This window comes from Bombina bombina, chromosome 6, assembly GCF_027579735.1.
Source record: "Bombina bombina isolate aBomBom1 chromosome 6, aBomBom1.pri, whole genome shotgun sequence".
Taxonomy (NCBI): domain Eukaryota; kingdom Metazoa; phylum Chordata; class Amphibia; order Anura; family Bombinatoridae; genus Bombina; species Bombina bombina.
In genome coordinates, this window is record NC_069504.1 from 329,414,115 (window position 1) to 329,702,472 (window position 288,358).

At 38.9% G+C, this 288,358-nt stretch overlaps 1 protein-coding gene across 2 annotated transcripts; it reads right to left on the reverse strand.

Moving 5' to 3' along the window:
* Positions 1–8,904: 8,904 nt before the first annotated feature.
* ELK3 (ETS transcription factor ELK3) lies at positions 8,905–144,618 on the reverse strand. Of its 2 annotated transcripts, XM_053716953.1 has the most exons (7): positions 144,409–144,618; positions 137,053–137,154; positions 103,724–103,840; positions 29,759–29,967; positions 24,682–25,488; positions 12,506–12,628; positions 8,905–9,787 (listed from the first exon to the last, which is right to left on the reverse strand). In XM_053716953.1, the coding sequence occupies exons 4-7, from the start codon at positions 29,963–29,965 to the stop codon at positions 9,689–9,691; spliced, it is 1,236 nt and encodes a 411-aa protein (XP_053572928.1). In that variant the 5' UTR covers positions 29,966–29,967; positions 103,724–103,840; positions 137,053–137,154; positions 144,409–144,618; the 3' UTR covers positions 8,905–9,688. The 2 variants fall into 2 exon arrangements, with proteins under 2 accessions (XP_053572928.1, XP_053572927.1); XM_053716952.1 differs by lacking the exon at positions 137,053–137,154.
* Positions 144,619–288,358: the final 143,740 nt, after the last annotated feature.

Sequence of the window (288,358 nt, forward strand, 5' to 3'; positions counted from 1 at the left end):
GACTTCCCCAGGGTCATAATAATTTGCATACAAAGAGAGAAGCGCTCTACCAGGAACGAACAACAGCTCAGTGGCTTGTTCTATGGCGATTTACCACCTGGAGGCAGCCTCTTTTAGACCAGTGTGCTTTTCACAGAAGAAAACTTTCCTGAAGTATATAAGTCTGATCCCGCCAAGTAAGGTCAGTCCAGCCCCGAAATACCAGGCAATTCTCCTCTGAACAAGGAACATGACAACCCCAGACGATCGTTTCGGCCTCCTATGGGCCTCGTCAGTGAGGTGCAGCCACATTCCTCTAAGCACACTGGGCAAGGAGTCCACGTCTGGTTTCCCCCATCACCCATAGGGAGACTTCCCCAGGGTCATAATAATTTGCATACAAAGAGAGAAGCGCTCTACCAGGAACGAACAACAGCTCAGTGGCTTGTTCTATGGTGATTTACCACCTGGAGGCAGCCTCTTTTAGACCAGTGTGCTTTTCACAGAAGAAAACTTTCCTGAAGTATATCAGTCTGATCCCGCCAAGTAAGGTCAGTCCAGCCCCGAAATACCAGGCAATTCTCCTCTGAACAAGGAACATGACAACCCCAGACGATCGTTTCGGCCTCCTATGGGCCTCGTCAGTGAGGTGCAGCCACATTCCTCTAAGCACACTGGGCAAGGAGTCCACGTCTGGTTTCCCCCATCACCCATAGGGAGACTTCCCCAGGGTCATAATAATTTGCATACAAAGAGAGAAGCGCTCTACCAGGAACGAACAACAGCTCAGTGGCTTGTTCTATGGCGATTTACCACCTGGAGGCAGCCTCTTTTAGACCAGTGTGCTTTTCACAGAAGAAAAATTTCCTGAAGTATATCAGTCTGATCCCGCCAAGTAAGGTCAGTCCAGCCCCGAAATACCAGGCAATTCTCCTCTGAACAAGGAACATGACAACCCCAGACGATTGTTTCGGCCTCCTATGGCCCTCGTCAGTGAGGTGCAGCCACATTCCTCTAAGCACACTGGGCAAGGAGTCCACGTCTGGTTTCCCCCATCACCCATAGGGAGACTTCCCCAGGGTCATAATAATTTGCATACAAAGAGAGAAGCGCTCTACCAGGAACGAACAACAGCTCAGTGGCTTGTTCTATGGCGATTTACCACCTGGAGGCAGCCTCTTTTAGACCAGTGTGCTTTTCACAGAAGAAAACTTTCCTGAAGTATATCAGTCTGATCCCGCCAAGTAAGGTCAGTCCAGCCCCGAAATACCAGGCAATTCTCCTCTGAACAAGGAACATGACAACCCCAGACGATCGTTTCGGCCTCCTATGGGCCTCGTCAGTGAGGTGCAGCCACATTCCTCTAAGCACATTCGGCAAGGAGTCCACGTCTGGTTTCCCCCATCACCCATAGGGAGACTTCCCCAGGGTCATAATAATTTGCATACAAAGAGAGAAGCGCTCTACCAGGAACGAACAACAGCGCAGTGGCTTGTTCTATGGCGATTTACCACCTGGAGGCAGCCTCTTTTAGACCAGTGTGCTTTTCACAGAAGAAAACTTTCCTGAAGTATATAAGTCTGATCCCGCCAAGTAAGGTCAGTCCAGCCCCGAAATACCAGGCAATTCTCCTCTGAACAAGGAACATGACAACCCCAGACGATCGTTTCGGCCTCCTATGGGCCTCGTCAGTGAGGTGCAGCCACATTCCTCTAAGCACACTGGGCAAGGAGTCCACGTCTGGTTTCCCCCATCACCCATAGGGAGACTTCCCCAGGGTCATAATAATTTGCATACAAAGAGAGAAGCGCTCTACCAGGAACGAACAACAGCTCAGTGGCTTGTTCTATGGCGATTTACCACCTGGAGGCAGCCTCTTTTAGACCAGTGTGCTTTTCACAGAAGAAAACTTTCCTGAAGTATATCAGTCTGATCCCGCCAAGTAAGGTCAGTCCAGCCCCGAAATACCAGGCAATTCTCCTCTGAACAAGGAACATGACAACCCCAGACGATCGTTTCGGCCTCCTATGGGCCTCGTCAGTGAGGTGCAGCCACATTCCTCTAAGCACACTGGGCAAGGAGTCCACGTCTGGTTTCCCCCATCACCCATAGGGAGACTTCCCCAGGGTCATAATAATTTGCATACAAAGAGAGAAGCGCTCTACCAGGAATGAACAACAGCTCAGTGGCTTGTTCTATGGCGATTTACCACCTGGAGGCAGCCTCTTTTAGACCAGTGTGCTTTTCACAGAAGAAAAATTTCCTGAAGTATATCAATCTGATCCCGCCAAGTAAGGTCAGTCCAGCCCCGAAATACCAGGCAATTCTCCTCTGAACAAGGAACATGACAACCCCAGACGATCGTTTCGGCCTCCTATGGGCCTCGTCAGTGTGGTGCAGCCACATTCCTCTAAGCACACTGGGCAAGGAGTCCACGTCTGGTTTCCCCCATCACCCATAGGGAGACTTCCCCAGGGTCATAATAATTTGCATACAAAGAGAGAAGCGCTCTACCAGGAACGAACAACAGCTCAGTGGCTTGTTCTATGGCGATTTACCACCTGGAGGCAGCCTCTTTTAGACCAGTGTGCTTTTCACAGAAGAAAACTTTCCTGAAGTATATCAGTCTGATCCCGCCAAGTAAGGTCAGTCCAGCCCCGAAATACCAGGCAATTCTCCTCTGAACAAGGAACATGACAACCCCAGACGATCGTTTCGGCCTCCTATGGGCCTCGTCAGTGAGGTGCAGCCACATTCCTCTAAGCACACTGGGCAAGGAGTCCACGTCTGGTTTCCCCCATCACCCATAGGGAGACTTCCCCAGGGTCATAATAATTTGCATACAAAGAGAGAAGCGCTCTACCAGGAACGAACAACAGCTCAGTGGCTTGTTCTATGGCGATTTACCACCTGGAGGCAGCCTCTTTTAGACCAGTGTGCTTTTCACAGAAGAAAACTTTCCTGAAGTATATAAGTCTGATCCCGCCAAGTAAGGTCAGTCCAGCCCCGAAATACCAGGCAATTCTCCTCTGAACAAGGAACATGACAACCCCAGACGATCGTTTCGGCCTCCTATGGGCCTCGTCAGTGAGGTGCAGCCACATTCCTCTAAGCACACTGGGCAAGGAGTCCACGTCTGGTTTCCCCCATCACCCATAGGGAGACTTCCCCAGGGTCATAATAATTTGCATACAAAGAGAGAAGCGCTCTACCAGGAACGAACAACAGCTCAGTGGCTTGTTCTATGGTGATTTACCACCTGGAGGCAGCCTCTTTTAGACCAGTGTGCTTTTCACAGAAGAAAACTTTCCTGAAGTATATCAGTCTGATCCCGCCAAGTAAGGTCAGTCCAGCCCCGAAATACCAGGCAATTCTCCTCTGAACAAGGAACATGACAACCCCAGACGATCGTTTCGGCCTCCTATGGGCCTCGTCAGTGAGGTGCAGCCACATTCCTCTAAGCACACTGGGCAAGGAGTCCACGTCTGGTTTCCCCCATCACCCATAGGGAGACTTCCCCAGGGTCATAATAATTTGCATACAAAGAGAGAAGCGCTCTACCAGGAACGAACAACAGCTCAGTGGCTTGTTCTATGGCGATTTACCACCTGGAGGCAGCCTCTTTTAGACCAGTGTGCTTTTCACAGAAGAAAAATTTCCTGAAGTATATCAGTCTGATCCCGCCAAGTAAGGTCAGTCCAGCCCCGAAATACCAGGCAATTCTCCTCTGAACAAGGAACATGACAACCCCAGACGATTGTTTCGGCCTCCTATGGCCCTCGTCAGTGAGGTGCAGCCACATTCCTCTAAGCACACTGGGCAAGGAGTCCACGTCTGGTTTCCCCCATCACCCATAGGGAGACTTCCCCAGGGTCATAATAATTTGCATACAAAGAGAGAAGCGCTCTACCAGGAACGAACAACAGCTCAGTGGCTTGTTCTATGGCGATTTACCACCTGGAGGCAGCCTCTTTTAGACCAGTGTGCTTTTCACAGAAGAAAACTTTCCTGAAGTATATCAGTCTGATCCCGCCAAGTAAGGTCAGTCCAGCCCCGAAATACCAGGCAATTCTCCTCTGAACAAGGAACATGACAACCCCAGACGATCGTTTCGGCCTCCTATGGGCCTCGTCAGTGAGGTGCAGCCACATTCCTCTAAGCACACTGGGCAAGGAGTCCACGTCTGGTTTCCCCCATCACCCATAGGGAGACTTCCCCAGGGTCATAATAATTTGCATACAAAGAGAGAAGCGCTCTACCAGGAACGAACAACAGCTCAGTGGCTTGTTCTATGGCGATTTACCACCTGGAGGCAGCCTCTTTTAGACCAGTGTGCTTTTCACAGAAGAAAACTTTCCTGAAGTATATAAGTCTGATCCCGCCAAGTAAGGTCAGTCCAGCCCCGAAATACCAGGCAATTCTCCTCTGAACAAGGAACATGACAACCCCAGACGATCGTTTCGGCCTCCTATGGGCCTCGTCAGTGAGGTGCAGCCACATTCCTCTAAGCACACTGGGCAAGGAGTCCACGTCTGGTTTCCCCCATCACCCATAGGGAGACTTCCCCAGGGTCATAATAATTTGCATACAAAGAGAGAAGCGCTCTACCAGGAACGAACAACAGCTCAGTGGCTTGTTCTATGGCGATTTACCACCTGGAGGCAGCCTCTTTTAGACCAGTGTGCTTTTCACAGAAGAAAACTTTCCTGAAGTATATCAGTCTGATCCCGCCAAGTAAGGTCAGTCCAGCCCCGAAATACCAGGCAATTCTCCTCTGAACAAGGAACATGACAACCCCAGACGATCGTTTCGGCCACCTATGGGCCTCGTCAGTGAGGTGCAGCCACATTCCTCTAAGCACACTGGGCAAGGAGTCCACGTCTGGTTTCCCCCATCACCCATAGGGAGACTTCCCCAGGGTCATAATAATTTGCATACAAAGAGAGAAGCGCTCTACCAGGAACGAACAACAGCTCAGTGGCTTGTTCTATGGCGATTTACCACCTGGAGGCAGCCTCTTTTAGACCAGTGTGCTTTTCACAGAAGAAAACTTTCCTGAAGTATATAAGTCTGATCCCGCCAAGTAAGGTCAGTCCAGCCCCGAAATACCAGGCAATTCTCCTCTGAACAAGGAACATGACAACCCCAGACGATCGTTTCGGCCTCCTATGGGCCTCGTCAGTGAGGTGCAGCCACATTCCTCTAAGCACACTGGGCAAGGAGTCCACGTCTGGTTTCCCCCATCACCCATAGGGAGACTTCCCCAGGGTCATAATAATTTGCATACAAAGAGAGAAGCGCTCTACCAGGAACGAACAACAGCTCAGTGGCTTGTTCTATGGTGATTTACCACCTGGAGGCAGCCTCTTTTAGACCAGTGTGCTTTTCACAGAAGAAAACTTTCCTGAAGTATATCAGTCTGATCCCGCCAAGTAAGGTCAGTCCAGCCCCGAAATACCAGGCAATTCTCCTCTGAACAAGGAACATGACAACCCCAGACGATCGTTTCGGCCTCCTATGGGCCTCGTCAGTGAGGTGCAGCCACATTCCTCTAAGCACACTGGGCAAGGAGTCCACGTCTGGTTTCCCCCATCACCCATAGGGAGACTTCCCCAGGGTCATAATAATTTGCATACAAAGAGAGAAGCGCTCTACCAGGAACGAACAACAGCTCAGTGGCTTGTTCTATGGCGATTTACCACCTGGAGGCAGCCTCTTTTAGACCAGTGTGCTTTTCACAGAAGAAAAATTTCCTGAAGTATATCAATCTGATCCCGCCAAGTAAGGTCAGTCCAGCCCCGAAATACCAGGCAATTCTCCTCTGAACAAGGAACATGACAACCCCAGACGATCGTTTCGGCCTCCTATGGGCCTCGTCAGTGTGGTGCAGCCACATTCCTCTAAGCACACTGGGCAAGGAGTCCACGTCTGGTTTCCCCCATCACCCATAGGGAGACTTCCCCAGGGTCATAATAATTTGCATACAAAGAGAGAAGCGCTCTACCAGGAACGAACAACAGCTCAGTGGCTTGTTCTATGGCGATTTACCACCTGGAGGCAGCCTCTTTTAGACCAGTGTGCTTTTCACAGAAGAAAACTTTCCTGAAGTATATCAGTCTGATCCCGCCAAGTAAGGTCAGTCCAGCCCCGAAATACCAGGCAATTCTCCTCTGAACAAGGAACATGACAACCCCAGACGATCGTTTCGGCCTCCTATGGGCCTCGTCAGTGAGGTGCAGCCACATTCCTCTAAGCACACTGGGCAAGGAGTCCACGTCTGGTTTCCCCCATCACCCATAGGGAGACTTCCCCAGGGTCATAATAATTTGCATACAAAGAGAGAAGCGCTCTACCAGGAACGAACAACAGCTCAGTGGCTTGTTCTATGGCGATTTACCACCTGGAGGCAGCCTCTTTTAGACCAGTGTGCTTTTCACAGAAGAAAACTTTCCTGAAGTATATAAGTCTGATCCCGCCAAGTAAGGTCAGTCCAGCCCCGAAATACCAGGCAATTCTCCTCTGAACAAGGAACATGACAACCCCAGACGATCGTTTCGGCCTCCTATGGGCCTCGTCAGTGAGGTGCAGCCACATTCCTCTAAGCACACTGGGCAAGGAGTCCACGTCTGGTTTCCCCCATCACCCATAGGGAGACTTCCCCAGGGTCATAATAATTTGCATACAAAGAGAGAAGCGCTCTACCAGGAACGAACAACAGCTCAGTGGCTTGTTCTATGGTGATTTACCACCTGGAGGCAGCCTCTTTTAGACCAGTGTGCTTTTCACAGAAGAAAACTTTCCTGAAGTATATCAGTCTGATCCCGCCAAGTAAGGTCAGTCCAGCCCCGAAATACCAGGCAATTCTCCTCTGAACAAGGAACATGACAACCCCAGACGATCGTTTCGGCCTCCTATGGGCCTCGTCAGTGAGGTGCAGCCACATTCCTCTAAGCACACTGGGCAAGGAGTCCACGTCTGGTTTCCCCCATCACCCATAGGGAGACTTCCCCAGGGTCATAATAATTTGCATACAAAGAGAGAAGCGCTCTACCAGGAACGAACAACAGCTCAGTGGCTTGTTCTATGGCGATTTACCACCTGGAGGCAGCCTCTTTTAGACCAGTGTGCTTTTCACAGAAGAAAACTTTCCTGAAGTATATCAGTCTGATCCCGCCAAGTAAGGTCAGTCCAGCCCCGAAATACCAGGCAATTCTCCTCTGAACAAGGAACATGACAACCCCAGACGAATCACATAACAACCCCCCCATGTTCAATAACTCCCCTCAGGAGATATTAACCCTCAACTCCAAGATACTAACAGAGACTCACTGAGACCCTTATGTCATGTAGTTAGACCCGCAAGGTGTTGTAGCCTCTCGGGAAAAACATTCACATTACAGTACATTGATGATAAAGTAAAATGAAACTATCTTACCGGAATCTACACTGTGGAACAGGAAAACGGCCTTTCAAGTGTGACGAATAGTGGCATCGCCTCCGCCATGGACTTGAGAGAAGAAAGCAGGCAGTGGAGCGAAGTTCAACAACGCCGATTGCTTGAGGAGCTGTTAATGAGTCGGGATGGTTTCGCAGAAAGACTTTTCCTGCATCTCCGGACTCTAACTTTTATCCAAGCCCTAACTGAGAGGCTGACAGGACTACTTAAAACTCCTGTCCCATGCCAAAGAGTACTACCCTTCATAAGTGACAAAAAACAAAAATTAAAAATTCTGACACTTCTCTGCCAACCTCCTGGGACGAAAGGCAAAGAATGACTGGGGGATGAGGGGAGTGGGATGAGTATTTAAGCCTTTGGCTGGGGTGTCTTTGCCTCCTCCTGGTGGGCAGGAACTTATTTCCCAAAAGTAATGAATGCAGCTGTGGACTCTTTCCATTTAAGAAGAAAATAAACATTTCTCTATGTGTGTTATTGGGAAAACATTTAACAAACTATTCAAGTATGTGAGCATAAGGACTCTGCACAGAAAGTGCTCAGAACTACAGTGGCACAATACTGAGAGGGAAAAAGTGAACTTTAAATTCCAGAATGTTATGTAATGCCCAGATTACTGTGCTTCTTTCTATAAAATTGAGTTACACTCAGGGGAATTAAAAGAAAAAACGGACATTCAATTGTCTCTTTTCTCTGCTGTTTGTACTCCAGATGGGGAGGAAAATCCAGGGGGAGCAGATGCCCCCCCCCCCATGTAGACACCCATGTGCAGTAGGCTCTTCCATCCAAAGTCAAATGTAGTTTTACCAAATGTGAATGGAATAAGAAATTATGCACTTTATGACATTATGAGAGTGAATAAAAACTCTATATATTTCACAAGCGGGCCAAAGCATTTCACCACATTAGATAGGTAGAGAGTAGAGTACAAGAGTCTAATGCCAATTGTCAAAGAGTCAACACAAACGCACATGCCTGACTACTACCCAACAATTTGTTGGTGATTGCTACATTGGTGAGCCAAGATAAGCATTTTCTAAAGGTAAGAGGGGGGTATTTCTCTTTGCTGGCTCTGTGGGATGGGAACTGTATAGGAAGCCTTATGGGGTACATGCAGCCTCTGGGTACCACTTGTGTAATGCCTGACTAAATCCTGACATGCAGAAAGAAATTTGAGTGAAAACATTTGTTCTCCCATCTAATTTCCATTTTCATTATCTTTTTAATTGTTTTAATGCTTCACAACGCCCATGCTTTATGTAGAAATCAACATCTGTGAACAGGTGCCCTTTTTATCCTGCTTTTATAATTTCATGCAACCCGCAGTGATATCAAGCTGATCCATATTATAGCAAGCAACCTTTGTGTTTTGTATTATTCATATAAGATTAATTGTGTTTCACTAAACACTAAACCTTTCTTGCATCTGTAGGTAGCATAAATATGATTAATGACTCACACAAAAGGTTCAGTTTTGTTTTAACATATTATTTATTGCTTTTTTTGTTCCCAACAGAAAAAAGTGTGAGGCCATATTTCAATATTACATTAAAAGCACTAAATACAAACATTGCTGAAATACATTATATTGGGGAAAATGTAACCCCTTAACGTCAAGAGTAGGCTACATTTCAGCCTTTTCTACGTCAAGGGGTTAAAACACTCTCAGGCGTCTTGTTTTTATTGTTCCCATAATTAAAAAAATAGAAAAAAAAGAATTTACAAACCAATGCAAAAGAAGGCACAGCCGGTTATAGTTTACAAAAGCTCAAGTGCATAACATAAGATGGGGGGAGCAAAGACGGCTTTGCACCGTTTTGTCAAGGCATGGAAAGAGAGTTCAATAGTGCTCAACACTTTGGAAGCATAGACCAATATTTCTTAACTCCAGTCCTCAAGTACCCTCTAACAGGCCAGATTTTTATGATATCCTAACTAGAGAACAGGTTAAATAATCAGCTGAAGGGTGAGAACAGGTTAGTATCTATGGTAACTGATCAGCTGATTATTTCACCAATGTTCTAGTTCAGCTATCATGATAATCTGGAATGGAATTGAGAAACACTGGCATAGACTCATAAAAGACACGCAATACATATTAACTTCCATATACTGGTATAAAACACATCAACAGCATGAGGTTAACATCATGAAAAGAAAGGTGCAATCTGAATGTATATATGTTTACATATCTCTGGACATCGGGGATGGTTACGGGTAAATTATTTATTTAATCAACCAGTCCATAGTGCGACATCATGATTTGTGTACATTTGAAGATAGCAGCACTGGAGACGAAGCTCTGTCTAACCCGGGCAACTGCATTGGTAAGTGACCATTTAATAAGCTTGGAAACTGGAACAAGAAGAAAGGAGAATATTTATTACATTGATCATTCATAAAGAAATTATCCTATATTATAAAAGACAAGTGTTTGTCTGAAGCCGTCATGCGCAGTACAGACAAACACTTGGCCTTAGATTCTATTCTCGCGCACCTCGGCATAGCTGACAGCTGACAGATTGGGAGCGCGAGGTACACAGCATACAAGCAGCTGTGAGATAGGGAGCGCGAGCTACTCAACACCGCTCCCCAGACCTCACAGCTGTTTGTGGCCGACGGGAGCGTCGCGAGGGGCGTGACCGGGCGTCGCGAGGGGCGTGGCCGGGCGGGTGTTGCCGCGATGGGGCGTGGCCGGGCGTGGTCCCGCGAAGACAGAGCCAGAGAGGGAGCAGGAGGGGGGGGGGGGGGGGGGGGGGGGGCAGAGAGCCAAAGAGAAGGGGGGGGGCAGAGAGCCAAAGAGAAGGGGGGGGTGGGCAGAGAGCCAAAGAGAAGGGGGGGCAGAGAGCCAAAGAGAAGGGGGGGGGGCAGAGAGCCAAAGAGAAGGGGGGGCAGAGAGCCAAAGAGAAGGGGGGGGAGAGAGAGCCAAAGAGAAGGGGGGGGAGAGAGAGCCAAAGAGAAGGGGGGTGGGAGAGAGAGCCAAAGAGAAGGGGGGGGGAGCCAAAGAGGGGGGAGAGAGAGAGCCAAAGAGGAAAAAGAGCCAAAAAGGAGAGAGAGCCAAAGAGGGGGGAGAGAGAGCCAAAGAGGGGGGAGAGAGAGCCAAAGAGGGGGGGGGGAGCTAAAGGGGGGGAGAGCCAAAGAGGAGAGCAAAAGAGGGGAGAGAGACAAAGAGGGGGGAGAGAGAGCCAAAGAGGGGGGGGGGCAGAGCCAAAGGAGGGGGGAGAGAGCCAAAGAGGGGGGGGAGAGCGCCAAAGAGGGGGGAGAGAACAAAAGAGGGGGGAGAGAGCCAAAGAGGGGAGGGGAGAGCAAAAGAGGGGGGGGGGGGAGAGCCAAAGAGGGGGGAGCCAAAGGGGAGGGGGGAGCCAAAGGGGAGGGGAGAGCCAAAGAGGGGGGAGAGAGAGAGCCAAAGAGGGGGAGAGAGAGCCAAAGAGGGGGGGAGAGAGAGCCAAAGGGGGGGAGAGAGAGCCAAAGGGGGGGGGGAGCCAAAGAGGGGAGAGAGAGAGCCAAAGAGGAGAGAGAGCCAAAGGGGGGGGGAGAGCCAAAGAGGGGGGAGAGAGAGCAAAAGAAAGGATGGAGAGAGCCAAAGAGGGGAGAGAGAGCAAAAGAGGGGAGAGAGAGAACAAAGGAGAGGGGGGAGAGAAAGCAAAAGAGAGGGGGGAAAGAAAGCAAAAGAGAGGGGGGAAGAGAGAGCAAAAGAAAGGGGGGAGAGAGCAAGGGGTGGGACCGCTGTTCTGAAAAAAATGGCCCGTGTACACGGGCTTTAGTACTAGTACAATATATATATTATCTAGATTGTCAAACTGCACTCATCCTTTGTACTCAGCCAGCTGAGTTTTATTATTTGTTCTACATGATCTGCAAAAGGATTCAAATTCTATCTAATTTTGCCTAAACGTTTTCCCTTAGGACTTAAAGTGATGGTAAATGTTCCCCTTTGTATAAACAGATATGAAATGTTAGCGATATTAATTCATCTGTTGTAATGAGGATACACTTAACTTTTTAATGTAGCACTTCAATTCTAATACCCCGCCATACGGCACTCACACAAAATTCTGCGTTAAAGCGACATGAAACCCACATTTTTTCTTTCATGATTCTGAAAGTGCATGCAATTTTAAACAATTTTCCAATTTACTTCTATTGTTTAATTTTATTCCGTCTCTTGTTATCCTTTGCTGATAAGTTGATCTAGGTACGTTTAGGAGCAGCAAAGAACCTAGGTTCTAGCTGATGATTGGTGGCTGCATATATACTGTATACTGATTGTCATTGGCTCCCCCATGTGTTCAGTTAGAAACCAGTAGTGCATTGCTGTTCCTTTAACAAACAATACCAAGAGAATGAAGCAAATTTGATAACAGAAGTAAACTGGAAAGTTGTTTAAAGATGTATGTTCTATCTAAATCATGAATGGAAACTTTTGGGTTTCATGCCCCTTATCTTAAAGGGACACTGTACCCAAAAAATTATTTTGTGATTCAGATTGAGCATGAAAATTTTTTTTTTCTAATTTACTCCTATTATCAAATTTTCTTCATTCTCTTGGTATCTTTATTTGAAATGCAAGAATGTAAGTTTAGATGCCGGCCCATTTTTGGCGAACAACCTGGGTTGTCCTTGCTGATTGGTGGATAAATTCATCCACCAATAAAAAAGTGCTGTCCAGAGTACTGAAACCAAAAAAAGCTTAGATGTCTTCTTTTTCAAATAATGATAGCAAGAGAACGAAGAAAAATTGATAATAGGAGTAAATTAGAAATTTTGCTTAAAATTGCATGCTCTTTCTGAATTACAAAATAAAAAATTTGGGTACAGTGTCCCTTTAAGCTAAAACTTGACAAAAAATGTAATGTACAAAAGTGTCAAATAATTTTTTAAACCAAAAAAAGAGCAATTAAATATATATTTGCATATATAAGAAATTGTAAATCATTACTTGTTTAGTTATTTAATCATCTTTATCTGTGTAAATACAATTACTTTGTGGGATTTGCAACACTTCAGGCAAGCAACTTGAGACAATAAATATTCCTATGTCTTTTAGTAACTGAGAGATAAATTCACACTTACCTGAAATAAGCTGTTTGGTCCTTGCAGCCTGGCAGGACTCAAAGGAGCTACCGGACTCAGGCTGCTCCAGAAGTGAATGCTGGACAGGAGTGGGCTGGGCGTTAACAATAACCCATTTGGCGTCTGGAAGACAAAATAGAGGTAATGATTCCTGATGCAGGACAAAGGGTATGAGTACTGTAAAGGTGTATTTCAGAGACCTTGTTGGAATAAAGAGCACATTTTTCTATTAGTAAGGGGTTTTGTATGTAGATAAAAGACTACGAGGTTCTAAGTGAGAAGATTATCAGGAAAATGTGTTTTTTATTGGAGTCTTTTGAGTACCATTTTATTGATTAAAGGGAAAGTGTCCTTATAGAATTACACTATGTTGCCTGGAAAAGAAAGCAATGTCTGTATGACAGTAAGAATATGTGGGTGCATTATCTTACCAAATCACAATCATTCAACTTTGTCTAGAATTGTTGCCTATAAAACAGCCACTATAGTGCAAAATATACATGTAAATGTGATTAAACACATAGGTTAAGTACTGTTCAGGAGACACAGAGAAATGCTGGTCCAAAGCAGAATTGGTCAGTGACTCAATTAGCAGTACTAGTTGCACAATCCAACTGTGAGACTCCTGCTGACTGGATCCCTGTCAGTTTTCCACTTTTTGGACAGGCATCTGAGCAGTACTTTTTGTTTAACCTCTTTGGAGGTGTTAAACTCATTTAGTTCCAGCATCACTAGTGCTAAAATGACATGTTCTAACAAATGAGAGTGTGTCATTTTTCCACTATAATGCCCCTTTAAGTCCACTTTTATAATTATTTTAAAAACTGAGGTTAATTTAACTATACTATTCTTTGCTGCCAAAGGGGCATTAAAGGAACAGTCAACACCAGAATTGTTGTTGTTTTAAAAGATAGATAATCCCTTAATTACCCATTCCCAAATTTTGCATAACCAACACAGTTATAATAATACACATTTTACCTCTGTAATTACCTTGTATCTAAGCCTCGGCAGACTGCCCCCTTATTTCAGTTCTTTTGATAGACTTGCATTTTAGCTAATCAGTGCTTACTCCTCGGTAAATTCACGTGCATGAGCTCAATGCTATCTATATGTAACACATGAACTAACGCCCTCTAGTGGTGAAAAACTGTCAAAATGCATTTAGATTAGAGGCAGCCTTCAAGGTCTAAGATATTAGCATATGAACCTCCTACGTTTAGCTTTCAACTAAGAATACCAAGAGAACAAAGCAAAATGGGTGATAAAAGTAAATTGGAAAGTTGTTTAAAATTACATGCCCTATTTGAATCATGAAAGTTTTTTTTTTGGACTTGACTGTCCCTTTAAGTGAATGTTTCTATATGCATTAGACAGCAGACACTGGATTGCAAAATAAATGTTTTAAAAGCATTTAAAGCTGTTATTTACAATTTGAATTTAGTCTTGCAGTCAAGGGACTCATCCCTTGAAAAGCCTATACAGTGCTGATTATCGTATGTGTCTTTTTTCTGTTGCCAATTAGTGCCGGGGGGGGGGGGGGGGTTGGGGAGAACTGCACATATCAATTATTTCTGCTGCAGCATTTACGAAGAGCTACAAAATGCACTTCAGTATTTTTGGTGGAAAAGGAACATTAAGATAATTAAATTACAGAAAAAGCAGGTAAAATAAATAGTAAAAAAATGTTTTTTAAGTGTTGTTTATTTAGTGTGAATCATGATTAATTTTATTGAAAATTAATGAAAGTTTAATATCATTTAACCTTACACCCTGTTGTTTGTTGATAGAAGCTATAAATAACTTTCTGTAAACTGGACCTTTTACCACAAAATTATTTGAACAGATCTTTAACACTCAGTGAGGTAGGGATACTATGTTCCTTCACAAAATGATAGCACATTAGTGCTGCAAACCAGCAGAGACAATGATTTAACTGCCTAATGAATGGTCCCTTTTTCTCACTTTTGCATTAAAAATGCATTAGGCACAGACGGTAGTTTCCTTCTTAATTATAAACAACTTGTACATGAATCCACATTATAAGTGGAATGTATCTAAATCATTAGCAGTGAAAGAAATGGTCATTTCCTGTGCTTATTAGCATATTAAAGGGACAGTTTACTTGAAAATCATTATTGTTCAAAAAGATAGATAATACTTTACCCATTCCCCAGTTTTGCATAACCAACACTGTGATATTAATAAACGTATTACCTTGTTGATTACCATGTATCTAAGCCTCTACAGACTGTTACCTTATCTTAGTGCTTTTGACAGACATGCATTTGAGCCAAGCAATGCTGTCTCCTAAATAACTCCACAGGAGTGAGCACAATGTTATCTATTTGACACACATAAACTAGTTCTGTCTAACTGTGAAAAACTGTCAAAATGCACTGAGATAAGAGGCCGTTTTTAACTGTTTAGAAATCAGTTTGAGCCTACCTAGGTTTAGCGTTCAAAAAAGAATACCAAGAGAACAAAACAAATTTGATGATAAAAATAAATTGGAAAGTTGTTTAAAATTGCATGCCCTCTGAATCATGAAAGTTTAATTTTGACTAGACTGTTCTTTTAATACTTCTTCATTCTATATGAAGCTCATTACAAGTTGCAATATAAATAAGATTATCTATCCAGGGCAGGATAGAATCACCACTAAAACAACATTTGAAATACATTTGACTTTCTAAATGTTTTTTAGCCTTGTGCCATATTTATGTTTTTGGCTAATTCAATTAATGAAATCCAGCTCATGAGCACATATTAGACATCGAAAGCAGTATATGTGACCACAAAATCTGTTTTAGTAAAGGGAATCTTGATGATATTTTAGCTCTATTTATTAGATTCCATATGTGAAATATTTCATTGTGGTACGCTAGTAAATGTAACATATAATTTATTTGTAAAGTGCTGCAGATTCTGTAGTGCTGGGTACAAGTAAGGGACGGGTACAAAATGGCACAGCTTCATGGCAGAGAGGAAATACAGATACATAACACAAATAAATCATTACATGAGGAAGAGGCTCCTGTCCAAAGAGCTTACAATCTACTGATAATGAATTTGTTAATAGAAGTGAACACCATAAATATGCACAAATATACATTAATCTTTTTTTATATTCCCAGCAGTTTATAATACAGAAAATCTAAAGCAAAGGAAACATTAATACACATCAGTTTTACACTGTGCTCTCAGTGTGATACAGCAGAACTATTGTTCAGCATTATGCTGTATGTTCTGCAATACTAAACCTGCTGTGAAAGTGGGCGCCTCATTTTCTAATTTATAGAGAGCTGTGATTGCTGTTTGTGTTTTATATCTATTGTTCTGAAAGGAAACATTCTGCTCCTTTTATATGAGTGTGGTGGCATAATCTGGCATACAAGTTCCTTTTTAATGTAAAATTTTACAAGCAAACTAATCCTACAAAGCAAAGGGAAATACTGTCAATTGTTCTGCATAACTGTGTATGTGCAACACATTAAATATCAAATTAGTTTACAAAACCTAATCAGTGATCTATGTTTACCAATTAAAACCACACATATGGGATCTGCATCTGTATCTAACACAACTGAATAGCAAAGTATATATTTGTTTAGACGCTGAACTATAATGATAGTTTAGTAAACCAGTTTAGCATCACCGTATTATTTTTTTTCTAACATTGTGTTAGTTGTGTCTTTAAGTTCTGCTGAAATGTCCCCAAGCAAAAGATGGTCATATGCCACTAATGTAAATAGTATAAAGACATCTGCTAATTACTGCATCATTTATTAACGACTACTGCTCGGTATTAAATTACCATTGCATAAGTTCCTCATGAAAACAAATGTAACAAATGTGAAAAGGGGCATACATTATTGAATTAGACAGGAAGTTAGACCCAGGATTAAACAGCACACATCCATATAACTAATACCAGTGTCTAACACAGCCAGAGTCGGACTGGGAATAAAAAGCAGCCCTGGAAAATTTGGAGACCAGCTCTATTATCTGTTGAGTCATTACAATGTGCACGCCCCATTTTTCTCACTGGGGATTACTAGGATACTCCTTCCCCCAATATGCTTTTCAAAGTTAAAATATATTAGTTTGTATTAAATAAAAGTGCCAGATTGTTATTATATAGGCAACCTACAACCCAATTGCATCAATTAATCATCCGTTTAAATAGTAGCTTTCCAGCCCCAGCTACTGCAGCCCACCGGGAAATCTCCTGGTATCCTGGTAGGCCAATCCGGCCTTGAACACAGCTTTCAAGCATTCTTGCCCTTACAAATGTTCAGTGTCATTTGTTTTACTTTACCACTTTTGCATTTATTCTTAATGTCACAGCCCCATACTCACCATATCAAATCCCAAATATAGATTACATTTCACCATCACTGAGACCCTCTTTTTTGTAGTTCAGATGAGCGTCTATTTTTCTATCCTAGTCCTTTAACCCACCTAACTACAAGCAAGCTACTGTGAAGCAACCACACAGAGAGCACCATCTGCTATCTTTTTCCATTATCCAGCTAAGGATATCTGTTCCTCTAGACATTTGTCTGCTGAAAACCTAGGATAGAATTCCCAAAAAATCAACACTGCACTACAGTCTCATAAATGTTAACTACAAGTCTCCTACACAGTTCACTTCTAACCTTTGCAATACACTGTCCGTATAACTACTCCATCTCCAAAGCTTCTCTCATGCTGCTCCTACTTTACAGAACTTTATACCTTGCTGGGTCAGAGGGAGTCTGACGATCATTGAAAGCTTCAAGAGCTTTTTGCATGGAATTAACACACAATGCTCAGCTTCAAAGCCCTGAAATATTTCTAAGGAGGCCGGCAGCGGCTGACAACACCTACCGGGTTTACTACACTGTGAGTATCGCTGACATACTAGGAGACCAAATGACAAAGATAGGACCGACTGGCACGACAACAGCAATAACTGCTACAACTCTGACAATATGCACAACTGTGGACACTTTAAATTGAAAAGGAAGCTGCAAATTCTAATGGGCTGGCAGCACTCGAATATTTCATCTTTCCCTCGGGGTGAGACTTAGGAGTCAAAAATGGATACATTCCAATTTGCTGGAAAGTTTTCTTCCTGGGATCACCTAAAATTCTTTAGGGTGCTGATTACTAGTGTCAGTTAAAATAACTTTGCAATAGCTTCTGCCTTAAAGATCTGGAAGTGGCTTACCCTCTTATATGAAGGGAAATCAGTCTCACATCAGAGGAGCTGCTTTTATAACTAGTGATCATAACATCTTATACTGCATCCCAGACTTTGCTTGGTCCAACCACTATTACTAATAACCTCTGATGACTATCTTGTCTGAGACCTTGATTCGTCTTTTCTGCTGTATCTAAATTCTGATTGGTCCTTCCATTAAATGTAATAACTTCTGATGGATTATGGTGCCTAAGACTCAAGGACAAACCAGAACATAGATAGTATAGTGCTGTCAGATACTTTACTTCAGTGTTATTACACTATTTGTATCTTCTGTCTACCTATTTATCTCCTGCCTCAGAGCCCCTGGTTTGTTATATTCATATATCTATACTTACCAGACCATCTATTTAACTCTAGTAGCTGCTGTTGTCATTTTATTAGGGCTTTCCTAAAATTGTATTATACTCTAGGTGTCTCATATATATAAATCCATATGCTTTAGAGTTTTGTTTGCAAACACAGTTATTCAGTTCTAGGGTGTAAGTGCTTAGTGCTAGAGCTCAGTATAACTACTTTATTAATGTGCAGGTTTTAATTTGTATATGTTTATCTGTTTCAAGGGTCCAAAAGTGGTCTCATGACATGCTTCAATTTCGCCAACATTTTCAGTTTAATAGTTTGACATTGGAAAATATAAAAAAATATATATAATTATAATTATTTTTACAATATTTTCTCTTTTTCAGTGTAATAGGCTATAGAGCTATTTATATTGATGTAGTGTATTATACCTCCTTGTGTTTCTTTTTATCATTAAACCTTTAGCATATTATATAATTCTAGATTGATAACCACTTAATGTTGTATCTCGTTAGGTCATAGAAGTCAGAGAGTTACCACCTATATGTTTAGGGGACTCTACACTTTCTAACTATAAGGTAAAGGAGGTAGCACAGTTATGTTAAATCTTATGGGACTATTGTCAAATTGATATGTGTTTTTTACAGATGTATCGTCATATACACTTTTATTGAAAGATTGTCATGGTCATATGCAATGTGCATTTCCTGTATGTAATTTTGGCTATATGACTTCAATAAAAATATTAAAACCCCCCCACAAAAATAGCTTTAATGAAGAGATATAGGCAATTTGCTCATGACTGTCAGACACTAAAATATAAAGCTAGATCAATGGATCTGACATATTTTGATTGCAATATTATGATTCTTGGGCCTCATATTTTTTCCACTTTATCTTTAGGTTTGTTTTAGAATCTAATTGTTTGCAGCTTTCACTCAAATGTCGTGAATTTTATAATTTGTATCTTATCCTGCAATAGAGGCTTTGTCAGAATGGCTTACTGAAGACTTTAACAATCCAGTATTGAAATGGGTTACTTTTTAGTGATGGGACAAACATCACAGATATAATGTCATTTAAAAGATGCTGCTATACAGTGATTTCACAGGATGACAGCTGAAACTCCAGTGTTGGAGAATAACAAAACCTGTTTGTTACTTATCTAAAGACAAAAATGTAATTCAAAACACCAATTCTCTAAACTTTAATATAATTTGATATATCTGTTCTTACTTCATATAATAATTGGTGAATTATTAATTGCTAATTGCATAATTTAATTCTAGTCATAGTTTGCATAGCTATAAAGAGAACGCAGAAGCTTATTCACCCTCTATTTTTTCATATTTTTTTATACCATGCTATGGTAAGCAGCCCTATGCCTTAAAATAAAAGCTAAATATTTGAAAGGCAGAAAGTAACCCTTTGCTGCATTGCACACCTTTATGCACAAAACCAAGTGATATAGTGCAATTTTTATTTTATTTTTACAAATTTTTTTTATTTATTGGTAAAACAAGTGATTAAGCACAATTTATAATACAATATCACATACATATGTAGTATATTTTTTATTGTCTAAACTGACTCTGCTAAAATTTATTTTTAAAGAAACCCCCTTTTACATGTAGCCTTTCTTTTTTTACCTACCATTATGAAACCTTTATTTAGGCATATACTTTGTATGTTGTCAGTTATTTGAATGCTTATTGATCCAGTGGTAAAAAGCTCTAGTTTAAGCCAACATTCAATTACAAGGAATGACTATCGATGGGGTACAGAAGCAATGTATTGGGTTAACGTATATTACATGCATAAGAGTAAAATATTTTATATGTTTTAGCTTTGCTTGATAAAAATATGGAGTTCTAATACTGTCCTCTTACTGAGGCTGAATTTATTTTCTTAAAGAGACATTGTCAAAATTGAAATGCACATGAGTGAATATCATAATGCTTCTAGTTAAATCTATCCCGATCTCAATGACAATGTAAAACTGTGTATTTAAGTTACTGAGCATTCATCCAAATGCTGACTGCGCACTCTACTGAAGAAACAGCCAGTGACGACATAAATAATGCTGCTGATAATTAAAATTTTATAATTTCAATACATGTCAGTGACTTTCCTGTCAAGAGGTATAAGCCGTTAAAGCATGTACATCCTGTATACGGACTGCTGTGCCATATGCACTGTAAAATCTTTAACTGAAACAGTGATAGCTCCAGTGGAGGCTCCTTCATATGAGCACAGGCACACGTGAACCCCCAAAGAAAAAAAAAAGAAAATACATTTTTGGCTGAATAAATATAATTTCTCCAATAACCCCCTATTGGAAAAATTATATTTATTCAGCTAAAAAAGGTTCCGGTCCAGAGTCTCCAGTTTAATAATAATAAAATAAAAAAATCCCTTTTTTTACCGCACGTGCGGTAGAGAGGTATAGCCTGCCATAGCCCTTTACACATTTCTTCTATGTGCCTGCTGCGCCGCCCATAACATATCCTATACCTTTGCTAATCGCACAATTTTTAGTGTGCAAGCGGGGCCATTTCTATGAGCGGGCAGCAGGGGGAGCACTTTTTTTCTGCAGATCTGTACACTATTGGGACAGTTTCACTTTTTCTGCCGCTCTCTCTCACTACCAATTACTGCTAAGATTGAAGGAAAATATGCAGTGGCTCTATACAGAAGGCAGCTAGTGAGGTGAGGCAGCTTCATAGCTTTTATTGTTCTGTTCCAACCGGCATTTTTTTCTTCTTACTTATTAAGCAGACTTGTATTTCTTGCCGAGGGCAGGAATTCATGTGACTGAGGTGATTTATACTATAATTGAGGCGTAGCAATCTGCTTCTGCTGGCCCTTCTGATAACTTGCTGTAACCCAACAGTTGCATAACTGTCAAAGATGCCGGTTATTTAAAGGCATCCTGCACTGATTTTGACCTGTGGTGTCTAACAGCGTGTTTAGTATTATAGGATTTGCTAAGCCATGGGTCATCAGACCTCTTCTGACGTTTCTGATCTATATGTTAATTAGGCTGGAGGTTAGAATATTTCCTTTTCAATTTCACTAATCAGTCAAACACTGAAGATTTTGTTAGTGTGTCAGGCAAAAGTATGCACTAATGCAGGAAATTAAGCATAGTTTAAAAGACTGCATGAGAGATGGAATTGTAAAAAGCGTGCTGGGCTTTGAAAACTATCCTGTTCTTTAGGAGGAGTATTTTTTTTCTAGGGAAGTGCCTCAAATTAAGGCATTCCTTTTAGCCTGCACATTCCCTGCTACTGTAAGTCATAAAAGTGCCTCTATTCATTAACCCCTACACTGCAGGGGTAAAATAGGGTCTATATCAGTATTATGTTGTCTAAAAATGAATGATTAAAAGTACTTACTCCATTGTCAGGGTATGCTTTGGAGTTACCTTCCAGTAGCAGAGGTGTTAATTAGCATATATGTCCTGTGGTTACATTAAAAAATGTGTTAAATGCACTGTATGTAATATTCCAGATCTGGAGAGGAAAGAGTTAATCAGTGAATTATTTATGTGTCTGGCCTGGAAAAAGGAATATTGAATTTTATTCTCTTGGAATTGAGTCTGTTTTGCTACTATAAACAAGTCTGTTGTAAACATTCAGAGGAAGGTACTGTTGGCTGCAGCACTGCTTGCCCCAATTGCTTATGACTGGGATAGTTTACAGTTATGCAAGGCAGCTGCATGGTCCTGCTTGCATACTCACCTCCTGTGTAATCTATTTACATGATCAAAAACAGTTTTTGGAACAAAGACTGGCAGTTTTCTTTAGTCTAAATCATGCCTTTATATGCTTTTTGTTTTTCTCAACTGACCACAGTAATCCTGAATACATCTCTAAGGACCTGATGATTAAAAACTTGCTGTCATAGAAAGAAATCACTCTTTGAGAGCATTATATTGTAACATATGTGTCTCTCCGTCACACTCAGAACCCTGCATAGCTAAATAAACAGTTCTCAATCTAAAATGTGCCCTTCTAAAATTATTTGAGGGACCTCGCAATGCTGACTTCTTATATAATCTGGTCAGAGTGAAGCGTTCTAGATCATCAAGCCCTATGTGAGTAAACAAGTCTTTTCTTACCAATATCTTTTTTCTTCACCCTTGATGGATGTGTTTGTTGTCTTAGTTCAATAATGTACAATTCTCTATTTCACCTCACTCTAAATTGGTCCTAGCTTAGATATATGTGTACTGACACAAGGGGGTGTACATAGCATGGGAGATACTTCGAAAACTTCCTTGATAAAGCACAGGGCAGTATATCCACACTCCCTGACTGTTACTATTGCAATTGCTAACAAATAATTAGTCAGTCAGTAGTTTTATATAGTTGTTATTTTATTGAATTAATCTGCAACAGAACAAAGATCATGTAAAAAAGTTTTAAAGTCACTTTTGATGTCACTAATTAGCTGATTCTTCTGTATCTATTTGTGGCTGCAACAGAGTGTGCCAAGCCTGCTCCATTAGACAGAAGTAGGTATGCAAATCAGCCATCAATTAGCCAAAAAAATAAATTGGACTAGTCATTATTTAGCTTTATGTCCCTTTTAGATGATAGTTGTTTACATTACTATAACAGATGTAATCTTCTCCACATGTTACTTCTATTTTACAAATGGATTTAAAATGTAGGAGAAACAAAATGCTATAACAGCATACCTTCGGCTAGATTATGAGTTTTGTTTTATGAGTAAAAAAGCCTCATAACGCTGCTTTTTCACTACCGCTGCTATTACGAGTCTTGTAGGTATAGCTGTACCGCACACTTTTTTGGCCGTCACGCAACGTAACTACCGCACTTTTTAAAAAGTCCTTTTTCAATAGGACTTCCACAGCGCCGGTATTACGAGTTTGCCTGTCCGGCCAAAAAGTGAGCGGTACAGCCTATAACTACAAGATCTGTACCATAAACTGAAAGACGGTAGTTATGGGTTTTACGTTACAAAGCTGTAGCATAAAACTCATAACTAAAGTGTTACAAAGTACACTAACACCCATAAACTACCTATTAACCCCTAAACCGAGGCCCTCCCACATCACAAACACTAAAATAAAATTATTAACCCCCAATCTGCGCTCCGGACATCGCCGCCACTATAAGAAACATATTAACCCCTAAACCGCCACACTCCCCTATAGTAAACATTAGTTAAATATTATTAAACCCTAATAAGCTGCCCCCAATGTCATCACCACCTACATACACTTATTAACCCCTAATCTGCTGTCCCTAACATCGCCGCAAACCTACATTAATCTGCTGCCCCCAATGTCATCGCCACTATACTAAAGTTATTAACCCATAAACCTAACCCTAACGTAACCCTAACCCTAACACCCACTAACTTTAACATAATTAAAATAATCCCAAATAAAAATTACAATTAATACCTACATTATTCCTATTTAAAAGTAAATACTTACCTGTAAAATAAAACCTAAGATAGCTACAATATAACTAATAGTTATATTGTATCTAGCTTATGTTTTATTTTTATTTCACAGGTAAGTTTGTATTTATTTTAACTAGGTACAATAGCTATTAAATAGTTATTAACTATTTACTAGCTACCTAGTCAAAATAAATACAAATTTACCTGTAAAATAAAGCCTAACCTGTCTTACACTAAAACCTAACATTACACTAAAATTAAATAAATTAAATTAACAAAATACATTTATCTAAATTACAAAAAATAATAAACACTAAATTATACACACACAAAAAAAAGAAATTATCAAATATTTAAACTAATTACACCTAATCTAATAGCCCTAGCAAAATAAAAAAGCCCCCCCAAAATAAAAAAACCCTAGCCTACACTAAACTGCCAATGGCCCTTAAAAGTGCCTTTTGCGGGACATTGCCCAAAGAAATCAGCTCTTTTACCTGTAAAGCAGTGGAAATAACTTGCAAGTTATTACCGAGTCACTCATAATGCAAAACTCGTAATCTGGCCGTTTGTTTGTTATAGCAACTGGATATGCTTAGAAAGTGATGCTCTGTAGACAATACTTGCTACATTCCGATGAACCCTTAAAGGGACACTGAACCCAATTTTTTTCTTTTGTGATTCAGATAGAGCATGCAATTTTAAGCAACTTTCTAATTTACTCCTATTATTAATTTTTCTTCGTTCTCTTGCTATCTTTATTTGAAATAGAAGGCATCTAAGCTTTTTTTGGGGTTCAGAACTTTGGAAAGCACTTTTTTATTGGTGGATGAATTTATCCACCAATCAGCAAGGACAACCCAGGTTGTTCACCAAAAATGGGCCGGCATCTAAACTTACATTCTTGCATTTCAAATAAAGATACCAAGAGAATGAAGACAATTTGATAATAGGAGTAAATTAGAAAGTTGCTTAAAATGTCATGCTCTATCTGAATCACAAAAGAAAAAATTTGGCTTCAGTGTCCCTTTAAGGACCGTTACTGAAAATCTCAGCAGTGTCACTGTGGGGTTTAAATTTAGGAAATAAAATACAAATATTATAGAACCCTGAGTCATTTACTAAACCATTTGTAAAAATAAAAATGAGCAGTTCAAAAAAATGAAAGAGTAAAACATCATCTTACCTGAGCAGTGAAGAAAGCTGGTGTCAGAGATCCTGAGGGAAGTGCTGGGCTATTCAGAGCAATTGATCCAATGTCACTACTAGATAGGAGAAGAGGAGGAGAGCAGATTTCTAGACCTTTGGGCTTCTTAGCTTTTGGGGGCTGATAGGATAGCTTTGTTTTGGATCCTGATGAGAGATTTAATGGTTCCACTGTGTCTATATTGTGACAGTTGTACTCAAGAAACAAGCTCCTCTGCTCTGTTGGGAAGGATAGGTTAGGGGATAGTGATGGGGATCGTGAGCATGGTGATGGGGAGGACACATTAGATGTGTCTAACCTGTGGGTGGACCCTTTAATGGTCATTAAAGAAGGTGCAGCCCCAGCTTCCGATGTAGATGGTAATGAAACTACAGGCCGGACTGCTTGCCTGTCTGTTTTGTTAGTAACAAATCTGATAACAGTTCTGACTTCCTCTGCTGGGCTCAGGACTTTATGCTTTTCTTCTTCATCCTCTTCCTCCTCCACTTGATCCTGCAAGTTTTCTTTTTTGATAACTTTGTAGTTGTCTGTCTGGTTTTGCAGTGAATTGATAGTGAAAGATGAATAAAGCCCTGAGTGAATATATTCATTTCGGCTAGCACTTTTTAAGGTGGACAAGGTTTGCTTGTGCCTCTCTCGGAGATCAGAAGAAATCTTACATTCGCTGTCCTGCAGCAACAAATTCTCCCTACTTATTTCCAGGGCATGGGGGTCCATTTTTAATATCTCCGGAAAGGACACAAACTTGTAGACAAACTTCTGTCCAATGACTTTCTTTATAATGTTCTAAAACATAAATGACATAATTGTGTTTATATATAATATGTTGTAGTACATAGTACAGTACACATAAACATATAACTTATAATGAGCAATTTTATCATTTCCGTATTGGTTAAAATGATGACATTGGTGATGTAAGAATTACAATTTACTAAAAGATAGTAATGCAAACAAATATTTCCCTGCAGACAAGGATAGTTTACAGAAAAGGAAACAGAATGAAAAGAGAGAGAGGGAAAGAACGTAAAGATGGAAAGAAAGGACAAAGGAAGGAATAAGGGCGGGAAATAAAGAAATATAGATCATTGAAGATATATGTAGTATAGGTTAAATAATACAAGGATTACAAATCAAATAGAAAAAAAATCCATCAACACTCCTAAAACAAACAATTGTGTTTTGTGGAATAACAAGAACATTTAGGGGCCCATTTATCAAGCTCCGAATGGAACTTGTGGGCCCGTGTTTCTGGCGAGTCTTCAGACTCGCCAGAAACAGCAGTTATGAAGCTGCGGTCTAAAGACAGCTGCTCCATAACCTGTCCGCCTGCTCTGAGCAGGGGGACAGACATTGCCGGAATTCAACCCGATCGAGTACGATCGGGTTGATTGCCAACCCCCTGCTGGCGGCCCATTGGCCGCGAGTCTACAGGGGGCGGCATTGCACCAGCAGCTCTTGTGAGCTGCTGGTGCAATGCTGAATACGGAGAGCGTATTGCTCTCCGCATTCAGCGAGGTCTTGCGGACCTGATCCGCACTGTCGGATCAGGTCCGCAATACCTTTGATAAATAGGCCCCTTAGTATGAAGCATTGTTGTTACTAAAAAGAACTGGTTAAAATGGAGTCATTGGACTGGGTACTGCTGCCTCTCTAGAGAAAATTAAACTGCATATTGGTTATCATACATATAAAACTGAGAAATGTAAAAGTAAATAAAATGAAAAAATATCAACTAAGGGTTACTGTGATTAGAAAAAATGGATTTACTGATATGTGGTAAATAAAGTATTCAGCTGGTTATTTAGGAAACATAAGTAGAGATTAAAGGGACATGCTACTCAAAATTGTTATTTGTTCCATCTAAAATACAATGTTTTAAAATGTATTGCAGTACTTGTTGTTTGAAACATGCAATATTGTCCCAGGAATTCGCTGTAAACATTCATGCACTTCCTGTCAGTTTCCTTTTAATTTAAACTGCTGGTACTTAATATTTTTATGCAAAACATCTTTTTAAAATGCATGATATAGAATACCAAGTCCCTTTAATTTTAGGCATCATTTTGCAAAAAACTGCATTTAACATTTAAAACAAAAGTTGATGCTGTCAGTGTATCCATAATGTATCATTAAAGGGACATAAAACCCACGATTTTTCTTTCATGATTTAGGCAAAACATACAATTTTATAGTTTTCTTCTATTATCAAATTTGCTTCATTCTCTTGGTATCAGTTGTTGAAGGAGTAGCAATGCACTACTGGTTGCTAACTGAACACTTGTTTTGCTGCTCTTGAGCTTACCTAGATAAACCCTTCAACAAAGGATAACAAGGGAAGGGAGCTAATTAAATAATAGAAGTAAATTGGAAAGTTGTTTAAAATGGTATGCTCTGTCTAAATCATGAATGTATAATTATGACTTTACTGTCCCTTTAAATGGACATGAACCACTTTGAGATTGAATATAAATGGTTTAATTGTGTGTAGCAAAACAAATGATGTTACAACATGGTGACACCCATTGCTTTATGGAACTAACAGGGGGCATGAAACCCAAAAAATGCATTTCATGATTCCGATAGATCATACAATTTTAAACATCTTTCCATTCTACTTATCTAATTTGCTTCATTCTCTTGATATCCTTTATTGAAGGAGCAGTAATGCACTACTGGGAGCTAGATGAATGCCAATGATATGAGGTATATATGTGCAGCCAACAATCAGCAGCTTCTAAACCTACCTATGCATTCTTTTCATTATAGGATACCAAAAGAACAAAACAAATTAGATAATAGAAGTAAATTGGAAAACTTTTTAAAATAACCTGCTCTATCTGAATCATGAAAGAAAAAAATGTGGGTTTCATGTCCCTTTAAACAAGAAATGTAATTTAAAAAAATGTGTGTGCATTGTCCTTCTAGTAAATGTTAAAGGGACACTGAACCCAATTTTTTTCTTTCGTGATTCAGATAGAGCATGCAATTTTAAGCAACTTTCTAATTTACTCCTACTATCAATTTTTCTTCGTTCACTTGTTATCTTTATTTGAAAAAGCAGGCATCTAAGCTTATTTTCTTGGTTCAGTACTCTGGACAGCACTTTTTTTATTGGTGGATGAATTTATCCACCAATCAGCAAGAATAACCCAGGTTATTCACCAAAAATGGGCCGGCATCTAAACTTACATTCTTGCATTTCAACTAAAGATACCAAGAGAATGTAGAAAATTTGATAATAGGAGTAAATTAGAAAGTTGCTTAAAATTGCATGCTCTATCTGAATCATGAAATAAAAAATTTGGGTTTAGTGTCCCTTTAAGTGTTAATTACCCTTTAATGTATTTATCTTTAAATCATATTCATATTTGTTTTTTAAATATAAAGTTTACTATTGATGTAGAGTCAAATCACTCAATCCATTTGCTTTCTCTCGCTTGTGCTCCAGTTCATTGCTGTATGGTTGTCTTCTCAAAGCTGCAATGCCGCACACAAACAGAATGCTCCTCCCATCTGGCACCGCAATGTAAACTGGCGCACAAGCTACAGAATAGGGCAAACTATGTAGCCTTTTGATTGGCTGCACCTCCCGCTTCAGAAGATAAGAAAAAGCCCCGCGGGCATGGGAGGCTTCTAGGAATAGACGTCAACAGTAAATTTGATATTTAAAAAAACAAATATGAATATGATTTAAAGACACATACAGAGTAATGAAACAATAATATGAGAAGAAATCAGATTTACACTTTCTGACAAATCATCTTCTTCATAATAGAATTGATAAGGGACATGAAAGTCAAAATCAGACTTTCATGAATAAAATAAAGCTTGTCATTTTTAAGGAAGCTTCCAATTTACTTCTATCATCAAATATGCGTCATTCTCTTAGTATCCTCTGCTAACAAGTGAAAAAGGAGCCAGTTAAACACATCTGATGAGCCAATGACAAGAGGCATATAGGTGCAAAAAACTTTAGTTTAAATCATCTAAAAAAATCTTAGGCTAATCTGCGCTTTGTATAGATTACTTTTAATTAATACATTTAAATGATATATTTAAATGTTTGGACATTTAACACAACACATTTTTAAGCATAGTATTGAGGCTAATTCCCTGCCTCTCTCTGGTTATTGGTGCCGCCAAGTTGAAATCTACCAGCATTCCAGTGCTATCCTGATTGCACAGGTGCAACAACCCTCCTCTAAATACCTGCGGCACACGTGTTTAGAGCATGAAATTTATTCAATGTTTAGTGTTCCTTTAAAAACATGTAAATGACAAATTTACAGAAAATGAGAGGAAATTGTTCATTGCTACAATATGTATTGATATTATTAGTTAAGGGAATAAAACTGCATTCAGATACATTAGGCAATCATCATTAGTACTGAATTATTAGCCAACGTGTTTTACTTTTCTTTCGTTGTGTGCTTTTTACTTTGGTGAAAATTGTAAAAATCCCCTTGAAAAGGGACATGAAACCCCAATATTTTATTTTGAAAATTCAGATAGATCATACAATTTTAAGCAACTTTATAATTTACTTCTATTATCCATTTTGCTTCATTATCTTGGTATCCTTTATTGAAGGGGCAGCAATGCACCACTGGGAGCTAGCTGAACACAGCTGTTATCCATTAATAAGAGGTATATATGTGCAGTCACAAATCAGCAGCTAGCTCCCAGCTCTTAAACCTTTGCAGGTATGCTTTTCAACAAAGAATAACAAGAGAACAAAGCAAATTAGATCATGGAAAGTAAATTGGAAAGTTGTCTAAGATTGTATGTTCCATCTGAACCAGGAAAGAAAATTTTTGGGTTGAATGTCTCCCATGATAATTATACCATGGTACAGAAGTCCAGACCTTGAGACTGTCCCAGGATAATCTGGAGAGTTAGCAAATATGATATTTGCCTGGGAATGCTGTTGGATTGGGGCAAACGTTTATATTATTCTTGTAATCAGAAAGCAAGTTAATAAACAAAGCAATGGTGCTCTACATTTACAGTTAATTGAATAATCTTTAAAGCTGTCAGTCAGGAAACATCTCACCTTATCATAATAATATCTGAGGGCCCGGCTCAGTTTGTCATAATTCATATTAGTTTTATTCTTCCTAAGTCCCCAAAGCTTGGCCACCTCCTCTGCCTTGAGAAGCTTGAATTCACCATCATTCGATGTCCAGCAAATGAGATGCTCATGTTTCTGATCAAGAAGCAATTGCAACAGAAACTGCCACAGCGTGATAGCACTCTCCATACCTGTAAGATAGAAACGATGCAGCAAGTTACACAATCTGAGCCTATTCTAGTGTGCATGGGCAGCAGTGCACTCGCCTTTCTCCCCCTGACAACACAACAGCGATCTTTCTATAGGAATCTGGGCAATACAGCTTCAGGATGCCTGTATCATAAACCTTCTATAAGAAAACTAAAAGCTAATTTGCATTGCTGCCTTGTTGGCAAAAGGATCGAGAAAATGGGATTTTGATGCACAAAAAACTAAAAACACTTATTAAGAAAATATTAGACATTTAGACCTACAATTATTCAAAAATCCCTAATAACATACTACCAACCAGGACATCAATAAATCTGCTTGTTGCCTTAAAGGGACATTCCAGCCAAAATTGGAATCCCCTTGGATACATTTCAGTTTTGAATAGAAGCATTTTTGTAATAAACATATATTAGCAAAAATGCTTCTAATAAAAGTTATAGCCGTTTCAAAAGTGTATTTAAGTATGCACCGTGCACCAGCATTTCAAATGCAGTACTTGCTCGGAGAGCCTAAGGTGATTGCACCATCTGGTAATGACTTAATTTATTAATTGCTGACATGATACACCCACTGGTGCTCTGAACAGCTGCAGTATTTGAAATGCTTATGCACTGAGAATATCTATGCTTCACATGCACGTGCAGAGATATACATGTATAATGCAAATATGTTTCCATTTAAATATGTAATGTATCTATATACATTTAAATTTTGACCAGAATGTCCCTTTTACCTATAGGAAAATATTGTGACAACTGAAATTCATGGGTGGAACCAACAGACGAGTTGCAGATAACACTGTATTAGAATGTATTTACTATTCATATAAGAATAGTTTTGTTTTTTTCTAATATCCTACAGATTATTGTAACAGCCCTTTTGTTTCTCTGATTATTTCTATGGTCCTATAAGCTAATATACAATTTCACGTACACATTTTAACAGGGTCTCATTCATTTAAAGGGACATGAAACCCAATTTTTCTCTCTCATGATTTAGAAAGAGCATGCAATTTTAAACAACTTTCTAATTTACTTCAATTATCTATTTTTCTTCATTCTCTTGATATCCTTTGCTTAAAAGCATATCTAGATAGGCTCAGAAGCTGCTGATTGGTAGCTGCACATAGATGCCTTGTGTGATTGGCTCTCCCATGTGCATTGCTATTTCTTAAACAAAAGATATCTAAAACATGAAGCAAATTAGATAATAGAAGTAAATTGGAATGATGTTTATAATTGGATTCTCTACTTGAATCATGAAAGAAAATTTTTGGGTTTAGTGTTCCTTTAAGCTCACAAAACAGAAAAGTCAAAATTAAACTTGTGTGATTGAGAAAAAGAATGCAACTTTTAAAATGTTTCCCGTTTACTTATATTAAGAATTTCATTTTGTTCTTTTTGTATCCTTTTGAAAAGTATACCTAGGAATGCTCAGGAAGAGCAATGCACTTTTGGGAGCTAGCTGATCACATCTAGCAAATAACAAGAGGTATTTATATGCAGCCATTTGATAATAGAAGTCATTTGGAAAGATGTTTAAAACTGCTTTTTTTTTATTCAATAAAGTTTAATTTTGACTTGTATGTCCCTTTAAAATCTTATGCTACTGCATTTTATGCAAAATGTTGGCATTTAGGTTTTGTTTTGACTTTACTGTTCCTTTAACGGCACATGAAACCCAAAACATTTCTTTCATGATTCAGATAGAACATACAATTCGAATCAACTTTCCAGTTTACTTAAATGATCAAATTTGCTTCATTCTTTTGGTACCAATCACTAGTTAGCTCCCAGTAATGCATTACTGCTCCAGAGCCTACGCGGGTATGCTTTTCAACAAACAATGCCAAGAGAATGAAACAAATTATATAATAGTTGTAAGTTGTTTAAAACTGTATTCTCTACCTGAATCATCAAATATTTTTTGAGGGGATTTCCTGTCTCTAAGTAATTTTGTAATTTATAAATTAATTAGAGAGAAAAAAATGTGTCTTTCCTTTTTTAACTCTGAGACTGGCACCTTTTGAACATCACAGTGCTTAGAGCCCATACTACTGCTGACTGTGCACACAAGATTAACCCCTTAGTGCTGTTAGGACGTTCCATGTCGTCCTAACAGCACTGGGCTTTAGCGCCGTTAGGATGTAATGGAACATCCTACCTTTTTTGGCGTCTTACACCCTCCTCCTTCTGTTTAATGGGAAATTGGACTGGGGGGGCATCGTAGGCAGTCCCCCATGATCCGATCCGATCCTTGAAATCACGTGATTGCATCAATGATCGTGCAATTTCATTTTTAAAGCAAATGTTTACATCGGAACATCGTTCTGATGTTAAACACCTGCACCTGGGATGAAGGGGTTAAGAGACAAGAATGTTTATGCTGCATATACACAAATCAGCAGCTGCCTAGGTACAATATTTTCAGTGGAAAAACAATAAACAGTCAATCTCGGAATGAAAGCCGGTTACAAAAAAATGCCTTTCTGAAACATCTAAGCAGTCAGAACCACTATAAATTTTCGGGCCCCTTATTAAACCATTGATTGAGTCCCCCCACCAAAAAAACACAGAAATATACACAGAAACTCACACAGACAGACACACTCTCACACACAGACATACAGACACACTCACACACAGACACACTCTCACACACACTCTCAGACACACACTCTCACACTCACACACACTCTCTTAACCCCTTAATGACCACAATGTACCCTGTATGTCACTGGTCGTTATGGGTTTTTTCAGGACATAATAGCACAAGTCTAGCAAGAAAATGCTATTAATGCCCTCTCTCCAGAAGGCTTTGTGGAATAGAGCAGTCTCAACGCTGGTGGCAAGACCGCACTATAAAACAATCATGTCCCAAAAAAAGGCCAGCGACATACAGGGTACGTCGCTGGTCCTTAAGGGGTTAAACAGACACACTCTCTCACAAACACACACTCTCACACAGACACACACACACTCTCACACAGACACACAGATACACACAGACACACACACACTCAGCAAACTCACAGAAGGGCAGAGTGGAAACAGAAGTGGAAGAAAAAACAGAAGGAAAGAAAAAAACGGAAAGGGAGAGAGATAAGAGAGGTAGAGGGAGAGAGATAACAGAGGAAGGGAGAGATAAATATATAACCCACAGCAGTGTATAATGCACATTTGTACAGTGGATATAAAGAGTCTACACACCCCTGTTAAAATGTCAGATTTCTGTGATGTAAAAAAATGAGACAAAGATAAATCATTTCAGAACTTTTTCCACCTTTAATGTGACCTATAAACTGTACAACTCAATTGAAAAACAAACTGATGTAGGCAGTGAGACAGAGGAGACTTCCGTTTTGTGGGCGGGGCTGACAGACGTGCTACGCAGCTCCATGGTGGCTACGAGTCACAGAAGCAGGAGATCTTGCCCCACTGCTACTACCCGTGTACCCTGCCTGGTTCCGGGATTTTCGGGGATATTGGCCGTGTCTGAGGCCATAGCGGCGGAAGTGTTTTTTGCCTGATGAGCCCTGGTGGTAGGCTACCTCACTCCACTCCGGTAAGAGAAGTCCTGTGGATGGTCCAGAGGTTTGGCGCAAGAGCTTCCGAGATCCGGGAGGTGTTCCCTCAAGCTCCAGCTGATATCGCCGCTTGTAGGTCGGGGTAGCTTCACGGCGGAGGGATCCGTGTGTGGCGCCTCCTCCTTGCGGCAAAGAGCAATAAACCGCCAACCTCAGATGCACCCTGGAAGTGGCGGTCACACGGTGTATATCTCCATAAAGTACCCGGAGGAAGTGGAGTTTGTTGTTACGAGCTGCTGTACAAATTGATGCCTTGGATGAAAAACAGTTATATGAGAGCCTGTTGTGATCCTGGGGCTAAGTTTTGCTAAAGAAGCCCGAGATTTATGTTGGTGTTCAGCCCTGGATCATTGTCTACGCGTCTGGAAGCCGTGTCTAAGGGTCCTACTTATCTAAACTGGCCCTACAGGTACTTTTGCAATGTTGCATAAGTTGTGGCCATGCTTAATTGAAGTCTGCAGTGGCTATTTGTTTTGTCTTTGCTGGATTACAATTAAAATTGTTGACTGCACCATATTATAATCCTGGAACTTTCTCCCCTGTTTGTATCGACCCCTGAGAAGATTGCTGGGAGAAATATAAGAAGTATTCTTTTCTTTGGGACTCTATGTCAATACAGTTGTCCTGGTTCTATCACACAGGGTTGAATTTATTTAATCGGAGTGTTTATTTAAAATCCGAAAAAGATACTTAAGTGTGGATAGAAATGTTAAATGCACTGTTACCTGTAGGTTTAAACTTCAGTTGTGAATACCCTTTTTTTCTATATATATTGCAAAGGCTATCAGTATCAGAAAAAAGTTACCTAAGTGTGGATAGAAATGCTAAATGCACTGTTATCTTTGGTTTAAATTAGAAACATTATTTTTGAATAGCCGTCTTTTCCTATATATTATAAAGGTCACTAGTATTAGGGGTTTAATGGATAAGTAAAGATTACTAGCGGTATTGAGTTTTATACTCTGATGATTCCTCACAGAGTTAATATTGTCTGACAGGTAGTTTTTATATTTTGGTTAGTAATTATATTCAAATCAGAGCTGTACAAAATGGTTATATATTAGAAGGTATGGTCTTTCTCCTCCCTATTGGTTTAAAGTAGATGTATTATCCAGTAAATAGGCTGTACACAGATTATTTAATCACAAACAAACAAACAAACAAAAAATAATAAAAAAAATCACATTGATTGTTTTTGTTGCACATTTTGATAGTAGTATTTTATTGTCTAGGCGTCTAAGTAGTCCTAGATATATCACCCATTATTAAAATTCACAGTATTTTGATAACATTTATATACACATTAAAAGCCTATGGAAAGGTTTATTACACAGGGGAAACAAAATTCTCCCATAATGCCTTCAAAAGTGAAAGACAAGAGGAATAAGAATTTAGATACCATCTTAGATACTCCCATGGAGATGGCTACCTCTATTGTAGATACCCAATCCTTATTGTTCAGTTGACAGCGCTGTTTACTCCCCAGTTTGACGCTATTAAGAAAGAGCTAAATAATATATCATCTGAGCTTATTAAATTATCAAACGAGGTTAAACAATTCTCTGCTAGATTAAATGAGGCAGAATCCAGAATATCTGACTTAGAAGATTTAGTTAATACCCAAGAAAATTTAGTTCAAAGACAGGAGACTAAGATTTCAGATTTACAATTGCGCCTGGAGGATCTTAAAGATTGCTCCAGACGCAACAATATTAGAATTGTTGGTCTTCCAGAGACACCTCAATATGAGGACCTCCTGAAGTTTACTTCTTTTTCATTACCTCAAGTGTTGGGTTTTCCCCCACACCAGTTACCACTAGCAGTTGAGAGGGCTCATAGAATGGGTGCAAGAAAACCCAACGCAGACTCTTTACACAGAGGTAGAATGTGTATCTTTAAATTACTGAAATATCAGGATAAAGTGAAACTTTATAGAAAATTTGAGACATTTAGCTTTGACAATAACAAACTTTTATTGTTTCAAGACTTCTCACTTGAAACTTCTGCTAAGAGAAAACAAATGATACCGTATTGTTCAAAAATTGTGCAAAAAGGTGTAAAAGCATGGTTGACTTACCCCGCTAAGATAATTGTGGAAGACAAGGATAATAGACGGGCTTTAAATAATATTTTAGAAGCCCAAGAGTTTATTGATAAAATGTAGCATAAAAGGGTATTACTTTGTTTAATTTTAATTTAAAGCCTAGATGCGTAATGCTTTATTTTTGGCTCTCATAAGAGTTAGGTCGAGAGGATCTGTTTTTTTTATTAGAGGGCAGCAACTCTGGTTGTTTTTCGTTAATTGTATAATAGTTTATAAGCTTTGTAATGTTGTGATTTTATGCTTAATAATACAATTTATAGGTATTATCAAGATTACAGGGTGGGGGTCTTCTTTTTTTTTTTTCTCTCGCTGCCCTTTCTCCGCCTCCCCACTCCCTCCTCGCCGATATTATTTTGCCTATCAGCAGGTGTAGGCTCGGGTCAGTACCTGGAGGTTCTCTCCATAGGGTATTTTATAGATATAGATGTCTATAGTTACAGCCAATATTAATATCCTATCATGGAATGTGGGAGGGATTACATCTCCAAAAAAAAGGAAACGTATTATTAAACATCTAGCAAAATTTAACCCCAATGTTGAAATGATTCAGGAAACGCATCTTAAGGAAATAGAACTACCTAAATTAAAATGTAAATGGATAGGGGAATTAGTTGCGGCACCGGCAGTTAAAAGAAGATCATGGGTGGCAATTCTTTTCCATAAGAATTTAGATTATAACATTTTTAATATCCAAACTGACCCCGAAGGAACATATATTATCGTAGGTACACAGCTTAATGGTTGTAATTACACCTTGTGTAATGTGTATGGTCCTAATAGCTTCTCTCCAGTTTTTTGGGACATTATTAAACATAAACTATTCCCATTTGTTGGAGGGAATGTAATATTAGGGGGGGGGGGACTTTAATATGTCTATGTGCCCTGAATTGGATAGATTATCACTTAAAAATACAAGGGAATATCATAAAATTGCAAAAATGTTTAAAAAGTTCAGCTATGAATTAAACTTGGTAGATATTTGGAGATTAAAAAATCCCGACCAGCAAAGTTTTACGTGTGAATCAAAAGTTCACAAAACAGAGGCTACTATTTATGATATTGTGACCATTCACCAATTTCAGTTAGACTATGTGCATCAGCTGTACCTAAGAACCAAGTCCCCCCTTTTTTTCCCGCGTTTCTTGGCAAATAACCCAAGATTTATTAATAACTTAAAACAGAAGTGGAATGTCTATTTGACACATAATATAACTCACTGTGAGAAAATTGAGATGTTTTGGGAAGCTGCAAAATCAGTCTTGAGGGGGGAAATTAAATCATATCTCCATAATTGGAAAAAAAAGGCGATGGCTTTGGAACTGCAGCTTGCTGCTCAAGTGAGAAATGCTTTTAGGAACTATATTATTTATAGATCTCGTGATAACTGGGACAAATATTGTAAAACCAGGAGAGAAAGGGATATTTTCTTAAGACAAAGTTCTTTTGAAGAAGAACAAAAAAATTAATTTCCAGTATAGAGGAACATATGGTAACTCCACAAAATATCTGGCCAAATTAGTTAAAATCAGAAAGATCAAAAATCTTATTCTATCTATTAAAGACAATAATATAAGTTATACCGATCCTGAGGACATTAATAAAGTATTTTTTAAGGTTTTCCAACAGTTATATGCAGAACCTCAGGTAGAGATGGATAATTTTACAAGTTTTTGGACTAAAATTAAGATCCCTATTATTTCCGAGGAGGAACTGCAAGGTTTGAATCGACCAATAACAGAGGATGAGATACTAGAAGCTATTCAAGCAGCTAGTAGTAATAAGGCGCCAGGTCCTGATGGCCTTCCAATAGAGTTTTATAAAATTCTAGTTGAAGGAATAAAAATACATCTAATTAGGTTATTTAATTTTTATTTTTTATGATGGAAATGAAATGTCAAGCTATTTTACTGCAGCACGTATCTCGTTTATTCTAAAAACAGGTAAAGATCCCCTAGATCCAGGGGCTTACAGACCCATATCAGTACTCAATGCAGATTATAAGATATTGACTGCTATCATAGCCGCTAGATTAGAGGTATTTCTGGATAAAATTATTCACCCTGACCAAACAGGATTTATGAAAAATAGGAGTTCATTTAGAAATATTCGTCAAGTTACCTCATTGTTAGATTATGTATGGAATTTGGATCATAGTAAAAATTAGTTTAAAAAATATAGGGAAGGAGCTATACTAACTGTTGATGCAGAAAAAGCATTTGATGCAATTAATTGGAATTATTTATTTACTGCTGTGGAGAAATTTGGATTCAGAAATCAATTCCTTCAGTTTGTTCGAAATCTTTATAAATCTCCTATATCATATTTATGTATAAATGGTTCCCTATCTTCTAAAATCAACCTAAAGAGAGGCACCCCACAAGGTTGCCCTCTCTCTCCCCGTCTCTTTAACTTGGCCTTGGAACCTTTTGCTATTTGGTTGAGGGACAACCTTTCCTTCTTTACGCAGATGATCTGCCTATATTTCTGGATAACGTACACAAAGGTATCCCGCAGCTCCTTCGACTTTTTCACTTTTTTTCATCTTTTTCCGGATACAAAATTAATTATAATAAGAGTGAACTTTTAATGTTTTCTGAAGGAAAACTTAGGCCGTGGCCTCACCCTTTTAAAACTGTCAATTCGTTTCGATACCTCGGTATAGTTTTGCATAGAAATCCAGGAAAATGGAACAGGATGAATTACGGCCCAATATTACAGAAAATCAAGTCAGATTTAGACTCTTGGTCCTCTTTATTAATTTCTCTCTCAGCAAGAATCAACTTGATAAAAACTATTGTTTTTCCCTGATTATTATATCTATTCCAAAATCTGCCCTTATTATTATCTAATAAAGACGTTTCAGATTTACAGGCCTGGCAATCCAAGTTTATATGGGGGGAAAAATAAACCCCGGATAGCTTTCAAGAAACTAATGCTAAAGCGTCAGGTAGCGGGTTTGGCCCTTCCAGATTTAAGATTATATAAATGGGCCGCCTTAGCTAAGGTTGCTCTGGAATGGATTACGGAGTTAAAAAAATTCTTACTATTGGATTTAGAGTCTTTTCTAGTAACTCCATTCTCATTAAAGGCTATTTTACATTGTTCATTAAAGAGACTTCCTTCAAATGTGTCTAAATTGATCTCTATTAAAAATATTATTATTGCCTGGCAGAAAATTTGTAATCTCCTTAAGGTATCTCCAGTATTTTCTGAGTTTCTTCCAATAATGGGTAACCCGGAATTCATCCAAGGTATAGCCCAGGTAGTATTCAGAAGATGGGTGGACCAGGGTTTAATATATATCCATCAGATTTTTAGTGCCAATCAAATAATGACATCTGAATCTTTGTTCCAAAAGTTTTCTCTTCCAAGCTCAAATTTATATGCTTATTTTCAATTACGCCATTTTGTTGTTTCTCAGAAATGGAACACTGCAGGATTGTCTGAATGGTCTGATAACACGAAAATTATTAAAAGATTCTTGTTAAGAGGTACCTCTATATCTCTGATCTATGATATTATGCTGGCTAAGCAGGGAGATCTACATGTTAGTAAACTACATAATTTTTGGACGAGGTATTTCCCAGTTTTGGAAGAGAACAGGATCAATCAGAGCTTTTTGATGGAGGATAGATTACGGATACCAACTTATTAATAATTATTACTTATCACCAGATAGAATGTCAAGATTTTATCCCTCTCAAAGCTTTTTATGTCATTGTTGTTCTCTTCCTAAAGTGGATATTAAATATTTATTTTGGTCTTGCCCGAAAATATTTCAGCTCTGGCAGAAGATCTGGTTTTGGTATAGTAAATTGTATCAAGACCATAATGTCTATATTCCAGAAGACATATTTTTTCTTACATGTTCTGACTCCAGATCTATAAGATTGACTAAAGTTTTAAATACTATTATCCTTACAATTATACATTTAATATTGAAAAACTGGAAAGATTATGCTGCTCCAAGCTTTTCATTATTTATTAGAAATACAATATCAGATATTATTTGAATCTTATTATACTAAGTTTTCAGCTGAATCTAGGATAAGATTTTTTTCTGCTGGACTGGTCCACACTTATTAAATCCTTTCTTCTACATATCCAAAGACGTATATTATCCCCATTTTTAAACTCTATTTCATTTCTGGAGTTAGTGATTGCTAATCTTTTTCCGTCATCATGGTTGACGTGCAGGTAGGACAATGGTTCTCTTAGTCTTGATATGGTAGGATAAGTTTCAATGTAACTTGCAGGGACAGAATAGAGATACTGTGGGTAAGGGTCAGCAAGGGGGCTGTCGTGATTAGGGGGGGGCAAAGAATGGAGAGAATTTCCTTTTTCCTCCTTTTTTTTTCCCTACCACCCGTTGTTAGAATGTTTAATTTGTTTATTTAAGATAAAAAACCTTTAAAATCCCAGCAGGTTTTACAATGCAGTTGGAATATAATATAAGGGCATAATGTTCTGTAATATTAACAATGCTCCAGTATGCTTATATATTTCTGTTTATGTTGCTTTTTACAAATATGTGATATCGGGCCCTGTGTGGCATAAGATGTTTTATTTGAATGTTACGGCATTGTCTGCTGGTTATAAATAAAGAAATAAAAAAAAACAAAAAAACCCCAAACTGATATATTTTAGGTAAAGGAAAATAAAAATAAAATAATATGGTTGCATAAGTGTGAACACCCTTAAACTAATACTTTATTGAAGCACCTTTTGATTTTATTACAGCACTCAGTCTTTTTGGGTATGAGTTTTTCAGCATGGCACATCTTAACTTGGCAAGATTTGCCCACTCTTCTTTGCAAAAACACTCTAAATCTGTCAGAATGCAAGGGCATCTCCTGTGCACAGCCCTCTTCAGATCATCCCACAGATTTTGAATTGGATTCAGGTCTGGGCTCTGGCTGGGCCATCCCAAAACTTTAATCTTCTTCAGGTGAAGCCATTCCTTTGTTGATTTGGATGTATGCTTTGGGTCTTTGTCATGCTGAAAGATGAAGTTCCTCTTCATGTTCAGCTTTCTAGCAGAAGCCTGAAGGTTTTGTGCCAATATTGTCTGGTATTTGGAACTGTTCATTATTCCCTCTGCCTTGACTAAGGCCCCAGTTCCAGCTGAAGAAAAACAGCCCCAAAGATGATGCTGACACCACCAGGCTTCACTGTGGGTATGGTGTTCTTTTGGTGATATGCAGTGTTGTTTTTGCGCCAAACTTATCTTTTGGAATTATGGCCAAAAAGTTCAACTTTGGTTTCATCAGACTAGACCACCTTTTGCAACATGATTTTGGGAAACTTTAGATGTGTTTTTGCAAAATTTAGCAGGGCTTGGATTTTTGTTGTTGTAAGAAAATGCTTCCGTCTTGCCACTCTACCCCATAGCCAAGACATATGAAGAATACGGGCGATTGTTGTCACATGTACCACACAGCCAGTACTTGCCAGATATTCCTGCACCTCCTTTAATGTTGCTGTAGGCCTCTTGGCAGCCTCCCAGACCAGTTTTCTTCTCGTCTTTTCATCAATTTTGGACGGACATCCAGTTCTTGGTAATGTCACTGTTGTGCCATATTTTCTTCACTTGATGATGACTGTCTTCACTGTGTTCCATGGTATATCTAATGCCTTGGAAATTCTTTTGTACCCTTCTCCTGACTGATACCTTTTAACAATGAGATCCCTCTGATGCTTTAGAAGCTCTCTGCAGACCACGGCTTTTGCTGTAGGATGCAACTAACAAAATGTCAGGAAAGACCTACTAGAACAGCTGAACTTTATTTGGGGTTAATTAGAGGCACTTTAAATGATGACAGGTGTGTACTGACTCCTATTTAACATGATTTTGAATGTGATTGCTTAATTCTGAACACAGCTACATCCCCAGTTATAAAATAGTGTTCACACTTATGCAACCATATTATTTTTTTATTTCCCTTTACCTAAAAGATTTCAGTTTGTTTTTCAATTGAGTTGTACAGTTTATAGGTCACATTAAAGGAGAAAAAAGTTCTGAAGTGATTAATCTTTGTCTCATTTTTTTACATCACAGAAACCTGAGATTTTAACAGGGGTGTGTAGACTTTTTATATCCACTGTATATAGTGCACATCTGAATATAGCAGGGAAGGCTTTGTCACTGCAGTGTATAATGCTCATCTGTATATCTATATAGTGTATGTCTGTATATAGTGCACATCTCTATAGAGTTCATATCTGTATAGTTCATATTTGTATAAAGCAGGGGAGGCGGTGTCACAGCAGTATACAGGAAGTGCAGAATTATTAGGCAAGTTGTATTTTTGAGGATTAATTTTATTATTGAACAACAACCATGTTCTCAATGAACCCAAAAAACTCATTAATATCAAAGCTGAATAGTTTTGGAAGTAGTTTTTAGTTTGTTTTTAGTTATAGCTATTTTAGGGGGATATCTGTGTGTGCAGGTGACTATTACTGTGCATAATTATTAGGCAACTTAACAAAAAACAAATATATACCCATTTCAATTATTTATTTTTACCAGTGAAACCAATATAACATCTCAACATTCACAAATATACATTTCTGACATTCAAAAACAAAACAAAAACAAATCAGTGACCAATATAGCCACCTTTCTTTGCAAGGACACTCAAAAAGCCTGCCATCCATGGATTCTGTCAGTGTTTTGATCTGTTCACCATCAACATTGCGTGCAGCAGCAACCACAGCCTCCCAGACACTGTTCAGAGAGGTGTACTGTTTCCCTCCTTGTAAATCTCACATTTGATGATGGACCACAGGTTCTCAATGGGGTTCAGATCAGGTGAACAAGGAGGCCATGTCATTAGATTTTATTCTTTTATACCCTTTCTTGCCAGCCACGCTGTGGAGTACTTGGACGCGTGTGATGGAGCATTGTCCTGCATGAAAATCATGTTTTTCTTGAAGGATGCAGACTTCTTCCTGTACCACTGTTTGAAGAAGGTGTCTTCCAGAAACTGGCAGTAGGACTGGGAGTTGAGCTTGACTCCATCCTCAATCCGAAAAGGCCCCACAAGCTCATCTTTGATGATACCAGCCCAAACCAGTACTCCACCTCCACCTTGCTGGCGTCTGAGTCGGACTGGAGATCTCTGCCCTTTACCAATCCAGCCACGGGCCCATCCATCTGGCCCATCAAGACTCACTCTCATTTCATCAGTCCATAAAACCTTAGACAAATCAGTCTTGAGATATTTCTTGGCCCAGTCTTGACGTTTCAGCTTGTTCAGTGGTGGTCGTCTTACAGCCATTCTTACCTTGGCCATGTCTCTGAGTATTGCACACCTTGTGCTTTTGGGCACTCCAGTGATGTTGCAGCTCTGAAATATGGCCAAACTGGTGGCAAGTGGCATCTTGGCAGCTGCACGCTTGACTTTTCTCAGTTCATGGGCAGTTATTTTGCGCCTTGGTTTTTCCACACGCTTCTTGCGACCCTGTTGACTATTTTGAATGAAACGCTTGATTGTTCGATGATCACGCTTCAGAAGCTTTGCAATTTTAAGAGTGCTGCATCCCTCTGCAAGATATCTCACTATTTTTGACTTTTCTGAGCCTGTCAAGTCCTTCTTTTGACCCATTTTGCCAAAGGAAAGGAAGTTGCCTAATAATTATGCACACCTGATATAGGGTGTTGATGTCATTAGACCACACCCCTTCTCATTACAGAGATACACATCACCTAATATGCTTAATTGGTAGTAGGCTTTCGAGCCTATACAGCTTGGAGTAAGACAACATGCATAAAGAGGATGATGTGGTCAAAATACTCATTTGCCTAATAATTCTGCACTCCCTGTATAATGTATATCTGTATAAAGAGTACATTTGTATATAGCAGGGGAGGCTGTGTCACAGCAGTATATAATGTATATCTGTATAAAGTGCACATTTGTATATAGCAGGGGAGGCAGCAGTATATAATGTATATCTGTATAAAGTGTACATTTGTATAAAGCAGGGGAGGCGGTGTCACAGCAGTATATAATGTATATCTGTATAAAGTGCACATTTGTATATAGCAGGGGAGGCGGTGTCACAGCAGTATATAATGTATATCTGTATAAAGAGCACCTTTGTATATAGCAGGGGAGGCTGTGTCACAGCAGTATATAATGTATATCTGTATAAAGAGTACATTTGTATATAGCAGGGGGGGGCACATCTGTATATCTATATAGTGTATGTCTGTATATAGTGAATATCTGTATAGTTCATATTTGTATAAAGCAGGGGAGGCTGTGTCACAGCAGTATATAATGTATATCTGTATAAAGTGTACATTTGTATATAGCAGGGGAGGCGGTGTCACCATTGGCATCACTAGGGGGGTGCGGGCCGCACCTGGGTGACACCCTCCAGGGGGTGACACCAAATTTTTTTTTTTTTTTTTTAATTTTATTGAAATTCAAAGAAAATATATGTTGAGATGCAAAGATTATTTTATTAGAGGCTGGCATTTGTGAACATTAGTGGGACTGGGGAAGTTGTAGACACACAATTTTTTTGCCCCTTGAGCCAGTGCTGCAATTTCAACAAATATTTTTCTCGGCTGCTTTTGCTTGTTTGTACTTTGCTCCTCCCCTGCCCAATTTCACTATGAATGTTGTGGGTGTACCGTGGGGCTTGCGAAGTTGCGCTGCTAGCCTAAACCTGCCTGCCTATCTGTGCTCACTGCTCAGTGACATGCAGCCCAGGGCTGTGCACTGACAGACTTGGAACAGAGTCAGAGAGCAGAATTTTCATAGTTTGCGCGCCTAAACCTTTTCTTCAGTGATTTATTTTAGAGTGCTCTGTTTATCTTTCATTTGATGTTCTGCTGAGCCAGGGAGCAGCTCTAGGCATGAGCTTCATAATTAATGCAGTGCAGATTACATATTTTGTATGTGTGTGTCTGAGTTTTTGTGTGTGTCTCAGTGTTTTTGTGTGTGTGTTTTTGTGTGTGTGTCTGAGTGTGTTTCCGAGTGTTTGTGTGTGCATCTGAGTATGTTTTTAAGTGTGTCTGAGTGTGTGTGTTTGCCTGTGTTTTTGTGTGTGTCAGCTCTCTGGGGGGGGGGGGGTGACACCATGACTTACCGCACCGGGTGACACCAACCCTAGTGACGCCACTATATATCTGTATAAAGAGTACATTTGTATATAGCAGGGGAAGCTGTGTCACAGCAGTATATAATGTATATCTGTATAAAGTGTACATTTGTATATAGCAGGGGGGGCTGTCTCACAGAACTGTATAATGCACATCTCTATAAAGTGCACGTCTGTATATAACGGGGGCTGTGTCACAGAACTGTATAATGCACATCTGTATGTGGTGCACGTCTGTATATAGCAGGGGAGGCTGTGTCACAGCAGTATATAATGTATATCTGTATAAAGTGTACATTTGTATATAGCAGGGGAGGCTGTGTCACAGCAGTATATAATATATATCTGTATAAAGTATACATTTGTATATAGCGGGGGGGGGCTGTGTCACAGAACTGTATAATGCAAATCTGTATGTGGTGCACGTCTGTATATAGCAGGGGAGGCTGTGTCACAGCAGTATATAATGTATATCTGTATAAAGTGTACATTTGTATATAGCAGGGGAGGCTGTGTCACAGAACTGTATAATGCACATCTGTATGTGGTGCACGTCTGTATATAACGGGAGGCTGTGTCACAGAACTGTATAATGCACATCTGTATGTGGTGCACGTCTGTATATAACGGGAGGCTGTGTCACAGAACTGTATAATGCACGTCTGTATATAACGGAGGCTGTGTCACATAACTGTATAATGCACATCTGTATGTGGTGCACGTCTGTATATAACGGGGGCTGTGTCACAGAACTGTATAATGCACATCTGTATAAGGTGCACGTCTGTGTATAACAGAGGCTGTGTCACATAACTGTATAATGCACATCTGTATGTGGTGCACGTCTGTATATAACGGGGGCTGTGTCACAGAACTGTATAATGCACATCTGTTAGTGGTGCACGTCTGTATATAACGGGGGCTGTGTTACAGAACTGTATAATGCACATCTGTATGTGGTGCACGTCTGTATATAACGGGGGCTGTGTCACAGAACTGTATAATGCACATCTGTATGTGGTGCACGTCTGTATATAGCAGGGGAGGCTGTGTCACAGAACTGTATAATGCACATCTGTATGTGGTGCACGTCTGTATATAACGGGGGCTGTGTCACAGAACTGTATAATGCACATCTGTATGTGGTGCACGTCTGTATATAACGGGAGGCTGTGTCACAGAACTGTATAATGCACATCTGTATATGGTGCACGTCTGTATATAACGGGAGGCTGTGTCACAGAACTGTATAATGCACATCTGTATGTGGTGCACGTCTGTATATAGCAGGGGAGGCTGTGTCACAGAACTGTATAATGCACATCTGTATGTGGTGCACGTCTGTACTATAACTGGAGGCTGTGTCACAGAACTGTATACTGCACATCTGTATGTGGTGCACGTCTGTATATAACGGGGGCTGTGTCACAGAACTGTATACTGCACATCTGTATGTGGCGCACGTCTGTATATAACGGGAGGCTGTGTCACAGAACTGTATAATGCACATCTGTATGTGGTGCATGTCTGTATATAACGGGAGGCTGTGTCACAGAACTGTATAATGCACATCTGTATGTGGTGCACGTCTGTATATAACGGGAGGCTGTGTCACAGAACTGTATAATGCACATCTGTATGACGATAGTCACACCTTTCACCACTGTAAGCAGTTGATCTATTTTTTGATAATTATCTGCATGTTAACAGCTGCACATGAGACCTTTTCGATATCGACTTGATCACAATCATTTATTTTTATTGTTTATTGGAAGAATTGTTTCATTATCAGTTTGTTAAAAATGTACCCTATACTTATAGTATACCAATACTGCCTCTTGTCAAATCTCTTAAAGACATATACATACATATCTCTATGGTTTTAGCGCATAACAGGCTAACTGCACACGTCCCCTATTAGCAATTCTACACGCTATTAAAAGGGAGCAATCAATATACTGGCCCTTCAATCTGTGATGAAATTGTTAAACCAAACACAATCATAATTTTGTTTGTCATAAATTATTCACATATGATTTTGGCTTCAAGGGACTGTAAAATCAAAATAAACTTTCATGATTTATATGGAGCATGCAATTTAAATTGACTTACCTATTAACTTCTATTATCAAAATTGCTTTGCTCTCTATGTATCATTTGTTAAAGAGCAGGCTCAGGAGCAAAAATGCACTACATTGTTGCTCTTGAGCCTAACAAGTCATGCTTTTCAATAAAAGATAACAAGAAAAAGGACTCAAGTTTGGTAATAGAAGTAAACTGGAAAGTTGTTTAAAATTGCATGCTCTATCTGTATCATGACAGTTTTATTTTTACTTTATGTCTCTTTAAGAAATCGGCAGACTAATATTGCAGATAAAAAAAAAAATTCCGTTCGGAAAGTAACAATTTCAAAGTTCAGTGTTATCAATGGCAGAAGCATTTTTGGTTTGTGATCAGTGAAAAAAAAAACACTGACAACACTGGTCAACGTTCAGAAATCAGCCAAAAAAAAAAACAAGTACAGGATTTTGAGCAATCGTTAAGTTGTAAAATGATTTAAAACATTATATCAAGTCAATAATACTCCAGCATAATATACATCAGAGAATATCTTTTTTTAATATATGTGTTTGCCACTAGGTGGCAGACGTTTTCTTACAAAACACCATAGACACATATGCGCTGTATGCAATGCACTGAATCCTTTCACTGGTCACAGTGACACCTAATATGTACACAACGGAACAAAGACAGACTCGTCTACTTTATTTGTGTAAATGGATTTTGTCCTGTTATAACAATTATAATGTTTAATTAGTCAACTATAAATTGATATCAAGGAGAATCAGTTGTCTTCAAAGCTTTCACTCATGTATTATTTTTATTTGAAATGTGCCAACAGATTTGGGAGTAAAACAAATAAAGTCAGGAAGGGCACACTGGGACAGACAATTGCAGGGCCCTGCTGCCTAAGTGGTAACTAGAGACTTCGATTTCTTTTGTTATTTTCTTATAAAAAAGTAAAACAGCTCACACCGAAAATGAAATCGGCTGTATCGTGTCTGAAATCAGTGACATATACAAGATAAAGTTGAAGTTTAGTTTAATATATAGTACTAGTCCTAAAGCCCGTTCACACGGGCCATTATTTTGCAGTACAGCAGTCCCACCCCTTGCTCTCTCTCTCTCTCCCCCATCTCTTTTACGCTCTCTCTCCCCCTCTCTTTTGAGCTCTCTCTCCCCCATCTCTTTTGCGCTCTCTCCCCCCTCTCTTTTGAGCTCTCTCATCTCTTTTGCGCTCTTTCTCCCCCCCCTCTACTCTCTCTCTCCCCTCCTCTCTCTCTCCCCCCTCTCTTTTGTGCTCTCTCCCCCTCTTTTGCTCTCTCTCCCCCTCTCTTTTGCGCTCTCTCCCCCCACTCTTTTGAGCTCTCTCCCCCTCTCTTTTGCTCTCTCTACCCCCTCTTTTGCGCTCAATCTCTCTCCCCCCTCTTTTGCTCTTTCTCTCTCTCTCCCCCTCCCGTTTGCGCTCTCTCTCTCCCCCCCCCCTCTCTTTTGCGCTCTCTCTCTCTCCCCCCTCTCTTTTGCTCTCTCTCTCTTCCCCCCTCTCTCTTTCTTCCCCCTCTCTCTCTCCCCCTCTCCTCTCTTTCCCCTCCTCTCTTTCCCCCTCCTCTCTTTCCCCCTCTTTTCTCTCTTCCCCCTCTCCTCTCTCTTCCCCCTCCTCTCTCTCCACCCCTCCTCTCTCTTCCCCCTCCTCTCTCTCCCCCCTTCCTCTCTCTCTCCCCCCTCCTCTCTCTCTCCCCCTCTCTCTCTCCCCCCCTCCTCTCTCATCTCCCCCTCTCTCTCTCCCCCCCTCCTCTCTCTCTCCCCCCTCCTCTCCCCCCCTCCTTTCTCTCCCCACCTCCTTTCTCTCCCCACCTCCTCTCTCTCCCCCTCCTCTCTCTCCCCCCTCCTCTCTCTTCCCCCATCCTCTCTCTTCCCCCTCCTCTCTCTTCCCCCTCCTCTCTCTTCCCCCATCCTCTCTCTCCCACCCTCCTCTCTCTCCCACCCTCCTCTCTCTCCCCCCCTCCTCTCTCTTCCCCCCTCCTCTCTCTTCCCCCCTCCTCTCTCTTCCCACTCCTCTCTCTCCCCCCTTCCTCTCTCTTCCCCCTCCTCTCTCTTCCCCCTCCTCTCTCTCCCCCCCCCCCTACTCTCTCCCCCCCCCTACTCTCTCCCCCCTCCTCTCTCCCCCCTCCTCTCTCATCCCCCTCCTCTCTCTCTCCCCCCATCCTCTCCCCCCTCCTCTCCCCCCCCCCCTCTCTCCTCCCTCCTACCCCCCTCCTCTCTCTCTCCCCCCCTCCTCTCTCCCCCCCCCCTCTCTCTCCCCCCCCCCTCTCTCTCCCCCCATCCTCTCCCCCCTCCTCTCCTCCCTCCTACCCCCCTCCTCTCTCTCTCCCCCCCTCCTCTCTCTCCCCCCCTCCTCCTCTCTCTTCCCCCTCCTCTCTCTTCCCCCCTCCTCTCTCTTCCCCCCTCCTCTCTCTCCCCCCCTCCTCTCTCTTCCCCCCTCCTCTCTCTTCCCCCCTCCTCTCTCTTCCCACTCCTCTCTCTTCCCCCTCCTCTCTCTCTCCCTCCTCTCTCTCTCCCCCCCTACTCTCCCCCCCCCCTCCTCTCTCCCCCCCCTCCTCTCTCTCCCCCCCCTCCTCTCTCTCCCCCCCCCTCCTCTCTCTCCCCCCCCCCCCTCCTCTCTCTCCCCCCCCCCTCCTCTCTCTCCCCCCCCCCTCCTCTCTCTCCCCCCCCCTCCTCTCTCTCCCCCCCCTCCTCTCTCTCCCCCCCTCCTCTCTCTCTCCCCCCCCTCCTCTCTCTCTCCCCCCCTCCTCTCTCCCCCCCTCCTCTCTCCCCCCCTCCTCTCTCTCTCCCCCTCCTCCTCTCTCTCTCCCCCCTCTCTCTTTCCCCCTCCTCTCTCTCCCCCCTCCTCTCTCTCCCCCCCTCCTCTCTCTCCCCCCTCCTCTCTCCCCCCCTCCTCTCTCTCTCCCCCCCCTCCTCTCTCTCTCTCCCCCCCCTCCTCTCTCTCTCCCCCCTCTCTCTCTACCCCCTCCTCTCTCTACCCCCCCTCTCTCTCTACCCCCCTCTCTCTCTACCCCCTCCTCTCTCTACCCCCCCTCCTCTCTCTCCCCCCTCCTCTCTCTCCCCCCTCCTCTCTCTCTCTCCACCCCTTCTCTCTCTCCCCCCCTCCTCTCTCTCTCTCCACCCCTCCTCTCTCTCCCCCCCCCTCCTCTCTCTCCCCCCCCTCTCCTCTCTCCCCCCTCTCTCCCCCCTCTCCTCCTCCTCTCTCCCCCCTCTCTCCCCCCTCTCCCCCCCCCTCCTCTCCCCCCTCTCTCACCCCTCTCTTTTGAGCTCTATCTCTCCCCCATCTCTTTTGCGCTCTCTCCCCCTCTCTTTTGAGCCCTCTCCACTCTCCCCCTATCCTCTCTCTCTCTCCCCCTCCTCTCTCTCTCCCCTCCCCCCTCTCTCTCTCCCCTCCCCCCCTCTCTCTCTCCCAACCCCCTCTCTCTCTCCCCCTCCTCTCCCCCTCTCTCCTCCTCTCTCTCTCTCTCCCCTCCCCTGTCTCTCTCTCCCCTCCCCCCTCTCTCTCTCCCCCTCCTCTTTCTCCCCTCTCTCTCTCCCCCTCCTCTTTCTCCCCTCTCTCTCTCTCCCCCTCTGTTGTGCTCTCTCCCCCTCTTTTTCTCTCTCTCTCCCCCCCTCCTCTCTCTCCCCCCTCCTCTCTCTCTCTCCACCCCTCCTCTCTCTCCCCCTCCTCTCTCTCTCTCCACCCCTCCTCTCTCTCCCCCCTCCTCTCTCTCTCTCCCCCCTCTCCCCCTCCTCTCTCCCCTCTCTCCCCCCCTCTCCTCTCCCATCTCTCTCTCTCCCCCCTCTCTCCTCTCTCACCCCTCTCTTTTGAGCTCTATCTCTCCCCCATCTCTTTTGCGCTCTCTCCCCCTCTCTTTTGAGCCCTCTCCTCTCTCCCCCTATCCTCTCTCTCTCTCCCCCCTCCTCTCTCTCTCCCCTCCCCCCTCTCTCTCTCTCCCCTCCCCCCTCTCTCTCTCCCCTCCCCCCTCTCTCTCCCCCTCTCTCTCTCCCCCTCCTCTTTCTCTCTCCTCCTCTCTCTCTCCCCTCCCCTGTCTCTCTCTCCCCCTCCTCTTTCTCCCCTCTCTCTCTCTCCCCCTCTTTTGTGCTCTCTCCCCCTCTTTTGTGCTCTCTCCCCCTCTTTTGCTCTCTCTCTCCCCCCTCTTTTGTGCTCTCTCTCTCTCCCCCCTCTTTTGTGCTCTCTCTCTCCCCCCTCTTTTGTGCTCTCTCTCCCCCCTTTTGCTCTCTCTCCCCTCTTTTGCTCTCTCTCCCCTCTTTTGCTCTCTCTCCCCTCTTTTGTGCTCTCTCTCCCCCCTTTTGCTCTCTCTCCCCTCTTTTGCTCTCTCTCTCTCCCCCCTCTCTTTTGCGCTCTCTCTCTCCCCCCTCTCTTTGCGCTCTCTCCCCCCTCTCTTTGCGCTCTCTCCCCCCTCTCTTTGCGCTCTCTCCCCCCTCTCTTTTGAGCTCTCTCCCCTATCTCTTTTGTGCTCTCTCTCCCCCTCTCTTTTGAGTTCTCTCTCCCCCTATCCTCCCCACCTCCCCTCCCCTCTCTCTCCCCCCCTCCCCCCCTCTTTTGAGCTCTCTCCCTCCCTCTCTCTCTCCCCCCTCCTCTCTCTCTCCCTCCCTCTCTCTCTCCCCCCTCCTCTCTCTCCCCCCTCTCTCCCCCTCTCTCTCCCCCCCTCTCTCCCCCCTCTCCTCTCTCCCTCCCTCTCCTCCTCTCTCTCTCTCCCCCCTGTCTCTCCCCCCTGTCTCTCCCGACCACGCACCCTTCATGCTTGGTCACGCCCCCTTCGTGGCCATTCCAGCCCGGTCACGCCCACTTCACGCTAGTCACACCCCCGTTCACACCCGGCCACGCCCACTTCTGTCGCAAGCGGCAGATCCGCTAGGGCAGAGCTTTCCAAACTTTTCATGTTGGTGACACACTTTGTAGACCTACATCATTTCGCGACACAGTAATTCAGTTGTACCAGCAAACAGGAGGTTAAACTATTTTGTTTTATCTGCTAAGATCATAGAAAAACGCAGGCAGATTCTTCTTCTAAATGCTGCCCGAGATAAAATAGTACACTCCGGTACCATTTAAAAACAAACTTTTGATTGAAGAAAAAACTAACTATATTTTAGCACTTTCCTCTAACTACCTCCAGCTATGTTGAGAGCTTGCAAGAGAATGACTGGGTATGGCAGTTAGGGGAGGAGCTATATAGCAGCTCTGCTGTGGGTGATCCTCTTGCAACTTCCTGTTGGGAAGGAGAATATCCCACAAGTAATGGATGATCCGTGGACTGGATACACCTAACAAGAGAAATTTATTTACAAGTAACAGTATGTATGTGCAAGAATTAAAAAAAAGTTTAATAACACTAATAGCTACTTACTATTTTAATGGGATGTATGAGGTTGATAGGATGAACACAGTTTCTGAATATTTGGTGGAATATTAGATAAAGACACTTACATCATCAAGCATTTTTAGGCTTCCACTTCCTACCCATATATCAAGAGCAGGAGAAGCAATGCACTACTGGGAGCTAGCTGCAACAAAACCAAACCCTTTGACTTCTGCTCAGTGTTTAAGAAGATTAAGTAGTCTGACTGACTAGTGCACGCGCTGCAAACATACTGCTGTCCCACTCACTGTCTACACATGCAGTCACGAGCCGATTGAGGAGACTACACATGCAGTCAACAGCTAATTTGCCGCCAAAGCCACCAATGGGAATAGTATCAGTTCCCGCTGAGCTGCGCCAATAGGTTAAGATGATCTGTGACCCACTAGGTGTCAATCACGTGTCAACAACGTGATATGCGTAGCATGCAGGCAGAAAGTCAGAAAACAATTTTTATTTTCCAATTCTAAACAATTTGTGTTGAAGCAGGGACACACCTACACACTGCTGCCGACACATTAATGTGTCCCGACACACAGTTTGGAAAGCACTGCGCTAGGGACTGGAGCAGGACTCAAAGGCCAGGTGTTTTTGTCCTCGTGCTGTCTCTACTGTGCATGACAGCTTCGGACAAACACACTTGGCCTTTTATATAATAGGATTGTTGTTATTATTTTTATTGGTAATGTGCCAACAGATTCCAAGGCACTATATAGTTCATACATTATAAAGACAGGACAGGGAAGGCAGACTGTGGCCGATACAACATAAATCAGGCACCATTTGTATATTATTTTTATTATTATAAATATTATTATTACTTATACGTATAGCACTGCCATGTTCCACAGCACTGGGTACATAAGAAGGCACACAATGACACTGATTTATAGTAAAACAATAAATAAAGATGGTCTAAATAGAGTAAACAAAACAAAGACAAGTAGAGGAGGATCCTTACTCCAAAGAGTTTATAATTTAAAAGTGTGTGTGTGTGTGTGTATATATATATATATATATATATATATATATATATATATATATATATATACATACACACACACACACACACACACAAAAGTGAGTACACCCCTCACATTTTTGTAAATATTTTATCTTTTCATGTGACAATACTGAATAAATGACACTTTGCTACAATGTAAAGTAGTGAGTGTACAACCTGTATAACAGTGTAAATTTACTGTCCCCTCAAAATAACTCAACACACAGTCAATAATGTCTAAACCGTTGGAAACAAAAGTGAGTACACCCCTAAGTGAAAATGTCCAAATTGGGCCCAATTAGCAATTTTCCCTCCCCGGTGTCATGTGACTCGTTAGTGTTACAAGGTCTCAGGTGTGAATGGGGAGCAGGTGTGTTAAATTTGGTGTTATCGCTCTCACACTCTCTCATACTGGTCACTTGAAGTTCAACATGGCACCTCATGGCAAAGAACTCTCTGAGGATCTGAAAAAAAGAATTGTTGCTCTACATAAAGATGTCCTAGGCTATAAGAAGATCCTTAGTGTCACATCCAGAGGCTGTCTTTGGGAAATTGACGCACAAGTGCTGCCAGCATTGCTGCAGATGTTGAGGGGGGGGGGTGTCAGCCTGTCAGTGCTCAGACCATACGCCACACACTGCATCAAATTGGTCTGCATGGCTGTTATCCCAGAAGGAACCCTCTTTTAAAGATGATGCACAAGAAACCATGTTCTGTGGTCCAATGAGACCAAGATAAACGTATTTGTTTCAGATGGTTTCAAGCGTGTATGGCGGCAACCAGGTGAGGAGTACAAAGACAAGTGTGTCTTTGTACAGACAAGCATGGTGGTGGGAGTGTCATGGTCTGGGCCTGCATGAGTGCTGCCGGCACTGTGGAGCTACAGTTCATTGAGGGAACCATGAATGCCAACATGTACTGTGACATACTGAAGCGGAGATTGGACCGCAGGGCAGTATTCTAACATGATAACGACCCTGAACACACCTCCAAGACGACCACTGCCTTGTTAAAGAAGCTGAGGGTAAAGGTGATGGACTGGCCTAGCATGTCTTCAGACCTAAAACCTATTGAGCATCTGTGAGGCATCCTCAAAAGGAAGGTGGGGGAGCGCAAGGTCTCTAACATCCACCAGCTCTGTGATGTCGTCATGGAGGAGTGGAAGGGGACTTCAGTGGCAACCTGTGATGCTCTGGTGAACGCCATGCCCAAGAGGGTTAAGGCAGTGCTGGAAAATAATGGTGGCCACACAAAATATTGACACTTTGGGCCCAATTTGGACATTTCCACTTAGGGGGGGTACTCAATTTTGTTGCCAACGATTTAGACATTAATGGCTGGGTAATGGGTTATTTTGAGGGGACAGCAAATTTGCACTGTTATACAGGCTGTACACGCACTACTTTACATTGTAGCAAAGTGTAATTTCTTCAGTGTTGTCACATAAAAAGATATAATATAATAAGATATAATATAATATAATATTTACAAAAATGTGAGGGGTGTACTCACTTTTGTGGGATACTGTATATATAAATTGCTTAGACAATAAAATTATATATAATTTATTAGGAGGGATGTTGCTTGTTTTATACCTTAAAGGGTCATTAAACACCTTGAGATTGTACTGTAGCACATAAAGGGCTAGATTGCAAGTTGAGCGCAAAATATAATTTACGCAAAAACAATATTTGCGCTCAACTGAGTAATACCAGCGCATGCAAATGTGCGCTGGTAATATGAGTGAGGTGCAATGCAAATGTGACCTCGCAAGAGCGCGCTTCCATAGCGAGGTCACGTTTGCACGGCTGTGAACTCTTAGTACCAGCGCACATCAGCGCTGTGGAATCTGTTGGCGCTCTACAAATACCTAATAATAATAATAACATTAGCGTGCACTGGTATTACACAGTGGACCAAAAATATCGATTTTATGAGAGCGATATTTAGCGCTCCTCTTGTAACCCTGTCCTTGATGTAGCGATTCACTGAGCTTAGTATGAATCATATCATCCACACATTGTACCCAGTGGTTTCAGCCGATGCATGAGTGAAGTCCGGACACAATGTTGCGGCTTGTTCTTGGCAATTACTGCCTCAGTGTTCTCCAGACTTGAAATAAATAAGTAAATGGACAAGTAAAAATGTTGCATATTTCCATTGACTCAAAATAAAATGTTATTTTTGAATAATATTTAGATAGACTCCTATTTATGTTCATGCACCGATCAGGTATTTTTTTCATATTTTTTAATACCTTCAAATGTACAACACACATACTTTTTAGACATGAAGCATCTCAGTGAAGTGTGGCATGGACTGAAAAATCTGTATTCATTTTTTAATACCCCCAAAGTAAACATGCATAACTCACACAGTGTGACCGATAAGATGAAAATACTGTCACACTGTGCAGTGCTTTACAGATACACCGGTGCCTGAGAGAGCACAGATTAAATTGTTCAGGAAAGCAAATGCGCATGCTCTGCGCCTCCAGTTAATGCTAGCTGGCTATTCTTCATAGATAACTAGTGCGCATGTGAAAATCAATTGGAACTAATGTGCATGTGCACAGAGACGATCCCCCATATAAATGATAGGTATGGATATAGACGATTATTGGACGTTTCGATTTCTGAAAGAACTGCCCTTTTTTATGGGCTGGCATAACTGACGTCAAGTTGGAAATAAAAATAATAGATTTACTTTTATATAAAAACTATGCATTTTTATTGTTTAAAATTATTTTATTGTGCTAAACATTATTAATCCATACATATGTTTTGTTTATGGGCATTTTCAAACAGTTCTGTAATCCTTTAATACTGCTATATTACACACAGCCATTGGTTGCACACTCTAGTGACCTATTTATAACTGTCTCTAATTGGCCACAGCAGTGAAGGAAACCTAGGTTACAACATGGTGGCGCTCATTGCTTTATGGGCACAAGCTTGTTTTTTGTTTTTCCAATAAATAAACTAATATTTGTTTAAATTTAAATATATATATATATATATATATATATATATATATATATATATATATATATATATATATATATATATATATATATTATTCTTGGGTATATATAGCATTTATTAAGTTTTTAATCTCCCTTTAAACCACATAAAATAATTGCATTAAAATATGAGTACAAATGCATTAGTCTGTACTGAAAGATTACAATAAATGGTGCCAATGTTACTTTCACAAAAAACAATATAGCTTATCTTTTGGTTATTTTCCTTAAAGTGCACAATGGTGTGTTAAGTTGTGTAGTATTACAAATACAGGGGTAAAGTATAGAATTATAATGTATGTTTATTTGAAGTTATTGTAGCTAATAATCCAATGGTTACTTTTTAAACAAACAAACAAAATGATTGCTATTTCTTTGTGGCCAGCAGAAATTAGATAGGAATTATTTCTCTGAGAGTGATGGTTTGTGTTAGTTCCTGTATTTCTGTAGGTTACACTCCGGAAACTGGAATAGGCCACAGGAAATCTGGGCTCTTACATCTGCCCCTGCTTGAAATCACAACTGGTTGCTTCCTCTGTTAAAAGCTCTCAGGCTATTTAACTCCTACACAGCTGCTTGTAGTTAAAGGGGATATTAAAGTCATTTTTGTTGCATCTGAAAGAGGTTAATTTAAAATGAATTTGGGGTTTTGTTTTTTTATATAGATTTTTTTAAGATATATTTTCATCTACTTACAAACATATTTGTATTATTTATTTATCATTCCATACAAAGTATGAGAGTTATCCGTATTAGCAAATGAAGAATTGGTCCTTGGGTATAATTTGTGTACAAGCATATATTCTCTGTATTTAAATATTTGTTTTTATGAAAAAATGTTTTTAATATTTTAAATTGTTGATCTGTAATGATCCCTTTAAGCATTACAGGCATGCATGTTATTTTCTGTACTAATATGTGACTGGTTTTTGAAGAAACGTATACACACACACACACATATATATATATTTATTTATTTAAACAAACAATAATGGTGTTAAAGGGGCAGATTGAGAACTGCAGTGCTAAATATAAAAAGGCACAGTCACCCAATACATAGGTAGCTTGAAAACCACAGCATTTTTGCATTATTTAATATACTTTTATATTTAAGATTCTTTGTTGGCATCTAAAATTTGTGTGACTGAATATTACTACAGGCTCCTCAATTCCATATAAATTTGTCAACCCAAGAGCAAATAAAAAAATAGGCACTGCTAAACATGTTGCTTAATATGCTATTTTGCATTACAGTGTTCTAATTGGTTTCCAAGGTAACCAAAAATCTACAAGTCCTTATGTCCCTTCCACTGCACAGATTAGCAAATAAGCAATACAGGAATACAGCAGCAAAGGGCATGTGTCACAACAATGGTCAGTTCCATGAAAAGCCAGTTCAGAATTAGTATATACAAGTTTGTTTTGGCAAAACAATGTTCTGTTAGAAACAGCTGTTTTTTTTTTTTTTTTTTTTGTTTTTTTTCTTAAAAACAAAATCCCCCCCGAATAAAAGAAAATCATAAAACAAGTGAAGCGGAAGACATAGACAAATTAAATTTACCCTCATCCCACTTCCTGCTGACCAATGAAAAGTGCATAAACTGATTATTCAAAACTTGTGATCCAGCATAAATGAGTTACATTTTATACTATCCTATAGGAGCTGCCACTCCCATGATCCTGTTTTCTAAGACAATATTATAACACTACTCACAAACCCACTAAACTTGGGAAAATCGTTTCTCATTGCACCATAATGATGCCGATTTTTCCATATCCAGTAACATTAGTGCTTCCGTCCAGAGCATCCTCCAAATGTTGCTATTGTGTTCAAGCTGTAAAAACTTTCTAAATCAGGACTTCCTCCAATTATGTTTTTTGAGTCATCTTGCTGGGAAATCAGCAAAAGGTAGGAATTCCTGTAGCTCCACCCCGTGGAACAAGTGGGGATGCTGAAAAAGAGCATCAGTCCAGTCTTTCAGTAAACATATACGTAAGATTAGCTTCCAGTTCTGATATCTGTACTTTTGAAGTTTTAATTTATGTAAAGTCTCATATTCAAAGTGCTACAGTTGTTCCCAGTAGTGCACTGCTGCACTTCAACAAAGGATAACAAGTGGACAAAGGAAATTTGATAATAGAAGTAAAGTGGAAAATTGTTTAAAAATGCATGTTCTTTCTGAATTATGAAAATGTAATTTTAATTTTACTGTTCCTTTAATGGCAGGTACACCAACTAATGATATGCTCAAAAAGATAGGTGAGGCAAGGGTCAATAAATCTGGAACATGATATCCCCTTTACAATGAGGCATCTCAGCAACCTCACAAGGATCTATGAATCTAGCACAGTATATAGATTAGGGTTCCATGCTTTAGTGAGACTGTGTCTACTTTTTTGAGCTTTTCAGTGTGATCTACTTGCACAGGTGATAAGCATAGGAAATCAGTAACCAGACGTCAATACCAGAGATGGATGCAGGTGAGTTCTCAGGTTTCAGGCCTAGGTCAGCAGCCATATAATTAGTCCAGAACAAACAACTCGGCAAGGTGACAGGCAAGAGACAGACTCAAGCAAACAGGACAGTGTCACAATGAGATAGGGAGGTCAGCACCAAGAACACCAGAAACATCAAACGAATGACTAAGTGCTAAATAGGAATTTCAGGGACCATTTATAACTTCCTACACCACTTTTGTGACACAAGGTAATTTCTGACATCCAGGTCACAAATCGGGTTATCTTCCTCATTGGCCTCACTGTATGCTTAGCACTACTGCAGCTGAGCCCAGCACCACCTTTAGGACACTCTGAATATGGAACAGCTCCACACCTTGCGTCCAACACCACCTTTAGGACACCCTGAATATGGAACAGCTCCACACCTTTTACCCAGCACCATCTTTAGGACACCCTGAATATGGAACAGCTTTACATCCGCAGTGGCATCAAGTACAGTAAGTGCAGCTTTCATTTTCCTCCAGTTTTGCATGTTTACAAGTAGATTGTACTGAAAAACTAAAATGTTGATCCTATCACAACCATAGTGCCCCAGTACTGTCGACCTGAATTTCTCTAAAATTAAGAGATGGATGACAGCTGCTTGATAAATCCTGCAGATAAAAATCAAGCCCATAGTGTGGTTTGAGAAAAAAAAAACAGAAATAACAGGAAAGTAGTTATATCTACACTGACTATAAATATTCTGGAAATCAGAGCTGTTTTTGACTAGGGGCTAGCGACAAACCCTATCCATTATCCGATTGGTTGTGCATCCGGTGACCTCACAGAGACACAGACCAATCAGATCATGCATTAACGGCTGAGGGCAGATACATTTTCAGAGAGTTCTGTTCTAATCAGAGCCTTGAGCGCTGCAACTGCCTCTGGGAAGCTAACCATGGGTCCCAACCCCCATGACATGCTTTTAAAGGTTCTCAGATAGACTGGACTGTTATCCGACAGACATTTGTCTGTCAGATTATTATCCGTTGCACACACATTTTGTCCGAGAACCTTTAAAAGCACGTTGTGGTGGGTGGGACCCATGGTTAGGTTCCCAGAGGTGGTTGCGGCATCCCAGGCTCTGATTAGAAAAGAACTCTGGAGCGTATCTGTCCTCGGCCGTTAATGCATGATCTTCCTGCCTCTGTCTCCCTGGCTGCTGTTAAATGTCCCTTTAACTCCTGCTAGAAATCTCTGTTAACCATTTTCTCTGTCTCCATCTTGTCTACCTGTAATCATTTTATCAGATACTTTGTATAATTTTAATGCAAACTGCCAACTTCCCCCCTCTAATTTGCAAGTGTGTAACTCCTGGCTAGGCAGACTGCTTTTAATCAGCTGCACAGAATCATTCCATTACACTCACTGCTACATATTGCAAGCCAAAATCTCATTTGAGCCTTGGCTCTCTGAGTCTAAGTGGCTCTTTGATTAAAAGTGGCAGAGTTACTCACTGGAGTTAGAAACTGGAGGTGGAAACTGCAGACCAACTAACAGGTAAACTTACTAACTTTACACCTACACAATGCTCCCTATGTCTTTTCTGCTCTCTCTGTCTGCCCTTCTCCTAAAAATCACTGCATGTCCCTATAACAACCCCCACACTATCCATATCTCACCCTCCCTTCTCTCATCCCCTATGCTGTCCTCTCACTACTCTGTCTCCTTAGAAACACTTCCCCCTCTAACTCTCCTGTGTCTAGTCATACACGCTCCTACAAGTCTCACTCTCACCTTCTGTCACTCTCACTGCTACTACTGCTTGCTGCTGGTGATGTCTCTCCTAACCCTGCAGGAATTACCACACTTTTACACTCTCTCTCCATCTCCCACTGCAAAAATTCTAGGTCACACAATACAAACAATCTCATCTCCATTAACACACAGCGCCTATCCCCTCCCTTTTCTTGTGCCCTCTGGAATGCTCGCTCTGTCTGTAACAAACTTACAACTGTTCACAACCTGTTTGTTTCCAGCGCTTTCAACCTTTTAGCAATTACTGAAACCTGGCTATCTTCCTCTGACACTGCTTCCATTGCTGCTCTTACTCATTGTGGTCTTCACTTTAGCCACACACCTAGGCCAGGTGAGAGACATGGTAGCGGTGTTGGCATCTTACTCTCCCCCTCCTGCTCCTATCAGTACCTGTCTCCATTTCCATTTCTCTCCTTTTCTTCCTTTGAAGTCCACTGCATTCACCTTTTCTCCCCCCTCTCTCTCAGAGTGGCAGTTATCTATCGCCCCCTGGACCAACCTCCCAATTCTTTGACAACTTTGCTGCCTGGCTTCCTCACTTTCTCTCTACTAATACACCTACCCTAAGTCTGGGGGACTTCAACATCCCTATTGACAACCCATCTGCCCCTGCTGCCTCTAAACTTTTCTCACTCACTAACACCTTTGGCCTCTCACAATCCACCCTATTCCCTACCCACCGCGATGGACACTCGATTGATCTAGTATTCTCCTATCTCTGCTCTTTCTCTGATGTTGCCTGTCACCCATTTCCCATCTCAGACCACCATCTGTTCACCTTTAATCCTAATATAGATGCTAAACCCACTTCCCCACTCACCCACACCAGTAGAAATCTGCACACTGTGGACCCACCCCAACTCTCCAATCTTATTCAAATACACCTCCCCCACACTTCCACGATTATCCTGCCCTGACCTTGCTATAACCCACTATAACGATACTCTCTCCGCTGCACTTGACACTCTCGCTCCGCCCCGCCCCGCCCCAACTTCGCAAAGCCCCACGTCGTCAGCTCCAGGCCTGGCACTCCCAACAAACACGCCACCTACAAAAATGCTCCTGCACTGCTGAACGTGCCTGGAGGAAATCCCGCACTGAACCTGATTTCATGCACTATAAGTTCATTCTTTACTCTTACACCTCTGCCATTTGCTTAGCTAAGCAAATCTACTTCTCTTCTCTTATATCCACTCACTCTTCAAACCCTTAAAGACTCTTCTCCATTTTCAACTCTCTCATCTACCCACCTGCACCACCACCCTCATCTGCTTTCAGTGCTCAAGACCTTGCTGACTACTTTTTCAATAAAACCATCCAAAGAAACATCCCAACACAAACCTGCAATCTCCCAACTTCGCACCCAGTCACCCCCTCTGCCACTCTCTGCATCCTCCTCCCAACCACTGAGAGTGAAATGGTTTCCCTTTTGTCTTCCTCACACCTCACTACCTGCCTACTTGACCCTATTCCTTCACATCTAATTCCTCCTCTGTCTCCCACCTTCACTCCAGCTCATACTCACATATTCAACCTATCCCTTTCTACCGGCACATTCCCTGCCTCCATCAAACATGCAAAGGTCACCCCCATCCTTAAAAAACCCTCCCTTGACCCTAACTCCCCTGCAAACTACCTCCCCATATCATGTTCCTGCTAGCTACAAAATTCCTTGAAAAACTAGTTTTCGATTGCCTAACCCAATTCCTGTCCTCCAACTCATTGCTCGACCCCCTGCAATCTGGCTTCCGTCCCCAACACTAAACTGAGACTGCCCTCACCAAGGTTACGAACGATCTCCTTTCTGCTAAAAAAAAAAGGGCTACTACTCTATACTCATCTTACTTGACCTCTTTGCTGCCTTTGACACTGTTTACCATCCCCTTTTCATACGGACTCTCAGCTGTCTTGGGCTCTGTGACACTGCCCTCTCCTGGATTCACTCTTATCGCTCTAACAGATCCTTCTCCGTCTCTTTTGCTGGTGACTCCTCCTCTCTATTGCCTCTGTCTATTGGAGTACCTCAAGACTCTGTCCTGGGTCCTCGACTCTTCTCTATTTACACTTCTTCACTGGGTAAACTTATCCACAGCTATGGCTTCAGCTATCACCTCTATGCTGATGATACCCAGATCTACCTTTCCACCCCTGCACTCTCTCCTTCTGTCAATTCTCACATCAGTGACTGCTTATCTGGCATTTCCTCCTGGATGGCCTCTCACCACCTAAAAATAAACATGTCCAAGACCAAACTACTTCTAATTCCCCCCTCTAACTCTACTCCAGTTTCTAATTTTTCCATCACTGTTGGCGGCACCACTATCTCGTAATCACCCCAAGTCCGCTGCCTCGGATTCACGCTTGACTCAAATCTGTCCTTCATTCCCCACACCCAATTGCTCTCTTCATCCTGCCGCAACAACCTACACAATATCTCCAAAATTCGTCCGTTTCTGAGTGCTGAAACTACTATACAGCTAATCCACTCCCTGGTAATTTCCCGACTTGACTACTGTAACAACTTACTAACTGGCCTCCCTCTCTCCCGCCTCTCTCCCCTCCAATCCATACTAAATGCATCTGCCAGGCTAAACCACCTCTCTCAACGCTCTGTTCTGCTGCACCTCTCTGTGAGTCCCTTCACTGGCTCTCCATTCACAGCAGAGTTAAATTCAAAATTCTCACCCTGACCTACAAAGCCCTCACCAATGCTGCCCCACCCTACCTGTCCTCACTCATCAATAAATATACCCCTGCCCGCCCCCAAGATCCAACAATGACCTGCTTTGTGCATCCTTTACCATCACCTCCTCTCATGCTAGACTACAGGACTTCTCTTGTGCGGCACCAACCCTCTGGAACGCACTTCCTCAAGCTGCCAGACTTGCCCCTAACCTCTCCTCTTTCAAACTTTCCCTAAAGACCTTTCTGTTCAGGGAAGCTTATCGCCCTGACTAATTAACAAACTAACTTCACTTAACTAACAGTTGCCCTCATCTATCTCCTCACTAATATCATTCTCCCCTTTGCAGTCCCCACCTCCTGTTTCCCATCCTCCTACCCATCTAGATTGTAAGTTCCCACAGGAATAGGGCCCTCAATTCCCCCTGTATTTGTCTGTAACATTTTGTCTTTTATTGTATTGTTTCTCCATTGTACTGTTATCCTTGTACCCATGGTCAGCGCTGCGGACTCTGTTGGCGCTTTATAAATAAAGAATAATAATAATAATAATAATCTGATTGGTCTGTGTCTCTGTGAGGTCACCAGATGCACAACCAATCGGATAATGAATAGGGTTTGTCGATAGCGCCTCATCGTTTTTGTGTGCTCTAAACAATAAGTGCATTTCAGCATCCAGGTAAAATAAAGTTTGAAACAATGATTTATTAGAGAGGCACTATAATAAAGGCCCTGTCACACATACTGAACTGGATACAAAGAAACCAAAGGGTGATTCATAATGTATATATTCCAGGTGTCTGTGTTAGTACAGCTATTCCATCCCCAGCAGATGTTCTTGATAATCATGCTGATAATCTTCCCAGATAATGTCTCATGTCTATTATTGTACTCCACATACATTTTTAGAGCACCTTTTAGTATTGCTCATACTACAAGTGGTAAGTTATATGCTGTGCTCAAGCGCTATACATAATGCTGAATAAATCAGTGCTACCTGCAGTAAAATGTTAGGGCTAGAATAAATGCATAACAAAACACATGTATAGTATATTAAAATAAAGTATTACCCCCACACACACACACACACACACACACACACAGGGATGCCACTAGAAATTTTGGGACCCCTTGACCATTGATCAGGCCCCCCCCCCCTCTCTCTCTCTGTCTCTCTCTCTCTCTGTATGTCTCTCTCTCTCTCTCTGTGTATGTCTCCCCCCGCTGACATGTGCAATTTTTGACCAAGTGACTAAAACGTATATGCACTGTCAAACTTGGAAATGTTGTAAAGATAGTAACACACAAACACAGAAACTCAGACACACGCATACACTGAAACACACACTCACACATAAGGATTTACATATAGACACTCTAGCAGACACGCAAAGAAACACACAAACACACTCAGACAGACACTCAGCACTTGTTTACATTGACCTGACAAGTAATGAGGTAGACTACAGTTTTGTCAAAAAAGGAGATTTACAAAACAAAATATAGAGTTCTGATTATCTTTTTGTCAAGGAAGATGCCAACTAAATGATGACAACAACATGCAGTGGCTGAAAGGAAGGGCCCTGAACTGCCTAAACAATAATTTAAAGGTTAAATGGTGGGTTGGTGACTTCCGGAAAGGTCTCATTAGTCTCAAAGTCTGTAGAAAGATGTAAATAATCAGTAGTAAGGTCAAAATGTCCTAAAAAGGAACAGACAATGGACACACACACACACTCAAACACAAACTTGCACATAAACCCAAGGAAACACTGACAGAGACAGCCTCAGAAAACACACAAAGACACACACACACACACAGAGACACTCACAGAAAACACACAAAGACATACACACACAGAAAGACAACCACATAAAACACACAAAGACATACATACACACACAGCCTCATTGAGACTTCCACAGAAAACACACAAAGACATACACACACTCTCACAGAGACAGCCACAGAAAATGCACAGACATGCACACACCCTCACAGAGACACCCACAGAAAGAACACAGACATATGCACACACGCTCACAGAGACATCCACAGACATACATACACACACACACACCCTCACAGAGACATCCACAGAAAACACACAAATACATACATACACACACCCTCACAGAGACACCCATAGAAAAAGCACAAAGACATATGCAAACACCCTCACAGACATCCACAGAAAATGCACAAAGACATATGCACCCACCCTCACAGAAAAAAATACATACACACTCAGAGACACAAACAAAAGCACAAAGACATAAACACAGACACCCACAGAAACACTCACAGGAGGTAAAATTTCTGCACATTGCAGAAAATTGCAGAAATTAAGAGATTACTTTTTAAAAGAATCCTATTTGTAAATGTGCAAACAAAAATAATTCCGTGAATTCAAAATTGTACATTAATGATCTGGGTAGATGGCTAGATGAAGAAAAGTACTTTTGAAAGGTTGACAGATGTTTGGGTTTTGCCCCCATTTTTCCCAACCAAGAGCACCACTTCAAATATGGTGTACAAATGTTCCCATCTGTACTATATATAGTCTTAGTGGAACCATAAGCTGTGGTACTCAGTCTCATACCATTAGATCTGGTTAAATGCAGGATTTAGGCTTGTTTGTATGTATTTCAAAATTAACTCAGCTGTAGTGTAAACTGAACAGTGTTAAGTTAACCTGTCTCATTTCAAACACTGAGCAATCTTAGTCTGAGAGTATAACATTTTATGCAGATGTAAAAATCTTAGATAAAATGCCTCCTTGCATCTGGAAAGTCCTTGCATAAAGGGGCAGTAAACTGGAATGTAATTAAAATATATCTATTAATAAAAAAACTTATATCTGCCAAAAGGGCACCTACCATTTTTGTATTGAGGAGGAAACAATTCTGCATGGCTTTAAATATTGAATTTATACAGCATTGTCAAATAATCATAAATACACTGCTGCATATTGCTAAAAAAAATTGTTTTTATGGACCCCTGGCCCCACCATACAACTACTACCACACTGAAGTTACAATCCTAAATTGCACAAAGAAATAAAAAACATTTACTAAGTAAGTCCTACCTCCTCTGCAAATGAAAGTGATCTGCCGTCTGACTCAGGCACACACTGTACAAACTTAAGTGCCAAGTCTGTCTCAGACTGTGCATAGTGGTTTAGTGCACACTCAGAAATCCTCTCAAATGCTAATGCTTTACTCCTTGTAATACTATTTCCCACACTCAATAGTACTCTGCTGTAGTACCCTCTGGTGGCTGCCAAAATGTTTTTTTTTTTTTTAAATAGTTGTTTAAGCCTCATGGCCCCCCTCCCCTGGCCCATTGGGCCCCTGTCCCCCCCCCCCCCTGATGGTGGCATATATATATATATATATATATATATATATATATATATATATATATATATATATATATATCTTAAATGTAAAATATATGTTCATAATTAACAAAATAAATGTTTAAACAGTGACTTAAAGGTATATGTTATTTAAAAGGTGTTGGACTGAAAATGGCTGAAAGGTGTGTGTATGTGTGTATGTATATATGTGTATGCATGTATTACAGGAGTGTACAAGCCATACTCGGCCAGTGGTGTTCTTCTGCAATAGCACTATCAGTGGTGTGCTGGACATTGAGACGTTGATAAACTGCCCCTGTGCAGGTATAACACATCCAGTGGAGGCTCCTCCATTTGTGCACAAGCGCACGTGCCCCCCTGTCAGATTGCTGAGCAAAAAGAAAAAATGTCAGATGAGAAAAAAAAATAAACTGTCAGATGCTGAGAAAAAAAAAATAAAAAAAATTATGCGGAATAAAATTATGCTGAATAAAATATAATTTTTTCAATGGCCCCCTATTGGAAAAATTATATTTTATTTTTTTAACCCCCAAAAATAACATTCTGCTTGTTTTCTTTTAAAAAGTAAAAAAAAAAATTGTGTGTGTCTGTTTCTTTAATACGAAACCGCACGTGCGATAGGCATGATATAGGGCTCTGTCAGTGATGCCTACGTCAGTCTGCAGGATTTGGGCCAGCCTCAAGCAATTCTAATTGATAGCTTGATCGCACACACTGAACTGTGCGAGTGGGGAGGGACAAATTCCAGCCTGTGCTCTGATAGGCTGCACCGATGACATCACCGGTCGGTGACCGGCTCCTCCCCCGATCAATCAACAACAACAGGGTCAGGCGTTCTAGAACGATTCAACAGACAAGTTCAGCCTGGCTGTGCCCGCCCCTCTCGCTCTCAGCCTCTCTGATAGGCTGCACGGTCTGCAATGAAGATGACAGATACGTCATCACCGGCTCCTCCCCGCATCAACGGCGCGAAAAATTCAGTGTTGAGTTTGCTGTTGAGCGGAGAGGAGTGAAGTAGTAGTCTGCAGCAGAACTGTACTTAACTGAACGATTAATATCTTTCTTGACTTTAAAGTCTTTATATCTATATCGATTCGATCGATACTACCAAAAAATTACTTGTCTGTCTGACCTGTTGAACAGTCAACTGTCTTGAATTACAGACTCAGTTGAACTTAGTTACACAGCAGCACTATTGTGTAATATACTAATATATTTTGAGGCTCTAGAGAGCCTAGATAGGGAGAGTTTTTAGTTAGTGGAGCAGCTTTCACTGACTTCACTTGGGCAGAATTTTTTTTTTTTTAAAAATAGCTCCAGCCTCCCCTCCTGCTAGACGGTGTGGAGTCTGTGGACCTTTATAATTCTCATAATTTTTGGGGCCCTGTCCCCTGAACAGTTAGATAGTCAGTCAGTCTGTGTCAGTGTAGTAGAAAAAGACCTTTATTTTTTTAATTAGCAGCAGGCAGCAGCCAGATACTTAAATAGATTAGATCAATCATTTGATTATAGGACTAGGGGAGTGCTACTTAAAAACAACTTGCCTTTATTCTTATCTTTTAAGTATTTAGCAGATAATTAATTATATTGCAAGTTTTGCATTAGTAGATTGCAAGTTTTGAGAAAAAATTTAAAAGTTTTTTTTTTCTTTTTTTTCAACAAAAGCAGTTAATTGATTGCTGCTGCTATATTAACTGTATAATTTATTATAAAATATAAATTATTATAATTATACTAGTTAAAACACTATTTTATTTGAGAATTATTAGCAGTTTGCAGAGAGTCTCAGAGTTTTTAAAACAAATAAACAATTATATATTTTATAACAGCTTCACAGCTACTTACCTACAAGTTATAAAAGTAGTCACGGCTGCTATCTGCTGTAATTATACTAGTTAAAACTTAAAACACTATTTTAGTTTAAAATTATTAGCAGTTTGCAGAAAGTCTCAGAGTTTTTAAAACAATAATATATTTTATAACAGCTTCATAGCTACTTACCTACAGTCATACAAGTTATATATTTTAGAACAACCACAAAACTACTTGCCTACTAGTTTTAGACTGTAGTTCACCTTGCCCGTTGACGGCTGTCACGGCTGCTGCCTGCTGTAATTATACTAGTTAAAGTTAAAACACTATTTTAGTTTAGAATTATTAGCAGTTTGCAGAGAGTCTCAGAGTTTTTAAAACAATAATATATTTTATAACAGCTTCACAGCTACTTACCTACAGTCCTACAAGTTATATATTTTAGAACAACCAAAAATCTACTTGCCTACTAGTTTTAGACTGTAGTTCACCTTGCCCGTTGACGGCTGTCACGGCTGCTGCCTGCTGTAATTATACTAGTTAAAACACTATTTTAGTTTAGAATTATTAGCAGTTTGCAGAGAGTCTCAGAGTTTTTAAAACAATTATATATTTTATAACAGCTTCACAGCTACTTACCTACAGTCCTAAAAGTTATATATTTTAGAACAACCAAAAATCTACTTGCCTACTAGTTTTAGACTGTAGTTCACCTTGCCCGTTGACGGCTGTCACGGCTGCTGCCTGCTGTAATTATACTACTTAAAGTTAAAACACTATTTTAGTTTAGAATTATTAGCAGATTGCTGAGAGTCTCAGAGTTTATAAAACAATTATATATTTTATAACAGCTTCACAGCTACTTACCTACAGTCCTACAAGTTATATATTTTAGAACAACCAAAAATCTACTTGCCTACTAGTTTTAGACTGTAGTTCACCTTGCCCGTTGACGGCTGTCACGGCTGCTGCCTGCTGTAATTATACTAGTTAAAACACTATTTTAGTTTAGAATTATTAGCAGTTTGCAGAGAGTCTCAGAGTTTTTAAAACAATTATATATTTTATAACAGCTTCACAGCTACTTACCTACAGTCCTACAAGTTATATATTTTCGAACAACCAAAAATCTACTTGCCTACTAGTTTTAGACTGTAGTTCACCTTGCCCGTTGTTCTTTAAATCCAGGAATATATATGTTTTCATAAATGTACATTCAACATTCTTATTATTTTGCAGCTTTAATTAATCATTTGGTTAATATATATATGTTATTATATAATTTAACTGAGCAGGTAGTGTAGGCTCCTCCATTTGTGCACTGTCGCACGTGAACATGGCTGTACTGAAGAGTATGCATTCATAGATTTAAGATGTTTGTGTCCACTATGAGGAACACAGTGAGCAATGCATGGTGAGGATATGGAAGACCACAGGCACAGTTCTTGTTAAGGCCAGAAGTGTCAGGGCAAGTAAAATATCAGAGAGGGCCAGAGGCAAAGGCAAAGGATGGTGAGAACGGTCAAAAACAGCCCACAGACCACCTCCAAAGACCTGTACTACTGGGAATATTGTTGAGGGTCTCATGGATTCCACTCAATATCAGCAGATACTTGAGAATAATGTTGAGGAATCAGTCACAAACTTCAGCTGAAGTTACCCCCAGGCCGGGGCTGGATATTTCAAGAAGACGATGACCAAAAACACTGCTGGTTCAAATGGGCGGGGCCATTTGAGGGGCGTGACTTTCACAAAGGGATGTGGCTTTTTAAATGGGTGTGGCTTGTTAAATGGGCGTGTTTTTAAAAAGGGTGTGGTTTTTCAAAGGGGTGTGTCTTTCTAATAGGGGGAGGGTCTTGTGCACCCCCATCCTAAAAATTCACCAGCCGCCACTGAACACATCAGACCTGAACAATAGATCCCCCACTTTGCTTTGTAGTAAAAAAAAAAAAACTGCAGCATTCTTAAAAGTATCCTTTATTTCAACTGTCGCCAATTAGAGACAGTTATAAAATGGTCACTAGAATGTGCAGCCAATGGCTGTGTGGAATATAACAGTATTTCATCATGGAATAACAGGAAAAGGGGACAAAATAAATAATGAAAGTATATTGCAGAGTTTTTTTTATATACACAATTTATCATTTTACATTACCATCTCAAAGTGTTTAATGTCCCTTTAAAGTGATTGTGAATCCAAGCTTTTAACAAACGCTAGGATTTACCATCACTAAATATAAATGGGAGTTTACATATATATTGGGAACACTTTTCAGTGCCATTTTATTCTAACACTCCACACCCGCCACTTTTAACCCCTAAAATCTTCTTTGTGCAGTTGTTTTTTTTACTAAAAAACTTTTTTAAATAAAAAAACTAAAAGACTTAAATTTCGGGCCAATTGGGGGACATTTAGAAAATTAACCAGAATCTGACCATTTACAGGCACGCAATAAATTAGTGCTCCACTTGTAATCTAGCCCACAGAGAACAATCATATCAAATAAAGGAGACTATGTAGTAATGCTGTCTAATAACCTTGAAAAGACCTAACTTAATAAACCACTAAACACAATAAATAGCATAATCAATAAATGCATAATAAATGAGTAGAAGTTTGTTTCTGACAAAGTTTAAAATTAGGTTTTTTTTCCTTACCACTGCATCATGTGACAACCATCATCCAATCAGAAAATGCATATGAGTATATTTTGTGAAGTCTTGCACATGCTCAGTAGGAGCTGGTGCCTCAGAAAGTGTGCTTATAAAAAGACTGCACATTTAGGTAATGGAAGTTAACTGGAAAGTTGTTTAAAATTCTGTGCTCTATCTGAATCTTTAAAGTTTGACTTTAGTGTTCCGATACAATTTGACATTGCAATTATGTGTAGTAAAACACTATACAATATACATGTATGATTTATTGTGTTTCTGTGTTATTGATAACGCCTTATTTAAGTAATGTTAAACCACCACCTATACTGAAAATGTTAAAACTACCATATTGGCTATAGAAAAACGAAGTTGATAAGGGGCAGCAACATACTGTAAATCAACTTCCCAGTGGGATGAGGGACAGGGAGAGACCAACTCATTTGAAAGTGTGTTTTTGCATCAGCCTTGAATACTATGGGGTAGAATTACCAAGCAGCAGATGCTGCAATCTACCCACAAAGTTTCCGGGTTGCCGGAAACTTAACTTAAGAAGCAGCGGTCGTAAGACCGCTGCTCCTTAAATGGACTGCAATCATCCCGACCCGAAAAGGATGATTGACACCACCTGCTAGCGGCCAATTGGCTGCAAATTTGCAGGGGGCGGCATTGCACAAGCATCTCTTGTGAAATACTTGTGCAATGTTAAATGCCAACAGCGTATGCTGTAGGCATTTAGCGATGCCGGGCACACATGATTCACTGCAGAAAATCATGTCCGCCCGGCATTTAATAAATCGGCCCCAATGTCTTATCAGCTTCTTGCCTAAGTGCAGTGTCCCTTTATCATGCAATCTACCGTTAAATGTTTAATTAAATAAAATAAAACAACATTGTGATATAGATACATTATTTATTTTGCCTGTTTTTTCTGTAAAATACACCTGAAAACTGTACTTGTTACACTTTCTCCCAAGAGTCTTGAATGCCACCCTCATAGTTAAATACGGTAAATTTTACTAAAGCCTGCAACATTCTTCCCAGTGATTGTTTAATTCAGAGCACAAGCACATTTATATATGTCCGTAATTAGTAGCAAAAAACAATGATTCCAATAAGCTTCTTATTTTTTAATTAACACACATTTCTTTAAACCAATGTTTAATAAAGATATAGGTCTATATTTAAATTTGCAATATTAGAAAATCATTTCATTGCATAAAAACAAACAGATGTGAAGTCACCAAATGATATTTTGTATCTTGCTCAGAGGCACATTGTTAAATAATCAAAGCAAAAAATGGTCTGCACTCAATTAAGTTTAGACAGAGATGTTGGTTCTCAAATATCAGATATAGAGTCTCAAGTACCACAAGGTATAGTATGATTCATTTATATTTGTATATTTGTTATCTGCTCCCACTGTTGTCATGTTTTAACCTAATACATTTCCCCTAAACAATAATAACATGCTTGCTGGTATGCAGAAGCAGTGACCCAGGCCTGCCCTTAGAGTAGGGTGAGAGGGGCAACCGGCTAGGGCTCTGTGCTTTGTCGGGCCCAACAATGTTAGGGGTAAGTGCAATATTTATCCTGTATTTAGTTTATGAAGAAGTGTTTATGGTATCAGAGGTGTAATATATATTCTTATTCTTTATATAGGTAACACTGAATTTTGGAACAGGGGAGGGCTATACAGGGGGCAGAGCTTACAGGGGGAGGAGAATAAGAATGCTGGGTCGAGGGGCCCCACAAAGGCCACCTCTTATTTCAATGCATTTGACAGTTTTTCACAGCTAGAGGGTGTAACTTCACGTGTGGCATATAAATAAAATTGTTCATATGTCCGTGGAGTTACCTAGGAGTCAGCACTGATTGGCTAAAATGCAAGTCTGCCAAAAGAACTTAGATTAGAGGGCAGTCTGCAGAGGCTTAGATACAAGGTAATTACAGAGGTAAAAAGTATATTAATATAACAGTGTTGGTTTTGAAAAACTGGGGAATGGGTAATAAAGGGAATATCTATCTTTTTAAACAATAAAAATTATGGTGTAGAATGTCTCTTTAAAACAAGTGTTTAGTAGATACCCATTAAAGGGACATTATAGTGTATAAATGTGTTTCCCCTAATAATCTAAACAAATACAATTTTAAAAATCTACCTTTTTTGCCAAATATAACCTAAAAGTGAAGCATTATAAACACCGGAGATATAGAAATGCTACACTTCCATTTCCAAAATAAATAAATAAATAAATCATAAAAATTGATTGTTGTGGAAGTAATTTGTATTTATTTATGTAGATTATTTATTTAAAAAAAAAAATAAACATGTTCGATTTGTAAGAGCATTTTATTTTTCGACAAATTCCTTTCTTTTACTGTGTGTTTAACATTGCAAAAGAGTAATTACACTGTGATCCTGTGTCACTTCAGAGGAGTATACAGCTGGTGAGCCAATCAGAATCAGGGCCTCTATTACATATGCAGCGTCGCCCGCAAAATCCTCCGCTGCCGGATTTTACACGATTTTGGTATTACATATACGGCGTAGCATACAAGTTACACACGTATATTTCTCCCTTCGGCCGTAATTTTTATCACCATAGACTAACATAGAACAGCCGCGCAATTTGGTATCCAATATGCAGCGTAAGGACTTACGCGTGCAGAATTCAGAAAATCTACTCCATTCTCATCTCGCCACATATTGCAGGCACAGCAACCCTTGCACTGACTAAAAAAGCAACGCAACTCCCTGGAAGCCTTAACAAACACATACATTTAAGCAGCATCTCAAGGTTAAAGGGACAGTATACTATGATATTGTTTTTTTAAGGTTTATTTGTGTATTTGAAATAGTTTGAAGCCACAACATAATCAAATGGATTGAGCTTGTAGGTACTTTATCACATTGTGGACATATACTTGCTTATTTACTTTAAATTTGTTCTCAAAACAATCAACAATACTTGGAGGAGAGAACAATGGGAAATCATAATTGTATTATCTTCATCTCTTTAGAACCCACTGGAGTGTAATTTATTATAATGCTAACACAGCTTGGCATTGATGCCAAAATATATAAAGGACAGTCAAGTCCACAGAAAACCTTCTTGTTTTAAATAGGGCATGTTAATTCAAATTACTTTCAGATGTAATTCTAACACTTGCTTTGTTTTCTTGGTATTCTTTTTTTTATTTTTTATTTTTTATCTTTAAACAATTTTTATTGAGGTTTTTAAAACACAAGTCATACATTGAAAATTCAATTTTCAGTATTCTCAGGAAACATGTTACAAAAGAATATAGGACCATAAGAAACAGAAATAAAATAATATTAAAGCAGTAGTCTTCATATAGACTGTGAAATTATTTAGCCCAAAAACAAATATCGTGATTGCTCAAAATTAACATATCTCCAACTATTAAGCCGATCATAGCAGAGGTTCTTAAAAAATAACCTTATATCAGTAACATTGCTTGCACTAACACTCTGCCTCGTAAATTGAATTATAAAAGTAAGACCTCATTTTTATTTATATTATCTGCTACCCAATCCCCTTAGGACAAATATGGACCACTATGGGCCTAGTCACTCAGATGCAGCATAGTAGAGGGAGTAGTAGATAAAATAGGAAAAGGGTTATTAATGGCTGCTATATTGATGTAAATACATAAAAGGTATCAGGGAAAGGTGCAATGGAATCTGCGTTCCTTTGTTTAACCAGTAAACAAATCTAGGGGGGAGGGCAGAGCCACTATTATGGAAGTAATAATCTCAGGGCAAACTTTATAAATATATACTTATACCGAAGATTTCCCAAAGCTAGCATATAAGCAATTGCTACACATATATACATGTGCCCATGAACAAAGTACAATAACAGACTATATCTTGAGCAATGAACTCCCAAGTCATATAATATGTAAAGCATAGGCATATTTAGATAATAGTTAGGTTACACAGCACAATAATGGATATACAATAACCCAAATCTAATAACCTCTGTTTAGGAAACATTAGGTCTAGTATGACTGCCTCTCAGATATTTGTATGTGAGTCAATACATTTTAGTAACTAACAATTAACTACTTTCTATACTATGTCTGATAAAATAAAATTGAGTACAGGTTCAATCTTAACACACTTAACCACATAAAACAAATATGGTATATGTAAATCACGGTAGATAGGAGTGAAAAAAAACATTATAAACCAATGGAGAGCTATCATGGGTCAGCTTAAGTACTTATGGGGTTGTAAGAGGTCAGTGAGCTTATTAGTATTGTCAGAGTATATAAATATTATGATGAATATTACATATGTGTATATATATATATATATATATATATATATATACACTGTATATGTTAGATGAGACCTCAGGATTAATTAAACATGAGTTTGTTGAACACAGCTTCTAATACACGTCTATCAGGATTGACGATCAGTAGAGCCTTTTTGAAACACAAACATTTCTTTTCTAAAGGAAATAGCTCAGTGACCCTATTCATTTGACTATATATGCAGATTTTTATAACCTCAGAACATTTGGTGAGGTGAGAAAAGAATGTGTTCAAGGACCCCTTTGGAATTTGACACGTGTGATACAACAGTTCTATCTCACTGAATCTCTATTTGAAGACTTACTGCAAAAACCCCTCTTGGGGGAAGGTGACACAAATAAAATCAAATACTCATCTGCACTTCTGGCTAAACAGGAAATATGCTGTTTTAAAGACTCTTACAACTCCTCATGGATTGACCCCATGTGGTGAGTATGAGACAAAAAGTCTGGCAACTGAAGTTACTGAAAAGTTAGAATGTTAGGATAATACAGTGAAGACAAATGACTTACATTATGATTCATGATATATATATATTAAAATTAAGCACATTGTATTAGGTGGATGATTGCTGCAGGGGATATTTATATAGGAAATAAATTCAGATATACATAGAAATGATGTATATGTTTTGAAAACACAAAAGATCTTACTTAGCCTCTGTGTGTTTAAAAACATGAATAGATGTTTATGGACCTGAAGAGAAGTGATTATTAACATTTATTTTCTTATTTCAGATCTACATAGACAGGATTCACTTGGAATACAGTACAATACTGAATTAAAAATAAGCTATTATTCACATGTAAATGCCAGAATACTGATAAAATTATAATGCATTTTAAGCTAATAATTAGCAGTGTTAAATTACCTTAATATAATAAAATGTTAATAATATAACATATTTGGTATCAGAATAATCAGAAAAAATAACCTAATATTAACCATCTGTAATTGGGGTTATATATGATTAATGCAGAGAGTGTGATCTGATTAAATAACCATTTTATAAAAAAAAAAATTAACTTGCTTAAAAATGTCAGAAATGCTGTATTGTATTGCTATGTTGTACTGTATGCTGCCACCTGGTGTTATGTTGCGAGAACTACAGCCAGAAGGTTCTTTCTGGCTGTTAAAAATGAAATTTCCAAGGGCCAATCCGATTTAGACTTCCCAGATAACCAATGGGAAGGTCAGCTCCCGTAGTGCCACCCACATGATGTCATCAATGATTATATAATGGGAGTGTTGAATGCACAAGGGAGAGTTGTCTGTAACTTGTTGAAAACTAGTGATCTGATTTTGGCTGCGATATACCTGAAAAAAAAAAGTTCACTTCAGCAAGGAGCTTAAAACTTATCCTTGATTTGTGCAAAAACCTTCTTTCAAATGAGATGACCTAAAGACCGCTACGAATTGGTTCAAAATTGGTGAAGTATATTGTATTTTAAATTGGTAGTTATAAGCCTAGGTATTGTTCAAATCTGTGTCTGAATTGGCTAAGTAACTCATCTATACAAGTTCTGATATTGTCAGTTAATTTTGTATTAGGATAAATTGCAGTTAAATAGCAGAATATATATATTATCCTATTGTTTTATAAACACTGTTTAGAATTGTATTGCTTGGATGTTAAAGGTTTTTAGTCCCATTGTGTTAAATAAATAAAAGGCTGAATTGTGAAGGTATATTTTTCTGGGTTTTGTAAGAAGGATAGCATATCTTAAGAGTTGGTTTTAACGCATATAAACTTTTATTTAATTTCCTTTTACTGCAAATATAGTTCAATATGTTTATGGATATTAACTAAATAAAAGAATTCAGATATTTATATTAATTTTATGGTCTAGTAGGTGCATGGTTGATAAGGGTTTCTATTTCTTTGTATTGTGTTTATAACCCTGCCATAAACTTATATATATTATTTGGATAGCACTACTAAGATTTTCATAAATATACTGACTTAATAATTGGAGGCATTGCATGAGATTTAATAATATCCATCATAATTGATATAATATATTTGTAAGTAAATAGAAATTATTATAAAAGAGAAAAAAAAAAAAAATTCATATTTCGAAGATATAATTTTTTTTGAAAAGTTGAAATATTAATTTTCATATTTCGAGATTGACATTAATATCTTGAAATATTATTAAAGATTAATTTTGAAAAATTAATAAAAATATTAATTTTTCATATTTCAAAATTAATCAAAAATATAAATTTTTCATATTTTCAAAGTTAATCAAAAATATTAATTTTTCATATTTCGGAATATTAATTTTTCATATTTCAAAATTAATAATATATTTTTTATTTTTTTTTGAAATATAAAATTTTTTCTCTCTTTTTATTGGCAAAAATTGTATTAGCATTTTAGTTAAATAAATACTAAACCAATACAATAATGTCTGTAGCCAGAAGTGACTCATTTAATTCTATACATAGCAATGAAATTGGTCCCATAACCATACCTATTACTAAAGGTCAGGTCCTTAAGAAAGATATCTTAAGTTACCTTAAAGGGAAGTTTAATATTGCGGGTGAATTAAATGATTTTATGGATATGCTTGAAACTAGGGCTAAAAATATTACCGTTAATAATAATATGTGGAATGAAGAGAATGAATTCTTCCAGGAATTATTAATGATTAATCAATGCGAAGCTCCCAAAAAGCGAGACGAACTAATACTAAAATCCTGGCCCCTTTTAATATGCATAATTGACGAAATGTCGTTTTGTGTCACGGACAAACGATTGCAAATACAGGAGCTAGAAAATAGTATTCGTTCCTCGCGCAGACGCGAAGAGGGTTTAAAAATAGCCAAAAATAAAATGGATGAATTTGCCCAAAACCTAGCCACCTTAGATAAGCACAATATGGACTTAATCGCGCAGATACAAGATTTAAATAAACAGCTTGCGCAAAGCCAGAGAGAATTAAGCGATTTAAAAAGGTCATATCGCCATAATGAAAACCCCTATATTAGCAATGAGAATAATACAGATAATGCTAACTCCTTTAGCGAACGCGTCAGGGACGAGGTACGAAAATATATAGAACAACATAGACAAATGACCCCTAACGGGTCAGAAGTAGATTTCCCAAATAGACAATCCCCTCAGGATGTAAATCCAGAGGACAGCTGTAGCGCAGCTGATGCGGGGGAGGGAAACTCTAACAGAGAGTCCCAAAATAAGTCTGATAAAGTCTATGATTCCCATAAAATAATCACCTTCGTACAACGCGCAGTACCTATATTCTCCAATAAGGGAACAACATCTGTAATTGATCATTTACAGGCTTTTGAAAATGCGTTAGCTATAATGAATGTTACAAGTGAGAAATTGAAAATTGAATTTCTACCTTGGGTATTTGACAGTAAGCATCACAAATTCTTTGCCTCACTAAAGGATATGAATATTCATTCCTGGAATGGGGTAAAACGACAATGCAGAAAAGAATTCGGGCAATATCGCACTAAAACTGCTGCGAAGATAGCGGTATATGGTTTAAAGTGTCGTGCGAATCAGAGTCCAATCGAATTCCTTTCTGTATTGAAAAATGCGTACAGTATGGCTGAAGATAATCCCAAATTTGACGGCTCAGAATTTGTAAATTTATTTTTTGAAGCACTGCCTACACCCATCAAAATTAACTTAGCTAGAGATTTTGATGAGGACTGCTCATTGGAATGGCTGATCAAAGAGAGTACAAAATTATACTCTATTCAGCAGTCCAGTGAGCAGGGGGTTAAAAAGGAATCAAAACCCAAAATTGTAGCAGAAACTAGGGTGTCACCTAAACCCCTCAATTTGGAGTCTAACAAGAGAACTTATGCAGAGGTGGCCAGTCAAAACAGGCCATCTCCACAGAGGTTTAATTCTGCCCCTCCCCCTACACAGGTTGAGGCGCAGGGAGACTATAACCAAAGTGGGGGACATAATCAGGTGAATAATTACTCACAAAGAGAATACTCACCGAATAATTGGTATCCGCGCAAGGGTAGATACAATAGACGGCGAAGATATTCTCAGGGTAACCAGACACCCCAGGTATATAATGCTCCCCAAAGTACTAATGCTGAACAAGCTGAACCCCAGGGGCAACCACGCCAGAATAGAAATAGTGGCCCTGATTCTGAGGGAACCCAATGGTCCAGGAATCAGTACAATGGGGCACCAAGAGATAGGCCCAGGGGTAGAGGTAATTTGTACAATCAGGTAGATATGCTGTTTACCCAATTAAATCGGTTGAGTGAACAAATCGCTAATATGAGTCAAAAATCTACGGCTCAGCAACCGAACAATACTTTTTTAGGGGTACAGCCAGTGGTCAGCAGTGGACCACAGGCACAGTCATAAATACTGCAGTATCACCTGAAGGGGAGGGGAGAGATATACAAAATGTAGTAATAAATATCAATGATACTAATTATGTTATCTCCCCACAGACCGGAAACGGACAAATTAGCTGTGACAATGAGCGACATCAGCCGGAAAAAGTTAACAAATCTCTTCCTTTGCAGCTCTCTCTTAACCTTGTTTCCACAGATGCAGTACAAAAGAATCCAGCCGACCCTGTCATAGAGGAAACAGGTAGGTATGAAGCTTCTTCTGCATCGGAAAGCATGGCAAACTCAGGTAATACGTGGCGAAGCCCACAAATGTATGAGAATGCAAATTTTATGTGTGAAATGATAGAAACTGCAGGAAGATATTATGTACTAGTTGAGCTGCAAGATTCAGTCTCCAACCCTATCAGGGGATTAATTGACACTGGGTCACAGGCAACTATCCTATCCCACAGATACTACACACAGCTAAATGAGCTAACACCCCACAAACCTAAAATAAAAGAATTTGACGGTTCTCTAATAGGTGTTGGGGGTGACTCCCTAAAAGTTTACGGTACTGCCTGGTTAAAATTTAAATTGGGGAACAGGGTCATAAGACACCCTGTCATTATAGTGGATCTGCCAACTGATCGTTTAATTATTGGTAGTGATCTCCTGAAGCGATTAAGCACCATAATTGATTGCATAAATAATGTAATTTGGTCGCAAGTTAAACGGCCTATCAATTATGAAAAATCTGGTATATCTCGCACCCGACATAGCTGTCACGTGGTGGAAGAGAAACCAGATGCTGTGGAGATTCATTTCAGGAATAACTCTGTACCTGAAATCACTATTCTACAAATAGATGATCAAACTCCTTTTAGTGGCTCTGATGGTAATACTTTTAAAATTTCGCCCGGAAAGATAGCGAATATCTCCCTAGATGGCGATATATTAACCATATCACTCCACAAGGGGGATCCTAAAATCCCTAAAGGGGGAGACCATGCTCAATACCTCACAGGGATTGAGAGAGTTAAAGAGGATCTATTTATCCCTATACAAGTACATGACCTTGGTAAAACCAAGTATGCTAAAATAAACTTAAAACAGGAAGCTAGCTATATAAGCGAAGGTTTATTAGCGCAAATAGCTGAACCTAAAGTGATTAAATATCTTTCTCCCCAAGACCACTGTGTCAACGGCCTGGATGACAGGTCTGAAAGCTATAACATCACAGCTAAGTGCTTATTATCTATCTCTATTGGTAATAAGTCAGTGAAGCACCTGTTTTTAGTTTTAAATACTCCCCATAATCAAATATACATTGGCAATGATATCTTACATAGATATGCCATACAAATAGATTTGATTAACTCTTGCCTTTGGAGCAGGTTAAAGGGGGACCCTGAAGTATTTCAGGATGAAAATGCAGCCCTGAAATCAAACCAGCAATTGCCATATGCTGTGAATATGCAGGTATCTAGCGATGTTATAATTCCTGCTGGGGCTGATAAATTTCTTTTACCCTTACAGGTAAAGAGAGGTCAGAAATTAAAAACTTCTGAAACACTGATTTGCCTCTCTCATAGAATACACAATCTGGGTGTCTCAGTAACCTACACTCCTATGGTGAATATTGGAACTGTTCCAATAAATATTATTGTGCATAACATGACCCCACAGGATATAACATTATCCAAGGGAACTACCATAGGATATGCACTGGAATCAAGTTATTACACTTTTGGATTCCAGAATAATGTAATTGGGCTAATACCTGAAGGATACCTAACTGAAGAACAATTAATAGAACAATCCTTTGCATCTATGCCAGAGGGTCTATTTAATATTCAGTCTATTTATCCCTTCAGCTCAGAGGAAGGCATCTGTAAAATTGAAGAAGCCTCTCTGGTGTTTGATCAGCCAATCAAACAGCAAGATTACCCCAATACCCAGAGTCATGGGAGCAATGTAAATTATAATCAAGGGGATCTCACCTCTAGACTGGAAGAAGCCTATGAAATAGGACAGCCTGAAATCTTTCCAGGATTTCAGCAAATAGTCGAAGAGCAAATATCCTTAGCTAATGGCTGTTCTAGCGATGATGAACGCCAACAGCTGCGAGAACTCCTGATGGAGTACAAGGATATTTTCGCTAAGGATTCTTATGACTGTGGTACCACAGACTTACACATTGCAAGAATACAAACAGATCCTAATGCGCCACCTGTATTTGTCAAACAATACAGACTTCCCTTAGCCTCATATGATTCTCTTGCAGAGATCATAAGGAATTTGGAAGAAAGAGGTATTATCAGACAGGTGCACAGCTCTTATAATAATCCTATTCTAGGTGTCCTTAAGCCCAATGGACAATGGCGTTTGTGTGCTGACTTAAGACAGCTAAACAAACGAGTATACATGTCTGGCTGGCCTGTACCATACATTGACCAGTGTCTAGCACAAATGCAGGGATCCAAAATATTCACTGCCATTGATTGTGCACAGGGATATTGGACCATAAAGGTACATGAAGAGGACCAATATAAGCTAGCATTCTCCTTCCAAAAGGTTCAGTATGCATTCCAGAGACTTCCATTTGGATACATAAATTCTGGACATGAATTTGCTGTATTCATGCATAAGGCTATGCCTGACGCACTGGAAAGGGGGACCTTATCTTATGTTGATGATGTTTTAATCAAAAGCACAGACTTTGAAAAACACATTGCAGAGCTTAAACACATCCTCAGCCAACTTAAAAGGGCAGGTGTCAAATTATCCCTGCAAAAAGCTCAATGGTGCCGCACTCGTGTAAACTTCTTGGGACATGAAGTTACCTCTGATGGATTAAATCCCCAGAAGAAAAAGGTGGAAGCTATAGTGAATTCTAAAAACCCAACTAACTTAAAGGAATTGAGATCATTCCTGGGTATGACGAATTATTCTCGCAAATTCATTGATAATTATGCGGAATTAGCTAAACCACTACTACTTCTTCTAAAGAAGGATGTGAAATGGCACTGGAGTGAGTCTCAAGAGACAGCCATCAGAGAGCTGAAGAGAAAACTCACTCAAGCACCTTGCTTAGCGTACCCTGAAGGTGGTAAACCTTTCTTCTTAGAGACAGGTTACACAGATATAAGCATGAGTGCTGTGTTATACCAAAAGCATGATAATTTGAACAAAGCCATTGCTTATGCGAGCAAAAATCTATCCCCAGTAGAAATAAAGTTTAACGATTGCGAAAAAGCCCTCTTATCTACTGTATGGGCTCTACAAAATTTCCGCAGCTATATACAGGGCGAGAAAATTATTGTAGAAACGGCCCACCAGCCTTTGCTATATTTGCAAAGTGAGAGAATAAGAGATGGGAATTTGTCTAATAGCCGCATAACAGCGTGGACTCTTTCCTTGCAAGGCTGGCCATTAGAAATTCGCTACAAGCAGAATAAAAAGAATCCAGTCGCACAAGGACTTGCTGAGCTCCACGACTGTACTGATAGAGATCCTGGGGAAGAATTATCAGAAGATGATTTTCTGGAAGAACAATTGCTTTCCCCATATAAAATGTACAATGAGGACCATTGTCAAACATTACCTTGGGTATATGTTGATGGTTGTTCTTACCATGCCACTATTGATAATGAGCGCAGATTAGTCGCTGGCATTGGTATAACTGGGGCAAATGGATTCCCAAATATATCTGTAGGTTTCAACATTGGACCAAGATCCAGTCAAGTTGCAGAACTAACTGCTGTTTTCAAAACCATTGAAATGGCTATTGAACATGGTATTCATGAATTTGTGATCATAACTGACTCAAATTATGTGCGTGACAGTTTTGTTGAATACCTGCCAACTTGGAAAAGAAATGGCTTGCAGAAAAGCAATAACAAACCAGTCAAGCATGGCAAGTTGTTCTGCGAGATTGATAATCTGGTAGTATCCAATGATTTAACCATACACTGGAAAAAGACCAAGGGTCATTCCAGAATTCTAGGTCCGGATAAGGAAGGCAATGACCTTGCGGATTCATTAGCCAAACAAGGAGCCATAACTGGAGAACTCCTTAATATTGAACACTTAATGGGTGCAATTCAGGTAGAAGCCATTACCAGAAACCAGGCAAAACAACAGAGTGAGCCTAATTTGGTACAATGGAGTCAGGATTCTCCTAGTGAGGACCTGATCACTAGTCAAAAAGAAGACCCCATTATAGGCATCTTCTATAAACACATAGAAGATCCTGAAAGCAACCCCATCTCAAAAGATGATTGCATTGGCAAAGAAGATCTTAGAATCTTAATGAAATCTAGATCACAATTCAAGTTACAGGATGGTTTGTTAATTAGAACCTCCAAAACTGGCATCCAGCAGTGGGTAGTACCCACCAAGTTCAGAGGTCTAATGCTTCAACATGCCCATGATGCTCCCACATCTGGTCATCGGGGTGCCAAACTCACGTATGAAATATTGCGTGATTATGCTTTTTGGCCACACATGTTGAAAGATGTTCAAACCTACTGTCAAGGGTGTTTAATCTGTCCACAGTTCCAACCCACTGCACCAACGCATAGAGCGCCATTGCAGAAAAGGGGGATGGTAATGCCATGGTCAGATATACAAATTGATTTTATTGGCCCAGTAACAAGATCATCAAGAGGTAACAAATACATGTTAACCGTGACATGCCTGTTCACTAAATGGGTAGAGTGCATTAGTGCACCTAACAATAGTGCTGAAACATGTGCAGCATTGCTCATCAACCATGTATTTTCCAGATTTGGTCTGCCCCAAAGAATCGAGTCAGATCGGGGGACCCACTTCACTAGCGAAGTGATGACAAAAATGTGGAAAATACTAGGGGTTAAAAGAAAGCTCCATATTGCTTATAGAGCTGCCTCAAGTGGTGGTGTAGAGCGTTACAACCAATCCATTGTTAAAATCCTCAAAAAGTTTGTGAGTGAAACAGGTAAAGACTGGGATATAAAACTACCTCTAGTCTTAATGGCATTAAGAGCAACTCCAAGTAGTGCTACCAAGATGTCACCTTTTGAGCTGATGACTGGTAGAAGAATGGTTCTACCTCAGCATCTGCTGTACCGTACATCAGACCAAAATTTGATAAACGCTGCCAATACACATCAATATGTGGAAAACCTAAGGAGACACCTGCAACATGCCTTTGCATTTGCTCAAAGGAATTTAGAAAGAGCCGCAACTGCCACTAAAACCTATTATGATCTCAAAACATCCAAAAAGGAATATGAAATAAATGATAAAGTTTATCTTTATAACTTTGGAAGAGATCAGGTTAGGGAGAAGAAATTTCTTCCCTCATGGAAAGGTCCTTTTGTCATTACTGACAAAATATCTCCAGTGGCCTATAAAATACGGATCCCCAAAAATGAAAGTTTCATAGATAAATGGGCCCATATCAATCAATTGCGAGCGTGTCATCCCAGATCCCAACTACAAGTCATAGAGGGAGAATGAAGTGTCATATCCCCAAATGAACTAAAGACATACTATAGTTTAAAGATGCCTAACTGATAAACATGAAAGCTCAAAATAACAAACTTTCTTCATAAGAGACTGTCTATGAGGTATACGGTTGATCCTCATCAAATACCACTGACTTTAAGCCAATTCAAATACATGTGTCCTACATCTATTTGAAGTTGGAAGGGGGATTTATGTCAGAGTATATAAATATTATGATGAATATTACATATGTGTATATATATATATATATATATATATATATATACACTGTATATGTTAGATGAGACCTCAGGATTAATTAAACATGAGTTTGTTGAACACAGCTTCTAATACACGTCTATCAGGATTGACGATCAGTAGAGCCTTTTTGAAACACAAACATTTCTTTTCTAAAGGAAATAGCTCAGTGACCCTATTCATTTGACTATATATGCAGATTTTTATAACCTCAGAACATTTGGTGAGGTGAGAAAAGAATGTGTTCAAGGACCCCTTTGGAATTTGACACGTGTGATACAACAGTTCTATCTCACTGAATCTCTATTTGAAGACTTACTGCAAAAACCCCTCTTGGGGGAAGGTGACACAAATAAAATCAAATACTCATCTGCACTTCTGGCTAAACAGGAAATATGCTGTTTTAAAGACTCTTACAACTCCTCATGGATTGACCCCATGTGGTGAGTATGAGACAAAAAGTCTGGCAACTGAAGTTACTGAAAAGTTAGAATGTTAGGATAATACAGTGAAGACAAATGACTTACATTATGATTCATGATATATATATATTAAAATTAAGCACATTGTATTAGGTGGATGATTGCTGCAGGGGATATTTATATAGGAAATAAATTCAGATATACATAGAAATGATGTATATGTTTTGAAAACACAAAAGATCTTACTTAGCCTCTGTGTGTTTAAAAACATGAATAGATGTTTATGGACCTGAAGAGAAGTGATTATTAACATTTATTTTCTTATTTCAGATCTACATAGACAGGATTCACTTGGAATACAGTACAATACTGAATTAAAAATAAGCTATTATTCACATGTAAATGCCAGAATACTGATAAAATTATAATGCATTTTAAGCTAATAATTAGCAGTGTTAAATTACCTTAATATAATAAAATGTTAATAATATAACATATTTGGTATCAGAATAATCAGAAAAAATAACCTAATATTAACCATCTGTAATTGGGGTTATATATGATTAATGCAGAGAGTGTGATCTGATTAAATAACCATTTTATAAAAAAAAAAATTAACTTGCTTAAAAATGTCAGAAATGCTGTATTGTATTGCTATGTTGTACTGTATGCTGCCACCTGGTGTTATGTTGCGAGAACTACAGCCAGAAGGTTCTTTCTGGCTGTTAAAAATGAAATTTCCAAGGGCCAATCCGATTTAGACTTCCCAGATAACCAATGGGAAGGTCAGCTCCCGTAGTGCCACCCACATGATGTCATCAATGATTATATAATGGGAGTGTTGAATGCACAAGGGAGAGTTGTCTGTAACTTGTTGAAAACTAGTGATCTGATTTTGGCTGCGATATACCTGAAAAAAAAAAGTTCACTTCAGCAAGGAGCTTAAAACTTATCCTTGATTTGTGCAAAAACCTTCTTTCAAATGAGATGACCTAAAGACCGCTACGAATTGGTTCAAAATTGGTGAAGTATATTGTATTTTAAATTGGTAGTTATAAGCCTAGGTATTGTTCAAATCTGTGTCTGAATTGGCTAAGTAACTCATCTATACAAGTTCTGATATTGTCAGTTAATTTTGTATTAGGATAAATTGCAGTTAAATAGCAGAATATATATATTATCCTATTGTTTTATAAACACTGTTTAGAATTGTATTGCTTGGATGTTAAAGGTTTTTAGTCCCATTGTGTTAAATAAATAAAAGGCTGAATTGTGAAGGTATATTTTTCTGGGTTTTGTAAGAAGGATAGCATATCTTAAGAGTTGGTTTTAACGCATATAAACTTTTATTTAATTTCCTTTTACTGCAAATATAGTTCAATATGTTTATGGATATTAACTAAATAAAAGAATTCAGATATTTATATTAATTTTATGGTCTAGTAGGTGCATGGTTGATAAGGGTTTCTATTTCTTTGTATTGTGTTTATAACCCTGCCATAAACTTATATATATTATTTGGATAGCACTACTAAGATTTTCATAAATATACTGACAGTATAACCAACGGGGTGATGGTCTTGATATCTTGGGGTTTATAGTTATAACTTCCAATGGGAGTGGGTGCTTTGAAATATATCTCTTGGCCCAAGCAACAGATATATATAACGTAAACACTGGTCATTGGAAATAATGCATAAAGATTCTTAGTGGCTCAGCTAAAATATATATGGGATTACAAGTTAAATACAGGCAAGATTATTTCATTAGTATGTGCCGTTACCTGAAAGGCGTAGTTCTTCATATGGAATCATCAAATTACCGCTTCATGCTTAAAACTTACATATAGCTAGGGTTACATGGGAGGAAAGGATAAAAAGAGCATGGAGGCATAATAGGCAGAAAATAACATACAGACACAGCATGTAATTGCCCTTATGTAAATAATCTCAAAAGTATCCTAGAGCCGGTACAGATGATACATAAAATATGGCTGACATTATAGGTTGCCAAATATATACTTTAAACCCATAGAACTAGAAAAGTTGAAGTGCAAAGTGAAAGTCTCAGGTACTTTTGTGAAGCTGAACAACTTCACTGTCTAAACTAGTGGCAGGTACCCAAAAAAAAAAAAAAAAAGGTTTGTGGTATAATTTGTAACTTGGGTGTTAAATTGAATCTATAGCCACTATTGGGCTAGGTATAGCATGAAAGAATAAACCTTTAGGTAAACTTATGCTAAGTAACAGTCACATTAGTCTCAGAGGGAAAAAACATCTAATATCAAGTACATGTGATAGATATAGTACGACTGACTCAAGGAACTATCCTGTATTTATCCTAGGTACTAAGAGTAAAGAGGGTCAGAGTACAAAGTAAAAATCCCAATCATTGTGATAGAGCTTAACCCCTTGACAGTCTGAGCTAAGGGCGGGCAGAATCAGGATCCTAGGAACCAATAATAAAAGTGGCATCATATAGTTGAGTAAAATGAAATCTATGTACAACCCTAAATGCCATAGCATTGTCTGCCATATAGCCCTGTGTTAAATAAATTGCAAATAAAGTTCAATCAACACTGTCTATGACAAAATAAAGGCTGGTGCGTATCGTAATACTAGAAGAGACGGTTTTCTTGGTATTCTTAGTTGAAAGCTAAACCTAGGATGGCTCATATGATAATTTCTAAGACCTTCTTGAAGGCTGTCTCTTTGCAATTGTGTCAAACCAATCACAGACAACACAACCTCTCACCTGCAGCCTTAAAACACCTGATAATACCCACCCTATCAGTAACATCACTACTATATATACCAATGTGTCAATTTATATTGGATGTAAGATACATTGATTTACATCTTAGAAGTGAATATTACTATATGTACCCTTCATAAACAACTATTGTGGATGTGAGTTATAGTACAAGAATATGTCATAAACATGATAATATTACCTTTTTTTATTGCCATTTCCACACAGGTCATATTATATGTTTTAACAATATTAGTGTACTAAAACACATCTCACATGGATGTGGATGACAATTATATGCTAAATAACAGAGGACAAGATTTATGGTGAACTATAAGAATATGTATTTCTTTTTCGGCTTCTTGGATGAGGGAGCTGAGGTGACTGTAGTGGATTTCCTTGTTCTCCTGGTTTGAGAAGATTCTGGTGTTTCTGCTGGTGTGCTGGCCACAGATGATAGGCTGGAGGCAGTGTCCTGCTGGTGTGTAAAGTGCTCAACCAACACACCCAAGAGTTGATTTTGTTCTCTCCATCTATTGTCCATTTACATCTGCATATCAGACAGAATTCGCATAATCTGTGACTGGTTATGAACACTTGCACTTAACAATGCTGCCATGTCCCTCTGTAGCTCTATGCTACGTTGTTGTCTCCTCTCTTGGCTACTGATGAAGCTTTTATGGTTCCTGAAGAACCTTTCTTTGCCTCTTTGTATGCTCTCAGTGCTTTTTATGAGCCTCCTCTGGAGTGCAATGTATTCCTCACCCAGGGGAGAATACATTGCATCCACAGGCTCTGGAGCAGCAGGGCTTCTAGGTGCTTGTGGGGCAGGGTCACCTGCATCTGCTGTTGCTTGAGGTGCAGGGTCAGCTTCAACTGCTGGTTCATGAGTGGCATGGTCAGCTTCAACTCCTGGTTCATGTGGGGCATGGTCAGCTTCAACTGCTGGTTCATATGAGGCAGGGCCAGCTTCAACTGCTGGTTCATGTGGGGCAGGGTCACCTGCATCTGATGGTTCTTGAGGTGCAGCTGTAGAATCTGCTATATTTCCATCTGCCGATGGTGGAGCTTGTCCAATTGCTGAGGATGGTGGAGCTTGTCCAATTGCTGAGGATGGTGGAGCTCATCCCATTGCTGAGGATGGTGGAGCTCTCATGGTTGGTTGATAGTCCCAATGATGATGAGTGTGTGACCACTCAGCCTGTCCAATTGGAACTTCCTGTGACATTGTCTGTTGGTAAAATCCCTGACTGCCATGAGATTGTGTTGTGGGGGGAAATACATGGACCCTTTGTGGCCGTCTTGGCTCCCCCTCAAAGCCAAAGGGAGGATATTCCTCTGGCCAGGAATCTTGCCAGGGGTCATATGGCAATGGTGGTGGCATCACTCCCGGGTCCTCAACTGAAGCCATCCAACCATGCTCATGACTGGGAGCATACTGTTCTTGTGGTTGCCTGAAGGGTGGTGGTGGTGGTGGTGGCATGGATGTTTGTATCCTTGTGACAGGAGGTTCTGTGAAGGAGTCAAAGGAAGAGATGGATTAGTAAAGTCAGATATATGTCCACATGGGCATACAATATACATTGAAACATGCTAGGGCCTATACTGATTCTCATGTCAAACTCTATAACATGTGTCCTGTGTTAATCTGAGACATGTTAGTATTGCACTATTCCACCTCATATCATAAATTGCATTGTGTTAAGTAGCATTAATGACAAATATAATTGTAGATGTTTTTAGTAGTAGGCCAAATACCATGCTCCTCATTGTGTACATAAATGTGTGATATTAAAGGATGTTATATCTCAAATACATATAATACTGGTGTGTGTGATGTTACTCACCAGCATGATGTGCTGTGGTTGCAGCCCCTGAGTCACGAGCCCCTGGAAGTCCACGGACTGCTGTGATACTCAGGGACCTGCGTATCATCTCCTGCCAGGTGTTATACTCAATATCCAGGGATGGACCATCGCCTGTTCCCCTCTGGTGTATAGCTTCCTGCCCCATCTTTTCTTTGACCAGCCTCTTGCAGTCATTCCACTGCTTTTTCAGGACATCAACAGTCCTCCTCTGTGGGTCCACACTGTTGACGGCATCCTCTACCGCCAACCATGCCGTTTTTCGCTTTTTGGCAATGCCTTTGCCCTTATCCTGCCTGAAGAGGGCACTGTAATAGTCCATGATGGCCTGGACTAGGACAACATTTTCATCAAATGAGAAGTTGGGACATCTCACCCTCTCATCCTCCATGGACACCTGGCTTCCTCCCTGTGATGTCCCTGGTGTGGGTTCCTCCCTATCCTCTCCCTCCTCCCCCCTTCTGTCCACATGTGCACCCTCTGTCCCTATCCTAGATGTGCCTGCTCTCTGGGGCTCTCGGGCATCTCCCCTCCCATCATCCCTTCTAGCTCTCCCTCTCCCCACTCCACTTACTCCCTGACGGGGGACCCCGCTGCTCCTCCTGTCCTCTCCAATACTCCTCTCCCTGCCACTCCTCTTCCCTCCTCCCCTCCTCCCTACCTCTCCCTACCATCCTCACACTAAATCACACTAAACACACTCTCACTCCCAGTTCAATCACACACAATCACAACCAAACACTCAGCCTATCACACTGTAAAATTCAAATAAAATATGTGAGGTGTTAGAAAAAAAAAGTGTGGTGTATTTTGTATATGTATGTATGCAAAATATGTGTGCAATATGTAAAAATATGTGTAACTGTACAAGCTTAATCAAACAACAATGCGACCTAACTCCTCTGTTTGCGCCTCTCTCTCTACTCTGACTAATCCTCCACTTCAGTGTAGTGTGCTGTAGCTCAACGAACAATCCAAACACACTGAAGAAAATTGCGGCTGCGCATGGGTTTATATATGAATTTTGAATAGCGTAATTATGTGTCGCGTTTTAATATGAAATCGCGGTTCATTTTTACGAGTGTTAGCCTCATTTGCATAAAACTACTCTTTATTGACACTTTCCGTGGACAAAATACTGGCATAAGTTACTTGGGACGACTAAAATGTGTATTTGCGCACATTTCAGAAGATTGCCAGTTTGTCCTACTTACGCTAGTTTAGCATATAACGGCGCAGTATATGTAATACCCTGATGTGCGAGGTGAAATTACGGGTGGTGCGGGATCCCACGCTTGCACCAAAACATGCGCTGTATATTTAATTGCGCCCCAGGTATACATGCATATGCTCAAAGCACTGGTTGCATCCTCATCTGGAGCAGAATTCAGGCATTCCAAGAGTGCCACTTTTACTGTAAGTTTAACTCTAATGAAGATATTAACACATAGTAAAATAAAGAAATGTGTTAAAAATACAATACTCTAATACAATTAAGCACTTCATTTTTACACTAGAATGTCACTTTAATATATCCTAACTAAATTTGCAAACAAAAAAAATACCAATTGCTTTTTAATATATATATATAAATAAAAAAGGAATATATTGCCATAAGTGTTACTCATATTCATATTAAACTTATTGCAGTTGTCTAAAATATATAAAATATAAATACATATATAAAATATACTATTTTATGCATTTATTTGAGAACAGTAATAATTCTGGATGCTTTTCAGATTAATCTGTAATGTGATTTATGCCACTACAAAGTGCAAAAGCTTCCTGACTCCTCTGGAGAAAATGAGTCATTTAAATTTGTATTTCCTGTAGAAAGCATGAATAGTCACTCCCAGCGCTCTCTGATTGTGACATGTTTTTTTTTGCGGCAAGCTGACCTATAAAAATGACGACTTCATTTTAAAGCTAAATGAATTGAGGCTTCAAACTGTCACTTCTTCACTGGAGCTTTAGGATAAAAAGAAAAACAAACCCCTCAAATGAAAACACACTGATAGGCTTGAAATCCTGCCACAGGTTTCATGGTAAGAAAATAAATCTTACTAAAAAGGGCCTATTTCTCTACTTTCTTTGCAATTAGGTTAAGATTATGTTTTTATTGCAGCTTTTATAAAGTATTTTGTCCAGAATAGAACAGAATTTAAAAACATTTGTATTATATGTTAAAAGTTCTGTTGCCAAGTGTCCAGTATTCAACCAGACAGTGCTGTATTTCAGCAAGCTGCCCAGTAAAATCTATACAAAACTACTGGACAATTAAATGTCACTCAGCGATAGCTACATTTTAAAGGTCTCCTACGTCTCTATGCATTACAAAGATGCCACAGAAAGACGTGACATTGCACATGTACAGCTCTATGTGTAGCTGGCAGCAAAGGGTGATAAAAAAAAAACTGTCTTATGTGTATCAAGCAGTCCCAGATGGTGTTAAAATACTGTGTGTTACAAGTTGTCACTATTGTAAAATCACTCCTCAGGGAACCATGGGGGGTGTAAAAACATTGCTCTGTGTGTGTGTGTGATACTGGCAGTCAATGATGATGATAAAAATAAATCTCTGTCTTATGTGTTTCTGGCAGTTTTGAAGGGTGTTAAATGCAATGATGAGTGTGCTTTACATGGTACACTATAGTAAAATCACACTCTTAATTGTTAACTGGGAACCACAGGGTGTAAAAACACTGCTCTGCTATGTGTCAAATCAATGCTATTTGCTAGATTACGAGTTTTTGTCGGTAATGGTGTGCGGGTCTAACGAGCCTTTTTTTCTCACCGCTCACTTAAGACAACGCTGGTATTACAGGTTTTCTTCAAGCTGGCGTTAGCCTCAGAAAAGTGAGCGTTGAGCAAAATTTAGCTCCACATCTACGGTAGCGGTGAGCTAGCTAAACGTGCTCGTGCACGATTTCCCCATAGGAAACGATGGGGCTGAGCCGGCTGAAAAACAAACCTAACACCTGCAAAAAAGCAGAGCTCAGCTCCTAACGCAGCCCCATTGTTTCCTATGGGGAAATAAAAGTTATGTCTGCACCTAACACCCTAACATGAACCCCAAGTCTAAACACCCCTAATCTGCCGCCCCTGACATCGTCGCCACCTACATTATATTATTAACCCCTAATCTGCCGCTCAGGACACCTCCGCCACCTACACCCCAACGTCGCCGCAACTATATTAAATTTATTAACCCCTAATCTGCCGCCCTAACTTAAATATAATTTAAATACATCTAAATAAATTTACTACAATTAAATAAATTATTCCTATTTAAAACTAAATACTTACCTATAAAATAAACCATAAGCTAGCTACAATATAACTAATAGTTACATTGTAGCTAGCTTAGGATTTATATTTATTTTACAGGCAACTTTGTATTTATTTTAACTAGGTAGAATAGTTATTAAATAGTTATTAACTATTTAATAACTTCCTAGTTAAAATAAGTAAAAATTTACCTGTAAAATAAATCCTAACCTAAATTACAATTACACCTAACACTACACTATCATTAAATTAATTACATAAATTACCTACAATTAAATTAAATAAACTAAAGTACAAAAACAAACAAACACTAAATTACAGAAAATAAAAAGAATTAAATTTTTTTAAAGATAATTACACCTAATCTAATCCCCCTAATAAAATAAAAAAGCCCCCCAAAATAATAAAATTCCCTACCCTACACTAAATTACAAATAGCCCTTTAAAGGGTCTTTTGCGGGGCATTGCCCCAAAGTAATCAGCTCTTTCACCTGTAAAAAAAAATACAATACCCCCCCCACAGCATTAAAACACACCACCCACACCCCCAACCCTACTCTAAAACCCACCCAAACCCCCCTTAATAAAACCTAACACTAACCCCTTGAAGATCACCCTACCTTGAGCCGTCTTCACCCAGCCGGGCACAAGTGGACATCCAGAGGGGCAGAAGTCTTCATCCGATCCGGCCAGAAGAGGACATCCAGACCAGAAGTCTTCATCCAGGCGGCATCTTCTATCTTCTTCCATCTGAAGCGAAACGGGTCCATCTTGAAGACATCCGACGCGGAGCATCCTCTTCCATCCGATGGCGACTGAAGAATGAAGGTTCCTTTAAGTGTATTCTATCAGCCAATTGGAATTGAAGGGACACCATCTTGGATGACATCACTTAAAGGAACCTTCATTCTTCAGTTGCCGTCGGATGGAAGAGGATGCTCCACGTTGGGTGTCTTCAAGATGGACCCGCTCCGCTCCGGATGGAAGAAGATAGAAGATGCCGCCTGGATGAAGACTTCTGCCGGTCTGGATGTTCTTTTCTGGCCGGATCGGATGAAGACTTCTGCCCCTCTGGACGTCCACTTGTGCCCGGCTGGGTGAAGACGGCGCAAGGTAGGGTGATCTTCAAGGGTGTAGTGTTAGGTTTTTTTAAGGGGGGATTGGGTGGGTTTTAGAGTAGGGTTGGGTGTGTGGGTGGTGGGTTTTAATGTTGGGGGGTATTGTATTTTTTTTACAGATAAAAGAGCTGATTACTTTGGGGCAATGCCCCGCAAAAGGCCCTTTTAAGGGCTATTTGTAATTTAGTGTAGGGTAGGGAATTTTATTATTTTGGGGGGCTTTTTTATTTTATTAGGGGGATTAGATTAGGTGTAATTAGTTTAAAAAAAATTTAATTCTTTTTTTATTTTCTGTAATTTAGTGGGGGTTTTTTGTACTTTATTTAATTTAATTGTATTTAATTGTAGGTAATTTATTTAATTAATTTAATGATAGTGTAGTGTTAGGTGTAATTGTAATTTAGGTTAGGATTTATTTTACAGGTAAATTTTTACTTATTTTAACTAGGAAGTTATTAAATAGTTAATAACTATTTAATAACTATTCTACCTAGTTAAAATAAATACAAAGTTGCCTGTAAAATAAATATAAATCCTAAGCTAGCTGCAATGTAACTATTAGTTATATTGTAGCTATCTTAGGGTTTATTTTATCGGTAAGTATTTTGTTTAAAATAGGATTAATTTATTTAATAGTAGTAATTTTATATTGTGTTATTTAAATTATATTTAAGTTAGGGGGGTTAGACTTAGGGTTAGACTTAGGTTTAGGGGTTAATAACTTTAATATAGTAGCGGCGATGTTGGGGTCGGCAGATTAGGGGTTAATAAATGTAGGTAGGTGTTGGCGATGTTAGGGACGGCAGATTAGGGGTTAATAAAATTTAACTAGTGTTTGCGAGGCGGGAGTGCGGTAGTTTAGGGGTTAATATATTTATTAAAGTGGCAGCGATGTCCGGTCAGCAGATTAGGGGTTAAACATTTTAGTTAAGTGTTTCCGATGTGGGGGGGTGCTTGGTTTAGGGGTTAATAGGTAGTTTATGGGTGTTAGTGTACTTTTTAGCACTTTAGTTAAGAGTTTTGTGTTACGGCGTTAGCTCATAAAACTCTTAACTACTGACTTTTAAATGCGGTAGGAGTCTGGACAGGAGAGGGTCTACCGCTCACTTTTTCAAGCAATCATAATACCGGCGTTAGGAAAATCCCATTAAAAAGATAGGATACGCAATTGACGTAAGGGGATTTGCGGTATGCGAAAATCGCGGAAAAAAAGTGAGCGGTACACCTGTACCTGCCTGACTCATAATACCAGCGGGCGTTAAAAAGCAGCGTTGGGACCCCTCAACGCTGCTTTTTAAGGCTATCGCAAGACTCGTAATCTAGCCGTATGTTTGTTAATGGCAACCAAAGAGCAAACATCAATTGGGTGCTGTTGTCAGCCAAGGAGATAAAATCATTGCTCAGTTGTAAGAAATACTGTACATATGGAGGGTTAAAGGGTGGAGCCTTCAACAGAGCTCTAGAAAGAGGCTATTGAGTCGTCCAACACAAACCACCTGTGCCCAGTCCCCTATTTGCCATCCAATATTTTTGACATCTGGCAAGTTACAGGTGCTTTTCATAATATATTTTGGAGGTAATTCAGTGCAGAGACAGTGTTATTGCAGCTTGTCTGAGAGTAGAAGATCTTTACACTAGGTCCTGTTTTCCAATATACCTTTATGGGGAAGATTGAGAACTTCTGGGTTAATTTCATTTATTTGAACTTGTAACTCATTCCTCCCCCAGATGTCTGAAGAAAGACAGGATTACAGGTTTAAATGAATGGTCTGGTCTACTAATAAATATTGCTAACCAGTTTTGTAATAGTCTCCTTTCAGTTTACATTTTCATTAACACACACTTTATTAAAGGGACATTGCACTCAGAAACGTATCATATACAGAAGAGCAGAAGTTAAGCATGGTAGAATAACCATGAAAACAAATAGCTAAAAGCTGTTTGCACCTGCAGTGAAACTAACAAGACATTAATAGAACAATTAGTTCACACATATCTCTATATGTTTCCCCCAAAACAAATAACTCATTACACAATACATGTTGAAATACTCTCTTTTAATTTAAATAGGGAAATAAAGAAAGGGAAATTTTACCCTGAAAGCTCTCATCAAAGGGGTACCTCCTACATTTCTCTATTTGAAAAACAGATAAATAAGATAAAACAAAATACTACTCAGTGACCTGGATTTAATAAAACCGAAACATTAAACTAATATCTCACTGAAAAAAACTTGATGCTACTTCTCCTCTCCAAAACTGGGGAATTCATTATATCTTTGTATCTCCTCATCACTTTATAATCAATGGAGCTGCTTCTTTCTTGCAGCTATTCACTTCTTAATGCATAAAATGACTTCCAATGTGAAGGATTACTAAACACATGAATTAAAATGGAAAAAAAAATATATACCCTCTATAAACCAGTGCATTCTAACATATGCACAAAAGAATACTTGAAAACAAGTTAAGAAAATAAAACAAAAAAGAATAGAGCAAGACGGCCAATAAATATGCTACTTCATATGGGCAATCATGTTTTTATAGGTTCTGCATGTTCAGTCGAGGTGTAGGTAAAAACAAAATCCACACCTTGAGAAAATCCTGGAATGCCAACGATCAGACCCTCGTGGGCGTCGCTGAGATTAACAAGACAAATTTAGTCAATTGCAGCGAGACTACTTTACCATACCAAAACAACATGCAAATATTTACCAATTGTAACCATTTGCAGAACCCGTTTTGTAAAGGTGGTTTATTAGTGTTGTGGTTGTAATTATTTTTTTTCTGTGTTGCTAGTAGAATTTGCTTGCTGTGGGAGATATCATGTATTGAGGAGATTATATATGAGGAGCCATGTTTATGGCAGGGAGGTCCACTCACAATAGGCTCGAAAAGTTGGGTGAAGCAAGCTTCAATAAATTTTGAACATGATCTCGCCTAAACAACAAGACCACTCAGCCTAACAAGCACCAATGAATCTAACATCACGGATGGGCTACTGGTAGCCCATGGACAACGTGGTCCTCTGCACTCGTTTTAGTGCCTTCCATGGAAAAAGCAGAATTTAGAATGTGCACAATAGCTTGTTTGGCTGCGCACCAGAAGTCTCCAAAGCACACATCTTTATTTCTAGAAATAAAGATGTGTGCTTTGGAGACTCCTGGTGCGCAGCCAAACAAGGTGGTCACAACCCTCTGGAGGGAAGAACAGCAGAGAGTACCCTACAACCTACAACCCTCTGGAGGGAAGAACAGCAGAGAGTACTCTACAACCTACAACCCTCTGGAGGGAAGAACAGCAGAGAGTACTCTACAACCTACAACCCTCTGGAGGGAAGAACAGCAGAGAGTACTCTACAACCTACAACCCTCTGGAGGGAAGAACAGCAGAGAGTACCCTACAACCTACAACCCTCTGGAGGGAAGAACAGCAGAGAGTACCCTACAACCTACAACCCTCTGGAGGGAAGAACAGCAGAGAGTACTCTACAACCTACAACCCTCTGGAGGGAAGAACAGCAGAGAGTACCCTACAACCTACAACCCTCTGGAGGGAAGAACAGCAGAGAGTACCCTACAACCTACAACCCTCTGGAGGGAAGAACAGCAGAGAGTACCCTACAACCTTACCTAAATCTGGCCCACTGGACTTTGTTTTAGGAAACATATTATTAATGGTGTTTAATAGCTATACGTATATATATGCTGCCCTTAAGGTTTCAAAAATGTTGATCTCATGAGTTAGGAAGTTGGCCATCATATATTGATATACAGTGTACATGATAGAAATGTTTACAGTTTACTTTCCTTTTAACTAATCCAAACAGCTGTGCTCCAAATGAATTGGAATGGCATTGGGGCCATAATAGTATATGACAAAAATAAGTATTAAGTGGACCTGGACATTTAAAATTAGGTTTATTATAAGTTAAAACTATATTTAAGGGAAAGTAAAGTCACAATGAAACTATAATGAATTGGATAGAAAATGAAATTTTAAACAACTTTGCAATGTATTTCTGTTATCAACTGTGCTTAGTTTTCTTGGTATCCGTTGTTAAAAAGTAAGCTCAGGAGTTTGCACATGTATTTATACCTTATACAATGTTAAACATAGTTCCAATCACTGCTGCCACAGAATCTTAAAGACGTGCGCATTCCTAATTTCCTATCAGCCTACCTTGCTTTACTCTTCAACAAAGGACACCAAGAGAACAAATAATAGAAGTATATAGGACAAGTTGTTTAAAATGACATGATGGATCTGAATCATTATTGTTTATTTTTACTTTACTGTCCATTTAAATATTTATAAATTAATTCATTTTTGGCTAACAATGAAAAACCCAAACAAAAATGTATTACTTGACAGTTTCCACTCAGTGCTGAGTTATCTATTAGGCACAATGCCTTGTGCCCATTAAAAACTTTTAGGGCCCCTTAAAAATATTTTAATTTATTTTAAAATCAGAAGAAAAAAAAGTTTTCGCGGTTTGAGAAATTGTTTTAATTTTTTTCTCACATCTGAATTCCCTAATCTAAATTGATAATTACTGATGAAATTACTTATAATATGCCTCTAGGATGGGGTGTTTATTCTGTCACAGTCTATCTGAGTCAACCTGCCTGCATTTGTGAGTGACAATGACTGTCACAGGCTCAGCTTCCGATCATGAAGTTTCAAGGTTGGGGAGCACAAGGGGTTTATGCAAGTGTGGACAGCCCCCCTCCCTCCCCCCAGCCTTGCTTTAGTGACCTTAGTGCTTAGTCATATGCGCAAACTGAATGATGGCGGATAGGATGCCCACTCTGCCATAGCACAGTTTATTTCCTGCAATAAGAAAGATACATACTTCATTTGTGTTGTTAAGTATATAAACCCCCCTGGATTACAGCCACCGTTATACCATCACAGTGGTAAAATATACTTTTTAATATTTTAGAGGAAAAAAAGTTCCTAGGGCCTACAAAAGTCATAATGCAGCCATGTTCCCACTAGGAATCATCTAATTCTGATCACGATTTTCATGATGTAGGTAGCATGAAGGGACACAGGTTGCCCTTGTGCCAATTATATGTTTATTTATTCCAGTGATTACAGCAGCAGCATTTGCATTAATGCCACAATCACTTCACACAGTAACAATAAAGTGGACTGAATCACCCCCCCCATCTTTTTGAGAACTGAAAGAGGCAAATTGGATCTTATTAAGTTTACATGCATTAAAAGCTATGAATCATATATAATGGTATTTTTCCAGCTGGTAATGTCCATGATCTTAAAAGAATATGTACGTGATAAGTACTTGTTTTGTATGCAGTAAATACATTATGGGCTTTGCTGACATTTTCAATTTGCAAGTTTTTCTCAAACCAGTACAATACTACAATAATGCACTTTATGCTTTGTGAAAAGCTTTTCTAGACTATTATAAGGTATTCGCTACTAGAAACAAGTTGAGAATGTACTTATAGTAATAATAGAACACTGGCCGCAGTGCACTGCTGTTCTTTTACAGGCGGCATGAGCATCACATGTGCTCTTAGGTAAACACAGTCTTAATTTGACAGTAAACAATACAACTAAAATTCACTTTCTTTTTCATTGCTGGCATGTTGAACACAGCATAAAATCTGAAGAAACAATTCATGTTAAACAAAAATGACATTATAAGGACACTAAACTAAAAATGTAATTCCCCATAACATACTAAATTATTAATTATTAACAAACCCTTTGGTAATATTCTTTATTTCGTTATTTTCCTCACTTTTTCTGCAATTTAACTGAATTTAACTGAAAATTATGTTTTATACCCATGAATGGCTTGCTACATAACTCAGACCCTGCTACCAGCTACAAAGTGTTATCTCTGAAGCATATTTACATATGGCCACATACAGAAGATATCACAACACAAATGTTGTCAACAAAATGATAGCTAATATCTCTAGAGCAATTAATAAAGCTAGAGCAGGGCTTGTCAATCATCTTGTATGAAACTGTCAAGGTTAATTTAACTCCACCTCTGAGGTTGCGGAGAGGGCAGGAAGCAGCAGTACGACTGCTTATTAAAATGTTTAAAATGCACTGCAAGAGCTTCTAGAGCTTCTACATTTCTTACTTTTAGCTGCATGAATCTATGGTTCAAAATATGAGATTGTTATTGTGAGTGAAATTTGTCTTAAAAGTAAATAACTATCTTTTATAAGCCATAGTTTTTCTTTTTAACAAAGCTAAAACAGACATTTGGGTGTCCAAACATCGCATTGGATTTTTTAAACAAAATTTTACAAATACAACTAATGGAAACAAAAATATGTATTATACATATATCTGAATAACCCTCAGACTAGTAATGCTCTATATATACACCATTTACTTTCTAAAGCACCCTTATGTGCCTGCAGATATGATGTAATGCAGTTCCTGTGTTGCTAATACCATAGCAAATTAATATATATATATATATATATATATATATATATATATATATATATATATATATATATATATACACACACACACCAGCCACTTTATTAGGTACACCTGTTCAATTGCTTGGTAACACAAATTGGTAATCAGCCAATCACATGGCAGCATTTCAATGCATTTAGGCATCTAGATGTGGTGAAGACAACATGTTGAAGTTCAAACCGAGCATCAGAATGGGGAAGAAAGGGGATTTAAGTGACAGTTTGAACGTGCATGGTTGTTGGTGCCAGACGGGCTGGTCTGAGTATTTCAAAACCTGCCAATGTACTGGGATTTTCACGCACAACCATCTCTCGGGTTTACAGAGAATGGGCTGAAAAAGAGAAAATATCCAGTGAGCAGCAGTTGTGTGGGCGAAAATGCCTTGTTGATGTCAGAGGAGAATGGGCAGACTGGTTCAAAATGATAGAAAGGCAACAGTAACTCAAATAACCACTAGTTACAACCAAGGTATGCAGAATACCATCTCTGAATGCACAATACGTCAAACCTTGAAGCAGGTGGGCTACAGCAGCAGAAGACCACACCGGGAGCCACTCCTGTCAGCTAAGAACAGGAAACTGAGGCTACAATTCGCACAGACTCACCAAAATTGGACAATAGAAGTTTGGAAAAACGTTGCCTTGGTCTGATGAGTCTTGATTTCAGCTGCGACATTCAGATGGTAGGGTCAGAATTTGTCGTAAACAACATGAAAGCATGGATCCATCCTGCCTTGTATCAATGGTTCAGGCTGGTGGTGGTGGTGTAATGGTGTGGGGGATATTTTCTTGGCACACTTTGGGCCCCTTAGTACAAATTGAGCATCGTTTAAACGCCACGGCCTACCTGAGAATTGTTGCTGACCATGTCCATCCCTTTATGACTACAGTGTACCCATGTGATTGCTACTTTCAGCAGGATCATGCACCATGTCACAAAGCTCACATCATCTCAAACTGGTTTCTTGAACATGACAATGAGTTCACTGTACTTCAATGGCAACCACAGTCACCAGATCTCAATCCAATAGAGCACCTTTGGGATGTGGTGTATCGGGAGAATCGCATCATGGATGTTTAGCCGACAAATTTGCAGCTATCATGTCAATATTGAACAAAATGTCTGAGGAATGTTTCCAACACCTTGTTGAATCTATGCCATGAAGAATTAAGGCAGTTCTGAAGGCAAAAGGGGGTCCAACCCAGGACTAGCAAGGTGTACCTAATAAAGTGGCCGGTGAGTGTATATATTTATTTATCCCTGATTACGACACATACAATATTAAGTTTGAAAAAATGGAGGGACAAATAAAGGGCTAGATTAGAAGTGGAGTGCTAAATTATTGTGCGCCCGCAAATGGACAGATTAGCCCGTTTGCGGGCGCGTGATAAATAACCAGCCATTATGGTTATTGCTACCACAAGCTCGCGGTAGCAATTAGCACTTAGAAAATCAACCAGAGATCAGATCTCTGGTTAATTTTATAAATGTGCCCCAAAAGCCCCCAAAATACAGTCTAGTGTATTTTATTAAAAAATAAAGATAGCAGCATCTTTATTTTTAATAGTAAAGTTGGTGGAAGAGGGGTGTTAGAAACAAAATGGCACTGAAAGTGCCTTTACATTGCGGTTTATGGAAGCTGTGTGTTCCCAGTAAATATATATATGTATATACACATACTAACACATAAATATATCTGTATATAATCATATACATATATAATTAAATTTTCTGCCATTGCTCCACGACTTACCCCCTTCACTGCGCTTAGGTTCTGATGCATTCTCTGAGCCTATGGAAGCGTGCTCTTGTGAGCGCAATGCTTCCCAGCAATGCAAACGTGTGGTCGCGTTCGCATTGCTGAAAACTTGTAATACTAGCACACACTAGCGTGTGCTAGTATTACACAGTGGAGCGCAAATATCATTTTCATGAAATCGATATTTAGCGCTCCACTTTTAATCTGGCCCAAAATGTCTAAGGTCCACACTACAGCCCCAGGCCTTTGGTTGGTCAATACTGTTTTCTTTTTCAAATAGTAGTAACATAAACTCAAATTTCTCAACTTTGCAGAAATCAATTTAAACTATATTGTTTGTGGCCACTGTTTCAAGGAAATATAACAAAATTTGTCAATACTATGTATTTTTTTGTTTTGCGTAAAGGATAAAAGGAACAATATTTTTATCATTCACCAGATAATTCTCCAAATGACTTAGCTTCGTCCTGCCTACAGATTAACAGAAATACAAAACTTTAAATGACTCTTATTGGTTTACCTTTTCAGACTTTTATTTCAGTCCTTCGTCCAAGTATGGGTGTAATTGAAAGCTCCTGAAACTCACAGGAGAGGCCAGTGCTGTTCATCCCTCTCTCTGTCAGAAGCTTTATGGTCCCTGAATGAGAAAAACAAAAAACAGATACAATTTATCTTGTACAGAATTCTCAGAGGGGTTTTCATACACTCAGAATTGACTATCTATAAATAAATTTATATTTACAAATGATTAAAGGGACAGTAAATGTTAAAAAAAGAAGTTACATAAATCTGCCCTCTGTGGCATGATCAGGCACGCTCTAATTACACAACAAGCCCATGATGTCTATAGATACAAGGTAAGTAAACCTTTGGATACATAATTCTCTAATTTTACATTTTTTTAAAGGCATGGCTTATGTTACATAATTCTGCACATAAACTTTAATAATTAAGGGCCTGATCAAAAACTCACCATCATGGAGAGAAATCAAACAAAAAATTTTTGGGATTTTTTTGAGAATTATATTCATGACCAGAACTCAGCATAGCAAGATAAACAACCCATAGGGATAGATTTATTAATGTAAGAGCGGACATGATACGATGTAGTGTATCATGTCCGCTGCACATCGATAAATGCGACAGCATACGCTGTCGGCATTTATCCCCAGCAGTTCTTGTGAACTGATGGTGCAATGCCGCCCGTATTCGATCGGGTAGATTTCTGTCCGCTGTCTCAGAGCAGGCGGACAGGTTATGGAGCCTTCCATACGGAGCTTGATAAATTGACCCCCTAATGTAAAAAAAAAAAAAATCCCTCATGCAATTTTGATGTGTAGATTATAACTGCAATACAGTAAACAAGTGAAAAGTGACATTCTTATATTTCTCTCTGTACCACTATATAATGTCAGAGTTAAAGCGGAATTATCTTCACATCTTTAACTTTCATTCCGATAAAAGGACAATAATATGACTTGTGATAATCATGTTCTCATATCATTCCGTTTTTTCTTCATCATGTGATCTCTTGGCAACAGCTTTTCACATTAGCAGTACTTGATACCAAGTCTTCAGTACAGCAATACAGTTTCATCTGTCTGCTGAACATCCATTAACAGTTCACATCTGTCTCTTGGGTTAGTAAACACCCAATAATGAATCAGAAATAAATCTTATTGCTGAGAAACACAATTTAAAATGTATTAAAAAAATATAGTTGTGTTTTAAAGATTTTGAAACAACTTGTCAAAAAGATAAAAATCTACCCAAAAGATACATTAAACACATTTTATAGATATTATAGAATTGTCATCCTCTAACGGGAAATATATTCTAAGACGAGAAACATAAAGGGGCAAACTATTAAAATAAAAAATGAAAATGTAAACTTGAATATGGTGTTTTAGAGGTTTCAATAAATAATATTTGGATTATTCTCCCTATATAACAAAATGAACATACTGTTCTTTGTCTGGTGATATTCTTCTCTTCTTGTCTGGCTAAAGGAAATCCTTTAGTGTAAATGAAGGATTATATTTCAAGTCACTTATACTGTATTCTACTTACTATTTTAATTATATTGAAACACAAAGCAGCAGTGATACCATAAGAAAAGGAGATAAAGAACAATATATAGTTGTTAAAGCTGCTAGTATTCTAAGAAGAGGAAAAAATAGCAATAGAAACAATAGACAGCACTCAAACAATATTGCCAAAAAACCCCAGAAACAGAATTTATGTTTACCTGATAAATTTCTTTCTCCAACGGTGTGTCCGGTCCACGGCGTCATCCTTACTTGTGGGATATTCTCTTCCCCAACAGGAAATGGCAAAGAGCCCAGCAAAGCTGGTCACATGATCCCTCCTAGGCTCCGCCTACCCCAGTCATTCGACCGACGTTAAGGAGGAATATTAGCATAGGAGAAACCATATGGTACCGTGGTGACTGTAGTTAAAGAAAATAAATTATCAGACCTGATTAAAAAAACCAGGGCGGGCCGTGGACCGGACACACCGTTGGAGAAAGAAATTTATCAGGTAAACATAAATTCTGTTTTCTCCAACATAGGTGTGTCCGGTCCACGGCGTCATCCTTACTTGTGGGAACCAATACCAAAGCTTTAGGACACGGATGAAGGGAGGGAGCAAATCAGGTCACCTAAATGGAAGGCACCACGGCTTGCAAAACCTTTCTCCCAAAAATAGCCTCAGAAGAAGCAAAAGTATCAAACTTGTAAAATTTGGTAAAAGTGTGCAGTGAAGACCAAGTCGCTGCCCTACATATCTGATCAACAGAAGCCTCGTTCTTGAAGGCCCATGTGGAAGCCACAGCCCTAGTGGAATGAGCTGTGATTCTTTCGGGAGGCTGCCGTCCGGCAGTCTCGTAAGCCAATCTGATGATGCTTTTAATCCAAAAAGAGAGAGAGGTAGAAGTTGCTTTTTGACCTCTCCTTTTACCTGAATAAACAACAAACAAGGAAGATGTTTGTCTAAAATCCTTTGTAGCATCTAAATAGAATTTTAGAGCGCGAACAACATCCAAATTGTGCAACAAACGTTCCTTCTTTGAAACTGGTTTCGGACACAGAGAAGGCACGATAATCTCCTGGTTAATGTTTTTGTTAGAAACAACTTTCGGAAGAAAACCAGGTTTAGTACGTAAAACCACCTTATCTGCATGGAACACCAGATAAGGAGGGGAACACTGCAGAGCAGATAATTCTGAAACTCTTCTAGCAGAAGAAATTGCAACTAAAAACAAAACTTTCCAAGATAATAACTTAATATCAACGGAATGTAAGGGTTCAAACGGAACCCCCTGAAGAACTGAAAGAACTAAATTGAGACTCCAAGGAGGAGTCAAAGGTTTGTAAACAGGCTTAATTCTAACCAAAGCCTGAACAAAGGCTTGAACATCTGGCACAGCTGCCAGCTTTTTGTGAAGTAACACCGACAAGGCAGAAATCTGTCCCTTCAGGGAACTTGCCGATAATCCTTTTTCCAATCCTTCTTGAAGGAAGGATAGAATCCTAGGAATCTTAACCTTGTCCCAAGGGAATCCTTTAGATTCACACCAACAGATATATTTTTTCCAAATTTTGTGGTAAATCTTTCTAGTTACAGGCTTTCTGGCCTGAACAAGAGTATCGATAACAGAATCTGAGAAACCTCGCTTCGATAAAATCAAGCGTTCAATCTCCAGGCAGTCAGCTGGAGTGAAACCAGATTCGGATGTTCGAACGGACCCTGAACAAGAAGGTCTCGTCTCAAAGGTAGCTTCCAAGGTGGAGCCGATGACATATTCACCAGATCTGCATACCAAGTCCTGCGTGGCCACGCAGGAGCTATCAAGATCACCGACGCCCTCTCCTGATTGATCCTGGCTACCAGCCTGGGAATGAGAGGAAACGGCGGAAACACATAAGCTAGTTTGAAGGTCCAAGGTGCTACTAGTGCATCCACTAGAGCCGCCTTGGGATCCCTGGATCTGGACCCGTAACAGGGAACTTTGAAGTTCTGACGAGAGGCCATTAGATCCATGTCTGGAATGCCCCACAGCTGAGTGACTAGGGCAAAGATTTCCGGATGGAGTTCCCACTCCCCCGGATGCAATGTCTGACGACTCAGAAAATCCGCTTCCCAATTTTCCACTCCCGGGATGTGGATAGCAGACAGGTGGCAGGAGTGAGACTCCGCCCATAGAATAATCTTGGTCACTTCCTCCATCGCTAGGGAACTCCTTGTTCCCCCCTGATGGTTGATGTACGCAACAGTCGTCATGTTGTCTGATTGAAACCGTATGAACTTGGTCCTCGCTAGCTGAGGCCAAGCCTTGAGAGCATTGAATATCGCTCTCAGTTCCAGAATATTTATCGGTAGAAGAGATTCTTCCCGAGACCAAAGACCCTGAGCTTTCAGGGATCCCCAGACCGCGCCCCAGCCCGTCAGACTGGCGTCGGTCGTGACAATGACCCACTCTGGTCTGCGGAATGTCATCCCTTGTGACAGGTTGTCCAGGGACAGCCACCAACGGAGTGAGTCTCTGGTCCTCTGATTTACTTGTATCTTTGGAGACAAGTCTGTATAGTCCCCATTCCACTGACTGAGCATGCACAGTTGTAATGGTCTTAGATGAATGCGCGCAAAAGGAACTATGTCCATTGCCGCTACCATCAACCCGATCACTTCCATGCACTGAGCTACGGAAGGAAGAGGAACGGAATGAAGTATCCGACAAGAGTCCAGAAGCTTTGTTATTCTGGCCTCTGTTAGAAAAATCCTCATTTCTGAGGAATCTATAATTGTTCCCAAGAAGGGAACCCTTGTTGACGGGGATAGAGAACTCTTTTCCACGTTCACTTTCCAGCCGTGAGATCTGAGAAAGGCCAGGACGATGTCCGTGTGAGCCTTTGCTCGAGGGAGGGACGACGCTTGAATCAGAATGTCGTCCAGGTAGGGTACTACTGCAATGCCCCTTGGTCTTAGCACCGCTAGAAGGGACCCTAGTACCTTTGTGAAAATCCTTGGAGCAGTGGCTAATCCGAAAGGAAGCGCCACGAACTGGTAATGTTTGTCCAGGAATGCAAACCTTAGGAACCGATGATGTTCCTTGTGGATAGGAATATGTAGATACGCATCCTTTAAATCCACCGTGGTCATGAATTGACCTTCCTGGATGGAAGGAAGGATAGTTCGAATGGTTTCCATCTTGAACGATGGGACCTTGAGAAATTTGTTTAAGATCTTGAGATCTAGGATTGGTCTGAACGTTCCCTCTTTTTTGGGAACTATGAACAGATTGGAGTAGAACCCCATCCCTTGTTCTCTTAATGGAACAGGATGAATCACTCCCATTTTTAACAGGTCTTCTACACAATGTAAGAACGCCTGTCTTTTTATGTGGTCTGAAGACAACTGAGACCTGTGGAACCTCCCCCTTGGGGGAAGTCCCTTGAATTCCAGAAGATAACCCTGGGAGACTATTTCTAGCGCCCAAGGATCCAGAACATCTCTTGCCCAAGCCTGAGCGAAGAGAGAGAGTCTGCCCCCCACCAGATCCGGTCCCGGATCGGGGGCCAATATTTCATGCTGTCTTGGTAGCAGTGGCAGGTTTCTTGGCCTGCTTTCCCTTGTTCCAGCCTTGCATTGGTCTCCAAGCTGGCTTGGCCTGAGAAGTATTACCCTCTTGCTTAGAGGACGTAGCACCTTGGGCTGGTCCGTTTTTACGAAAGGGACGAAAATTAGGTCTATTTTTTGCCTTGAAAGGCCGATCCTGAGGAAGGGCGTGGCCCTTACCCCCAGTGATATCAGAGATAATCTCTTTCAAGTCAGGACCAAACAGCGTTTTCCCCTTGAAAGGAATGTTTAGTAGCTTGTTCTTGGAAGACGCATCAGCCGACCAAGATTTCAACCAAAGCGCTCTGCGCGCCACAATAGCAAACCCAGAATTCTTAGCCGCTAACTTAGCCAATTGCAAAGAGGCGTCTAGAGTGAAAGAATTAGCCAATTTGAGAGCATTGATTCTGTCCATAATCTCCTCATAAGGAGGAGAGTCACTATCGAGCACCTTAATCAGTTCATCAAACCAGAAATATGCGGCTGTAGTGACAGGGACAATGCATGAAATGGGTTGTAGAAGGTAACCCTGCTGAACAAACATCTTTTTTAGCAAACCTTCTAATTTTTTATCCATAGGATCTTTGAAAGCACAACTATCCTCTATGGGAATAGTGGTGCGTTTGTTTAAAGTAGAAACCGCTCCCTCGACCTTGGGGACTGACTGCCATAAGTCCTTTCTGGGGTCGACCATAGGAAACAATTTTTTAAATATGGGGGGAGGGACGAAAGGAATACCGGGCCTTTCCCATTCTTTATTAACAATGTCCGCCACCCGCTTGGGTATAGGAAAAGCTTCTGGGAGCCCCGGCACCTCTAGGAACTTGTCCATTTTACATAGTTTCTCTGGGATGACCAAATTTTCACAATCATCCAGAGTGGATAATACCTCCTTAAGCAAAATGCGGAGATGTTCCAATTTAAATTTAAATGTAATCACATCAGATTCAGCCTGCTGAGAAATGTTCCCTAAATCAGTCATTTCTCCCTCAGACAAAACCTCCCTGGCCCCCTCAGATTGGGTTAGGGGCCCTTCAGAGATATTAATATCAGCGTCGTCATGCTCTTCAGTAACTAAAACAGAGCATCCACGCTTACGCTGACAAGGGTTCATTTTGGCTAAAATGTTTTTGACAGAATTATCCATTACAGCCGTTAATTGTTGCATAGTAAGGAGTATTGGCGCGCTAGATGTACTAGGGGCCTCCTGAGTGGGCAAGACTCGTGTAGACGAAGGAGGGAATGATGCAGTACCATGCTTACTCCCCTCACTTGAGGAATCATCTTGGGCATCATTGTCATTATCACATAAATCACATTTATTTAAATGAATAGGAATTCTGGCTTCCCCACATTCAGAACACAGTCTATCTGGTAGTTCAGACATGTTAAACAGGCATAAACTTGATAAGAAAGTACAAAAAACGTTTTAAAATAAAACCGTTACTGTCACTTTAAATTTTAAACTGAACACACTTTATTACTGCAATTGCGAAAAAACATGAAGGAATTGCTCAAAATTCACCAAACTTTCACCACAGTGTCTTAAAGCCTTGAAAATATTGCACACCAATTTTGGAAGCTTTAACCCTTAAAATAACGGAACCGGAGCCGTTTTAAGCTTTAACCCCTTTACAGTCCCTGGTATCTGCTTTGCTGAGACCCAACCAAACCCAAAGGGGAATACGATACCAAATGACGCCTTCAGAAGTCTTTTATAAGTATCAGAGCTCCTCTCACATGCGACTGCATGCCATGCCTCTCAAAAACAAGTGCGCAACACCGGCGCGAAAATGAGACTCTGCCTATGCTTTGGGAAAGCCCCTAAAGAATAAGGTGTCTAAAACAGTGCCTGCCGATATTATTATATCAAAAATACCCAGAATAAATGATTCCTCAAGGCTAAATAAGTGTTAATATCAATCGATTTAGCCCAAAAAAAGTCTACAGTCTAAATAAGCCCTTGTGAAGCCCTTATTTACAATCGTAATAAACATGGCTTACCGGATCCCATAGGGAAAATGACAGCTTCCAGCATTACATCGTCTTGTTAGAATGTGTCATACCTCAAGCAGCAAAGGACTGCAAACTGTTCCCCCAACTGAAGTTAATTGCTCTCAACAGTCCTGTGTGGAACAGCCATGGATTTTAGTTACGGTTGCTAAAATCATTTTCCTCATACAAACAGAATTCTTCATCTCTTTTCTGTTTCTGAGTAAATAGTACGTACCAGCACTATTTGAAAATAACAAACTCTTGATTGAATAATGAAAAACTACAGTTAAACACTAAAAAACTCTAAGCCATCTCCGTGGAGATGTTGCCTGTACAACGGCAAAGAGAATGACTGGGGTAGGCGGAGCCTAGGAGGGATCATGTGACCAGCTTTGCTGGGCTCTTTGCCATTTCCTGTTGGGGAAGAGAATATCCCACAAGTAAGGATGACGCCGTGGACCGGACACACCTATGTTGGAGAAATATATTTATTAAAACAAATAATATATAAAAACAATGTCACAATGTAATAAAGTATAAAACAAGGATACTAACATAAAATTGAAGATCTACAAATGTACCTTTCCCACTATCTTAAGTTTTGTCAAAATATATTACAAAAGACAACATTATTTTTATATATTATAGATCAGCTTACAAGTGGCACAATAATTTCCCCCCCCCCCCACGTGCAAACACTGCTCAAAGTAAACTTTTAACACAAGTGGGATAGCGCGAGTATTACAAGTTGAAAGTTAAATGATTGCAAGTGAGCGAAACCCGATCGCACATAGGGGTAGATTTACCAATGTCTGTCTGACATGATACACTGTAGAATATCATGTCCGACAGACATTGCTGAAAGCCGACAGCATACGCTGTCGGCATTTATCATTGCAAAAGCAGTTCACCAGAACTGCTTGTGCAATCCTACCCCCTACAGATTCACAGCTAATCGGTCGCTACCAGGGGGTGTCAATCAGCCCGATCGTAAAGGATTGGGCGAATTGAAGACTGCAGCCTCAGAGGCAGCGGGCAAGTTATAGAGCAGCGGTCTTTAGACTGCTGCTTCATAACTGCTGTTTACGGTGAGCCTGAGGGCTCGGGTGGAAACAAATCGACCCCATAGACTTCAATAGAGCACGTTTAAAAAAAAAAAAATCTATCTATCTAACGAGTGCTAACCCGACACTGCATAAGACCTACAGCACTAAACCCAAAGATAGTTATGAATATTTCACATTCCAATGTTTTTCACATAGAATAAAATATTCTTTTTATTTTTAAATATACATTTTTATATATATATGATTATTTCTTGTAAAATATATATCTATACCTATATATATATATATATATATATATATATATATATATATATTAAAACTCAGCAAAACATAATGCAAAACATTAATTAACAAATATTAATTTTCATGTTTAAAGGTGTTTGTATGGGAAGGGCTCCAAATTGTGTGTGTGTATATATATATATATATATATATATATATATATATATATATATATATATATATATACACACACATACATATGTGTGTGTGTGTGTAAGTACTGTATGTATATAAATGTGTATATAGTTCTTCATATCTATATATATATATGTATACATATATACACCTATAAATACAAAACTACACATGTAGTTAACTTAACTCGTCCGCTACCTCTGAGGCGGCGGACAGTAATCCGCCTGATTGCATACGATCGGGTTGATTTACATCCCCTGCTAGCGGCTGATTGGCTGTGAATCTACAGGGGGCGGCATTGCACAAGCATTTCACAAGGAATACTTGTGCAATGATAAATCCCAACAGCGTATGCTGTCGGCAGTTATCGATGTCTGGTGGACAACATGATCGCTACAGTGAATCATGTTTGCCAGACACATGATAAATCGGCCCCTAGGTCTTCAGTCGTGCTTGAGCGCACTCATTTATTTTCAACTTGCTAATTGTGACCTGCCCTTACTTTAGCGCGCCACTTGTAATCTAGCCCTATATGTTTTCCTGAAATATATTCTGTTTTTTTTTGTTAATAAATTACTATATATTGTATTGCTTGCTTGCTGCATATTGTTATCAAGCCAATTAAAAACTGTTACAGCCTTGCTTTAGCATAGGAGCTTTATTTAGAAGCTTTTTTATTATTATTGGGTATATAATTTTCAGTATGAAGTATTTGCTTAGAATATATCCATTTATAAACAAAATGTCATACTTGCACTTTTCATTAAATCAATTATTATTATTTAATTTAAATCAAATCTCCGGTGGTCTGCATGACACACAAACAACACTATGTTATGCTGTACCTCATATATCTTTGTAAGCGCTTTATTAATATCATATAGCTGTACAAATCCTGAATGGTTGAACTACTTTGTGAAACAGAGAGCTGGAACACTGGTGTGGCTGTTCAGCAAACATTACATCATGTACATGTAATATTGGAAAGATTTTCGGTTAGATTACGAGTTGTGCGTTAGGTTTAAAAAGCAGCGTTAAGAGGTCCTAACGCTGCTTTTTAACGCCCGCTGGTATTACGAGTCTTGCAGGTACAGGTGTACCGCTCACTTTTTTGGCCAGACTCGGAAATACCGCAAATCCACTTACGTCAATTGCGGATCCTATATTTTAAATGGGACTTGCATAGCGCCGGTATTACGAGTCTGACAAAAAGTGAGCGGTAGACCCTCTCCTGTCAAGACTGGTACCGCATTTAAAAGTCAGTAGTTAAAAGTTTTACACTACAACGCTGTAGCATAAAACTCTTAACTAAAGTGCTAAAAAGTACACTAACACCCATAAACTACCTATTAACCCCTAAACCGAGGCCCTCCCACATCGCAAACACTAAAATACATTTTTTAACCCCTAATCTGCCGAACCGGACATCGTCGCCACTATAATAAATATATTAACCCCTAAACCACCGCACTCCCGCATCGCAAACACTATTTAAATATTATTAACCCCTAATCTGCCGGCCCTAACATCGCCACCACTATAATAAAGTTATTAACCCCTAAACCTAAGTCTAATCCTAACCCCACCTAACTTAAAGGGCCATAATACCCAAATGTTTAAACACTTGAAAATGATTCAGCATAGCTGTAAAAAGCTGACTAGAAAATATCTCCTGAACATCTCTATGTAAAAAAGAAAGATATTTTACCTCAAAAGTTCCTCAGTAGCCACCTCCCATTGTAAAGGATTTCTAAGCAGCATTTTAGTGTGTCTGTCCTGGGACAGCTGAAAGGATGAGCCTCGTGAACTCTCATATTATTTCACCAATCAGGTAAAGGAAGCTTACTATGAATTCTCATGAGAGTTAACTCAAATCTCATGATATCACAGTAAGAGTTCATGACCTCAACACTGCTGATGCTGATTGGCTGCTGTTCATTTCTTCATTTATTTATTTTTTTACCTGCAGCTGGGAGCAGGTGAAGTATAACTTTTTACACAGAACTTACTCTGCTGAGCTGAGGAGATTGTGAGGTAAAATATCTTCCTTTTTTATATAGAGATGCTCAGGTGATATTTTCCTGTCAGCTTTTTACAGTTATACTGCATCCATTTCAAGTGATTTAGCATATGAGTATTATGTCCCTTTAAATATAATTTCAATAAATCTAAATAAAATTACTACAATTAACTAAATAATTCCTATTTAAAACTAAATACTTACCTATAAAATAAACCCTAACGGCTAGATTTAGAGTTTGGCGTTAGCCGTCAAAACCAGCGTTTGAGGCTCCTAACGCTGGTTTTGGGCTACCGCTGGTATTTAGAGTCGTGTAGGTAAGGGTCTAACGCTCACTTTCCAGCCGCGACTTTTCCATACCGCAGATCCCCCTACGCCATTTGCGTATCCTATCTTTTCAATGGGATCTTTCTAACGCTGGTATTTAGAGTCTTGGCTGAAGTGAGCGTTAGAAATCTAACGACAAAACTCCAGCCGCAGCAAAAAGCCAGGAGTTAAGAGCTTTCTGGGCTAATGCCGGTTCATAAAGCTCTTAACTACTGTGCTCTAAAGTACACTAACACCCATAAACTACCTATGTACCCCTAAACCGAGGTCCCCCCACTCTATTAAAAAATTTTAACCCCTAATCTGCCGACCGCACTCCGCCGCCACCTACGTTATCCCTATGTACCACTAATCTGCTGCCCCTAACACCGCCGTCCCCTATATTATATTTATTAACCCCTAATCTGCCACCCCAAACGTCGCCGCCACCTACCTACACTTATTAACCCCTAATCTGCTGACCGGACCTCACCGCTACTATAATAAAGTTATTAACCCCTAATCCGCCTCACTCCCGCCTCAAAAACCCTATAATAAATAGTATTAACCCCTAATCTGCCCTCCCTAACATCACCGACACCTAACTTCAAGTATTAACCCCTAATCTGCCGACCGGACCTCGCTAACACTATAATAAATGTATTAACCCCTAATGCTAAGTCTAACCCTAACACTAACACCCCCCTAAATTAAATATAATTTAAATCTAACGAAATAAATTAGCTCTTATTAAATAAATTATTCCTATTTAAAGCTAAATACTTACCTGTAAAATAAATCCTAATATAGCTACAATATAAATTATAATTATATTGTAGCTATTTTAGGATTAATATTTATTTTACAGGCAACTTTGTATTTATTTTAACCAGGTACAATAGCTATTAAATAGTTAATAACTATTTAATAGTTACCTAGTTAAAATAATTACAAAATTACCTGTAAAATAAATCCTAACCTAAGTTACAATTAAACCTAACACTACACTATCAATAAATTAATTAAATAAAATACCTACAATTATCTACAATTAAACCTAACACTACACTATCAATAAATTAATTAAATAAAATACCTACAAATAAATACAATTACATAAACTAACTAAAGTACAAAAAATAAAAAAAGAACTAAGTTACAAAAAATAAAAAAATATTTACAAACATTATAAAAATATTACAACAATTTTAAGCTAATTACACCTACTCTAAGCCCTCTAATAAAATAAAAAAGCCCCCCAAAATAAAAAAATGCCCTACCCTATTCTAAAATACAAATAGAAAAGCTCTTTTACCTTACCAGCCCTTAAAAGGGCCTTTTGTGGGGCATGCCCCAAAGAATTTAGCTCTTTTGCCTGTAAAAAAAAACATACAATACCCCCCAACATTACAACCCACCACCCACATACCCCTAATCTAACCCAAACCCCCCTTAAATAAACCTAACACTAAGCCCCTGAAGATCTTCCTACCTTATCTTCACCACGCCGGGTATCACTGATCAGTCCAGGCTCCGAAGTCTTCATCCAAGCCCAAGCGGGGGCTGAAGACGTCCATCATCCGGCTGAAGTGTTGATCCAAGTGGCGGCTGAAGTCTTCATCCTCTCCGGGCAGAAGAGGAGATCCGGAACGGTAGACATCTTCATCCAAGTGGCATCTTCTATCTTCTTCCACCCGACGAGGAGCGGCTCCATCTTCAAGACCTCCGGCGCGGATCCATCCTCTTCTTCCGACGTCCTAACACAGAATGAAGGTTCCTTTAAGGGACGTCATCCAAGATGGCGTCCCTCGAATTCCGATTGGCTGATAGGATTCTATCAGCCAATCGGAATTAAGGTAGGAAAATTCTGATTGGCTGATGGAATCAGCCATCAGATTCAAGTTCAATCCAATTGGCTGATCCAATCAGCCAATCAGATAGAGCTCGCATTCTATTGGCTGTTCAGGTTAGTTATTAAATAGGATTGAAGTTCAATCATATTGGCTGATCCAATCAGCCAATAGAATTGAGCTGGCATTCTATTGGCTGTTCCAATCAGCCAATAGAATGCCAGTTCAATCCTATTGGCTGATTGCATCAGCCAATAGGATTTTTTCTACCTTAATTCCGATTGGCTGATAGAATTCTATCAGCCAATCAGAATTGAAGGGACGCCATCTTGGATGACGTCATTTAAAGGAACATTCATTCTGTATTTAGCCGTCGGAAGAAGAGGATGCTCCGCGTCGGATGTCTTGAAGATGGACCCGCTCCGTGCCCGATGGATGAAGTTAGAAGATGCCGTCTGGATGAAGACTTCTGCCCGTCTGGAGGACCACTTCGCCCGGCTTAGATGAAGACTTCCCCCGGCTTTGTTGAGGACTTCGGCCCGGTTGGGTGAAGACGTCTCCCGGTAAGGTGATCTTCAGGGGGTTAGTGTTAGGGTTTTTAAGGGGGGATTGGGTGGGTTTTAGAGTAGGGTTGGTTGTGTGGGTGGTGGGTTTTAATGTTGTGGGGGGAATTATAATTTTTTTTCAGATAAAAGAGCTGATTACTTTGGGGCAATGCCCTGCAAAAGGCCCTTTTAAGGGCTATTTGTAATTTAGTGTAGGGTAGGGCTTTTTTTTATTTTGGGGGGGCTTTTTTATTTTGTTAGGGGGATTAGATTAGGTGTTATTAGTTTAAAAATCTTGTAATTTCTTTATTATTTTCTGTAATTTAGTGGGGGGTTTTGTACTTTAGATAATTTTATTTAATTGTAATTAATTGTATTTAATTTAGGTAATTAATTTAATTGTAGTGTAGTGTTAGCTGTAATTGTAACTTAGGTTAGGTTTTATTTTACAGGTAAATGTGTCTTTATTTTAACTAGGTAGTTATGAAATAGTTAATAACTATTTAATAACTATTGTACCTAGTTAAAATAAATACAAAGTTGCCTGTAAAATAAAAATAAACCCTAAGCTAGCTACAATGTAACTATTAGTTATATTGTAGCTAGCTTAGGGTTTATTTTATAGGTAAGTATTTAGCTTTAAATAGGAATTATTTAGTTAATTGTAGTAATTTTATTTAGATTTATTTAAATTATATTTAAGTTAGGGGGGTTAGGATTTGGGGTTAATAACTTTATTATAGTGGTGGCGACGTTGGGGGCGGCAGATTAGGTGTTAATAAATGTAGTTAGGTTTCGGCGACATTGGGGGCGGAAGATTAGGGGTTAATAAATATAATGTATGTGTAAGCGATGTTGGGGGCAGCAGATTAGGGGTTCATAAATATAATGTAGGTGGTGGCGGTGTCCGTAGCGGCAGATTAGGGGTTAATAATATAATGTAGATGTCGAAGGGCGGCAGATTAGGGGTTAATAAGTGTAAGATTAGGGGTGTTTAGACTCGGGGTTCATGTTAGGGTGTTAGGTGTAGACATAACTTTTATTTCCCCATAGGAATCAATGGGGCTGCGTTAGGAGCTAAACGCTACATTTTTGCAGGTGTTAGGTTTTTTTTCAGCCGGCTCTCCCCCATTGATTCGTATGGGGAAATCGTGCACGAGCACGTTTTACCAGCTCACCGCTAACGTAAGCAGCGCTGGTATTGAGGTGAGATGTGGAGCAAAATTTTGCTCTACGCTCACTTTTTTGCGGTTAACGCCGGGTTTGCAAAAACCCGTAATACCAGCGCTGTCTGTAAGTGAGCGATGAGCATAAACTGCTCGTTAGCACCGCACCCCTCATAACGCAAAAACTCGTAATCTAGGCCTCTATTTTTTATTAAAGACATATTACAAATGTTGGGTCATTTTGTACCCCTGGAAATTCAGAATTTGTATGAAATGAAAAGCTTATATTTTTGTACATAATTGAAATCTATATTACCCTAATGCTAACATTTTGGGCTGGCTCATAAAGGGCCAGTAAAGTAGAATTTCAACTTTTATAATGTGGATAAAACGTGCAACAACTTTCCAATTTACTTACATTATCAAATTTGCTTTGTTCACTTGGTATCCTTTGTTAAAGAGATATGAAACTCAACAACTTATTTTGTTATTCCAACAGAGCATACAACTTTAAAAAAAAGTTTCCAGTTTAGTTATATTATCAATTTGGCTTCATTCTCATGGTATTCTTTGTTGAAGAGATACCTGGGTAGGTTTCCTGGAACACTACATGGTAGTAAATAGTGCTATCACAAATGGATAACATTGTTGCAACACATGCACACTCCTGAACTTACACCCCTGATTTTCAACAAAAGATACCAAGAGAACAAAGAAAATGATAAAAGAAGTCAATTAGAAAGTTGCTTAAAAATGTATGCTCTATCTGAATCATGAATGAAAACATTTGGGTTTCCCGTCCCTTTAAAGAACATAACTGTATAATGCACTACTGTGAGTTAGCTGGTTATTTGTGACTGTACATACCTTTATATGTCTCTTTTCATTGACTCACCAGTTGTGCTAGGTTCCTGTAGTGCATTGCTAATCCTGTGCCTACACTAAAACAAAGGATACCAAAAGAACAAAGCAGATTCCTATGTAGAAGAATCAGAAAAGTTAGATCTTAAGTGAAATAGTATTTTAGGATGAGTCTGAAACTTGTCAATACTTGCCCTTAAAATGTAAAAAAATTGTCCTAGAGAACCTAAGAATGTCTGAGAAGTCTTAATCCACATGAAAATCCACTCAATAAAATTAGTTGAAAACAGTGTATTTATATAGTTTTACTATTGATGTTTAATACTTACAAACAATACAGGTAAGAAACTAACGGCTAGATTACGAGTTTTGCGGTATGAGGGGTGCGGCATTAACTTGCAAGTTAATGTCACCGCTCACTTTCCTACAGCGCTGGTATCACAGGTTTTCATAAACCTGGCGTTAGCAGGCAAGAAGTGAGCGTAGAGCCAAATTGAGCTACATACCGCACTCCAATACCAGCGCTGCTGAAAGCTGCGGTGAGCTGGTTTTACGTGCTCGTGCACGATTTCCCCATAGACATCAATGGGGAGTGCCGGCTGAAAAAAGTCTAACACCTGCAAAAAAGCAGCGTAAAGCTCCGTAACGCAGCCCCATTGATTCCTATGGGGAAACAAATTTTATGTTTAACCTAACACCCTAACATGAACCCCGCGTCTAAACACTCCTAATCTTACACTTATTAACCCCTAATCTGCCGCCCCTGACATCGCCGACACCTACATTATACTTATTACCCCTAATCTGCCGCTCCGGACATCGCTGCCACTAAAATAAACATATTAACCCCTAAACCGCCGCACTCCCGCATTGCAAACACTAGTTAAATATTATTAACCCCTAATCTGCCACCTACCTACATTTATTAACCCCTAATCTGCGGCCTCCAACGTCGCTGCCACTATACTAAATTTATTAACCCCTAAACCTAAGTCTAACCCTAACACCCCCTAACTTAAATATAATTAAAATAAATCTAAATTAAACCTACTATTAATAACTAAATAATTCCTATTTAAAACTAAATACTGTACTTACCTATAAAATAAACCCTAAGCTAGCTACAATATAACTACTAGTTACATTGTATCTAGTTTATGGTTTATTTTTATTTTACAGGCAAGTTTGTATTTATTTTAACTAGGTAGACTAGTTAGTAAATAGTTATTAACTATTTACTAACTACCTAGCTAAAATAAATACAAATGTACCTGTAAAATAAAACCTAACTTGAGTTACACTAACACCTAACCTTACACTACAATTAAATAAATTACCTAAATTAAATACAATTACCTAAATTACAAAAAAAACCCCACTAAATTACACAAAATAAAAAAAGAAATTATCAGATATTTAAACTAATTAACCTAATCTAATAGCCCTATAAAAATAAAAAGCCCCCCCAAAATAAAAAAACCCTTAGCCTACAATAAACTACCAATAGCCCTTAAAAGGGCCTTTTACGGGGCATTGCCCCAAAGAAATCAGCTCTTTTACCTGTAAAAAAAAAATACAAACACCCCCCAACAGTAAAACTTACCACCCATACAACCAACCAGCCAAATAAAGTCCTGACTAAAAAAAACTAAGCTCCCCATTGCCCTGAAAAGGGCATTTGGATGGGCATTGCCCTTAAAAGGCCATTTAGCTCTTTTTCTATTGCCCAAACCCTAATCTAAAACTAAAACCCACCCAATAAACCCTTAAAAAAACCTAACACTAACCCCCGAAGATCCACTTACAGTTTTGAAGACCGGACATCCATCCTCAACGAAGCCGGGAGAAGTCCTCAGCGAAACGGCAAGAAGTCCTCAACGAAGCCGGGAGAAGTCTTCATCCAAGCTGGCAGAAGTGGTCCTCCAGACGGGCAGAAGTCTTCATCCAGACGGTATCTTCTATCGTCATCCATTTGGCGCGGAGCGGGTCCATCTTCAAGACATCCGGCGCGGAGCATCCTCTTCAAATGAAGTCTTCTTCCCGAATGAATGTTCCTTTAAGTGACAAGAGAAGACAGATGCGCCACATGGCCCAATATTGTTTGGTCCAAAATGTATTGATAGATATACAAAGATTGAACTCACATTTATTTAAGCACCTCAATTAGTGCTATAGAGACAGTCTGGGATCTCTTACAGTCACCCAGGGGACCAACCTCCGGTAATGGTATGATGTCTGTATCAAAACGACATAAAGAGACACAGGTGCCTATATGGCCTAGTATTGTCTTGACAAGGTGATCAATGTGATAAGATAAAATGGTACTCACAATAGTTGTAGCATCTCCTTTGATGCTATAGAGGCAGGATGGGATCAATGTAGTCACCCACCAGACTTATGCAAAGGCCCACTTGTGGTGAATTTCTTTTTAGAAGATTTCCTATTTACTTCTTCAGATACTTTACTTGTCTAAATGTTAACCGTGTCTTGTTTTGTTTTCCTAGGCTCCTCCGGGACGGGTCTTCTAAGCTCTTCCTACAGTATGGCTGCCCCTGGGCTGTGCACAGACTTGCCCTGGGAGGAGCTTGCATCTGATGTCAGAAGACCCGTCCCGGAGGAGCCTAGGAAAACAAAACAAGACACGGTTAACATTTAGACAAGTAAAGTATCTGAAGAAGTAAATAGGAAATCTTCTAAAAAGAAATTCACCACAAGTGGGCCTTTGCATAAGTCTGGTGGGTGACTACATTGATCCCATCCTGCCTCTATAACATCAAAGGAGATGCTACAACTATTGTGAGTACCATTTTATCTTATCACATTGATCACCTTGTCAAGACAATACTAGGCCATATAGGCACCTGTGTCTATTTATGTCGTTTTGATACAGACATCATACCATTACCGGAGGTTGGTCCCCTGGGTGACTGTAAGAGATCCCAGACTGTCTCTATAGCACTAATTGAGGGACTTAAACAAATGTGAGTTCAATCTTTGTACATCTATCAATACATTTTGGACCAAACAATATTGGGCCATGTGGCGCATCTGTCTTCTCTTGTCTTTGTAGATTGCTGCTTTGGATCCTGGCCTGGATCTCTACAGATAGCTGCCTTGATCTTCTCCTTAGTGATTCCTCATTTTATATCAATAGAGACTTTATCATTATATGATTTTATATTATATATATCCAGTGCACTGCTCAAATCAATGTACCTACCATATTGAAAGTTTGCTTATTTAGGTCTAATCACCTGCTTATTACTATTGTATATCAATCTATCTTTGTCTTTCTCTTAGGAGGTTGTGCTTTATATCTATTATATTTATTTTGATGTTACAATTGTTAGATTAGATTGTATTGTCTTCTATACTAGCAGCCCATCTTTCTCTTATGAGGTTGTGTGATATATATTTATATCTTGCCTATATTGACGGCTATAGAGGACTGACTAAGTCACTTATATAATTATTAGGATTATAGACTATCCCCCATTAGGGTGCCCCCTCCTTTGTTGATCCTTTAAGTGACGTCATCCAAGATGGCATCCTTGAATTCTGATTTTTTTAAGGGTTTATTGGGTGGGTTTTAGTTTTAGATTAGGGTTTGGGCAATAGAAAAAGATCCAAATGTCCTTTTTAGGGCAATGGGGAGCTTAGGTTTTTTTAGTTAGGATTTTATTTGCAGGGTTGGTTGTGTGGGTGGTGGGTTTTACTGTTGGGGGGGTGTTTGTATTTTTTTTACAGGTAAAAGAGCTGATTTCTTTGGGGCAATGCCCCGCAAAAGGCCCTTTTAAGGGCTATTGGTAGTTTATTGTAGGCTAGGTTATTTTTATTTGGGGGGGGGGGCTTTTTTTATTTTGATAGGGCTATTAGATTAGGTGTAATTTGTTTAAATATCTAATAATTTCTTATTTTTATTTTTTGTAATTTAGTGTTGTTGTTTTTTTGCAATTTAGGTAATTGTATTTAATTTAGGTAATTTATTTAATTGTAGTTTAAGGTTAGGTGTTATTGTAATTCAGATTAGGTTTTATTTATGGGTAAATCTGTATTTATTTTAACTAGGTAGCTATTAAATAGTTAATAACTATTTAATAACTATTCTACCTAGTTAAAATAAATACAAACTTGCCTGTAAAATAAAACAAACCCTAACCTAGCTACAATATAACTATTAGTTATATTGTAGCTAGCTTAGGGTTTATTTTACAGGTAAGTATTTAGTTTTAAATAGGAATTATTTAGTTATTAATAGTAGGTTTTATTTAGATTTATTTTAATTATATTTAAGTTAGGGGGTGTTAGGGTTAGGGGGACTTAGGTTTAGGGGTTAATAAATTTAGTATAGTGGCGGCGACAGATTAGGGGTTAATAAATGAAGGTAGGTGGCGGCGATGTTAGCGGCGGCAGATTAGGGGTTAATAATATTTAACTAGTGTTTGCGAGGTGGGAGTGCAGCGGTTTAGGGGTTAATATGTTTATTCTAGTGGCGCTGATGTCCGGAGCGGCAGATTAGGGGTTAATAATGTTATTTTAGTGCTTGCAATGCGGGAGGGTCTCGGTTTAGGGGTTAATAGGTAGTTAATGGGTGTTAGTGTACTTTTTAGCACCTTAGTTATGAGTTTTATGCTACAGCTTTGTAGTGTAAAACTCATAACTACTGACTTTAGATTGCGTTACGAATCTTGCGGGATAGACTGTACCTCTCACTTTTTGGCCTCCCAGAAAAAGCTTGTAATATCAGCGCTATGGAAGTCCCATTGAAAAAAGACTTTGCGCAAATTGCGTAAGTTAATTTGCAGTACGGCCAAAAAAAGTGTGTGGTGCTTTAAACCTGCAAGGCTCGTAATACCAGCGGTAGTGAAAAAGCAGCGTTATGAGCCTTAACGCTGCTTTTTTACTCATACCGCAAAACTTGTAATCTAGCCGTAAGCAAACAAACTCACACACAAACATACACCACTAATGGCCTGATGATCAGCTTGACAGCACGGACAGAAATCACACAAAATCTTTGGGAGCCTTTTTTGAGCATTATATAGCAATGCATGTGCCTTCACATCTGAAATCTGCAAAGCTATATAAACAGATCTCAAGCTAAATTGCCTTTGTAATATTCTTTACCAGACCTCACTGACAAGACTGCTTAGATAATCTCACCAGAACAGATTGCTTTAGATTATCAATCCCTGCATATTAAATATACATCTAGTGAGAAGATACATGTCAAATATACATGGGCTCATTACTTCCTTTAATCTAAGAATGACACCATACTCATTGTATAAGGATTTTTTTTTTTTTTTTTTGGCTAAACCTCAAATTTGTATCTTCTGAATTATAGTACCAGACAGCCACAGCATATACAAGCAGTGCACACCCCAGTAGCCATGATATCAGCCCAGATCCTATACTTTTTCATATATCATTAGATAAAACCACTGTTTAACCACTTAAAATATGTAGATGGATCCCCAATTTTAATAGTAATTTGATGAGCCCCTTATAAAAGTATATATTTTCAGACCAACAGATATCCAAAAGAGATAACAGATCATAAAGCACAAATACACCCTGCATAGTCCTTCATGAAGGTCAGCACACCGCCATTAGCATCCTTAGGAGCATTTTTATATTTTTAGATTAGAGATAGAGCATAGTGTAGTGAACAAGAAATGTGACATTTATTCATAAAATATAAAAATGTAAATTTAAAAAAACAAATGCGCAAGTAGCGTAAGAGTTGCTCATGCGCATTCCATCGCAATTAGGGAGCTCAGATCACGGGAGCGTGCAGATCCTATTTAACATGGTGCACATGGTGAGCAGATGATTGGCTAAAACTTATGTCAATCAAAGCAGCCCCTGTGAAAAATTTAGAGAGAGGCTGATTATAACAGTTTACCGTTACTGTAATAAAATTGAAGTTACTAAGTAAAAAGATGTTTTTTATATTATAAAAACATATCGATGTGCTAGTTAAGGTAAGAGCTTCTAAAATATGTTGAACACTTGATACAAATTTACCATCACTTTAATAAAGTGTTATACAGTGAATTTACTGTAAATATTTCACATTCCAATGTTCTGCGCAAAGAAGAATATGTTCTAAGTATTTGTAAATATATATATCTATATATATATATATATATATATATATATATATATATATCTATACCTATATATCATCATGTATGTGTATATATATATATATATTTTTTTTTTTTTTTTTTGCAAAAATCTATCAAATATATATAATAATATCTCTTTAATAATAAATACAACATATTCTGCTATGTGCAGAACATTGGATTATGAAATATGCAATATTATCTTCTTATATTGCGCTTTTAAATAACCTCGATCTTGTGGGTGTTTTTCAACTTTCTCAGGAAGTCTATGGGGGAAAGCGATTTTGTGTTTGTAACTTCTCAAAGTCTATTGGTTACTGCGACTTTGCGAACGCAGGAGCGCAAACTTTTAACTATGAACTTGTAATATGAGCACGACTCTCCAAGCGAAAAAAATACTTTCATTATTCATTTTGCCACATCATCCTGTTATTTAACTCTGAAAACTAGCGATACAAAACAGTTTTCGTTAAAATGACAGTGGCAAACCTAGTTTACTACAGTAACAAGCCTAGATTGTCTAATCCAAATGAAGCAAGAGGTGTGCAGAGCTTGGCCTTTGAAAAATAAGATGTTAATCTGTTTTGAAAGCTTTCACACTAGGGGGCCAATTTATCAATGTCTGTCCAAAATGATACGTTGTGGATTCTTTCACCACCCTGCCATTTTCGGAATCCACCTGGATGCAGCGTAGGCAAATCTGGAGCCTTAAAAAAACAACAACAACAAAAAAACACCCAATCTCCTGCACAAAATAACTAAAAAACACGTAACCGCCCACAAGAGATTAAAAAAAAAAAAACACGTAACCGCCTGCGCGAAGTATAACAAAAAAAAGCTTAACCTCCCGCACAAAGTATTAACAAACACCTAAACAGCCAACCCCCACATCGCAAAACAATAAAGTAATTAACCCCTAATCACCAAATAACATAATTAAATTAACCCCTAAACTGCCAACCCCCACATTGCAATAAACCTAATTAATCTATTAACCCCTAAACAGCCAACTCCTCACATCGCAATAAACCTATTTAACCTATTAACTCTTAAACCGACAACTCCCCACATTGCAATAAACCTAATTAACCTATTAACCCCTAAACCACCAAACCCCCACATCGCAATAAACCTAATATATTAACCCCTATACCGCAAACCCCCCCACAATGCAAATACCTAATTTAATAACTAAGCCCCCTAAACTAACACCCCCTAAATTAACCCCAATTACTACTAAATTACAATTAAAATAAAAAATCCTAACATTAGATTACAAAAAATACAAAAGTCTAACATTACAGAAAAAAATAAACAAAATTATCAAAAATAAAAAAAATTATACCTAATCCCTATGAAAAAAGCCCCCCCAAAATAAAAACACCCCTAATCTAACTAAACTACCAATAGCCCTTAAAAGGGCCTTCTGTAGGGCATTGCCCTAAGTTAAACAGCTCCTTTACATTTAAAAAATACTAAGTCCCCCCTAACAGTAAAAACCCCCCACAATAAAAAAACCTACCACTAAAAAAACCTTAACTACCCATTGCCCCTAAAGGGGCATTTGTGTGGGCATTGTCCTTAAAAGGGCAATCAGCTATTTTTTCAAGCCCATTAAATCCCTAATCTTAAAAAAAAAAAAAATCCTAACACTAAGCCCCAAATAGGTACTCACCGTTCCTGAAGTCCAGTGGAGAAGGTCTTCTTCCAGGCAGCTCCATCATCTTCTATCTTCATCCAGAGCGAAGGCGGTCCGGAGCAGAGGTACAGAGCTGGCTTCCCCGATGCACGGATCCTCAGCGGCGGTCCTTGGCGACGCGGAGGCTCCTCTTCATGCGATCGTCTGTCGCACACTGAAGATTGAATGCAAGGTACCCCATATTTATTGTGGTACCTTGCATTCCTATTGGCTGAAATTTTGAAATCAGCCAATAGGATGAGAGCTACTGAACTCTTATTGGCTGATTTGAATAGCCAATTGGATTTCGGTAGCTCTAATCCTACTGGCTGTTTTCAAAATTTCAGCCAATAGGAATGCAAAGTACCTCAAATTGAATGTGGTACCTTGCATTCAATCTTCAGTGTACGACGGACATCGGATGGAGAGGAGCCTCCACACCTCCGAAGACTGCCGCCATGGAGGACCGCCGCTGAGGATCCACAAATCGGAGAAGACAGCTCAGCACCTCCGCTCCGCGCCGCCTTTGTTCCGGATGAAGATAGAAGATGATGGAGCCGCCTGGAAGAAGACCTTCTCCGAAGGACTTCAGGAACATTGAGTACTTATTTGGGGCTTAGTCTTAGGCTTTTTTTTTTTTAGTGTTAGTTTTTTTTTATGGGGGGGGTTACTGTTAGGGGGGGACTTAGTATTTTTTTTACAAAAGGCCCTTTTAAGGGTTATTGGTAGTTTAGTTTAGATTAGAGGGTGTTTTTTTATTTGGGGGGCTTTTTTATTTTCATAGGTTTTTTTTTTAGAGTAGGGATTTTTGGGCTGGAAAACTTTCCTTTTAAGGGCAGTTAAAGAGACGAATACCTTTTACTGCCCTTAAAAAGCTGTCACATGATTATTTGACTGTTTCTAAAAGAGTGCTGAATTCCTTAACTGTGGAGGTAAAAAAGCTCATATACCTCCTCTCTTTCTATTTTCTTCAGGATCTGCACCATTACCCTTGAGGGGTGGTTTTTAGAGATTTTGCTATTTAGTTATTATAATGTAATTTTGACTCTCACAACATTTTTTTTCTTTATATATATATATATATATATATATATATATATATATATATATATATGTAAATATGTATTTATAGACATAAATGCACATATAAACACATAAATACATATGTACACATAGATAGACATATATAGAAGTGCATTGGAGCCCTTTGCAGTTAAGTAGATGAAAACATGTTAAAACATATTAATGCAATATTTATATTTAATAAAGTGTTATACTGTGTATTTACTGTACATATTTCACATTCCAATGTTCTGTACATAGCAGAATATGTTCTAAGTATTTATAAATAGTTATTCCTATCTGTATATATTAATACCTATATATAATCATGTATATATATATATATATATATATATATATATATATATATATATATATATATATATATATATATATATATATATATATATATATATAGATACACACACAAAGTAAAGAAAGTCCCCAGTGAGCCTGTGCTCCAACTAACTACAAGTTTCTAAAAGTCATTAATGAGCATATTGCTTCACTCGTGGGAGTAAGGGGCTATAGAGACAATCGGCTTACAGGCATTTTCTGCATAGAGGGGCTGTATACACCATTCCTTGGGTAAGGGTAAAACTTACTTCCAGTCACTCTCGGTGCCTTGGATCCCGTTGTCCCGTTTTACCGCACACCGCAGCATATAGGGAGACGAGAGGCACCCTTGGGTCCGGAATGTTACCGCCTTATCTCTTTAGGGAAGACGTAGAAGTCTTTCACTTGTGTCAGTGTGTTCAGCACAACCTCCATCCTAGAAAGTCCCACACCGTCTCTTGCGAATAGCGTCGTATGTAGATCCGGCCCCTAACTCTACCATGTGACCGCTTGTCCACCAATGAAAGAATATCTGTGCAAAACCAAGGATCCCAAAGGACCGAAGATGTATATATATATATATATATATATATATATAATTTTGTACCATCATATATATATATATATATATATATATATATATGCAAGAGAAAACAGTTTACTTTCAACTCATAATACAAGCACACCTGACAAGCACAAAAAGTTTACCTCTAGAGCAGTTAACGCTCGAGCGGGAGCGTTAAATAGCGATCTGGTAATCTGGTCTTATGTGTTTAACCCATTTGCAGGGGTAAAACACGTCATTATATGAAAGTAACAGTACAATAATAAAATGCTCTAATATAATATCCCTTTAACTAGCAAACAGCATGAACAAAAAATCTTAATTAATTTGTCAAGAATGTCTCCCTTGCCATAATAGATCTAGGGTCAACTATGAAATTGTAAAAAAAAGTGCAAAAATTCTAAACCTTATGTATATGAATTCAAGCTTGTATTATATAATAATATAAATTATTCTTGAAAATGCGGATTTGACAGGGACTGTGGGATTAAAAATTAAAATAATTTTACTCAGAACATATTTTATATGAATTAAATTAAGTCACTCACCAATTGGATCCATGTAATAAGGTACAATTTAAGAGAGTAGCATATACTTAATTTAAGCTAAAATTGGCAGCTATGATTTAAATAATAATAAACCACAAAAAAACAATGTTATTGCACTTCTCTGAAAATTCCTATGTTACAACAGCATTGCAGAAGGGGAAATACAGAAAAATGTGTATAACGTATTTTCAATTCTCTTCCATTATCAAAATGTGTACAATCTTTTTATATATACACTTTCTGATGTAACAGCTTCTACTCAGCATATGTAAGAGTTAATATATACGTATATGCGTTTTGAGATTGGCTAATGGCTGTCACATGAAACGGGGGCAGGACAAATTGAAGTAGCTTTGAAATGTGTCCGAAAAAAATATCTACTACTTCTTATTTAAAGTTGACTAAGGGGTAGATTTATTAAAGTGCGAGCGGACATGATACGATGTAGCGTATCATGTCCGCTTCACATCGATAAATGCCAACAGCATATGGTGTCAGCATTTATCATTGCACAAGCAGGGGGTGTCAATCAACCCGATCGTATTCGATCAGGTTGATATCTGTCCGCGGCCTCAGAGCAGGCAGACAAGTTATGGAGCAGCGGTCTCCATAGGGAGCTTGATAAATCAGCCCCTACGTGTTATTGCATTGTCTTTTTATTATGTGTTTATTAATTATGCAATTTTACTGTATTTAATGGCCCTCCTTTATTGAAGGGATTATGCTAACTTAATCATTTTTGGTCCATCAAATATATTAAAATCAAAATGCTTATCAGAGCTGTGGCACAGGGTCAGTACATAAAGTGCACTGCCAGTACAGAGGCCATGCTTTGATTAAGATATTTTGTGTATTATGATTGATAACTACGGATAAAAGACACATGAAACAAAAGTTTGCTTTGATGATTCAGATAGTAAATACTATTTTAAATAAATTTTCAAATTACTATTATTATCAAATGTGCTTTATTATCTTGGTATCCTTTGTTGAAGGAGCACCAATACACTACTGGGGGCTAGCTGAACACCTTGGTTAAGCCAATTAGAAGAAGCATATATTTTCAGCCCCCAATCAGCAGCTAGCTCCTAGTAGTGCATTGCATTGCTTGAGCCTACCTAGGTATGCTTTTTAACAAAAGAATAAAAAGAGAATGAAGCAAATTAGATAATAGAAGTCAATTTGAATTGCATGCTCTGTCTGAACCATGAATTTTCACTTACCTGTCCCTTTAACTGTATTAATGTAGTACGCATGTGCAATTAGCATTTACTAATTAATCATTATTCATTTTTACATTAATATAACTTAGAGACAGATTGCAATTGTTTGTAAAGTAATCAACAGCTTGAAGGAAAATCAGGTTTTGTACAGGATCTTTCAATGGATCTTGCAGCATTGATCTACTAGAAGTCAATCAAATGACATTATCTTTCCTCTAAAACATGCCAAATTAAAGGGACATTAACCTCAACATTTAAACTCTCTGTAAAATGTCTAATTAAATGACACTAAAACGATATTCAGAGGTGTTTTACAGTAACACAAAACAAAATAAAGAATGTATAGTTTCCTTCCCTCCACAGTGATGCGGTTATATATCTGTCCCTACTTTGCCACAGTACAGGAGACTAGAAGCAAATGCAGGCTGTACAAGTGGTGTATCCTTGAACTGATCATGATTTGCAAAGCCTTGTAAACTGTGTTAAGAAAATGACAAGAGTCAAATTATTTTAAAACAATGAAGAGCTTAATAGTCTATATATGCTTAGTGTTTAATGCCCCTTTAAATCCCTGGGTGGATTGTACAGTCTGGCTCAAACGAAGCCTGGTGATATAAGGCTGGAGTTTTGGTGGAGTTTGGCTGTGTTTTGACAGTCTCGAGTTTGAGTGAAATAAACCAGGAAAAAACAGAGGCATAATGAATGAAGCTCTCCAATTGGGACTATCCTGCAATCTGCTTTGGGGTGATTGAGAGCACATTTTATCTCCCCCGAATCACAGAATCCTGCTCTTAGGGTGGAAAGAGTACTCAAATATGAGATAACAAATGTGGGGCTCAATCAGCTTTCAACACCTAAACTTGCATACAGTGGCAACTAGAAGGAGAGATTGGTCAAACTGGATCTGTCAGAGCCATTCGTCAGCAGACTTTTGGCCAGTAGTCTTTGGAAAACAGTTTTGGGGGCAACAGTCTTTAAAAAACATCAACCCTGGACACATCATTTTGAAGATGATCTCCACTAACTGATGGTGCTGAGGGAAGCGACCTGAAACAAATATATCATGATACCAAAAGAGGTAGAACCATTATAAGTTCACTTTACTGGTTTATATTACTATGAATATTTCAGAATTTTAATTTATCATGTTTTAATCTATATGATTCCAAAAGGAAAATGCTCTAAGGGTTTCAAATCTTACTGCCCTGCCTATGAAGATGTCTGAAAAAATGTATCACCTTCAGCAAACAAAATACTTTTATCAAACAATTATAAAGTTATAAGGTCAGTATAGTAAACATATTTAATTAAAAATCAATTAGAATTAATTTACCAATAACTAAAGCTGACAACTAAGTATATTTTCCTGTTTTCAGACAATCAGGTGATGCAACTTTGCAATCCGCGCTTCATACATGTGCCGTGAAAAGTCAGGGGCAGAATAACCTGTGCCTGTGAACACTATAGAAATGTAGTCACACCCAAAACCAAATACATTTATATAAAATGTAGGAGCCGGCAAATAAATAAATAAACAGTGGGAAACACATCTTTTAGCAGCCAGACAAGGTTTTTGTACATTTCATGCACCTTCCTCTGGGTGCTGCCATTTTCAAACCAAAGTTTCACTGCAGGTATCTGAAAGAGAGTTGCTGCACTTATGCAAACACATCAGCTCCAGAATGCAGTGAAAACTAGATTTCAACATGGTGGCAGCCATAACTAAGGAGAGGCGGGGAATAATCTCATTACTATGCTTATAAAATGTATTTAATGCTTAATGTCTCTGTAATGCTTAAAGGGACAGTCAAGTCCAAAAAAAACTTTCATGTTTCAAATAGGGCATGTAATTTTAAACAACTTTCCAATGTACTTTTATCACCAATTTTGCTTTGTTCTTTTGGTATTCTTAGTTGAAAGCTAGACCTAGGAAGGCTCATATGATAATTTCTAAGCCCTTGAAGGCCGCCTCTAATCACATGCTTTTGTATTTGCTTTTCACAGCAGGGGAGAGCTAGTTCAAGTAAACCCTATAGATAACATTGTGAGCACGCCCGTGGATTGTGGCAGACACTGCACTAATTGGCTAAATTAAAAGTCAATAGATAATAAATAAAATGTCATTTGATCAGGGGGCTGTCAGAAGATGTTTAGATACAAGTTAATCACAGAGGTAAAAAGTGTATTATTATAACTGTGTTGGTTATGCAAAACTGGGAAATGGGTAATAAAGGTTTTATCTATCTTTTAAAGCAACAAAAATTCTGGTGTTGACTGTCCCTTTAATGTTTCTTTAATTCTATTTTTTTGCGAGGAGGCATGATCACTAATGATGGATTCAACGCTTGTATTATATTATACTCACACATAAAAGGGCATGAAACCCAAAACAAATTTTATGATTAAGGTAGGGCACACAATTTTTAACAACTTTCCAGTTTACTTCTTTTATAAAATGTGTTTCATTCTCTTGGTATCATTTGTTGAAGGAGCAGGAATGCACTACTGGCTTCTAACTGAACACATGGGTGGGCCAATGACAATCGGTATATATATGCAGCCACCAATCAGCAGCTAGAACCTAGGTTATTTGCTGCTCCTGAGCTTACTTAAATAAACATTTCAGCAAAGGATAACAAGAGAATGAAACAAATTAAATAATAGAAATAAATTGGAAAGTAGTTTTAAATTGTATGCTCTGTCATGAATGTATAATGATGACTTTACTGTCCCTTTAACTCATAATTAATATTACATCCTGTAATTTAAATCTATATATGTATATCTATATTATATCTGATTATAAGGGAATGGGTGAGTTAGGTATTTACTGTTTGTCTCTTGTTTATTTCTAAAGTTCCAGCAAATTCACTTAGAGAAGGCTGCGTTTTTAGGTTTGCAGTTAAACTATGGAAGATAAGTATAAATCTTACAGTGTGGGGAGGAAAGAGTAAGTCCAGGAGACAGGAGTGAGAGATAAAGAAGGGAAGTGTGTGCAATTGGAAGCATAACAATAAACTAACAGGGATACAGTAGTAAACATTGTTAAGAAAACCTCTGTACTGTAAATCTAACTCTGTATGATATGGGGAGACTAACAAAGCTGTGTCAAATTAACAATATGCCAACTGAATGAATCTTCTAAAAGTATCCATGTGGACTGGAAAGAGATAGGCTGATGGTAAAACGTCATTTAATCTGAGGTTATAGTTGCCAAGGCAATTTATGTGATGAGTAACTAAAAAAATATTCTCCATATTAAGAGGAAAAATTATATATACACTATATGGCCAAATGTTTGTGGATATTCCTACTAATTTTTTAATTCTGGTGGTTCAGCCACACCAGCTGCTAACAGGTGCATAAAATCTAGCACACAGCTCTATAGACAAACATTGGCAGTACAGTGGGTCATACTAAATAGCTCGGTGACTTTAAATTATTGTGAAAAGCAAGCAACTAGGAGCCACAAGAGCCCAGCCACAAAGTGGTAGACCACACCAACTCACAGAACAAACTGCTGAAGCGCCTATCATCTGTTGCATCACTCACTGCAGAGTTCCAAACTGCCTCTGGAAGAAACATCAGCGCAATTAGTGTCGGGAACTACATGAAATGGGTTTCCATTGTCAAGCAGCTGTACATAAGCCTCACAGCAACAGGCACAATGCAAAGCGTCAGCTGGAGTGGTGTAACTCCTGCTGCCCCTGGACTCACTCATCTCTATCTGTCAGTCTGAATCTGGGTGTGGCAGATGCCAGGAGAATGCTACCTACCAGAATGTATAGTGCCTACTGTAAAGTCTGGTGGAGGAGGGATAATGGTCTGGGGTTGTTTTTCAGGGGTTGGACTTGGCCGCTTAGTTCTAGTAAAGGGTCATCTTAATGATACAGGGTAAAAAACGCATTTAAGACAATTGGATGCTTCCAGCTTTGTGGCAACAGGTTTGGGAGATTATTTCCTATTCCAGGATGACTGTGCCCCTGCAAAAAGTGAGATCCACGTTTGACGAGTTTGGTGTGGAGGATCTCAAGCGTCCTGCACAGAGCCCTGACCTCAAACCAATTGAACATCTATGGGAAGAACTATACTGCTGATTGCAGGCCAGACATTCTCCAACATCAGTTCCTGACCTCACAAATGCTTTTTGGCTGAATTCCTGCAGACACACTCTAAAATATTGTAAAAAACCTTCCTAGAAGAGTGGTGACTATTACAGCTGCAAAAGGGGGGGGGGGTAACATTGTATTAATGCCTATGTTTTTGGAATAATGTTACTAATAGGTTTAGAGGGGTTTCTGAAATATATCAATGTCCACTTTTTTGTATTGTATTGGTGTTTGCACATTCAGGGCATTCATACTATTTAGGCATCTATACCAACGTATTACTGTTATTAGTTTGCTTGTATTAGACAATCCTAGGTATTTACTTATTTACCATATAATACTTATATGTCCGAATTAAAGACTTTAAAGGGACATTCAAGTCCAAAAAAACCTTTCATGTTTCAAATAGGGCATGTAATTTTAAACAACTTTCCAATTTACTTTTATCACCAATTTTGCTTTGTTCTCTTGGTATTTTTAGTTGAAAGCTAAACCTAGGAGGTTCATATGCTAATTTCTTAGACCTTGAAGGACGCCTCTAATCTAAATGCAATTTGATAGTTTTCCATCACTAGAGGGCATTAGTTCACGTGTTTCATATAGATAACATTGAGCTCATTCACGTGAATTTACCATGTAGTCAGCACTGATTGGCTAACATGGATGTCTGTCAAAAGAACTGAAATAAGGGGGCAGTCTGCTGAGGCTTAGCTACAAGGTAATTACAGAGGTAAAACGTGTATAATTATAACTGTGTTGGTTATGCAAAACTGGGAAATTGGTAATTAAGGGATTATCTATCTTTTAAAACAACATAAATTCTGGTGTTGACTGTCCCTTTAAAACCCCCCCAAATATTATTGTAACTTCATATGGCATTAGGTATACTATCACTTGTATGGATTATTGGGTTTAGCCTACTGTTCATACAGGGGACACTAAAAAATCAGTACCCGACGCACATATGCAATATTTAAACTGTGATTATAATGGGTGTATATATATGTATAGAATACTCACCCAGAAATAACATACATATGTGTTTATTGAGGTGAATATATTGGAGGGTATAGGAGTTATTCTATACACGCCAATAACAGACACATTGTTCTATCTCACTCTAAGGAAACCTTTAGAGGGTTAAACAAAGTGGGCGTTATTTCATTTAATAGATGTTTTGAACTGGAGCCAATGAAATCATTTTCTCTGTTTTAAATAGAATTGTAAGGCACAGCACTATAGGCAATGATTACGGCTATACATCGTAAACGCGTAAACCCAAGTGCTGCGCCTACCTTGTCACTGTATGGGAGCTTTCCTACATCTTTTTAAAAGATACCATTAAAAGTTGTTTTATTCTACATTTGAAGGAGTGGATCGTCCCCCCTTTTTTTCTTCAATATGTTTTTGGAATGGCATGTCCAACAAGCTCATATAGGTGTAAGGTCAGGTGTCCATGTAAGTGTGAAGGTCAGGTGTCCATATAAGTGTGAGGGTCAGGTGTCAACATACTTTTGGCCATATTGTTTCATTACTGCTTGTATATAACTGCAAAAAGTAAAAATTAGCTCCAAAGCAGCAATGCACCACTGGGAGCTAGCTTAAAGGGATACTGAACCCAATTTTTTTTCTTTCATGATTCAGATGGAGCATGCAATTTTAAGCAACTTTCTAATTTACTTCTATTACCAATTTTTATTCGTTCTCTTGCTATCTTTATTTGAAAAAGAAGGCATCTAAGCTAAAGAGCCAGCAAATGTTTGGTTCAGACCATGGACAGCACTTGTTTATTGGTGCTGTCCAATCAGCAAGGACAACCCAGGTTGTTCACCAAAAATGGGCCGGCATTTACATTCTTGCTTTTCAAATAAACATACCAAGAGAATGAAGAAAATTTGATAATAGAAGTAAATTAGAAAGTTGCTTAAAATTGCATGCTCTAGCTGAATCATGAAAGAAAAAAATTGGGTTCAGTGTCCCTTTAACACATCTGGTGAGCCAATGAGAAGATACATAAGTGTGCAGCCACCACATGTATGTATGCTTTTCAACAAAGGATATGAAAGTACAAAGTATATTTAATCATAGAAGTTAGTTGAAAATTGTCTTAAATTACATGTTCTATCTGAATTATGAAAGTTAAAATTTTGACTTTCATGTACCTTTAAGCAATATGTTTAAGGACAATAAAATAATGTTTAAAAGATTACTATTATTGTACATAGGAAATATTAACTAGTATACATTAGTGCATATTAATATACAGTACTTAAAGGGACATAATACTCATACTAAATCACTTAAAACTGATGCAGTATAACTGTAAAAAGCTGACAGGAAAATATCACCTGAGCATCTCTATGTAAAATAGGAAGATATTTTACATCACAATTTCCTCAGCTCACCAGAGTAAGTCCTGTGTAAAAAGTTAAACTTCAGCTGCTCTCCTGCTGCAGGTAAAAAGAAAAAATGAAATTAACTGCTGCCAATCAGCATCAACAGTGCTGAGGTCATGAACTCTTTTACTGTGATCTCATGAGATTTCATAGTAAACTTCCTTAAACTGAATAGGAAAATAAGAGTGTGCATGAAGCTCACTCCCTTGCCTGTCCTGGGACAGGCATACTGATTTGCTGCTTAAAGTCCTTTACTATGGGGTGTGAATACTTAGGACATTTTGAGGTAAAATATCTTATTTTACATAGAGATGTTCAGGTGATATTTTCTAGTCAGCTGTTTATGTTGCATCACTTTCAAGTGTTTCAATATTTGGGTATCATGGCAGTTTAAAGGGAGATGAAACACAAAATGTTTCTTTCATGATTCAGATAGACTCTATCTGATAGAGAATACAATTTGAAGCAACTTTCCAATTTGCTTCATTTTCTTGATATAATTTATTTAAGAAGCAGCAATGCACTGCTGGGAGCTAGGTGAGGCATATATGTACAGACACCAATCAGCAACTCCTGAGCCTACATAGGTATACTTTTCAACAAAGGATACAAAGAGAACAAAACAAATTAGATAATAGAATTATACTGCAAAGTTTTTTAAAATCACATGCTCTATCTGAATCATGAAAGAAGAAAAAAATTGTGTTTCATGTACCTTTAACAAACTGCATTAAAGGGATAGTGAATATTAAACGTGTCCTCAGTAAATTGAAATAAATGCAGTAAAGGAAGCACATGAAGCAAACATTTTGCAAAAGGTAATTTAGTTATAATTAACCCCCACCCTGTTATGTTGCTCTGTATATTAAACATCTTATAGTTCTGTATAATTACAATAAAATGGATATTAAAAAAGCATTTGTTAATTTCTACTGTATTAAAGGGACATGAAACCCATTTTTTTCTTTCATGATTTAGAAAGAGCATGCAATTTTAAACAACTTTCTAATTTACTTAGATTATCTATTTTGCTTCATTTTCTTGGTATCCTTTGCTGAAAAGCATATCTAGATAGGCTCAGTAGCTGCTGATTGGTGGCTGCACATAAATGCCTCATGTGATTGGCTTGCATGAATGTGCATTGCTATTTCTTCAACAAAGGATATCTAAATAATAAAGCAAATTAGATCATATAAGTAAATTAGAAAGTTGTTTAAAATTGTATTCTCTATCTGAATCATGAAAGAAAACATTTGGGTTTAATGTCCCTTTAAGTAGGTGGCACATTACACAGCAACATGGTGATAACTGATGAGTTTATCACAAGTTTATTTTCTGAGTAAAAGAATTAAAATCCTGAAATGATGAAATAATGAAATGCAAATGTATATTTTCCATTTCCTTTTACTAAAGTTCATCCAAACCTGCAGGGGTTGACAATTTTATTTCTAATTTAAGAGCCAGCAAGAATAATACAGAGCCCATCACAGTGTTTGCTAGAAACCAGATGAGGGCTGTTGAATATAAATATACGTAGAACCATATGTACAATTCTAAAGAAAATAAGGAGTCTTGAAGAAGTCAAATTCTAGGTGTTGTGGGCATCTGTATTTGTCAAGCCCTATAAACAAGCATCTGTAAAAACATATTTTATTTATTATGCACAGTGGCAGACCATATTGATTATTAATGGCCGAATATCTGAAAATGCACATTTGTTTCTCAAATAAAGTTTTGTATAGAATAAATTCTCACTATTTTAAAATTGCAAAAAAACTATACCATGAGAATCACCATTCAATTGTTACATAATTTTTTATTTTTTTTTTAGCTTTCATAGAGTAATTCTATAAGAATCAATAGTGGAATAGTATCACATAGTTAAAGGGACAGTAAACACTAGACATGTTCATTTGTCACTTTCCTTTTAAATCTAATGCCGAATGTGGCCACACCGCCAGTAGTATTCATCTCTTTTCTGAGACATCTTTTTTCTTCTAGTGAAAGTGCAATACACAAAGATATGGATTTGCACAGAACTTTGTCAGTTGCACTTTTACAAGAAAAAATCCTGCTCTGTAAAGAGCTGAATGCTAATTGCGGCGGCATTAGTTTTAAAACAAAAGTGACAAATGCCCATGTCAAGTAAACACCTTATAATTACAAAACATATCTGCTGTGTTGCTGTAGAATAATATATTAGTCAAGTCTAAACATTATTTTTAATACAAATGTTTATCAATGGAAAAACGCCCCCCCCCCATTTGCCTTATTTGGTGGAGTCAGTGGCGTAGCGTGGGGGGGGCAACAGGGGCGGTTGCCCCGGGCGCATAATTCTGGGGGGCGCTTTCAGCCTCAACTTAGCAAAGGGAAGAAGGGAGGCTAAAAATTCTGACAGGCCCCCAGCTCTGTTCTGCGACCCGTCAGGAATGTAGTGATGCCGCGACTAAGGTAAGGTGTCAGGACCAGACTTACTTATAGCCCTGTTTTTGCCTGATACTAGCAACACGCAAAATGCAGCTTAATTACGGTTCTATTATTACCCAACAAGTAAGTTCCCTTCCAACAAAGGACCCAGAGCCATAATGCCATGCATTGCCTGGGGCACTTTTTAAGGATCTCTAAGCAGAGGTGGGGGGAGGAATCCTTAAAAAGTGCATTAAATCTCTTTCAAACCCGTGGCGCTGGTGGCAGCATGGCTGGGCTCTGCCTTTCTGTTAACCCCAGTTACCTAGTTAGTGGCATGGTGGGGTGATCAGAGACCGTACTTTCATGTTTGCCCGGATTCTGATTACAACTTATGCCATCTTGTCCTTGCACAAAAAAAAGTATATTTGTGACAGTTGACAAAAATGAGACCTTGTTTCCTGTATTTGATTTTTCCCCTCCATGATCTTCCTAGGGCAGAAGTAGATTTAGGGATTTGTGTGCTGTCTGGCACCAGGATTGTGCTGCTCACCAGGCATTGCACTGTGTTTGCCTCCTATCAAAGAAGTCCTATGAATTCACCATCTTGAATCTATTTCTTGCTGGACTCCTGAGGTGTGGACTTTTACCGATTTTTAGGGTTTGGGTGCTCTTTGCCTTTTTCATTTACATTAAATCCACTCTTACTGCATTTAAAGTAAAAAAAAATAACTATAATTTGTGTTAGTAATTAAATTTAACAGCACCCCCCTAAATACCATACACCCTCCACCCATATATGTATGTAATGCTGGGTTGTCTGTCCCATGCCCCTTTTATATTGATTACTTACAATTGTTATATTTATTAAGGTAGAATATTTACCCCTCTTTTATATGTCATTGGCACCCAAAAGACAGTCTGCCCAGCAGGGACAACCTTATGTAACAGCTGCCAACCTGTGTGTCCCCTTTTCCTCTTTAACGACTTACCAAAAACCTATTGCACCACATATACAATATGGGTTGCTGCAATGTGGGGGTGGGTGCACCCTGTGGTCTGCAGTATTTGTACCATGAAGTTTTACAGATCAGGACATGTCACCACCAGATGGGGGTTAAGGGGGGCTTTCCCCATATGTAAAACGAGAATAAATCTTAAAATTTAATATTGTATATATTTGCCCAGCTCTGGAGAGCTGCAGACAGGGTTTGATCACAGGGGGATAGCACATAATGCTTGCAGACTTCACCCACTGCCTCTTGTATTGCCAATATATTATTTTCATGGCTTTATTTGTAAGGCGCTACTGATTAGCAGCTGCTTATGACAAGGGACATATTTTGGGGATATGGGTATCATCAGCAATAACTGTTAGTTATCCAGTAAAGATGGTTAAGGGAGCATTTTGTGGGAGAGGAGACAGTGTCTCTTGCTTTATGTGATCTACCAGGCTTGGGTCTTTGCTTGGTTTGTCCTAAATCTAAGAAGAAGCAGCAAAATGGGGTTGGGGGGGGCGCAATACTTGCCTTGCCCTGGGCGCTGACAACCCACGCTACGCCACTGGGTGGAGTCAATCTGGACAAATACATTGTTTTGCAGTTGTTATCAGCTAAAGCCAAACATGGATAGCTATGTAGCAGGATTAGCATTGAGAAGTCAGTAGGGTGCAGTTTAATTTCTGAGAATTAGAAAATCCTCAATGTTTAGAGCTAAATTACAGGAAAAGTGGGCAAAACAAATAATGAAAGTGTATTATAAAGTTGTTTCATTACACAAAACTAAACATTTTATATAAATATTTCAAGGTGGTCAGCATCAAAGCAGCAATGCACTACTGGGTCCAAGCTGAACATACCTGGTGAGCCAGTGAAAAGAGGAAAACGTGTCTGGTCACCAATCACCAGCTAGCTCCCTGTGGTGCTCAGCTGCTCCGAAGCCTACATAGGTATACTTTTCAACAAAGGATATCAAAACAACAAAGTAAATTTGATGGCAGAAGTAAACTGAAAAATCTTTTAAAATTGTATGTTCTGTGACTGTATGGATCACAAAAGTTAAATTTTGGCTTACGTGTTCATTTTACATTTGATTGAAATGATGGAATATTCAGGAATCATCAAAAAATGTGTTAAGTAATAAGTAATATTGGCAACATTTATTGTTTCATATATATATATATACAATGTAACATCCGTTAACCTTAGACTAATGATGTGCATAAAGGAGCTATTTCCTTAGCTGTCTTCTCTATTTCCTGGTGAGATCAAAACATTGCCCACTTATAGCAGTGAAAGTAGGAAATAGTAAGTGGCAGATAAAGCATAAGGAGATTTGCGGCTGGAAGGAGGGCAACAGGTAGTGTAAGGAAAATGTTGTATATGGTATTGTGCTGCATTAAAGTATAGGCCTACCTCTAGAGTTGGATTATAACCTTGTCAGTTTAAGAGTTTATTTTATTTTTACACTACTTTGCTATAAACAACCAACCATAGACTGGATACAGGGCTGTACTTAGTCAATACACCCTATGATTGGCTGAACAAAGTAGAGCTGAAAGTTGGGTGCAGGAATAGAACCAATTATACAAAACCACAACATGCACAACGTTAAGTTTACCAAAACTGTAAGTTCTTCTTTGCAACAGAAATAGTATATAATTTAAGAGAGCTAACTGCTGTGTTCACACTAAAAGTCTATCAAAATATTAAAGAACAGAATCTTAAAACAGTATAAAATTTAGTTATTTTAAAAGAAAAACTCTCACTGTACTGGAAGATCAGATTTTGAAATGATCAAATAAGCAATTCAATTTTGTGAACGTTATTGTTGATAAGTAACTGCTTTTTTATGTTTAAGGAAAATATCTCTTAACTAGATTTAAAGAAAAAATGCAGTGGCTGCTATAGTTACCTAATACATTAAGCTCATCACATTATTAACATGTTAAAAATTGTTTTACATTGAAAAAATAACTTAAAGGGACAGTAGTCAAAATGAAACGTTGATGATTCATATAGGGCATGTCATTTTAAACAACTTTCCAATTTACTTTTATCATCAAATGTGCTTTGTTCTCTAGGTAATTATTTGTTGAAAGCTAAACCTAGGTAGGCTCATATGCTAATTTCTAAGCCCTTGAAGGCTGCCTCTTATCCGAAGGCTTTTTTATTTGCTTTTCACAACAGGGGAGTACTAGTTCATGTGAGCCCAGCAGATAACATTGTGCTCATGCTAGGGGAGCTATTTAAGAGTTAGCACAACACAGCACTAATGGCTAAGATGCAAGTCAAAATATAATAAATACAAAAAGTCATGTGATCAGGAGGCTTCAGAAGGTTCTTAGATACAAGGTAATCACAGAGGTAAAAAGTATATTAATATAACAGTGTTGGTTATGCAAAACTAGGGAATGGGTAATAAAGGGATTATCTATCTTTTAAAACAATAAGATTTCTGGTGTAAACTGTGACTTTAAATCTATGATTTTATTGAAAATAAGGCTTGTGCATGTTTGGACAGAAACAAAGATGAGTGGCTGAGAAGTACAATACTATAATTGGTGGACACAGAGACAGCCCCACAAGCAGGAAAACAAAATGGTTTATTTTAACACAGCAACAATTATTTTTCTAAACTAAAAAATGTAACATCATTTAAAATGCCATATTTTAGATGCAACAACAAATAGATAATTCAAGTGTCCTTTTAACTGAAGTAGCAAATGGGGTTCAGCAATCAGTGAGTGCATAAAGATGTGCAAACTCTATGTGAATGCTGGTGGCAGAGCTACTCTTGTAACTGTACAAAACCCTCCTGTGTTTGGGGAACGGAAACTCCTAATGAGATTAGTTGGTGTGCTCAGACATTACTTAGCCATGACTAAATATGCTCTCTTCCTGCAGCCAGTGGAAAATCCAAGGGAACTTTTTCCCCCTACTGCAACATCAGGTCCTCTAACCTTTTTTACACACAATAAGTGAGTGCATATCCCCAAAATGCACCCTAGATAATGATTTGTCCTTTAACTTTTTAGGTCCAAATTAACATGTTGGCTGCCACATGATTCAACGTATAACTATGCAACGTGCTGCAGCCATCTCCAGTGGCAGCCAACAGGTTAAGTGGCCAAGACCCCTCTGAAGACTACAAAGGAAGCTGCAAGGCGCAAATACATAAACCTTAGGAGGGGGAAACCACAGAGTCTCTTTGTGTGATTCTTGTGACTCATTTTCAAGATGTTGTCTGCTGCCAGTTTCAAACCGGAAGCGCATGGCAATTAGTCTTACTGTTTCCAGACAAGCTAGACTCACACAACTTTTCTTAGGAAGAATCCACTCTCTCGCTTGTGCAACTGCCACAACTATATTTACAGTTTATGCCTTAGCAGTTTTCTATGCTTTCTGCACCTAACTGCTCTGTAGTTACAACCCAACATAATGGCAAATAGCAGGGATGCCTAAGCACATGCACGAATCTCCCTGCATCACATGATGCTGTCTGTGTGAGACTCATTATGCATGGGGTTGGACCCCTGCAGCTTCAGAGATAGCACGGTCGCCGTGCACGAAAGCCACATATAGCAATGCCAGTGACTTCATTACTGGAATCAAGGAGCCTTTTAGTAGCCAATACTACTTACCCAGTTAGTAACATACAAGGCTTAGAAATGCAATGCAAACTGTATACTGTAAAACTCATACATATAACATATAAACTAAAATGCATAATGATAAGTGTCATTCAGTGCACTGTAAACAATAATCACAAACTAAAAAGTGCATCATCCCAGCAGTTTTAAAACAGGAGCATGCACGAGCATTATTGCAAGAAGCAACTTAGAAAACTGATGTTTGGCACAAATTGTATGTGATTTTTGTAACGAAATAGAGAGTTACATACCCAGACTCCTTATGTGCTCCGTAAAGTTTAGTTTTCCTTATTCATGCTCTAAAATAAATTTGGTAAAATCCCATCGTTTTCCATCCTGACAGTCTTCTGCAAACGTTTCTGTTGTAATGAGATCCTGATTTTTTTCTTTCTTTTCTTTTTTTTTTCAGTGGTGTGTGTGTGAGCAGGAAGTTGGAGCAGTCAGACAGAGAGCCGGCTCACTTCCTTTCCTGCATTATTCCCCAGGCGGTTTGCAGTCTGTGTAAACAGGCTTTTCCTCTCTCTCCTCTCTCTGGCCACTGATATTTAGCATCGTTGTACTATAAGACACACATAGTAGTACAACGATAAGACCGTAACTGCACAAACTACAAGTGCTCCATCTGTCTACTGGACACAAGCTCCCATTCAGACAGGAGGTGGTCATTCAAACTACCCCCAAAAATGATGTACAGTATATAAAAACAAAATAAGAGCAAGGTGTGTGAGAGCTAACACCTAGCTATGCAGTTGTATAGTTATTTGAGCTCAACCAGCTGGTATGTTTATAATGTAAGTGTTCATTATGACAGTTGGGTACTTTAAACTATTATTATTAGCATTATTGTTATTATTAATATTTGAATTGAATCTATCAGTAAGTAGCTATATTTTGCCATCTTTTATATCATTCTTAAAATAAAGGGGCATGGAAGTGAACTTTCATGGTTGAGGTAGAGAACATGTCATTTCAAATAATTTTTCAATCTAAAGGGACAGTTTACTCTACATTTTTCTCAACTTTAATTTGCTGGAGTAAATTAAAATTGTCTACAAATAGCTACTTTTATTTTCCTGTAGTATCCCTGAATGTTCTGAACGTTTCTATACTTAAGTATAGGTTATAGGTTAAAGACAACCTGTGTAAACATAGCCAGCAATAAAATATTACATTTAAGTTGTTCTAAGTATTGAGCTTTGGTTTACAGAGATAATATAAAGACATGTGTGTACAGAAAGTGATAAACTAAGGAGATCTGATTTCCCAGCAAGTTCATCACATTTAATAAATTGTGGTTTCAAAGAACAAAACCAGGTATTTCAAATATAAAAATAAAACTAAAGGAGCAATTTCTCATACATTTTATACCCTGCAGATGCAGCTGGTATAACAAGTTATTGGAAACACATTAAGGTGAAGACAATTTTACAGTACACTGGCCCTTTAATTCTGTTAGTACTTAGTTCCCTTTAGCAGCATGTTATGGTTACTATATGTCATTAGTGTTTGTAACAGTGTTTTTTTTAATAATTTTAGCAACAGTGAAAAACATTGCTACAAATGTTGTTACACACTGTTACTATCAAGGGTAGAACTATAATTGGTGCAGCAGATCCATTAACACCAGGGCCCAAGTGCTGGAGGGTGTGCATATCAGTCTATAAACAGGGGTACACTGATACTGCAGGGGAGCCTTTCATTAGTGCAGGTTGCCAGTTTATCCATCGTACAAATTATTTTACAGAACAGCTTGTACAGTACATTGTTATTATTGCTTACTACTGAGATATCTTTAGGGGGCCCACATTTTCTTTTTTGCTCCAGGGCCCTCTGTTGAGTAGATCCACAACCGGCTACTATATTGTGTTAGAGACGTGTGCATGCTCCTGAGCCTACCTAAATACGGTCCCCAGAAAATGATAAAAAGACAATGAGATAAATTGTATAATACAAATATAAAGTTATTTAAAATTGCTTCCTCTGTCTGAAACATGAAAGTTTATTTTTTTATTTTCATGTTCCTTTGGAGAGGCAAGGAAAACCTTTAATTATAGATCTCATCAATTAATGTATTGGTCTCTGGCTTTAATATTTGTTAATATTTCAGTTAAAATAAGCTTTATTTTGTTATTCCATTTTAAAAGGTTCCCATAAATCTTGACATTAACAAACTAAAATGCAAAGCTTGGTCACAAACTCACTCGTCAACAAAGGATACAAAGAGAACAAAGCAAATTTGATAACATAAGTACATTGGAAAGTTGTTTAACCCCTTAACGACCAAGGACGTGCAGGGTACGTCCTACAAAAACTGGTAGTTAATGACCAAGGGAGTACCCTGCACATCCTCAGGGTTTTCAAGCACTGGAAGCGATCGTGATCACTTCCAGACGCTTTCAGGGTATTGCAGTGATGCCTCAATATTGAGGCATCCTGCAATACCCTTTTTTAATCATCCGATGCAGAGAGAGCCACTCTGTGCATCGGCCAGTGATAGTGCCGATCGTTGGTGGGTGGGAGCCATAGTAGGGAGGTGGGTGGGTAGCACATCGCTGGAGGATTTCCGGTGTGTGGTCCACGAGTGCGTGCAGGGGGGGGGGTGAGGTGGGAGCACGCGCACACATGTGATGGGCCGGGAGCAGGTGGGACCGCTACACTATGGAACATAGTGGGCAATAAGATAGATTGAAAATAGAGCTCAATAAGATTTTTGTTTGTTTGTTTTTTAAATAGCCAAATTTTACTGGAAATTGGGTACTATAAGATGGCACCTAACAGTTAGAAGGGGAGGATAGAGAGCTGTTTAGGAGTGGCAGGGAGGTTGGGAGGTAAGGGTGGATACTACCTTGCAGAAAATATATATATATAAAAAAAAAATATATATATATATATATATATATATATATATATATATATATATATATATATATATATATATATATATATATATATATTAAAAACCTTTTATTTTTATGCTGGCAGACTTTCTGCCAGTACTTAAAGGGACAGTCTACAGAATTATTATTGTTTTAAAAGATACATAATCCCTTTATTCCCTAGTTTTGCATAACCAACACGGTTATATAAATACACTTTTTACCTCTGTGATTATCTTGTATCTAAGCCTCTGCAAACTGCCCCCTTATTTCAGTTCTTTTGTCAGACATGCATTTTAACCAATCAGTGCTGGCTCATAGGAACTCCACGTGCGTGAGCACAGTGTTATCTATATGACACACATGAACTAACACCCTCTAGTGGTGAAAACTGTCAAAATACTCTGAGAGAAGAGGCAGCCTTCAAAGGCTTAGAAATTAGCATATTAACCTCCTAGGTTTAGCTTTCAACTAAGAATACCAAGAGAGCAAAGCAAAATTGGTGATAAAAGTAAACTGAAAAATTGTTTAAAATTACATGCCCTATCTGGGCTGAAATTTGGTACTGAGAAGATTAAAATATTATTGTATGCTGATGATTTACTGGTTTTCTTGTAAAACTCAAAAAAATCTATACCTTTATTATTAGACATGCTCAATAACTTCTGCTCGATTTCAGGCTATAAGATCAATCTGGGAAAAAGCAAATTGATGTGGATCATGAAGAAGCCAGATAGCTATTTACATCATCCTTTTAAAACAACAGATTACATAAAATTTTTGGGGATACAACTTCATAAGAATACGAAATTTTGGTATGAGATGAATTTTCCACAGGTTTTTAGTACATCTATCTTAGATCTTAAAAACTGGATGGATGTTCCCATTTCTTTGTCAGCCAGAATCACCTTGATTAAAACAATTATATTTCCACAAATTCTGTATTTGTTACAGAATTTACCCCTTTTTGTTTTTAAACAGCAGATAAATAAATTCTAATCAATTTGTTCACAATTTTTATGGAAAAAGCAAAAAGCCTTCATATCAATAGCAAAACTTACTAAAAAAAAAAAAAGAGAATGCAGGGCTGGCGTTTCCAGATATTAAACTGTACAATTTTGTAACGTTAGCCAGGACTGCCATGGACTGGCTAACAAATCTTAATAAATTCACCTCTAATGAACTTGAAACAGAAATAATCTCACCATTTTCTCTCAAGGTGATTTTGCATTGTTCAATAGGGAATCTCCCTAGTATTCTAACAAATGTAATAACTTTTAAGAATGTTATCATTGCATGGCAGAAGATTTGCTTCAATCTGGGAATAGATTTTAAATGCTCTTCCCTTCTTGCAATATGTGGGAATCCAGAATTTATACCAGGAATCCAACAATCAGTTTTTAATCAATGTCCCAAAAGGGGTTGATATACCTGCATCAATTGTTCTCTTCTACCGGACATTTACTATTCTTTAATAACCTTATTCGCAGGTTCCAAATATCTAGGAATGACTTGTTCGCATATTTTCAGATACGTCATTTTATTAATTCTAAAAGTTGGAAAATTGAGCTACTGTGTCGATGGTCCGAGATCAATCTATCCATTAGGAAATTCTCTGTAGGCAAATGTTCTATATCGTTATTGTATGATATTTTGCTTTCTAAACAGGGTCAGTTATATTTAAATAAAATTCAAGCTTTCTGGGTGTTGCATTTTCCAGCAGTAGACTCTATTAATATTAGACACAGTTTTATGTTAATGCAAAAACTTACAGTTCCCATTGGTTGGAAAGAATCACACGTCAAACTGATTCACAATGTCTATTTCTCTCCCTCTAAATTGGCAAAATTCTTTCCAAATAATGATTTTTACTGTTCTTAATGCCATTTAGATAAAGCAGATATTCTACATATATTCTGGAAATGTCCAAAAATATCTCAATTATGGTCCAAATTTAATTTTTGGTACAACAAACTTTTTTCGGATCATTTCAAGATTAATGGTAGATATATTTTTTTTCTGACGGATTCGGCAATTATTAGACCGAACTACTACCATACCTATTGTACAATGATAATGATAATGCAATACATGATATTGAAGAAGTGGGAGGATACTTCTCCACCTAGTTTTACCAGTTTTATAAGTACCCTTCTACAACATATTACATTTGAGATTCAGAATATTAATTTATTAAATGATAATAAGAGTCAGGAATTTTTGGATAAATGGTTACCATTGATCAGAGCTCAAACATTGGTGATTCAAAAATATTTATTATCTCCATTATTCAACACCAAACCATTTATATCAGCTGCCAAAACTGGGCTGTTTCCTCTTTCCTGGATACCAGCTTCAACAGTAACATAATAATTTGAAGACTGTGTTAAAGCGAGTAATGTTATAGAGGGATTGAGTGATTTATATATTATTTATGGTTATGTTGTTGTGTTTTTTGTTTGTTTGTTTGTTGTCTATTTTATGTTTCTGGGGGGATAAAAGAAAAAATGTATGGTTAACAGGCATGATAGTTCCAAAAGATATTGGGATAACATATACAGGAATTGCCCTGTACTTGTGTTGGAAACTTTAAAATCAGGATAACCTTTCGAATTGAGATTAATTCTTGGAAGACGTGGTTTACTCTTATTTTTTGGTGGTTTATGTATTTACTTATTGTTTCTGTATTAACATATAATTTGTCATCTGTTTTATGGACATGAAATGTATGTAATTTTCTCTCTTATGTCTTGTGAACTGGTTTAATAAAAGAATAATAATAAAAAAAAAATTACATGCCCTACAGTGTTCCCTCTAAGGCCAGTTTTGTGTGCAGCCCAGCAGTGAAACAGTTAATTAAGTAACCACACCCTGCAATTAGCAAACACTGCACATTGCAGATGGCAAGGTATGGTTCTCTTGTTAACTGTTTAACTGCAGGGCTGCAAACAAAACTGTCCTTAGAGGGAACACTGGCCCTATCTGAATCATGAAAGTTTATTTTAGACTAGACTGTCGCTTTAAGATGGGGGTGACCTTTGGGGGTGGGGGAGGGAAGAGAGCTGTTTGAGGGGGGTCAAGGAGTGATCAGGGTGTGGGATATGTCAGGTGGGAGGCTGATCCCTACACTAAAACTAAAATTAACCCTACAAGCTACCAAATTAACCCCTTCACTGCTGGGCATAATACAAGTGTGGTGCGCAGCGGCATTTGGCGGCCTTCTAGTTACCAAAAAGCAATGCCAAAGCCATATATGTCTGCTATTTCTGTACAAAGGGGATCCCAGAGAAGCATTTACAACCATGTGTGCCATAATTGCACAAGCTGTTTGTAAATAATTTCAGTGAGAAACCTAAAGTTTGTGAAAAAGTTAACATTTTTTTTTATTATTTCATTGCATTTGGCGGTGAAATGGTGGCATGAAATATACCAACATGGGCCTAGATCAATACTTTGGGTTGTCTACTAAATATATATATATATATATATATATATATATATATATATATATATATATATATATATGTGTGTGTAAAGGGTTATTCAGGGATTCCTGACAGATATTAGTGTTACAATGTAACTATCGCTAATTTTGAAGAAAAACAAATGCTTTGGTAACAGCAAAGTGCTACTTGTATTTATTGCCTTATAACTTGCAAAAAAGTAAAGAACATGTAAACATTGGGTATTTCTAAACTCAGGACAAAATTTAGAAACTATTTAGCATGGGTGTTTTTTGGTGGTTGTAGATGTGTAACAGATTTTGGGGGTCAAAGTTATAAAAAAGTGTTTTTTTTCAATTTTTTCATCATATTTTATAATTTTATATGATATGATTAAAATAATGGTATGTTTAGAAATTCCATTTAAGAGTGAGAAAAACGGTATATAATATGTGTGGGTACAGTAAATGAGTAAGAGGAAAATTACATCTAAGCACAAACACTGTAGAAATGTAAAAATAGCCCTGGTCTTTAACGGTAAGAAAATTGAAAAATGCTGTGGTCACTAAGGGGTTAAATTTACAAGCTCTATCCAATCCATTTATGTATAACTGACTTTACTGTCTCTTTTAACAATGCATTTCAGATAACTGTAGCCCTCACTGAAATAGGATATCCAGCGTGTGAAAACTAAAGCAGAAAATGTACATAAGTGAAATCATTTAGATTATACTAATGAATATACAGTTATGATTTAATTATGGCACATTTTTATAATTAAAGTATTGTTAACAGAAAATGAAGTATTAAAGGGACAGTCTACTCCAGAATTTCTATAATAAAATAGAAAACCCCTCTATTACCCATTCCTCTATTACCTTTGTGATTACCTTATATCTAAGCCTCTGCAGACTGCCCTCTTATTTCAGTTCTTTTGACAGACTTGCATTTTAGCCAATCAGTGCTGACTTATAAATAACTCCATGGGAGTGAACACAATAGTATTTATATGGCACACATAACCTAGCACTGTCTAACTGTAAACAACTGTCAAAATTCACTAAGATAAGAGGTGGCCTTCAAGGGCTTTGAAATCAGCATATGAGCCTACCTAGGTTTAGCTTTTAGCAACAAATACCAGAGAACAAAGCAAATTTGATAATAAAAGTAAATTGGAAATTTGTTTGCACGCTTTATCTGAATCATGAAAGTTTAATTTTGACTAGACTGTCCTTTTAAAGGGACATGAAACCCAAAAAGATTATTTCATGATTTAGGTAGAACATACAATTTTACAACTTTTTAATTTACTTCTATTATCAAATTTGCTTCAGTCTCTTGGTATCATTTGTTAAAGGAGCAGCAATGCACTACTGGTTTGTAACTGAACAAATTGGTGAACCAATGACAATCGATATATATATATATATATATATATATATATATATATATATATGCAGCCACCAATCAGCAGCTGTAACCTAGGTTCTTTGCTGATCCTGAGCTTGCCTAAATAATGCTCTTTCTGAACCATGAAAGAAAAAAATTGGGTTTCATGTCCCTTTAAGTGTAGCTAGATTAAAATAAAGCAACTTTTAGTCCATAAATTGCAAAGCTGCAAAAAACTGTTTGATAGTATTGATACTACCTGTAATGGAGAAATCATCTTTAAAGGTATAGGAAAGTGAAAATGAAACTTGCATGAGTCAGATAAAGCACATCATTTTAAGACACATTTAAATTCCCTTCTATTTTCAAATGTGATTCGTTCTCTTGGTATCCGTTGTTGAAAAATAATACTCACATATCCTACACTAGTGGGAGCTAGCTGCTGATTTTTGTCTGCACGCATTTGTCTCTTGTTATTGGTTGACTAGATGTGTTCATCTAGCTGCCAGTAGTGCAATGATGTTCCTTCAGCAAAGGATAACAAGAGTACAAAGCAAATTTGATAATAGAAGTAAATAAAAAAAATGGTGAAAAGTGTATGTTCTATTCAAATCATGAAAGAACATTTTGGGGTTTCCTGTACCTTTAAAACCACAGGCGGATAAATAAAAATATAATTTCTAATTTACTCCTATTATCAATTTTTCTTCGTTCTCTTGCTATCTTTATTTTAAAAGCAGGAATGTAAATCTTAGCAGCTAGCTCATTTTAGGTTCAGCACCATGGATAGCACTTGCTTATTGGAGGCTTACATTTACCCACCAATAAGCAAGCATAACCCAGGTTCTCAACCAAAAATGAGCCGGCTCCTATGCATTACATTCCTGCTTTTTATATAAAGATAGCAAGAGAACAAATAAAATGTTATAATAGGAGTAAATTAGAAAGTTGCTTAAAATTGCATGCTCTATCTGATTTATGAAAGAAAATATTTGGGTTTAGTGTCCCTAATGATTTATAAAAAATAATGTGTTTAGATCATATCCTCTTGACTATGGGCATTGTCCAATTTGTTAGAGGAGCTTTTCATATTAGTTTGTGTGTCAGAAAACTATTTTCATTAAACTATTTTTTTCATTAAAAAATAATAGTACACATTGACTATTCAGTTTTTTTTTTTTTGTGCTGCCAGTCAAATGCTCGGTTCACAATAATTACAGCTATATCCTAGCTTTATTAAAATGTTAAAATAGTGAACAAATCATACTTTAAACCTAAGAAAAAAGAAATACATCAAATGTGAATGTTTGTTTATGTTTGAAATTAAAGTATTTGGAATCAGAAAAACTGTATTTACAATATGAACAATACAATCTGAAAGGGTTGACTGGACAGAACATACAAGGCAGTCATTTGCTATTATAAATCCATTTATGAAATACACCTTTCCCACTGGCTACTTATCATTGCTTTTCTTTCTAGGTTTTTGTGTGCTTACCCAATCAGAATGTAAGAAATCTAGATGTTATAGGATTATCGCAGACATAATTTGGACAGGCTAACAAATTCAGATTGTCCTTGCATGGGTTGGAATGTTGTTGGTATAAAAGCAACAACAAATGATGATTTCGCATAGATTTTTCTAACAAAATGGAATATACAAACCTTTATTAGCAGGGGATTAGAAGAACTGCATTGGCGCATTTACTAAAGGAACCTACGTATCAAAGGATTTCTAGCATGTGTCCACTGCATGTGACTATAGCAGTTTGCATTCTAGGTGTTGATACTTGTAAGGGGTTAACAATCAGGAGTTTTGTATAATCAGGTTCTTAATATGCCTCTCTGATGAATTACTGCTGATTGTTAGTACAAAACAAGTTTTCTTATACACCTACAATTTAATTCACATCAAGTTATGTTTTATACTTAATTTAAAAAAAAATAGATTTCTTTAATTATTTTGTAGTTTATATAGAATTATATAGGATTTATTTGCTTGGGTTCTTCTTTACAAGTGAGTATATATCTTGGGGAACTGTAAAGATGCTGGGAATGCTATTTACACTCCACCCATAGCTGTCTGTTTAAATTTGAGTTGTTTTTTGTGTTTTCTTTTAATCTATACCTGATCTCATTTGCCTTTTTTTGCTTGAGGAAGCTCTGTCTTTCAATGAACAGCGAGGTTTCTCTATTTCCTTTCAAAGGAATTATGTTTTTCAGTTAAATGACATTATCACCTATAACAAACATTCATTTACTAATCAGTAACTTCAAGTGGGCTCCAATTATCCTACAGGACTAGATTATCATGAATCCCAAGGAAAATGAAATAGCATTTTCACAATTAAAGTAAAAGCATTGAACAGATGTAATTGTTATTAGAAACGGTTTTATACAAAACACATAATCCAGCTGCTATAGAAAACCTAAAGCATTTAATGTATTTGTAATTAGATACATCATTTACATAGTATAATGGTGCATTTGAAATGCACAGAAGGATGTGTGAAATGCATAGCAGTGTATTTATTTCAAACACAAGTTGCTGTATGTTTACAATATAACTTTATTTTGGGGGGAAAAATGCTTGGCCCTAAAGGGACAAACAAATGCAAAAAGAAAAAGGTTTTAGTGCATTGTATTATTGACTGCATATAACTGTAATTAGTCGGCTCCAGAGAAGCTATACGTTACTAGGACCTAGCTGACTCTGGTGAGACAACAAAAAGACGTATATGTAGGGTTGCCACTTCAGCCATGTTTTCCTGGATACTTATGAGTTATACAAGCTGCAGGGTGTGCAGGTAGGAACATGGATTTCAACCCTAGACAACACACAAATAGTGACACTGATCAGCACTATTCATATTCCTCTCTGCACACCCTGCAGAATGTATAACACATAAGTGTCGAGGAAAACATGGCCGAGGTGGCAACCTTCAGTATATGTGTGTTGCTACAAATCTAGGGTTGCCACCTTAGCCATGTTTTCCTGGACACTTATGAGGTACACATGCTGCAGGGAGGAACATGTATTGTGTTTCTGGACAGCACTGTTCATACTGCAGCATGTGTAACTTATAAGTGTTCTGTATTTTAAGGGATGGGTGGCAACCCTATAACAAATCACCAATAAGCTATTAGTAGTTCATTGCTGCTCCTGATGGGTAATAATGGTGGAAACATTTTGGTATCGAGTGAGGTATGATGTAAGGGAAACATTGGAACCTAGGAATCACAGCATACCATCCTGGGAGACCAAACAAGTCTAGTCAGCTGGTGACTACAATACCCAGCCTGTCTTTACAGCACTACCTGACAGGGCTTTCTCACATGTGAGTGAGTACCACATTTATACTTTACATTCTTTTGGTATTAAAAAGTTTATCTGCACCATTGGGCGGTTTCTTTGTTTTTTATTTACAAACATCCCAATCACACCCTTGGAAGAGTTTACCTTGCACAGTCAGCTGGAGACTGAGAGACCCAGCCTGCTTTATTTGCACTCACAAATAGTGCAATACTTTTGTGAGTATTTACACCGTCATCAGATTTTCTGCATATCTTTGATTTCTACACCATGAGGCGCTCTTCTTTGTTTTCCCCATAGAATCTTTCCAAGCGAGCCCAATCTGCCAGAAGAAGAGCTGACTTATGGACTTTTTTATTATTATCCTATTCACTGTTCATTATTGATATTTTCACTAACATATGAGTGTATCATTTTGCACATATAGAGATATATTGGCATTTTATATTTTCACATTATATTACTATTTTCAATTACTATTTATATATATATTTACATATCTATATATATATATATATTATTCATATTCCTATGATAATTTATTCACAGTATTTATAAAATCAGCGCCCTCTATTTTTCTTCTCTTCTCTTTTTTGGAAGAGTTTGAATTTATTTTTCATTGCTGCTCCTGAGCCTATTTCATTGCTGCTCCTGTGCTTTTTAACAAAGGATACCAAGAGAATAAAGTACACTTGATAATATAAATACATGTAAAAATATCTATGGGAACTATAAAAATGTAATTTTAGATTTTATGTCCCTTTAAATTTCAGCATGCATTCAACTACATCTAGTATAGCATAATATTACTCACATGCATATATGGAAACATAACAATTTTGATGGCAAAACAGGAATCATAAGGCCTGTCTAGTCTGACAATATTTCCTTCTGAAGTGTAAGCAACATAAAATGGCAATGATAAAATGCTCTAATGTGCTATTGTTGCACTCTTGTTGTAAATGTGTTAAACACATAGTTAAAGTCAGCTTCAGAGCTGTAACATACTGCTTCATTGCTTAGCATGGACAAAGATTTAGTAGATATGCTCATATGCCATTTATGATTGGCTTACCAGTTGTGTTAAGCTCTGACTGGTGGGCCACTCAAATGTGTATAGCTGCCAGTCACTAAACTGGGTTAACTGTGATTTGCCAGGGTTAAACACATAGTGCTATGCAAGCAATAGTGCAATGATAACATTATAACATTTGTAGTTCTTATAATAGCTTTATGCATATACCAGGCATGCTCTTACAGTATGTGTCTTTATCACCTCTCTTGCAGATCTGTGCCATGATCTTCAGCAAATGACTTGTAAATATGCTACTCTCCACTGGGAGATTCGGACCCCTTGTTCTGGTTTTGCTGTTTTTTGTAAAATGCTCTCATCATCAGCTTTACTAAATCATTTAAACGGACAAGATCTTGAAATTTTAATATAAAATTTAATATAAAATGTTAAGTCACATGTAGTAACATGTTGCCTTTCTATTTCTCAGAAATGAAAAAAAAAACCACACTGCAGACTTCTCAAGGCTAAACCTAACACATATCAACCCCTAATTAACTAAAGCATATAACAACTGCAGAACAAGGCAGTTTATACTAACACAAGGATTATGGCTAGCCTTGCCTGCTGCAGAGTCAAAATAGATTGGCTCCTTTAAAAAAGGCAAGGTGTGGGTGGGTTTGGCTATTAAAAAACAAATGCAGCAAATAATATGTTCATTTGTTTTAATGTTTAGACTTTACTGCAAGACAAAAAAAATGTATTCTAATTACAAGGGGCTAGATTACGAGTAAAGTGCTATTTATCACTCCTGCTTGTGCACTATCTTCGCTAAACTTCAGCTTTTCACATCAGGTAGCACGTATTAAGTAAAACGTTTTTGCACAAGCGCTAACCCAACACGCGCAGACTTAGAACATATTACCTTATGTAAAGAACATTGGGTGGTGAAAAATTTACAGTAAATACAAAGTTAAACACTTTATTAAATATGAATAGTGCATAAATATGGTTTCCAATTTTTAAGCTACTTGACTGCAAAGGGCTCCAATGCACGTTTATTAGACAGTGTTATCATGGGTGTAACTGTACTTTTAAATATAATTTTGATGTGTTTTGTGCAACTTTTTTGACTCGCGTAACCAGAACTTTGAAGTCACTCTATCCCGATGCAGATTAAATTCAATTGCAGTCAAGCAAACTTTTTTACATTATTAACCCCAAAACACCACAGTCCCACATCGCAAACTACCCCTCTACACTTTTAACCCCTAAACCCACTTCACAAACTACCCATCTACACTATTAACCCCTAAACCACCATAACCCTCATCGCAAAATACCCACTAACATCTAAACCCCCTAACCAGTTAACCTTCCTAACCTAACACCCCCTAAGTTACTAAAAATAAAATACATGAAAAAACAACAACCTTACATTACATGAAAAAAATCTACCATTACATGAAAAACAAAAACTACCATTACAGAAAATAAATTACCAAATAATAACAAAACAGTTCTGCCTATTTAAAAACTAAAGCCCAACTTAAAAAAAAACATAAACACCCCAAAATAAAAAACCCTATACTAACACTAAACTAAGTCTTTAGAAGGGCTTTTTGTAGGACATTACAGGTTATAAAATACAAGACAGGGGTCATTTGGTATTCACAAACAACATGAAGGGGGTTAGTGTACAACGGACTTATTATTTATTATTATTATACTTTATTTATGAAGCACCAACATATTCCGCAGCATTGTCCATGGATACAATTCATTTAAATAAAACAATAATATAAAACTTGCAACAGACAGAACAAAATTTACAAACACATACAGGAGGAATTGAAAAGAAGGGTAGGAGGTTGAGAAACAAGAGGTGAGGACTGCAAGATTGAGAAAGATGTTAATGCAGAGTTAGATTAGGCAAATGTTGTTGGACAGAACTGCTGAGTGAGGATCTATCTGTTATATGGATAGTATAAGAAAATATCCCAAGGGATGTGCACAGTTGTTAAAGGCACATTCTGATGCAGGCATAATTAAATTTGCTAGTCTGTCATTTTTGCATTACTTACCCCAGATAAATATGGGCTTAAAGGGACAAGGAACCCAATTTTTTTCTATTGTGATTCAGATAGAGCATGCAATTTTAAGCAACTTTCTAATTTACTCCTATTATCAAATTTTCTTCATTCTCTTGGTATCTTTATTTGAAATGCAATAATGTAAGTTTAGATGCCGGCCCATTTTTGGTGAATAACCTGGGTTATTCTTGCTGATTGGTGGATAAATTCAACCACCAATAAAAAATTGCTGTCTGGAGTGCTGAACCAAAAAAGAAGCTTAAATGCCTTCTTTTTCAAATAAAGATAGCAAGTGAACAAAGAAAAATTGATAATAGGAATAAATTAGAAAGCTGCCTAAAATTGCATGCTCTATCTGAATTAAGAAAGAAAAAATTTGGGTTCAATGTCCCTTTAACCCCTACAAAGAGGTTAATCACATAGGTAAATAGGTAAAGGCTGGTAAGCCAATCAGGAGCAGGAATTGTGCACTCTCATTAGTCACAAGCTGTGTGTAGCTCTGGAGGAGGAATTTACTATTCTGTTGAACCCACATAATTGTCTATAGGGTCAGTAATGCAAAAATGACATGCTCTAAGTTAATTTTTACATTAGAATATTCCTTTCAATATGTGAGTGATTTGCATATCAATGGAGACTTGAGATGGGTACAAAACTAAGAAAGAATACTTAAAAGTACATGTAACCCAAACATTTTTTTTTTTTCAGAGACAGAGTATACAATTTTAAACAACTTTCCAATTAACGTCTATGATCAATTATATCATTTTCTTGCAATCCTTTATTGGAGGAGCAGAAATGCACTACTGGGATCTCGATAAAACATCTCGGTAAGCCAATGACAAGAGGCATATATATGTAGCCTCCTATCAACAGCTGCCTCCCAGTTTCTGAGCTTCTAGGTTTGATTTTTAACAAAGGATACCAAGAGAAAAAAAGCAAATTGGATAATAGAAATACATTGGAAAGTTGTTTAAAATGGTATGCTCTGTCTGAAGAGTTACACCGCTTACAGCTACCACAGCATACTGCTCCATGTCATTAGCAAAACCTTCATACATTATACAAACTATGATCTCTCTATCAACTACTGAATATATGTTAGCTCAGTGTGGTGACACACCTAGCTCTACAGTACCAGTCTCTCATAGGGTTGCCACCTTAGCCATGTTTTCCTGGACACATATGAATTACACATGCTGCAGGGTGTGCAGGGAGGAACATGTATTGTGTTTCTGGACAGCACTATTCATATTCCTCCCTGCATACTCTTATACGTGTTCTGTATTATTTACCAAATCTAAAATATCTGTTAACAGTCCCCATAATTTGCTTTTCTATCTTTGGTATATGAACACTCTAAAATGCTCAATTTAAAGGGACAATCTATTTGCAAACTGTTATTCTTTAAAGTTAGATAATCCCTTTATTACCCATTCCCCAGCTTTGCTTAACCAACACTGATATATTAATATACTTTTTTACCTCTATGATTACCTTTATCTATGCCACTGCAGACTTCCCCTTATCGCAGGGCTTTTTGCAAACTTTAATTTTATCCAATCATTGCTGGTTCTTGACTAACCATTATCATTCTCCACAGGAGTGAGCACAATGTTATCTATAAGGCACACATGAACTAGTAGACTGTCCATTTAAAGAATGGTCCCCTTTTGGTCATATTTAAATGCAACAAAGGGGTTTTTGTTTAAACAGGCTTTTGAAGACCCATGGTAACTCTTACAGCCCTTTGCTAACTAGTGACTATCATAAATACTTTTCTTTTAGAACAGGTAGCGTCTTTGCTCTCAGTAATGTGATGCACGCTGTCAGCGTGTGTGCCACCAATATGGCTGATGAAAAAAGCAAACAAACGGCCATTCGTTACCAATTTGTGCCCCTGTACTCATTTTTCATTCGAAATGATGCAGGGTGCTGTAGGTCGCTTCTCCAGACTTCAGAGTTGGTGCTGTTGTAGATAAAAACGTCAACGTGTTTCACCAGCAGGCTTTATCAAGACGTATCTGTTCTAAAAGAGCAGAGATATCTCAGTTTCCTACATACAGGAGTTTGCCTTCGACCACCTACCATCAGAGCAGACCTTCCTCTTCACATCAATGAAAACCGCGGAATACTAAGATTCAAAAAAAGTAAGAGAGACTTTTTTCTAAACAGCTGTACAAATACCGGTAAGACAAAAGACCCAGCAATAGGCACTGCTAAGTGTCAGAAGATCTGGTAAGCTAAACAAAATCTCTTACTAACCTAACATCTACACAAAGTATTGGCACTTGATTCCTAGAAAAATTAAGATATTAACACTGAAGGAAACTATGTACTTGTATTGTGTCTGATACGCTATTCTAAAGATATACATGCAAACAGGTGTATAATATGTATTAATACTTTCCCCTTCTGGTGAACCGCAGCCGTCCCACAGTCTCTCCCAAGGTCTGTGTGAATATATCAGGTGTGCTAGCTGGAGGCGCTGGTTCAGCTTGTATCAGTCGTTGGTATCTTCCTTTCCTTTCCTTCCTCAGTTGTATAAGTAGTGTATATTGCAGGTTACCAGCTCCTTCCCAATATGAAAAGACAATATCACAGATTCAGTAAAAAAGTTTGTCTTTATTTGGCTCAACGCAAAAGCGTTTCAACGGTCCCAGCCGTCTTTCTCAAGAGCAATAAAAGTGCTTTACAAACCAAAGCATACCTTTCCGCTGCACAGGCGGCCTTTAAATACATGTCAGTTACGCTACCTGCTTCCCCATTGGAGGAGAGCAGGTTTACACCCGATTCAAAATTTCAATTGTAAATTTAAAATAAACATCTAAAAAAACATAAAAAAACAATATTAATTATATTAGAAACTATAAGTTTGTTTTAAAATATAACATTTCTGTAGATATCATCATTTTTGCTGGTTTTGTAGTTCCCTTTCAGGTAGTTTTCTGTTTCAAGTTCCCTTTCAGGTCCGGTATGTCAGTGAAGATCACATGTTATAGGTTGTCCAATGAAATTCAGTGATGTTTTGTAGTTCCCTTTCAGGTAGTTCTCTATTTTAGGTTCCCATTCAGGTCTGATATGTCAGTGGGTATCACATGTTATCGAATGTCCAATGAAAAACAGTTTCTGATTTTCTCAAAATAAAAAGACATAAGTGTTATTCACGGATACAAAGTTTCTTATATGAATTCTGCTTATCCAAATATTTAGAGGAGGTAGAATAAATTGCCACTTAGAAGTATATTACAAGTTGGAATAGATACTTTTCATAATTAAACATTCATATTATAAATAGACTTCTATATTTATTGAATGTTAGATATTGACTCAGCAACTTGTGTGTTGCATATAATTTCTTGAAATTAAGTGTGAGAATTATATTCTTTTGTACAATATGTGTATATATAAACATTAAGTGTGATGATATGACATGAACTGTCTGTATAAATACATATTTATTTTGCCCCCTTTTTTTTTCTGTGTGTGTCCTTATAATCGTATTCACCTCAACAGGAACAAAAAATGTTACTGATTTATTTAGGCCCCATATTTCCATCTTTTGAATTTATCATTTATTTTGTCTCCCCTTTCCTATGTTAAGAGTTTTTTAGACAAAGGCAGCAATTTTTGTGTCCTTATTTAGACCCCATTGGGCATATGTTCTAAGTGTATGTATCCATTTTAATTCTCTTTGGTCTAGTTGTTTTGCCAGATTACCACCACTCCAATGAAGTTCAACCTTCTCAATTCCTATCCATAGAAAGGATTCTTTTGTGAAATGTTCACAATTGTTGCAGTGTAGCGGCACTCCGTGGTCATCATGATTCTTTTCTATTTTATTTTGATGTTCCATGATTCTTGTTTTTAAAAATCTGGACGTTTGTCCTAAATACTGGATTTTGCAGCCACATTGCAACAAATATATCACATTTTTACTTTTGCAAGTAATGAATTCTTTTATTTCAAATTTTTTTCCCGTAACTGTGGAGTTAAATGTTTTGTGTGTTCTTCTGGTGTAGTTACAACCTTTGCATTTGCCGCAAGTGAACCGCTACCCAAGGACTGTATTGTCAAGTTTGTCATTAGATTACATGTGACACTGGGATTGTTCTTAATATGTCTCAGGGAGATCAGAGAATCACTAATGTGGCTACTACATCTGCCACTCCAGCTACGGATTTGGTACCAGGGGCAAAAACATTCCATTTTACAGAGGAGGATGCTGCAGAAACACCTGGAACTCCATGGCACTTATTTATCGGAATTCCACAGGAAAAGGTATATGCCCCGTGGTTTCCATATAAGAAACACTCCCACAATTGGACGCTACAACCCAGCCTTCTGTGAAAGGTGGTGTAGCATCCTTAATAAGTGCTTATTGGATCTTATTCTACTGGTAATCCAGGAAGTGCACGTACAACTTCAACAGATCCAAACTGAGATTACACAGTTTGAGTTACTTAATTTGGACACTATACAAAAAGACAAACAGGAGATTTGAATCAATAATTACAACTTCAATTACATCAATATGAGGTTGAATTAATGCAATTCAAGAACAGGAAACTTGAAGCAGTAACCAATGATTATAGGGACAGACGTATATACATCTGGCAGTTGTCACAACAAGACCGCAAAAGAGAGTTCCCAGCTCGCTTCAGGCAACAACAGTTTAGGAAGCCAGCTAATCTACAAACTGTGGATACTTCAGGCTCCAGCATCGAAGGGGAACCCCCGAATGTATCAACTAGTACAAAACCAGCTTCCAACGTTGGAGTCATCACCCGTTCAAAAAACGGGGGAGGCAAAGACCCCATCCCAGAAGGTGCAGGAACAAAATGCAAACCCCCAAGACCCCCAAATATCCGGAATTGAATATTGTAGTCAATCTTAGTGATAGGGCACTGACTCACATTGAAAACAGGGTATTAAACAAAGGTCTTACATTCATACCTACATGCAGTTCAGATTTCTTCGGACTCTTTATTGACCTCCAAAAATTCCAAAGACAACTTAATCTTAAGGAATATTTTGGGAAATCAGAGGAACCAATACAGGACTCTGCTATGCTTAAAAAAAATGACCTTTAACCCACAAAGTAACAATGCTAGTATCCGTACTTATTACAGACTTACACAAAAGGACATGGAAAATAAAATCAAACAGAAAACTCAGGGGTTCAATAACCTCACTAAGGAGGAGCGACAGGCCATTACTACTTTGGCACAAGATTCTGCAATCATCATTCGAGAAGCAGATAAAGGAGGGGCCATAGTCCTCCAGAATTATAAAGACTACAGGGAGGAGGCCTTACATCAACTTGAAGACCCAGAGATCTACCAAATGCTACCGAGGGACCCAACAAGGGTCTTTAAAACAAAAATCGACAATTACTTGGAACAGACTTTTCAATCTGGGTACATCACAAAGAATGAACTGGGATTTCTAAAAACAACATACCCTAGAATCCCGGTTTTCTACACTGTACCAAAAATTCACAAAAGATTGCATCAGCCCCCAGGTAGACCAATAGTGTCGGCCATTCAGTCCCTTCACCAACCAATAGCCAAATTTGTAGATATGCACCTACAACCACTTAGTCGGACATATGGACTCTTTCTTACTAGACTCCAACATGCTCCTCAATATTCTGAGGGCTATGGAACCATTGGAGGATGATGACATCTTAGTTACATTGGACGTCACAAGTCTTTATACTGCCATCCCCCACCAACAGGGACTTAGAGCAGTTGAGAAACAGTTATAGAGGTACCCTTATGTAGGTCCGCCAACTGAAGTACTCATAACTCTATTGAAATTCTGCCTGACCACTAACTATTTCAAATTTGAGAAACAGCTTTATTTCCAACTCACTGGGACGGGGATGGGGTCTAATGTGGCCCCATCCTACCCCAACTTGTTTATGGCGGAGTTCAAGACGCAGGACAGAGACTTTTTTCATGATCCAAGAATTAATCTATTCAAGCGCTACATTGACGGCTTGATAATCATCTGGCATGGCAATGAAGAGGGACTGCAACTATGGTTCGAACAATTGAATCTAGTATATCCGGCCATCAAGTTCAAGATGAATTTCAACAATTCTACTATTGATTTCCTGGACCTTCACCTATGTAAGGGACAAGATGGACTGCAGTCCACGTTGTTTAGAAAGACAACAGACAGAAACTCACTTCTTCATTATACAAGTTGCCATCCTCCAGCCCTAAAAAGGGCATTACCAAATTCTTAATACAAAAGGGTAATGAGGAACAATATGGAAGAAAAAAACCTTACCCGACAATTAGATGAAATGACAAGTAGATTCCTGGAAAGGGGATATCCAGACAAAAAACTCACTCAGGTGAAATAGGACCTTGGGACTACTACCTCAGAGAAAAAAGTGGAACATCTACAGCCAAGTTAACTTTCTGTACTACTTATACACATGACAAGCAGGGCTTAGCAGAAAGCCTAAGAAAAAACTGGCAGATCATCGCCTCAGACCCTACGCTGCCATTTCAGGATTCTCCACCGCCAAGAGTGGACTTCAAGAGAGCAAGATCTCTTTGGAACCGTTTGGTCCATACAGACCCTGCCCATTGTTATGAAAAAACAACCTGGCTACAAACAAAAAAAAAACAGGCTGTTTTAGATGTACAGGCTGTACCACTTGTAATGGCCTAATCGCAGGTCCTTACTTTACACATCCCCATAATAGAAGCAAATACTATCATAAACATTGGATGACCTGCAAGACCACCCATGTGGTATATTTACTTCACTGTATCTGCAGACTATTTTATGTGGGTAAAACCACAGACGATCTCCGCACCAGGATAGCCAACCATAGGTCATCAATAAGAACAGCTAATGACAAGGGTACAACAGACCAACCGGTTGCACGTCACTTTCTACAAGCAGGCCACACTTTCAAGGATCTAAAATATACACTTATTGATCATGTTCCTCCTATGCCAAGAGGAGGGAATTGAGGCAAACGCCTTCTCCAACTTGAAGCCAGATGGACCTTTGAATTGGGAACACATATCCCCAGAGGACTCAATACTCACCTAGGCCTAGATTTGGAGTTTGGCGTTAGCCGTGAAAACCAGCGTTAGAGGCTCCTAACGCTGGTTTTAGGCTAACTCCGGTATTTGGAGTCACTCAAAATAGGGTCTAACGCTCACTTTTCAGCCGCGACTTTTCCATACCGCAGATCCCCTTACGTAAATTGCGTATCCTATCTTTTCAATGGGATCTTTCTAACTCCGGTATTTAGAGTCGTGGCTGAAGTGAGCGTTAGACATCTAACGACAAAACTCCAGCCGCAGGAAAAAAGTCAGTAGTTAAGAGCTTTCTGGGCTAACGCCGGTTCATAAAGCTCTTAACTACTGTACTCTAAAGTACACTAACACCCATAAACTACCTATGTACCCCTAAACTGAGGCCCCCCCACATCGCCGCCACTCTATTAAATTTTTTTAACCCCTAATCTGCCGACCGCCACCTACGTTATACTTATGTACCCCTAATCTGCTGCCCCTAACACCGCCGACCCCTGTATTATATTTATTAACCCCTAATCTGCCCCCCACAACGTCGCCTCCACCTGCCTACACTTATTAACCCCTAATCTGCTGAGCGGACCGCACCGCTACTATTATAAAGTTATTAACCACTAATCCGCATCACTAACCCTATAAAAAAAAGTATTAACCCCTAATCTGCCCTCCCTAACATCGCTGACACCTAACTTCAAACATTAACCCCTAATCTGCCGACCGGAGCTCACCGCTACTATAATAAATGTATTAACCCCTAAAGCTAAGTCTAACCCTAACACTAACACCCCCCTAAGTTAAATATAATTTTAATCTAACGAAATTAATTCACTCTTATTAAATAAATTATTCCTATTTAAAGCTAAATACTTACCTGTAAAATAAATCCTAATATAGCTACAATATAAATTATAATTACATTGTAGCTATTTTAGGATTAATATTTATTTTACAGGCAACTTTGTAATTATTTTAACCAGGTACAATAGCTATTAAATAGTTAAGAACTATTTAATAGTTACCTAGTTAAAATAATAACAAAATTACCTGTAAAATAAATCCTAACCTAAGTTACAATTAAACCTAACACTATACTATCATTAAATTAATTAAATAAAATACCTACAATTACCTACAATTAAACCTAAAACTACACTATCAATAAATAAATTAAATACAATTCCTACAAATAACTACAATGAAATAAACTAACTAAAGTACAAAAAATAAAAAAGAACTAAGTTACAAAAAATAAAAAAATATTTACAAACATAAGAAAAATATTACAACAATTTTAAACTAATTACACCTACTCTAAGCCCCCTAATAAAATAACAAAGACCCCCAAAATAACAAAATGCCCTACCCTATTCTAAATTACTACATTTCAAAGCTCTTTTACCTTACCAGCCCTGAACAGGGCCCTTTGCGGGGCATGCCCCAAGAAATTCAGCTCTTTTGCCTGTAAAAAAAAACATACAATACCCCCCCCAACATTACAACCCACCACCCACATACCCCTAATCTAACCCAAACCCCCCTTAAATAAACCTAACACTAAGCCCCTGAAGATCTTCCTACCTTGTCTTCACCCTACCAGGTTCACCGATCCGTCCTGAAGAGCTCCTCCGATGTCCTGATCCAAGCCCAAGCGGGGGGCTGAAGATGTCCATGATCCGGCTGAAGTCTTCATCCAAGCGGGAGCTGAAGAGGTCCATGATCCGGATGAAGTCTTCTATCAACGGCATCTTCAATCTTCTTTCTTCCGGATCCATCTTGCAGACCTCCGACGCGGAACATCCTCTTCTCCCGACGCCTACTAGCCGAATGACGGTTCCTTTAAGGGACGTCATCCAAGATGGCGTCCCTCGAATTCCGATTGGCTGATAGGATTCTATCAGCCAATCGGAATTAAGGTAGGAATATTCTGATTGGCTGATGGAATCAGCCAATCAGAATCAAGATCAATCCGATTGACTGATCCAATCAGCCAATCAGATTGAGCTTGCATTCTATTGGCTGATCGGAACAGCCAATAGAATGCAAGCTCAATCTGATTGGCCGATCGAATCAGCCAATCGGATTGAACTTGATTCTGATTGGCTGATTCCATCAGCCAATCAGAATATTCCTACCTTAATTCCGATTGGCTGATAGAATCCTATTAGCCAATCGGAATTCGAGGGACGCCATCTTGGATGACGTCCCTTAAAGGAACCGTCATTCGGCTAGTAGGTGTCGGGAGAAGAGGATGTTCCGCGTCGGAGGTCTGCAAGATGGATCCGGAAGAAAGAAGATTGAAGATGCCGTTGATAGAAGACTTCATCCGGATCATGGACCTCTTCAGCTCCCGCTTGGATGAAGACTTCAGCCGGATCATGGACATCTTCAGCCCCCCGCTTGGGCTTGGATCAGGACATCGGAGGAGCTCTTCAGGACGGATCGGTGAACCTGGTAGGGTGAAGACAAGGTAGGAAGATCTTCAGGGGCTTAGTGTTAGGTTTATTTAAGGGGGGTTTGGGTTAGATTAGGGGTATGTGGGTGGTGGGTTGTAATGTTGGGGGGGGGGTATTGTATGTTTTTTTTTACAGGCAAAAGAGCTGAATTTCTTGGGGCATGCCCCGCAAAGGGCCCTGTTCAAGGCTGGTAAGGTAAAAGAGCTTTGAAATGTAGTAATTTAGAATAGGGTAGGGCATTTTGTTATTTTGGGGGTCTTTGTTATTCTATTAGGGGGCTTAGAGTAGGTGTAATTAGTTTAAAATTGTTGTAATATTTTTCTTATGTTTGTAAATATTTTTTTATTTTTTGTAACTTAGTTCTTTTTTATTTTTTGTACTTTAGTTAGTTTATTTCATTGTAGTTATTTGTAGGAATTGTATTTAATTTATTTATTGATAGTGCAGTGTTAGGTTTAATTGTAGGTAATTGTAGGTATTTTATTTAATTAATTTAATGATAGTACAGTGTTAGGTTTAATTGTAACTTAGGTTAGGATTTATTTTACAGGTAATTTTGTTATTATTTTAACTAGGTAACTATTAAATAGTTCTTAACTATTTAATAGCTATTGTACCTGGTTAAAATAATTACAAAGTTGCCTGTAAAATAAATATTAATCCTAAAATAGCTAGCCTACAATGTAATTATAATTTATATTGTAGCTATATTAGGGTTTATTTTACAGGTAAGTATTTAGCTTTAAATAGGAATAAGTTATTTAATAAGAGTTAATTTATTTCGTTAGATTTAAATTATATTTAATTTAGGGGGGTGTTAGTGTTAGGGTTAGACTTAGCTTTAGGGGTTAATACATTTATTAGAATAGTGGTGAGCTCCAGTCGGCAGATTAGGGGTTAATGTTTGAAGTTAGGTGTCGGCGATGTTAGGGAGGGCAGATTAGGGGTTAATACTATTTATTATAGGGTTAGTGAGGCGGATTAGGGGTTAATAACTTTATTATAGTAGCGCTCAGGTCCGCTCAGCAGATTAGGGGTTAATAAGTGTAGTTAGGTGGAGGCGACGTTGTGGGGGGCAGATTAGGGGTTAATAAATATAATATAGGGGTCGGCGGTGTTAGAGGCAGCAGATTAGGGGTACTTAAGGATAATGTAAGTAGCGGCGGTTTACGGAGCGGCAGATTAGGGGTTAAAAATAATATGCAGGGGTCAGCGATAGCGGGGGCGGCAGATTAGGGGTTAATAAGTGTAAGGTTAGAGGTGTTTAGACTCGGGGTACATGTTAGAGTGTTAGGTGCAGACGTAGGAAGTGTTTCCCCATAGCAAACAATGGGGCTGCGTTAAGAGCTGAACGCTGCTTTTTTGCAGGTGTTAGGTTTTTTTTCAGCTCAAACAGCCCCATTGTTTCCTATGGGGGAATCGTGCACGAGCACGTTTTTGAGGCTGGCCGCTTGCGTAATCAACTCTGGTATCGAGAGTTGAAGCTGCGTTAAAAATGCTCTACGCTCCTTTTTTGGAGCCTAACGCAGCCTTTTTGTGGACTCTCAATACCAGAGTTATTTTTATGGTGCGGCCAGAAAAAAGCCAGCGTTAGCTACGCCGGTCGTTACCGACAAAACTCTAAATCTAGGCCCTAGATTGGCATAGTTTTCTTTAATTTCCCTCAGGTGCATACTATGGAAAGCACCATATTGAGGGATTATGGTCTCTACCTTGGACTCTCTCAAACATTTTGCTTCCACCTATGATCTAGTTTTCAGCATTTTATGCATATTTTGCATTGTACTTTTTGCATAACATTTTTTTGAACAACAACTCCATAAGTTACATCTTTTTGAGTAAACGTTTTGTGTATTTTTTAAAGGAATGCAATATATATTGCCCATTTATTACCATATTGTAATTGTATGGTCCTGATTGTTGCATTATACTATTATTATCTCCCTCATATTATTATCTCCCTTATATTATTTGCCTTGGGGAGCTGCAATATCTTGTTAGCTCTAACCATCTTCCACCATACGACTGTGCCTCCTGGTAATCAGCCTCCCGCTCCCCCTGTACATTTTTAAAATATGCAATGTTAATAATATTTTTTTATGCTTGCAATACATGCAACAGAGTATCACTCATTGTATAACATTTATGTTTCATTGCACAATGTATATGCACTGCACTTGCAAACTATGTATAATATGTAATTCTCTGACACACAGGGATGGTCTGTTCACCGCCAGCATTTGCGCAGTGACGTCATGGGTTGCAATTCCGGGTTCAGCTCTGGCGCCGCGGTGCAAAGGTTGGTGGCGTTCTTCCAGCCCCCTTACATCCTTCATAAATACACGATATGGTAAGCTACTTTTTTCACTTTGTTTTGTTCACAGGAGTCTGAAGACGGGGGTTATTCCCCGAAAACGTTTACTCACGAATTAAATACTTTGAAACACGGCAAGTGCATTCTTTGGATTTCTTTTCATATATATGTTTTTATATATATATATATATATATATATATATATATATATATATATATATATATATATATATATATATATATATTAGTGGATATAAAAAGTCCACACACCCCTGTTAAAATGTCAGGTTTCTGTGATGTAAAAAAATGAGACAAAGATAAATCATTTCAGAACTTTTTCCACCTTTAATGTGATCTATAAACTGTACAACTCAATTGAAAAACAAACTGAAATCTTTTAGGTGGAGGGAAGAAAACAAAAAAACTAAAATAATGTGGTGTGCAAGTGTACACACCCTCTTATAACTGGGGATGTAGCTGTGTTCAGAATTAAGCAATCACATTCAAAATCATGTTAAATAGGAGTCAGCATACACCTGCCATCATTTAAAGTTCCTCTGATTAACCCCAAATAAAGTTCAGCTGCTCTAGTTGGTCTTTCCTTAAATGTTCTTAGTCGCATCCCACAGCAAAAGCCATGGTCCACAGAGAGCTTCCAAAGCATCAGAGGGGTCTCATTGTTAAAAGGTATCAGTCAGGAGAAGGGTACAAAAGAATTTCCAAGGCATTAGATATACCATGGAACACAGTGAAGACAGTCATCATCAAGTGGAGAAAATATGGCACAACAGTGACATTACCAAGAACTGGACGTCCCTCCAAAATTGATGAAAAGACGAGAAGAAAACTGGTCTGGGAGGCTACCAAGAGGACTACAGCAACATTAAAGGAGCTGCAGGAATATCTGGCAAGTACTGGATGTGTGGTACATGTGACAACAATCTCCCGTATTCTTCATATTTCTGGGCTATAGGGTAGAGTGGCAAGATGAAAGCCTTTTCTTAAGAAGAAAAACATCCAAGCCAGGCTACATTTTGCAAAAACACATCTGAAGTCTCCCAAAAGCATGTGGGAAAAGGTGTTATGGTCTGATGAAACCAAGGTTGAACTTTTTGGCCATAATTCCAAAAGATATGTTTGGCACAAAAACAACACTGCACATCACCAAAAGAACACCATACCCACAGTGAAGCATGGTGGTGGCAGCATCATGGGGCTGTTTTTCTTCAGCTGGAACTGGGGCCATAGTTAAGCTAGAGGGAATTATGAACAGTTCCAAATACCAGACAATATTGGCACAAAACCTTCAGTCTTCTGCTAGAAAGCTGAACATGAAGAGGAACTTCATCTTTCAGCATGACAACGACCCAAAGCATACATCCAAATCAACAAAGGAATGGCTTCACCAGAAGAAGATTAAAGTTTTGGAATGGCCCAGCCGGAGCCCAGACCTGAATCCGATATCCGATCCAACCATATTATTTTATTTTTTATATTTTTTCTTCCCTCTACCTAAAACATTTCAGTTTGTTTTTCAATTGAGTTGTACAGTTTATAGGTCACATTAAAGGTGGAAAAAGTTCTGAAATGATTTATCTTTGTCATTTTTTTACATCACAGAAATCTGACATTTTAACAGGGGTGTGTAGACTTTTTATATCCACTGTGTATATATATATATATATATATATATATTATCCAATTAGCACGTGTTCCAGCACTCCAGCTTCAACTAATAATGAAGCACCTGGGTGCAATCCTCAATGGATTGTAGATAAGAGCTAGGAAAGGGAGGGCACTCTCAGGATTTATATACATCAAAGTTAGTTTATTGTTTGTAACAACAACGTTAGAAAGTCATAAGGATAGGTCGACGTTTCGGCTTACATAGAAGCCTTCATCAAGACAGATGAACAACTGTTAAACGAAGAAGAAAAAATAACTGATTTAAAAACACAAAACACAACATCAATACGTAATCCTACCATCAAATTGTTTGCAGGCAGAAAAATAAACCCACAAATAATGAAAATAAACATAGAAAAAATAAAAATAAGGCAAACCCATACACATAGCGCTAGGAGATACAACAATACAGTCCCTCCAATACTCTCAATCTGCTCTGGATATACACTGGTGGGGTATATATTATAATCTTAGCAAGCAAACAAAGCGTATGTAACTCAATTGTAGGTAAAACACCATACGGCTGCACAGTTTATGTGTTATGCAAAGTCCGGTATACACTGGCCTGCCATATACATAAAAGACCCTTCAAAAGAGACTAGCAAGTCCCCATACCTCATTAGAAACCGCCTCAGGCTCTGAGACCATATACAGTTGTTCTAATGTTTCAAAGCAGATAGGTACACCATACATTATACATTATACATTTAGCAACAAAAAGGCACTATATCACTTCCTGATGCTCATTTATCTCGCATCTGACAACCTGACATTGCGTGCAGTAGTCACGCTGGACCTTACCTTCAAAGAAAACCACAACCACGTATACAAGCATGTGCACATCTTAGTATTGCACTCGTAACACTTTCAAAAGACTCAACTAGGTCTACAGTCATGTGCAAACCTTAGTATTGCACTAGTACCCCCTAAGTATATACGCATGTACCTTACCAACATTTGACAGTAGTTACAACCTTGCAAATCCACACTGCCATTAATACGTGCCCCACATGGTATAAGCTCAATAGGTAGTCTAACTTTCCAGTCCACAAATATAGATTAAACTCGGGCAATATGTAAGCAGACCGCACTCAGGGCCGGATTTCCCATTAGGCACAGTAGGCATGTGCCTACAGGCGCCTTGCAGGGAGGGGCGCCTGCCTGTCAGTAATTAAAAAAAAAAAAAAAAAAAATTTTTTTTTTTTTGGGTGAGGGCATTAATTTTAGTAGGAATTGTGCTGCCAGGTGCTTACAGAGTCGAGTGTTTATTGGGAATATGTTACAGCAGTTGAGGGAGCCATGAAGGAGAGAGGGGCAAAGATTAAAACTAAACCCCTCCCATTTTTGCCAGGCATGTTTAGTTTCACTTCTGTTGCCTCACACAGCCAAGCTCCATGCTGATGTGTAGCAGACACTTTTTGTTGAAGGAATGAAAGCTTCAGAAAAACAGGTTAGGACTGTACAAGGCTTCTAATGCTGCATAGAATGACAACATAACAAGCAGAGCACTTTAACCCTTGGCTACCAGAGAGGGTTGCAGTGTATTCACTTGTTATGTGCTGTAGGACATTTTGATAGCCAGGGGGTTAAATTCTGCTTCAGGATGAATGTTTTTGTTCTATAAAGGCCTTGGAGGTGAGGAGGTTATGTGGGACTAGCTGCTCTACTCTTTATTACAAGATGCCAATTGTGATTTACAGCCTTTAGGGCACTTTGGCAACAAAGTTTGTAGACTGTAAGCCTGTAAAATGTGTATGTATGTAAACCACTCACATGGCATATTTGTTTGTATGTATGTGTAGTATATATATATATATATATATATATATATATATATATATATATATATATATATATATATACATACATACACACACATCACATTAAAAATTGTTAATCTGTTCTTTTATCAAGTAAGTGTGGTATGTTTGTGTTTTGTAGTAAATTGAATTTCTAATTTCTAATTTTAAACACATTTGTTGACCCCTGGATTACATATAATCTACAACATTCATGTAGTGGAAAAAATACCTACATTTTATATTTTCTTCCACTGGCTGCAAAGGTTGCTGATGAACTTGCATGCTGCTAGTTTTAATATTGCTATTGTTTACACAAAACTGTGTTTAACTCCAACAAAATGTTAAGCACATAGTTAAAGTCATCTCCAGAAAAGCAATACACTAATGGCTTGTCAATAAACATGTCCTATGAGCCCATCTGGGTCTGCACAGATGTGTATTGCTGTCTCAGAACTGACGTTGACTATATGTTTAACTCTTTTGCAAGAGGCTAACACACTTCTGTGCAAGCACTAGTGCAATAATAAAATGCCCTAGCAAACTGTCACATTGTATGTCCCTTTAAATAGGGTTTTCTTTAGAATATTTTGCATTAAAAGTTTAACATGATTTGTTTTTGTTATACATAATAGAAATTGTATGGCCATTTGAGTCAAGTGAATATTGATTTTTGGTGTAGCTTCCATTACAACAAATATTGCATTTGGTGTGTGTATTTGTGTATCTCCATAAAAGGGAAAATGTAATTTTACATCTAATATTTATTTTTAGTTGTCCTAAATAATAATAAAAAAAAGTCCTCATTTTTTGCACTTTTTTTTTGGGGTGGGGGGCGCTTCAGGTTTTTGTGCCTACAGGCACCTGAGATGTAAATCCGGCCCTGACCGCACTATAGCATGATTATTGTCCCATGTCAGCTGCATGTCTTATGCGTTACACACCCACCGTTAACTACATGTGGTGCCCACAGCCCTAGCAAAAACATAAACAACCCCCATGTTTTGGGCCACAATATTAAGAAGCAGACAAATTATATTACCTCACAACGGCGACTTGCAGCCGCACACAACACCACCAGCAAAACAGAATGCCATTAACAGAAACTGGAAACTATTTAAGCCCTGATCACCAGGCTCTCATTGGTTGGCAATAGGGGTGTGTCAAAAACACACCTGTAGCAGCTGTATCAACTACAGAGAAGTGCAGACAGTGCTGGATACTCTAATTAACTCAATTATAACCATGTTCAGCTGATAACAAAGGAATGGCTTCACCAGAAGAAGATTAAAGTTTTGGAATGGCCCAGCCGGAGCCCAGACCTGAATCCGATATCCGATCCAACCATATTATTTTATTTTTTATATTTTTTCTTCCCTCTACCTAAAACATTTCAGTTTGTTTTTCAATTGAGTTGTACAGTTTATAGGTCACATTAAAGGTGGAAAAAGTTCTGAAATGATTTATCTTTGTCATTTTTTTATATCACAGAAACCTGACATTTTAACAGGGGTGTGTAGACTTTTTATATCCACTGTATATATATATATATATATATATATATATATATATAAATATATATATATATATATATGTCCCTTCAAAAAGTGTTCTGGAAATGCCTGGCAAAAGGTCAGAACACTACAGTGGACACAGGGGAAAAATTAGTATTTTCTCTACTGCTGCTGAGTAGGTCTCAGGTGTCCATTTTTTCAGTATTCTGATGAACTGAGGTTTATCTTGTGCAGTTGACATTAAAGTATAATTATGTCTTGTTAGTTTTGTAGCTAGGTGGTAAAACACACAACTTGTTGCTGTGTATTACAGGGTTACTTTAAGACTGATTAACTATTATTTACTTATTATATGGGTTCATGCTTTTATAAACCTATATCAAATACATTTTACCAGACTGTGCACATCAATCTCACAATAATCTTCCCCATGAAGGGCCAGAGTACGAGTGGAGCACTAACAGTTATGCTTGAACGATAAGGGGTTTATTGCGAGTGTTTGTGCACATCAGGTTTTTCACTTGTATTACAAGTTGAAAGTAAACAAGGTCACATGAGTGCAATTGAAGTTAACACGTGTTGGGTAAGCATAACCTCAGAGCTCTGGTTAACTGTTTTGCAAAACAAAAAGTGTTACAAAACACATCAAAAATACATTACAAAGAACACTTACACTCATAGCAAAAATTATTTTAAAAAAATCACAAAAATGTTATATGGGCTCATAGATATGAGGTTTTAGGAAAAAAGGAGGCAATGGGTTTAACATTAAGATACATACATGTCTAAAGATGTGTGTGTGTGTACATAATGTGTACATATGTATTTATATGTATTTAAAGACATATATATATATATATATATAAACACATATGTACACATATATAGACATATATAAGTGCATTGGAGCCCTTTGCTGTAAATATTTCACATTCCAATGTTCTGCACATAGCAGAATATGTTCTATGTATTTTTAAATAGATATTCCTATAGATCTGTATATATCTATACCTATAGATAATCATGTGTATATATATATATATATATATATATATATATATATATATATATATATATATATATACAGGGAGTGCAGAATTATTAGGCAAATGAGTATTTTGACCACATCATCCTCTTTATGCATGTTGTCTTACTCCAAGCTGTATAGGCTCGAAAGCCTACTACCAATTAAGCATATTAGGTGATGTGCATCTCTGTAATGAGAAGGGGTGTGGTCTAATGACATCAACACCCTATATCAGGTGTGCATAATTATTAGGCAACTTCCTTTCCTTTGGCAAAATGGGTCAAAAGAAGGACTTGACAGGCTCAGAAAAGTCAAAAATAGTGAGATATCTTGCAGAGGGATGCAGCACTCTTAAAATTGCAAAGCTTCTGAAGCGTGATCATCGAACAATCAAGCGTTTCATTCAAAATAGTCAACAGGGTCGCAAGAAGCGTGTGGAAAAACCAAGGCGCAAAATAACTGCCCATGAACGGAGAAAAGTCAAGCGTGCAGCTGCCAAGATGCCACTTGCCACCAGTTTGGCCATATTTCAGAGCTGCAACATCACTGGAGTGCCCAAAAGCACAAGGTGTGCAATACTCAGAGACATGGCCAAGGTAAGAAAGGCTGAAAGACGACCACCACTGAACAAGACACACAAGCTGAAACGTCAAGACTGGGCCAAGAAATATCTCAAGACTGATTTTTCTAAGGTTTTATGGACTGATGAAATGATAGTGAGTCTTGATGGGCCAGATGGATGGGCCCGTGGCTGGATTGGTAAAGGGCAGAGAGCTCCAGTCTGACTCAGACGCCAGCAAGGTGGAGGTGGAGTACTGGTTTGGGCTGGTATCATCAAAGATGAGCTTGTGGGGCCTTTTCGGGTTGAGGATGGAGTCAAGCTCAACTCCCAGTCCTACTGCCAGTTTCTGGAAGACACCTTCTTCACGCAGTGGTACAGGAAGAAGTCTGCATCCTTCAAGAAAAACATGATTTTCATGCAGGACAATGCTCCATCACACGTGTCCAAGTACTCCACAGCGTGGCTGGCAAGAAAGGGTATAAAAGAAGAAAATCTAATGACATGGCCTCCTTGTTCACCTGATCTGAACCCCATTGAGAACCTGTGGTCCATCATCAAATGTGAGATTTACAAGGAGGGAAAACAGTACACCTCTCTGAACAGTGTCTGGGAGGCTGTGGTTGCTGCTGCATGCAATGTTGATGGTGAACAGATCAAAACACTGACAGAATCCATGGATGGCAGGCTTTTGAGTGTCCTTGCAAAGAAAGGTGGCTATATTGGTCACTGATTTGTTTTTGTTTTGTTTTTGAATGTCAGAAATGTATATTTGTGAATGTTGAGATGTTATATTGGTTTCACTGGTAAAAATAAATAATTGAAATGAGTATATATTTGTTTTTTGTTAAGTTGCCTAATAATTATGCACAGTAATAGTCACCTGCACACACAGATATCCCCCTAAAGTAGCTATAACTAAAAACAAACTAAAAACTACTTCCAAAACTATTCAGCTTTGATATTAATGAGTTTTTTGGGTTCATTGAGAACATGGTTGTTGTTCAATAATAAAATTAATCCTCAAAAATACAACTTGCCTATTAATTCTGCACTCCCTGTATATATATATATATATATATATATATATATATATATATATATATATATATATATATATATATATATATATATATATATATATATGTGTGTGTGTGTGTAATGTAGAAAAAATAACTCATTGTGTAGTTCATTTACAAATATTGACAAGTCAGAAAACTTGCTATTCCCACAAAAACCCTCTGTATACATTGTTTCCAATGCAGCCAAGGATTCTGGGTAAGATGTGCAAATGAGGTTCCCAAAGACTCACTTTTTTACTTAATCCTGCTTTTAGTCAGACTTCGCTTTAAGCCATAACATCGCTGTATACTCAGCTTCTAAGCTTAGCTAGGGTTAGTACAGTGATTCAGACCAATCCCAGGACAGCTGTTTTGGGGAGTAGGTTGAATCACTGCTGGGTAAAGTTGATTTCTGCAAGTCTTCTGACGTGTCTAGATTTCGTAAATGAACCATACAATGGGGCCAAATTATCAATGTGCGGAGGAACATGATCCGCTGTAGCGATCATGTCCACCGTACATCGATAAATGCCGACAGCATGCGCAGTCGGCATGTATCATTGCACAAGCATTTCACTATAAATGTTTGTGCAATGCCGCCCCCTGCACATTCGCGGTCACTAGCAGTGGGTGTCAATCAACCCGATCATATGCGATCGTATGCTGAGAACCGATGCTGAGGACCTCTGCTCTGGAAGACCGCTTCGCACCTCCGCTCTGCCTTCGCACAGGATGAAGATAGAAGATGACGGAGCCGCCTGGAAGAAGACCTTCTCCGCCGGACTTCAGGAATGGTGAGTACCTATTTGGAGCTTCGTTTTAGGATTTTTTTTATTTTTAAGATTAGGGATTTAATGGGCTGTAAAAGAGCTGATTGCCCTTTTAAGGGCAGTAAAAGAGCTGAATGCCCTTTTAAGGGCAATGACCATACAAATGCCCCTTCAGGGGCAATGGGTAGTTTAGGTTTTTTTAGTGTTTTTATTTTTTTATTTTGGGGGGTTGGTTGGGTGAGGGTTTACTGTTAGGGGGTAATTGGTAATATTTGTAAGTGAAAGAGCTGTTTAACTTAGGGCAATGCCCTACAAAAGGCCCTTTTAAGGGCTATTGGTAGTTTAGTATTAGATTAGGGGGTGTTTTTATTTTGTGGGGGATTTTTTATTAGTTTAGGTTTAATTTTTTTATTTTGGATAGCTTTGTTTATTGTTTTTCTCTAATTTTACTTTTTTTATTCTTTGTAACTTTAACTTGGGGGTTTGTATTTTTTAAACATAGACTGCCCTCTGTCCAGGCTTATCGCCTAGTGCGTATATATATATATATATATATATATATATATATATATATATATATATATATATATATATATATATATATATATATATATATATAAATAGGTATAAACATATATTTGTGCAAAAAAACCCATCAGATATATATAAAAATATGTATTTATGAATAAATAGAACAGTTAGCGCATTAGAGATAATGGATCGGGTTTGAATGTAAGTAGGGTGCATACAGTTGTAATATTCTAACTTCAGCTTTTTGTATGCATTGGGCCAGCACGCAAGTGAAATCTGTTTGCTTTCAACTTGACATACGAGCGTAACCCGAATCAGGCTAAAAGCTTACTTCTAGCGCAGTTATCGCTCTACTTGTAATCTGGCCCATAATGTTTAATTAAGCATAATAAAAATAATATAATGCACATCATACTTTTATTTGCCTGCAAATTTAGAGAGACTGGAATGCGGACTGCATACTTAGGGCTCCATTACATATGCGGCGTCGCCCACAAAAGCTTGCACTGACGGTTTTTACGCTATGTAGGTATTACATATACTGCGTAGCATACAAGTTACGCGCGTATATTTCACCCGTCGGCCATATTTTTTTCTCCCATAGATTAACATAGAACAGCAGCGCAATTTGGTATCCAATATACATCGTAAGACTTACGTGCGCAGAATTCAGAAAATCTACTCCATTCTCATCTCGCCACATATTGCAGGCACAGCAACCCTTGCACTGACTAAAAAAACAATTGTAACTCCCTGGAAACCTTAACAAGCACATACATTTAAGCAGCATCTCAAATAGTTAAAGGGACAGTTTACTATGAGATTTGTTTTTTTAAGCTTTATTTGTGTATTTGAAATAGCTTATTTTGTATTTTGAAGCCACAACCTTATCAAATGCATGGAGCTTGTAGGTATAATCATATCTCATTACTTCATCACATTGGGGCCTATTTATCAAAGGTCTTGCGCACCTGATCCGACAGTGTGGATCAGGTTCGCAAGACCTCGCTGAATGCAGAGAGCAGTACGCTCTCCGCATTTAACATTGCACCAGCAGCTCACAAGAGCTGCTGGTGCAACGCCGCCCCCTGCTGACTCGCGGCCAATCAAGGGAGGTGTCAATCAACCCAATCGTACTCGATCGGGTTGATTTCCGGTGATTCCTGTCCACCTCATCAGGGCAGGCGGACATGGTTATGGATCAGCGGTCTTTAGACTGCTGCTTCATAACTACTGTTTCTGGCGAGTCTGAAGACTCGCCAGAAACACGGGCCCACAAGCTCTGTTCGGAGCTTGATAAATGGGCCCCATTGTGTACATATACTTGCTTATTTACTTTATATTTCTTCTTAATCACCAAGACTTGGAGAGAACAATGGGCAATCATAATTGTGTTACCTTTATCTCTTTAGAACTCATTGGGAGTGCAATTTATTCTACTGTTAACACAGCTTGGCATTGATACTACAATATATAATGGGACAGTCAAGTCCAAAGAAAACCTTCTTGTTTTAAATAGGGCATGTCATTTCAAACAACTTTCCAATTTAAATCTAACACCAAATTTGCTTTGTTCTCTTGGTATTCTTAGTTGAAAGATAAACCTAGGATGGCTCATGATAATTTATAAGACCCTGAAGGCCTCCTCTTTGCAATTGTGTCAAACAAATTACAAACAACACAACTTCTCACCTGCAGCCTTAAAACACCTGATAATGCACACCTATCAGTTACATCAGTATTATATATACCCATGTGTCAATTTATATTGGATGTGAGATACATTGATTTACATCTTAGAAGTGAATATTACTATATGTACCCTTCATAAACAACTATTGTGGATGTGAGTTATAGTACAAGAATATGTCATAAACATGATAATATTACCTGTTGTTATTGCCATTTCTACACAGGTCATATTATATGTTTTAACAATGTAAGTGTAATAAAACACACCTTACATGAATGTGTATGACAATGACATGGTAAATAACAAAGGACAAGGTTTATGGTGAACTATAATAATATTTAATTATTTTTTGGGCTTCTTGGATGAGGGAGCTGAGGTGACTGTAGTGGATTTCCTTGTTCTCCTGGTTTTAGAAGATTTTGGTGTTTCTGCTGGGGTGCTGGCCACATATGATAGGCTGGAGGCAGTGTCCTGCTGGTGTGTAAAGTGCTCAACCAACACACCCAAGAGTTGATTTTGTTCTCTCCATCTATTGTCCATCTGCATATCAGACAGAATTCGCATCATCTGTGACTGGTTCTGAACACTTGCACTTAACGATGCTGCCATGTCCCTCTGCAGCTCTATGCTAAGTTGTTGTATCCTCTCTTGCCTCCTGAAGAGCCTCTCTTGGCCTCTTTGTATGCTCTCAGTGCTTGTTATGAGCCTCCTCTGGAGTGCAATGTATTCATCACCCAGGGTAGAATACAATGCATCCATAGGCTCTTGAGTAACAGGGCTTCTAGTTGCTTGTGGGGCATGATCAGCTGCATCTGCTTGTGCTTGTGGGCATGTTCAGCTGCATCTGCTTGTGCTTGTGGGGCAGGTTCAGCTGCATCTGCTTGTGCTTGAGGTGCAGCTGTAGTTTCTGATTTTTTGGTGGAGCTCGTCCAATGAATGAGAATGAGGGGGAGGTCGTCCCATGGATGAGGATGGTGGAGCTCGTCCAATGGATGAGGATGGGGGAGGTAGTCTCATGGATGAGGATGGTGGAGCTCGTCCCATGGATGAGGATGGGGGAGGTCTCATCACTCCCGGGTCCTCAACTGAAGTGATCCAACCATGCTCATGCCTGGGAGCATACTGTTCTTGCGGTTGCCTGAAGACTGGTGGTGGTGGTGGTGGCATGGATGTTTGCATCCTCATGACAGGAGGTTCTGTGGAGGAGTCAAAGGATGAGAGGGATTAGTACAGTCAGATATATGTCCATGTGGGCATACAATTACATGTGGCTTGCTGCCTGTGTTACTCTGAGACATGTTAGTATTGCAATATTCCACCTCATATAATGAATTGCATAGTGTTAAGTAGTAGTAATGTCAAGTATAATTGTAGATGTTTTTGTTAGTATGCCAAATACCATGCTCCTCATCGTGTACATGAATGTGTGATATTAAAGGATGTTATATCTCAAATACATATAATACTGTTGTGTGGGATGTTACTCACCAGCATGCTTTGCTGTGGTTGCAGCCCCTGAGTCATGAGCCCCTGGAAGTCCACGGACTGCTGTGATACTCAGGGACCTGCGTATCATCTCCTGCCAGGTATTATACTCTATATCCAGGGACGGACCACCGCCTGTTCCCTTCTGGTGCATAGCTTCCTGCCCCATCTTTTCTTTGACCCGCCTCTTGCTGTCATTCCAGCGCTTTTTCAGGCCTTCAACAGTCCTCCTCTGTGGGGCCACACTGTTGATGGCATTCTCTGCTGCCAACCATGCCGTTTTTCTCTTTTTTGGCAATGCCTTTGCCCTTCTCCTGCCCGAAGAGGGCACTGTAATTGTCCTTGATGGCCTGGACAAGGGCAACATTTTCTGCAAATGAGAAGTTGGGACATCTCAGCCTCTCATCCTCCATGGCCAATTGGCTTCCTCCCTGTGATGTCCCTGGTGTGAGTTCCTCCCTATCCTCGCCCTCCTCCCCCCTTCTGTCCCCATGTGCACCCTCTGTCCCACTCCTCGATGTGCCTGCTCTCTGGGGCTCTCGAGCATCTTCCCTCCCATCATCCCTTCTGGCTCTCCCTCTCCCCACTCCACTTACTCCCTGACGGGGACCCCACTGCTCCTCCTGTCCTCTCCAATACTCCTCTCCCTGCCACTCCTCTCCACTCCTCCCCTCCTACCTACCTCTCCCTGCCATCCTCACACTAAATCACACACTCACACTCCCAGTTCATTCACACACAATCACAACCAAACACTCACAAACAAACAAAAGTGTGGTGTATTTGTATACGTATGTATGCAATGTGTGCAATATGTAAGAATATGTGTAAGTGTACAAGCTTACTCAACAACAATGCGACCTAACTAACTCCTCTGTTTGCGCCTCTCTCTCTACTCTCTCTAATCCTTCACTCCAGTGTAGTATGCTGTAGCTCAATGAACAATCCAAACACACTGAAGAAAATGACGGCTGCGCATGGGTTTATATATGAATTTGAATATCGTAATTACGTGTCACATTTTATTTGAATTCCGGGTTCGTTTCTGCGAGTGTTAACCTAATTTGCATAAAACTACTCTTTATTGACACTTTCTGTGGACACAAGACTGGCGTCAGTTACTTGCGACGACTAAAATGTGTATTTGCGCACATTTCAGAAGATCGCCAGTTTGTCCTACTTACGGCAGTCTGGCATCTAACTGCACAGTATATGTATGTGCAAGGTGAAATTATGGGTGGCGTGGGTTTCAACGCTTGCGCCGAAGCCTGCGCCGTATATGTAATCGCACCCTTACAGTATGTATGCTGCACTTTGTTTGATCCCACTACATGCTTCATTGTTATAGCTTAGATCGGTGCAGAAGCTCATTTACATGTGGCCTATGATTGGTCACAATAAAGAAGAGAAGGTAACCATACCCTGGATGGTTCCATTTTGCTAACAAAATTATAAAACATGTCTGTGCATGCATAATTACTGATATATACTAGGCATGCTATCTTAATTTTTTTTTTACCCCCTTTAATAAAAGTGTAGCCATTGTTTTTATTTTGTGATGCACAATACAATTACAGCTGCTTTTTTTCAGTCCAATACACATTATATATTTTTATTAAATACCAGCTTCCAACAATGAAAGGGTTTAAACAGGACTACTTTATATACACATTTTAACACACATTTTGGATGCTGTCTTTGTTTGAACTTTTCTGTTCTATCCTGTAGATACTTCCGCATCCTTTTCCTGTGTCCCTCCAAAGCTTTGCACAATAGATGGCCAGAAATGCTACATGGACTTTACTCCACCTTTCTCCTTCCTGCAGGGATATCCTTTCCAGGAAGATGCTGATAGAATATGAGCACTCCCTTAAAAAATGGGCATTGGTATGGTTTTATGTTAAACTGCAAAATATAATAAGGCACTATCTCTTGTAAACTGTATTTTGCAGTGATTGTTAAAGGGACACCAAACCCCAAAATTTTCTTTCATAATTCAGTTAGAGAATATAATTTTAAACAACATTCGAATTTACTTCTATTATCTAATTTGTTTTATTTTTGAAATATCCTTTGTTGAAGAAATAGCAATGCATATGGGTGAGCCAATCACACGAGGCATCTCTGTGCACCCACCAATCAGCAGCTACTGAGCCTATCTAGATATGCTTTTCAGCAAAGAATATCAAGAGAATGAAACAAATTAGATAATAGAAGTAAATTAGAAAGTTGTTTAAAATTGCACGCTCTTTGTAAATCATGAAAGAAAAAAAATGGGGTTTCATGTCCCTTTAAGCTCTCTTAAATGTTTAGCTTCTTACAATTGCCCTGTTAGTTAGTCTGCAAGCTACTCTGCATTGTTTAAAAGAAAAAGCATTACATTTTTGATAGTTCCCAAACTTTTCAGTTTTAACATACCAGTAATATCTTGAAAATATATATATATATATTTTGCAAGAATATGTTTTAAAAGTACAAATTGATCTATACTTATTATTAATCTTATTGCTATTAATTTGTAGATCTTTAGACCATCTGTGAAAAGCACATATGTTTTATCTATATCTATCATCTATCTATCATTTTCTGCATGCCTTTTTATTTGTAAACAAATCCAGAATGTTAGCAATATTTTAGATAGAGTTTTATTCAGCAGTTGTAATGAAGATATGTTTTAACTTACTACTTAATGTGGCACTGAAAATCAAATACCAGCCACAACCTTCAAAAGTAATTTTTTTGTAAGCTAATGGTTCGAACTGTTCTCTAACCGGCGCTCTAGCTACAAATAAAAAAATATTGTGTGGGGGGCGGAGTCGGCCGCAACGGAGATGGTTGCTTAAGCCCAGAGCTCCTTGCTGAGAACTGCAAGACGCCAAAAATACAGACGGTTTAAATGAGCCCACAAACACCAAACATGGTGTAATCAAGAAAGGAGTCCTCAGTGATTCTTCCGATATCACTCATGAATCGTCCGGACAAACTACAGGCTCCGTTTCTCCTCTGCAGAGCTCCTGAACTTTTTCCCAGTAGCCATCTTGGATTTCGAGTGGCGCAGCATTTACACCAGAGGAGCTGCCTGCTCTGCAAAGACTAACTACCTCTGAGTCTGCAACACATAAGGGTAAGCCCTGAGCCTTAGACAGCTGCTTTGGGGGTGCTGTGGATTAATTTAGGGGGCATACTACTGCACATCATTGGCAACGCTGCTGGGTACAATAAAGGACTGGTCGCAGTATTATAACTTTGCCTGTAATAACGTTTGGCCAGTGTCTCTGAGTTATTTCTACAATGCAGCTGTAACCATACAGTAATATATGCTCACCTACAGAAGACAATACTAAACCTGAAACATTTACAGCTCACAGCAGCAACAATTTTAGCTCCTGCACCCACTAGCAAAGAATAAACTTGTAACCACTGTGTATTGCAATACTCCACACTATGGCTTCCAAGAAAAACATAAAACCAGCTAAAGCTACTAACCACAGCAATCCAAAGGACAGACAGTTAGCTCCTTTTTCAGCCCCTCTGAAAGGAAGAAATTAGAGAGTCTAAAAGCGAAATTTTTGTCTCCACAACAACTTGTTTCTTCTCAAGATGTCCCTGTATTATCCACTGATGAACACACTCAAATACCTACACATATCCTCTCCTCCTTAGCCTCTACCCAAGATATCGGTAAGATAGTAACTTAGAACGTGTAGTAGAGAAGAACTGATGGATTTAAAGCAAGACTTGCACACACTGGGCTTTAGAGTGGAGTCTTTAGAAGATAACCAAGATATGGTTGAACAGAATATGACATCCATACAGGAGCCTATAAAACATCAATCAGAGCTGATACTTGCCTTACAAGATAAAATTGAGGCTATGGAGAATAGGAGTAGGAGGAAATTATAAGAATACGTGGTACCCCAGAATCAGTCCTCCCAAAGGATTTCCCCGTGTATCTTTCAGCCCTATTCCATCATCTACTAGATGACCCCAATGCAGCTAACATACAATGGGTGAGGGTGCTCCGGCCCAAACCACCAGACACATCACCCCCCAGAGACATTATTATTAAATTTTAAAATTTCCAAGAAAAGGAAAACAGACGGATTACCTGCTCGAGACCTCAAGAGATCCCTCAATTCTGTAAATTAATGGATTTGGACCTCCCTCCTTTATTACCTGACCAACAAGGACAGACATCTGAAAGCACAAGATCCCAGGCAGAGAAGAAAAAGGAGACATGGAACACTGTACAACCTCCCAAAAAAGGCAGACTTTCTCCAAAACAGAGTTCCAAGGACACAAATACACGGCACAGGGAGGCTATGTCCTCAGCCTCCTCTAAAGACGGAGTGGACTCAGATCCAGAATCACCTTGAACGAGAATATCTGGTACCGTGAGTAAATATGTTTAAATGTGATACTTTTACAGATATGTTATTTTGCCTCGAGGTGAGGCCTGTTTAACAAGTTCAAGGGACTATTGCTGTAATAAATAGTAGACCAATATTTAGTATTATAGGTTTTTCGCTAAAAGTAGACGGAGGACTCCTTCTGATGGCCACTCAGCTGGCAAAATGATATTATTTGGTGTAACTAAGTTATAGTTATTACGACAACATTATGCACGGTTTCTCAAAGATTCCTCTGAGTCTTGTATGGTTTGGTTCTGCATGACATGTATGCCAATATCCAAAAGCAACCATGACACGCACCCTCCATATAATCTCCCAGAATATTAGGGGGTTCAATTTGCCAAATAAATGCTCAATGACATTGCTAGACCTATCTAAAAGGCATGCAGTGCAGATATATTGTTTCTGCAAGAGACACATTTTAAAAGGCATCAGGGACCATAATACCTGGGCCCTCATTATACTCAACACTATCACAATTCTGACTCCCAGAAAAAGAGAGGGGTTAGCATTTTATTCCACAAAAAAACTGCATTCCAACACATACACACTACCAAAGATGCAGAGGGGCGATTCCTGGGAGTTTTCGGGCTACTGTATGGAACCCCATATACTCCAAATGTGCAACACATTCCATTCTTTCGTATGGAATTTCGAATGTTCCAGAAACTCGTAGACATGGCCAAGGGAATAGTCATATTAGGAGGTGATTTTAATTCCCCTCTTCAACCTCTAAAAGATAGCTCAAATGCTAATATTCGTGTCTCCAAGAAAACAGCACAATTTTTATGGAAAAACTTAAGAGACTATAATCTCTATGATTCTTGGAGATTCTTTCATGGGGACAAAACAGACTACACGTTTTTCTCAGCCCCAACCAAAATGTATAGCAAATTGGACTACTTTTTTGTAAACCAAACAGGTCTTTCACACCTTTCAGATTCCCAAATCAAAGCCACTACGTGGTCCAACCATTTTGCTATACTGCTCTCTTTAAACTGGCCTAACTCTAGAAATACTGAATTTATATGGAAGTTAGACGACGCTATATTGCATAACATTGAACACATTAATGTTTGCAATTAACTCTACCCCTGACATCAATATCTCCACTTTATGGGAAACACACAAGTGCTATATGAGGGGAGAGTTTATTAAGCTTAAGGCATAACTCAAGAAAGTAGAACATTTAAAATATGATGAATTAACAGAGCAACTATCCAAATTTGATCTCCAACATAAAAAACACCAGGTTTTACAAGATTTAATGAACACAAGAAATAAATTAAAAACCCTTTTTCCCCAAGAACAACAAACTATCACTCATAAAATCAAACAAAAATTATTTTACAAAGGCAATAGAGCAGGAAAACTATTAGCCAGAGCCTTAAAAAAGAAAATTAAAATCATATATATATATATACACCAATTGATCACCCCTCAAAAACAAAAAATACTATCTACCTCAGAAATAGGTACACATTTTTGGGACTACTATCTTAAGCTATATAACATTGCCCCTAGCGAAGCTAGATTATTCGAAGAATCAGACCTAGATCTCAATCTACAAAATTGTACTTTGCCATCTCTAACACCTGAACAGATGGAGGAGCTAGACTCCCCCATTACCCACCAGGAATTACTTAGAGTACTTAAAGAATTAAACACGGGCAAAAGCCCAGGCCCAGATGGCTTTTCTGTCAAATATTTTCACCTTTTTAAGGATATTCTGTCCCCATTTCTTCTACAATTTTTTAATGAGATAGGTGAAGGGAACCCCTTCTCTCAAAATATGGTAGAGGCACATATAACAATGATACCTAACTCTGGCAAACCCGCAACTACCCCACCAAATTTCCCGGCCTATCTCCTTACTCAACGTGGATGTTAAGCTTTATGCTAAAATTATTGCTTCCTGAATAAATAAAATTCTTCTGACACTAATACACGTTAACCAGGCAGGATTCACACCTCACCGAGAAGCTATCGACAATACCATAAAATTAATCAACCTCCTTGATCATGTCACAGACACCAAATTACCAGCTATATTCTTATCAATAGATGCCGGAAAGGCCTTCGACAGACTGAATGGGAAGTTTTTGAAGACTACCCTTTATAAATTTGGATTTGGCCATTCTATAGTCGAAAAAAGTTTTCTTTATATAATTTCCCTACAGCCAGAATTTGTTTAAATGACTCCTTAACCCCCTCTATAACTATAACTAATTGCACAAGACAGGACTGCCCACTTTCATCTTTATTGTTTGTTCTAGCAATCAAGGTTTTAGCAACTAGAATTTGCCAGAACCCTGATATCAAAGGAATTACGATTCACGACAATCAATACAAAATGGCACTATATGCTGATGACGTGATGCTTACATTAACATCACCTGTTATATCACTTGCAGCATTATCATTGGAACTTTCCAATTATGGCAGGTTTTCCTTTTTCAAAATCAATGAGACGAAATCAGAATTTATTAGCCTCCACAACTCCCCTCACCTGGTCAGCAAGATACAATCAGACTTTGGTTACCGTCACAACACTAAGTCAAGTAAATATCTGGGCATACAGATCCCAGAAAATAAATCTCTGCTATTTTCACAAAATTATCCACCTTTATTAAAGAATATAAGGAAGGAACTACATGACTGGGAACACAAGTCAATATCTTGGCTGGGTCGTATAAACTCCATAAAGATGGTCATACTCCCCTAAATATTATACACATTTCAAGCTCTACCCATACAGCTCCCAGACTCTTACTTGCATTCTCTACAAAAAATCCTTAATTCCTATATATGGGGGCATATTTATCAAGCTCCGAATGGAGCTTGATGCCCCGTGTTTCTGGCGACCCTGCAGGCTCGCCAGAAACAGCAGTTATGAAGCAGCGGTCACAAAGACCGCTGCTCCATAACCTGTCCGCCTGCTCTGAGCAGGCATACAGACATCGCCGGAAATCAACCCAATCGAGTACGATCGGGTTGATTGACACCCCCCTGCTGGCGGCGTATTGGCCGTGAGTCTGCAGGGGGCAGAGTTGCATCAGCAGCTCTTGTGAGCTGCTGGTGCAATGCTGAATACGGCGAGCATATTGCTCGCCGTATTCAGCGAGGTCTGTCGGACCTGATCTGACAGACCTTGATAAATGTGGGCCATGGTCTGAACACATGACGAGAGTTCCTATGCGTACAATGTATATGTCAGAAAAGATCTGATAGAATATAAAAGGAAAAATAACATCAATGTCCATGTAGAACAACAGAGAAAACCTAATGTTAGATTTATAACTACATACAATGAAAATCACAAGGATATTCAAAAAATTTTAGAAAAACATTGGAATATCTTAGTAAGAGATCCCGTATTAGGTACACATGTAGGACAAAAACATCAATTTGTTTATAAAAGAAACAATAACCTGAAAAATATGCTAGCCCCCAGTAAATTAAGAGAACATCATCCTATGAATACTAGTAATAATATGTGGCTAACACCAAAAAAAGGGCTGATTAGGTGTAAAAAGAAAGATTGCAGTACTCGCCCATATGTCATTAGTGAGGATTCATTTTACAATTTTAATAAATCAAAATCTTTTAAATGTAAAACTCGTTGTACTTGTGACAGCACATATGTTGTATATCAAATCACATGCAAATGTGGAAAAATCTATATCGGTAGAACAAAGAGAAAACTTAACCCCTTAACGATGCGTGTCGTACAGGGTACGTCCCACACAACCTGGTCTTAAAAGACCAGCAACGTACCCTGTACGATATTAGGGGTTTAAAGCGTCTGGAAGCGATCCTGCTCGCTTCCAGCCGCTTTCCGGTTATTGCAGTGATGCCTCGATATCGAGGCATCCTGCAATAACACCCCTTGGCCATCCAATGCAGAGAGAGCCACTCTGTGGCCCTCTCTGCACCGGACATCGATGACCGGTATCGTTGGTGGGTGGGAGCCTGTGTGGGAGGCGGGTGGCGGCCATCGATGATGAGCGGTGATGTGGAGGGGGGCGGGATCGTGGGCGGGGATGTCTGGGGGTGCGCACGGATGCACACGCGTGCACGGGAGGGCGGGCGCGTGCATGGGGAGGGAGCGGGTGGGAACCGCTACACTACAGAAAAAGTTGATGTACAAAATTTTTAAAAAATTGAATATAAATAAAAACAAAACAAAAGATCAGGCAGGTGGTGCGGTTGGTCTGTGGGGGGGGGGGGGGAAAGCTACACTACAGAAAAAACCCCAAAAAAACAAAAAAAAATTACTGCCAGTACCCAAGATGGCCCCCAATAAGGCAGTACTTAAGATGGCGGGGACAATTGTGGGGTGGGGGAGGGAAGGGAGATCTTTGGGAGGGATAAGGGGGTCTGATGTGTCAGGTGGGAGGCTGATCTCTACACTAAAGCTAAAATTAACCCTGCAACCCCTTCACTGCTAGCCATAATACATGTGTGATGCTCAGCAGCATTTAGCGGCCTTCTAATTACCAGAAAGCAACGCCAAAGTCATATATGTCTGCTATTTCTGAACAAAGGGGATCCCAGACAAGCATTTACAACCATTTGTGCCATAATTGCACAAGCTGTTTGTAAATAATTTCAGTGAGAAACCTAAAATTGCAAAAAAATTTAAGTTTTTTTTAAATTTGATCGCATTTGGCGGTGAAATGGTGGCATTAAATATACCAAAATGGGCCTAGATCAATACTTTGGGTTGTCTACTACACTACACTTAAGCTAAAATTAACTCTACAAGCTCCCTACATGCTCCCTAATTAAACCCTTCACTGCTGGGCATAAAACACGTGTGGTGCGCAGTGGCATTTAGCAGCCTTCTAATTACCAAAAAGCAACGCCAAAGCCATATATGTCTGCTATTTCTGAACAAAGGGGATCCCAGAGAAGCATTTACAACCATTTATGCCATAATTGCATAAGTTGTTTGTAAATAATTTCTGTGAGAAACCTAAAGTTTGTGAAAAAGTGAACAATTTTTTTTATTTGATCACATTTGGCGGTGAAATGGTGGCATGAAATATACTAAAATGGGCCTAGATCAATACTTGGGGTTGTCTACTACACTACACTTAAGCTAAAATTAACTCTACAAGCTCCCTACATGCTCCCTAATTAAACCTTTCACTGCTGGGCATAAAACACGTGTGGTGCGCAGTGGCATTTAGCAGCCTTCTAATTACCAAAAAGCAACGCCAAAGCCATATATGTCTGCTATTTCTGAACAAAGGGGATCCCAGAGATGCATTTACAACAATTTATGCCATAATTGCATAAGTTGTTTGTAAATAATTTCTGTGAGAAACCTAAAGTTTGTGAAAAAGTGAACACATTTTTTTATTTGATCACATTTGGCGGTGAAATGGTGGCATGAAATATACCAAAATGGGCCTAGAGCAATACTATGGGATGTCTTCTAAAAAAAAATATATACATGTCAAGGGATATTCAGGTATTCCTGACAGATATCAGGGTTCCAATGTAACTAGCGCTAATTTTGAAAAAAGTGTTTTTGAAATAGCAAAGTGCTTCTTGTATTTATTTCCCTATAACTTGCAAAAAAAAGCAAAGAACATGTTAACATTGGGTATTTCTAAACTCAGGACAAAATTTAAAAAATATTTAGCATGGGTGTTTTTTGGTGGTTGTAGATGTGTAACAGATTTTGGGGGTCAAAGTTAGAAAAAGTGAGTTTTTTTCCATTTTTTCCTCATATTTTATAATATTTTTAATAATAAATTATAAGATATGATGAAAATAATGTTATCTTTAGAAAGTCCATTTAGTGGTGAGAAAAACGGTATATAATATGTGTGGGTACAGTAAATGAGTAAGAGGAAAATTACAGCTAAACACAAACACCGCAGAAATGTAAAAATAGCCCTGGTCCTTAAGGGAAAGAAATTGAAAAATGGCCTTGGTCCTTAAGGGGTTAAATATAGGGTATCTGAACATATTAGGAACATTGAAAATTCATTCGAAAATCACAGTGTTTTAGAACACTTCAGGATAGCCCATAATAGCAACCCTGAAGGATTTACTGTAAAAGTTATTGAATGGATAGCGCCGAATAAATTAGACCACAATAGATTATTGAAACTCAGAAAAAGGGAGACCTTCTGGATTTATACCCTGAAAAGCTTACATCCAGAAGGTCTCAATATAGACCTTGACATTCAGGCTTTTTTGGTTTAAATTGTTTAGAATAGATTATCTACTTTAATATTGTAGTATGGAATAATGACAGTTTTAGTGTTTATATATGTCTTCACATTAATTCACACTTATACTTTAATAAATACCATACATCTAGTAGATTGTATTCTACATTTCATAATATACATTAGTGAGGTCATATTTAGTTTATAATCTCTTAATATCCTCTATTTTGTAGAAATAATCTTTTCCTGCAACTATGTACTAACTTTCTATTCCACATAGATAAAACTGTCTTCATCTTCTATATATAACGGGGTCAAATTAAACTGCTCATCATAATGTGGTTTATCTATGTATTTAATAGTTATGAATATATTTTGTTATTAATCTTATTCTAAACTCCCTATTGTTTATGATTTAAATGCAACATTTTCCATATTGGGTTAAAACATTTTTGAAATATTTTAAAATGTTTTAAAATATTTTTAACATACATTTAGTTCTTTATCAATTGATTTTTAAATAGGTGATAAATTGTATTTATAGGGTTTTCCATTTTTATTTAATTCAATTAGGCCTAGATTTGGAGTTTGGCGGTAGCCATGAAAACCAGCGTTAGAGGCTCCTAACGCTGGTTTTAGGCTACCTCCGGTATTTGGAGTCAGTCAAAAAAGGGTCTAACGCTCACATTTCAGCCGCGACTTTTCCATACCGCAGATCCCCTTACGTAAATTGCGTATCCTATCTTTTCAATGGGATCTTTCTAACTCCGGTATTTAGAGTCGTGTCTGAAGTGAGCGTTAGAAATCTAACGACAAAACTCCAGCCGCAGAAAAAAGTCAGTAGTTAAGAGCTTTTTGGGCTAACGCCGGTTCATAATGCTCTTAACTACTGTACTCTAAAGTACACTAACACCCATAAAATACCTATGTACCCCTAAACCGAGGTCCCCCCACATCGCCGCCACTCGTTTAAATTTTTTTAACCCCTAATCTGCCGACCGCCACCTACGTTATACTTATGTACCCCTAATCTGCTGCCCCTAACACCGCCGACCCCTGTATTATATTTATTAACCCCTAACCTGCCCCCCACAATGTCGCCGCCAGCTACCTACAATAATTAACCCCTAATCTGCCGACCGCAAAGCGCCGCCACCTACATTATAGCTATGTACCCCTAATCTGCTGCCCCTAACACCGCCGACCCCTATATTATATTTATTAACCCCTAATCTGCCCCCCTCAACGTCGCCTCCACCTGCCTACACTTATTAACCCCTAATCTGCCGAGCGGACCGCACCGCTACTATAATAAAGTTATTAACCCCTAATCCACCTCACTAACCCTATAATAAATAGTATTAACCCCTAATCTGCCCTCCCTAACATCGCCGACACATTACTTCAATTATTAACCCCTAATCTGCCGACCGGAGCTCACCGCTATTCTAATAAATGTATTAACCCCTAAAGCTAAGTCTAACCCTGACACTAACACCCCCCTAAATTAAATATAATTTTAATCTAACGAAATTAATTAACTCTTATTAAATAAATTATTCCTATTTAAAGCTAAATACTTACCTGTAAAATAAATCCTAATATAGCTACAATATAAATTATAATTACATTGTAGCTATTTTAGGATTAATATTTATTTTACAGGCAACTTTGTAATTATTTTAACCAGGTACAATAGCTATTAAATAGTTAAGAACTATTTAATAGTTACCTAGTTAAAATAATTACAAAATTACCTGTAAAATAAATCCTAACCTAAGTTACAATTAAACCTAACACTATACTATCATTAAATTAATTAAATAAAATACCTACAATTACCTACAATTAAACCTAACACTACACTATCAATACATTAATTAAATACAATATCTACAAATAACTACAATGAAATAAACTAACTAAAGTACAAAAAATAAAAAAGAACTAAGTTACAAAAAATAAAAAAATATTTACAAACATAAGAAAAATATTACAACAATTTTAAACTAATTACACCTACTCTAAGCCCCCTAATAAAATAACAAAGACCCCCAAAATAAAAAATGCCCTACCCTATTCTAAATTACTAAAGTTCAAAGCTCTTTTACCTTACCAGCCCTGAACAGGGCCCTTTGCGGGGCATGCCCCAAGAAGTTCAGCTCTTTTGCCTGTAAAAAAAACATACAATACCCCCCCAACATTACAACCCACCATCCACATACCCCTGATCTAACCCAAACCCCCCTTAAATAAACCTAACACTAAGCCCCTGAAGATCATCCTACCTTGTCTTCACCTCACCAGGTATCACCGATCCGTCCTGGCTCCAAAATCTTCATCCAACCCAAGCGGGGGCTGGCGATCCATCATCCGGTGGCTGAAGAGGTCCAGAAGAGGCTCCAAAGTCTTCATCCTATCCGGGAAGAAGAGGCGATCCGGACCGGCAACCATCTTGATCCAAGCGGCATCTTCTATCTTCATCCGATGACGACAGGCTCCATCCTGAAGACCTCCACCGCGGACCCATCTTCATCCGGCGACGTCCAACTGAAGAATGACGGTTCCTTTAAGGGATGTCATCCAAGATGGCGTCCCTCGAATTCCGATTGGCTGATAGGATTCTATCAGCCAATCGGAATTAAGGAAGGAATATTCTGATTGGCTGATGGAATCAGCCAATCAGAATCAAGTTCAATGCGATTGGCTGATCCAATCAGCCAATCAGATTGAGCTCGCATTCTATTGGCTGATCGGAACAGCCAATAGAATGCAAGCTCAATCTGATTGGCTGATTGGATCAGCCAATCGGATTGAACTTGATTCTGATTGGCTGATTCCATCAGCCAATCAGAATATTCCTACCTTAATTCCGATTGGCTGATAGAATCCTATCAGCCAATCGGAATTCGAGGGACGCCATCTTGGATGACGTCCCTTAAAGGAACCGTCATTCTTCAGTTGGACGTCGCCGGAAGAAGATGGGTCCGCGGTGGAGGTCTTCAGGATGGAGCCGGTCGTCATCGGATGAAGATAGAAGATGCCGCTTGGATCAAGATGGTTGCCGGTCCGGATCGCCTCTTCTTCCCAGATAGGATGAAGACTTTGGAGCCTCTTCTGGACCTCTTCAGCCACCGGATGATGGATCGCCAGCCCCCGCTTGGGTTGGATGAAGATTTTGGAGCCAGGACGGATCGGTGATACCTGGTGAGGTGAAGACAAGGTAGGATGATCTTCAGGGTCTTAGTGTTAGGTTTATTTAAGGGGGGTTTGGGTTAGATTAGGGGTATGTGGGTGGTGGGTTGTAATGTTGGGGGGGGGTATTGTATGTTTTTTTTTACAGGCAAAAGAGCTGAACTTCTTGGGGCATGCCCCGCAAAGGGCCCTGTTCAGGGCTGGTAAGGTAAAAGAGCTTTGAACTTTAGTAATTTAGAATAGGGTAGGGCATTTTTTATTTTGGGGGTCTTTGTTATTTTATTAGGGGGCTTAGAGTAGGTGTAATTAGTTTAAAATTGTTGTAATATTTTTCTTATGTTTGTAAATATTTTTTTATTTTTTGTAACCTAGTTCTTTTTTATTTTTTGTACTTTGGTTAGTTTATTTCATTGTAGTTATTTGCAGGAATTGTATTTAATTTATTTATTGATAGTGTAGTGTTAGGTTTAATTGTAGGTAATTGTAGGTATTTTATTTAATTAATTTAATGATAGTATAGTGTTAGGTTTAATTCTAACTTAGGTTAGGATTTATTTTACAGGTAATTTTGTAATTATTTTAACTAGGTAACTATTAACTAGTTCTTAACTATTTAATAGCTATTGTACCTGGTTAAAATAATTACAAAGTTGCCTGTAAAATAAATATTAATCCTAAAATAGCTACAATGTAATTATAATTTATATTGTAGCTATATTAGGATTTATTTTACAGGTAAGTATTTAGCTTTAAATAGGAATAATTTATTTAATAAGAGATAATTAATTTCGTTAGATGTAAATTATATTTAACTTAGGGGGGTGTTAGTGTTAGGGTTAGACTTAGCTTTAGGGGTTAATACATTTATTAGAATAGCGGTGAGCTCCAGTCGCAGATTAGGGGTTAAGAATTGAAGTTAGGTGTCGGCGATGTTAGGGAGGGCAGATTAGGGGTTAATACTATTTATTATAGGGTTAGTGAGGCGGATTAGGGGTTAATAACTTTATTATAGTAGCGCTCAGGTCCGGTCGGCAGATTAGGGGTTAATAAGTGTAGGCAGGTGGAGGCGACGTTGTGGGGGGCAGATTAGGGGTTAATAAATATAATATAGGGGTCGGCGATGTTAGGGCAGCAGATTAGGGGTACATAGGGATAATGTAAGTAGCGGCGGTTTACGGAGCGGCAGATTAGGGGTTAATAATAATATGCAGGGGTCAGCGATAGCGGGGGCGGCAGATTAGGGGTTAATAAGTGTAAGATAAGGGGTGTTTAGACTCGGGGTACATGTTAGAGTGTTAGGTGCAGACGTAGGAAGTGTTTCTGCATAGCAAACAATGGGACTGCGTTAGGAGCTGAACGCGGCTTTTTTGCAGGTGTTAGGTTTTTTTTCAGCTCAAACAGCCCCGTTGTTTCCTATGGGGGAATCGTGCACAAGCACGTTTTTGAGGCTGACCGCTTGCGTAAGCAACTCTGGTATCGAGAGTTGAAGCTGCGTTAAATATGCTCTACGCTCCTTTTTTTTAGCCTAACGCAGCCTTTATGTGGACTCTCAATACCAGAGTTATTTTTATGGTGAGGCCAGAAAAAAGCCGGCGTTAGCTTTTCGGGTCGTTACCGACAAAACTCCAAATCTAGCCGTTAGTTAATAATAGAAATATTATTTAGATTTATTTAATTAATATTTAAGTTAGGGGGTTGTTAGGTTTAGTGTTAGACTTAGGTTTAGGGGTTAATACATTTATTACAGTGGTGTAGGGGGGGCAGGATAGGGGTTAATACATTTATTATAGGTGGTGACGGTGTAGGGGGGGCAGGATAGGGGTTACTAGGTATAATGTAGGTGGCGGCGGTGTCCGGGAGCGGCGGTTTAGGGGTTAATACATTTATAAGAGTTGCAGCGGGGTCTAGGAGCGGCGGTTTAGGGGTTACTAACTTTATTTAGTTGCGGGGGGCTCCGGGGGCGCCGGTATAGGGGATTAACATATTTATTATAGTGGCGGCGGGTCTGGGAGCGGCGGTTTAGGGGTTAATCAGTTTATTATAGTTACAGTGGGCTCCGGGAGCGGCGGTTTAGGGGTTAATCAGATTATTATAGTTGCGGTGGGCTCCGGGAGCGGCGGTTTAGGGGTTAATCAGTTTATTATAGTTGCGGTGGGCTCCGGGAGCAGCGGTTTAGGGGGAAAACACTTTATTTAGTTGCGGCGGTGTAGGGGGGACAGATTAGTGGTGTTTAGACTCGGGGTACATGTTAGGGTGTTAGGTGCAGACAGCTCCCATAGGAATCAATGGGATGTCGGGCAGCAGCGAACATGAACTTTCGCTATGGTCAGACTCCCATTGATTCCTATGGGATCTGCCACCTCCAGGGCGGCGGATTGAAAACCAGGTACGCTGGGCCGGAAAAGTGCCGAGCGTACCTGCTAGTTTTTTGATAACTAGCAAAAGTAGTCAGATTGTGCTGCACTTAAGAATCGATCTGTGTCGGACTGAGTCCGGCCGATCGAAGCTTACATCACAAAATTCTACTTTTGCCGGTCTCTAGCCTTTGATAACTAAGGCGAATCAGCCTCGCCACAAATACGCTGCGGAATTCCAGCATATTTGAGGTTGACGGCTTGATAACTACCCCCCATTGTGTCTTACATGCCCTTATTTTTCTTGTATCTGGTACGCAGAATACCTACAGTTTTATTGTTTTAGTATGCTGTGTCACTAATAAAAACTTTCTTCACTTGAGTCCGGCTGCGCTCTTCTCTTTTTGTTTTTCAGCTTTGTACAATGTATATGTCAAAAGACAGGGGCGGACTTGGGATTCCCAACATGGGCTTCTATAGGCTTGCTGCACATCTTGTCAGAATTATACGGCTAGATTAAGAGTCTTGCGTTAGCCTTGAAAAGCAGCGCTGAGAGGTCCCAAAGCTGCTTTTTAACGCCCGCTGGTATTACGAGTCTGGCAGGTACAGGTGTACCGCTCACTTTTCTTCCGCGACTCAAGTATACCGAAAATCCAATTACGTCAATTGCGTATCCTATCTTTTCAATGGGATTTTCCTAACGCCGGTATTACGAGTCTTGGAAGAAGTGAGCGGTAGGCCCTCTCCTGTCAAGACTCCTACCGCATTTAAAAGTCAGTAGTTAAGAGTTTTATGGGCTAACGCCGTAACATAAAACTCTTAACTAAAGTGATAAAAAGTACACTAACACCCATACACTACCTATTAACCACTAAACCGAGGCCCCCCCACATCGCAAACACTTACCGTATATACTTGAGTATAAGCCGACTCGAGTATAAGCCGAGACCCCTAATTTTACCCAAAAAAACCTGGAAAAGTTATTGACTCAAGTATAAGGCGAGGCTGGGAAATGCAGCAGCTCACGGTAAATTTCAAAAATAAAAATACAGGTAGATAACAATAAAATTGCTTTAATTGAGGCATGTGGAAAAGAGGGTCAACAAAAACAATATATTATCAGTATATTCAACAAAAACAATATATAACATTAAAGTACCAAGCTAAAACACAAGCATCAAAATCCTTCAAAACTGGATTCCTCCTCCTCATCTGTATGTCCAAACAGAGCTTCAGCTGTTGCTTGTGTGAGGTTATCATCATATACATTTTCACAGAGTTCGCAGTCATCACTATCACAGCTGTCGTCCTCATACAAAGCACTGTCTTCACTGCCATCCATAGAATTACTTATGGCACATTTCTTGAAGGCGTGCTTCACCATGTTCTCTGGAATGTCTTCCCATGCATCACGAACCCACTTTGCTATCAGTTCTATGTCAGGCTTCATCATATTTCCACCTTTTGTCAGTCGGGCTTGACCAGATGACATCCATTCGCACCACATCTTTCGCACATGGTCTTTGAAAGGTTTATTTAAACACACATCTAAGGGCTGTAATACAGATGTAAGCCCACCTGGAATAACGGCTAAAGTAACTTGAGAAGACTTTGCCAATATTTGTATGTCATCAGATGTGTGGGCTCTGAACATATCCCAAACTAGCAATGATGGTTTTTTCTTTAAGGCTGCTCCTGGTCGTCCGTTCCAAACTTCTTCCAGCCACTTTTTTCTTCCATCTTCATTCATCCAGCCTTTAACATGTGACCGCACTGTAATTCGTGGTGGGAAATTTACCTTTTTAGGCAAGGTCTTTCTTTTAAAAATAATGACAGGCCGCAGCTTAGTTCCATTAGCCAAACATGACAGAACGACTGTAAAATGGTTTTTCTCATTACCTGTGGTTCTGAGTAAAACAGTTTTGTCTCCCAAACTTGCTACGGTTCTGTTGCTTGGAAGATCAAAGGTCATAGGTGTTTCATCCATATTCCCAATATCTCCCAGGTCATAGTTATGGATCTTTCTTTGTTTTATGATGAATGAATGGAATGACATCACTTTTTCATCAAGGTCTTTTGGCAACTTCTGTGAAATCTTTGTTCTTTGCCGCAAACATAGGCCATACCTATTCATGAAGCCAGTACACCATCCTGCTGATGCAACAACATTTTCAATGCCTGGTGCTTTTAATTTGTCATCTTTAGCCATTTGAAGGGCACGTAAGCGAATTCCCATGCGTGTTACGCAGTAACCATTTTGACGACACTCCATAACCCATTTATGCAATTCAGTCTCTAGAGCCCCATATGGAGTTGTTAAACCACGTCGAGCTTTTTTTGCCTTTGGAATCTTTTCCAAGTCAGCCTTCATTTTCCGCCACTCCCTCACTTGTTTTTCATCAACACCAAATTCCCTATTTGCAATACTGTTATTGCTTTTTTCTGCTCTTGACACAACCTTTAGTTTGAAAGCAGCTTCGTATGACCTGCGTTTTTGTTTTGGTGCAGGATTAGAAGTACTGGGATCCATTTCTAACAGTAAAAAAAAAACTTAAAAAAAAATGCCATACCATAAAATAAAAATATACCGTACCGTAAACCCAACTCTAAAAATACTGTAACTAGAGTACAATCAAAATAAAACTCTATCTGCTCCTCCCCCCCCCCCCCCAAAAAAAATATAATTTGACAATATGTATGTGTATATTATGTCATATTTGCAAAGAACTTTTATGTCTGAAGAAAAGAACTGCGGTGTCTTCAAGCAATGCTTTGCAATTGTGACACTACAAAAATAAACAATTATTTATTGTAACTGCTTACCTTATATATTGCTCGTTTGCGTCCGGGGTTCATGCTAGTCTTTCATGCTATGAAACAGAGCATGCGCAGGCTCCTTACCTCTAGCGCAAGTCCTCGGTAAGTTCTTTTTTTTTTGTTCACTGGAGTATAAGCCGAAGTGGATTTTTCTGCCCAAAAAGTGGGCTGAAAAATTCGGCTTATACTCAAGTATATACGGTAAATACATTTTTTAAGCCCTAATCTGCCGACCAGACATCGCCGCCACTTCAATAAATATAATAACCCCTAAACCACCACACTTCCGCCTCGCAAACACTATTTACATTTTATTAACCCCTAATCTGCCGTCCCTAACATCGCCGACACCTACCTACATTTTTTTTAAATATATTTATTTATATATCAACGGATAAATACATATCACAGATCAAATGTCAGTATTACAATTCATACTTCACAACATTGTGACAAAAGAAAATATAAGGAGCTGTATCTTCTGTCCTACATTCATCTCATTGATAAGTTTTATAAACTATATAGAATAAAAAAAAGAAAAAAGGAGAGAAGAAGGAAAAAAAACACCAAACAAAAAAGGGTACCCCAGCTCCTCTAATAGATGTCTCCTTAACTTGGGAACTCGTTGTTTGCAATTGCTGTTTCGAGGTATATGGAACCTCTAAATGGTGCAATTAACTGTCTCTGGTACCTACATTTATTAACCCCTAATCTGCCTACCCCAACTTCGCCGCAACTATATTAAATGTATTAACCCCTAAACCTAAGTCTAACCCTAACACCCCCTAACAAATATAATTTAAATAAAACTAAATAAAATTACTACAATTAAATAAATTATTCCTATTTAAAACGAAATACTTATCGATAAAATAAACCCTAAGCTAGCTACAATATAACTAATAGTTACATTCTAGCTATCTCAGGGTTTATTTTTATTTTACAGGCAACTTTGTATTTATTTTAACTAGGTACAATAGTTATTAAATAGTTATTAACTATTTAATAACTACCTAGTTAAAATAAAGACAAATTTACCTGTAAAATAAATCCTAACCTAAATTACAATTACACCTAATACTACACTATAATTAAAATAATTTCCTAAATTAACTACAATTAACTACAATAAAATAAAATAAACTAAAGTACGAAAAAAACAAACACTAAATTACAGAAAAAAATAAAATAATTTCAAGAATTTTAAACTAATTACACCTAATCTAATCCCCCTAATAAAATAAAAAAGCCCCCCAAAATAAAAAAAAGCCCAACCCTATACTAAATTACAAATAGCCCTTAAAAGGGCTTTTTGCGGGGCATTGCCCCAAAGTAATCAGCTCTATTACTTGTAAAAAAAAGTACAATAACCCCCCAACATTACAACCCACCACCCACACACCCAATCCCTACTCTAAAACCCACCCAATCCCCCCTTAATAAAACCTAACACTACCCCCTTGAAGATCACCCTACCTTGAGACGTCTTCACCCAACCGGGCAGAAGTGGTCCGCCAGAGGGGCAGAAGTCTTCATCCGATCCGAGCAGAAGAGGACCTCCAGACGGGCAGAAGTCTTCATCCAGGCGGCCTCTTCTATCTTCATCCATCCGACGCGGAGCATCCATCCAGACCGACGACTACCCGACGAATGAGGGTTTCATTAAATGATGTCATCCAAGATGGCGTCCCTTGAATTCCGATTGGCTGATAGGATTCTATCAGCCAATCGGAATTAATGTAGGAAAAATACTATTGGCTGATGCAATCAGCCAATAGGATTGAACTTCAATCCTATTGGCTGATTGCATCAGCCAATAGGATTTTTCCTACCTTAATTCCGAATGGCTGATAGAATCCTATCAGCCAATTGGAATTCAAGGGACGCCATCTTGGATGACGTCATTTAAAGGAACCGTCATTCGTCGGGTAGTCGTCGGTCTGGATGGATGCTCCATGTCGGATGTCTTCAAGATGGAGCTGCTCCTCGTCGGATGGATGAAGATAGAAGATGCCGCCTGGATGAAGACTTCTGCCCGTCTGGAGGTCCTCTTCTGCCCGGATCGAATGAAGACTTCTGCCCCTCTGGAGGACCACTTCTGCCTGGTTGGGTGAAGACGTCTCAAGGTAGGGTGATCTTCAAGGGGATAGTGTAAGGTTTTATTAAGGGGTATTGGGTGGTTTTTAGAGTAGAGTTGGGTGTGTGGGTGGTGGGTTTTAATGTAGAAGGGGGGTATTGTATTTTTTTTTACAGGTAAAAGAGCTGATTACTTTGGGGCAATGCCCTGCAAAAGGCCCTTTTAAGGGCTATTTGTAATTTAGTATAGGGTAGGGTTTTTTTTTTATTTTGGGGGGCTTTTTTATTTTATTAGGGGGATTAGAGTAGGTGTAATTAGTTTAAAATTCTTGTAATTATTTTAGTTTTTTTCGTACTTTAGTTTATTTTATTTAATTGTAGTTAGTTTAGGTAATTAATTTAATTATAGTGTAGTGTTAGATGTAATTGTAACTTAGGGTTTATTTTACAGGTAAATTTGTACTTATTTTATCTAGGTAGTTAGTAAATAGTTAATAACTATTTAATAACTATTCTACCTAGTTAAAATAAATACAAAGTTGCCTGTAAAATAAAAATAAATCCTAAGCTAGCTACAATGTAACTATTAGTTATATTGTAGCTATCTTAGGGTTTATTTTACAGGTAAGTATTTAGTTTTAAATAGGAATCATTAATTTAATTGAAGTAACTTTATTTAGATTATTTTAAATTATATTTAAGTTAGGGGGGGTTAGGGTTAGGGTTAGACTTAGGTTTAGGGGGTTAATATATTTATTATAGTGGCAGCGACCTTGGGGGTGGCAGATTAGGGGTTAATAAGTGTAGGTAGGTGGCGGCGACGTTGGGGTGGCAGATTAGGGGTTAATAAATATAATGTAGGGTTCGGCGATGTTGGGGGCAGCAGATTAGGGGTTCATAAGTATAATGTAGGTGGCGGCGGTGTCCGGAGTGGCAGATTAGGGGTTAATAAATATAATGTAGGTGTCGGTGATGTGGGGGGCGGCAGATTAGGGGTTAATAAGTTTAAGATTAGGGGTGTTTAGACTCGGGGTTCATGTTAGGGTGTTAGGTGTAGACATAAAATTACTTTCCCCATAGGAATCAATGGGGCTGCGTTAGGAGCTGAACGATGCTTTTTTGCAGGTGTTAGGTTCTTTTTCAGCAGATTCTGCCTCATTGATTCCTATGGGGAAATCGTGCACAAGCATGTTTAGCCAGCTCACCGCTACCGTAAGCAGCGCTGGTATTACAGTGAGATGTGGACCTAAATTTTGATCTCCGCTCACTTTTTAGAGGCTTACGCCGGGTTGAAAAAAACCTGTAATACCAGCGTTGTCTGTAGGTGAGCGGTGAGCTGAAACTGCTTATTAGCACCGCACCCCTGTTACCGCAAAACTCGTAATCTCGCTGATAGTTTGGTGTAAAAATGGAGTAGATAAGGAATGGATTGTGCTAGAACGATATTTGGCCTCTTTCCCTAATTTGCGCAGTGCATGCTGGCTACCTCTATTAGAACAGAAGGTTGTAACCTCCATCTCCTCACTCATGAGAGAAACTTCCAAAACTTGGAACTATATAATTAAATGTTTCCCCTCTATATCATCTATACCCTCTCTCCTAACTCATATTCTCACCAACCATATTTTTCAAACAAAATAACACAACCTAATTGTGATGAGAGCAGGATGTGATGTCTGTGGCAGTTAGTTTAGTACAATCAACCAGACTAGATGTGTATTGTTATGCTCTGCAATAAAATAGAGTTGTACTATCATTGCTGTGTCCTGCATATGTCCTGCATCTCATGACATGGTGTCAGAAGTTCTGGACTGCGCTTCTGTTCCTGATCGATTGCAATGTCAAAGTTTACCCCACCTGAGCCTTTTGACTTCTCTCAGCCTGCAGCTTGGCCCACATGGCGTCAGCGGTTTCAGCGCTTCAGGATTGCTTCCAAACTGAACAAGGAGAGTGGTGAAGTACAAGTTAATTCTCTTTTATACTCTATGGGGAAAGATGTGGAGCCAGTGTTCAATGCTTTTACTTTCCAAGAAGGGGAAGAAGTTAACTTTGATATAGTTATGGATAAACTCAGTGCCCACTTTGTACCCAAAAGAAATGTGATTTATGAGAGAGCTTGTTTTCACATACGTAATCAGCGTGTGGGAGAATCTGTGGAGTCATTTGTGCGCAGCCTGTATGAACTAGCTGAATTCTGTGAGTTTGGTGTTGCTAAAGAAGAGTAAATCAGAGACAGAATAGTTATTGGGATTGCAGATGCTGAAGTCTCACTGAAGCTGCAGTTAGACCCTGATTTAACATTAGATGGGGCTGTTAGGATGGCCCGCCAGAGTGAACTGGTGAAAAAGCAAAGTGCTGATCTGAGGTCTGAGAGTATTGTGGATGAAGTGCAACAGTCTAGGAAAAATGCTAGTGAAAGGCACAGTGTGAGCGGTAGATCTAAAGTACTGGAAAGGCCTAGAAGTGGATGGGCGCAATATGCCCGATGCACGTGGTGCTACCGTGCTCACGATCAGAGTGTTATATGCCCGGCCAGGGATAAAAGATGCAGAAAATGTAACAGAATGGGCCATTTTGAAGTGGTGTGTAAAACTGAATACATTAAGGAGATGCAGGTGGACGGTGACCAGGAGGGTCAGGAAGTGTCTTTTGTGGGGTCCGTTGTGGAACGGCCAAGCTCAGAGGAAGATTGGAAAGTTACCTTTACTGTAATGGGAGACAAAGTTGATTTTAAGATAGACACAGGAGCAGATATCACTGTAATGTCTTTTGCTGAATTTATGAAACTGCCTCGACAGCCCCAGCTGGCGAAGGTTACTACAAATGTCCATAGTCCTGGTGGCCGCATTGATTGTGCGGGGAAATTTCTTGCCAGCTGTGAGTACAAGCAAAGAAAGTTCACCATGTGGGTGCATGTGATTCAAGGTCAGTGTGTTAACAATTTATTGAGCAGAAAAGCAGCCTATGACTTGGGCCTCATGGCCAGAGTGAATGAGATTTCCGAAGATATGTTTGGCGAGTTGGGCCTACTGAATTGCAAACCAGTTCATATAGCATTTAAAAGTGACGCAGTCCCATACAGTATTTCTACTCCTCGTAGAATTCCGTTCCCGCTCATGCCTCAAGTGGAGAAGGAGCTTATGCGCATGAAGTCTATGGGGGTTATTGAAGAGGTTGTTGAAGCGACTGATTGGTGTGCCCCCATTGTTCCAGTTGCAAAGAAAAACGGAAAGGTGTGCATCTGTGTGGACCTGAAAAGGTTGAATGAGGCAGTGAAGAGAGAGAGATTTGTGCTGCCGACATTAGAAGATATAGCTCCAAAGTTGGCTGGGGCAAAGTTCTTTTCTACATTAGACTCTTCTAGCGGCTTTTGGCAGATCCCCCTGGATCCAAAGTGCCGCAAACTGACTACCTTTATCACACCGGTAGGTTGGTTCTGCTTCTGCAGACTCCCCTTTGGGATATCCTCTGCTCCTGAAATCTTTCAAAGGGAAATGAGTTCTCTCCTGAGTGACCACGTGGGCACAGCGGTCGTCATGGACGACATTCTAGTGTATGGGTCTACAGTGGAGGAGCATGATCAGCGTTTGAGTTGTGTGCTACAGGCTATCAAAGAGTCTGGGCTGAAGCTGAATAAAGAAAAATGTCATTTTAGGAAAACTGAATTATGCTACTTTGGGCATATCATCAACGGGGATGGCATCAAGCCAGACCCCGAGAAAATTCGTACTATCGAACAGATGAAAAGCCCCTCTGACGTACATGAGCTGAGACAGATATTGTAAATTACGTGGGCAATTTTCTTCCAGATTTATCAACAGTTTTACACCCTATCACAGAGTTGCTTAAGAAAGATGTTGCCTGGGTCTGGGGACCTTCACAAGAAAAAGCTTTCCTGCATGCCAAGTCCCTGCTGGGGTCTGCCCCAGTGCTGGGGTTCTACGACCCTTCAAGAAAGACTGTGGTTAGTGCCGATGCAAGCAGTTATGGGTTGGGGGCTGCACTCCTGCAGCTGAACAAAAATAAACTACGGCCCATCGCCTACTGTTCCCGCACACTGACAGCTGCAGAGTCAAAATACGCTCAAATTGAGAAAGAGTGCCTGGCAGCAGTTTGGGCCTGTGAGCGCTTCCAGCGCTATCTAGTGGGTTTGGAGAAATTTAGTCTGGAAACTGACCACAAACCGCTAGTCCCTCTAATCAACTCTTATGACATTGACAAAACACCCTTGAGATGCCAGAGACTTTTAATGAGACTGCTCAGGTTCAATGTTCAGGCAGTGCATATGCCGGGGAAACAACTGGTTGTGGCGGATACACTATCCAGGCTCCCGCTGGCTGCTGCTGAAGAATCCTCCACAGAATCGGATGTGAAAGTGTATGTTGATTCAGTTCTGGCCTCTAAGTCCATTTCTTCAAGGAAACTGGAAGAGATAAAGAAAGAGACATATTTGGACACAGATCTGCAAGAAGTTATAAGGTACATAAAAGAAGGCTGGCCCGAGAGCCGGGCAGCCTGGATGTCTTTAAATGCTTACCAGCCAGAGAGGTCGCAGCTCACGGAGCTGGAGGGGTTGGTGCTGTTCCAAGACCGCATTGTAATTCCTGTCAGCATGAGGAAGGAGATGTTAAACAGGATTCACGATGGCCACTTAGGCATTACACAGTGCAGAGAAAGGGCAGCTACAGCTGTGTGGTGGCCTGGGATCAGCTCTGACATTGCAAATCATGTGTCTAAATGTGCCTTTTGCCGGGAACGCCGGCCTACTCAGAGAAGGGAGCCCTTGATTTCTACTCCGCTGCCTGCGGGGCCGTGGCAGAAAATAGCTGCTGATTTGTGTGAACTGCACGGGAAAAAGTTTCTTGTTGTGATCGACTACTATTCCAGGTATTTGGAAATTGCACCCCTGAATGATATCACAAGTCAGGCCGTTATCATTCGCCTGAAGAGCTTGTTTGCCCACTGGGGCATTCCAATGGAGCTGGTGAGTGATAATGGTATGCAGTTCGCTTCTACAGAGTTCAGTGCTTTCAGCAGGGAATATGATTTTGTACATTCCACATCAAGTCCACATTATCCGCAGGCCAACGGAATGGCTGAAAGGGCAGTTCAAACAACAAAATTAATTCTAAAGCAATCTGAGCCGTACCTAGCCCTCTTGTCATACAGGGCAACGCCCATTCAAGCCACCGGGTTTAGCCCGGCACAGCTGATGCTAGGACGCCAGATTCGCACCTCTTTACCCTCAGTGGGTGTCTTCAAGCCGCCTGGCCCTGTTCCTCGGGACGAAGTCCTTAGGAGGGATGAAGAGGCCAAAAAGGGTTATCGTTTCTTCTACGACAGGAGACATTCTGTCAGGCCCTTACAGGAACTGAAAGCGGGCCAAAGTGTCAGAATTAAACTGGACGATGAGAAGAAATGGAAGACGCCTGCTACGGTAGTTGGCCGCTCTCCAGAACCAAGGTCTTATACAGTCCTTACTGAGGGAGGGATGGTTACACGCCATAACCGAAGACATCTTCAGCCTGTACCTGAGAGTCTGGAACTGGATGCCTCAGTACCACCGCCGGTGGGATCCCCTGTTCTAAGAGAGGTGCCTTCCCCTCAGCAAGATCACAGCGGGGATATGTCTTTGCCTCCAGCAGACTCTAATTCACCACCTTCTGTATCAGAGGACAGTTCATGCAAAGTTACATCAAGCGGAAGAGTGGTGAAACTTCCGGCCCGATATAGGGACTGACTTTAGCTAGAACAGTGACCGGAAGTATGGGCAGAATAATCCCATGGTCACTGTGGACTAGGGTAGTCTACCCCGATGTCCAAGTCAGGATGTAATTTATTTGTTTATGTTTTCTAACCTATTTGTTCATATAATGTTCTAAAAAAAAAAAATGTTGTTGTATACTCTGTTCGTATACCTTGTTATTTGTTATATGCAAATGTATGCTTCGCCTTTGAAAAAACAAACAAAATAACACAACCTAATTGTGATGAGAGCAGGATGTGATGTCACTAGTTTCGGGGCGGGGCTTAGGTCCGGTGTCTGTGGCAGTTATTTTAGTACAATCAACCAGACTAGATGTGTATTGCTATGCTCTGCAATAAAATAGAGTTGTACTATCATTCCTGTGTCCTGCATATGTCCTGCATCTCATGACACTAATTACAGCTGACAGCACGATCCATACACTACTCCCATTTTGTAAGGTCTTAAGAGGGAGTTCCCTGTGTTCAAAAAAAGAACTAACTAGATGTAGGCCATCTTGATCAGTGGTACAAATATTTCCAACTTAGACATCTTAGACATATACAAACCCTGATAAGCAACAAATCCTTAGATCACTGACCCCAACAGAAAATATGTTATCAACAAATAGCAACTAGGGGCCATCTATCTATAGCTTATAAACAGATATTGAACTACCACTCACGCAACTTACCCTCATATACAGAAAAATGGGAGAAAGAGCTGGACTCTCCACTTGCAGAAAAAGATTGGCTCACCATTATAAAACATATGAACTCCTCTTCCACCACCATGAAATTTAGGGAAACAAATATGAAGTTACCAAGTAGATGGTACCTAACACTGCACAGATTAGCACAAATTTATCCAAACACATAAGCTCAATTTTGGAGAATTTTTTTTATTTAATTTTTTCTTTTTTTATTAAGGTTCACCAAACAGTACATACCATACAAAGTACAAGGTAAAACATATAAACATAAGGTCAAATTTGATACAAGTAGTGATGTTCAATACCTCATCCTATCACAGAATGCAATGCTGATTGTCTATATTTTTAGACGTAAGTACATCATAATAAAGCCTTCTTTTTAATAACTAGAGCCACTTTTGGACCCTTCCAAAATTTAGAACCTATAGAAGGCAAACGGTAAACAGGGGACCACTTTTGGATCCCATCTGAGGGTAGAACCTTATTTTATTATTTTATTAACAGTATTAAAGGTCACGTCTGGACCTTCAATTGCACAGCACAGATACAGGTATCTAAACTATAAAAAAGGCTAATAACATAAAGCATAAAGTAATACAAGGTTAGGTATCCCTAGAAGACAATGCTGAGAATCATCCATAGTATGGCTTGTATAATCTATTAGTTAGGAAAGATTAGCATATAGTATGACTTAATTGCACATAATAATAATAATAAAAAAAGAATGCCTAAAACCAGGGCCCCCATTAGTAGTAATATAATACTTAAATTAAGACAGTGCTGCTCAAAAATAAACAAACAATTAGATCCATCATGGGATGCTATAATATCAGAGATATAAGAACAATTTCCAGGGCTACCCATTATGCAGATGGAGTTATCTTAGAGAAAGTTAAGCAATAGAGTGGGCAGCATGGTCTGCTTACCAATAGGGGATGGGTTCACTGGATTAATGCAGGTTCATAAGGAGTGACTTTGAGGCTAAATTATTACTAAACCCTCACAAGCACAATGTAGATATGGTGATATTGACAAGTGGTGATGAAACAATTATGGGACACCTTAGGTCCTTACTATAGAAGCTGGTAGGTATCTGTTGAGAAATTAGCTTACCGCTGTTGCAATTGTCTCTACACAAACTCTATAATCTAGTAAATAAGAAGGAGACCTATAACATATACAAAGACACTGTGTGAATATTATTTCTAGGTAATGATGAGTTCTATGCTACCTAGGGAATTTTAAATGCAGCAGTTCCCTATTTCAAGAGGCCCATATTAACTTTTAAGTTATCTAGGAAGTGATAAATACAGCCAGTGATGTGCAGTGACATCAGAGGCTGGTGAGGCAGTGGCTAGGATACGCCTTCATTCTTTAGATATCCTTTGTTGAAGAAATAGCAATGCACATGGGTGAGCCAATCGCATGAGGTATCTATGTGCAGCCACCAATAAGCAGCTACTGAGCATATTTAGATATGATTTTCAACAAAGGATATCAAAAGAATGAAGAAAATTAGATATTAGATGTAAATTGGAAAGTTATTTAAAATTGCATGCTCTTTCTAAATCATGAAAGAAAACATATGGGTTTCATGTCCCTTTAACAGGTGTCTTGGAAAACTGGTCAACTTAGTAAGCATCTGATTTTAGTCTAAAGGATTGTAACAGAAACTCTTGCCAGATAACAAAATGCTTGCTCTGATTATGAGATCTAGAAATTCAGGCCCATTAAAATGTGTTTAAAACATACTTTTTACTTTAATGCTGCAAATTATGCTTATAGATTCTTTCATTATTCAGTAAATATAAAAATGTCTTGATCCAGTGGCAGCTGGTGAAATTGACCCCACCCCTTTAAATAAAGCCACATCCTCAGATGGCACCACCAATTCAATAATTAAATAAATTAAAGGTAGACCGAAACACAGAAAAGCACTCGGGGGGAGAGGGAGAGACGGGGGGAGAGGGAGAGAGAGATGGGGAGAGAGGGAGAGAGAGACGGGGGAGAGGGAGAGAGAGACGAGGGGAGAGGGAGAGAGAGACGGGGGGAGAGGGAGAGAGAAACGGGGGGAGAGGGAGAGAGAGACAGGGGGAGAGGGAGAGAGAGACACAGAGGGTTAGAGAGAAAGAGAGAGACACAATCACACAGAGGGTTAGAGAGACACATAAGGGATGAGAGAGTCAGAGGGGGAGGAAGAGAGACAGGGATAGAAAAGAGACCATGGAGGAGGACACATAAGGAGAGAGACAGAGGGGAGAGACAGGGAGAAAGATGGATAGAGAGAGAGATGGATAGAGAGAGAGAGACAGACGGATAGAGAAAGAGAGATGGATAGAGAGAGACACACACAGTGGGGAGACAGAGAGACAGACAGAAGGGAGAGACAGAGAGACAGACAGAGGGGAGAGACAGAGAGAGACAGAGGGGGAAGAGAGAGAGAGAGACAGAGGGGAGAAAGAGAGAGAGAGAGACAGAGGGGAGAAAGAGAGACAGAGGGGAGAGAGAGACACAGAGGGGAGTGAGAGAGACACAGAGGGGAGTGAGAGAGACACAGAGGGGAGTGAGAGAGACACAGAGGGGAGTGAGAGAGAAACAGAGGGGAGTGAGAGAGACACAGTGGGGAGTGAGAGAGACAGAGGGGAGTGAGGGAGACAGAGGGGAGTGAGGGAGAGACACAGAGGGGAGTGAGAGAGACACAGAGGGGAGTGAGAGAGACACAGAGGGGGGTGAGGGAGACAGAGAGAGACACAGAGGGGAGTGAGAGAGACACAGAGGGGAGTGAGAGAGACACAGAGGGGAGTGAGAGAGACACAGAGGGGAGTGAGAGAGACAGAGGGGAGTGAGAGAGACAGAGGGGAGTGAGAGAGACAGAGGGGAGTGAGGGAGACAGAGGGGAGTGAGACACATAAGTGGGGAGAGAGGGAGACAGAGGGAGGAGACTTTATTATACCAGTAGATGTAAGCTTCTGGGGGCAGGGTATAATATTATACCAGTAGATGTAAGCTTCTGGGGGCAGGGTATCATATTATACCAGTAGATGTAAGCTTCTGGGGGCAGGGTATCATATTATACCAGTAGATGTAAGCTTCTGGGGACAGGGTATCATATTACACCAGTAGATGTAAGCTTCTGGGGTCAGGGTATCATATTATACCAGTAAATGTAAGCTTCTGGGGACAGGGTATCATATTATAACAGTAGATGTAAGCTTCTGGGGACAGGGTATCATATTATACCAGTAGATGTTAGCTTCTGGGGGCAGGGTATCATATTATACCAGTAGATGTTAGCTTCTGGGGGCAGGGTATCATATTATACCAGTAGATGTAAGCTTCTGGGAGCAGGGTGTCATATTATACCAGTAGATGTAAGCTTCTGGGAGCAGGGTGTCATATTATACCAGTAGATGTTAGCTTCTGGGGGCAGGGTGTCATATTATACCAGTAGATTCAGATTGTAAGATGCTGGGGACAGGGTATGCATTATGCTACAAGATTGTAAGCTCTGGGGGCAGAGTATCATACTATACTACTGGATTGCAAACTCCTGGGAATAAGGTATCATATTATACCCCTAGATTGTAACCTCTTGGGGCAGTGTATCAAATTAAACCTCTAGATTGTAACCTCCTAGGGGCAGGGTATCTCATATCACAAGCCTCTTATGCTCTTATTCCTATTGTACACAACAACACAGAGTCATATTTTAAATTAAATCTTAATCCTAACCATAAAGCAATGCTTCAATGTTTTAAAATATATTTCTGCATTCACCAAAAGTGTTACCTTTCTTTCTTTTATATCTTAAATATCTGACAAAATGCACAGACAGACTACCTAGATCTGCAAAATGTTATACAGTTTCTTCCATACTGTATCAATCTGTCTGTCCACACACACACATATATATCATTTAAAGTCTTTCATTATTCTTTGTGTAACAGCAAGGGTGTAAAATACTGCCATCAAATCAGCTACTGTTTAAAAAAATGATACCCATTGCACTTTCCCCTTCCTGGAGTGAAAATGTCTTCTTATTCTGCTAACTGCATCTCCGGCGGACCGTGACCAATTTAATACAGTCAGTTAGTTAGTTAGGAATTGTGAATGTAACTTGAACTTGTCACACTCTAGTTATTATACTAATAAGTTAATAACTAGTGACGTGACAAGTTCAAGTTGCATTTACAATTCCATTCTGACTGACTGTATTAAATTGGTCATCAATGATCACGGTGTATATATAATAATTATAACAACACAGCCACACAGTCACTTATGTTTATTAAATTGACAGTCACAAATTCAATCATTCACATTGAGAATGAGCATTATAAATTATACATTTGTTTCTATATGATATTCCATAATAACCTATTATAACTCATCTTACTGTTCCATATACCCAGTAACTAAAACTTCAGTGTTTTCATCACATAAGCTCTCTCTATAACCAACTGATTCATATAAGCTCTCCTGATAACTTCTCATATTGCTCCATGTAACCTTTATTGCAGCTCATATTGCTCCATATAATCTCTCTCTACACCTTCTACAGCTTCATTAAACTGATAATTAAAAAACAAACACATTTTCACAATAATAGTGAGAAGGACAAAAACCTGTTGTGACAGGACTCTTCCCTGGGTAGGAACTGCAGGCAGCTACATACTATAGTATAGCAACTGCAGGTCCTACCAGGGAGTGGATAGTGGCAGTAGTTTAAAAATTGTCAGACTTACTATTAGAAGTCGGCAGTCTGTCTCTCACTCTCCGAGTCTCACGACGATGTGACACGCAGTCAGTGTCAGTCACAGCACTGAGCACACCCAAGTCGGCTCGGCAGCAGCAGCTCTCTCCTGCTTCTTTAGTTAGTTCCCGCCTGCGCCAGCATAAGTGAGTCCAGTCCAACGTCACTCACGTCCATATCCGGTACGCCTCCCCGGCAGGGCTGATGGCTGATCTGATTGGCTAATTTGGCTGTCTGTAATAGCTCTATCATAGAGGCGATTTGGAGAAGCGCCTCTTTGGAGCTTGGTTTGGGCCTGCAAAAACTACCACTGGGTGGCGCTAGCTGATAGTGAGCTACTAACACTATCAAGCATCCATGTTGCGCAATCAATGGAGGGCAGATGAACGGCTCACTGCCTCTCCTTAATTGCGCAACATGGATGGGGATCGCATCGCTCTCCGGCGGAGGAACTAGGAAGGGGGTGTGTGGGTGGGGTACCTGGGGGGGCATGGTCAGAAAAAGTTAATGCACAAATCACTTAAACATTTTTTTATTACTGTTTAATAAAAACTTTTTTTTTTCTGATTTGACAGGAGAGGCAGCGCCTCCCCTGCCTCCTACCACTTCACGTCACTGAATACAGCTATACTACAGGGAGGGAAGAATTATTAGGCAAATGAGTATTTTGACCACATCATCCTCTTTATGCATGTTGTCTTACTCCAAGCTGTATAGGCTCGAAAGCCTACTACCAATTAAGCATATTAGGTGATGTGCATCTCTGTAATGAGAAGGGGTGTGGTCTAATGACATCAACACCCTATATCAGGTGTGCATAATTATTAGGCAACTTCCTTTCCTTTGGCAAAATGGGTCAAAAGAAGGACTTGACAGGCTCAGAAAAGTCAAAAATAGTGAGATATCTTGCAGAGGGATGCAGCACTCTTAAAATTGCAAAGCTTCTGAAGCGTGATCATCGAACAATCAAGCGTTTCATTCAAAATAGTCAACAGGGTCGCAAGAAGCGTGTGGAAAAACCAAGGCGCAAAATAACTGCCCATGAACGGAGAAAAGTCAAGCGTGCAGCTGCCAAGATGCCACTTGCCACCAGTTTGGCCATATTTCAGAGCTGCAACATCACTGGAGTGCCCAAAAGCACAAGGTGTGCAATACTCAGAGACATGGCCAAGGTAAGAAAGGCTGAAAGACGACCACTACTGAACAAGACACACAAGCTGAAACGTCAAGACTGGGCCAAGAAATATCTCAAGACTGATTTTTCTAAGGTTTTATGGACTGATGAAATGAGAGTGAGTCTTGATGGGACAGATGGATGGGCCTGTGGCTGGATTGGTAAAGGGCAGAGAGCTCCAGTCCGACTCAGACGCCAGCAAGGTGGAGGTGGAGTACTGGTTTGGGCTGGTATCATCAAAGATGAGCTTGTGGGGCCTTTTCGGGTTGAGGATGGAGTCAAGCTCAACTCCCAGTCCTACTGCCAGTTTCTGGAAGACACCTTCTTCAAGCAGTGGTACAGGAAGAAGTCTGCATCCTTCAAGAAAAACATGATTTTCATGCAGGACAATGCTCCATCACACGCGTCCAAGTACTCCACAGCGTGGCTGGCAAGAAAGGGTATAAAAGAAGAAAATCTAATGACATGGCCTCCTTGTTCACCTGATCTGAACCCCATTGAGAACCTGTGGTCCATCATCAAATGTGAGATTTACAAGGAGGGAAAACAGTACACCTCTCTGAACAGTGTCTGGGAGGCTGTGGTTGCTGCTGCACGCAATGTTGATGGTGAACAGATCAAAACACTGACAGAATCCACGGATGGCAGGCTTTTGAGTGTCCTTGCAAAGAAAGGTGGTTATATTGGTCACTGATTTGTTTTTGTTTTGTTTTTGAATGTCAGAAATGTATATTTGTGAATGTTGAGATGTTATATTGGTTTCACTGGTAAAAATAAATAATTGAAATGGGTATATATTTGTTTTTTGTTAAGTTGCCTAATAATTATGCACAGTAATAGTCACCTGCACACACAGATATCCCCCTAAAATAGCTAAAACTAAAAACAAACTAAAAACTACTTCCAAAAATATTCATCTTTGATATTGAGTTTTTTGTGTTCATTGAGAACATGGTTGTTGTTCAATAATAAAATTAATCCTCAAAAATACAACTTGCCTAATAATTCTGCACTCCCTGTACACTAATATTACATGGCTATGGACACTTAACTAAAAAAAATACCTCTCCAGGCAGATAGCTCCCTCAATACTGTCTTGCTACTACCATTCCTGAAATCTTGTTGCAGCCATATGTATAGAAATCAGTTATATACCCATAAGCAATAGCATATGTAAAGTTTTGTAAACAGTGGTACAATTAAGAGGGATATTGAACTCAGAGCCCAGCAAGTATAAAAAGCATTCTCTTATAAATATACAAGTAATATTACCAGAACACATAAGATACCCCTAACACACTACGCAACTTAGGTCCGGTATGTTTAACAAGTCATTTCTTATGTCCACCTATGTAATAATAAGCAAACTGTAGTGTGGAGGCAAAATTTCCAATGTGGGCTAGGAGGGTATATGATACATTAAGAAGTACTGTGTGTCCACCAGGCTGTGGGGATAAATAGAGGATGTGGAATACTATACAGCCATATGTCCCTTGAGATGCTGAAACAGATCCAGGAATCGTCATTTGTTAAAAAAAAAAAGAAAAAAAAAAAGTACCTCAGGAATGACAAAGCAGTGCAGCCCAAAGTTCGATAATGCGAGCACCCGAGTCTATCCAATGCCCGCCCGGGCATCAATGAGGGTAATAATATTGCCACCTAGGTAAAGCTTAAAGGCTTCAAGGGAATCATACTGGTCGACTTGTGCGTCTGACTTCAAGAGCTCTATGTGAACCAAGGTCCGGGGGACACATTGCAACTTTTGAATGTCTCGACCTGTTCCAGACGCGCAGATCAGGAATGCAGCTCCACCACTGTTCAGGCATGGAGTATTTAATGCCAGCTCTCCCAGTCGGCTTGGAGGGGTAGCAAGTAATTCTGGACGCTGATAAGACTCCCCTACACGTACGGGGGGCCTTCTTCTTTGTCCGCATATCCCAGAGAGCAGACTTAAAGCTGGCGGCATCCCGGTATCCATAGCCTCCCATTCCCCCACCAGGCAGTCGGCCGCACCTCCCCGGGGAGGGTCCGGAGCCAAAAATAAAGAGCCGGTATTCAGCTGTGCACACATATCTGAGGGTTGAGTCTCACCTATAGCCTTCAATTCCTCCATTTCTTTATTAGGCCCTTTGCGAGACTTAGTTACCCCCATCCGCTCATGAGTATGTCCCATGAAGTATATAAAGCTGTCAAATTTGGCGCACATCATATCCTCAAAGTCAGTCATCCAAGTGTGCATTGCTAAGTAGATCTCTTCCATGTTTAGTCGGGAGATTGCAGCTTATTCCGAAGACTGCGATACAGCAGGGATTCCCAGTCTCCTGCCGGGGGGTTGATGGACGAAATTTTGATCATATAGGTACACTACGTCATGTGTGGTGGCATTGCCCTAACATTCAAGAATTCTGGAAACTTGTGACCTATGAGATTACTAAAGTTACTCACTATGACATATCGCTAGATCCCCTGACATGCTTATTCCATAAACCAACTAAAATTAGATGTCGGCTCAGAGCGGCACTATTGAATATAATGTTAAATTGTGCTAAACAACTGATTCCAATATGGTGGAAAAGTACAGTTACCCCATCTAAGGGGGATTGGATAAATTTGATATCTTTAACCTTATCCTTAGAGAAATATCACTATAGCCTGATACACAAAATGGAGGATTATTATTAAATTGTGTTTATATGGGAAGAATATCTGTTTGCTAGACAACAGTAAATATACGATGTATCTGTTCCCTGGAAATGTACAATGCCAAACTTGTATATGTATCAACACAATCATGTCAATGATGTAATTTACATGTAACAATTGAGACCTGAACTGTACCATATTTGTTAATGTTTTGACTTGTTTAAATAAAGAACATTTTCAACAAAAAAATATATTGTGTGAGTGTCATATGGCTAGAGTGCTGATTGGAGAACAGTTCAAACTGTTAGCTCATAAAAAAAAAATACTTTTGAAGTGAGAGGTTGGAGCTGATGAATTAAACTCCATCTAAAATATCACTAAAATTCCAGATCTGTTTATGCAAAGAGGAAAGTTTACCATCACTTTCAATGTCATAGCCTAACTTTATGCATATCCTCCAGCTTACGCTGGGACAACACATGTCCTATCGTTGCTAGCAGACAAAGGGTGTACTGCATAGTCTATTATACTCCTAGGTACAATTTTACAGTATGCAAAGAAAACATTTATAATTCAGCTCTTTTAACTTTCTTCAAAATGCTCTGCTACGCACTGTGCTAATTGCTGTCATCGATAAACTGTTCCCCATGCAGCAGTCATAGGGTTATCAGTGCTGGGAGCAGTAAGACATGCTTAAAGGGACAGTCTACACCAGAATTTTTATTGATTTAAAAGATAGATAATCCCTTTATTACCCATTCCCCAGTTTTGCATAACCAACACAGTTATAATAATATACTTTTAACCGCTGTGATTATCTTGTATCTAAGCCTCTGCAAACTGCCCCTTTTTTCAGTTCTTTTGACAGACTTGCAGTCTAGCCAATCAGTGCCTGCTCCCAGATAACTTCACGTGCACGAGCACAGTGTTATCTATATAAAATATGAACTAACACCCTCTAGTGGTGAAAAACTGTTAAAATGCAATCTGAAAAGAGGTGGGCTTCAAGGTCTAAGAAATTAGCATATGATCCTCCTAGGTTAAGCTTTCAACTAAGAATACCCAGAGAACAAAGCAAAATTGGTGATAAAAGTAAATTGGAATTTTTTTTAAAATTACATGCTCTATCTGAATCATAAAAGTTTATTTTGGCCTAGACTGTCCCTTTAATTAAACTTTCCAAACTTTGTATCTAGGTGGCTCTTCTGAAATGCATATCACTTTGTGATGAAGTTTTATGGGCAAATAACATCTCTGTGCTCTGAGGAAGTAGCAACAAACACTGTGGGGGACTTTAAAAATGCATGGGACAAGCATAGGGCTATCCTACGAACTAGATAAGTTTATACTGTTAGGTAAGGTCGGGCAGACTTGCTGGGCCTATGGCTCTTATCTGCCGTCAATATCTATGTTTCTATGTTTCTATGTTTCTATGAAAGGTATGGAAAGAAAGAAAAAAAACACTGAAAAACCCCTCCAAAAAACAAAAGAGCATATCATAAAACACTTTTTTTTTAAAACGCCTTTATTAGCATATGCCAAACAATATAACATTGCAAAAATGCAGATGTAGATAATAATACAATTATTTCAATATAGTGTTCATTATATTCAAACCATCCATCCAGAAACAATAAAGAATATAACAGGCATTCCTGAACCTTATGAATCTTTTCCACTTTTATCATAGAACAGTCCATTCTTCATTTGATAAGTTATGGCGATTTCTATGTCTCGCTTCTATATACATGATCCAGGGCAATAAATTGATCCTTAGTGGATAACAAGTCTGCGACTGAGCTAGACATTTTATAGAAGTATTCCATTTTTTGTTCTATTAAATAGAAGCCTGGTGGTTCTGTTTTCCAAAACCTAGCTATAACTAACCTTACTGCTGTACATGCTAATGCAATTAGTTTATTTTGTTTCAGCGTAAACCTCTCCACTGGGAAATGCAATAGACCATGTTCAGGGAGAAGTTCTACTTCTCTGGCAAAAACTTTACTTAGTAAGGTTGCAGTATTCTGCCATAATTGCTGAATGTTGGAGCAATTCCACCACATATGGATATAGTTGCCTTCCTCTCCGCATCCTCTAAAGCAGCCGTTAGTGCCCAGCTTGGTAGGGTAGAGATACCATCTGAATGATGACTTTATAAACTTTTCCTGTAGTGCAGAGTTAAGGGAGAAGGAAGTGCCCTGTCTCAGCATTGTATTCCACTGCTGGGTGGACCATTCTTTACCCAAATCAGTCTCCCACCTTTTCATCAGAGATGTTTTAGCCCCAGGATCAGTAATATTAAAAATGGGATATAATCTGGCAATTGACCCTTTCCTTCTCGTTTTTGCTAAACATAACATTTCAAATAGGGTAGGGTTACATGGTGGAGAATTGCTTATAGCCTCCATCACTTTGGATCTTAATTGCAAATAGTGGAACCAAGTATGCCTGTCTATTGGGTCTAGTTCATTATATTGCTGGTTTGTCATAATCTTTCCATTATCAAGGGAGTCCTCTATTCTGTATAGGCCTCGGTTTTCCCATTTACTTTGTACCGTTTTGTCAATAGATGTATTGAGATCTACCAGTGGTGCTACTGTTGACCTAACGTTTAGTAAAGGGTATTTTAATGTTGTCTTGTCCCACATAAATAACGTGTGTGAAATAGCTATATAGGCCTTTCCTAGATGAGGTCTATTTATTTTAGGGGCCCATAGTAATTTTGCTATATCTTTAATTCCCATGATGTCTGCTTCTAGGTGTATCCACTGTATATTATGGTCACATGGTGCCATAAATAAGTCTGCGCCATTCTTGCAGCATTGTAATATGAGGTAAGATGTGGAATGCCTAATCCACCTCCGGCCCTATGTCTGGTCATTACCTGCTTATTAATCCTAGCTCTTTTATTGTTCCAGATAAAAGTAAGAATATCTTTCTGTAACTTATTAAGTTCAACAAGTGGCACTGAAATAGGCAAAGACCGAAACAAATAGAGCAACTTGGGCAGGATTGTCATTTTAGACGCCACTATTAGTCCCATAAGGGATAGCTTAAATTTTGACCATTTGGTCATAACGTGTCTTATGCTCGAAAAGAGGGGCTTATAATTGTGTTGATAAAGGGAATGAACATCAGTGGGGAGATTGATCCCCAAATATTTAATTGTCTTTTTGGCCCACTTGAAAGAAAAATTAAGTTCCAAAAATTTCTTGGTGTGTGCTGGTATATTGATACCCAGTACCTCACATTTGTCATCATTAATTGTATAGCGAGATAGAGTACTAAAATTTTGTAGAATAGAATATAGGGGGGGGGGGGGCAATGACAATAATGTCAGAATGACATCGTCCGCAAACAATGCCATCTTGTATTGATTCTCCGCTATCAAGATACCTGTTATGTCTGGGCATCCCCTGATTTTGACAGCTAGAGGCTCAACACAGCAAGCAAATAACAGGGGGCATAAAGGGCATCCCTGTCTTGTTCTATTTCGGATTTCTAAATTCCTGGATTGATAGCCCGCTAATCTAATGTATGCCGCTGGTGTAGAGTATAAGGCTGTAATAGCATTGAGAAACTCGCCCTTCACTCCCACATTATCTGGCGCCTCTCTTGCTCTAATGAATCCTACTTGGTCCGAATGTATCAGTGAACTTAGGGGCTCATTTAATCTATTAGCTAATATTTTTGTAAATAATTTGATATCCTGGTTTATTAAAGATATGGGCCTGTAATTCTTGCAGTGTTGTTGTTTTTTTCTGGCTTAGGGATTACTGAAATTCTCGCCAGAAGCATCTCATTAGGGATTGTACTGCCTTGCATAATGGAGTTAAAGATTGTCACTAATTGTGGGGCTATAGCATTTTTAAATGTTTTGTAGAAAACACCTGTATACCTATCTGGTCCTGGTGCCTTGTTGGATTTTAACTCTTTTTGGTGCATTCAGAGCTTGGGTGTCTGCAGACATTAAGGAGGAAAGTTTACTATTCTCTAAAAACTTGTTTAAGGCGTGTTTTCTATCTGCTTTCCCAGAGTGACGGGGTAAATTATACAGTTACGTATAAAAATCTGCAAACTGATTTGCTATTTCTAAAGTATTATTGGTTGCGTTCCCATTTTTAGTTTGAAGTTGGGGTACCGCAGTAGCCCTCGTAATTTCTTTTAATCTATTTGCCAACATTCTATCTGGCTTGTTTGCGTGTACAAAATAATGGGTGTCTAATAATTTAATTGTTCTGGTAGTATCTTCCGTCAGTAGGTTATCTAACTCTTTGCTTTTTTGTTTTAATAACTGGACTGTCTTCCTGCGCGGGTGGTCAATTTCGCTACGTCTCAAATCTCCAATATCCATTTTTAGTGTCTCTAATGTCTGTGAGCTTTATTGAGTTTGGACGACTCATCTATAAGATTTCCTCTGATTGAGGCCTTTAAGGCTCCCTATATGAATAGTGGGTTGGTAGTGGTACCTGTGTTGGTTTCTATAAACTGGGTTAAATTTTTCTGAATGTTTTGATCAATCAACTGATCGCCAAGTAGCTTGGGGTTGAGGACCCAATTTTGTGTTCTATTATGGTTAGTGATACCGTTTATGGTCGCTTCCACTAATGCGTGATCAGACCAGGGACAAGTATGAATGTTTGCCGTAAATTATAATGGGATTAGGATTTTACTTAGTAGGATGTAATCAATCCTAGAATAAGATTTATGTACTGGTGAATAAAATGTATAATCACGTGTGTGTTTGTTGATCGTTCTCCATGCATCAATCAGATTGTGGTCAAGAAGGAAGTCACCTAGAATGTTTTGATTGTGAACAGGTTTCTGCGAGGCTTGTGTTGCATTTCTAGCCCTATCAACTTGATTGTTAAGAGTTAAGTTGAAATCGCCTCCTATGATCATTTTATATTTTTGCCATAAGGTTAGTTGCTTACTTACTTTAGACATGAAAGAGGATTGGTTTTCATTTGTAGCATATACATTGCCTAGAATTACTGGAGTATTGTGAATAAGTCCTCTGACTATTAAGTACCTACCCTCAGTATCAGTAATTACTTCCTCTTCCTTAAGTTAAGAGATGCATGAAGAAGGATGGAGACACCCCTATTTTTTTATGGCTAATAGCATGAAATTGTTGTGGATACGATTTGTCCCAATATCTGGGGGTACTGGCCTTGGTAAAGTGTGTTTCCTGTAACATTATGATTTGTGCGTTTAGTGATTTGTACTCTGATAGTGCCTTTTTCCTCTTAATATTAGAGTGAAGACCTCGTACATTATGGGAAATTATTTTAATGGGTGACATAATGTATTCGTAAGGTTTGTTTTGCTAATGATTTTCTGATAAACCTAGATAGTTTCATACCTCTGGCGGGAATCACAGACTCAGATTGAACTCTCGCTAGGGCCTGTAATGGAAAGTAATTAAAGTTGTAGTATAAGACCCGGGCATAAGGCTCAGGTAATGAGCATAAAGAGATCCTTCTCTCTGTTTTTCCTAGAGTAACCAGGTGAGATGGATTGTTGAGCAAAAATACAATGTTTCTATTGCAAATGAGATAAAACATGACAATATTCCATATAATAAACATATATATAAACAATTTAACCATAGTAAACAGTTATGTGAGCAATCGGACAGCAGCAATATACCATTTGCTACTGACTTAGTAACCAAAGAAAGTAGGAATAATTAGGGCGAGAGTAGGGGTTTAGTAAGGGGAAGGGGGGGATTAGAAACTGTGATTGAGGTCTCCCTCAAGTAATAAACCCATGGCCTAGGGAGAAGGTATAGGGTTAGTAAGGTGCAGTAGTGGTCCTCAATATTTAACATAAGAAGAAGGTATAGGATTGGTGAGGTGCAATTATGGCCCTTAACATATACATTTTAACCAAATCAGTAACTAATGAATTCCACTTGCCTAATAGTTGCCCTCATCTAACTTCACACTAACATCATTCCCACCTTTGCAGTCCCCACCTCCTGTTTCTCACCCTCCTACCCATTTAGATTGTAAGTTCCCATGGGAACAGGGCTCCCAATTCCTCCTGTATTTGTTTGTTACATTTTATCTGGTGTCTCATATTGTACTGTCCTTTTATCTTTGTTACCAATGAACAGCGCTGCGGAATCTGTTGGAGCTTTATAAATAAAGAATAATAATAATAATAACTTACTGTCAATTTTCCCTAGAGAAAATGCAAAGTTACATCAAAACAGATCTATCTAAATATAGATATTACTAAAACAGTAGTGATATCATATATATCTAGCCTCAGATAGGCAATTAAGAGTCTTAAACTAGCCTTTTAATACTCAGATCAGGTAACCTGTGCTTCAGATTCTAGCGTTTGAGCTTCCCAGTCCATGGTTGTGGGATCTCTCAAGTCTTTCTTAGTCTTCTTCTGTTCATTTCAAATGGGTTTTAATTCTCTTCGTCTTTTAAGTGTGGTTGGTGAAAGGTCAGTATATATTTGCAGTTGATGCCCCTCAAATGTAATTGACGATGCAGATCTTGCTGCTTTGATTAACTGGTCCTTGATGTGAAAATAGTGAAGTTTCACTATGACATCTCTGGTCAGAGATGTTTGTGGAGGTTTAGATATGGCCCTATGTGCTCTGTCCATAAGAAACAGGGAGGTGTCTGTTGCAGGCAATAGGTGTTGGAAAATCTTCTTAAGCATGTCTGGGAGATTAGAATGACTTTCTGGCAAGTTTCTGATGCGCAGATTCGCTCTTCTGGATCTATTTTCAAGATCCTCCAATTGATCCTCTGATCTCTTAATCTGTGCAGATTGATCTTGAATGGCAGTATGGATATTGGGAATCTCCTCCACTACGTCATCCAGCTTTTCCTCGATCTCAGTGGTGCGCCCTCCTATCTCCAGTATATCTTGCTTCAGCTGAGCTCAGCTAATGCTGTTTTAAGTTCTTTTTGAAAAAGAGCCTTTATTTGTACAAGTAATTCTTTATTTAGAGTGGTTAGCTGATTAGGCTCATTAGATTCTTCAGTCTTCGGAGAAGAGTGGGTTCCCGCAGGTGATTGTGAGGCTTCCAGTGTCCTCTGCATAAGTTGGGAGCGGGAGAGGCAGTCCTTCACCGATTGTGATTTATTCTTCATTTTGAGGATATTGATAGACCCAGTAGTTGGGGTAGTATTGAAGAAGGAGATCTGCTCACATTGCTTGGGGGAGACCTCAGATTTTTCTTGTTAATGCATTAAGTAGTCAGGGTTGGTTAGATTCGGAGGTTACATCAGGTTCAGATTTTGCATCCTGTTGCTGCTAATCCTATGCTGCCATATTTTAGGGCATAATATGTAGTACCATGGTGACTTTGACCTCGCTTATACTTTCAGTGAAAAGTATTGTCTGTTGTGCTTCTTCACTTAAAGGTAGTTCAGCTACTAAGAGATAGTGGTCCTTTTCCAATGTCTCTTCTCCTAACTTCCCACCTCTGTTACTTATAGTTTCAGCAGCGGGGCAGGGGGAGTAGTACTTATTTCCCTAAAGGACAACCTTTGGGGGGTTGCTAATCTAGCAGAGCATGCTCTCTAGTAAACTGTAGATTAGGTAACAATCACTTAGTTCTTTTCCAGCAGGTAAGTTGCAATGAGGTGCAGTTTCCTCAGTCTAGTTACAGACTTCTGTGTCTATTGGAATTAAAGATGGTGCTTTTCCCACCTCTCCAAATCTCTCCTATGTGTAAGCACAGACAATATTATATATGACTATGATTTTTTACGTTTGTTCAGCTTTCCCCTACTTTCATGCAATATTACTTCCTCTAAATCTGCTTAACAGAGGGGGATTAGTTCTGGGCCACAAGTGTAACTATACTTATTGCCTCCCTCAAGCTGCCTAGGTTTACAAGTATTGGATGTCCTGCTTAAATGGAGATCCTGGCCTGTCTCTGTAAATCCGTTATTTTCCCTGCAATCTGGTGCTTTGCTGTGCTTACCCCTTGCAGTCTGTTGTGTTCTGGATGGTGCTGGGTGTTATCCTGAGGCTTTGCAGTGTCAAAGCCCATTTTCGAGTTCCGGTGTAGGCCGCAGCCGCGGTCTTTCCGAATATTGTACCTGCCTTGCATTTCCAGGAGTTTTCGTATCGCTTTTTCCCCCACTAATTTTGCTACCGGACCATCCAGCCTGGTACCCAATGTAGCTGCCACCGACTTCTTCTATTTACAGCGTTTTTTTGCCGTCTATAGGTTTTTATATACTTTTTTGGCAGAGCTGTGTCTCCTTGCTTCTATTCACACTGACGGTTAGCTCCGCCCCAAAACACTTTTTTTTAAATTAGAATATAAAGGTTTAAACTCTTATTCTTAGTATCCGATTCACCTATCAATTTATTGTTTAGGTAATCCGATTTATACAATAATGTTGTTTGGTAATGCTGGAGAGGAATGAATGGTTTGAGAACCTTGTCCAATATCTAAGCCATTATTTCAAGTATTTTACAGTTTTGGTAATTAAATGGACCCGAGATAGCAGATCGGGTAAAGGAGATAGAAGCAAGTAATTTAGACCTATTAGAGAAACTAGATTTGAGAAAAAGAACTGTTTGGCCAGAGTAGAGCCAGAACAGTTCTCTTCCTATGTTTATTTACTTTTTGAAACATCTTGTAGAAATGTGAAAGATAATCTGACTACTCTGTCTACCTCACTTATATTCACAGATGGTTCTTCATTACTTTTACAGCTACATACCTCAGCTTATTCCAGATTACTGCTTCCAGTCTACCTCGTGCACACGTGAATCCAGAGAATAACAAATGTAACACCTTTATAGCTTTACAATTTGAAAAATATGATTAACATAAAAATGGCCAAATTAACTGAAAAAGTGTAATTTAAATGCTTGCAAAAAGACTACCATGGAGGAGGTACTATACATTCTGCAATGGTTAGTATGTAATTTGCAGTCCATATTCCAGGTCTTCAAAACTGCAAATTTCCTAAGCAATAAGACTATTGAACCAGGCATATGGTCTCTTCCTTTCTTAGAAATGTTGATTTCCAGAATTTACATTCCTTTCAAGGCAGAATTGCAAATTAGCTAAGTATTATGCCAGAAGCAGGTGTCCTTGAGTGTTTCCAAAATAGGCTGTGATGGCTTTTTACAAATTCAAACTTATATATATATATATATATATATATATATATATATATATATATATATATATATATATACTGTGTATGTTTAAATTCTATTTCATGTCAAGGTCAGGAACCATTAAATCAATCTGTAGCCAGGTCGTAAAGCACAGAGAGAATCCTGAAGGAACAAGCAACACAGCAAGGGGTCAGGAATGAAGCAAAGTCCAGGAAGCAAGCCAGGGCCATAACTAAAGTATAAGCAAACACCAAATAATGTTCTTATGGGCCTCTAATGGCGTCCTATGGCACTTTTAGTGTACTTTCATACCGCAAGGTCATTTCTGATGTTTAGATTCCAAATAACATTGTCCTAGGTATAGACGTAGAGAAAAGTACCGGTATCAGCGCTTAGTGGTGAGTTGAGGAGTGGTGATAGTAGATGAAAAAAAGCCGGTTGACACCATTGGGAGAGTTCAGATAGACTGCAGAATGGATCTCCGGAATACAATCAAGGAATGCGATCATGGAACCCTGCAGAGTGTCCGATGTAGTCGTCCACTGCCTGTATTTGTAGGTGGGTATTTTCAGGCAAGCACCAAAATAGAAGAAAGCTACTCTTAAGAAAGTCTGAGCGTTCTCGGACGAAACACATAGAGAGGACCTACTACCTACCTGCACATTCCGCATCGGCTTCGAGTGACTTCTGGTGCCCTACTCCAGACTTGGTTCACATACGGCTGAGGTGGCGTGAGTGCCGGGGTTTTCTGATTGAAGCTGTAATAAGACCGGTGTGACTGCATTTATTTTTTATGTGCTTTGTATCTTTTTAAATGCTAGTAAGTTGCCATTTAGCTGTTTGTGCACTTACCTTTCAATAAATGTTTTTATGCTTGAATTGGGCTGCGCCTGTTTTTACTCTTTTCTAGCTTTCTAGGTATAGACGTAACTGACTGTGTTATGTGTAGTACTGCTGTGGCTAAGGCCTTAGCACACCTTGGGAAAATAGTAGCACTATTGCCAGCACTCTACTTAGCCTTATCAAGTGCATGTAACTAATGCATGGCACGATATTGGGCAGTTCAGCCAAGATAGGCAATGATTGCATAGACCCTGACAATTAAAGCAGATTAGATCAGATTTGTTTAGATATTAAACTATATGAAGTTTACATTTTTTATATGGCTATATGAGAATAGTGGGGATATCATGGATTGTATTTTCATCTATTAGATAATACACACATATTTATGATGATTATATATGTAGAGAGGAAAGAAGTATAATGATTGGGCTTAGAATGAAGGATTCAATAAAGTATTCAATCCTTTACATAGTAACATAGTAGATGAGGTTGAAAAAAGACCGAAGTCCATCAAGTTCAACCTATACAAATCTAAAATACTTACAAAAAACTCCAGTTAAGATTAAATAATCCCATTAAAAGGCGACTTATTTAATACTAGCAATCATATCCATTAATTTTGTTTCTAGACAGAAATGTATCCAAACAATGTTTAAATGTATCAAGGGTATTTGCATTTACTACCTCCTTTGGTAATGAGTTCCACAATTTTATTGCTCTTACAGTGAAACAACTTTTCGGATGCAGGAGATTAAATCTCCTTTCCTCCAACGTTAAATTGTGACCTCTTGTCACAAAAACTTTCTTGGAATAAACAGCGCTTCTGCCATCTCTGTATATGGGCCTTGAATATATTTATATAAAGTAATCATGTTCATGTCATCTCTCAAGCGCCTTTTTTCTAAAGAAAACAGACCCAGTATGGCTAGCCTGCTAGCCTCTCCTCATAGCTTAAATTCTCAATTCCCCTTATTAGCTTTGTGGCCCATCTCTGAACTTTTTCTAGTTCTGCAATATCTTTTTCTGCGATCGGTCCCCAGAACTGTACTCCATATTCAAGGTGAGGTGTTACCAGGGATTTATATAGTGACAGAATTATGCTTTCCTTCTTTGAATCAATGCCTCTTTTAATACATGCTAGTATCTTATTAGCTGTTGTAGCCGCTGCCCTGCATTGTGCACCCATCTTTAGCTTGTTATATATTACTACTCCCAAATCACTTTCTTCCTCTGTTTGGTTATGTCTTGTCCCATTTAAATAATACGTTGCCTGCTTATTTTTACTACCAATATGTAGAACCTTGCATTTTCCTGTATTAAATCTCATTTTCCATTTACCTGCCCATACTTCTAATTTTTGCAGATCCCTTTGTAACAAAAGTTCATCCTGCTCTGACCTAATGACCTTACTTACCTTAGTATCATCTGCAAAAATAGAGATGTCGCTATTTAATCCTAGCTCCAAGTCATTTATATATTTTTTTTTTTTAAAAGAACAGGACCCAGTACTGATCCCTGGGGGACTCCACTGATTTCCTTTGTCCAATCTGAGTATGATATATTCACTACTACTCGTTGCTCCCTATCTTTTATCCAGTTATTTATCCATGAGCTAACATTTTCAGCTATTCCCAGTCCCTTAATTTTGTGCATTAATCTCTCATGTGGCACTGTTTCAAATGCCTTTGCAAAATCTAAGTATATCACTTCAACTGATTCCCCTTTATATTTTTACTTACTTTCTCATAGAATCTAATTAGATTAGTGTGACATGATCTATTTCTCATAAAACCATGCTGATTTGAACTCATAATCTTGTTTACACGAATGTGCTCATCAATATAATCCCTTATAATCCCTTCAAATATCTTCCCCACTATTGATGTCAGACTAACTGGTCTATATCTTAAAAAGAGGATTGTCTATAACAGTGCTAAATTCCCTTAACACCCTTAGGTGTATTCCATCTGGGCCTGGAGTTTTATTTACCTCAATATTATCCAGTTTTTTCCAAATATCCTCTATAAATAACCCAGTTAATGGTATGGGCTGGCATGTTCTAGTTTGTTCCAAAGTATCGTCCATTGGTTTCTCTCTTGTGTATACTGAAGAAAAAAACTGGTTAAGTACCTCAGCCTTCTTCCTGTCACTGTTAACCATGCTACCCTCCACGCATTTTAATGTACCTATATTGTCCTTCTTAGATATTTTGCTATTTATGTACTTAAAGAAACTTTTAGGGTTAGACTTAGAATCCTTTGCAATTTATTTTTCATTTTCAATTTGATTGATTATTTGCATGCTTTGTTATATTCCTTATACCTATGGTATGTTGAGTCTGTACTGTTTTCTTTGAATAATTTAAATGCCCTATGTTTTTTCCTAATTTCTCTTAAGACATTTTTATTAAGCCACATTGGCTTGTATTTTTTATTTTTACAACCATATGGTATTTGTTGATATGTATATTTATTTAACAAAGTTTTAAATGTTATCCATTTATCCTCTGTATTTTTATTAGAGAATACTTTGTCCCAATTTATCACCTAGATTACAAGTTTTGCGTTCTGGTTTTAACGCTGAAAAAATGACCATTACCGAGTAAAAACCGGACCGCAGCCATTACGAGTCTTGTCGGTATAGCTGTACCGCAAGCATTTTAGCCTGTAAAGCAACGTCAGTCCCGCACTCAAAAAAATGATGTTTTTGCATGGGATTTCCATAGCATTGCCATTACAAATTGTGAGGTGAGGCTAAAATACTTGCGTTCCAGTCTATACTGACACAATCCGTTCCGCAATCTGAGACCAGTAGTTATGAGTTTTATGCAACAAAACTGTTACACAAAACTCATAACTAAAGTGTTACAAAGTACACTAGCACCCATAAACTACCTATTAGCCCCTAAACCGAGGCCCTCCCGCATCGCAAACACTAAAGTAAACTTATTAACCCTAATCTTCCGCTCCTGACATCTTCGCTACTAATAAAATTTATTAACCCCTATTCCACCGCTCCCCGACATCGCAGCCACTATAATAAAGTTATTAACCCTTATTCCCCCGCACCCCAACATCACCCACACTATAATAAAGATATTAACCCCTATTCCACTGCTCTCTGACATCGCCGCCACTAAATAAAGTTATTAACCCCTATAACTCTGGCCTCCCACATCACCATCACTAAATAAACCTATTAACACCTAAACCGCCAGCCCCCTACATTGCAAAAAACTAAATTAAACTATTAGCCCCTAAACCTAACAACCCCCTAACTTTAAATTTAAATTACAATATCCCTATCTTAAAATAAATAAAAACTTACCTGTGAAATTAAAAAACCTAAGTTTAAACTATATATTAAACTTACATTACTATTATACTAAAATTAAAATAACTACAAATTAAATAAACTAAATTACACATTAAAAAAACCTAACACTACTAAAATAATTTAAATCTACAATTACAAAAACAAAACAAATAAAAAAAAAAACCCAAAAAACACTAAATTACAAAAAATGACAAACATTAAATTATGAAAAATAACAAACGAAATTATCAAAAATAAAAACAATTACACCTAATCTAATGGCCCTATAAAAATAAAAAGCCCCCCCCAAAATAAAAAAAACCCTAGCTTACAATAAACTACCAATAGCCCTTAAAAGAGCCTTTTGTAGGGCATTGTCCTAAAGAAACCAGCTCTTTTCCCTGAAAAAAAATACAAAGACCCCCCCAACAATAAAACCCACCACCCAACCAACCCCCCAAAATAAAAAACCTAACTCTAGCAAAAACCTAAGCTACCCATTGCCCTGAAAAGGGCATTTGTATAGGCATTGCCCTTAAAAGGGCATTTAGCTCTTTTTCATTGCCCTGAAAAGGGCATTTAGCTCTTTTAAGATAACCCAAACCCTAATCTAAAAGAAAAAACCCTAACACTAACCCCCGAAGATCCACTTACAGTTTTTGAAGTCCGGACATCCAGGCGGTGAGAAGTCTTCATCCAGGCGGTGAGGTCTTCATCCAGGCGGCGAAGTCTTCATCCATCCGGCTGGCATCTTCTATCTTCATCCAGGAAGCATCTTCTATCTTCATCCCAGCGGCGTGAAGCAGGTCCATCCTTCAAGACATCCGGCGGGGAGTGTCCTTTTCATATGGTCGCCACCGTACACTGAATCTTCAATGCAAGGGAGCCGTTTCAAAATGGCGTCCCTTGCATTCCAATAGAATAGCCAATAGAATTTCAGTAGCTCTCATCCTATTGGCCAATTTGAACATCCAATAGGATTTCAGTAGCTCTCATCCTATTAGCTGGTTTGAATTTCAAAAATCAAATCAGCCAATAGGAATACAAGGGATGCCATTTTCAAAAGGCTCCCTTGCATTAAAGATTTAGTGTACAGGGGTGACCGTATGAAGAGGACGCTCCGCGCCGGATGTCTTCAAGAATGGACCCGCTCCGCACCACCGGTATGAAGATAGAAGACGCCTCCGGGATGAAGATAGAAGATGCCGCCTGGATGAAGATAGAAGACACCGCTTGGATGGATGAAGACCTCGCCGCCTGAAAGAATTCTCGCAGCCTGGATGTCCGGACTTCAGAAACTGTAAGTGGATCTTCTGGGATTAGTGTTAGGTTTTTTTAAACTTTTTTTGGGTGTTTGATTTTTTAGATAAGCTTTTGGGCTATCTTAAAAGAGCTAAATGCCCTTTTAAGGGCAATAAAAATAGCTGAATGCCATTTTAAGGGCAATGCCCATACAAATGCCCTTTTCAGGGTAATGGGTAGCTTAGGTCTTTGTTAGAGTTAGATTTTTCATTTTGGGGGGTTGGTTGGGTGGTGGGTTTTACTGTTGGGGGGGTCTTTCTATTTTTGTTCAGAGAAAAGAGCTGATTTCTACAGGGCAATGCCCTACAAAAGGCCCTTTTAAGGGCTATAGGTAGTTTAATGTAGGCTAGGGTTTTTTATTTTGGGGGGGATTTTTATTTTTATAGGGCTATTAGATTAGGTGTAATTGTTTTTCTTTTGGATAATTTCATTTGTTATGTTTCACAATTTAGTGTTTTTATTTTGTTTAATTTAGTATTTTTTATTTTTTGTAATTGTAGATTTTTTTTTTTTAGCAGTGTTTAAATGTGTAATTTAGTTTATTTAATTTGTAGTTATTTTAATTTTAGTATAATAATAATGTTAGTTTAATATATAGTTTAAACTTAAGTTTTTTTAATTTCACAGGTAAGTTTTCATTTATTTTAAGATAGAGATATTGTAATTTTAATATAAAGTTAGGGGGTTGTTAGGTTTAGGGGTTAATAGTTTAATTTAGTTTTTTGTGATGTGGGGGGCTATCGGGTTAGGGGTTTATAGGTTTATTTAGTGGCGGTGATGTGGGAGGCCAGAGGTTTAGGGATTAATAACTTAATTTGTGGCGTTCATGTTGGGGAGCAGCGGAATAGGGGTTAATATCTAATATCTTTATTATAGTGTGGGCGATGTTGGGGTGCAGGGGAATAGGGGTTAACAACTTTATTTAGTGGCAGTGATGTCGGGATCGGCAGATTAGAGGTTAATAACTTTATTTAGGTGTTGGCGATGTCGGGGGCGGCAGATTAGGAGTGTTTAGACGCAGAGGTGTAACTAGAAACCACAGGGCCCAGGTGCAAGACTCTAAGAAGCCCCCCCACACCCCAAAAAAGTGAATTTGATACATATCTTTTTTTTTTTGCATTTAACACAGAAAAAAATGTGAATCAGATTAAATGTCTGCAAAAGGAGGTACCCTGTGCCCACAGTCTGTGAGATGTTCTGACCCCCCAGTACTGTATATAGTGAGTCAGTGACACAGTCTGTAATCTGCCGGTGAGATGACTGGCTTGACCATACCCACTCCAGTACTTTATAAAGTGACAACAGTAGTCTGTGACATAGTCCAGCCTCCCCGTATTGTATATAGTGGTACTGTATAGTGACACTTTTTATCCCCTCCCCCATGCTGTAGTAAGAAGGTCTGTAATTTGCTGGTTCCACAAACTTACACACACACATACATGCATAAATACACACACAGTCACATACATACATACACACATAAACACCAATGGGTAAAACAGAAACACTAACCCCTGTAGTCAGATATAGAGACACTAGTGAAGCATCACGTCACACTCACATGATATCAGTGCAGGCAGTGGCAGGTCAACGTTTTTGCGACCTCTGAACCCCCTGTAGTTTCACCCCTGTTTAGACGTGGGGTTTATGTTATGGTGTTAGGTTTAAACGTAACTTTTTTTTCCCCATAGACATCAATGGGGTTGCATTACGGCAATCGCCATTCCACGCTTTAGGTGTTAGGTTTTTTTCCTAACATGCTCTACCCATTGACATCTATGGGGAAAGCGTTCACTAGCACATCAAAGCAGCCCTTGGATTTTGTGCAGTATGGAGCTCATCACAACCATATCGCACGCACAAGGCGGCTTTTCAAAAACTTGTAATGGCAGTGCTATGGAGGCTGAAATAACGCAACGTTTGTTTCGCAACCTCTATAGCACAAAACGTGTAATCTAGGTGTATGTTTTTTAATGATTTCCTTAATTCGTTGAATTTTGCTTTCTTAAAATTAAAAGTCTTAGTTAAACACTGCTTCTGAAAAGAAATTTCAAATGTGACCATGTTATGATCACTGTTACCCAAATGTTCTTTGACTTCTATGTTTGATATTATATCTGTATTGTTTGATAGCACTAAATCCAAAATAGCTTTACTCCTAGTTGGCTCCTCTATTAATTGTGACAAGAAGTTATCCCTGAGAACATTTAAAAATCTATCCCCCTTAGCTGAATTACTAGTTTCATTAGCCCAGTTTATATCAGGGTAGGTAAAATCTCCCATAATTACAGCACTGTTATTAGCAACTTTACCTATTTGCATTAGTAATTGAGTTTCCTCCAGGTCACTAATGTTGGGGGGCTTATAGCATGTTCCAAGTAATATTATTTTAGGATCCCCCCCCCCACTCTTTATTTCAATCCACAGGGTCTCTACATTGACACATGTATCATAAATATCTTCCCTTATTGAAGGTTTAAGGTTAGGTTTAATATACATGCAGATTCCTCCACCCCATGTATTATTCCTGTCCCTAAATACAGTATACCCTTCTAAGCTAACTGCCCAGTAATGTGAATCATCCCAGCAAGTTTCAGTTATTCTGATAACATCATAGTCCTCTTCTGCAACTAAGTGCTCCATCTCCCCCATTTTACCTGTCATGCTTCTTGCATTTGTTGTCATACATTTTATTTTCATGTGCTTTCTGCTGCTACTTGGTGTGCTTTCCTCCATATTTTCTAATGTGACATTTCTTAAGTCATCCCTTCCTTGAGATACTATGGGAGTGACATATTCAGAGACTGATCTCTCTGTTCTATGGTGTTCTAACTGACCCTCCCACCCTTTGCCTAGTTTAAAAGATTCTCTAAATGCGCTACCATCCTTTCCCCCAACACACCTGCACCCATGTAATTCAGGTGCAATTCATCCTTACTGTACACATTGTACCTAAGTGAAAAGTCAGCCCAGTGCTCTAAAAAGTCAAACCCCTCATTTGTACTAGATATGTGCATGATCGAAAAATTCGTTTCGGTTCGGATCGATTCAGAGTTTTTCGAATTTCCTTTCGGATCGATTCGAATTCGGAAAACTTCAAATTAATTTGTTTCTGATTCGTTTCGGATTCATTCGGATTCGAAAAAATTCGGCTGGATTCGGTTCGGTTCGGTTTGGTTCGGAAATTCGGAATTTCGGTATGTGTAATGTGTATTAGACTAGTATTATGTACTGTATATTAGGTGTAACCCATAGCAGAGTGATATAACCTAATATACTGTACAATACTAGTGTAATCCATGGCCATCTGAATTTACTGAGTAAATCCAAACTAATTCGGATTTATTTGGTAAATTCGGCAGTATTTTAATTCGGAAATTCGGTTTGATCCGAATCTCCGAATTTGCAAAATTTTCCGAATTTCCGAATCGATCCGAAACTTATTGCACATATCTAATTTGTACACCATGTTTTTAACCATGCATTATTTGTAGCTGTAAATTATTTGTTTTTGTTTTTGTAAAGCACCACCAAATACCACAGTGGTGGGTAGATGAGTAGGGGTACATAATGACACTGATTCATGATATAAAATACATTAAAAAAGTCTACAAAAAACAAATACAAGAGTAGGAGGGGCACTTTTGTTCTTCATAAGAAGTGGTCAAATGCTTGTAAATGTAACTCATCTTCTCCAATGTGGCATGACATTTTCCAACTCCTTCAGCTCAGGTGCCTCAGCATCAAGATGGCATCAGTGTATCAAAACGTTGTAGTTAGGCTAAATGGGAGAGAGAAGAATAAACGATTTATTAAGAAAATTGTGTAGTCATTGATATCCCAAATGGAACATACTCTTTGTCCCCAAAAAGGCCTGAAAAAGCTGTTTAAGGACTTGCCCCTCCAGCTGTGTCCTGGCAGTTCCTCTGTTGTTGTCATCTCCCCTCTTACACCATTTATCTCTTTTGAACATTTTCTGCAGGTGGAAGAGAAAAACCTATTAGAGCATAATACATGTACGCTTACATTCAAGGTAAAAAGTATTCTGTTGTCAACATTTTGTAATGCATTGGTTTTCTTAAGATTAATTATGCCAAATGAATCAAACATTGAACATTGTCAGTAAAAGGGTGACTCTGTGCAAACATATCTTAACGGCAATTAGAATTTAGTGTTGTAACATCTTTCAAATGCAAAACATGTAGACTACAAGTTGTTCATAATTTGTGAGACATTGAATATTACTGTCTTGTGGGCAAGAAATGTATGATTTACGTAGTAATTTAGTAGATTATGCAATAACTGCAAATGTTATCAACATTTTTGTTTTTCATAATTTTCCTTTAAAGGAACAGTCTACTGCTTAGTCATCATAAAGTCTTACTTTAGATTAAGCTGTAAATAGCCTTCTGTATCCCTTTCTATATCATGCAGTGGGAACAGTACAAAAGTTATTCTAAAATGAATATTATTTCTGGCCACTTTGAAATGTCTGCCAAGCTCCACCCATTGATGACATCACAATCTGGGTTGCCTCTAGAAACTCTATTTAATAGCATTGACAGTCTGTTGAATGCAACTAGTGAGTCTTTTGTAACTATTGAGCCTATTATGCAGTACAGACCGTAGTGTCATCAGTGGGTGGAGCTTGGCTGCCATTTCAAAGTGGCTATAAACAATATTAATTTTAAAATAACTTTTTTACTGTTCCTGCTGCATGATACAGAAAGGGGTATTTGCAACTTTATCTAAAGTAAGACTTTACAATCACTAAGGTATATACTTTGCCTTTAAAGATTATAATTTATTTATAGATTAGTGTGATAAAATATTTTGAAGAAATAGCAAATAAACCTTATTTAACTACTGACATAAAATGTGTATGTTACAGTTTTAATATTTTATTATCAATACTTACAACAATGTAGCAGTAGCAGATCTGCTGAGATCTCAGCAAACCCATGTATGATGGCAGTGGCCACTAACAGTTCCAATTCTCTGCTACTTTGTTTCTTTTACCAAGACATGGATTGGTGAGTTTGGTGTGGAGGAACTAAATGATCGCACAGCGCCCTGGCCTCAACCCCATTGAACACTTTTGGGGTGAACTGGAATGGCGATTGTGAGCCAAACCTTCTCATCCAACTTCAGTACCTGACCTCACAAATGATATTTTGGCTGAGTGGGCACAAATTACCACAGGAGCACTCCAAAATCTTGTTTAATATCTTCCCAAAAGAGTGTGGTTGTTATAGCCACAAGTGTGTGTGTGTGTGTGTGTGTGGGGGGGGGGTGACTCCATATTTATGTCCATGGTATTGGGACAGGATGACAGCTAATTTAGGTGTAATAGTCAGTACTTTTGGCCATATAGTGTATGTTCTGTATTTCTTAATGTATATATTCCTTACATGTGTGTATACGTTACATGTGTGTATACTTTACATGTATATAGAAAAAGCTAAAGTCAGAGGGGGCGCATATACTAGATATGAATCAGAAAATATGATAAAATTGTATTTTTAACACAAGAGAGTAAATATACATACGATGTGGTTCAATTCATGTCCCAAAGTAAGTAAAAAACACTCTTCCCAAGATGAATGTCTCCACAAGAGATAAGAAAAAATGGTGATGGCTGTCTCATCCTCACAGTTAAATCCGGATAAACTGTAGAATGATACACATGAGGTCCCCTTTTGTTCTTTTTATCATTCTACTTTACATGTATGTATTCCTTACATGTGTGTATACCTTAACATCTATGCACTGCTAGAATATCCACAGTCAAGGCTTTACTACCAAATAATTCCTATTAGACTGGCTGTATTTTCTCAGCTTACACTGAGCCTTTGCCAACTATAGTGACATCTAGCATTTTGCTTTCTATGGGTTCCAATTTTTTTGTTGGTTAATATGTAAAGTGTGTTTATCTGGCCAGTATCTTTATTGTTTTTCACATTTTTTCCATATATTGCAAGGAAATTAGTAGTAGGATCTAGGACTGAAGTAGTTAACATTAATTTGTTTGTCCCTGGTCATCTGGTCTCCAATGACAGTATCTGTGGTTTTACTATCAAGCAAAAATATTCACTAATTATATTTTCATGCACACTGTATCTTTTGCATTGCCTGTTTAAATTTCCGCTCTGGAAATGGCAGAGTATAGTTTTCGTGGTGAGTGTGTGTCATTGTATTAATAATATGTCAGCTTCCAAGCTGTTTAATGATAATCATAGTTGTACAGTTAGTAAAATTATATATATATATATATATATATATATATATATATATATATATATATATATATATATATATATATATATATATATATATATATATATATATGTATACATGTCTATGGAATCATACTGCATTATGGAAATAACTCTTTTAAAATAAATTCACTTTGAACAAATTGTGATTTGCTAACACTACAATACTTTGCCTTTATGGGCTGAATCATTCCTGTTTTTCTCTTTATAATAGAATGAGACTCCCTGGCTTTATATACAACACCAATACACTATGAGTACACCTGAGATTGGGTGGAATGATTAAGCCAATAAAGCAGAATATGGCCATATTGTGTGACTGAGGCCCCTATATTCAAAGCATCGACAGACCGACAAGAAAATGCCTTTCTGGCCTGGCAGTTCGTTGGTGTGTCGATGCTTTCTAAAAAAGGGGGTGGACCCATAAAGTGCCGACAAGTGGCGATGTGTCTCCTATAGGATATAATGGGGAGCGATATGTCAGCTAAACATTGCCGACATAGCCGCACGTTGGCACTTTTAGCAGGAGGGGGGCATATTTGAAGTGTTCCTACTTAGCACAGACAGTTCAATCACTGAATCCAAACATGGTTTCTGTGTAGGAACACTTCAAATATTGCCTGTGTGACCTAACTGTAACTACACCTTCACTTCCTGCCTCACACTGTAAAGTCTCTCTACTGAAAATGTAGAATTTGTATGGGCATTGCCCTTAAAAGGGCATTCAGCTATTTTACTGCCCTTAAAATGGCAATCAGCTCTTTTTCAAGCCCAAAAAAACCCTAATCTAAAAAACAAAAAAAAACAAAAATTAAAATAAAAAAGACTAAACCTAAGCCCCAAATAGGTACTCACTGTTCCTGAAGTCCGGTGGAGAAGGTCTTCTTCCAGACGGATACATCATCTTCATCTGGAGTGAAGGCAACACAGAGAGGAGGTGCGGAGCTGTGTACCTGATGCCTGGATCCTCAGCGGCAGTCCTCAATGGCGGCGGTCTACCCAACTACCCATTGCCCCTAAAGGGGCATTTGTATGGGCATTGCCCTTAAAAGGGCATTCAGCTATTTTACTGTCCTTAAAATGGCAATCGGCTCTTTTTCAAGCCCAAAAAAACCCTAATCTAAAAAAAAAAAACACCACAAAAATTAAAATAAAAAAGCCTAAACCTAAGCCCCAAATAGGTACTTACTGTTCCTGAAGTCTGGCGGAGAAGGTCTTCTTCCAGACAGATATATCATCTTCTATCTTCATCCGGAGTGAAGCCCGCATGGAGTGGATGTGCGGAGTTGTGTTCCCAATGCCTGGATCCTCAGCGGCGGTCCTCAACGGCGGCATTCCTCGGCGGCATGGAGGCTCCTCTTCATCCGATGTTCGTCGTAGACTGAAGATTGAATGCAAAGTACCGCAATCAATTTGGGGTACCTTGCATTCCTATTGGCTGAAATTTTACAATCAGCCAATAGGATTAGAGCTACTGAAGATTTCAGTAGCTCTCATCCTATTGGCTGATTTCAAAATTTCAGCCAATAGGAATGCAAGGTACCCCAATAAATATGGAGTACCTTGCATTAAATCTTTAGTGTGCGACGGACGATCGCAGGAAGAGGAGCTCCATGCCGCGGAGGACCGCCGCCGTTGAGGACTGCCGCTGAGGATCCAGGCATCAGGAACACAGCTCCGCACCTCCGCTCTGCGCTGCCTTTACTCCGGATGAAGATGATGGATCCGCCTGGAAGATCTTTCCGCCGGACTTCAGGAACAGTGAGTACCTATTTGGGGCTTAGGTTTAGGCTTTTTTATTTTAATTTTTGTGGGTATTTTTTTTATTTTTTAGATTAGGGTTTTTTTGGGCTTGAAAAAGAGCTGATTGCACTTTTAAGGGCAGTAAAATAGCTGAATACCCTTTTAAGGGCAATCCCCATGCAAATGCCACTTTAGGGGCAATGGGTAGTTTAGTTTTTTTTAGTGTTTTGTTTTTTTCTTTTGGGGGGTTTGCCGGGTGGGTTTTTTTTACTGTTAGGGAGGGACTTAGTATTTTCTAGCGGTAAAAGAGCTGTTTAACTTAGGGCAATGCCCTACAAAAGGCCCTTTTAAGGGCTATTGGTAGTTTAGATTAGGCAGTGTTTTTATTTGGGGGGGGGGGGGGCTTTTTTATTTTCATAGGGATTAGGTATAATTATTTTTATTTTTGATAATTTTGTTTATTTTTTCTGCAATGTTAGACTTTTTTATTTTTTGTAATTTAATGTTAGTTTTTTATTTTAATTGTAATTTAGGGGGTGTTAGGTTAGGGGGCTTAGTAATTAAATTAGTTATTTGCATTGTGGTGGGGTTGGCGGTTAAGGGGTTAATATATTAGGGTTATTGTGATGTGGGGGTTTAAAGGTTTAGTGGTTAATAGGTTAATTTCTTTTTGCTGCGAGCACAGACAACATTCTTTTGGCTGCCTCGCTCAGCCAACATTCCTTTGAGGATGCGTGCGCAACTGGCGATGGCGAAGGACGCGTTACAAATGTGATTATAGTATAGATAGAGATATATGCTTAAAAAAACCAAAAAACTACATTTTAAATTAGATACAATACTTAAAATTATATGCATTATACATGACAATACATATCATTTTAACATTGGATATAATTGTAATACTAAAATAAACTATTAACCCTTACACACCCTCAGCCCCAGTGCAACCTACAGTGTTACACTATTAACCCCTAATCTGCAATAACCTAAAGACCTAACCCTAACCAGTCACAACCAGTCACAACCAGTCACAACTCCCTACTGCAATAAGCCCCCTAAACTATGAACCCCTACACTGCCAAAAACAACAACGCAATAAACCCCTGACCTCATTATCCCTAATCTTCCACATCCCCCCCAATGCAAACTACTCAATTACCTGACACTACCTAATAACCCGTACTTGTAAGCTCACACCCCTAAATTACAAAAAAATAACAAACACTAAATTTACAAAAAATAACAAAACCTAACATTACAGAAAATAAACCAACACTATCAAAAATTAGAAAACAACAACAACACAGTTATGACTATACTAAAACTAAGGCCCGCTTTGACAAAAAAAAAAGAAAAAAAAAAAACACACCTAAACTAACACTAAAAAGCAATGCCCTACTAAAAGCCCTACTAGAAGGGCTTTTAGTAGGGCATTGCCCTAAAGTGACACAGCTCTTTTTCAAATAAATACTACAACTGCAATCTACAATTAGTAACCTCCCACTGCCCAAAAAAAAGCCTAATCTACAAAAAAACTAAACTAAATAATAACCCTTTCCTAAAAAAAGAATTGCCTTGAAAAGGGTCTTTCGCTGGGCATTGGCCTTAGCAGGGCATTTGGTAGGGCCGTGCCTACAGCACTTTTGCTGCCCAAAAAAATAAAACCCTAATCTGAAAAAAAGATTTCCCTGAAAAAGACATTTAGTAGGGCATTGTCCAAAAGTGTTTCAGCGCTTTAGGGAAAAAAAAATAATCCTAAACTAAAAAAACCTTAAAAGGAAAAAAAAGTCCACCCTAAAAGTATCTTAACGATAAACCCCAAATTTTGTACTCACCAACTTGACTCTGACAGTGCTCCTCTTCTTTCTTCATGGAGGCGGTCCTCCGGGTGGTCTTTTTATCGTCATGGTGACGGTCCTCATCTTCCATCTTCTGTCTTCTTTCATCTTCTGTCTTCAATTTGATCCTTCTTCATGCAGTCCCCACCGCACACTGAAGCTTGAATGCGAGGTTCCTTCTTATATAAGGTTGCCCTTGCATTTCTATTGGCTGATTTTTAAATTCTTAGTCCAATCAACCGCAATTGGCGGTTTAGGGGTTAATAGGTAAGGAAGTTAATTGCAGTGGGCTATTGACAGTTTAGGGGTTAAGTAGTGTAGGGTTTTTTGCGGAGGGCTAGTGACGGTAGAGGGGTTAATAGGTTAGGACGTTTATTGCGATGGGCTCTTGGTGGTTTAGGGCTTAATAGGATTGGAAGTTTATTGCAGGGGGCTCTTGGAGGTTTAAGAGTAAAGTAGTGTAGGGGTTATTGCGGAGGGCTATTGGCGGTATTACGGTTAGGAAGTTAGGAAGTTTATTGTGATGGGCTATTTGCGGTTTAGGGGTTAATAGGTTTGGAAGTTTATTGTGGTGGGCTATTCGCGGTTTAAGGGTACATGAGTATAGTTATGAGGCTCAGTGCTATATATTTAAGAGGGATCCTTTAATTTACATCTCCAATGTCGGTGCCGATGGTGCTTGGAATATTTCGCCAGCATCGCCACTCTGTGCAATATATAATAAAACACCCCTATGAAATGCTGCCTTTAAACAGTAATGTAGGCACTTTTGAATATTTTTCTGGCATTCTCAATATCGCATCAGATCCCTTTTGAATATATCGCTGCTTTGCAGCCCTTACGATCATCAGGCCTGAGATTCCAGTTTTTTTTTTTGCTTTTTTTTTTTTTTTTCAAAATGCTTTATTGAAAATTATGTAAACAATGCAAACAATAAAAGGTGATTACATACGCAACGAGTTTCAATTATTTTGTTGACATAAAGAATAACAGATTTCTTCTTGCATGAATTACATAGGTCAGGTTGCTTACATAAGTTTTGGTTAATAAATAAGTGATGTTATAAGCAAAAAAATATTTTTTTAAACTGCACAAGATATAAAGTGAATGGTATAGTTCTTGCAGTAAGAAATATGAGTTTCAATCGTTTAGATTTGCTTGTGGGTAGTTGACTGATTTGGAGTTGGTTGGTCATTTGTCTGTTTCCTTAGTTATGTGTGGCTTGCTACGTCGTGTTTTGGGGGTGTCAATATATTGTAATGGTTTGCGGGTGGGGTTTTTAAGGTAGTGGGCAAAAGATTAGGAAGGGGTAATTTGGCAGTCTTGTTTTGGTGGTTTGTCTTGATTAAGATTTTCTTCCCAGAGAAAGCAGATTGAGTGGTAGTCATCTATATGTTTATTGCGTATATGATGGTATTTTTCCAGATTGTGAGGTTGTGTCTTTCCAAGTAAGGATTGATGGAAGATTCCTTGATTTCCAATTTTTTAGTATCAACCTTTTTGCAGAGTTGACCATAATGGTTAGTAGTGCTAATTGTAATTTGCATTTTACTTGGGTCAATTTATTGAAAAGGAAAAACCAGATATTTAGTTCAAGGGTTACAAATAGAATTTTCTCAATTTCAGTTTTAATTGCCACCCAATAGGTTTGGGAGATGGGGCATGCCCACCATATGTGTGTGGGGGGGCCTTCTGCCTTACAGCCCCTCCAACACTCTGGTGAGAGTGCGGGGAGGATGGTGAGCAGATAGTATGGTGTATAGTACCATCTGTATAGAAATTTAACATTCATTTCCATTATATATATGGAAGATGAAGATTTTGTTATGGAGGTAAAGGTTTTTAGCCACTCTTTGTGGGTTAAGGTTGTGCCAATTTCTTTCTTCCATTTCTGTATGTAGGAAGGAAGAGATGAGGTATATGTTTGCATGAGTAATTGATGTGTGAATGATAGGAGATCTTTATTCAGAGTGTCGTGGAAGCACATGCTTTTGAAACTGGTTAGATTGCATGAGCTTTTTTGGGATGTTTTGTAAGGAAATCCGAGTGTTGATTATATCTAAACCAATTAACGTGTTTATTTTCTAGGTAAGTGGCAATCTCTGGTAGAGATTCAGGTTCCCCGTTTTGCATAATTGTATGGCAGGGGGAAGATTTGGATACATGGGGGGTCAGGGTTGTATGAGTGGGTAGTTGAAAGGGGAAGTTCAAATTCTTGTTGAGGTGGTTAGCGGGGAGGGAATTGTGAAAATGTGATGATATTGTTTGATGTGTATATCCCATAGTTTAAATGTTTCTGTAGTGATTGCTGGGAGGGGTGTTGGAAGTTTTCTTTTGCTCGGGAATAACCAACATTTACTGCCAAAATGGTAGGTGTTGGATAGTAGATGTTCTAAGAGGATCCATTCTTTATAGGTTGAATGTTTGCACCAGTGTATAATTCTAGTGAAAAAAGTGGCTAGTCTGTAGTGTGTTAGGTTTGGAATCCGAAGTCCACCCAGTTCTTTGGGTCGGTAAAGTCTGGAAGTGGCTATGAGGGGTCTTTTCTGTTGCTATATGTATGAGATGATGGAATTTTGAAGGTTATGGATAAGGGGTTTCGGTATGGGGATTGGTAGGGTTTGGAAGAGGTATAACAGTTTAGGGAGGAGAATCATTTTGACAGAGTTAATCCTTCCTAGCCACAAAAGTGGTTTGTTGCTCCAGGATCGCAGGAAAGCATGTATCTTAGTTGATATGGCTTTGAAATTTGAGTTGAGTAATATGTGTATATGTGGGGATATATGGACACCTAAGTACTTTATGGAGTGGGGTTGGGTGCGGAATTGGACTAGTGTTTGTATTGATTTGAGTTAATCGGGGGAGTAGTTTAGATTTAGTGACATTTATCTTGAAGTTAGGGAAGGTGGCAGGTGCCATAAGTTTGGAGTGTTTGCATAAGGGTTGGAATTGATAAATTAGGATGCGTGTGTGTAAGAAAAAAGTAATCAGCATATAGGGTAGCTTTGTATTCCTGGTTGGCAAATCTGAGCCCTTGGATGGCTGTGTTACGTCTAAAATGGGAGGCCAAAACCTCCATGGCAAGGACAAAAAGTATGGGGTAGAAGGGGCATCCCTGCCTCGTGCCGTTGGAGATATTGCATGGGCGGGATAGGGTGTCATTTAGCTTAACTTTTGCTTGAGGGTTATTATAAAGGGAAAAAATGTTCCCTATAAAAGTTTGGTCGAAGCCGAATTGTATAAGTGTGATCTGAAAAAATCACCTGTCTAGCCTGGCAAAGGCTTTCTCCGTGTCCTTTGAAATGAACACGGAGGGGATTTTGCTTGTGTTTGCATATTCCAATTAAAGGATAAGTTTGGTGGTGTTGTCTTTGGCTTCTCTGTTTGGGGTGAAGCCAGCTTGATAAGTGTGAACTATTGATGGTAAGATAGCTTTCATGCGGGTGGCTAGTATTTTGGCGAATAGTTTGATATCTGTGTTTAGAAGTGATATCGGACGAAAGTTAGCGGGTGTGTTAGGGGCTTTGCCTGGTTTGGGAATTACCTCACTTTGTGCTTCCATCATTGATTTGTGGGAAGGGGATGGTTTCTGTAACTTCATTTAAGAGTTGGGTGAGATGGGGTAAGAGTATTGAGGAGAAAGTATGATTATATTTTCCAGTAAACCCATCTGGGCTGGGACTTTTCCGGTTGTTAAGTGATTTGAATGCCGCAAGTAGTTCTGGCTGGGAAATGGGGTTGTTGAGATTTTGAAGTTGGTCTGGTGTTAGGTTGGGCAGTTGTTCATGGTTGACATAAGTTGTCATGTTTAAGGGAGGTTCATGTACTGGTGTATCTTTTTGTATGTTATACAGTGTTGAATAGATATGTGCGATTCGGTTCGGTTTGATTTGGAAATTCTGAAAATTCTGCAAATTCGGAGATTCAGATCGAACCGAATTTCCGAATTAAAATAGTGCCGAATCTACCGAATAAATCCGAATTACTTCGGATTTATTCGGATTTATTTGGATTTATTTGGTAGATTCGGATGGCCATGGATTACACTAGTATTGTACAGTATATTAGGTTATATCACTCTGCTATGGGTTACACCTAATATACAGTACATAATACTAGTCTAATCCCACCTAACACTTACCGAAATTCCGAATTTCCGAACCGAACCGTATCGAACCGAATTTATTCGAATCCGAATGAATCCGAAACAAATCCGAACCGAATTTATTCGAATCCGAATGAATCCGAAACAAATCAGAACCGAATTGATTCAAATTTTTCCGAATTCGAATCGATCCGAACCGAAATTCTAAAAAATCCGAATCGATCCGAACCGAACCAAATTTTTTCGCCATGCACATGTCTAGTGTTGAATAGTAGTCGTGGAAGGATTGGAGAATATCTTTTGTTGTCTTAAGAGTGGTTGGGGTATTGGGGTGCTGTATTTCATTTATGTAAGACTTAAGTCTCTTTTTTTCAGTGCTCTGGCTAGGTTTGCCTGACCTATAGCTTTTATAGAAAAACATACTGTTAGTTTTTGTACGTAGTGTTTGGTATTCAATTTGCAAAAAGCTGTCCAACGCTTGCCTAGCCTTTTGTAGGTTGGTGGTAATTAAAGGGTTTGTTGGAGATAGCTTGTGGGCTCAGTCAAGGTGAGCAAATGTATCTGATAGCTCTTTGTATGTCTGTCGGTATGATTTTTGGTTTTGAGCTTTTCATTTAATTAGCTCCTCTCTGAGGACTCATTTCTTCACCTCCCAAATTGCGTATTTATTGTTTGTCGAAGGTGCGTTGAGTTGAAAATATTCCTCAATACTAGTATTGAGTTTTGTTACTGTAGCTGGGTCGTTTAGCAAGATGTCATCTAATTTCCATAAGTATGGTGTTAGAGGTGTGTCTACAAAAGATATTTTGAGTTTTACTGCTGAATGATCAGATCAAGATGTGGGTGAAATATCACATCGTTTAACTAGGGCTAGGGCTGCTTGGTTGGAGAATATATAATAAAGTCGACTATATGTTTTGTTTGGATGGGAAAAGAAGGTATAGTCTCTGGTATCATGATGAATGAAATGCCAAGTATCGTGTAGGTTAAAGGGACAATAAACCCAAATTTTTTCTTTCATGATTCAGATAGAGAATACCATTTTTAAAAAAGTTTTAAAATTATTTAATTCCCATGTTACTCTTTGTTGGAGTGATACCTAGGTAGGTAGTGTGCACATGCCTGGACTACCAGGCCTACCAGGCCTAGAAATCTTCCATCTGAGTCTTTTCCTGTTTAAATGTGTGTGAAGGGGAGAGATTTATGTAGTAGAATGCTGACTCCGCCTCTTTTGGAGGTGCCGGAGCTATGGTAGTGGGTGGTAAATGTTTTGCCAAAATATTAAGGTTCTCTATTACTTCTAAAATGTGTCTCTTGTAAAAATAGAGTGTCAACCTGCCTCTTTGAAGGGTCTAAAAGGGCTTTTGATCGTTTATAGGGTGAGTTCAGTCCATTTGCATTTTGTGTTAGAAGGGTTAACTTTTGTATTCCTTCAGTTGCGGTTTTAGACATCATGACTTTATTGTGTGTGGGGCTCTATCTTGGCATGGTAGTGGTGTAGAGGAGTGTGTGTTATAGTATTGCAGTGTTAACATGGGAAGTAGAGTTCCTGCAAGAAAAAATTGTGCATATAACAAATAAACTTAAAAACAGTTAACTGTAATGAAAAATGTAACATTGTTAACAACAATAAACATAATAACAAAAAATAAAAAGTCTCTCTTCCTATTATAGGGCATACGTGAGAGTGGTTAGCAGGTGTTATCACAAGGAGCCCTATCATACCTAGGTATATTCATTAATACAGTTGTAGTAACTGAGCATCCTGGCCATAATGAATTAGTGGGAGGGTGGAGGTAGGTGGGAAAGGGTCGGGTATGGGGAAGGGAAGATGGGGATGGGGGGGATGTTGAGAACCAGAATATATAGATTAACTGAGTTGGAAGTGGTACATTTCTACAAATTACAAAGAAATGCAATTTTCGCTGAGTTTACTTGCCCGTCCAGGATTCGGGTAGATTTCAGTGTCTCTGGGAAATAAAGGTGGGCAAGTCCCTAGGGAGACTGATCAGAACGGGTAGGACTGGAGGTAGTGTGACTTTTGAGCAAGGTGTCCACATGTTTTTTTTTTTTAGTGTGACGGTATGCCATGATTCAGCTGGCTTACATATTCCACTATTATTAGGGTCATACACTTTATGCACCAAACTATTACAGGTTCACATTAGGTGCTGTTCAGACTAATAGGATGGGCTCATTGATTTTACATGCTACACATATCAAGTTCTTAGTCTCCTAGCAACACGATATACACTCCTCTCTGCCAACATTAGAGCTTTCATAGGTCACTCCTCATCATGTTCGTACTGTAACCACGGCACTTTGGGTATACCATTTCATTCACTAGCGTTTCCATAGGTCACATGAGTAATAAGTGAGTCCAGCACCTTTGATTTTTAAAAGTTCAGATTGATGCCCGTGGGAAAAGGGCTACTGTTACCCTCTCAGCAACTTGAATATATGGAATCCACAGCACCAAATTAGGTAAAAGAAAAAACCTTTATTTTCACATTACATGCGACGTTTCGGCCTTCATGGCCTTAATCATGCATGATTAAGGCCATGAAGGCCGAAACGTTGCATGTAATGTGAAAATAAAGGTTTTTTTCTTTTACCTAATTTGGTGCTGTGGATTCCATATATCCATAGGTCACATGACCATGCTGTAACCACAGCATCAGGAAATAGATCACGGAAGGAATACACTTTTAGCGATCACAACAACGATCGTATAGAATTGGGAATATGAATATTACAAAAGGTACTGTCAATAGCTACACTAAGAATAGGAGTCACTGATTTTATCTAGTTTAAATAAGAATAATATTAAATGGGCTTAAACCGCTAGAAATGAGTATAAATATACTACCGAGTGGGATATAAAGACAATCAGTAATCATGTCATGTTTTTAAGAAATTTTAAAATTGTTTCTATATTGTCTTGTTTTTAAGAGATTATAATAGTGTTTCTATATGGTTTTTAATATGCAACATTGTAGGACAAATGTTTCCTATAGAGATGATGTTTAAATGTATATTACACATATATATGTAAATAATTTGTGTGTTTTGTTATATGCGCATTGTGTAGTAAGATTTAGCGAGCTGTGAATTTGATTAATCAAGAACCATGGTGGGCGTTACTAATTTGCTAATTTGTCAGACTTTGTTTTAAAAGAATTGTTTGTTACAAGGTGCTTTATGCCTAAGGAAACTGCAGTTCTAAGGCTGAGAAACGCATTGCATAGATAGGGGGTACATTGCACAGGCCCCCTATAGCCACTGCTTGTATGTTTTGAATTCTTGGAAGAATTGAAAGACAATCAGTAATCATGTCTTGTTTTTAAGAAAGTTTTAAATAAACCTTTTTTACTACAACCTTAGTGGAAGCACCTGTTTTGAATATATATATAAATAACTATCATTATACCATATCTGAGCCACTGAATTTGCCCACTTCTGTAGTGGATTGGACTGCACTTGCTTACCTCACTGGAGCCAGGAGAGGGTTTGCTGGTACACCCCAAGTTACTAGTTTGTTCCTACTAGTACATAAGTGTACTTTCACCAAATTTGAGTATAAATTTGGCTTGAATACCCATTTGCTTATACCTGAATATGCTGATACACACATGAGGCGCCCCTCTGTTTTATGCTTTCTTCATAGCTGGGTTACCCGGTCTCTTGGGTGTGTGGGATGCATTTTGTACTGAAGAGGGTGCTTCTATGGGGGGGGGGGTCAAGTCTGAGCGTGGAACAGATGGTCTGGATGTCATCTGGGGTCCTGTAGATAAGGCGGGTGTTGTTCCTGATGGTCCAGATGTGTGTTGGAAAGCCCCACCTGTATGGTATTCTTTTGTTCCTGAGCAAGATAGTGAGCGGAGAGAATTATTTCCTTTGTTGCAGGGTCTTGGTTGACAGATCTTAAAAAAATTGTAGGACGTTGCCCTAACTGGTTGGTTCTTTTGTGACTGGTTTAAAGGGACATAAACACACATTTTTTTCTTTTATGGTTCAGATACAGAACCCAATTTTAAACAACTTTCCAATTTGCTTTGGTTATCAAATTTTCTTAGTTTTCTTGTTATCCTTTGATGAAAAGCAAAGATGTAAACTCAAAAGTGTGCACATGTGTGCAGCACTATATGGCAGCAATTTTGCAACAATGTTATACATTAGCAGGAGCACTAGATGGCAGCACTATTTCCTGTCATCTAGTGCTTCAGACAAGGGCACACTACCTACCTAGGTATCTCTTCAACAAAGAATATAATGAAAAGGAAGCAAATTTAATAATAGAAGTAAATTAGAAATTTTTAAAAAATCGTATTATCTATCTGAATAATGAAAGAAATATTTTGGGTTTAATGTCCCTTTAAGAGCAACTCCTCCTCTTGAAAGTTCTTGAATCGTATCACCATATCCCTTTGTGGGGCAGAGTCTGGTGGTTTAGTCTTAACATCCCATGTGCCCTGACCCATGGTATGACTTCGTGAAAGGAAGGATCTTTCAGGTGCTGAAACAGATTTTGGAGGAAGACTGGGAAATCCAATTCAGGTACTCCTCGAATACGTAGGTTCTTACGTCTGCTTTAACTCTCTAAATCCTCTAGCTTGTCTTGGAGTGATAAAATGGTTTCTTGCTGGGAGGCAAGTTGTTCTGTTAATTGTTAGACATCTTCTTTAATGGTGTCTTGGTTGCTTTCCAGGGTTTCAACTTGAAAACCAAATGTATGAATGTCCTGTTTCATCCCCGCTAGTTCCTCTCTAATGCAGGATTGGACTATGTATGCTATATCTTGTTTTGAGGGTAGGCTTTGTAGGAGAGTAGCTGAGAGCTGGAAATCTTCTGTTTGGGATCTGTTGGTTTGTGGATCCTGTAAAGGAGCTATTGATGATTTCTCTCTCCGTCTATGGTTAGTAGGAGTGGTGTCTGCTGTGTCTGGGCATTGTAGAAATGAAGACATTGTGAGGGTTTTCCCTGTGCAGGTTTCACCAATTTATCCTGTTTTACATTTCGCCTGGATGCCATGTTAGGCGGTGTGTAGGTTAGGTAGTGTATTAAAGGTTAATAAGTTCCCAGTCTTAGGGTATCTTTGCTCTATGAGTGGAGGTAGGTTAGTCAGTGGTTATTATTATGAGAAGAGACAGTTCAATAAGGCTGTAAAGCAGCTTCTGTTCCAAGCTATGTTTGCTGCAGATTATCAGATCATTGGGCTGGCAAGAGAAGTTTGGCCTTGGTATAAGTTAAGGAGCAGGCTAAGGGTATAAGTCAGGGCCACTAAAGCAGCTATGCAGTCTCTGCAGGGTAAGAACTAGGTATTGTGCTCAGAGAGGTGGATGCATTGGATATGCTGTGCCTGCCAGGCCTTGTTTTCCCTTTAAGATCCCAATTTTAATGTAAAGGCATGGGTCATTTTTGCAGTATTTAAAAATTCTCTCTCTCTCCTCTTCTCTCTCCTCCTCTCTCTCCTCTTCTCTCTCCTCTCTCTCTCCATACTGAGCCCCAGCTACGAACATACTGATTGTCGTTTTATGACATTGGGTGAGAGTAATATGTGTTGACAACCTACCCTGCCTAAGCCTCTGCTTAACAACAGACTGAATAATATGTTTCTGGGGGAGACTGCTTTAACCGCTACCTTGCTTGATTACTAATTGGGTTTTCAGCTGCATTAAGGATTCTCCTCGACACCTGTGGATGTGGAGTATACTAGCATTGGAATAACTTTCTGGTTTTTCTTAACTCGATACCGGTGAATGGGTATAATTTATCCATAGGGAGCTCCCTATATATATTTTTTCATTTGGGGGTACCCTAATTTTTTTTTTTCAAATAAAGATGGCAAGAGAAAGAAGAAAAATTGATCATTAAAAATAAATGAGAAAGTTACTTAAAATTGAATGTTCTATCTGAATCATGAAAAAAAAAATGATTTGACTTTATTGTCTGCATGGAAACCTAAACTCTGGAATTAATGCCATTTTTTATTGTGAATATAAAAAGGGAGGAAGAGGTGAGAGGAGGAGAAAGTCGTAGGAAGGGAAATCAGATAGTATGGGATAGGGAGCGATAAGGAGCAGAGGAGAGAGGCAGATAACATGTGGATGAGGAGAGGGGATAAAATTCACTAAAGCTTTCTGGTCGGGCGAGATTATCTAAGAAGTCTAGACAGTACGGCAAGGTCTCTCAAAGAATTTTATAAAGCAATAAGATTTATTTGAGAGTCAGATAAATTAATCTCAGGAGCCATGTTGTGGTTGTGTTGCCACCTGTCCGCGAATGACCCAGACAGTTTGAGTTTGTATTTGTGTGTAAGGGTTTGAATCTGATTCATTTCAGACATGGACATGGAAAACAGCCACAGCCAAAAAAGGTGATATTGTGCATTTGCAACATACTCTATATGCCTACAATTATTTCTCTCTTCCATGTGCGTGTTTGAGAAGGAGTGTCAGTTCAAAGTAGAAATTAGGAGCACCGGCACTTGTAGAGTTAAAAATTCAACTTTATTTATAACACCTTAGTGTCATTAAAATTCTGTTTCCAGTTAAGGCACAAACAAAAAACAAAGGACTGTCTGAAGACAACAGCCTTACATGTTTCGGCTCAAGAAGCCGTCCTCATAAGCTGCTGTCCAGTATAGTAAAACTGACACTTTTAAAAGCAACAGACCAATCCAATTGGTCACAACCTGATTGTCAAATATATCACACCTGTTAGTTTCTACACATTGCAGGTATTTAACCCTTTATTTCCCCTATCTTGTATGCAATTTAAATTTACAAAGTTATACTCAAAAACCTACTTTTTGGGACAAAGGCAACAATAATTATATTTCTTAGATGTCTTATTCTATTTCTAATCTATTAAAAGAACTATATCTACCAATTTCTCCTGTCTCATGTCTTTTGTCAGTACAATTTGGGTTCCAATTCTAGTCTTATTATATTATATTAGAGGTGTAGTTAGTAATTTTCCTAATTTTTATTTATTCTATTTAAAACTATTCCAGTGCTATTCAAAGTGCATAAAGGAAATTTCTTTTGGACATTATCTTTGGTAGTATATATATTTCTATTACCCTATAAGCACATCTAATCTATCATTGCCAAAAATTCATAAGATCATAATCTGAGTTGAAACCATTTGGAATCCTGGTTTTTAACTTAAAAATCCAAAATACTTCCTGTCTACCTAGAATTGTTTCTCTATCCCCACCATTCTTTTGTGGAAGGATTCTTTCTATGGCGGTCCATGTGAAACTACTGGTATCTTGATTGTGAACTGTAACAAAATGTTGTACTAGTGGTGTACTGGCTAACCCAATTTTTATAGATGAAAGATGTTCCCTTATCCTAGTTCTAACCTCTCTGATTGTGAGCCCTACATATTGTTTCTGACAATCTCTACATGTTATAAGGTAAATAATGAACGTGGACCTGCAGTTCATACACATATATTTCTGATACTCTTGTCCTGTGTGTGTGGAGATGAAGCTTGCCCCTGTGTCTACCTTTGCACAGGCCACACAATTAGTATAGTGGCATTTATACATGCCTCTTGATGTCAACCAGGATGAGTCTTGTGTCAATTCCTTACTGGGTAATTTCGTTGGTGAAACCATATTTCCTATGCTCATATTTCTTTTATATGCAAACCTGCAATCTTTAACATTGATATCCGCTAAGCCATCATCCGCTCTTAAGAGAGGGAGATGTTTCCTTATTATATTGCAAATTTTAGAGTACTGACTACTATATGTGGTCACAAACAATAAGTCATTAGATTGAGCTTTCTTTTCTTTACCCCTCCTCTCTTTGTCTAATAGGTCATTTTGGTTCAATTTTATTACCGATTTTTTAGCTGATTCTATGAGATTTTTTTGGTACCCTCTCTGTTCTAACCTCTCTGTTAATAGAGTGGACTGTTCAAGGTAACTATTATCGTCAGAGCAGTTCCGTTTAAGTCGTGTGTACTGTCCTTTTGCTATCCCTCTGAATGTGCTCACTGGGTGACAGCTTGATGCATGTAGCAAATTATTCCCAGCTATGGGCTTTCTATATACTGTTGATTTTACAAATTCCCCTTTAGTTCCACTGAGAGTAACATCCAGATAATTAATCTGTTTTCTATCATGTTCTGAAGTAAATTTCAAACCTACATTGTTTGTGTTTAAACCTCCTACAAACATTTTCATTTTCTCTAGGTCTCCTTGCCAAATGAAAAGCAGGTCATCTATGAAGCGTTTGTATATTACTATATTCTCCCTGTATGGGTTTCTATCTCCAAATATGCTGCACCGCTCCCACCAACCCAAAAATAGGTTGGCATATGAGGGCGCAAATTTTGCCCCCATGGCGGTGCCGCATATCTGAAGATAGAAGACCCCTTCAAAAGAGAAATAGTTATGTTTCAGAAGGAAATCTGTGACCCTTACAACAAACTCACAGTAGTCTGGATTGTTACCATAATGCTTTTTCATGAAAAAAGCTATTGCTTGTAGTCCACACTCGTGTGGTATTGAAGAATAGAGTGATTGGACGTCCACTGTGAGCCAAGTGAACTTGTCACTCGACTCTATATCTGAAACTATCTGTAATATATGTTTAGTATCTTTTACATGGCTCCATAGATCCAAAACCATTGGTTGTAAAATGTTATCTAGCCATTCTGACAGGTGTTCTGAAAATGACCCTATTCCACTTACTATTGGTCTTCCTACCACATTCTCTGTACTCTTGTGTACTTTTGGAAGGTGATTAAATGTAGGTATCTTTGGATTGGTAACCAATAAGTACTCACTTGTGTCTGCGTCAATGAAACCCATTTCAACACCATCATCAACTAAATCTCTTAGCTTTTTATTAAAGATTTTGGTAGGATCGTTTGTTAGTGTCCTATAATTTAATGGATTGTTCAGCTGTCTTAGTGCTTCATTAACAAAATCATCCCTATTCTGAACCACTACTGTGCCTCCTTTGTCTGCGGCACGTATTACCAGGTCTTTATTCTGTGCCAATTTTTTCAATACTTCTTTTTCATTGTATGTTAAGTTGTATTTATTATTAGTCTGAGTATAATATAACTTTGTAAGATCTTGTTCCACCCTATTCTGGAACTTCTCTATTATGTTCCCTCTGCTCTGTATCGGGTAAAAGGTGGACTTTTTCTTGAATTTTGGAGTACACAATCGTGTTTCATAATTAGACATAGAATTCGGGAAAGAATTAGAAAAAGAATTTGAACTTATGAAAGACCCAGAGTCAAAAGTCAGATTAGAGATAGGGTAGTAACTAGAGATAGACCCATCCTCAGCACTTTCTTCTGCTAAAATTTCCAATGTATTCAAGTCACATAGGTGCTGAAAATCTGATTCACTAGTTTCCCTACCAATTGCAGAGCTAGGCTGAACAACCATGCTCTCATTTGGCTGGGATTCATTGGAAATATGTTTGTTCATTGAAAAGTGCTTTTTTAAGGTTAGTTTTCTAATCAGCTTATTCACATCCAATAACGTGTCAAATAGATTAAATGGACTGGTGGGAACAAAGCCCAAACCTAAACCTAACAACTTTAATTCCACATCATTCAGTGGGTAAGCTGATAGATTAATAACATTGGTGCTAGGAGAATTAATTGTAACATCTACTCCTGGTAATGTGTTCGTCTCTGTTGTGTCCTGCGAGGATACCTTCCTCTTGTTGATCCTGTGGTATCTCGCCCCCCCCCCCCGTCTTGTTTGGGCTGGGTGATGCAAAAAACCTGATTCATTTCAGTTCTCTCAATGTTATCTGGATTATACCTTCCTCTTGTTGATCCTGTGGTATCTCGCCCCCCCCCCCGTCTTGTTTGGGCTGGGTGATGCAAAAAACCTGATTCATTTCAGTTCTCTCAATGTTATCTGGATTATTAATCTGATTACCTCCACTAGAGACTGATTCTAGTACTGGTGTACTGTACTTTGATTTAGAACCTTTCTGGGTATATTTTACTATTGACACTGGTTGTTGTGTGTTTATTTTGGGTGTAACTACCTGTAATTGATTGTTTTCTATTGGTGTGGTTATTTGTTGACTATAACCTGCTTTCCCTATCTGTTGTTGATCATAATGATAGTTACTCACAACCTGGCTATTCTGATGATTACTCACAGTTTGGCTACTCTGTACAATATGCCTTGTGTCTTCTTCTCCCCCAGAAAATGAGCTATCTCCTGTTCCTTCAGTTTCACTATCAGAGAATTGGATATGTCTTCCACTTCTACCTCTTCCCCTGTGTCTACGGCCTCTACCTCTGCCTCTGTTGCCAAAATTATTCCTTTGATTAAAATCCCGTCTGGTTTGAAATCTCTCTTTTCTATTCCAGACATAGACCATATTATTTGTATAATCTAACTGGTCCCTAACAAATTTTGAATGTTTCCTGTCTAATAATACTTTTTTGGCTTCAGCCACAATATCTTGCAAAGTTTGGTCAAATACAGGATAATTAGCATGTTCACTCCTAATATTCAATTCATCTTGTATAAGAGTTATTACATTTTTTACACTAAGCAGTTGGTTTGTCTTATACTGTATCAGTAGTTGCATCAACCTGAACGAACAATCAGATAAAACATCATTCCACTGATTAATAAAAGCTCTGTCATCTGTCAAAAATGTTGGATATTTGTTTAACCGTAAACCTCTAGGTATAATATTGAGTTTAGTATAATTTTCCAATGTCCAAATGTCCCATTTTAATTTATTTTCTCGTATTAAGTTAGACTCCATTTCCTCAAATAATGCAGAAAGTGTATGTTTGGATCTGTCCATGGAAAATATGGTTTCACATTCAGGGTTAATAACATCCCTTTCCTGTGCACTCCTTAATGACTTGAATACATTGGAAATTTTAGCAGAAGAAAGTGCTGAGGATGGGTCTATCTCTAGTTACTACCCTATCTCTAATCTGACTTTTGACTCTGGGTCTTTCATAAGTTCAAATTCTTTTTCTAATTCTTTCCCGAATTCTATGTCTAATTATGAAACACGATTGTGTACTCCAAAATTCAAGAAAAAGTCCACCTTTTACCCGATACAGAGCAGAGGGAACATAATAGAGAAGTTCCAGAATAGGGTGGAACAAGATCTTACAAAGTTATATTATACTCAGACTAATAATAAATACAACTTAACATACAATGAAAAAGAAGTATTGAAAAAATTGGCACAGAATAAAGACCTGGTAATACGTGCCGCAGACAAAGGAGGCACAGTAGTGGTTCAAAATAGGGATGATTTTGTTAATGAATCACTAAGACAGCTGAACAATCCATTAAATTATAGGACACTAACAAATGATCCTACCAAAATCTTTAATAAAAAGCTAAGAGATTTAGTTGATGATGGCGTTGAAATGGGTTTCATTGACGCAGACACAAGTGAGTACTTATTGGTTACCAATCCAAAGATACCTACATTTAATCACCTTCCAAAAGTACACAAGAGTACAGAGAATGTGGTAGGAAGACCAATAGTAAGTGGAATAGGGTCATTTTCAGAACACCTGTCAGAATGGCTAGATAACATTTTACAACCAATGGTTTTGGATCTATGGAGCCATGTAAAAGATACTAAACATATATTACAGATAGTTTCAGATATAGAGTCGAGTGACAAGTTCACTTGGCTCACAGTGGACGTCCAATCACTCTATTCTTCAATACCACACGAGTGTGGACTACAAGCAATAGCTTTTTCATGAAAAAGCATTATGGTAACAATCCAGACTACTGTGAGTTTGTTGTAAGGGTCACAGATTTCCTTCTGAAACATAACTATTTCTCTTTTGAAGGGGTCTTCTATCTTCAGATATGCGGCACCGCCATGGGGACAAAATTTGCGCCAACCTATTTTTGGGTTGGTGGGAGCGGTGCAGCATATTTGGAGATAGAAACCCATACAGGGAGAATATAGTAATATACAAACGCTTCATAGATGACCTGCTTTTCATTTGGCAAGGAGACCTAGAGAAAATGAAAATGTTTGTAGGAGGTTTAAACACAAACAATGTAGGTTTGAAATTTACTTCAGAACATGATAGAAAACAGATTAATTATCTGGATGTTACTCTCAGTGGAACTAAAGGGGAATTTGTAAAATCAACAGTATATAGAAAGCCCATAGCTGGGAATAATTTGCTACATGCATCAAGCTGTCACCCAGTGAGCACATTCAGAGGGATAGCAAAAGGACAGTACACACGACTTAAACGGAACTGCTCTGACGATAATAGTTACCTTGAACAGTCCACTCTATTAACAGAGAGGTTAGAACAGAGAGGGTACCAAAAAAATCTCATAGAATCAGCTAAAAAATCGGTAATAAAATTGAACCGAAATGACCTATTAGACAAAGAGAGGAGGGGTAAAGAAAAGAAAGCTCAATCTAATGACTTATTGTTTGTGACCACATATAGTAGTCAGTACTCTAAAATTTGCAATATAATAAGGAAACATCTCCCTCTCTTAAGAGCGGATGATGGCTTAGCGGATATCAATGTTAAAGATTGCAGGTTTGCATATAAAAGAAATATGAGCATAGGAAATATGGTTTCACCAACGAAATTACCCAGTAAGGAATTGACACAAGACTCATCCTGGTTGACATCAAGAGGCATGTATAAATGCCACTATACTAATTGTGTGGCCTGTGCAAAGGTAGACACAGGGGCAAGCTTCATCTCCACACACACAGGACAAGAGTATCAGAAATATATGTGTATGAACTGCAGGTCCACGTTCATTATTTACCTTATAACATGTAGAGATTGTCAGAAACAATATGTAGGGCTCACAATCAGAGAGGTTAGAACTAGGATAAGGGAACATCTTTCATCTATAAAAATTGGGTTAGCCAGTACACCACTAGTACAACATTTTGTTACAGTTCACAATCAAGATACCAGTAGTTTCACATGGACCGCCATAGAAAGAATCCTTCCACAAAAGAATGGTGGGGATAGAGAAACAATTCTAGGTAGACAGGAAGTATTTTGGATTTTTAAGTTAAAAACCAGGATTCCAAATGGTTTCAACTCAGATTATGATCTTATGAATTTTTGGCAATGATAGATTAGATGTGCTTATAGGGTAATAGAAATATATATACTACCAAAGATAATGTCCAAAAGAAATTTCCTTTATGCACTTTGAATAGCACTGGAATAGTTTTAAATAGAATAAATAAAAATTAGGAAAATTACTAACTACACCTCTAATATAATATAATAAGACTAGAATTGGAACCCAAATTGTACTGACAAAAGACATGAGACAGGAGAAATTGGTAGATATAGTTCTTTTAATAGATTAGAAATAGAATAAGACATCTAAGAAATATAATTATTGTTGCCTTTGTCCCAAAAAGTAGGTTTTTGAGTATAACTTTGTAAATTTAAATTGCATACAAGATAGGGGAAATAAAGGGTTAAATACCTGCAATGTGTAGAAACTAACAGGTGTGATATATTTGACAATCAGGTTGTGACCAATTGGATTGGTCTGTTGCTTTTAAAAGTGTCAGTTTTACTATACTGGGCAGCAGCTTATGAGGACGGCTTCTTGAGCCGAAACATGTAAGGCTGTTGTCTTCAGACAGTCCTTTGTTTTTTGTTTGTGCCTTAACTGGAAACAGAATTTTAATGACACTAAGGTGTTATAAATAAAGTTGAATTTTTAACTCTACAAGTGCCGGTGCTCCTAATTTCTACTTTGAACTGACACTCCTTCTCAAACACGCACATGGAAGAGAGAAATAATTGTAGGCATATAGAGTATGTTGCAAATGCACAATATCACCTTTTTTGGCTGTGGCTGTTTTCCATGTCCATGTCTGAAATGAATCAGATTCAAACCCTTACACACAAATACAAACTCAAACTGTCTGGGTCATTCGCGGACAGGTGGCAACACAACCACAACATGGCTCCTGAGATTAATTTATCTGACTCTCAAATAAATCTTATTGCTTTATAAAATTCTTTGAGAGACCTTGCCGTACTGTCTAGACTTCTTAGATAATCTCGCCCGACCAGAAAGCTTTAGTGAATTTTATCCCCTCTCCTCATCCACATGTTATCTGCCTCTCTCCTCTGCTCCTTATCGCTCCCTATCCCATACTATCTGATTTCCCTTCCTACGACTTTCTCCTCCTCTCACCTCTTCCTCCCTTTTTATATTCACAATAAAAAATGGCATTAATTCCAGAGTTTAGGTTTCCATGCAGACAATAAAGTCAAATCATTTTTTTTTTCATGATTCAGATAGAACATTCAATTTTAAGTAACTTTCTCATTTATTTTTAATGATCAATTTTTCTTCTTTCTCTTGCCATCTTTATTTGAAAAAAAAAAATTAGGGTACCCCCAAATGAAAAAATATATATAGGGAGCTCCCTATGGATAAATTATACCCATTCACCGGTATCGAGTTAAGAAAAACCAGAAAGTTATTCCAATGCTAGTATACTCCACATCCACAGGTGTCGAGGAGAATCCTTAATGCAGCTGAAAACCCAATTAGTAATCAAGCAAGGTAGCGGTTAAAGCAGTCTCCCCCAGAAACATATTATTCAGTCTGTTGTTAAGCAGAGGCTTAGGCAGGGTAGGTTGTCAACACATATTACTCTCACCCAATGTCATAAAACGACAATCAGTATGTTCGTAGCTGGGGCTCAGTATGGAGAGAGAGAGGAGAGAGAAGAGGAGAGAGAGGAGGAGAGAGAAGAGGAGAGAGAGAGAATTTTTAAATACTGCAAAAATGACCCATGCCTTTACATTAAAATTGGGATCTTAAAGGGAAAACAAGGCCTGGCAGGCACAGCATATCCAATGCATCCACCTCTCTGAGCACAATACCTAGTTCTTACCCTGCAGAGACTGCATAGCTGCTTTAGTGGCCCTGACTTATACCCTTAGCCTGCTCCTTAACTTATACCAAGGCCAAACTTCTCTTGCCAGCCCAATGATCTGATAATCTGCAGCAAACATAGCTTGGAACAGAAGCTGCTTTACAGCCTTATTGAACTGTCTCTTCTCATAATAATAACCACTGACTAACCTACCTCCACTCATAGAGCAAAGATACCCTAAGACTGGGAACTTATTAACCTTTAATACACTACCTAACCTACACACCGCCTAACATGGCATCCAGGCGAAATGTAAAACAGGATAAATTGGTGAAACCTGCACAGGGAAAACCCTCACAATGTCTTCATTTCTACAATGCCCAGACACAGCAGACACCACTCCTACTAACCATAGACGGAGAGAGAAATCATCAATAGCTCCTTTACAGGATCCACAAACCAACAGATCCCAAACAGAAGATTTCCAGCTCTCAGCTACTCTCCTACAAAGCCTACCCTCAAAACAAGATATAGCATACATAGTCCAATCCTGCATTAGAGAGGAACTAGCGGGGATGAAACAGGACATTCATACATTTGGTTTTCAAGTTGAAACCTTGGAAAGCAACCAAGACACCATTAAAGAAGATGTCTAACAATTAACAGAACAACTTGCCTCCCAGCAAGAAACCATTTTATCACTCCAAGACAAGCTAGAGGACTTAGAGAGTTAAAGCAGACGTAAGAACCTACGTATTCGAGGAGTACCTGAATTGGATTTCCCAGTCTTCCTCCAAAATCTGTTTCAGCACCTGAAAGATCCTTCCTTTCACGAAGTCATACCATGGGTCAGGGCACATGGGATGTTAAGACTAAACCACCAGACTCTGCCCCACAAAGGGATATGGTGATACGATTCAAGAACTTTCAAGAGGAGGAGTTGCTTATGAGGACGGCTTCTTGAGCCGAAACATGTAAGGCTGTTGTCTTCAGACAGTCCTTTGTTTTTTGTTTGTGCCTTAACTGGAAACAGAATTTTTTTTATTTTTTTATTTATTGAAGAAAGATTACATACAATAAATGTTAAACAAACACCAAAGGTTGACTAGTTTCATTTTGTACAAAGGGTAATTGGAGTCATAGTACGCAGGTTAAAGTTACTTTCTAGTCTTTTGTGTGTATTTTTTCCAACACAAACTTATACAAACAATTAAACTTATAAAAATAAACATAAACAACTGTGTTCACTTTACAAAGTACTTATTGAAGCTACGATCCAGCTGAAAGAAGTCCATTTCTCTTCATGGGGTATAAAGTTCTATATCTCATTTCTCATACCTCAACCGGATCTCCTCTGCGGAGTAGATTATTATATATGGAACATCACTATAGGGTGGGGAGATATAAGCAGATTCCATACAGGACATTTCTCAGGCAATTAGAATTCATGATGCAATACAAGAAGAGAGGAAAGTCGAGAAGAAGAGAGAAATGAAAAGAAGAGTGAAGAACGGAGAAGAGAAGTAAAAAGAATAGTAAGAGTAAGGAAAAGAGCAGGAGCTAAGGAGGGGGGAGAGGGTGCCCCCGGAGGGGGGGGGGGAGACCAGTCCAAGCACGTCCAGAGGCTGGTTCCCATAAGGTCAAATAAAATTGGTATGTTATGAACTATATGTGTATTCATCCCATAAAAATTTGATCTCCGGAAAAGCTATACGAGAATTATTTTTAAGATGGCCGTATTCCTCTAGGTCTAGGAGTTCATCAACTCTGTCAATCCACATATCTTTTGAAGGGGTCAGGAGGCTCTTCCAGTGTCTGGCTATTAATGATTTTGCGGCATTAAGGCAGATCTGTATAAGGAGGGATCTCAATCTACATTTAACTTTGGGGAGGTCATTTAATAATGCTATTCTTGGGGTTAGTGAAAAGTTCTGTGTGAGGATTTTCTTAAGAAAAGATTCTATTGATTGCCATAAAGGTGTTATCTTAGGGCATTGCCACCAAATGTGAATTAAAGAACCGTGTCCTCCGCAGCCTCTCCAACACATTCTAGATGCCTCAGGGTAAATTGAATGTAGGCGAGTGGGGGTCAAGTACCATCTTGTAAGTACTTTAAAATTTAGTTCTAAGATTTGTGGCGAGGTAGAAGATTTACGTGTTTTATGGAAAATATTTCTCCACTCTATTTTGTCCAAGTCTAGGTGTAAGTCTTGTTGCCATTTGATTGTGTAAGTAGGGAGTAATGCATTGTCATGGGTTTGTAGTTGCTTATGGGACAACGACAAAGGGTGGCAGATTGTTTTATTCTGTAAGCATAGCAATTCAAATGGTGTGGGTGATCTCAGGAGGTCTGCTTTATGTGGGGAAGATGCTATATAGTGTGAAAGTTGTGCATGTTTTAGCCAGTTCCCAGGGCGTCCCCCACACAATTCAATAAATTTATCTGTGCTTATTAATTTCCCATTTTCTACAAACTTGGCCAGGGGCCATGTATAATCCCATTCCTGAGTTCTGCGAAATTTGTTGTCTAGTCCCCCTACTAATTCTGCATTCTGAGGAATTGGAAAAAGAGGTGAACGAAGATGAGTAATGTAATTTTTAGTAGATCTGATCAAGTCCCAAGTATGAAAAAGATGTCTATGTATAGCTACTGTCTTGCATTGCATTGGTCTGAGTTCCCCAGATACCCAGCAAACCGCCCCCACTTTTGGGATCTGTAGTAAATGTGAGTCTATGGACACCCAGGCCTTATTGTCCGTAGAGCCATGCCAGTCCAGAACTCTCTGTAGAGTGACTGCCATGTAATACTCCCTAATATTTGGCAGGCCTAGCCCTCCCATGTCAGTGGTCCTATATAATGTAGTTCTATTTATCCGAGGTTTCAGTGTGCCCCACACAAAGGCATTGATTATAGATTGTAGTTGAGATATGTAACTGTTGGGAAGAGAAATGGGAATAGTTTGTAAGATATAAAGAATCCTGGGCAAAGTGGTCATTTTTATGGATTGAATCCTCCCCCACCAAGATAAAGGTCTGTCCGACCACGTTGAGAGGTCTTTTTGTATATTTTGTAGTAAGGGTCTATAGTTTTTCTCAAATAATGTGGTATAATTGGGGGAGAGGACAATGCCTAAGTATTTAACTGATACAGGTTGTAATTTGAGGGAGCAAGTTTGTGCTAATTGTTGAAAGTCAATGGGATCCATAGAGATGTTTAGAATTTCCGATTTTTGAAGATTTATAGAAAAATTAGAAAAGTTACCAAATTTTTGGAGGGTTTCTAGAAGGGCAGGTATTGTAGTACTCGGTGAGGTCAATGAAAACAGCAAATCATCTGCATATAGGGCAATTTTGAAATCATGAGGGCCAATTGGGATTCCTAAGATACTTTGGTTCATTCTGACATAGGATGCTAGGACCTCCATAGACAGTATAAAAAGTAATGGGGACAATGGGCACCCCTGTCGGGTACCATTGGTAATTTGAAAGGGATCAGAGAGGGCACCATTGACTCTCACTCTAGCTGACGGGGAGGAGTATAAACTAAAAATTCTATTTATCATTTTCTCTCCAAAACCGAAAGATTTTAATGTGACCCTGAGAAAGCTAAAGTTTATACGGTCGAAAGCCTTCTCAGCGTCGACTGTGATAAAGACTGATTTAATTTTATTATGTTGGGCATGAGAGGCCAGAAGAATCGCTCTTATGGTGTTGTCCCGTGCCTCACGTGATGGGACAAAACCAACCTGGTCCGTATGTATCAGATCTTGAATTATAGAATTTATTCTTTTAGATAGAATTTTGCCCAGGATCTTTAGATCAGAATTTAATAATGAGATTGGTCTGTAATTACTGGTGTCTTCAGGATTTCTGTCTGGTTTTAAGATAACTGCTATATGGGCTTCCTGCATCGTGTGTGAGAGCAGTCTATTATCGTCTATTGAGTTAAACAATTCTAATAGATGCGGGGCTAATATATTTCTAAATTGTTTATAGTAGGCATTTGTAAGGCCATCAGGGCCAGGGCTTTTTCTCATGGGAAGGTCTTTGATGGTGTTGAGGATTTCCAACAGTGTAATTGGTTCCTCCATTTTCTCTGTTTGGGCCGCCGTAAGTGTGTTTAATTGTGCTCCTTCAATGTATTCGCTCATTTGTGTAGTGTGGAATGGGGAGGAGTCTTCTCCAAGGTTATACAGTTGATGATAGTATTTACTAAATTGGTCTGCGATCTGCTTGCTGTCGTGTGTTACAGTCCCATCAGCCTTTTTTATACTATATATGTGTGACTTAGTGGTTTTTGCTCTCAGGGCTCTTGCTAGGAACGCGCCAGCTCGGTTACCCTCATGGAAATATACCTTTCTCAGGTAGAGAGCTCGTCTCTGAGCTTCTCTAGTCAATAAGTGATTTAGTTCTTTCCTAACCTTAGTCAGTTCTATTTGGATCTTAGAGTCCTTAGGGGTCTGTTTGTGTTGTAATTCTAGGGAGTTCAACTTGTCCGTGTTATGAGTTATAGCTTGATTAAATTGTTTTCGCAACCTAGACCTCTGTTTAATGTACTCTCCCCTGACTACGGCTTTATGCGCGTCCCATAGGGTACGTGGTGAGATTTCAGGCAATGAGTTATGTTGAAAATATTCTTGTATGGTCTGGAGCATTTTAATATTAGTGGGAGTGTGATGTAGTAGGGACTCGTCTAACCTCCATATAAAAGGACATGGTGGGCCTTCTGACCATTCCATAGAGAGCGTAATAAGAGAGTGGTCCGACCAGGCCGTCGGACTTATGTCAGAGTCTCTAACTTGTCCTAGACTAAGTTGGTCAACTAATAGATAGTCAATGCGGGTGTACTGAGACCATGGGTTAGAGAAGAATGAATAGTTACGCTGAAGAGGGTGTTGTATCCTCCAAATGTCAACTACGCCTGATTTTTTGAGAAAGTCATAAACTATATTTGGGGGCCTTGATGTGGGGTTAGGTTTAGTGGAGGTAGAGTCTAATTTGGGGTCGAGGATAACGTTAAAATCACCTCCTATGATTAGAGATCCCTTCCTATGTTCTGCAATTAGGGCTGTGAGTTTCTTAAAGAAGGGTACTCTCTTAAAGTTAGGAGCATAAACGTTTACCAACGTGATTGGGCGCTGGAACAGGAGTCCTACAAGGATTAGGATTCTGCCCTCTTTATCGGAGACTTTATGTAATAATTGAAATTCTATGTTCTTATGAAATAATGTCCCAACCCCGTTTTTTTTCTTATGTGTTGATCCAAAATACCCAGTGGGATAAAACTTAGAGAGGAATTTGGGTTCAGCAGTGTTTAAAAAATGTGTCTCCTGGATAAATATAATGGAATTGCTATATTTTTCAAACTCTCTCAAAGCAATTGATCTCTTTATAGGAGAATTGAGCCCATTCGCATTTTGCGAAAGGAAGTTCACTGTTCTATGTGTCATTCTTAAAATGTGTGTGTTGTCGTCTAATATCTATGGGTTTCTTACCTGAATCTTCCAAACGGGTGGATTCTGTCGGTCTCCCCCCCCCCAGAGGGAATGAGAAGTGATATACAGAGGAAAAAGAAAAGCTGGGATGAAGCATCATATTGCCTGTGTGAACAAATAAACATTAGAACAATAAAACTGACAAACCAAACAAATACAAAAAATGTGTGCAGTAAAACATTGGCTAAACACAAAGTAAGGCTATATCTTCCAATATAGCAAATAGATTTGGGATTAGGATTAGAAGTAAGGTTATAGGGGGTGAACATCAAGAGATGTTACTACTCCCAGGGTAAAGGAAGCAATAGGAAGGGGAGACAAGGGACAAGAGGTGTACATTCAAAAGATAAAAAAAAAACACTATTTGAAGCGGTGACTGGAACAGTGCATAGTTCCTAATGTCTAGGAGGTGACAAGAAAACACTGTCTATGTATATTTCATGGATGTCTTTCTTTGGATCCTGAGGGGGTTCCACCTGAGGATGGGAAGCCCTTTCTTTTCCTGGAAACAGTGGACCACTCAGGTCTTTGAGGCTTAGGTTTGTGGGCATCCTTTGGGTTCTTGTTTTCAGATATGGATGGTAAAGAGGGCGTTGGGATGCCCAGGTCAGAGCAAAAAGTCTCAATATCTTCTGGGTCTCGATAGGTGTAGATCTTATTTTCTTTAATCACTTTTAAGGAGAAGGGAAAGCCCCAACGATAGGGTATACCCAAATCTTTGAGGTGTAGTGTTAAGTATCTGGCTTCCTTTCTTTTGAAAAGAGTTGTAGGACTAAGGTCCGCGTATATTTGAATGTCTTTTCCTTGAAAGCTTATTGGAGACTGCTTCCTGGATGCCGTTAGGATATCTTCTTTGTCAGAGTATTTGTGAAACTTTATTATGATGTCTCGTGGAGGTTCTTTCGCTGATGGTTGTGGTCTGAGTGCTCTGTGAGCTCTATCTAGAACCAGAGGGGAGGCAGCGTTGTTTTTAAGTAAATGTTCAAAAAGTTGCTGAAGATATGAATTTATTTGTGGAGGTGTAATATCTTCGGGTACCCCTCTGATTCTTAGATTCTGTCTTCTGTTACGATTATCTAAATCTTCTATTTGAGATTGTAATAAAAGAATGGTGGCGTTTTGTTGCTCCACTTCGCACGCCATGTTGTTAGTGTCCGAAGTTAATTCCTCAGTTTGTTCTTCAATTTGCAATATTCTCTGACCCAGATCTGTTATTTCTCTTTTCACTTCTGTGAGGCTGTCTTTAATCATCTGGCTCACTTGAACCATGAAAACTTTAAAGTCTTCTTTGGAGGGTAACAGCAACAGGTCAGCTTTTGTGAGAGGGTGATCTGTGTCTTGACGTGGCAATGCTGAACCCCTGTCTTCTGAGTCGTTAGATGCTGGGGATTGGGGTGAGGGGATGACCGTCTCTGTTGTTTTAAAGTAAGCATCCATCTTTGCCCCAGTAGGAATAGATGTTTTCCCAGTCTTGTCTATCCTAGACGTTCTTTTGGTGTTCATGTTGAGTAAAATAGTAAGCTCCTTTTTCCTTTTCTCTGTTTATATTTATTTATTTATTTTTTTAATTTTTATTTTATGAGACTTTAAGGGTTTATTAATCCGGTCAGCAAGTCCCCTTTACACGAGTAGATTGTTGTGTTAAATAGTGTCAGATCTCACTCATGTGGTAGTAAAGCATGTGAACTTAGATATGGCAGGTATATTGAATGCGACATGCAGCCAGATATAAATAGATATCCTGTGAGTAGCGATCTATGAAAAAAGTCAACAGTCTATATCTTTCTCAGAGTCATTTTGTGCAAAAAAGACCCACTTGTGCAGAAGGTTTAACCTTAGTGTCTTTTGTATATCTCACCATGAAACCTGGGGTATTAAGCTTGAGGGAATACTGCGCCTCGCCTCTCACGTGGAGTTATGGTAGGTGTAATGGAGATTGTGACATAAGAAAAGGCTCAGCGCAGCATCGCCCTGCGGATTTAAGGTCTCCTCATTAGACGTGTAATTACGGTGTTAGCGGTCAGCTTATTGGGTGTAAGCGCTACTCACTGCAAGTAAAAAGGATCCTTATGTCTTCGCCCCGATCAGCTTCTGAGCGAGATGTGCGCATTTTCTTTGTAGGCCGCAATGTCGTCTGTAGCTTGCGACAGCACCGTGCTTAAATGTGAGCCAAAGTTGGTCGGGTGGCTTCAGATTGTGCCAGTGCCTCAGCGGAGCATGTCCCATAAAATTTAAAAGACTCTTGTCCCTTAAACAGAGCTGTACCCTAGGGCTAGTATCAGAGCACTATGTAGTTGCGGCCATTCTCGCTCCCGGCCGGCTCCGCCCCCTGGAAACAGAATTTTAATGACACTAAGGTGTTATAAATAAAGTTGAATTTTTAACTCTACAAGTGCCGGTGCTCCTAATTTCTACTTTGAACTGCTATTGAACTTTACCCACAGTGAGCACGGCAGCTTTGTTTTGAAGCGGTTTCAGGACTATTTCCATCTGGTAAATCATTCCGGAACAAGCAAAGGCAGAGGTGAGCAGACGTCATCAGACGCATCAGAGGCGTAACCGCGTCCCCCGTTGCGACGAGCTGAGGAGGGTATGGCAGGCTGAATGGAGAACGCTGAGGAGTACTAGAAAGTACCGGCCAAGATCCGAGAGAGGATTGTTGCAGCGTCGGAACCAGAGCCTCTACCCAGGGACCGGCAGGCAGACACGGGGGGCACGGTAAGGTAACCCTTATCCACTTTATGGAACTTTTACCAAAATCATTATTATTGTTGCTATGAACGTACGCTCCTAAACTTACCTCTGCTTGGGCTATAAGCCATGTTTGGTAACTTTAAATATACCAGCATTTTATATATCAGCCTTTGCCACGGATGATGTTTTTTGCTGTTTAATCTTGGTTGAACATTTGAGAAGGAGTGTGTCTGTGTGTGTGAGAGTGTGTTTTTCTTTGTGTTTGTCAGTGTCTTTCTGTGCGTGGGAGTCTGTGTGTGAAGAGTGCTTTTATGTTTGAGAGTTAGTGTGTGAGAGAGAATGTGTTTGAGAGTGTGTGTTAGTGTGTGTGAGAGAGAGTGTGTGTGAGAAAGCGTTAGTGTCTGCATGTTTGAGTGTTATAGTGTGAGTATGTGTATGTGAGTGTGTGTTATAGTGAGTGTGTTATAGTGTGTGAGTGTGAGCATGTGAGAGAGAGACCTATTTATGAAATGTCTGTCTGTCTGCGGATCCGGTCCGACAGACATCGCTGAATGCGGAGAGCAATACGCTCTCCGTATTCAGCATTGCACCAGCAGCTCTTGTGAGCTGCTGGTGCAACGCCGCCCCCTGCAGACTCGCGGCCAATCAGCCGCCAGCAGGGGGGTGTCAATCAATCCAATCGTACTCGATTGGGTTGAATTCCGGAGATGTCTGTCCGCCTGCTCATATGCTAATTTCTAAGCTGTTGAGCTGCCTCTTATCACAGTGCATTTTAACAGTTTTTGACAGTTAGACACTGCTAGTTCATGTGTGTCATATAGATACAATTGTGCTCACTCCCATGGAGTTATTTATGAGTCAGCACTTACTGGCTAAAATGCATGTCTGTCAAAAGAACTGAGATAAGGGGCAGTCTGCAGAGGCTTAGATACAAGGTAATCACACTGCTAAAAAGTGTACTAATATAACAGTGTTTGTTATGCAAAACTGGGGTATGGGTAATAAAGGGATTATATATTTTTCTAAACAATAAAAATTCTCGAGTAGACTGTCCCTTTAAGACAACCTCAGACACTCAATTTAAACCTTGATACTGCTTTCTGAAGTTGAGAAATGCAAGAGCTCCTGGTTAAAACAAGAATTCTATGATGTGCATAAAAACTGCTAAGGTGCCCTCTAACTTTTAAGGTTAGCAGCTAAAATCTAGCATGCTTTACATAGAAGTAAAGTTTGGGGATACAAATTCCCATTTCTGGTATTCATGCTTCATCAGTGCTGCAGTATGCTGGTATCCAAAAAATGTTTGGCCATTTATTGTGATGCATCAGTGACGTGTCATCATATGAGGCAGCACTTCACCTGTCATATGTGTGTAATTACACTTTATTAATAATGTTTAAAAAAATAATATATTTTTTTAAAGTTTTTATATATTATTTTTTTTGTATCCCATGGTGCCCCCCCTGCCGCCGCTGACACCATGCAAAAAATATAATTAGCATAGCCATCCATCAAGATTCCATATTGTGCAAATAAGGAGAGGCTCCCCCTCCTTTGCACAATATGGATGTGTTAGAGCATGGAAGAGCAGGCCCACTAGAGACTGCCACCCAGTGGCGCTTAAAACGCAGCCCATACCACTCAATAGAGGTCAACTTACCTGCATTCGACGGCCCCAATACGCTCGCCTAAGATCGCCTAATATCGCTGCCGCGGACCTGAATACGTTCGCCAAATTTATCAAGAAAGCTGTCAAAAAGCCATGCACCAAGTACGGAGCAATGAGCAGCGGACTGTTGTTAACTAACAGTCATCGATCTCGCTGCTCTTCGGCTTATTCGCAGCTTTCTTGGTATACTGTCACTAAGCACCCACATTATACTATACTGTTTACCCCCTAAACCGCCGCTTCCGGAGCCCGCCACAACTATAATAAATATATTAACACCTAAACTGCTGCTCCCGGACCCCGCTGCAACTATAATAAATATATTAACCCCTAAACCGCCGCTCCCGGACCCCGCCGCAACTATAATAAATATATTAACCCCTAAAACGCCGCTCCCAGACCCCGCCGCAACTATAATAAATATATTTACCCCTAAACCATCGCTCCCGGACCCCGCCGCAACTATAATAAATATATTAACCCCTAAACCGCCGCTTCCGGACCCCGCCGCAACTATAATAAATATATTAACCCCTAAACCACCGCTCCCGGACCCCGCCGCCACCTACATTATACCTATTAACCCCTAATCTCCCGCCCCCTATACCGCCGCCACCTACATAAAGTTATTAACCCCTATCCTGCCGATCCCGGACCCGCCGCAACTAAATTGTTTAACCCCTAAACCGCCGCTCCCGGAGCCCACCGCCACCTACATTATATTTATTAACCCCTAATCTGCCCCCCCCTACACCGCCACCACTATATTAATTTTATTAACCCCTAAACCTAAGTCTAACCCTAACCCTAACACCCCCCTAACTTCAATATAATTTAAATAAATATAAATAAATATTCCTATTATTAACTAAATAATTCCTATTTAAAACTAAATACTTACCTATAAAATAAACCCTAAGATAGCTACAATATAATTAATAATCACATTATAGCTATTTTAGGATTTATTTTTATTTTACAGGCAACTTACAGGTATTTATTTTAACTAGGTACAATAGTTATTGAATAGTTATTAACTATTTACTAACTATCTAGCTAAAATAAATACAAAAGTACCTGTAAAATAAAACCTAACCTAAGTTACAATTACACCTAACACTATACTACAATTAAATAAATTAAATTAATTAAATACAATTACCTACAATTAAATAAAATTAACTAAAATTAACTAAAGTACAAAAAAACACAAACACTAAATTACAGAAAATAAAAAAAAATTACAAGAATTTTAAACTAATTACACCTAATCTAAGCCCCTAATAAAATAAAAAATCCCCCCAAAATAATAAAATTCCCTACCCTATACTAAATTACAAATAGCCCTTAAAAGGGCTTTTTGCGGGGCATTGCCCCGAAGTAATCAGCTCTTTTACCTGAAAAAAAAGAAATACAACCCCCCAACATTAAAACCCACCACCCACACACCCAACCCTACTCTAAAACCCACCCAACCCCCCTTAAAAAAACCTAACACTAACCCCCTGAAGATCACCCTACCTTGAGCCGTCTTCACCCAGCCGGGCCTAAGTCCTCAACGAATCCGGGCGAAGCGGTCCTCCAGATGGGCAGAAGTTTTCATCCAATCCAGCCAGAAGAGGTCCTCCAGATGGGCAGAAATCTTCATCCAAGCGGCATCTTCTATCTTCTTCCATCCGACGAGGAGCGGCTGCATCTTGAAGACATCCGATTCGGAGCATCCATCGATCCCGACGACTAAGCGAAGAATGACGGTTCCTTTACATGACGTCATCGAAGATGGCGTCCCTTGAAATCCTCGTCGGATGGAAGAGGATAGAAGATGCCGTCTGGATGAAGATTTCTGCCCATCTGGAGGACCTCTTCTGGCCGGATTGGATGAAGACTTCTGCCCATCTGGAGGACCACTTCGCCTGGATTCGTTGAGGACTTAGGCCCGGCTGGGTGAAGACGGCTCAAGGTAGGGTGATCTTCAGGGGGCTAGTGTTAGGTTTTTTTAAGGGGGGTTTGGGTGGGTTTTAGAGTAGGGTTGGGTGTGTGGGTGGTGGGTTTTAATGTTGGGGGGGTTGTATTTCTTTTTTTTCAGGTAAAAGAGCTGATTACTTTGGGGCAATGCCCCGCAAAAAGCCCTTTTAAGGGCTATTTGAAATTTAGTATAGGGTAGGGAATTTTATTATTTTGGGGGGATTTTTTATTTTATTAGGGGGCTTAGATTAGGTGTAATTAGTTTAAAATTCTTGTAATTTTTTTTATTTTCTGCAATTTAGTGGGGTTTTTTTGTACTTTAGTTAATTTTAGTTAATTTTATTTAATTGTAGGTAATTGTATTTAATTAATTTAATTTATTTATTTAATTATAGTGTAGTGTTAGGTGTAATTGTAACTTAGGTTAGGATTTATTTTACAGGTAATTTTGTATTTATTTTAGCTAGGTAGCTATTAAATAGTTAATAACTATTTAATAACTATTGTACCTAGTTAAAATAAATACAAAGTTGCCTGTAAAATAAAAATAAACCCTGAGATAGCTATAATGTAACTATTAGTTATATTGTAGCTAGCTTAGGGTTTATTTTACAGGTAAGTATTTAGTTTTAAATAGGAATAATTTAGTTAATAATAGTAATTTTATTTAGATGTATTTAAATTATATTTAAGTTAGGGGGGTGTTAGGGTTAGGGTTAGACTTAGGTTTAGGAGTTAATAACTTTAATATAGTTGCGGCGGTGTGGGGGGGGGCAGGATAGGGGTTAAGGGGCGGTGGGCTCCGGGAATGGCGGTTTAGGGGTTAAACATTTTATTTAGTTGCGGCGGGGTCCGGGAGCGGCGGTTTAGAGGTTAAACCTTTTATTTAGTTGCGGCGGGGTCCGGGAGCGTCGGTTTAGGGGTTAATAAGTATAAAGTAGGTGGCGGCAGTGTAGGGGGAGCAGATTAGGGGTGTTTAGACTCGGGGTACATGTTAGGGTGTTAGGTGCAGACATTTCCCATAGGAATCAATGGGATACCGGGCAGCAGCGAACATGAGCTTTCACTGCTGTCAGACTCCCATTGATTCCTATGGGATCCGCCGCCTCCAGGGTGGCGGATTGAAAACCAGGTACGCTGGGCCGGAAAAGTGGCGAGCATACCTGCTAGTTATTTGATAACTAGCAAAAGTAGTCAGATTGTGCCGAACTTGCGTTCGGAACATCTGGAGTGACGTAACCATCGATCTGTATCGGACTGAGTCCGGCGGATCGTATGTTACGTCACTATATTCTACTTTTGCCGGTCTCTAGCCTTTGATAACTAAGGCGAATCAGGCTCGCCACAAATACGCTGCGGAATTCCAGCTTATTAGCGGTTGACAGCTTGATAAATAGAGGCCTATGTCTATTGGCAGCCTCGGCCGGAGCCCAGCCAATCAGTGCCCGGCTCTCTTTTTCATCATGATCATAGTAGGCGGGAAGAGAGAGCCGACAGAGAGGCGTGGAGTTCAGTGAGACAGTGATGATGGTGAAACTTGACGTGGCTAAGAGGTATCAGAGATTACTTTCAGGGTCTACAGTAACAGTTTGAATGAATAATAAGCAGCTCGTCTTGGCTTTATATACAGAGTATGGCTTTGCATAAATGGTCTGGCTGACTCCCTGCATATTTTACACTGCATATAATCACAGATCTCTGCATCTATCTCCCACCTTTACAGTTGCCTGTAGAAAACTATCTGGTGACACTAACAGAGCTTCTGTGTCAGTGAAGGCTGCTGCAGGAACTGTGATTTTATAAAAGAATACTGACTTCAAATGAGGAACGCAGCATGAGGAGAGCAGCAGACAAGGAAAGTGTTAAATCAGGGCTGGATGCATTACCCTACCAGTAAGTGTGACCAGTTACTCTCTGCTGCTAGCAGCACATCAAATAATCACAACCAGCAGTGTGCAAGTGTACAGACAAGCACACACAGGACCAGGTTGTCTTTAAGGGTTTCTGACAGTTTTGTCTGTACACTTGCACACTACTGGCTGTCATTATTTAGTGTGCTGCTGTATGAGAGAAAGAAAGAGATAGATAGATAGATAGATAGATAGATAGATAGATAGATAGATAGATAGATAGATAGATAGATAGAAAAAGTAAGAGAGAAAGAGAAAGAGAGAGAAAGAGAGAAAAAGAGAGTGAGAGAAAGAGAAAAAGAGAGAGAGAGAGAAAAAGAGAGAGAGAGAGAGAGAGAGAGAGAGAGAGAGAAAAAGAGAGAGAGAAAGAGAGTGAGAGAAAGAGAGATGGAAAGAGAGAGAGTGAGAGAGAGAGAGAGAGAGAAAGAGAGAGATAGAAATAAAGAGCGATAGATAGAAAGAGAAACAGAAAGCGATAGAGAGAACGAGAGAGAGAGAGAAAGAGAGAGAAAGAAAGAGTGAAAGAAAGAAATAGAGAGAAAGAGAGAGAGAAAGAAATAAAGAAAGATAGAAAGAAATAAAGAGAGAGATAAATAAAGAGCTAATTAATATATAGGTATATATATGTATATATATACTGTATATATATATATATATATATATATATATATATATATATATATGTATATATATATATATTTATTTATTTATTTTTTCATTAAAAATATGGGGGAGATAACAATCTGAGATTAAAATCCTCCATGTCTCAAAAGTAAATCAATATACATTTTTGCATAGAAAATTAGCACATCTAGGCAAGTTCCCCGCTTGCGATTCCCCAGTAAAACTTCACATACGCTGTTACCAGTGCACCAGAGGATTCTGGGTAAGGTATGCAAATTAGATATGCAAAATCTCAGGGTTTTTTGCTTCAAATACTGTTTTAACACAGCGATCCCTTAACAGGATTATTGCAACAACACAGAAATCACTCACTAGACAAGCTTGTTTCGTTCTTTTTGGAACTCGTCAGTAGGAGATAGATTTCTGGTTGTTGCATTGGTAAAGCTAATTTCAGGATTAAAGCCCGTGACACACTGCACGCAAAGCGACGCGCAGCTAGGGGAAGAGGTGACGCGCGGACATTCGCGAGCAGTGTGTCTTGGCTCTTGACTCCGTCGGCGACAGTTGGCATGGACTCGCGTAGCCAAGCGCTGAGAGATGAATAATTTCATCTTCAGCCAATCGGCTCACGCGTATAAACAGGCGCGTCAGGATGCGGGCAGCCAATCAGATTCCCCCAGACAAATGAGCTTCTGTTGAGAGGAATTGATTGGCTTGCCGCTCTTTTAGATTATTTCAGGGGCTGGTGCCTGGCTGTTGGTAGCTGAGAAGGAGGGAGGCCACCACAAAACCGTTGATTTCTCAGTGTAGTAGAGTAGAGTAGTGTACAAGCAGCTGCGATACCTGTACTGCATATAGCAGGTACAAGCTAGCATGCTTGTGTAAAATACCCATGTAAGGGTAATGTGCAATAATTAATAAAAGATGTTATTATGATTTTTTTTTCCCACACAACAATGTACTCATCTTTTTATTTTTTATTTTTTTGTACAGTACAAATTAAATAAAGCAAGCTGATAAACAAATGAATACATCTTTGTTTGGTTGAAAAAATCATATTACTGCTTGATTATTGCATAATATACACCATACATGGATATTGTACAAAATCAGGCAGTAGTTGTGGGTCAAGTTGTAGTGGATTTTCGCCTGCACATCCAAAAAAATGTTATAAAGTTGTTATTTTTTGCTTTATGTTTTAAACACTTTATTTTAACCCCTTAAGGACCACAGCACTTTTCCATTTTCTGACTGTTTGGGCTATTTTTAAATTTCTGAGGTGTTTGTTTAGCTGTAATTTTCCTCATTTACTGTACTCACACATATTATATACAGTTGTTCTCGCAATTAAATGGACTTTCTAAAGATAGCATTTTTTTCATCATATCTTATAATTTACTATAAATTTTTTTTTTTTTTTACTATAAATTTTTTTATAAAATATGAGGGGGAAAATGGAAAAAAACACTTTTTCTAATTTTGACCCCCAAAATCTGTTACACATCTACAACCACCAAAAACACCCATGCTAAATAGTTTTTAAATTTTGTCCTGAGTTTAGAAATACCCAACGTTTACATGTTCTTTGCTTTTTTTGCAAGTTATAGGGCAATAAATACAAGTAGCACTTTGCTATTTCCAAAACATTTTTTTCAAAATTAACAATAGTTACATTGGGACACTGATATCTGTCAGGAATCCCTGAATAAACCCTCACATAATTTTTTTTTTTTTTTAGTAGACAACCCAAAGTATTGATCTAGGCCCATTTTGGTATATTTCATGTCGCAATTTCACCGCCAAATGCGATCAAATAAAAAACTTGTTCCATTTTTCACAATTTTAGGTTTCTCACTGAAATTATTTACAAACTGCTTGTGCAATTATGGCACAAATGGTTGTAAATGCTTCTCTAGGATCCCCTTTGTTCAGAAATAGCAGACTTATATGGCTTTGGTGTTGCTTTTTGGTAATTAGAAGGCCGCTAAATGCCGCTGCGCACCACACTTGTATTATGCCCAACAGTGAAGTGGTTAATTAGGCAGCTTCTAGGGTTAATTTTAGCTTTATTGTAGAGATCAGCCTCCCACCTGACACATAACAACCAAGGCATCACTGCAACCCCTTGAAAGCAGTTGGAAGCGATCAGGATCGCTTCCACTGCTTGAAACCCTTGAGGATGTACAGGGTACGTCCTTGGTCACTAACTGACATTTTTTGTAAGACATACCCTATACGTCCTTGGTCCTTAAGGGGTTAATAAAATCCTTGGTAACTAAAGGTGCTATATACAGTATAATCTATATAAAAATAGAATGGAACTTGAACCATTCTCAGATTATATAGATTATACATAGCACCTATAGTTCTCATAGTTTATAAATTTACCCAACATCAGGACTGTTGGTAGCTATATATAGCACAGTGTAATTTTCATGTCTGTATTCTGGCCCCATACATGACCAGTGATATCAGGGCTGTTACAGAATGAAGAAATAAAATAAAATAAATTACACTATGCACTATATAGCTACCAACAGTCCTGATTTTATTTAAAGGGGCAGTCAATACCAGTTTTTGTTGTTGTTTAAAAACATAGATTATCCCTTTATTACCCATTCCCCAGTTTTGCATAACCAACACAGTTATATTAATATACTTTTTTTCCTCTGTGATTACCTTGTTTCTAAGCATCTGCAAACTGGCCCCTTATTTCAGTAGTTTTGACAGACTTGCATTTTAGCCAATCAGTGTTCACTCATAGGTAACTTCACGTGCATGAGCTCAATGTTATCTATATGAAACACATGAACTAATGCCATCTAATGTTGAAAAACTGTCAAATGCATTCAGATTAGAGACGGCCTTTAAGGTCTAAGAAATTAGCATATGAATCTCCTAGGTTAAGCTTTCAGCTAAGAAAACCAAGAGAACAAAGCAAAATTGGTGATAAACGTAAATTGGAAAGTTATTTAAAATTAGATGCCCTATCTGAATCATAAAAGTTGTTTTTGCACTTGACTTTCTCTTTAAAACAAGTCCTTATGTTGGGTAAGTCATATAATCTATATAATCAGAGAATGGTTTTTGTTCCATTCTTTTATTATAAAGATTATATATAGCACCTTTATTAGTTCTCATAGTTTACTAATTTAACAAACATAAGGACTTGTTTAACCCTTTCATGACAGGGTCATAATGTCTACATTGGAACAACATTCCGATGTAGACAAATTGAAATCCTGCGATTGTGCACGCGATTGCAAGATTTCAATTATGAGATCAGGTCTGGGGGGCGTCTCTATAACGCTAGGAACGCCCTCCAAACCGCGATCAAATCCAAGAAGGGCAGTTGGCTTCAGGACATCCAATGGCTATGACGTTGTATTTTGTCCTAACAGCGCTAAAGCCCAGTGCCGTTTGGATGGAATACAATGGCATAACAGCGGTACATTTTAAAATAAAATCAGGACTGTCAATTGGGTTCATGTGAGTGGACATGGATGTGTTTTGGAACTTTCAATAAAAGTGTGATTAATTTATTTTATTGACTTAAAGTTTAAAATTATTTAAATTCTTGAAAACATTTAAAAAGTGTATTATTAATACAAATAAAGATAAAAAATATTTTTACATTTTAAAAAAAAAGTAATTTGTAAGATGGCTGTTGAAGGGGTGGTGATGTGATAATTAATCATGAGTTCCTGCTTGTGTATTTGGTATATACATATAAAATGTATTCCTAAACCCTTCCAATTTTTAATTTGAGTGTTCAGTGGTTTTATTTTATTTTATTTGTTTTTTTCAGCTTCAATAGAAAAACATTTTTCATAGAAAATGGCCTTTTTGCAACAGTGTGGTTGGGATGCAGATATTCTGTTTGTTTTGGAAGTTGAAAAAAGACCTTGGCCTCTAGTTATCAACGTGTCTACTTACCTGCCATCGCCTGCCCCAATACGCCCGCCTAAGCTCGCCTCACATCGCCGCCGCAAACCTGAATACGCTCGCCAAAGTTATCAATAAAGCTGTCAAAAAGCCGCGCACCAAGTACGGGGCGATGAGCAGCGGACTGTGATAGTTATCACTCATCCGATCTCGCTGCTCTTCGGCTTTTTCCCAGCTTTATTGATAAGCTGTCACTAAGCACTCACACTATACTATACTGTTCTACCCCATATACCGCCGCCCCCGGAGCCCCCGCAACTAAATAAAGTTATTAACCCCTAAACCGCCGCTCCTAGACCCCGCCGCAACTATAATAAATGTATTAACCCCTAAACCGCCGCTCCCGGAGCCCACCGCCACTCTAATAAACTGATTAACCGCTAAACCGCCGCTCCCGGACCCCGCCGCCACCTACATAATACCTATTAACCCCTATCCTGCCCCCCTATACCGCCGCCACCTATAATAAATTTATTAACCCCTATCCTGACGATCCCGTACCCCTCTGCAACTAAATAAATTGTTTTACCCCTAAACCGCCGATCCCGGACCACGCCGCAACCTATATTAAACTTATTAACCCCTAATCTGCCCCCCCCTACACCGTCGCCACCTATAATAAATTTATTAACCCCTATCCTGCCCCCCCTATACCGCCGCAACCTATAATAAAATTATTAACCCCTAAACCTAAGTCTAACCCTAACACCCCCCTAACTTAAATATTAATTAAATAAATCTAAATAAATATTACTCTTATTAACTAAATTAATCATATTTAAAACTAAATACTTACCTATAAAATAAACCCTAATATAACTACAATATAACTAATAATTATATTGTAGCTATTTTAGGATTTATTTTTATTTTTATTTTACAGGCAAATTTCAATTTATTTTAACTAGGCACAATAGCTATTAAATAGTTATTAACTATTTAATAGCTACCTAGTTAAAATAAAGACAAATTTACCTGTAAAATAAAAACTAACCTAAGTTACAATTACACCTAACACTACACTATCATTAAATAAATTATTCCTATTTAAAACTAAATACTTACCTGTAAAATAAACCCTAAGATAGCTACAATGTAATTAATAATTACATTGTAGCTATTTTAGGATTTATATTTATTTTACAGCTAACTTTGTATTTATTTTAACTAGGTAGAATAATTATTAAATAGTTATTAACTATTTAATAACTACCTAGCTAAAAGAAATACAAAATTATCTGTAAAATAAATCCTAACCTAAGTTACAATTAAACCTAACACTACACTATCATTAAATAAATTAAATTAATTATCTACAAATACCTACAATTAAATACAATTAAATAAACTAACTAAAGTACAAAAAATAAAAAAAACTAAGTTACAAAAATAAAAAAATATTACAAGATTTTTAAGCTAATTACACCTAATCTAAGCCCCCTAATAAAATAACAAAGCCCCCAAAATAAAAAAATGCCCTACCCTATTCTACATTACGAAAGTTAACAGCTATATTACCTTAAAAGGGCCTTTTGCGGGGCATGCCCCAAAGAAATCAGCTCTTTTGCGTGTAAAACCCCCCCACAATACCACCCCCCAACATTACAACCCACCACCCACATACCCCTACTCTAACCCAAACCCCCCTTAAAAAAACCTAACACTAACCCCTGAAGATCTCCCTACCTTACCTTTGTCTTCATCCAAGGGGCGCTGAAGAGGTCTTCCATCCTATAGAAGTCTTCATCCAGGCGGCGTCTTCAATCTTCATCCATCCGGAGCGGAGCGGAGCTATCTTCAAAGCAGCTGACGCGGAGCCATCTTCATCCACCGACGCCTACTCGCCGAATGAATATTCCTTTAAGTGACGTCATCCAAGATGGCGTCCCTCGAATTCCGATTGGCTGATAGGATTCTATCAGCCAATCGGAATTAAGGTAGGAAAAATCTTATTGGCTGATCCAATCAGCCAATCAGATTCAAGTTCAATCCGATTGGCTGATCCAATCAGCCAATCAGATTGAGCTCGCATTCTATTGGCTGTTCCGATCAGCCAATAGAATGCGAGCTCAATCCGATTGGCTGATTGGATCCTTGTTTAAAACCAAAAAGGTAAAACTTCCTATATCATTGTATTAAAGTTATAATCTTAATTTCTGTGTTTAATTATTTTATTATATAATAAATAGAAATAGTTTAATAATTATTATAAATTCAGTTTATTATATTATTTATGAAAAATGTATTAAAACCATATTATCTTAGGAGGCGGAGTCTGGCCATGCTGGTGAATGGCTGCTAAACCTTGAAGCTCTGAGCCAGCACTAGACTCATTCAGAATGATAGTCAGATAAGAGTCACTTTTTTCGACCTACATTACCAGACAAGAAATCCCACTGACACCGGGAATGTTTACATACCACATTGGAGACCTTTGGGGATAAATTTGAAGCAGTTTACCCTCTCACGGAGACCCGCGGCCGCCATCTTGGCCGACTTCAAGCTGAAACAGAACCGCTATCGCTTGCACATACTTGGTGTCCTTTGCTTCAGGGAACAGAGGTATGATGGCCGCAAGCATTCAAATACACGACCGCTAAGCAGAAATCATAACACTAATGCCGCTTGCCCTATTCAGAGCATAACATATAAGACAAGTACAGCGTGGCATATTACCAAGATGCCGTATACACATAACCCTACTTCTTGGAAATAACAGGATATTAAGATGAAGAATTAGACTATGGGATAGAAGACAGGCAGAGCAAGAAATTACTCACGATATATCAGAGGAGCTCTTAACTCCGTCCTCAAAATCTGCCGCCATAACGGATACAGAACACGTCACTAACACTTTCTAATTTAAGAATCCTTGCTGGATGGCAAAGTTGGTTAACTGAATATAGCAGGTTAATAATGGTTATATTTGGCACCATATTAACTATACCCCTCAGAAGCAAATAAGGCGACCTGCAGAATCTGAATATAGCTCCCTCTCTACATCATAAATATCATGTCTAGAAGGTCTGTTAGGCCTGATAAGGTACAGAAAGGGCAAACCTCTACCATTAAATCTGTTAGCAGTTTCTTCCAAGGAGCACTATCCCCTAATCTATCTCACACAGATCAGCCCCTATCTACAACAATCAGTTCTGAAGAGCCCTCTTTAACAACAACCATGTCTGATGACTGTATAAAAGAACTCAGAGATAACATAGCTAATATGCCCACAAAAGCAGATTTTGACGCACTTAAAGCATTGATCACTACTGAACTGGTTCATATGAAAAAAGACATAAAGGACCTGGGGCACCGCATGGAATATGTGGAAGACTCACAGGATTCCCTAAGTACAATGTACGATAACCTATCTACATATGCCAATGTATCTAACTCACAAATCGAAACTCTGCAAGACAAAGTAGAAGATTTGGACAATAGGGGGAGGCGGAATAATATACGCATAAGAGGCATACCAGAAGCTATTACTTTTAACGAACTTCATCAATATTTACAAGGTTTTTTCAAGTTTATTCTTCAAAACCCGCAAGCCCCAGACTTAGAACTGGAAAGAGCCCACAGAGCCCTCAGACCTCCGCCTCCCCCAGGGTCCCCACCCAGAGATGTTATCTTAAAATTTCTACGCTTTAATGATAAGGAGAAGATATGGCTACAATCTAGAAAATCCCAAAGTATTATGTACCTGGACCATTCACTCCAAGTGTATCTGGATCTGAGCCCAACCACAGTTCAAAAACGCAAAGATGTGCGCTTCATCACTAAAGCCCTACAAGAAAGATCTATAAAATATAGATGGGGTTTCCCATTTAGCATATATATCTCACATGAAGGTCACTCCTACACTTACAAGACACCTGAGGACTTGGACATGCTTTCTAAGGCCCTAAATATCAAGTTCCAAATGCCCAGGATCACAGATGTATCAATAAAAGGCCTTAACACCGAGAGTCAAGCCACAAGCAAAGCCAAGAACTTAAGTTGGACAAAAGTTTTGTACAAGAAAAGCAGTGTTAAAGCTACAACATCACAAGCAGATCAACAGATGGACTCTGCGACCTGAATATTCCCTCTTCGTCCAAAATGGGTGAGATCTTTACAGTTATAGCTAATTTTTGCATTTACAGGTTATATTGATATTTGTTGAACTTAGCTTTCACAAAGACAGTTCCTATGTAGTTGGGTTACACAATATAAACTACTTAAATGACTTTGGACATGGTTTCTGTCTTGGAAGAAATGGAACTTGACTTTTCAGACAAACTAAGGGTGCCTAACCCTTTTCCCCTATATAGAATCCTCTGCTCCTTGAGTTTTAAACCAGCATATAACAACAAGGGGCCCCATTAAGGTTATGCTGGTACTGTTTATCTATCTCTTATCTCATTATATATGTCTACAAATAATGGAGTCTAAGCTGCGCACTCCTCACTCCACTTGTCATGTCCTATGACATATCCATGGTTTATTGTTTTGTTTATTGTTATTGTTGTATAATTTTGTTATATTATCAGTTGAAATTATTGTTTTGTTCCGCAGCCATCACACAATGTCACTACGAATTTTTTGTATATATGCTCTTGGCCCTGATATATGTTTATGTGCCCATAGGTTTACCAACATATTTATGGCGGGTTTTGATGTATGCTGAGATCAACCATTACAGCCCCATAATGTTACTAAAGAGTCTAGCTAGAAATCACCCCCATGTCTCAGTCAAGTAAATGCTTAAAATTTATAACAACTAACGCCAAAGGGTTAAACAGCCCACATAAACGTAACATAGCCATCCGAGACATAATGTGCCGCAAAGGCGATGTCATTTTTATGCAAGAGACACATTTTTTGTCAGGTAAAGACCCAAAGACTTTCTCGTATAAATTTGGGGATGCACATTATGCCTCTAACTCTATAAAAACTAATGGGGTAGCCATTCTAATTAAGAGGGGGGTTCCCTTCACCCTTATCAAAAAAATTAAAGATAAATCGGGAAGGTTTCTTATTATAATAGGCAAATTGGTGAACACTATGGTCACCCTGGTAAATGTATATTCTCCCAATCTGAAACAAGATGTTTTTTTTAAGCACCTTACTAACATGATTCTTGAAGTAGCAAAAGGAGTTATTATCATGGGCGGGGATTTTAACCTCACATTGAACCCAACCTGGGATAATTCAAAAGGTCTGTCCTCTGTACCCCACAAAGTTATTAACTCAGTGAAACAAAACCTGAAAGACCTTACTGTACACGATGCATGGAGAATCACACATCAAGAAACCAGAGAATACACTTTTTACTCTAACCCACACCGTAGACACTCTCGGCTTGACTATTTTATGTTAGATGTCACCAACCTTTCAAGAGTAACTAAAATTGAGATCTCACCTAACGCATGGTTTGACCATGCCATGGTTGAATGTACTTTGGAATGGTCACACACCCCCATGCACCAGTATATCTGGAGAATGGATGACACAATGCTGACAGACCCGATCGCTACTGAAAGAATTGGTGGGGTAATAGAAGAATATTTCCTTTTTAATAATGACAATGACTTTGACAGCAGATTAACATGGGAAGCACACAAGGCGGTAGTTAGAGGGGAGATGATTAGTATTAGATCTCACCAAGATAAACTTACTAGAAAATTACTGGAAGACACACTTAATGAGCTTAGTATTCTAGAAACACAGAGAGGTCTTGACCAGACGGACCTGACAATAACACAAAACATTGCTAACTGTAAATCACGCATTAATGACATGCTACATGCAGAGTGTAAAAAGCAAGCATTCAAATTACAACAAAAGTACTTTGAAAATGACAATAAGAGTAGCTCCCTTTTCGCAAGAAAACTAAAGCGGAAGTCGAATAAGAGATTTATCCTATCCATTAACAATAATGAGGGGAAGAAAGTTTACACATCTCAACAGATTGCCAACTCCTTTAGGGAATACTATAAGAACTTATATAACCTTACTCCCACATTACCAAACTCCCTAACAGAACAGAAACACAAATCCACTTTGATAGAGAAATACTTAGACAAAATTAGCCTCCCAAAAATTAGCCCAGACCAGCAGGATTCTTTGAGTAAGCCAATTGATCAATCTGAAATACTCGCAGTTATAAAAGACCTCCCTAATGGTAAGACACCAGGGCCGGACGGTTATACGAACGGCTACTATAAAACTTATAGAATGTTGCTGGTTCCACACTTACAGAAACTTTTTAATAAGATATCCGAAACTGACCCTTTCTCATCCTCGGCATTAGAAGCACATATAGTAGTCCTACCCAAGCCCGGGAAAACCCCAGACCGAGTAGAAAACTTTAGACCTATTTCTCTACTTAATTCGGATATTAAGATTTATGCGAAACTTATGGCAAACAGGCTGTCCCAAGTGTTGCCAAGTATCATAGACGGAGATCAGGTGGGTTTCATACAACACAGAGAAGCACGCGACAACACTGTGAGGGCCTTACATATCCTGAACTATATTAACCACACTAACCAACCATCAGCGATAGTGTCAACGGACGCGGAAAAAGCGTTCGACCGCGTCTGTTGGCACTTCATGAGAGCCACCCTGGAGAGGTTCGGACTGGGATCATACTTCATATCTAAAATTATGGCCCTGTACAGCTCCCCAGTAGCCAAAATTAGAGTTAACGGAATACTATCTACCCCGTTCCAGATATCTAACGGTACTCGACAAGGGTGCCCCCTATCCCCACTCCTTTTTGCATGCGTTATAGAGACACTGGCCTGTACTATTAGAAAAAACAATACAATCCCCGGAATCCACATACACGACACCACACATAAATTACTACTATACGCGGATGATGTTTTATTTTTCCTACCAGACCCTGTCACCTCAGTACCCCGCTTGATGACAGAATTTGATACATTCTTTCACGCTTCAAATTTCCTTATTAATAACACTAAATCGGAGATGCTCATGGTACACTGTGACCCTGATTATCTAAACCGCCTTAAGCAAACATGCCCCTTTCGGGTACATACAAAAAACCTAAAATATCTAGGCATCTACATAGCAACAACCAATCAGGAAATGTTTAGGGCTAACTATGATGCTCTACAGAGGATCATCACAGCCGATCTCTCTTCCTGGAGATCTAAAAGAATTTCATGGTTGGGCCGGATACACTCGATCAAAATGAACATACTTCCTAGGGTATTATACTTGCTACAAACACTCCCCATCCCCCTGCCTAAAGACTTCATATCCTCATTACAGAATAAAATTTTTGACTTTATATGGGATAAAAAGAAAGCGAGAATTAACAAGACAATTATGTGCTTACCCGTAGAAGAAGGAGGACTGGGAGTCCCTAACTTAAAGAAATACAGACAGGCAGTTTTTTTGCAAAGAGTTGTAGACTGGTTTAGGAACAATGAGACTAAGAAGTGGGTAGTGTTAGAACACGACATAGCAGGAAAATCACATTTGGGAACGATATGCTGGCAATCAACTCCATACCTGACCCCAGCCTTCAAACAGAATGACATATTAACGGAAACTCTATCAATATGGAAGGAAATATTGAGGGAATACCCAAACATTACTTCACAATTTTCTCCACTCACTCCCCTTACAGAAAACCCCGAAATACCTATTGGCCTCTTACAAAAAATTAAATGCATAGATCGACCCCTAAGGGCTTTATTGTTATTACATTTGGGAGATGAGACAAGACTATTCACTCTAAACGAGTTGTTGGAGAGGGGCCTGACCTTCTTTAGGTGTTGGTTTACTCTCCGCCAATGTCACTCTTACATATTCAAACACCCTGATAAACTTAACCTGCTAAGAACCCTCACACCCTTTGAATCCCTGTGTCACACTGACTCCCCCGCTGGAAAAACTTTATCTTTAGTATATGCAATGCTTCAAAAACCTCCAGTAGGGTACACTCCATATTACCTAGATAGGTGGAATGAGGAACTGGATACTGAACTAACTATACATGATATATTCAAAATTTTTACAAATGTTTCCAAGGTTTCGGTGTCTAGTAGCCTTATAGAACTAAATTTTAAACTAATACAGAGATGGTACCTTACTCCAACGAGAATTAACAAACTGTTTCCATCGGCCTCTCCCAAGTGTTGGAGATGCGGAGGGGACCAGGGGACTATGATGCATATATGGTGGCAGTGCCCAGGAATAGCACCAACCTGGGCCTCTGTGATTAAAGCGACAAACACAATAACTGAGCTGACATTGCCCACTGACCCCCGCATTTGGTTACTCAA

Excerpts from the sequence above, each read along its gene's own strand:
- ELK3 (XM_053716952.1), bottom strand. The coding sequence starts at position 29,965 with ATGGAGAGTGCTATCACGCTGTGGCAGTTTCTGTTGCAATTGCTTCTT. Across the intron at positions 25,489-29,758 it reads TCAGATATTATTATGATAAG|AACATTATAAAGAAAGTCAT; the intron begins GTGAGATGTTTC and ends TTTATGTTTTAG. Across the intron at positions 12,629-24,681 it reads CAGCTTTCTTCACTGCTCAG|ACGCCAAATGGGTTATTGTT; the intron begins GTAAGATGATGT and ends TTTGTCTTCCAG.